This window comes from Lutjanus erythropterus, chromosome 4 (genome assembly GCF_056507025.1).
Source record: "Lutjanus erythropterus isolate fLutEry1 chromosome 4, fLutEry1.hap2, whole genome shotgun sequence".
NCBI lineage: Eukaryota > Metazoa > Chordata > Actinopteri > Lutjaniformes > Lutjanidae > Lutjanus > Lutjanus erythropterus.
In genome coordinates this window covers 23,270,698-23,478,947 of record NC_139320.1, presented here as the reverse complement: position 1 = coordinate 23,478,947, position 208,250 = coordinate 23,270,698, and the positions used below count along the sequence as shown (strand labels likewise).

Below are 208,250 nucleotides of genomic sequence, written 5' to 3'. Positions count from 1 at the left end.
GGATCCCATGAGGGAAAGGAGGGAACAGTCGATTCTAATCTGACTAAGCATTTGTTTGTTGTTGTTTTTTTAGTCACTCACATTCTTACTGAAGGATCATTGAGAACCTCTTATCTGACTGGCATTTTATGTGACTGTGGGGGAAGTACTGTGTAAAAGAGTGCATGCATATGAATCAGTTAAAATTAAGCTTTAAAGGTAATTAAACATGCTCTCAGTTGAACTGAAAAAAACAAAAAAACACTGATGCACTGGTAACTGGTTTATGACCTTACTGACAAGCAGAAGCCATGAGCTTTCTCCCATATTGGATCCTGCGCTTCACCCACCCTTCTTTGATCATACAACTATTTTATCTTTTACGACACAGCCTTACCATTTGTTAATTATTTGGCCACAGGCTTTGGCTCTAGGTTCCTGAACTGATGACTCAGAGAATAAAATGACTCCCTACGCTTCAGGCAGAGGATTTGGGTTCAAAACCTCAGCAAATCATCAAAGGATGAGAACGGGATGTGGTTATTTACTATATCTGAGGTTGTAAAATAATTTCTTTCTCCATTAAAATGATTAAACTGGTATATTTATGTGTAATTTCTAATGTGAAACCTTGCCTGTGTATTTTTAGTTGTGGGCTCAGCAGCTGGTTTATAGAGAGCTACTGATTATAGCGTTTGTGCAAACCCAAGCACATATGGCTCTGACAGTATCATAGAAGCTCTCGTCTCGAACATCTGTGCGTGACTAACGCTGAAACATGACATACTGATGTAGGATCTTCCAATGGGCCATGTCTTAGATTTACTCCCCATCACTTTCATACTCCATGTCCCTCTTCTCATGTATGGATTTCTATGGGTTTGCTGTTTAGCTTTGTTCTTAAACTCCTGACAAGCATTTCTTATGTTTCCCAAGATGGGCTTATTTTACACAACAGACCGTGTTGCATGCTATAGCAGTTTTCACTTGGGTGATTTAAAGTCATAGATCACGACTGACCAGCTGTCCAGACTTCACAAAATGTATGTTCATGGTCACAGCTGTGTGTTTTTTTCCCTTTGATGTCACCATATTCCTGAAATTCTCACAGTATAACAAATATGAGGTAAGATTCAGAGATTCTGCAGCTGAGCCCGGCCAGCGTAAAATATAAGTCTTTATAATTTGAAGCCTTTGCCCCAAGGACAAATACGGCGGAGAAAGTGAAGCCCGTAGAGCATCATTTTCATTGTATTAATCCTCTCACTCAAGAGCGAAAGAGCCAGATAAGACGCCAGTTTGATTTTTTGTCATATAAGTAAATCTTACTGCTATGTCAATATTTATATTGCTGGATGTTACCATTTGTAATGCCATGGGATATAGAGAAAAATAAGAGACTTCGTTATGAAAGGTAATCTGAGTGGTGGTTTTGTTCAGCTGCTTTGGGAATAGTCAGAATTACAGATTAGACACTTTAGTTATAGAAAAGTGGGCTTTTATTTCCAGGATAACAGGCTTAACTTTACATTGACAGACAACTGATAGTTATAAACAGGGGATCAACTTAACGTGCATGACTTGTCCTCGCTTGTTATTGTCAAATTATAATGTTGTACTCGTCTTGTGCTCCTGCAGCATTTCTGCAGCCTGCAGGAGGTTCCTCAGGTCTGGGGAGGAGGAAGCAGGGGGAAACATTGTTTATTAAATAGGATTTCAACCTATTTAATGTACCACTCATGACTCCAACTTGCTATTTGGACTACAGTTCTCATTTTTGTACTCACAATTGCAACATACAGTATGGCTCTTTTAAACTAAAATTCTTACATATTGCTCCTTTAATACAAATGAAAATCAGTTAACACGTGTTGATGTGAGACTTGTGGAATTTGAATTACTGAAAATTTATGACAGCCAAAGCATGAGCAGATACACAGTATGTGTATTGGACCATAGAGAAGGATGTTGACCCTACCAGGCTGGAGAGAGTTTAGAAAACCCTGAGGATGAATATAGTTCTCCAGGCTGACAGGTTTCAAACAGCTTCTGTTGCTTTCCATCATCACTACTAGGAGCTGCTGAGGGATGGACTTTACTTAATTGTCCAAAAAGATGCTTACTTCCAGCGCACACTTCCTCTGACAAATGGCCAGATGCACTTGACATCTTATCCCATATTCCTGTCGGGGTTTCAGCTCACAGCTGAATGATTATGACAACAGCACTTCCCTCAGTAGCCGTGCACCTGGTGGAGAGTCTGTGGCTGCCAGGATCTGCATGTTTTTTGGAAAACAACCCAGTTTGGACTCAATATAAGCACCGTATTTAATAGTGCAGTTGTAACAAAAATAAAGAAAGTGATTTCACAACAAAAATGTAGGAACAAATGAGGAAACATCAAAAGGTATCTGGTTGAGTTAATTAGTCCCTTTTACATTTAAAGGGATGTTGAAAGCCGACAACCACCATTCTCTAAAACAATGAGGTAACCCTGTTTTCTGAATACCAACCCTGCAAAATAACATTACTTATCTACAGCTTCCATGTTGCCGTTGACTTTATTTTTCTTCAAATTTTAAATAACATACATATTTAAAGGGAGGAAAAAGTGTAAATCCTCCGTCTGATGTATTGAAATGCTTAATGCACAGCATTCAGAGGGCTGTTTTGTACTTGCATGAAGTGTTTACCATTTCTAACCATTCAGTCCTGTTTCTTGTTATGTAAATGTTTTTCTCATGACCATGACCATATGGATCATGTGACCCTTGGACAAATTGTTGGTGAAGTTGGCAGCCTTGAGGGCTCATGCCTTACCCCAAAACACATAACTGGCAAAACAACATTCTTTGACATGTACTCCTTTTTTTTGAAAGTATAACCACAGTGTAATGTAAACAAAACAGCTTATATCTTTAAAGGCATAAAGGCAAAAAAAAAAAAAAAGGCATTGGATTTAGTTTTGTGAACAGTTTCATATCAGAAGAGTACTTTTGTTCAGGTTGTGCTTAAATGTATATTCTGCACAATTTTTCTAAAGCAAAACAGAGATTCATAAAAATAATCCCTCTCAGTCATCTCTTATGACCCATTAGTGGGGCTTTTTCACTGGTGCATTTGGCTGCGCCAAGTCAAACCTGACTGTGCTGATTTGCATTTCTAGTACCACTTTTTAGACTCTGAGCTCTGCTGAGTGATGGCCGAGATGGACCATGTCTGGAGTGGGGCCAAAGTGTGCCTGACCCGTCTCCAAGCCAGTTGCAGTGAAGTCTTGATTTCCCTTCTTCTCCCCCTCAAACAGCCGAGACTGTGTTGCAAGACTGCAATACATCAGAATGACATTTATAAAAGTCTTTTTTCAGCTCTCAGTACTTTTGTAACTTCTAACTGAATGTCTGTGGTTTGAAGTGGAGTTTCTCTCCTGCGTTGCTGTTTGTACTGTCAGGTATCAGCTTTCTTTACTGTTTTATGTTTGCTTTCAGCCATGCATGAGCATGTTAAATTACTGCAGATAAAAAGCCAACATCTCCTGATTTTGCTGTTTCTTAATAAAAGCTTTTAAATAACAACATATCATGGGATGTTTATTGTAAAGACTTTATAGGCAATGAAATGTTCATTTGCTCTTTTACAGCCACTTGATGTGAGCTAAACTCATCATCCACTTGACAGACACAACTTTGAGCAGGTAGCCCTGTTATAATGGAGATGAAAATCCCTACTGTTCTGGACTGATTTGCTGAGTCATACTGAATCAAGCCAGTATATGTGTATGGACAAGGGGTACAGAAATGTATGGCGGTGTCTGTGTCTGCAGAGACCCTGCCTGTATTTTCTTATTTTCTCATTATGTTGCCATGCTCGTGACACATTACCAACCCAAAATGTCAGTATTTGACAACTTGGGAACGAGACTCATCAATCCTTCTGATGTGTTTACAAGCAGGAACTGACAAATCCTGCAACTCCACCTTTAACAAGAATATCAGTGTATAATAACATTGCTCAGAGGAACCCTGGCAACCTCTGGTCCATGTGGAGAATAAAGAGAGTGACACTTTTTCTGGCAAGTCTGGTTCTCTATATGAACCTGATTCAAAGTAAACAGTCATAATGTTATTTTTTTCTGTTAACTTAAGCAAGGTCAATGACTAATTGTTAGAAATCCTTATTTACTTTTCAGTATTGATTATTTTATGCACTAAAACAATTATATAGGCATTTATTGGAATTAAATAACCGTTTCTCATTGACTTAACCAAAAGTTAATTAAACTTAAAATGTCTATTATTTACATTTAAGAAATTATAAACATGAGTTCTTCTAACTTAAAATCTGTTGACTTGAAATGATAAGTTGAATGAATGTACAGAGTTCAATCAAGTAATTGAATAAGTTTATAAAGAAACATGATCATCATATTAGCAGACTTCCCAGCATGCATTGTTTGAGAATCACACTTCTCCTGTGACCCTTCTCTTTTATAGTTTGAAAAAAGAAACATGTAATGGAAACATGTTTCTTATACCACTTTCAGTTAATAAATTATAACAAATATTAAATGTTGTGCAGGGCAGACCAGACACTAATTTCTATATGTTAAAACAGATTTTAAGTGTGTTGATTGACAAGTTCAGGGGAAATTGTGAAAGAAGATGACTTTTGCTCCCCTCCGCTATAAATAGGCCTACAGGAATATAATTTATTAGTGATAGGAGGGTGTGGGTCATTTATGTTTCCTGTGGAACCAACCGAAAGCTTCACATCTGCCAAAGAAAATTATCACAGCAACTGACTCATGGCAGAGAAAAATAGTTTCCACGGTTATATATTATATCAGTTTATTCTGTCACTCCATCTGCATGATGCTTTGAATGAGCTCCCTTTTTTAGTCATGTTGGTTGTGATCTGTCAGGGTGGTCAGGACACACAGTTATAACAGAGTTCGGTGGGGCTGCCTTGGTGAAGAGATGAAGGAATTTACCCAGGTTGCTGTGCTGACCCTTATAGTGATTGCTCACTTCAGTGCCAAAGCGTATTCCTATGGTGTGTTTCAAAATGATGGACTGAGCAGAGTCAACAGTTTCTAAACCTTCTCAAGTGACAGCATTGTGAAGTGCAGAGTAATGGGATTAGACGCTTTTTTTTCTGTCCTCAAAGAAATGTTTGCTTGAACAATTTAATTGTTTTGGGAATTCCAGGGCATCCCTTCTCAATGCTGCACATTCCTTTCCTGCACAACAGAACGCATTCCTCGGGAATAAAAGTGATCTCCATCAGAATCAGTTAGACTCCCTACAATGTCTGAGGAATTTCGTCCTGCGGGAGAACGACATGCTGGACTGTGTGATTGATAGTGTATTAATTAGAAAGCATTCACAGTGGACAGCCCAAAAGATTTTGATTCTCTGAAGTGGGTGTCATTGTTAGAAGCCAGACCGCTGCTAACTGGGCAGGAGCCTGAGGCAGATCTGGCCTGTTTTGTATTTAGAAGCAATTAAAATTGAAGGAGAATGAATTTTACATTTTAATAAATTTGGATGTTTACTGTAATTACAAATACTTGAGTTTGGAGTAATTTCCTATTCACTTTGAATACCAGAAGCACCCAAGGTTTAATTTCTAAATCACATTAGAAATGCATCTTCTAGCAAGAGACATCCTTACGCTGACATGCTCAATTATTCTCATGCTTGGTACATCTTTTTGCAGAGTTCAGTTCCACTCCTCTAGTTACAAGAAGAGCTCTTCGCTCCATGGCTTTGGGGAAAATGCTGGTTTTATTGATTTTCTTGTCAATTCTCCATATTCTTCTTCTCTCGACTTCTTCTTGCTGTCAGAAACTTGTGAAAAAGTAACTGTAGCTGTTCATATGGCCATCCAAAGAGTCTATTTTAATTTAATTTCTATTAAAAACACTTGAGTATAATGACTACTCAACTTTTAATAATTAGTAATTACAATAAAAAAGACAATAAAACAACAACCAAAAGACCAAAAATAAAATACACATCACACAATAAAAAGAGCTGACTCTGCAAGCCTGATCTCCACCAGCAGATTGTTCCAGAGTTAAGAGACCCTCACAGCAAAAGACCTGCATCCTTTTAATTTCTGCCCTCGCAATGGCTAACAACAGTCTACCAGAGGATCTGTGTCCTGATTCATAGGGGATAAAAGGTCAGAAATATAGCAAGGGGCAAGCCCATATCTGACCTTTAAAGGAACTTTATAGAATTTTAAAATAAATCCTAAAATAAACAGGCAACCAGTGCAATGATGCTAAAACAGGGGTGATTCTGGATTGAGTTAAAAGCCAAGCTGATGCATTTTGGACTTACTGTAGGCGCTGAATTGATTTCTGACTTAAACAAGTATATAATGAGTTACAGTAGTCAAGATGAGAGGAGGTAAAAGCATGGATGAATTTTTCCAGATCTGTGGTTGAGATAAAAGACTTAACCTCGGCTATATTTCTCAAATGATAAAAAGAAGACTGAACAACTTTCCTTATGGGGGGTTGAAACAAAAGTCAAAAACAACATAGAGATTTCTGGCTAAGGGTTTTGCTTTAGTTGATAGTTCACCGATGTTTTCCATGATTGGATTCTGTTTCTGGGGGGACTAAGTACGATGACATCTGATTTTGTGAGGTTTAGTTGGAGAAAGCTCTTTGATATCCGGCATTTTATTTCAGCATGACACTTGTTGAAGACTGCTATTTTGGACCGGTTGCCAGGTCTGATTAGAATTTAGAGCTGTGTGTCAATCAGCGTAACAGTGAAAGTGGATCTTACATTTGTGAATGATGCCCCTAAGAGAGAGCATGTAGATGGAGAAGAAAAGTGGACCCGGATTTGAACTGAACAGATTTTCTTGTAAATTCTCCATTTTCTTCTTTTCCTGACTTCTTCTTGGTGTCAAAAACTAACTGTAGCTGTTCATACAATCCTTTTCAGATGTTTTCAGACATTTTTGTTTGAGAACCAGGATATTCAAGTTTAGAGGCCCTCACAGCAAAGGACCTGTGTCCTTCGGTTTTCTCTACCAGCTCTAGCAGAGGATCTCAGTTCATAGGGGATAAAAGGTCAGAACTATAGCGAGGGGCAAGCCGACATCTGGCCTTTAAAGGAATTTCAAATAATTTTAAAATAAATCCTACGATAACCAAGCAACCAGTGCAAAGATGCTAAAACAGGGGTGATATGGTCATATTTTTGGATTGATTTAAAGCCAAGCTGCAGAATTTTGGACTTACTGTAGGCACTGAATTGATTTCTGACTTAAACAAGTATATAATGAGTTACACTAGTCAAGAGATAAAAGCTCGGATGAGTTTTTCCAGATCTGTGGTTCAGATAAAAGTTGGATATATTTCTCATATGGTAAAAACAAGATTAGACTGAACACAGAGCACAAGACTAAAAATGGACCTTGAATTGAACCCTCAGGGACACCATAGTGCATAGTAAAGGGGGATGAAACTGAGTTGGCCATAATCAGATTTGCAAAGAGAGAAACATCAGTTAGATAGGACCTGAGCCAGCTTAAGGCCACATCCGTGACTCCTGCCCACCTTTCCAGTCTGCTAATGAGTATATTATGATCAACTGTTTCAAAAGCAGCGCTGAGGTCCAAAAGAACTAAGATACAGACTTTAAGAAGAGCAGTCTCAATAATGTGACAAGAACGAATCTGCTAGTGAACCATTAGTTAATGAGTAACAGATAATCAGATTTTATGGTTGTTCCTGATTGTTTAATAAAGAAACGACCGAAGATGAATCAGGAGCAACTTGATGATTGATGATTCATTAATAAGTGCTGTTATTACCCTGATCTATAGGCGAACACTAGACATAACATGATTTGGAGCTCCCTCATTCTTCCCACTCCCAAAAAAGGCCAGCAGCACAATGAGCAAAGTTCAAAGTAGCAATTTTCATTTCAATTCAGAGATAAGCAGGTGAACAAAACAAATTTTTAAACTGCAAATCACTAACCTATACTCCTATAGTCAAAAAGAGCAAAAGAGCAAAATAGCCTCTCACTCCCACTGTTTGCTACTGAGGACACTTATATTTGTGAGTTATATTTACAATTTGCAATCTACATCTTAGGAACTCAAGTTTAAAAATTACTAGGAACAGAATATAATCAAAGTTTTCCCAGCATGACTTGTTATCCTACTTACAGAGGGCTCACAACACACAAGGGAGGTCTGCAGCAAATGAAAAGGAACAAATATGACTCAGGGCCATGGCAATACTTCCCTAATAATAATTGAGGGACTACGCAGTAGATAATGATGACAAGAGAACAGACCAGGAGATCTCTGTAGTGAATCACCAGGCCGTGATTAGTTCATCGTCTATGACTGAATCATACTGACCACTTTCTTTATGAATGGTTCCTGATTAAACCTGAACCAGATCATGAAAGGTACAAAACTAGCAACAACTCATTCATTACTAATTTTCGGTGTCCCCTAGAGTAAAGTGTTACATCACACAGAGTAGTTATTAAGTAGTCCCTCATTAATTCATAATTATATTATGATCATTATGACTCTTTTTGTGTCTCCTAAAGTAACATGATGCATACTTAGTTACTAAGTAGTCCTGCATTACCTTATGATTACTGACCCTTTTGTGTCCCCTAAAGTAGGGTGACACTTAATACTATCTGCTAATCTTAAATTAAATTCTGTATTATCAGGCTCTTAACATATTATTCCTCCAGCCTGAGGAGGGTTGTTAAAGGAAGATAAAATCCATCATGGCTACATTCTTACTTTGTAAACTTAATCATTGGTAAATTTCATGTAGAAGTGTACCCACTTGCCGGTGAAAAACATTTTTTTACTTGTCCTTTCACTACTTGCGTCTCAACGCAACATCAAGTTCTCCATGTTTGACCAGTTAGATGCAGGAATTATAATAGACGCATCAGCATAACACAGGGTGCATATCCCGTAGCTGTTTTGCAGCAGCATTAAACTGTTTAAAGGTGTGTTTTTCCTGTATTGCTCAGCAGATGGGCAGATTTGGCCTGTTCACATACATATGTAGGAGAAAAACAAAGGAGTCGCATGCAACTCGCTGGCTTTGTTGTCATAGAAGGCATGAGAAACAAAATACTGTTGTGGTTAGTCAGGCTGTTTTTTAGCCTTTTTAATCCACACAATCATTTGCAGAGCAGACTATGTCTTTGTCAGCAGCAGAGGCCTGTTTTATATTTATATAGTCACACAAATTCACACCTGGAACTTACTGAGAGCAACCACAGCTTTCCTCAGTGGTCCCTTAGCACTAAGTGTCTAGGAAGAGCACAATCCTCCCAGAATTATGCTTTGCCTCCTGTGAGGCTCTGAAAATGAACAATGTGCATTTTTTTTAAACATTCTTTCCTGTTTTGTAATGAAAATACTATCCCTTCCCTCTTCTCTATCCCACTGTCTTCTGTTGTGTTGTGTTCTGTCATTGTGTTAACAATGGGACCACAGTTTGTAATGCAAAGAGAGCTGGATCAACAAATTAAAACACTAAGAAATATCCATGGCGTATGAGAAGTTGTTGTTGAGTGTACAACAGAGAGGAAAGGAAGCAGACCAATGTCCTTTCCCTGGTAGCTCAGACAGAAAATAATTAAGTTTTCAGTCTGGCGTCATGGGGAGGTTTGACGCAGCAACAGCACTGACAGCAGGATCACCTCTGCAGGCACTTGGAAAGACGAAGGATCTTTCAAATACATATGTATATCAGTCCCTTTCATGTTTGTAAAAGCATCTGTGGGATAAAAGAGATACTGGAGAAGAAGAAAAGCAAACCAAACATTTACACTGGATTGCGCCAACAAAGATTAATTTAGTGCAAGAGTAGTTCTAAGTAGAGTTAAGCATAACTGGGTTTAAAATGAGAAAATACAGATTTAAATTTAAGCACAATTAATTAGTAATTAGTGATATAAAAGTCTAATCAATATGGAGATGCTACCCTATATGTAATGTTTGGCTACTCTGTATTCTGTAACAAAGTGTTGCATTTTTGCCAACTTGCTAAAAGGTTAACAAAATATTTCAGGTTTTTTAAAAAGTTGTATCTGCTAGCTAACTAAAAGGTTAATGAAATGTTGCATTGTTTGCTAGCTAGCTAAACATTTAAGAAAAAAACATCATTGTTAACTAGCTAGCTTAAAAAGTTAAAATATTTCAAGTAAAAAACAAAATTATATTATTTGCTAGCAAACTGAAATCTTAACAAATTTTGACATTGTTTGCCAGCTCGCTAAAAAATAAAAGAAAAAAGTTACATCATTTGCTAGCCAGCTAAAAAGCTCATAAAAATGTTAGCTGTATTTCCATCACTGCACTGTCATGCAGTACACTTTGCACACTATGTACACACTGCACTTCATTTTTAGTTTGAATTTTTGGGGCAACAGAATTATATTTAATTTGGTTGGAGAGTAAAAACTAAACTGAGGTTTAAAGAGAAGTTTAGATTTAATCTTTTCTTCATTTTAAGCTAGTTGGTACAACATAATTTAAAGCTAAACCCTGATTTAATCAGGTTTAAAACTTAAGAGGTTAGTTTAAAAATCCTTGTTGGTGCAACCCAGCAAAGTTTTAATCTACTTGTTCTGGACTCTTATGTCCCTTAGTGCAACAAATAGAGAATAAACAGTGACTATAATCATCAGCTGTACTAACTGGCTATATACCACCATGCTGCCTGTTTTTCTACCTACAGAAAAAGTAGATCATGAACAAATATTATATTTTTTGAGATATAATGAATCTGTAGGCCTCAATTTCAGAGTGCATTTAGATATTTTCTTTTCTTTACAGTGAAAGATTTATTGATGCAATTTCTGAAGTCAGGAAGCAGTGGTAACACTGAACAGAAATCCATAAAATATCTTTTATATCATGATTAACCAGAAGATGACAAAGAACATTCGCTCCCAGAATTTCTCTTAACCAAATGAAAACCACCTGTGCACTCGATATCTAATATCCTTTGGAAAGGAACACATACAATACACACATGCAGTGCACAGAAATCCGCAAATGTACCTTAACACAATGCAACTGAAAATACTCTTTAAATTGATCAAGAACTGATCTCAGGTCTTCTCATTCATCAAGTGTGTGAAGTACATATGAAAAAAACAAAGCTCATATTTCCTCAAATGCACAGCAATCTGGAGGAAATGGTCCACGAGTGCTTCTGGTTAGTGTTTTGTCTCAATAAAAGTCTACATTAGACCTCCGCCTAGGCACATTCCCAACCCCCAAAACACCACTGTGGTTTCTCCATCGAGTATCCTACACAGTCCACCTTAAAACATAAAGCCTTCACTGTTCGCCCTCCATTATGTTTCGAGCTCGATGGGATGTTGCAGAGAAGCAAGGTGTGATCAGTAACTGTAGTGAGGTCTGATTCGCAGAATACTTAAATTTAAGGAAAACAAATTGACTCAGAACTGGCACAGTGCAGTGGCATACGGTAGTATCCTGACATTACCTGCTGGCTGGTTGTTGACACAGCAGTGATGGCAGCATATGTACATTACAAAAGCATCAGAGAAAATAAGAAAGTGTTTATTTAATTGACTATTTCATTTATAATTGTTTTTTGTTTTTTTTCGTTTGTAGAGTTTATGTAGAATAAGCATCTAATTTGGTCATAGAGTACAGTGACTATTTTACCAAAAAAAAAAAGAAAACCATGATAGAGATGGATTTGCCTTTAATAAATAATAGCAAATAGCACATTTTTTAATTTTTCAATTTTACTACTGTACTAAATCAAAAAGTGACCATGATATGTCATCAGAGATTAAGGAAACATGCTAAATTGAAATACTAGCTTCTCCACATGTTCTCATCTAGAATTTCCATTCTGGTCTGGAATAACTGTTTTATTTGGCCAATTTCATGTTTATTAGAGTTAATTTGAGCAATATGTTAATGGAGTCTGACAGGCAGTGAGGCAGACACTCAGTCACTAAACTCCAACGCCAAAGTGTGTATTTTCAGAGCAGTGGGCTTTTGTCTTTGGGATGTAGCTTCTGTCCCTGCAACCAGCATGAGCTTCTGAGCTGGGGAGGAGAGAGCAGGTGGAAACAACTGACTCCAACAACAGATTGTATATTAAATAAGGATTCAACAGTCTATGGCTCCAACTTGCTATCTGGACTGCAGTACTTATTTTTGAATGCTTGGGTCTTACATATTGTTCCTGTAATGTGAGTTCTTCTTTGAACACATGGTGCATTTCTGAGGTGTCAGTTTGAATGCCTCACAAGTGCCCATCCATCCCCCCACACTGTAAGAGGGCCCACTGTCTCTGTGGACCCCACACCCCATTGTCCCTTGTGCAGCCATGTTGTCTGTAATGTCTATGTTCAAACCCCTGATGCAATGCACAACACATACTACTTTTTTTTGGTTTAGGTAAGTAAGTTAGTGTGCCTGTATGATTTAATTTAGAAATGCAACAATGTTTTTCACAGTTTTGTTTCACAGTTTTTCAGTTTGTGGCATCCAAAGCACCAAAATTCAAAACCAGTGTCTCTTTTCAAAAATCTTAACCCAATTACTAAAGATAATCCATAGACATTGTTGTGAACACCTACATTCACTATTCACTACTACTATTTTGTTTCTAGTAGAAAAGACAGTAGTTCCAGTAGATTCTACTGCAGAAAGAAAGTCGTTTGATTTTGGGGTGAACTGTCTCTTTAAGTTCAATTATTCTCATGAGATCATGCCTCATCTCTGTAACTTTGTTTTAGACGTCTTGATGTAATTCAGATTGGTATTCATACACTGCTTTAAAAAGCAAACACTGAGAGCCCGTTTTTGTTACCTAAGGCACACTTGAAAACGCAAATAATAAAAACCTTGTGAGTATAACAAACAGACCACGGGCTTCAGTGACCTGTGGGTCAGTGCTGTACATCAGCAAAATACAAATTAAGAAAGGAAGAAAACTATAAGTACTATGCAATCTCTTACAGGTCGGAAGATATATATATATTCCTTCCCAGTGTATTAATATTGATAATAAACTTCTTAATCTCAGTGTATTATGTTGTCTGTATCAGGTTTGATGCACTTTTGTTCTGGTTGAAATGAATTCCTCTAGCAAAGCAGCCTGTCGCACACTTAGCTTTAATCTTGATTATACTTGATCTGTTTATTATTTCTTCCATGGACTTTCAGCACGGCTGAAGGAGCCAGGCTCTGCGGTTTCCCTTCAAATCCATGGTCAAATGTCACTAAAATAGCCATCACAGAAAAATTACAAAGACCACAACCTTGTGATGTGGACACCATCTAACCTCAAAGTAGAATTGCAGATTTATCCAACATTACAGCACCTTGGGTTTTTTTTTTTTTAAGTCAGGGTCTCCGATGACTCATAGGAGTCAAGATGCTCTGGAGGCCGAACTCAGTGGATTCTTTTCACCAGTCTTCACCAGTCATGGAAAAAAAGAAAATGAATTGAAAGTGTGAAATGACCTTCAGTTAAATTCTTGCAGTTTAAGTGTGATGATGCAGAGAGACGAATCTGAGTTTCAAACCAAAGTTTGTAAGGAACTAAAGTGCTGATGAGCAACAGATGCAGGTGTTGATGTGCTTTATCCAACAATACCTAATCTGCTCGTTCTTTAAAAACATAAACAAATGCATCAGGTTGATGGGTTCGCTTTTAGATTTAGCATCTTTCATCATTTATCAGAGTCGGAACAGACAGTCTAGAGAACATTTTGTCTCATTATGCTGTCAACAGGATATTTGATAATCCATTGTCTTGTCAGGAGTCAGTGCTTATTCATTTATAATGCGCAGAATTAAAAAACAAAGGACATTTGCAGTAAAGATGCATCTTGATAATGCAAGCAATTTATCATCTTCTTTGCTTAAAAAACACATGGTGACAGGCTGTACTGATACTGAGTCCAAGTCATAACTTGATAATATGAAACAGCCCAACATATTATCTAAGAAAAGAAATAAAAACATAAACAAAGTGCTTTGTTTTCCTTACAACTCTGCTATACATCTTAGTGCAATGACATTTATTAGATATCATTATGACTCCACATCTTTGTCTTATTACTTCATCTCATGCAATCTGTAAACATTATTTTGCATGCTATTTAATTTCCTTTCTTATCAGTCTTCAGTTTTTTTTGCACTCTAAATTAAAAAGAACATAAACGAACACAATGTCAGATTCATTTGCGTTTTCTGTCTGCCTGTTTTGCTGAAATAAGTGACATTAGGGGACAGATGACATGGATGGTCGTCCCTCTAGAACTAAAGCTGTAGGCTATTCTAACTTAGCAGAAAAATGAATGTCATCTCAGTTTGTGTTTGTGCGCATGTGTGTGTCCATGTGAATGTACATGTGGATTGAGGTGCTGAGTGTGTGTGTGTGTGTGCGCGTGTATGTATGCCTGTGTGAGTTTCCCTCTTCTTCCCTGCTGTCACCGTAATAATGAGTTACTGCCAGCACTGGAGCTCATTCCACTTGGTGATATAGCAGTTCACAGAGTGAGAGTCGGGAGACATAACTAGGTTGCATGGTGGGAAAAAGGTTTAGCCAGCAAAAAAGTTGAACTGTGACAATGACACTGACCAAACTTTCTTCCCCCTCAAGTTTTATTTTTCTGAATCAGCACAAACAGAATAAAACAGTTATTTAGTATTATTCATAGTGTCACTTATCTGTCTCTAATACCATTTTATTATAAATCATATGGCTGGATTTTGTTTCTCCAAGGGTGAGTCAGCAGTTAAAGGGATAGTTTCGATAATTTGAAGTATGAGGTTCTTATCAATAGTCAGTGTATTCCCTATAGCAGATGGCAGTCAACATGCCCCAAGTTAGGAGAAACAGAGAGGAGTACCAGCGACGAAGCTAAGCTTCTGTGAATATGATCAGCAACAAAATGTTTTCGCTAATAAAAACAGATCCACAAAAAAAAAATCTATATCAGTTTAAGTGTACACTATATTTAGAACATTTTCACCGTTCTACTTCTTTTTTGATGGGAAATCACTGTTATATAAACCAAATATTGCTGTCTCCAAACCAACCAAACTCCATAAGAGAAATCAGTAATTTTACCTTCAAGAACACAGGAGCTGCTGGTCTGCCACTGCCTCAATCTGTTAGTTTCTTTGTGTTATTGCACAACGTGGGTGTTTTACAACACAACAACAACACAAACAAACTAACAGATCATGGCAATGGTAGAGCAGTAACACTCATGTAATGTGAGGTAAAATTACTTATTTTGCTTATGGAGTTTGGTTTATTTGGAGAGAGTTCAAACTCCAATTTCCCATTGTAAAAGACTGTTTGATAGCAAAGTAAAGCAGTGAAAATATTCTAAATATAGTGCACGCTTTTGTTTAGGTAGAACTTTTTTCAGTGGCCGTCCACAGCAGCACATCATAAATATCTCACACAACCCCAAATGAAATAATCTGAACTATCTCTTTAGAAGATTTTACTTTAATGATGATGACAACAAAATCAATAAACCTACAAAAACAGTGAATGAAAGCAAGCTGATCTGTTGCATGCATTCACCCCACTTGTGTCAACTATTTCTCAATAGTAAATGTGATTGTTGAGACAGCAGGGCCCCTCCGTTGTTCTCTCGTTCATAAGCTCCAAATACAAAGTGACAAGGCTTTAATAACTTTCAGAGCGTTCAGTGATTGACAAGAAAGTGAAGCAGCATTATGGCTCCAGCACTATTAGGAGATAAAAGCTGAGCTCCTCTTGGGAGATGACTGCTGATGTTAGGAGGCTATGCTTCTTTAAAGAGTCACAAGATGTGAGGGGAAGTTAGGGGCATCGACTCTTCTCTGCACTAAGATGAAAAACACCCCCAGGAGATTGCTTGACTTCCAACATCTGAAGGAAAACACTGTGTGTATGATAGCTAGGTCTTGTGGTTGTGTTGAGGTTCTTTTTTTCCATCCAGTATTTTTTTCAAGGTATCAAGGTGGATTCTACGTCACACAAGAAAGAGCCTGAAAGTATAATCAATTGAGTATGATTTGCCTAAATGAATAATTTTGAAGATTTTCTTTCAAGCCTATAGGGGAGACTGGGGCTGGTAGTAACCATTTTTGTTTGCATCAATAACTCAGTGGTTGTTCATGCTAGATCTCTCAAACTTAATTATATGATACCCATATTGCTCAACTACAAGTAAAACTCAGTTGGATGTCCACTGCACAATCACAGATTATGTGAGTTAATATCAAATACAGAGAGTTCTATTGTTACAATTTACCCCACTACTGGGATGAACTGTAACAGTAGCTGGTGATAGATGTAACACTGAGAGGTAATCTGCTCCAATTTATGAAAGATCTTTATTGAATAATAAAGAATAAAATGTTTTGAATAAAGTGAATAATTCAAAGTGACAAAAACACTTAGTGTGGACTGTGTTCCTGAATGTGCATGTGTCACATAAGGGTTCAATCACTGTCACAGCTGTGGGAAATATAGATGTCTGCCCCTGAGGTGCAGGCTTTGTGGGCCCAGAACCGACAATGTACACAGTTGGGTTTGCTAAGTGTTCCATGCACACAGTGTAGAAATTCTCATAATTTTAATCAACTGTTACAACTGTCCTGACTCCAATCAGCTATTACATGCTGGCTTGACTTGGCTTGAAGGTAGCATCAAATTCACCTAGAGAAACTGACACTTACTGATACTAGGTATGTATGTCAAACAATTGTGCAGTACAATGAACACTACTCAGAATTTAACATTGATAAATTTTATCTAAGATAATGTTTATCTAAGAGGATCTATTTGCACCCAGGTATAAATATGCACATGGCTGCTGTTTGGCTATTTACACTCAATGCCCATATTTTAACTGCAAAGAGTGACAAGTTCACTGTTCAGAGGTTTGGGATTTAATTCCCACTTGATCATACTGTGTGAAATTACATGCCTGTAGTTCCACTTATTTACAGTTATATTAGTTGCAGTTTTCAGTCACAGTTTGTTTAAGTTAAGAAATGCAACTACTTGGTTTGGTTTAGGCAACAAAACTACTTGATTAGGTCTACAGAAATGGTTTATCTATGCCATCTGGGTCTAAATAGTTACATTGGCTATTTACACTATGGGTGCAAATAGCATTGTTGGCCGTATGGAGTAACGGTGGTGTAAATAGGTGTAAATAGAACCCTGGATGCAAATAGGAACACTGGCTGTTGCAACCTTGGTGCAAACAGCATCTTCCCCCCAAAAAATCTTTCTTAGCTGAAAGTAAGTTTTTGGTTTTAAAATCCAGTGTAGCTCACGGAGACATTCCACTGTCCTCTGAGCCAAAAATGAAATATGAGTGCACAATATCGATGACATCACCACAGCTCTTTATGATTAGTCAAACTGCCCTTAATATCCCCTAAAATATTCACAGTCCACTTTCAATCTTTACTCCAGGTCTGCATGTTGCTGTATTCTTGGGTTGTGTTATTCAAAAAAACCCCAAAACATTTTAACATAAAAACAAACACATAATAAAATATCTAAAAAAAACTGTAAATACTGTTTTGCCAGATAAATCTGATGCTGAACATTTCAGAGCTCCACTCCACCCAGTTTAAAACCACAGAAATGTGTTTCCAGATGCACATTGCGACAGCACACTTGTCCTAACTTTTGGACAGTTTCTCGACTTTTTCCAGACTTTATTACATTGTTCCAGATTGTTTGAACCTGTGTGGTAACTGAAACATAACCCTCTCACTCTGTGGAGCGCTGCAGGTTATGGTTCTGATTTACACTTCCCTTTTGCATAGGATGGTGGCACCAAAGTTCAGCAATAACCTGGCCTGCCTCTCTGCAGCAGTCGGTGTGGCTCCTTGTGGCAGCCACAGCAGCAGCAGCAGCAGCTCTGAAGACGAAAAGGAGCAGGAGGTTGCACTCCGTCACGTGTTGAATAAATTAGATTTGGAGAGGGACGTCCATCCACCGCTTCGCACCGCTCGGCCCCACACTGTTTGGATCCAGTCAGCGTGCTGCAGCAGTGAGTCTGCGACCAGACAGACGAGACGGTGGATGCCGATAAGTTGATAACATCTCCAGGAGGAGGACGCAAGGAAAGTTTTAACAAGAAAAGTTGCAAATTTACTGTTAATACTTTCGTCTGGAGAGAAACTGAGAAGAACTTAATAGGATTTTTTTTTTGCGTGTATCGGGAAGAATCTCTTCAATTACTGGCAGAGGAGACACGTTTTTTTGAAAGTCCTGAAATGGATGTAACTTTCAGTTTGGACTTCAGTAAGGAATACTGAGACGAATCTGGATACCTTAGAAGTCGTCTTCTCTTAAACACAGCAGAGCAACAGATGAATGTGAGTATCCATCACAGCATGACACAGATCTCACAACTCAAGAAACCTGATGCGATGAAGTTCATCACTGCAGTTTATCCAGAATCAAACACTTTACTTCACTTGTATGATGTTGCACACACTTTCCTCAGCCTACAGAGAATACTTTTTAGTGGAAGGACATGTAAAATCACTTATAAGACTCAAAAGGTTGGCTGCTTTTTTATGCACACCAGCTCTTCCATGCTCAGACTTCTGTGTAACGGTAATGGACATACCTCCATTGTATTTAGTGTTGCAACCTCGCCTATTTACCTTATAAAAGACACTCCTTTCTAAAATCTGTCACACTGTTCATTTAAAGAAAGAGCCCCAATATGTTAGTTTAGAGCTTTCATCCCTAATTTTTACATTTAAAAAATGCACATAAAGATTTTACCCGTATTATTACCCTTTTATTTGTGCATTAAATGCAGTGTTTTATATAACTGCACATAACTCGCTCACTGCGCGCATACTTTGAAGACAGCCAAATATTTGAACCTCACGTCATGTCGTACTTTTTTTTCTTTCTTTTTTTTTTTTTTTTAACCCACTCTGAGACATTCCTTTCAAATTGGTCAACCTATGGAGTTATTTTATTGTCTGTCCACCACCGTGCGCTGCTGCTGCCGCCGCCGCTGAGCCTTTGTGCCTCCCTCTTTACTCCAGTTGAGCACATACCAAATGATTATCCACATGTCGGCTCAGTTATTGTGTTGGCAGACTTGTGCTCATTGACCGTGAATAGGTGTTCCTTTCCCTCAATTAATAAATTAATTAAGACTCCACTGGGTTCCATCACCGCGCACTTTAGTAGTGAGAGTGATGGTTGCCATGGTGCAGCTGAGTAATTATGCAGCCCCCTTTTTTTGACTTTAGACACAACAAGCAGTGCGGCTCCTCCAGGCTCCTCCAGGCTCCTCCTCTCTTTCTCCCTCACCACCAGTCATCAGTTTGAGGAGGTCAGCGAAGTCTGCCTTCATTTCTGTGCCTCCTCTGCGAGATGTTCAGTGATATTGCTGCTGCCAGTGTATGACTAAATATTTAAAGCTACAATATCTAATATTTCATAACATTAAAACATACAAAAATAAAAATGTTGAGTTGTGTACATTACCCCAAATGTTTCCAAAAATGTTGAAATGCAGAGAAGTCCTAAATTTATTCAAGGTCAAGGTAGATTCAGCTATTGCTAGCTAGTTGCTAGTCTTTGACTGAATACTTCAAACTGTAATATTGTAGCTTTTCTGCATTAAATGTCTAAAAACACTACACTTCTGTATATATATATATATATATATATATATATATATATATATATATATATATATATTTATGTATATATATATGCAGCGAAGTCCATAATTTATTCAAGGTAAAGGTGTGTTTCCTGCTAGCTGTTGCTAGCTACTTGCTATAACTCATGGGTATCATGAGTCAGATATTTCAGTGTGAGGAATAGTGTTAGCGAATGTGGCTAAACATAATGTGAATAAAACTTTAATATTACTTCGTCTGTGAACGTAGACATATTACACACACACACACTACATACTTGCCACGTTGAATGTTTGGGCTTGTTGCTGCGTTACATCAACGTTGCTGCAACACAGTGCCTAGAGTAAGAAAAAAAAACTGTATTAGGGTTGCAAATGTTGTAAAATTTCCTTAACAGATAGTCAGAAATGCTAACAACTAATCAATCAATTAATCAATATTATTAAGGTTAAATTTTTTCATAATTCTTTTTGTTTTTAACAAATGGCTCCACCAGACAAAATGAAGCACAATTACTTCCATTTCTAGACTATTGTTTGTTTTTTCCTATCTTTCTCCACATAGATCATTAACCCTTGGATGTAAGATGACCATTCATTCACTTTTCATTTAAAATCATTTGACAAATGTGAACATTAGTGCTTTTTATCCAGAAAAATCTGCATCTACCTCACTTACATGTATGCGTTCACAGGTCAGTCTTGGCCTGTCCAATATGGCGGCAACGCTGATGCTAAAGTTCCAAATCCCAATGCAGCGTCTACGTATATATGTCTGTCATCCATGTCTGCCTGAGTTATGTCAGATAATTTCATCAGCTATGGTGGTTGTCAAATAGTAAAGATAAGAACTCCTATGATCCCATGCAACATCAATAAACGATGTCTTTTGTTATTGTTTTAATTAGATAGACTCCTAGCAACAGATTTTATATATTGCATGTGTAGTACTTATTAGAATATCATGAGGCTAATTGATCAGACCATAACAGAATCCATACCACTAAGCTTTTTAAAATTTAATTGTGTGTGTCATCCATCCACCCATCTATCCAATTATCTCTCCATATATGAATTCATGCATCCATTTTAAATGTTATGTGATAATTGCATCAGTTTCTCTGTTGAGGTATCTCCAGCCTAGAGCTTAATTTTAATGCGTGCCTCTTTAAAAACTGGGATGAGTTATAAAGTATAACTCCCGGAGAAAAACAAACAAAAATAATGCAGTGATGGATAAAACCAAAACGTTGGACCTCCACGGCTTTTAAAACAATCCAAGGATTATGTCATAAAACCTCGGCACAGTGCATGAAGTAATCATTTCGCCAGTCTTGTCTTTGTAGCTTGCATATGCTGTTGATGAAGCTCGTGTTCCAGACTTCTAAAAAGGAATGAAAAACACAAGATATGTCTCTCCCAGGATGGCCACACCAACACCACCCAGAAAGTGTCTCGCTGCCTTACATTTCTGAAAATTGCCTGGCTGTAGTCACTGCGGTTTTACTCGTCTCCCTGCAGTGTCGTCATCAGTAAAATAAGTCAACTGTACATCAATCACTGCTTTGAGGGTGTCGTGCCAGAAGGCTGTCACCATTTGTGAACAGACTCTGTTACCTAAAATAAATAATCTACATCAATGTTGAAAGCAGGAAACTTTTAGGAACACCCTCAGATTTTTAAAAATCCCATCCTGTCTTGTCCTCTTTAGAAACAAGCATGTAACTGTGGTGAAAATTTACCTTAGTTGCAACAATGTTATCCAGTGTTACTGTGGCACTTTTCCTAAAATTAGATAAAAAATAGCAATTTATCACCATGCTTACGGTATTTTAATGTATCACATTATATTGAACTGTAACCCAGATTGTTGCCAATACACAGCCCTAGTAAGTATGACAGGAGAAGAGCGAGAAAGTCTTCATTTGGAGGAGGTAAGGTTGATGGATGGCTAAAACAAGGACAGGACTTTCACCCAAGACACCGGAGTTCGCTTCCTGTATGAGACAAAAAGTAAATCCAGAGCTGTTTAAAGTTTTGAGTAACTTTCATTTTTCATTATGGATGTGATGTCTGTTGCATCACTTCTGTCACGTGACATATGTAATGTAGTTAATGATTTTTTCCTAAACCTAACCAAATAATTTTATTGTGTAAACCTAACCAAACTGCAGCTGTTTCACAACATAAATGGTGTATGTCTAATGTCCTGTGAGTTATGTGACATGACTTACGTAATAAAGTTAAGGTCCGGTGAACCTGTCGCTGCTGACAATTGACCTAATCTGTCATTTAGGTATGTTTTTTTTGGGGGGGGGCTGTGGTTGGTTTTTACATATGCTGTCAGACTGAATAAATCAAATGCATTCAACGTTATTCTTACTTTATATAAAGGTAACAATTTTAGTACTGATGTTTGCTAGCAATGGAAAGTGAATATTACCTGAAATATTCTCAAGTATTCTCAGTCTCAAGCATTTTTTTGCCAAAAAAAGCAAAAAACAAATAAAAAAACAGGAAAAGTAACAATATGCATGTGCCTATATTATAACAATTAAATTTTATCCCAGCCAGTTCTGACTACTTAGGAACTTGTCTCTAACTGTTCATATATGAGGTGAACTTTGACTGTAGTTGTAGAAATGTTGCCTGAGCACTGCTTGCACTCCTGCTACTGTAACTTGAAGCACATGTGTTTTTAATGATGCAACCACTAGTACCGCCAAGGCAATATCAGACGGTGTCATCTTCAAAGACATAAGGTGTGTGTTTTTTTATCCGGAACATCTAACACAAACAGCTGAACCAACCCATGCTGCTCTTGCTGTGGGAAAGAGATGATCCTTCTTGTCACGGACCCTCACGAACCCCCGGCTCATTGTGAAGCCGGAGAGTTTTCCCAATACCGCGTTTGTTATGGGCCAGGATATGCATGTGTACGTGATGGCTTTTCCTGACCTTTTTTTTTTTTTTTTACGTGCCGAGGGGACTGATGTTTCAAAGACTAATGCAGGGCACAGAAACGCGGCACTTGTGAGGGAGGCAATGGCCTGGCAAACATTCAGAGCTTTTTAGTTTGCTTTGTGCTCAGCCTGTCATCCTCATGTCCAGTCAATCTGCAGTTCTGTCTGTGGTTTCCATTATGGCTCCATTGAGCCTCAGGCAGCCTGGCATGTTCTCCAAACCACAGAAGTTTTCTTTGAGTTAACTGGAATCATGGCATGGAATTAGAAGCTCATTTTACAAGTCTGTCACTACAGTTGTCCCTCTTGGCCTGTTGGTGGTGAAAATGGTTTGGTTGTGTTAATTAAAGTCATGCAACTTAAATAATGTGTTTTGGATCTTGTTTTTGATGAAATGGGATTTGGGTTGTATCCCTGGAGATCATATCCTCTGATTAGATCAGGAATTGAATTCACAAAATATCTCAGATATCGTGTATGATTATAGTTTAAGATATTAGCTTAATTTGATAATTATTCAGTATCCCTAAAACATGTCCTCTCAGATGAAATTATATGACTTAGTCAATTTTATCCACTGTATTATGCGGTATCTTTTACTCTACATTGTTAAAAATCATATTTACATTTCATGAGAGGTTTGGCATGCTTCTGTGTAATGTAGGTATTGGCTCATGGAGGGAGGCAGCAGTCTTTGCTCAGATGTATTGTCTGTCGTAGGTTTTGCCAAACCAGAGGCCTGCTTGTCTCGATCATGTAGTGAAAGGAAGACAAATAGCACTTCACAGAAAATTGAGAAGTGAAAAATAAACAAGCAAATGTATTTTGAGCTATCATGAAAAATGAATAGCGGACACATTTTGCCAAACACGATTTGGAGACCACAGTGGCAAAGTAGAAATGCAGCACTGATGTTCCCAGCGCTCCCTGCTGCCAGGGATTTTGATGCTGATTCCAGTCATGCAAAGTATCCACTGTATTCAAACAGAAGTTTCATTCTGCATGTAAATCCTCGAAACCTTGGATTTGGTCGGTTGACTTGGTTTAGAGGATTCAGAAAAAAAGTGGGTCAGCGCTGTGTTGCTGCAAACAATGAGATATACATGAAAAATAACCCTGATGAAGCTTTTGTTATGTGCAAATAAAAGATTTTAGTGTCTCTGCTGCAGGTACACGGGGTTTAATCCTCCAGGAGTTACATAATCTAAAAACTCTTCACCAAGTTTTAAGAGGGACTCAGCATGATCTAGGACAATGATGCAAGGAAAACATCTGAATCCAAGCCACAATGGGATTGGCTTACTAACTGCAACAGCTTTCAACCATCAGCAGCTATTCTGAACTGTTTTTTCCGGATTGGTTTCCCTGAAGTTCTACACACGAAATGTTACCTTTTATATCCTTAGTGCTAACTGGCCACTAACTCGTGGGTGTGGGGGGTTGGATGGAGTATTTGTTATATATTTGGTGAACGTTTTAGCTTTAAAGTGGAGAAATTTCTCTTTAACTTCATACTGAATCTTTTAAAACCATATGTCCCTCTTAACCTGGTATTGTGCAATTAGCCTACCCGACTGTGTATGTTATATCCATTAGGCTACTCCGCTCTGCAGAGGTCCTCCACTGTAGCTCAACCAGAAAGTGCATTATTTCAGTTGTGGCATTTGGACAAATATTCTGGCCTTGAAATGCTATTCTTTGTGCTTTGGAGGAAAGCTTTGTAAAAATGCATCCCTAGTGTTACAGTAAAGTAAATCAATACTGAGACTTTAAAGTTCAACTGCTGTCAAGATTTTCAGTCTATCGTGGACGTGCTGATGTTTTGGCCAAGAACAGTTCTCACAAAACAACCCAAAGTATAGTATGTAATGTGAATTTAATGTGCTTTGCCTTTTCATTCCTGTCATTTGCAATTATTATGATCTCTGTGAAAATAATGTGAATTAGGAATGAAAATAGCAAATTTATCCAGAGGTAATTTTTATTCCTAAACTGTTAAATAATCTAGTAACACAGAAAGTATGTCAATAGACAGCTCCGATTTTCATTTCATATTTCAAAGCAAGTAATGCTCGAGGGTATCTGCTGCTCACACTAAGGCTGGGTTCGAAAACAAGGATTAATTTTTAAACCTGATTTAATTGTTATGTAGCACCAACCTTTTAACCTAGCTTAAACTGAAAACAGAGTAAACCTCTCTTTAATTCTCATTTTAGTTCTAACTTCTAACCTAGATTAAATTTAATTATGTTGCACCAAAACTTTAACCTCAAATTTAAACTGTGATCCAGTATTAACTTTAAACTTAGACGTTAGGAGGTTTAACTTTAAAATAGCTGCTTTTGAGATAGATTGATGTATTTTGATGTGTGTGTGATGTGTTCCCCCCATCTCTTATACGTAATATATTGGCAGTACTCAAATGTATTTATTTATTTGATTATTTATTTTGACTTGAATAAGCAAGCATCTCCATTAAACTACTTGGTTGTACTAAATTGAGATTAATTTTTAATTGTGCAACAGAACTGGATTTATTAATTTTAAATCTAGTTTGCTGAACTGAATGAGAAATAAACTTAGATTAAGATTCTTTGTAGGTGCACCTCAGTCTAAGTTGAAATCAAACCAATTTATGATGTTAAAGTTATCATCTTCAGTGTTGCGGCTTCCGAATCACGGCAGACTGAAATTAGCTCTGGAATCTTGTGTGCTTATGGCCAACTTCCAGCAGCCCTCAATTACAATGCTGCAGAGCCAGAAAAGGGGAGAGAGGTAGACTGCATGGAGCCCTTCAACTCTGCTGTACTGCTCTGTCACTCAAACACACTGTCACCACCACGGCTGAGACAGATCGCCACACTGCGTTTAGGGACACATGGGAGGCATTTAGTGCGCGCGTACACACACACACACACACACACACACACACACACACACACACACACACACACACACACACACACACACAGATGTTTTGTGAACATTTTCTTGCAGCTATCGGTTAAACCACTGGGGGGAGCCTTGAAGAGCTTTCAATAGACACTCAGAATTTAATACTGCATAATGAGCTTCTGTATATATTTCCTCAAAATTAAAGCTAAATTTACTTTGCAGACAATTCAAAGCATTTATGCATTACATGAATTTAGACAGAACCACAGACAATTGGAAGCTGTTCTCCTTATTTAATGAAAAAGACACAATAATTTTCTGTGTGCCAGACACTTGGTGGTTTTGGATTATTCTGCAGATGGTGACAGTCTTGTTGAACACTTTCCACATTGCTCCAAAGTGTCTCTCAGGCTCAGTTACAGATCCTCTGCTGTGGTGTGGGTCCAGTGCCAGAGCAGGCCTATTGTTTGTACAAGGAATTTTAACACCCTTGCTCCTTTTTAAATATCAATATTTGAATATTTTTCCCCTTGATTTAATACTCAAACTTTAAATTCTCATAAGTATTGAATGATAGATATGTTTGCTTGGGATAGTTAAATATTTAAAATGGATCTTGGAGAAGAGTTTCAGAGCCGCTCACTCCATGAGAGTTAAATGTGGTAGCACAAATAAATATTGAATCCAGGACTTCACCTCCTAGACTTACATAAGACGGTTCTGCGCTAGTGAGCACACTAGCTACCTGCACCTTTTTAATTTGAGTTGAATAGCGACAGGCAAAGACTCCCTGTCTCAGGCAGTGTGCTGCAGCCTGTGGTTTTTATATTTCTTTAGCAAAGGAGAGCTTTCTGGTATGTAGGAGGAACAAGGTGTTGACTTATTAAGTGAACTAAGAAGTGAAGGAAAATGTTGTGTGCAGGGTCTATTGTAGGTGCTGCGGTTGGGAGCAGAGCCCATAAAACATATGGGAAAGTGTTTAAGACTTGTACTTATTTTTCTTAAACTAACTTAGCCTCTATTTCGACACAGAAATAATACACCTTTTCTGCTGTTGTCAGGTTTTGATATTGCTCAGCTTTTTCCTCTTTGTGTCTCTCCAGGTTTAAAAAGAAGGAGCCAAAATGAAGACAGCTGCCAAGGGTTTTGGGAAGTCTAAAATGGACCCTTTGCACCGTGAGGGTTGGTGGAACAGAAGGATAGTGCTAATGGTGTATGTGGCCTTTGAGCTTGTAACAGTCCATTCCCCCGTAGTCCTGGGGACCCTCGAGCTGCAGCTAGATGAGGAGCAGCCAGCAGGCACAATTGTAGGTGACATCAGTGCGGGACTTCCTCCTGGTGTCACAGCATCCATGTACTTCATCTCAGACCATGAGGGCACAGGCGTGGGCAGTGATTTGGACATAGATGAGAGCACAGGCATTATTAAAACTGCCAAAGTTCTGGACAGGGAGCTTAGGGATAGATACAACTTCATCGCAGTCACCATGACAGGTGTAACTGTGGAGGTGACCATCAAGGTGAATGACATAAACGACCATGCCCCGACGTTCCCAAGAAAGCGAGCCACGTTTAAAATCCCAGAGCAGACAGCCATCAGCACCAGGTTTCCTCTTGAGCCAGCTGTTGATGCTGATAAAGGCCAGCTTACAACACAGGGCTACCTTATCAAGGACGGAAATGTTGGCCAGGCGTTCACCTTGGAGACCAGGAGGGGGAGCAACGAGGTTCTCTATCTAGACTTGGTGGTCAATGCCATCCTAGACAGAGAGAAAAGATCCACCTATACTTTATCTTTAGAGGCCTTTGATGGTGGTTCCCCCAAAAAGATGGATCAGATGACATTAGATATTATTGTACAAGACATTAATGACAACGCTCCTGTTTTCAACCAGAGCCGCTACCACGCCATAATATCTGAGAACCTCCAGCCAGGAAGCAACATCCTGCAGGTGTTTGCCACAGACGCTGACGAAGGCGACAATGGGATGGTGCTGTACGAAATCAACAGAAGACAAAGTGACCCGGACCGCTACTTTGTCATTGACTCTCGCACTGGCATCATCACACTCAACAAGCCGCTTGACTTTGAGATGAGGAGAGTCCACGAGCTGGTGGTCCAGGCGCAAGACAACGCAACCCAACCAGAGGTGACCAACGCCTTCGTCACCATCCACGTCAGAGACTACAACGACAACCAGCCGACCATGACCATCATCTTTCTCAGTGAGGACGGATCGCCCAGAATCTCAGAAGGTGCGCAGCCGGGCCAGTATGTAGCAAGGATCTCAGTCACTGACCCAGACTATGGAGAGTACGCCAACGTCAATGTCTCACTGGAGGGAGGAGATGGAAAATTTGCCCTGACCACGAAGGATAGCATCATCTATCTGATCTGTGTGGACAAGATTCTGGACCGGGAGGAGCGAGACAGCTACGAGCTGAGGGTGATGGCAACAGATTCGGGCACGCCTCCTCTCAGGGCGGAGTCCTCCTTTGTCATCCAGGTGACCGACATCAATGACAACCCTCCTCTGTTTGACCAGCCGGTGTACAGGCAGGTCATTCCTGAAGTGGTGTTTCCAGGGAGCTTTGTGTTACAGGTGACGGCTAGAGACAAAGACCAGGGGCCCAATGGGGACATTAACTACAGCATCCTGCAAGACCAAGGTGCTTACTCAAACTGGTTCAGTATAGACTCTGTTACGGGGATTATCACCACACTCTCACAGCTGGATTATGAAAAGAACCCCAATCCCAGTATAACTGTGGTGGCCACAGATGGAGGGAAACCACCCCTGTCCTCTACGGCTGTGGTAAACATCGTGCTTCAGGATATAAATGACAACGAACCTGCTTTTGAGAGAAACTTCTACAATGTGTCCATAAAGGAGAACACAGCACCAGGGACCTGCATTCTTGAGGTAGGACAGTTCCTTTCAGATTTATTTAATGAAATAGTTTGCGAATTGATTGATTCTGTAAACACACTCCCACTTTTAAATGCTGAGCTCATGCAAGAACTTGAACTCAACTTGGGGGCAATTGTTAAGAGCATAACAAATGGAAATTTATTAGATAAATAGGAGAGAAATTTGTTAGACTTTGTGACTCCTTTCATTCCTCTATGAAGAGTTATTTTTTAATGTTAAAACTGTTTAAATTGGACTGCCTTAGTGTGGATTTACCTGCAGTTGTAGGCCAAGATGATCTCCTCTTTGGCTGTCCTCCCCTTCACCTCTCGAAAGGTTTCCAGGGTAACAGAGGCAGTGTAAAGTCCTCTGTCAGCCCAGGCACAAAGGGGTTTTTCACATATTCACAGGCAGAGACAAATTCAGGCCTTTATCCAAAGAAATAGATGTCACTTCACTCTAAAAAGGCACCTTAATTAGGCTAGTTGAGCGTGAGAAAAAATGGCCATAGCCGACAAGATGAATTGAAGTTTAGACAAATTACAGCTCCGCCAGTGACTGTAGTCTGGTTTCACTAAAACATATTGTATCTCAAGCAGTTTTAAGCTATCTTATTTATAAAGACACAACTACTAAAGACAGCTAATCAGTTGTTTAAATTTGTTTAAATCATACACTATAAATGCAAACATAAATTAATAAATAATAAATGAATACTAGTCTATTAATTTACTTGCTTACACTGAGTTTCTGGTACTTTTTGCCTTCATATTTGTTTCATTCTATCATACTGTGATTCTTCAGAGTAAGTTGATCTTTTTAGGTAAACATAACCTGTTAGAATTTGCAGCCACTTTTTCTTTTTTACCACCAACTTTTTTTTTTTTTTTACCACCGATCTTATTTGCCCGACTGGACAAGTGGTAAGAAATAATTTAAATGTTGTTAATCGGAAGAAATTTTGTTAATTGGAAGGAATTTTTCATGCAAAATGACAGAAAATGGTGTTTTCAGCCTCTCAAATATGGAGAGTCCTGCTTTTCTTTGTTTATTATCATATTAAACTCAACTATTTATTGATTAGACTGACAAAATGAGACAGTCACCTTGGACTTTTAAAACTTGAGATGGACATTTTTTAGACGTTACAGTCCTTGGCAAGGCAAAGTAAGGCAAGTTTATTTGTATAGCTCATTTCAGCAAAATGGCAATTCAAAATGCTTTACCTAAAAAATAAAAAGTACCAAGATAAAGTATAAAATGAACATAAGCAATATAAAAACACATTTCTACATGATTAAAAGAAGTAAATAGAAAATAAGAAAACAGATAAAGCAGGAAAGTAAGTTAAAGTGTAGTTTAACATATTCAAAAGCCTCAGATTTGGTTTAATAAAAGGCAGTGGCAAACATAAAAGTCTTAAGCTTTGATTTATTGATGCAGTTTTTTTTTCTCCAGATTTGCTGTGCATAAAAACTGTAAGTAGAAAGTAGACCTCTCCCACATGGCCTAACAAGTCTGAATGATTCATAATGAAGTACATTGGATTAATTATGACAATTAACTTTAGTCTTTATTGTTATTTAATAACTGCTAATAAAATAATTTGTACAGGGGCAAGTAGATTTATGACCCACTTGCCTGACCTGCTTCTTTCTTTTTAAGTATAGACATTCATAGAAATTCTGTTTTACAAGAGTCTGCTGTAGTATTGCATGGATCAAGGGGTTGGACACAGAGTGCAGTCCAGACAGAGGACCCAGCAGCAGACGGGATCTTGGCCTGGGGTTTGGTCTTGGGAGAGGGAGGGGTGAAGGGAGACGCAGGCCTCACCGCGACTTCTGGCTCGGCTGCAGAAATAGAAGCTACGAGGGCTTCTTGTGGGAGGTCCCCTAATTATAAATCACAGGGACCGCAAGGATGAGGAGAAAGTACTGAAATTGATTATGGAATTTTGAAACAAAACCAAAGAACAATTAAAAAATGTATGTTTTGGAGAACTGTAAAGCTCACTCGATCACTCTTTCCAGTGTGGACAGAAGTTCATGTTCTGTGAAAATATCTGGAAACCCAGATTTTGTTTTCTTTCAAACTAGAGATGGTCCTTCTCGTTGCCTCCAAAAAACATTACTACCTGCTCTCACACAGCTCTTGGAGTATGGCATGTTTGATCAGTGGCTTTACAGAGTCCAAGTATGAAGTAGTTCTTTAAAGCCACTGCTCTCTGGCCTCTCTTGAGCCTGCAGCCTGGATGCTGCAGACGTGTGTTTGGCGGGCCATGTGAGAACAGACTGCTCTTACTCAGGGTGCCAGCTCTACATCCAAACATCTCAGCAAGACATCTGATGGCTGCCTTTTTTTTCTCTGCAGATGAAATTCCCAATGTCCCCTTTTTCCATGCATAATGCTATCCAAAAACCATTACAATAAGGGTATTGTAATCATTAATTCAAACGTTTGAAGTGGCTCGATTTTTTTTCCTCTGCAGGTCACCAGCACAGCGGTTCATGATTATTCTAATACAGTCTGGCTCCACAGTGCTGTGCCTGTGATATTTTGTCACTTTCCGCCATACATCAATTGGTTTATGGATGAGTTTAGAATTAGATGTGTGGGGGAAAAAAGATAACTAAAAATAAGGACTTAAGCCTATTAACAGCAATCAGTCTTGTAATTCAATATGCAAGATCTACTGCAAAGAAAATGGGTCATCCTTGAGAGTGGAAATAAAATACGACATAAAAACAACATTTTAAAAACCACAAGCTGCATTGTGGAATGCATTTCATGAGCCATTACTAATTCTATTCTCAATTATTAGTTTTCAAACTGTGTCCAATTTTACAAGTTTTCTGGATGGTGTATAAGTCAAATATAACCATGTGATGCTACAAAGGAACCACAATGCCAAGATAGTTTGCCATACATTTATTTGATCCATTTATGTGGTGAATGATGTTCCTTTGCATTATTTTATATCTCCGTTTTACAGTGTGGATTTCAAGCATGCATTCACTCATGAGGTACTGTTACACTGTACTCTGCCAGTGTACAGTTTCTTCCAAATGTGTGAAGCTTTCTTAGAATAATGAGAAAGTTAACAAGATGAAACAATAATTACTTCGAGGTCATTTAATTAGGTCATTAAGCATAGGGGCTTTTGATTCCTGACTTGGAGGAAGAGGAGTAATACAAGATGTCATTAGGGATAATGAGGCACATCATCCAGCCTTAATACATCCAAATTCAGTAAAGCAAAGCCTGGTTGTCTTGGCTTTGGGACTTATTTGCCATTAATTCTCCTATGTGTTATTTCACTTATGAAGTAATGAAGCTTTCCAGTTGGTTATGTCAGAATCTCTCATTGGGGAACAATTTACACCTCATATCGTTGCGGTTTTTGGTCGGTTTGGAGTGCGTCTCTGCAAGAATTGTCCCCTTGTCTGTTTCGGGGGGTCGTTCTGGCTCCAGTAGAAAGGCGAGAGGGGGTCTCCAGGCAGCTGAGGGGGAAATGAGCCCTGACAAGTGCTGGCATGAGTGGCGGAGGTGACACAAGCAGGGGGGCTTCCTCGTCTGTCTGTTGGTCTGTCCCTCTCCAAATTCTTATCTGATCTCACTTCATATCTCATTAGCCCGGTGTGAGGATAGGCCAGACCTAATTTTCAAATCTGCCTCCGCCATGTTCATGACAGAATGGACCACTTGTCATTGCCGGAGCCCCCTCAGCAACATGAGACCAACACTGATTGCTGTGAGCAAACATTTTGCTGTTTTTCTTTCTTGAAGATGCAGCACAGACTTTTGCATTTATCACTTCCTGTGCCGTACAAAGTGCTTCAGGTCTAAGTGATATCTTGGCAAATTTATTGACGGAACACACTGCTTCTCTTGAAAAATCATCTGTGATATTGTCTAGGATTGTTTTGCTTTGGCAAGGATTTCTTGTGTGTAACAGTACTATAAGCCCTGATTCCAAATAAGTTATTATTAGTGTAAAACGAAAGTCAAAACTAAATGCAATAATTTGCAAGTTCTTTTTGACCTCTGTTTAGTTGAAAACAAAGACAAAATATTCAAACTAATAAACTTGTTTAGTGAACTTGTTTTTCTAACTATACAATCATGAGTTTAATACCAGCAGCATATTCCATAAAAGTTGGGACAGGGGCACCTGTTTGGGACATTTCACAGGTAAACGGGTAATTGGTAAAAGGTGATAGTTTCATGAATTAATATTAAAGGGGCATCCTTGAAAGGCTCAGTTGTCCACAAGAAAAGATGAAGTGAGGTTCACCACTCTGACAAACTGGTTTTGGAGCAACATATGTTGCAGACAATGCTCTTTTCAGTGACGTCCCTGTTTATTTCAGTAGGACAATGCCAAGACTCATTGTGCATGTGTTACAGCAGTGTGGCTTTGTAGTAAAAGAGTGCAGGCACTACACTGGCCCACTTTCAGTCCAGACTTGCCTCCCATTGAAAATGTGTGATACATTATGAAAAATAGAGAGACCCCAGACTGTTGAGTAACTGAGGTCGTATATCAAGCAAGAGTGGTAAATTATTTCAGCCTCAAAACTTCCAAAAACTGTCCTCAGTTCCCAAACACTTACTGAGTTTTGTTAAAAGAAAAGGTGATGTAACACAGTGGTAAACATGCCCCTGTCCCAGCTTCTTTGGAACACGTTGCAGGGATCAAATTGAGAATGAGGGTATATTTACAAAAAACAACATTCCATATCTTGTTTTTTTCAGTTGAATATAGGTTGAAAAGGATTTGCAAATCATTGCATTCTGTTTTTATTAGTATTTTACAACAAGCGTCCCAACTTTCCTGGAAACAGGGTTTGTATGAGCCTGTTTTAGTTTCAATTTTAGTTTAGCTAATACTGTACAGATGTCTTTTACAGTGGTGAAACATACAGCACCACTCAAACACATTCATTATTTCACTGAATTCTTTAAAGGCAGCCTATTTGAAAGAGGTACCTCAGTGAAGTGGCACTCAGAATCTCTTCTCCATTCCTTCCAACATAAAAGCAACTATTCTATGGGGAAAACGTAATACTCATAATTGCCCTGGAGAGAAACCATGAATGATTGAAAGACTGTGTTTCTTTCACATGAGTCCTTCGAAGTTTCCACAGTTCTTTTTGTACTGTAGTGACCACCTACTGGTGACAACCAGGCAGGTGCTAATAATGCTGGTCCCAATACCTTGAGCCATGGTGTCCTTGAGCTGTATTATCTGATGGAAAAAACTCAGAACGTAACCACTGTTGTGGTGTGAGGTAATAATTTTCTTAATGCAGACACGTTCACAATGCTCTTTGCTTTACAGTCAGGATAAAGGTCTGGTGTTCACTGCTTAATTACAAGAGTTGCTTTTCTTCTCACTTCCTCGGGGGACCTTGGAAAGCCTGTGTTGCTGAAGTGCATTTTGCTTTTCACTCATCTCTGCTTTTATTCTTTTGTGTGCACAAGAGTACCTACATTCCTTGCAGAATAAACTAATTTTAGTTATTTTTTAATATGTAAAAAGTTACATTGACAGTAAATTGATAAAGTTGACAAGTGCAAGTAGCATGCAGGATTTTGAGTTAGTTAATTCTCATGGTACATTTAAACAATAAGATCCTTTTTTTAAACTTGTTAAATTTAAGCTTCATAGCTCTGTACTCCTCCATAAAGTGAAGTGACATGTGTGCCTTTGAGAAATTAGTTTGTTGTCACCTGGTTTATCAAAACAATAAGCTCTTTTTTTTTTTTTTAATGTAGCATTCAAGTTTTGTAGCTCGACTCCTCCACTAAAATTTTCTTTGCTCAGAGTTTTAGCTGCCAGTCTTAAATGTCAGCCACACTTGTCAGCAGCTGTCAGTGTAGTGCATAAAAAAATACTCATTTTAGTTTTCACCCAAAAGTTCTGCAAAACAGCCTTCTAAAAGGCAATGTTCTGGTGACTCAAACTCTGCATTGCTGCATTATTCCTCAGTAATAAACTTCACTAACTTCTCAAGTAAAGCTTTTTCAGTGTCTCCAAATGAGACTAACTAAGGAGATGAGTTAAATTGTCAGTTTCAGGCGAGTATTTTGGTACAGAAACCATGTAATCAATTCTCACCAGACATTTTTCTGGAAACGGTTTGTGTCAAACAAAATGTTCACTTGTCTGTTTTAATACCAGACTGGCTCGTCTCCCTGTGAGACGGGTTTAGCTTGAGGCGAGCTGACTCTGCTTTTGGTCTCCACTGTTTCTTTTTCCTCCTGCTAACTACCAAGCTTCGCTGTGGCTCTGTGGTATAAACAGTATTTTCAGGGAATGGTAAAATTGCAGGAAACTGGATGTGCTACTTAATGTGTTTGCAAATGTAATACTTCCTTGAACACTTACTCCTGGGCCTCGCAGGGGCACTGAAGCGAACATAAACACTGATGTACATCTGGATAGAATGTGGGTGTTCAGGTCAAAGTTGCTGGGCTTGAGACAGATGAGCGCATTTTATTGTGCTCCGACGTCCATCAGCACATCCACCGCTTCCCTCTTTCCAGCGGCACAGGAAGAGGAGAAAGTTGTGGTAAAGTTTTAATGTTATATGGTTGAATACAGAAGCTGAGGGGAAGTGCTGTTCATTAGTGGGAAAACCAAGGCTGTGGGTGTTTAAACACCAAATGTGCACCAGAATAGAAGAACAACTGCATTTGGACTATAAGAGCAAATACTATCTTTATTTTAGAACTTTCATTCTTTATCAATCTCTCAGTTATTTTTAGAATTAATCATTTAATCATCAAGAATATAAAATATCAGCAAGTAGTTGAATACTGTATGTGCCCAAGGTGACGTAAATTGCTTTTGTTGTCAAAGCAACTGTCAAAAAATGTATAGTTGTTGGGCTAATCAAACTTTTAGCTGTAGTTTGTTTCTTTTAATTTTCTCTTGAAACAGCGAGTGGAGTGCTTATTGCTTCCATGTATCTGGTACAGGCAGTTAGGGTGGAGGATATTGGCAATGCGCAATTAGCTGACTCTTCCCGGACAGAGTAAACATGGCTGGACCAGGACCAAAACAACCTCAGAGACCAACAGAGGACAGTTTGATGACAAGGACTAGGCTACTAACCTGACACGCCAGATGGTTTGTTACACAGTACCATCTGGGAAGTCGTCGTAAGAAACAGTTTGGAAAAGGGCAGGAACTTTCAAAACACACTTGGCAGGACATTGGATGAACCATCTGTCTGTCACGTCTGTCAAGGGCTAACTTCAATCAATTAGATCAACCAGCGGAGCCAGTTGGTAAATCAAACTCTTGCCAAAGCTAGTTGGGAGAAGAGCAAAAGCATCTTTTCCATAGAGAAAAGCCTTCAGAGATGTTCTTTGCTCTACTTTCAATGAAGAAATACTCTTCAATTCTGTTATAACTAATGCTACTGTAATATCTATGCTAACCTCTTCAAGAGCTGCCATTGTTTGTTAGAGACAAGTCGCCTCCACGGACGCTTCTCATCATCAGCAGACCTAAAACCACGCCCGTAGCTGCCAGTAGTCCCTCCTAGGATGCTAATTGGCCACAGTACTGAGGTGGTTTTCTTACCGGGTTTGGCTCCTGGCACCCTGGGTCTGAGTCACAGCTAACAGAGCTAATGGCAGATGGTGGCTAGCCAAGTTACCTTAGCGACAAGTACACTTATCTTTTCATCAGGAAACTCCATAAATGACCTTGGGGCTGTTTCCCCTGTAGGCTGCATTCATCATGGTAACCAGCCGTGTTCACTGGGAAGCTGCTGAGCCCAGTTCTGTTGCCAGCTAACAGCAGCTAACAGTCACAGTGAGCTACTTTAGCAACAAATAAGAAAACCAGAAAATATTTTCTCCATAAAATATGATCCTGTTTCACCCAAAACAGTTACTAAAGTAATAGAAATGTGCTTTTGTACAGTGAAACCCCCAGAATCACTCTGCTCTGGTGAATGGATGTATACTCCTTACATACTCTGCATCATAAGTGTTTAATTGGAGGCAAATTTAGTAACACCACCAAGTGTAGGATGGGTCATCACTAGTTTTTAATTGTTTTCCAGGAAAAGACAAACTACCTACAAAACAAATACTCAATTTTGACTTCATGTGAACTTTGTTAATTATCTAAATGTTTTTGTTTCAATTAATATAGTTTTGAATGTGCTCATAACATACAGTTGTTGCTGTAAGAGTTGCAACAATCAGCCAGTAATAATTAGAAAAGTATGCAGTCAGAGTTCTTTGTAGGTAGCTGTTATGTGGGTGCTGAGTGGCAAAGCAAGAAGAGTTTCCAAGACTTCAGGGCAATTGTAAAGGGTCAGCACAGGCTGAGTGTTGGCTGTGAAGCAGAAGTTGTGAGAGATAAAATTCTGCTGGAGGGGTTTCCTGCCCACATCTGGCAAGGAAGGAAGATGGGCTTATATGGCTCTCTCAAAGGACAAGAAATTTCATTAGTACAGTCTGTCTGCCAGACTGTCGGCTGCAGGTGAGGCCGACCTCTCAGCGCTGCGTCCAAGTTTCTATGAAAGGGTGTGAGTGTAGTGAAAGGAGAAAGAGAAAACAGTGGAAAGTCTCCAGAGGGACGGTCGGCCTCTGGCAGCTGTGACAAAGCTCCGACTCAGCAGCTGGATCCAGCTGTTGATCCCTCCTCTAACATCTATCCTTGGACACTGAGGGGTGGGATCTGCTTCACTCTTCCTGTCCCTTTGTCTCTGTTTGTCTCCCTTTACTCTTTATCCTTGTCCATCCAGACATCTTATCTCTTCTTACTTCCTTTTCCCACACTGCTGTGTCCCATCTGTGATCCAGTTTCACCTCTCCACTTCCCCCCCGTTTCCCTCCAGAGAGGTGACATGTGGATCGGAGCAGGTGAGAGCAGAACATCTTCCTGTCTGGGGATGCTCAGGCCTCCCTGGAGTGACGTGAACACGCTGCCTTGTGGGTCCCAGTCAGACCAGGCCCAGACTTAACCAATTTGATGATGCAAGAAAGAAATGGGTGTAAATTACTAGCAGAGTGAAGTCAGACTGCAGGTGTGTGTGCCTTCACGGTCACGTTGTCGCAATGTTGCGTTGAGGCGCAAGAGGAGCACTTTTCTTGACCCTTGTAAATAGAGACAATTATTCACTTTGCTTCCCTCCTCCTTGGAGACGACTGAATGGGAAGGGGGGGGGTTAGGCTGAGAGGCTTGCTGTGATGAGGGCTGCCAGGCCTTCTGTTCTCACAGCCCGTGGTCCCCCTGCACATGTGCACGGCAGTTGGCACTGCTCAACAAGCTGGGCATCAGGAAGCATCATCTGCGCGTGATATTCATTCTGTTCCAAAGCAAATCTGTGCTAAATCATCCGTCCAGTCCCCTGCTGTCCATGAGAAGCCACCAGACTGGAAAGCAGACGCTGAGTGACAGCTTGCCAGGTAACAAAAATCAGTAACCAGGAAACACGACCCCAAACAAACAGCAACAAAATCATTTTTTTGATGTCATGATGAGATGCAGGTATTTAAATGGCACACAATCAGCTGCCAGCATGTTGTATTTCAAATTCATGACAAAACTGCCTCTTTCTAGAAAAGCATGCACTATATATACACAGCCCCGAAATATCTTAACCACTGAGCAAATTGTCTCCATATCCAGGACTTGACTGTTACAAAGAATGCATCGCTTTTGTCTGCCAGCAACCTCAGCCCCCCCCTTTCTGCTCCAGCCTCACTGCTGTTGCACTGGCTGCCAGTTGAAATAACGATTGAGAAGAATGTTACTGAGCCCAACAAGCTCATGGAAACAGTGCAGCATTTAGTTGCAGGGCGTGTGGTCAGATCTTCCTATTCCTGGTCTCAATTAGATCAGTTTTAGTTTATGACCAGGTCTGATGAGGGCTGTGAAGGTGGCTGATTAGTCAGCGCCTCAGCTCCCTGTGTGAGAAATTGGTGATAGTGTTTCAGGAAAGAAGTGGTAAAATGGGGGAACCATGCAAAATGCAGCAAACAAGGCTAGAGGTAAAGATTCCAAAGCCAAGGCTATCTCTCTGTGTGGTCAGGAAAACGTGGGACCTACGCTGACACTGTTAAAGCAGGATGTTTTGCAGATGCTTGTTAACAGTAATGACGCCATGAAACCTTTCAGCTCCTGTGTGGACCGAATTAGTGCTTGCTGCTCAGGGCTGGTATTGAACCTAAATACTTTTTTTCAGTACTGACTAAAATGTGAACAGGCACTGTGTATCGAAAATCCTTGCTCCGATTTGTACTCCCCTCACTTGTTCTTTGATCTGACATTTTTTAGATTTTAAGGCATAATCTACAATATTTTCCTAAAAATAAAACAATGTGTGGACTCATATAAACATAATCTAAATCATCCCTTATGACCCACTAGAAGTGTGTGCTGGTGGCTGTATCTGCAAAGACTCTGCCCTATAGCTGTATTCCCTTATTTTCTCATGTTTTGTGTAGTCCCCAGTCAATACAGCATGCAGGTTTTGAGGTCAGAATTCTATAAAAACATGGCGACTAATGGTTACATCGAATTCTGTGTTGCTTTTTTCTTCTGACAGCTACACACATAAATGCACACCAGCAGAGCAGACTGAGGATTGCTTTCGCTGTATTAACACACAATCTGGTGTTGTGGGGAGGTCCTGGTGTCTTTATTTACCTACCTTTATTATTCTGGCAATTTAACTTGCATTGTTTTAAGACATTTAACATTTGAGACATTTGATACATTTTTTAAGTAAGAAGTAATTTGTGTGCATGATGAAAAGGTTTTCCAGAAAGATTACTGGAAAACACTATTTAGAATTGATTAATGAATTAACTTTAATGTATCAATTTTGATAATCAATTAAAGCTGAGGTACACAGTTTATTTTTGGTGTCATTGGGCAAAGGTTCCATGATAACCTTTAAGCGTAAATGTTGAGAAATTTTGAAATTACAAGGCAACTTACTTTAATAGACTTCTGGTTTTTGAGCCTAATTCAAATTCTTAAGTTCTGAAAGAGTTTTATCAACTAATAAAGTTTTGTTGAGATAATTTCCTTTTCTTCTTTTGATAGGAAATTAATTAAATTAATTATTATTTGAGTTTTAGAAACCCATAAAAGGGGAGACTTTGGCCAATCACAGGTCACTGAGATAGTTGATTGGTGAGTCTCATTCACAAAACTGTGAGTGTTTGACACCCTGGAAATGAGAATCGCTCACTGCACCTTTAATACAACAATGCATTTGATGGTACTTGGCACAATTCTAGTGAGTAAGTAGTTTTTTCAAGCCTTGTAAGACATAAAAAGATAGCAAGACGGCGAGAGAAAAGGGAGAGGAGGTTTGTGGGGTGAGATGCTCCACTTTTACATTGCGGTTACCCAACGTTGTCTGTCTTGGCTTCAGACAGAGAGGCACCCAGCCTGCTCCAACCAGACTCCCAGTCTGTGTGTGCTGATGCTCCATGGTGGTCCTCCCTCACTCTGTTGGTTGCATATTATCTCGAAGCCTTCGCCACATGTACCAGAAACGCCCCTTGTGTTGTAAGGAAGGACATCTGTTCTGCCTTATCTATTCTAAGGTAAAGCATCCACCCTGCAGATTAGTTGTAACGAGGAGGCAACTGCTTAGCTTAGTGCCGGCTTCCTCTGAGTGCTAGGAGGTGATTTGAAGATTTAGCGGGGGAACTAATTACTGCAGGGTTGTGTACCTCATCAATAAGGCTAATTTGGTCTGGTGCTGCAAAGTTTATGTTGAGAGTGGTGTGCTGCTTCTTTTAAGCAGCGTGTTGAAAGGCCAAATCTTTGTTTAGATTATTGTGTATAGCCTGGTGCTGCGAGGGGCCTGCAAGCGGAGTCGGAGCAGAGGGACTGTCTGCTGTAATTAGGCTGAGCTGGTATGCAGGAGCAGAGGACTGTGTGATGTGTGATGTGGTATCAGAACAGGCGAACACAAAGCCAGGGACTGTAGGGTGTGTGTGTATGTGCGTGTCTTCATGTAGACACGGTTCTCTAATCAGACACGGTTCTCTAATCAGTGCCCCCAGTGCCAGTGTTCCTCCCAAACTCTTAGAAATAACGGTTCCAAAACGGTTCTTCCTTAAGGGCTGAAGTTCCACCCATTATTTTCTTATGAAACCCCCTTTTTTTTGAAGACTGGGTTTGTCCAGTGTTCTCTGTAAGATTAAAGGTTACATTAAGAACCCTTTCTATCTAAGAAAACCTTTATGGATGAAAGAGCTCTTCAGGGATTGTTCCTTGACAAACTCTTTCGTACCATAATATAAAAAGTTTCTCAGCAGAATGCCCTGTGTGGGTTTTAGCTAAAACTGTGTTCTAGATAAAACCTTGGAAATATGAAAAGATTCTTGGTAGAACCCCCTGGGTGTGTTCTAGATAAAACCCTTGGAATATAAAAAGGTTCTCTGTACAAGCCCCTAAATATATTCTAGATAAAACCCTGGGGATATAAAAAGGTTCTCAGTAGAACTCCCTGCTGAGTGTGTTCTAGATAAGATCCTTGGAATGTAAATAGGTTTTGGTTAGAACCTCTGGAGTATATTCAAGATAAAACCCTTGGAATATAATAAGGTTCTGGATAAAACCCTTGAAATATAAAAAAGTTCTTGATAGAACCTACTAGGTGAGTTCTTATTAGTACCCATAGAATGTAAGAGGGGTAACTTTTTATGTTGGGTTGTAGGTGGAGCTCTCTGCAAGGGAGATGGAACCTTTATACAAGGTTCTACCAGGAAACAAAGAGGGTTCTCCTATGGAGGCAAGCCAAAGAATGTTTTATGGTTCTAGTCAGCACTCTTATTTCTAAGAGTGCAGGTCTGTTCACAAATATATTTTGTGAGATCCAAAGCACCAACAGGAGACTGAAGCGGGGAAATTTATGACGCAGATATTATTTTGGCTGTTCATGTCCAAACTAAAATGATGCTCTGCAGCATCTTTCCATTCCTCTGCAAGTTGAAAGCTGCAGCCAGTCTGATCCAGTCAGGGCAGAACCATATTGAGTTGCAGAACCATGGAATGTGAAGTGAAAAGTACTGACCAAAGATTTTTGTGCTTTTATTGTGAGCAGTCTGTGCACAATCTACCTTCGTTCAGGCTTTCAATCAAGGCTGATCACCCTCGGAGGATGTATGAAAAAATACTTTGTGCTTACCTTCCCAGAAAAAGTGTGTATTGCCGGCAGCTTCCTCGGCGAAGTCAACTCAGCACTCAAATTGATGCAGACAAGCCGAGCCGGTCAGTGCAGTAGCCGGGATAATGGAGAAACAAGTTGTTGATGCTTTCAACAAGCCAATTCATCATCGCCAGGGCTAAAGACATCCAGACATCTGGTTTCAGAAGCCGTCTCCAGTCAAACCTGGCTGTATCTTTATTGAGGATCCCTGGAAATGATGCATAATGTATTTCATCAGATCCCTGAAGCAACTACAAAAGCATCAAACCCCTGGCGCATTTCTGTCGTGCCACAGAACACTGTATCATCTCTTCTGGATACAGCTGTCCTTTACAACCAAGTTAACCTTTCAAACACCTGCTCTCTCAGTAAAAGAACACTTTCAGAGGTTTTTTTTTTCTTTTTTTTACATTTTAGTAGTAGAATGGCTTGTGTGCGACCTCAGTCTCATGTGGTGGGCGGCACTGGCACTCAGATGTAATGTCACTGAAGAGGTCTGTGGGGGCGTGCAGATGTGAATGGTCTTGGTTTGCAGATCTGTGCAGATCTTTGGTTTGATGCCTGGAGAGAATCCACCTGCTGCCAATTTTTACTATCAACAACTTATTGCTTACAGGACCTGATTTGTCCAGGCAGCGGATATGATGATTAATGTAGCAATTTGCCTTTTGTATGTGAAGTCATGGCATGCTGGAATAACAGCAGCTTACTCAGAGATCTGCCTTGGACTGGCTAGTTTGCCTTTTAACTCTTAACTCTCTAGTTATTCAGGAAACAAATGGCTGCTTGACTGTTTTGTTTCCCTCCTGCAGCCCATTCACAGATTTATAGTACAACCACAGTCTTCTACTGATTACAGTGTAATCAACAAGGTTATACTCTACCTGCAAGTAATGAATGTTGCTTTCTCTTTGACGACTTTTTAACAAAGTGTAACCATGATGTTGAAGCAGAGAAAAAAGGGTTACCATTAAGTTTTCTAAATTACTCAGCATTGTGACTGCAGGCTATTTGCAACAGTTCCACACGTGGAACAAGGCCCAATCAAAAACAAAAAATAAAACTGCTATCCATGGCAATGTAGAGAAAACACTACACACCACAACACTACAATATTTTCATATTTATGAATAAATATTTTGTGATTTGTATAATAAATAATGGAAAGTAAGGTTTGGAAAGACGTTTTAGTGACAAATGACCCCTTGGGATGTTGAGATTTTGCTAGGGGACCTGTGAAAGTGACACACACATATAAAATCACATCCAACGTTAGCAAAATGCTAGCTAATGACTGATGTCGATTAGCTAGCTGGTTTGCCAGTCTTTTTCTAACATAGGCTATCAAATGTAAGCAAGCAAATGACTGTTATAGATTAGTTAGGCAGTTACCTAGTAGAGTTTTGTGGCAGAGCAAGAAACTAGTTAACTAGTAAACTAATTGTTCATGCAGTTTAGCTAGCTAGTAAGCTAGTGTTAGCTTACTTAATATTTGATGATATATATGTATCTCTTAGTTTTCTTGTCAACATAGATGAGCCTAGCACATATCTAATTAGCCTACAGCAAACAGGAAAAGAGAAAGTTGACCGAGGTTTCAAAAAGGGGCGGGACTTTGGAAGATCAACTGCAAGTGACAAATAGTTTTTAAAAGATTTTTGAGGCCCCCAAAATGTTGCTGTTGGGGTTTCCAGGGGCTCTCAATTGTCAGTCAAGGGGTCTCTGTATTTAACGCCATAACTCAAGTCCCATTTTCACTGACATTTTGCCAGTCCATTAGGACTACAAACGAACTGTCACACTTTCAGTCGTGGACCCGTTGGTCTAACCTCTCAACGATCATATTCTCCTGACAGATCGGCCAACACTGTGAATACAGACTTCGGGCAGTTTCATCATCACACGTATAACAAAAGCTTTGATTAAAAATAAATAATGTTTTCCACCCAGGGGAAGCGATTGAGTGATGTTTAAAGTTGATTCTGACAACATCTGAAAAGTCCCGATGGATGTGTGGTCTCCAAAGAAAACAGAATGTTTGATAAGATGGTGGAGATGTAGAGTCTCTTTTGTGCTGCAGGATAGATAATAGGCTCGTGCAGAAATGTTCATTTCACGGTCATAATTTAATGTAAAACCTGCTACAGGGCATGTAGGTTTTTCAAATTGTACAATATAATTCCAAAATGTAACTGTCAGCGCTGTGAGCATCTTGTAATGTTCATGGTAGTTCTCTCTGCTGCTTTAGAAACATCACTCATCTGAAAGAAAAAAATGACTTTAAACATCCTAACTCTGCCCATATGCAAGCACAAACCATTTCATTTATACCTCTATGTGTAATTTGAGTGTTTAAGCTTAAATTGAACGTACTGACATGATGCTTTGGCAGTAACCTTTTCAGTGAACAATAATGTACAGAGTATGAGCGAGCAGGAGAAAGATGAGAAAATAATTAGGCTCCTTTTCTGGCTTTAAATCTCAGCCAGTTTCTGTCAGCGCTCTTCCCCTGTCACCATTCCTGTCATCGCTGCTACTGCACCATTTTTTATTTATGGGCCTTCCCTTCCATGTTTTTCTACCTCGAGCATACTAATTCTACACTCTAATAGGCTTAGTGGTATCCACACAGTTTTTATTCTCTTATTACCATGAAGTCATCTTTGAAATGAAATATCGCCCACCTCAATGTGAAATGAGCTGCACAGAAGTCTTCTGCTCATGTAACCCCTCTACCAAGAGGCAGCGTTTTGTCCTTGAAGAAAACCACATTTCAGAAGGTATGGAGTCAGTAGAAGTTTTCTTTTGCTCTGCTTGTGCTTTTCTGAAAGGGGTTCTTTCTCTGGGAGACTCATCCGAGCCTCTCTGCCTCCTGCAGTTCTGTAAATGACTTGTAAACAGGCTGTTTAAGTGTGAAGTCACCCTGTGCCCTGTTGCTTCCGTTCTTTATCCATCACACTAACACACATACACATAAGAGTATGGTGAATGTTTTTGCTAAAGAGCTGGGGGAAGGGCACCACTGCTGTTGTGGGACGGGGCCAAGAAGCTCTGACATGCTCTGCAGAAAGTAATTTCTGCAGAAGAGATGCAAGAAATTATTTAGAAAAAGATTAATTTTCCATGATTTAAAGGGATAGTTCGGATTATTTGACTGGGGCTGTATGAGGTACTTATCTATAGTGAGCATATTAGTTAAAGTAGATGGTGGCCAGCATGCTCTCAGCTTGGAGAAGCAGGAGGAGTAACAGCACGGAAGCTAAGAAGCTTTGGAGAGAGTAATAGTTGGCTTATATAACAGTGATTTCCCATCACAAAAGGCTGTCTGACCGCAAGGTGAAGCGCTGAAATTATTCTGAATATAGCATGCACTTAAAAGTGATATTTTCATTTTAGTTGGACCTTTATGAAAGTGGCTAAAATACCTTTTTTGCTGCCCGTGTCCACAGCAATTCATTGTCTAGTTTCCATGCTGGTGCCCCTCTCTGCACCTGAGGAGTGCCAACCAAAAACTACTTTTAAAGTTAAAAAAAATAATAATAATAACATCTCAAAAGTGACCAAAAAAGTGATTCAGTCTTATCTTTTTAGAAATTTTCTAAAGACTTGCAACCTTTTATTATACATAAATTCTGAGTTTTGAGATTCTGAAAATTAGGAAAAAATAGTCACAAAAAAACTAACCCAGGAAGATGATGATTAAAAGACTGAGCAGAAGAAAGGACAGCAGTTTGACCTGCACTCTTTAGAGGAGAATGAATGAAGAAAATGATTGAAACAAATGCAAAATGCGGAAGGCGGAAGAGTGAGAAAGAAGGGAGATGCTGAGAGGGAAGAGGAGGCGATTTACCTCATGCTGTGTGCCTGCAAATGTGGCGTGTAGATGAAGCTCAAGTGCTGGTTTGTTACCATGGCAATATTGGGAAACAAGGAAGGGGTAAACAAGAAACCCCATCGATTTCACGCCCGAATCATCATCTGAAGTGCCTGTTTTTCCATCGTAATTGCGGTGGAGTAGTTATGTACTAGGACGGTCCCTAAATAAATCGTGCAGAGGTGATCATATGAAACTTTGAGAGCATGGCTGCTCCACAATTCGCACAAACACCAATCTATGACTTTCTATTTTTTTTGAGGACTGGTAAGAGTTAATGTGTCCTTTTTTTCCAGAGTTCATCACTGTTTCTTTTTGGACTGTCTCGCTGTCTCAGCTATCACACGACATTATCAACACATCCTCGTGGTCTGGGGAACACGTAGCAGGGTCTGAGGATGTTTGTTTGGAGATAGAAACATCATGATCTCTTGGCTGGAGAAGGTACATTTGTCCTGATGTATAAACACAGAGTCTAAACTGAGCTATCGGATGAATCTATATTGTATATCAACTGAGGTTTTCATTTGGAGGGGGGCGATCGGGGGGGTAGCAGAGGACTGAATATGTTTATTCAACATGTTCGCCCTCCTCAAACCACCCCCCAACCCACCCTCGCATGTTGTCAGTGGCTGGGCCTCTGCATCTGTCATGCAGGACAGACATGGGGGAGAGTTCACAGGGCCTCCTCTCTGCTCAGACGTCTTTGTCCATGCTTTTTGTCTCGCTGCAAGGACTTCCCTTCACCCTGTCCCTTCCAGCTCTCATGGGTCCTGATAGCAGATCATGGGCATCCTAATGAAGTGCCAGCATGATTAGATTGAATTTGCCCGTCCTTTTCCATTTGGAAGCCAAGGGCTATCAGTCTAAAAAACACTTCCCTTCAGAAACAGACTTATCCCACTGGAGCTGCCAGACTGTTGCTACTCTTCAGACTTTATCTCCCACAATTGAGCCATGTGAAGAAACAAACACAATTCTGTTATCTCAGAGTGGACAAAGCCTGTGTGGGCACTTTGGACAACAATAAACAGTCAAAGTGCTTTTAGCTTTCATTGGACTGATCAGAATGTACCTGAGGAAACAGAATGTGTTTGCCTTAAAGCTAACTTTGGTGAAATAGTTAAAAAAGTTGTGATTTTGAAGCTCAGTGTGGCGGCTCTGACTGTTGCTGTCTTCACTGTGCCTGGCACTGTGTGCTTGGGCTGGGACGATACTCTTTTCACCCAATTTGATGCTATCATGATACTTGAATCATAGCACTTCTTCTTTTGAAGTAATAGCTACATATAGCATTTGCTGCTCAGCAAACTGGTGCCATAAGAACAATAAGACCATAGGTAAGATTTTAGACCAAAATAAATAGAGCTCCTTAAAACTGCTCACAGCACGAATGTGAGTTTTGACCTTTGTGTTTGCTGTAGCTGGCCAGTGTAGAGTGTTGGAGTTGCAGATTGAGTTAGAAATATGAAGTGAACAGAGTTAATATATTCCTGAATAAATATGAGCACACATGTTGTTTTCTCTTAAGCAAAATGAGTCAGTTTGTCAAGATAATATCACTGGGGTCGTGATGCTAATTTCCACTAGTGCATTAACAGGAATTCTCACTTTATGTTAACATTAAGCTAACAGACTAATTGTTAGTCAATCATATATAGAAAAAAATCAATTCAGCAATCACAAAAAAGAATCTTGATACATAAGAGAATCGTTTTTTTTCTCCCACCGTTCCCATCTAACTCCTGGCTGATCCAAAAATGTCCGAAGAGGTGGAGCATCTGTGGACCTCATGCGGCTGAATGAAGTGGCTACCCATTTGTGATGCACCCACTTGTCACTCAAAGTGGGCATGACCCTATAAGTTTAAGCTTCAGTATGATTAAAAAGGAAGAAGGCATATGTATTTATCCCTTGGAGAAATTATGTTTTCACTCTGTTGTTATTTTACACACACAAGCCTGAAATACACGCACATTCACAAACAGGACCTATAGACATACATTATTGGAAAGATGTCAGAGTGAGGGGGCTGCACACATACATGCATATATTTATACGTTCATATAGTCAGGCATCCTGTGCAGCAGGGGTTTGGTGCCTTGTTCAGTTGGACTGGAAAATTAGAGACCAAAACCATTTTTTGTAGCAGGCGTGTTTATTCCTGCTGTGAAGTTATTTTAATGTGGGTCTATGGGGATTGACTCACTTTTGGAGCCAGCCTCAAGTGGCCATCTGAGGAACTGCAGTTTTTGGCACTACTGCGTTGGCTTCATTTTTCAGCCCTGGAGGTTACTGCTTGTCTAATTGGCAACATGTGGTTGCAAAATGAGGAGTGTGCCTTTCTGATTAGTGGAGACACTATAGTGTCACCCTGTTTTCACAATTGAATTCTGTTGTTGGTTCTGGTTACTGAGAAGAGATCATTGCATGACAGGAAGTGATAAATTAAAACTGATTAAGAAAGTACAAATCATTCTAAAATTCAGCAAGCACAACACTGCAATCTCCAGTGATGCCGCAACCTGTTAACCTCATCCAAGAAGTAGTTTGGGTCCAAACACTGCAGTTTACTCATGTCACAATCATGAATTTAGGTTACAAAGTAAAAGCATTCATTTATATCGTCTGGGCATTTGGCAAAGTAACCAAGTTTTTTTGCAGCTTTAAGATTTCCCCTTCTTGTAGCTGAAGCAACTAAATATCTGTTAGATCTATTTTAGAAATCGTAGTATATTGTTTCCTACCTTCTTTAGACATTCAGCTGGACTTAGGTAACTATAATCTGTCTGATGCATTTAAAACTGACCGTAAAATATAAAGAAACTGTGTGTTTTGTAAGTGGATGAGGGAGATGAATTGTGCAGCAGTTTGCGTGCCAGTGTGTTCTTTTCCCAGTCTGGGAAGGTGGGACAAAGCTGCAGGATTTGGCCGGTGTTTGTGCAGTAGGAGAAGGGTGCATCAAGATGAGGCCAAAGCACACAAGCTGAAGAGATTTTTGGCCTGGACATACAAGAGACAGTGCTTCAATCACAGCAGATCCACACTTAAGAAACGGTGGGATCTGAAAGCAATCCGTGATTTAATTGGCCTCATTCTTCTTTGTATGCTCATAATTGAGTTGAAGTCATAAATTTGGCTTGCTAATGATATTATATGACGGGACAAGTACTTAAAGATGGGAGCTTACAGAGGGAAATTAGGTTATGTTGATACAAGACACCCTACACACTTCAGCAGTATTGAATTTTCATTCACCCAGTGCAACAACTCACTCTAGTAGTGGCTGTTTTTAAAGTTCTGGGCGACTTGTGCCGATGGGGGGACTCCTGCAGAATTTTGCCCTGTCCGCATCCTGGTTTGGCTTGAGCTCTGTCTGAAGGGAAATGAGGAATGATCTCCTTTAGGTCACAGGCCATGATTATGGGAGTAAGTATATGAGGAAAGAAGTACTTAGAAAAACTGTCCCAGTGGATATTTTGTGTAGCTATGGCAAGTGCTACAGAGTTGGCGCTTCCAGGCCTTTGTAGACCGTTTTAACCACTTAGGTCATTTGTTATTTTCGAGAGCGCCTCCTCTCATCTGTAGGAGCAGCACTAGTGCTTTGTTGAAATTGCCACTTTTTAAATACTCAGCTGATTTATTATAAACCATATTTAAGTGGTTGAGTCTTTTTACTAAAAGTGAGTGAGTTCATTTCTCATAAACTCTTCTGTGTGCTTGCTTGAATAGAGTGATTTAAATGTCTGCACCAATATGTTTTCAAGTTTCAGCTCCGTAACTACAGATCTTGCACACTTTTGTGCAATTTTGGTGACCATTTTCGAATGCATGCTACAGGATACTGTTTCAGATTCTTGGCTGTATTTTTCCATCAGTTTAGGCAGCCAGTGGTTTCCATTCATTTTGGGTCAAAAATAAGTTGGCAGACTCTTGAACTTGTTTAAGTTGTGTATTCCATTACAGTTCAACTAAGTCCATAAGTCTTTCTTAATGTGACACTACTGTTGCATAGTAATGGGTTTAAGTGCAGATAGATTTGAAAACTTTGCACCACAATACAGAATTATTATGAATGTTTCAAGAGGTGGTCAGTTTATTTTCTTACAGAAATGAATGGAATCAATGGAGGCCTGCAGCATGAGAAAAATACAGTAGAACTTTAAAGTTCCCATGAAGGTAGTGGAGTGCTCATTTCTTACATGTTTCCTGTAAAACAGGCTTATAGGGGGAACTTATTGCAGACAATGATCAGTGTTTACAGTAACCAGTAGCACTGTGCGTTATGCCCCCCTCCCAGTTGCAGCAAAAGTGGTTCATGGATGGATGTAGGAAGGAAAAAGGTCCTTCTAGCTAAATTTTCCCGAGTTGAGAGCTCCCAGTAAACACGGCGGAACTGGGACCAGAACAGCCTCATTTATATTTTTGTTTTACATGCTTTGCTGCGTCATAAATGAGAGAGCATTTCATTGGATGCAAATTTAGTGTTCACCCTCAGAAAAAAACAAACTCTAAAAAACCCTTAGAATACCCAAGAATATCTACAACATGGCTTTTTTGTCATTTTCGGATGTGATACTGATGTATAGCGGAGTACATCTGTAATAAAAAACACTTACACATCAATCTTGACTTCATAGGAACTTTAAATTTACAGAAGCACATGTGCCGTGCTACCAGGTCTTTAGATTTTAGGAGGGATCACTGAATCAAGGCTTCATTTTTGTTTAGAAGTCTGCTTGTTCTTGGGCACTTCTTTCTTTCCTGGGGATTTGTTGCTCATGAGTCATAACTTTTTGTAACAGGAGGAGTGTTTTTCTTTGATGAGCTCTCCTAACTGGCCAACAACTGTGGTAATTTTGATATGGCCTCTCCTTTACTGGTGCAGCTCTTTGCCTTCTGTGAAGTTCGTTACTGGTTTACAGTATGTAATAAGCCTCATTAATTCGATCCCAGTGGCCCTCGCTCCTCTGCTCAAAGGGGTGAGTGCTGGATTTGGTGTGGTCTCCCCGAGGCTTGGGTGGTATGGTGAAAGGGATTAACAGCGTGACGTCAGAGTGCTCTGACTGGAAAGAGTGGCATGATATACTCTCATAGCTGTGTTCACGCTGGACAGTACTGTAGGTTAGTTTCCAATCCCTGCTTAAGCTGGAGAATCTTCAGATGTGGCCACTGAAGGAAGCCAGTGGAAATGAACACCGTGGCAGTGGTGTGCTCTGTGGATGAGCGAGGGGAAATTGCTTGCTCATACAGCACCAAACTAATTCAGGGTTTTCAAATCCTTTCCATGCTCACCAAAGAAGACTTTATTATATAACTCACTGCCTTTGTTTTCTATTTCTCAGCTCATTAGATATAGAAAAACAAAGAACAGAGGGGAAACAGTGTTTTTCTAAAGCAGAGTGTCAGACCTGATTGATGGATCAACCATTTCCCCATATTCATCCTATTCTGCAAAGTAAATTATTCAAATGAATTCAACTGGCCAGGACAGCTCATAGAATACTTTGTGTGAAACGCCTTTTTGGAGATACAGAGCTCATTTAGCTATGGTTGTTAGCAGACTGATGGGTGATGCTGAGAGGAAAGCAGATTGGTTCTAAATAAATCAAATAACTCCTTTATCTCTTGCCAAGGTCCTTTTGAATTTGACTTCACTCTTTATTTAAACACACTTTGCTTCTAGTGCTCAAGAAATAGGAATAGTCTGACACCTTCTGTAATGTTGGGACCTTGATTGTTTTGGTCATGCTTCCATTTTTCAGCCTCATACTACTAAAAAACTTACTGTAGTTGCAGTTTGTTCCAGTCTAGAGTTCTGGTAACCTGTCCTAATTAAGGTTTTATTTACAAGTATCCTTGCTGCAAATGTTTCTTTTAACCCTGACTGAGTGCTAATGTGAAGCGAGGCTCTCTTTAGAGGACCAGTCTAGACCCTTTTCACTCTGCAAGCTCACTGTTGCCAGGCTGTTAAAAAATGCCGGAGGAGTTGCCACAATGTGCTTGTATAGAATGGCTTATGGCACAAACACGGCACTGTCTGTGTCTGTAGGGACTGTTGATGTGGGACAGCCGCTTTATGATGGTAAACTCCTTCCCTGAAAGCTGAGGACCCCCTGCTAACTCGCCAGCATAACCACATTGTACGTGAATTGACTCGACATGTTGGATTAGCTGGTTAAATACAGTGATCCGTCCCCTCAAAAGTACAATCCTGACATTTAGGGCATTAGAATACCAACAAAGACTGTTCAATCTTTCTCAGGGCTTTCTTTTCTTGTTTATTCTTGGCCCAGTGAGAGGAAGATAGCAACCTGCATGTTAATTTTGCTTCTCAGTGCTCAGATTCTATGGAAAAGTTTGCATGTTGAGATTAATTTAGAGATGGGACCGATCTGATACATTATTGGTATCAGGGCCCTATATTGACAAAAGGCTTTCATCAGGTATCAAACTTGCAACACTGCTCTGAATTCTAGCATTCTATTGATCTAAATTCCACAATGCCACTCATTTGCCATGTATTTTCTATTTGTAAACACTACACTAAGCAGAATGAATTGAGAGCTGAGGAGGCTTTTCATTTCTGCTCTGCATTTGCATTTCATATAAGAAAAAGCAGTCCAAATTTCTGTGAAATGATGCAGCTGAGGCATGTTCAGTCTGAAAAGAGTGTGCACTGTTTTACTATGGTTTCTGGGTTCAATGACATATTTACTTAGAACAGTTCTTATTGGTGTACAACGAACTTAAAAGTACATTTTCTCTTGTGTGGTGGGTATGTCACACCCAATCAGCAGCAATGTGTATATACTGCATATACTGTGTTTGTGTAAATTAACAATTTGGCATGTCTTCCATGGGCTTAATATGTCCCTGAAGGAACGTACTAGCAACTTCACTCATGGTATAACAGTAAACCAGCACAAAAATGACAAGAAACAACCACTTTAATGTATGCAATATACATAAAATTAGGACACACTGCCTCTTCAAAACATTGCGTCTTACACTTTGACCCTCTCGCTCATACACCAATCACAAAGAATTGTGTATCAGAAAGGCCATGCTGGCTTGCATATTGCAAAATGAGACTGGATGCAATTGCATATCCAGGTATACGGATGGCATGGTGTACTGCATTTGACATTGTAGGTACTGGGACTGGCATAATAATAAGTATGGTAGTATGGGCACTGGAACACACAGTATTAACAGTAAATGTAATTGTCACAAGCCCTACAGCGCCCCACAATGTTCAAAGGTTGCAATTTCAAGTTACACTATATAAACTACACAAACTTTCCAGACTGATGTTCAGTTTCAGGCTCATGTAATCTCACTACTACTACTACTACTACTACTACTACTACTACTGAACATCAAGAAAAAAAAGAGCAGATATGGGCGATTCAATAAAAGTTTGAAGGAGACAAACATGAGAAACTGGACAGTTTTTTGGTGCACAGAGCTTCTGTTGTTGATACAGATAAATAACTTTTGTGTCTTTGGGTTAAAGTGAATATATATACTACATAGATGCTGCCAAACCAGTGACAGGGAGCTCTTGCCATCTTGGCAAGTGTCTGCGCAAAATAAATACAGCAAGACAGAAAAGGGAAAAAAGCAAGTGAATTTTGGGATCCAAACCAGAAACCGAGCCGTGTAGTTTTTTTTTTTCATTTTCCTCTGTCATGCATGCAGGCTGAAACACATCTCAACACCATGGAAGAAGGGGACAGCGGTGAAGAGATAGACAGAAAAGGCAAAAGTGGAGAGTTGAAAAAAAAGAGAGCAAGAGAGGTCTGAGTAGGGGAGCCGAAAAAAAGAAAGCGAGAAAATGGAATAAAAATAGGCTCATGATGGAGCTGGTGTCTCGATGAGGCAGCCCACTAACCTCAGAGGCGCCACACTCCCTGGCTTATCCCAGCCCAGTGAAAAGGAGGGGCCACACCACAGATCTTTCTGACTGCCAAGGCTCCAGCGCCAGGCCGACTCTCTTGCTCTCTGTCTGGTCGTGGAGGGGCCAGGCATCTAAAGACTAAAGCCTGGCTCCTCTCTCTGGGTGACAGAGCAACCCTGCATGTTTCAGAGAAAGAGCAGCGATGAGCTCCCAGCCAGGTGTCACATCAGAGCTGCAGGTTTTCTTCTATGTGTGTGACTGTTGGGATGTTTCTGTTGGTTTAGCAGAGTAACCAACTCAGTGTGGGAGCTGGATGCTACTGAGTCAGAAGCCTGACATTTGAACTGCCCAGGCAATATGACTGCATGCTGTGGTGTAGGTCACATCAATCACACAGAGTCGGGGGCCGATGGAGAGAAGACACGAACATGGCAGGAAGTCACTGACCTGGGAGAAACATTCCACAGGTTTACCATCACTTCCTGTCATCCAGTGCTTTCCACTGGGATGGGTGCAAAAAATGAGGGAGTGTAGAAGACAGATTTGAAAAAGTAATTGATGCACTCAACAATTACGTTGATCAGTTTGAAAAATCACATCATAATCCAGACCTCTGATCTGTATAATTTGCAATCAACTTTATAATTGTTCGGGTTATCAGATGTCTGAGGAGGCAAGAGGTTGTCCATGTTTATGCTTCAGGGAGTCATTTTAAAGGGATAGTTTGCATTATTCGATGTGGGATTGGATGGTTTACTTGTCAGTGTATTAGCTGCAGGATATCTGGGAGAAGCAGCAAGAGGCACCAGCATGGAAGCTAACCAATGTACTGCTGTGGACAGGGGCAACAACAGAAGTATTTAAGCCACTTAAACTGATATTGATTTTTTTAGGTGTACCTCTTTTTAAGTTACTAAAATACCTTATTTGGTTGACCCAGCCCATAGTATTTATTGCTTAGCTTCCATGCTGGTACTCCTCTTTGCTTCTCTAAACTGGGAGCATGTCACCTGCCATCTACTGTCGGCAACACAGTGACTATGCATAAGTCCCTCATACAACCCCACATCAAATAATGCAAACTATCCTTTTAAATAAAATTGCCTCAGTTCTTCATGTGAAAACAAGTGTGATCTATCAGGAAGTCTGCACTGTCATCTGGGAGATATTGACAGACAAAGAAGGGAAGAGAAGTAGACAGCTCGACATGCTCGCTCATCTGGAGGATATTCAGAGGAAAAATATTTTCATAACTGTTTGAAATTTTACATATTAGGCGGATTAAGGGGACTGTACACACATCCTCAATTGAAAAAAGAACATCTGGATTGCATTAGATGTGTCTTATAAAGACTATTGTGCTACTTTCGATTTGTCACTTCACAGTCAGAGAAGAGCGCATGAAAAATGAACAAATAGACGGGGTGTTTTATTGTTTTTTTTTTTTTTCCTTTTTCTTTTTTGTGTCTTCCCCTCATAAAACAAGTACATGCAGTATAATTAGATGGCCAAGATGTGAAACCTATATTTTCCAAAGCCACAGAGGGCTGAAATTTGCTGAGTGGTTACATTGTTCAGTTATTCTATATCAGGAATTTGTAAGTTGAGTCTTCCTTTTGTTACCAGAGAACTGCAAGATAACATTTCAGTGAGATTGAATATCTGTTCACTTCCCTTTGCTGCAGAGCAAAAATGAAAATTACTCAGGCACTGAAGTAGACTACACATTATTCTGTCAGGATCTGTTTTTGAAGGGGCAGGTTCATACCTTCAGAGATTTTCTGCACAAGTATGTAAGTTTATACAGATGGCTGTATTCTGTAGAGGAATAAAACCATGTGTCTCTGCATTGGAAGATCAGACTTAAATCCAACTGCAAAATAACTGTATTTATACAGAAGCCTGTTTTTGAGCAGGGTTGAATATTAATACTCGTTAATATTTTGATCAGTAATTGTAAATTAATTACAAATTTTCTGTCCGATTACATTTGTACATTTCTGTACGGTGTTTAAATGCTTTTCAATTGCTGCAACCTTGAAAGGTGCTTGAGCATAAAGTCATAGATGTGCACAAAAAACTTGGTTCAGTAGAATGAGAGATAAGCTGAGGATAAGGGATCAAATAGTCACGCACACACAACTGATCACATGATCCCCTCCCCTGGCTGAGATAAATAGGTAGACAAAGCATCACATGAAGATGATGAATCTAAACATTTTTTCCCTCAAACAAGCTACATCTGAGTGAATGCACAAATTCCAGTATCACACTTGCTTCTTGAACCCCAACTGTGTTTTTGGCAAGTCAAGAATATCTTTGCAATTTGGTGAATGTTTTTCTCATCTATTATTCCTCACTAGAATAAGTTTCTGCCACAGGTGTTCACAGTGGGAGTAAAAACCCCCAAAAAGTGAAGTTCTGTTGTGAAATTGCTTTTTCGTTACAAACTTTTGCAGTTCCCATTTCCTCTCAGACTTAATCACCCAACAACCAAGACCAACTGGAAGCCAAAGACAGTGCTGAAAACTATTTTTGTAAAGCTTAAAGTGAATTTTTCATTGTCTTCAAAAATGGTTAGCCTCCAAATTCCTGTAATACCACCAACTATGTTGCTTTGGGCAAACAGGGAGAAGACTTGTATCCGATAATCAGCCTTTTTTAGTCAGAGTTCCCATTATTGGAGCATTTGGAGCAAATTAAGTTTAATTTTCGTTCATGTCACACTGGTGTTCTTTATTTAGTGTGGTCCGTGATAAGACTCCGACTGTAGAGTTATAGGTTTATTCAAAACCGCCCAGTTTGCACTCTAAGACCTTTTCATCTGGTAGCAATCTCCCCGTGAGCAGTTTCAGCCACCAAAAGCCCAATCCATCAGCCACTGTCATGTGCTGCAATGAAAAGTGAAAGGGAGTGTAAATGCAGAGACCCATAATGTTCTTTTAAAATGGAAAATACCAGTTTAAACTTAGTTTGTGCCTAATTGCTTTTTGGAAGAACAGAAAAAATAAGGAAATCAAGTCAAATATTCTCTTTATTTATGTCAGGATGAACACAGGTTTTTTTTTTAACATGCTGCATGCTCATTGCTCTTAAAATAACAGTGGGATTATATAGTTAAATGTGTTGATTTCATTCACACACAACATACTGATTTTAATTGGTTCCTCTTTCATGTTTTATGAGACTGTCACCACAGTGTGTTTGGTTTGACGCAGAAAATGAGCAACAGATTGTGCAAACTCCAATGCAAACAGCAAAAATAGGTGCTGTGTGCATGCAGTGTAAGTGATTGTTGCCAGATTATACGCACCATATGTATTCCTTTAAAAGGCCAGTAGACCGTATTTCCTTTTTTATGAAATCCTCCCAAAGTCATCACACAGTGCAGACATATTTACCTACGCCAGCTAACTAGTTCCATGCTTTTCACTTCAAATTGTCTTGAGCCGGTGGACACATGATAGCAGCACAGCAGGTCAGAGAAGGACAGAACGGCCTTCAGCTATCTACCACACATAAAACAAATCATATCCGCTCAACTTTAAGGAGTAAGACCTGGGATAAAAGGTAATATTAACTGTCTGTCTAAACAGATGAAAACAGTCTGAGGGCATGCAGCCTCCTCGCTCCTGCCCCGGGCATCGGGCACACAATCAGCGCCGCATGCGTCCCCTCATGAAGGTCAACGGGGAACTGCATCGCTGGATTATGGGATGCAGGATGTCTGCCCTTACTAGACCAAGAAAAGGAAATGAGAGGTGTCTAAATAAAGCCAGTTAAAATGAGTCAGAAAAGTGTACAAGCCTTATGCTCCATTCACTGGCGGCTTGAGATGAGATGAAGTTATATGCTGAAAACCATGAGAGGGGAAGAGACAACCAAAGTGAAAACAGAGAGAGAGATGGAGAGAGACAATCTTCAAATCACAGCTGTTGGAAACACAAGCCGACTCACAGCTTTTTCAGCATTATTGAATGCCTCCTGTGGAGGGATGAGGGCTGCGGGGTTAAAGTGTCCCTCTGACAGAGACAAGATAGCCATGTGAGACAAAACTGAAGCCAAATGGACTAATTCTACACTGTAAAAATAAACAGTTTGTTTTAAAGGAGAAATCTGTAATATATTTGCTGAAATTACCACATTGTCATCAGAAATTAAGGAAACATGCAAAAAAAAAATACTTGCCTCCTTGTCCTCCTTTGAAATTTACATTATATGCAAAATAACAATAACAACAATAACAATAGTTTTTTGTTTGCTCATTTCACATTAAGTTGAGTTTAAATTAATGCTGAATGTTCAAAGAATGAATAAGTGTCTGTTTATAAGTCATAGAAATTATTAATAATCTTTAAGAAGGAGTTAATATTTATAACGGTTAAATTTAGCAATATGTTAATGGAGTTAAGGGGCGTTAAGGCACCAATCACCCAATCTGCTGCACTGTAATATTACACTTTAGTTAAATTAATTAGATTGATGGATTCAGAGGCGAACAAAAGGCTCAGGCTGGATCTGTTGCATCAGCTGCAGGCGGCCCTGATCAGGAATAATCAGGTTTAGAAAATGGATGGGTGGATGGATTGAATCTTATCAAATCACCAAGATGTCCCCGAGTTTGAAACCCTCAGTTTAAGGGAATTGCATTAATTGTTAGGGAGGACTATGGATCATCTTAGAAGCTGTCTGTGTTACATATTTATTTGTGGTTGTGTACTAATGCATATAAATCTGAAAACTCTGGGGTTTCATCTAATCTCTAATTTTCATACAAACGTCGGTTCACATAGGAAATCAAAACAGACGCAAAACAACAGCTAAATCCCTTCATTCTTAACAAGGCTAACAGTAATCCCTTAGAGGCTTCACTGACACACTGCATCAAATCTAATTTATGCTTCTATAGTCATGTCACAGTACAAAACATACAGATAAGTCAACACCTGTGCTATGTGATCAGCAACACTAACATAAGCAGCGTTTCCACCACAAGAACTTTCTCCAGGGACTAGGAACCTTTCTTGCATGCAAAAATGACATGTAATAACAGTTTTCAGCTGTTTTGTATGTCACCAAACTGTCTTGCCCAGTCTTTGTGGGTCTTTAGACCGTCTAATGGAAACGCATATGACAGTGGGCTGAAAGAACATTTTAGTTCCTTGAAAATTAGTTCCTGGGACTAAAAATTCAGGGTACTTTCGGTGGAAATAGTGACAGAAATATGACTTCTTCATGGTGCTTTAGAATCACACCGCCAAGTATGAAAACTAAAGTTTTGGGTCCAAAAAGATGACTGCAACATTTTGGCTTTTAGGGGACTTGTTGCTGTTTCTTGTATGTTTTTCTATATTTGCAGAGAAAACGTAGAAAAGGTTAAGAACCTGTGCAGCACTTTATGCTGGTGAAATTGATTGACCTTCTCGGGCCTCCTTATTTTCTCATTTACATAGCTGTGAGAGGTTTTACCAGGGTGAAGTGAGGCCCAGTAAGTAGCCAGCAGTAAGCAGCTGCTTCTCATCTTTCTCTACAAGCATGTGTGTTATGGCTCCGCTCTGATTGGGTATCACATAACCCCCCTTGTATCTCCTGAGCCCTTTGAGACTGGGCTATAGGCACTGGCGGTTTTATTATTGCACTACTGAGGTCTGTGCACTTTAAAGAATAGCTTGTTGTAGAATACATTTTAAATGCATATCTGTCTGTGCCACTTATAAATAAATAAAAATAAATATGAGTGTATATTTACAAAAAATCAACAATCAGTCTGAATATTAAATGCCTTGTCTTTGTACCGTATTCAATTGAATACAAGCCAAAAATGATTTGTGATGACTGCATTCTTTTATATGAGTTTTACACAACATCCCAATGTTTTTGGAGTTGGGGCTTGTAAATACTGTATTTGAATAATTTAACTGTTACGTATTGCAATAATAAAACAGTAAATCTGTACTGGGCACTTTTTCCAGTCTTGCATGTCAGAAACACAAATTCAGCTACAGCCCAAAGGAAACACAAGTTTTGTGAACTCTGTTGTGTAAGTTCACCATTATTGGACAGCAACTGCTCAGCCACCATTCAGCATGACATCTCCATTTTCCGTGATCCCATCTTGCTGAGAGCTTTTCTCCCTTTTCCTCTTGTCAGAGGTTGCTCACTGAGATATAAACCTGGTGTCTTGCCAGGCGCAGGCTTATATCTGTTTCTCTGTTTTGGAAGTGGGCCCTCTCTGTGGCTCCTCCACTTCCCGCATCCTGTACGACGGTCCTTAGGTTGTTTGTGAAATGGAAGTAGTGCAGGACTCCTCTGGGACGTAACGGAGAAGGGAAGGTCTGGAGCCCCCTCACCTCTGTGTTCCTGCAGGGTCCCCAGTGGATGACTGAACAGTGGGCTCGCTCTCCTGGTCTTTTGACTTTTTGTGTGCTTGTGCGTTTGTCTGAGAAGGAGAAAGGTCTTTACGTTTGTGTGTTGAGGGTGGGCCTTTTTGCTTTTTTGCATTCAAAGTAGATGTCACATTGAGTTAGTCCAGCAGTGTGCTGAAGTCTGGCTAGACTGGAGAACAATATTTTTCCAAGATTGCCCTGGAGTGCCAGTAGCCAAAATGAAGGGATGCTGCTGTCCAAGCTTCTGCGCATTCCTCTCGTTGCTCTGCATAATCCATCCTCCATCTTTTTTAGTGTATTCGTGCAATAGGTTAAAATGTGTATATTTTCCAGTGGGGGAGAGCAGGGCATCTTGTTACATGGGGAAGTTGTTACAGATGGGTTATACCTCCAACACCAGAGGGAACTATCTAAAAAAATAAGTTGCATGTGCAAGTCACTGGTCTGAAATAATTTTGTTCTGGACAGTATATACCACTATGATCTGAGATGAGAACAATTTTTCATATTTTTCAACCATAAAAGTAAAAAAGCCAAACTGCACTATTTATGTATTAAAACTTTTATAAATAAACATGTTAAATAAAATAAGCTTTAAACAAAATAGAGGATAGAAAAGAAAATCTTGCACTAAAGCTAGCTTGTGATATAACTAGATTAGCACACAGAGGAGGGTGTATAATAAGCCTTTAATTAGATAAAAAATTATAATGATGAAATAGATTTAGTAGGAATATAGAAATATGTAAAGAAAAATAAATAAATAAGGAAAGAAGGAAAAGGGCAGCCACTGAAAATGGTAAACAATCAAAAGACCAGCGCTACCCGACATAAGAGCAGTGAGGCTGGTAAAGCTAAATAAAACAGACCTTTAACTGCACACATGAATGTGGAGAGCCTCTATTTTTATGCTCTTATGTGATGAAAAATACCATGTCACAATTTACCCTGCATAGTGTGACAGCTTACCCAGTGACAGGGCAAAATGTCACAAATGCACATTCTGTATTCACCCATTTATAACTCTTTAAGTGAAAAGTAAAAATCTAAAGATTATAGATTTGTGCACACGAATGTATTATTTAATTTAATTTAATGTGAAAAATGAGCGACTGTGAGATACCAAGACTGAGAAATTGAACTGAAAGCTAAAAGTGTGACAAGATGCCCTGCTCTCCCCTGTGTTATTACATATTGTCTGTGCCGGCCTATCAGTCTCACTTTACCGCTTTAACACCGTGAGCTGCAGTGAGGTTTGCATACTGTTATCCTTATCTGCAGGATGCACCAGGCAGACTGCAGGAGGGTGGTGCATTCACTGTGGGTAAGATATACTGTAATATATCTCCAGCACATAATTTCTGTGGTATCATTTGTAATTGATTTCAGTTGTGCTTTGTGCAGTTTCTCATATTACACCCCAGTGGAGTTTCCCTCCCTATAGTCCCGAAGCTCAATTACCTTTCCGGCTTTTTCGAGCTCATCAGATGTAGAAGCAGATTTTCTTTTCTGGAAAAAATTAAGAATCCATTTATAACAATAAAATAAACATTTTCTTGGATGAGACTTGAGGCAATGCTTCACTAGATGAAAATTAGGCTGCCTAATTTGTTCTCAACAAAAGATCAGGGACGTCCCACATTCCTTGCCAAGGCATTGAACCTATAGCATGTGAAACCGAAGAATGTGATTTTAGGAGCTGGCATGAATGAGGACTTGTTTGGTTCGGAGGTAAAGGTCCACCCAATCCCACACTACCCATGAAATCCAATAGTTCCCATGGTTGATTTTTTTTCTCCTATTTGGAGCAGAAAATGAGAAAGTGTTGCAGACAATCATACACACCTCCAGCGGCCGTCTGATTTGCGTTGGCTAGGTGCTTTTTCTGGGCAGCTGTCTCAGCCCAGGATTGCACAATGCCCAGGTGGGAGTATCTGTGACCAGGCTGAGGCGAGAGCAGCACACTTGGGTTGCCAGCTTTAGCACGAATTCCATCAACACCCGCATGTCGTCTGTCAGCTGCACTAATCTGAAGCCGACAGTTGTAAAAATAGGGCTGTTAGACGGTCGATCTCTCTTCATTGACTCGGTCGATGGGAGTCCCCCCGGCTTAATCCAGCAGTTGTTCCTCTGATTGAAAACAAATGCATCCTTCAGCGCTGCAGTCGTCAAAGCCAGAAGTCCTCCTTATTGATTGATCCATAGTCAGATACCGTTTTTACTAATGTGACATTAATTGGTCACAGTTTGAATGTAAATTTGAACATTGCTACTTTATCTTTTCTGAATTACACTCTTGGAAATAAATGTGCTCATAAAAACCCTTTTTGGTTCCTGGTAGAACCTTTTACAAAGGTTCCACCTCAAACATTCTATCTAGAACTCAATGTAAAGGGTTATACCTAGAACCATCTGTGAAAGGTTCCACCCAGAACTCCCTATGAGAGGTTTGACATATTTTTCTATGGTGTAATGCTCAGCCCAGAAACATCTCCTGGAGTTCTGTGCAGAATAATTCCACCTTCCAAGGGTGCTTACAAGAACCCACCCAGGGGGTTCTGCTGAGAACCTTTTTATATTCCCTGTGTTTTATCTAGAACCCGTCAAGGGGATTCTACAGGAGACCTTTTTACATTTCAAAGGTTTCATGTAGATCACACCTAGGGGGTTCTCCCAAGAATCCTTTCATATTTCAAGGGTTTTATCTAGAACCCACTCAGGGGTTTCTACCAATAACCCTTTTATGATACAAAGAACCGAAGAAAATTCCTCAAGGATTTCAACAATCCTTGAAAAAATCTTTTTCTTTTTTCAAAAAGGGTTCGCTGTATGAAACAGGTTCTTAATGGAACACTTAGTCTGACAAAGAATGGTTGACAAACCTTTCAGAAGCAAAAGGTTCTGGTAGAACCTCAGCCCTACAGGAAGAATCCTTATTTGTAAGAGTGTAGTAGTTATGAAAAGATAACAAGTGAAGTCAGTTCTGCAGCATGTTACTGGCAGCTGTTTTAAATTGATTTTTTAAAACGCAGGGGGACGATGATTTCTAGGATATGAGAAAAAGCAGCAATAGAACAGACAGGATTAATTTCTGGCAGTGGCAAATGACATATTTAGGCATAATTCACAAGTCAAAGGCTTGAAATTGTTTTTTTCAGAAGCTAGACTATAAATTAGACAAACTTTTTCTGGTCTTGTCTGGCCACAGAACTTCAGGGTGGGTAAGGCCAAGGGTCAGGGGTCAGAGGATGGCCAACCATAGGCTTAGCAACTCTGAAACACAAGCAAATCAAACACACACTGACTTCTCTAAGCTGTGCTCCAAGATTTGCAGTCAAATCAGGTTTGTATAAATGGGAACAAGAAGAAATCCAACACTGAGAGGGTCTCTCCCAAAGTCTTCCACCTCTGCTGCTCTCTCCAAATCCACTTTTGTCTTTTCATCTGGGCCTGGTGTGATCTGTTATATCCATTAGTCCCGAGGAGGCCTGTGGCTCTTTGTCTAAAGGGATATGTCAAGCTGTTAGCAGTGTATGGTCTATTGGCACATAACCTCAAGCAGAGAATTGAAGCATGGGCTTCAAAAGAGAAATCGCTAAAAGGCTGACAGACAAAGGCCTTGTTCAGACTGCCAGCTCAGATCCATTTTTTGGCAGATCCAAATTGTATACACATTGATTTTACGAAGTCTGGACAGCAAAAACCCACATGAAATGTGATTTTTGCGAATCAGATCCAAACCACATTTGGAGGTAGTTTGAAATGCGATTCTTATCTAATTTCTACAGATGTGTCTCAGTCACATCTGTTATTCTGGCCGCTCAAATCTGATTTCAAAGTGTCTTTTCTGTCACTTGCAACTACAGCTGCAACGATTAGTTGATTAATACATTAGTCGCCAACTATTTTGATAACCAGTTAATCATTTTGAGTAATTTTGTTGTGAAAAAAGGCCCTGACTTTAGCCTGTTGTTTCAAAAATGAATATAACCTGGTTTATTTAGTCCTCTATGATAGTAAACTAAATATCTTTGGGTTATGGACCTTGGGCCTTGGGAAAGTGTAATCAACATTTTTAACTGTTTTTTGATATTTTATTGACCAAACAACGTACCAGTTAATGAATAAAATCATTAACAGAGAGATCAGAAACGAAAAGCATTCATAGTTGCAGTCCTACTTGCAACATCTGGGCAGAATCCATTCCGCTACCCAATAGTCCATGCACAGACGCTGAAATAAATTGTCTGCTGGTACTGGTCTGCTAGTGGGGGAGAGCAGAGCAGTGACTTGTCAGTGTGGCAGTAAATGTACAGTAGAGTTTCATGGGTCAGTTAATAAACACTGCAGCCTCTCAAAACCAAGAAAACTCGACTGCTGGAACATTCAAGAGGGTTAGCCCCAAAGTTAGCTGAGTGGGAGAGGCTAATGTTAAGCTGATGCTAACATTAGTGTTGTTCCTGTACAACGTCGGGTCAGGCGCAGTTGTATCTCTTTCAGAAGTTTTATAATCCAGCCTTGAACTGCAGCATCTTTTTTGGAAATGTGTTTGAATTGCAGCATCTTGCAGCATCTTTTTGGAAATGTGTTTGAATATATCCATCATGATAAAGCCAACACCGAAAGTCCTCTGTGATTATTTATTTATTTTTCAGTCTTGAAAACAGTTGTTGTTGCTGTTAGCATGTTGTTAGACATCCACTGTCAATCCCAAGATGCCTTGGATTGAGTCTTTCAGCCAATCAGAGGCTGTGTTCCTGACCTCTATGAGCTCAACGCCATGGTAGGCATCACATGATACAACATTGCAGTAATGCAGTTGTCATCACAGTTCTAAGTTACATTGTTATCACAGCAACCCATGCAGATCGGTTGCTGATGTCTGCACACACTGATCTGATCTCTTCAAGTAACAGAGTGGACAGTCTGTCTTTGATCTGATTTGAGAAACAAATCTGATTCAGTCTGAACAAAGCCAAAGTGAATAGAGTCCATAAGTCTGTAAGCAATCTCAGTTTTTGATGTTTGTAGAAAATACTGAAGAAGACACTGAAGCATTGGCATTCAAATCCAAACAGCTAAAGAAAATCACGACTTCCAGACCACCACACTGGCTTTACTCAAATGAGCGTATATCCTTGTGCTTTGATAAAAATAAGTGATAAAGTATAATAATGTCTTTTAAAATAGGTTGTGAGTTTTCACTGGATGACCATTTGGGGACCCTTTAACAGATCAAGGAGTCTTTAGGCAGCCATTCATAGAGCATTTGTTCTGTGCAGAGGAGGAGAAGATGGCAAACAACTTGACTGAACCAAACGGATGCCTGGATGTCCAAATGACTCTACCAGAAACAGAGGGGGACACAGAGGTCAAGATACAACAATAAAACTGATTTTCCTTTGGATGATGTACAATGCACAGTATCTGTGAAGCTTGTGACTCAAAACACCTGCTATTAACATACAGCGGTTACTTCAGAGAAAACAGGAGGTATTTGTTCTTTCATCTGAGTCAGAAGCATTAAATAAAATCTTGACATAGACTGCTGCAGTGAATTTAGGCAAGAGTTGAGCCCTGGCTTTGTTGGTTTATGTATGGGTGGTTTGTTATTTCCGTTGCCTCCTCCGCTCTTTCCAGATCCCCGTCCTCTGTCCCGGCTCTGTTTGGCAGTGCACTTTGTTGTGTCGCTTGTGGTGTCAAGCAGCAGGTCCACCAAAGTCATCCAGAAGCCAGGCCTGGAACCGTGAGAAAAGACCGCTGTGTGATTGGATTAGCTTTTGAGCGCCACGTTGCTTAATTAATGAAAATGACCCGGGAGCAGAGAGTGAAGCCATTGTCTGCGCGGTGACAAAGTCTCTGCCCATCAACAGTGTCCTTAACAGGATTTCACAAAGTACGCCAGGCGTTCTTAATTTGTTGGCTTAGACCACTACAGAAGGGCCCTGGCAGCTGAGATATTGTCTGTGCTTCGCTTTGCAGTGGCAACATTTCAAACACTTGCAGTTCACTTCAGGATTTAAAAAAATAGAATTTTAAACAGCTTTTGTTAGTAAAAGTGGAAATTTTGACTCAGCCAAACGGCAGCAGAGACTTTTCTTCCACTCTCTCCTTTATTTCTACTCTCAGAAATAAAGGGTTCTTCCTGAAGGCCTGAGGTTCTACCTAGAGCCATTTGCTTCTAAAGAACCCTTTTTAGAAGAAAGGGTTTGTCAGGGGTCCTTGTAAGACTAAGGGGTCCATTAAGAACCCTTATCATCCATGGAGCCTTTTTTTGGAAGAAAGAGTTCTTCAAAGAATGTTGAAATCCTAGAAGAACTTTTTCATCGAGGGTTCTTTGTACCATAAAATAAAACTGTTCTCAGTAGAACCCCCTGGGTGGGCTCTAGATGGAAACCCTTGGAATATAAAAAGGTTTTGGGTAGAAACTCTTGGGTGGGTTCTAGATAAAACCCTCGGAATATAAAAAGTGTTCTCAGGACAACACCCTGGGTAGGTTCTAGATGAAACTCTTGGAATATAAAAGGGTTCTTGGTAGAACCACCTGGGTGGGTTCTCGTTAGCACCCTTAGAAAGCGGAAAAGTTTTGGATAGAAAACCCAGAGAGGGTTTGGGGTGAAACCATTACACAAAAGAAGGGCTCACTGTAGAACCTCTCATAGAGGGTTTTGGGTGGAACCTTTCGCAGCTTGTATAACGCTTTATGTTGGGTTCTAGGTAGAACCATCTGATAGGGTTCCAAGTGGAGCCTTTATCAGGAAGAGACTGAAGGCTGAAGACCCCTTTCTTCTAGCTCTCATTTACACCTTAATTTCTCAGAAAGCTGTCCAGTTATTTCACCTTCATCTCCGTGTATCCAGTCAGCTGCTCACACCTGCAGATTAAGGCACAGTTCACTGCATTCACTGCACATGTGAACAGTAGCCATGCATCACTCGATGATGTGTGAGCCCCTCCCTCTTTCCAGCCTCCTTTCATTCCTCTTCCTTCAGCTTTCTATTGAAGAAGGACGTAAACGCGGGCCGGTATTATGAGGGTGACGACCCTGCGGGGTCTTCTGAGAGGTTCAGCAGAACCAATGTGACCAGATTAGTTTGCATTCCTGAGTGCTGAATGGCTCGCTCTGGAAACTATTACCTGGAATTACCTCAAATCAAAGACTTCTTCCTATTATCTCAGCAGGATCAGTCAAAGCAGACCGCTGCCAACTAAGATGTTAAAATAACAACACTGCATACCTGTTCCCCTGACAACCAAACTGTTTTTGTTGAATTAGTCCAGCAAAAAAAATCTTACAAATCCTGAAGGCTTTAACAACTGTGGCTGTAATTTGTCAAATAAAGTATTTTATATACACTGATAAATGAGAATTGTTTGGACAACTTTACAAAAACTTAGCCTACTTCAATTTGTAACCTAGAGACTTAATTAAGTTTTTTCAAATCAAGTTAACAAGTTATATGAACACAATTGCTTTAAGTCAGTACTCAATACTCAACTGTACTGTACTCAGTAATCTGATTGCGTTTAAATCAACAGTTTGTATTGATGCATTCTAAATTCAAGGCAGGTCAATTTAAGTCTCTAATTTTCCATCTCAATTTTTTGCTTTACCAAAAAGTAAAATGCTGTTTATTAACAACCTAATATGGTGTCAAAATGATTAGATTTTTTAAATAAAAATCTTAATGTGTTATTTCAGTTTTTAAATATAATACATATAATTTATCCCACCTCTTTTTCACTCCACACTCCAATGACAGTTGAGCAAGCTTGGTACCTCGGTCAATTTTCCTTTCCTTCCTGTCCTTTTTTTTTTTTTTTTTACGTAGATATGCTATGTATCAGGGTTGTGCTTTGTTGAAAAGAAAAACACATTTTGAAGAGGGTTATCTACATCAATCATTAGTTAGCTAGTTGGCTAATGTTTTGCTAAAATTAGCTAGCTAGTTAGCTTGCATTCTGCTAACATTAGCTAACTGCTAACATGATCTAAAATGTAGCCTTATATGTCACTTTTACAGGAAAAGGAGAAAGTTGACTGAGTTATCAGGTTTGCCTTTCTGTGATTGGAGCCCAGTGCAAAAGGGGTGTGGCTTAGGAAATGTGCACTGCTAATATTAACATGAGTAAATGATAGGTGGTTTCATTGTGGTAGACTGTTTTTTTATCTAACACAATACAATATTTGATCACAAAATATAGTTTTGTCTTGCGTTAAATTTAACCTGATTTCTGAGTTACCAAGAGAAAATGGCAGCTCAACTGCAGGGGAAAAATCTGGAAAAGATGTGGCCGACATGACATCAGACATTTAATACTAGGAGAGACATAACTGATGTGCTTTCACTGAAATAAGAATATGAATGGGATGTAATTTCAAGTTGTTACAATCCACAAAAACAGGCTGCCATCACTGAAACAGAAAGCTGAATGACTCATTCAAAGCAGTACATAACTTCATTTACTGAAATACACTTTTTTTTTTTACTGTGTAATCTTATTAAATTAATGTTTTGCTGGTGTGCAATTGTCATTTAATAGTAATCAAACAAACTCACCTCGCTTCGGCTGTAATATGTTAAAAATTTGTAGTATGTTCAAATACTCTTATCAAGAACACACACACACACACACACACACACACACACACACACACACACACACACACACACACACGCAGCCTACAGAGACCCACACCTGTCAGTCTTTCTCTGTAGCCTCATGTTTCAATCACTGCTAACACCTCCTGACAGTGGCTAAATATTCCCAGTGGCTCACCCACTCATCATGTCATGATGAAGATGTGTCAGACACAGTGGTGTGTTTTGTGTCTGCAGCCTGTAGAGGACAGACCGACTCTTGTGCACCAAATCGACCGTCTAACAGGACAAAGGAAAGCTTATTTTAGAGCCGTGCCACACTTAAGTCGTCAGGCATGGGAATAGGACCGCAACTAACCATTGATTTCACTGTTGATTAATCTGTAGATTATTTTCTCAATTAATGGATTAGTTGTTTGAACTATAAAATGTCAAAAAATGTCAAAAAATGTCAAAAAATGTCAAAAAATGTCAAATGTCAGTTTGCAGTTTCACATGCGAGCAAGCAGTAGTTGTGAAATTTCTTGAGAACTCCAATTTGTAGTAGAATTGAACTGGATGACAGTGTGAAAGGTCTTTTTTTTTATTACAGGGCTTTGTCAAATACTCAATTCCGATTGGTCACTTACAGCATTCTAAGGTCTGTTATTTCTGTATAACAGGGCGTTGCTATGGAGAACACACCGTTGCTACACATGCAGTTCTGATTGCAGTCTGTGGAGGAGCAATAAAAAACATTTTAATCCATAAAACATTTTGCGATGTTTGTTGTTTGTTGTTGTTTGTTTTGTGTCAAATTATTGATTTTCTTTGGGTAAGTGACCATGTAGTAAGTGGAATAATGTACACTGAGCAGGTCATTAATATGAAATAAACCAGGATGATTGAAGACCTCCTGCATCACTCCGCCAGGGTTTATTTTGCAATCATGACCTGCTCACTGTATCCCTTATGTATTTTTGTGATATTTTATTCCCTTACCTTATCATTTCTCATATCCTTTTTTTTTTTTAAAGAGAAATGTAGCCAACATGAAATCTTACAAAACTTTACTTAAGTTAAACTTTCCCAGCCATCATGATTCATAAATGTAAAGCTTAAGTGAGCAAGTGGCACTGTAAAGAAAATACTCACAGAGGCCGACACTCTTAATGGATATGCATGTGTTTTAAGCTCCTCTTTGATGTTTTTAAATCTCATCTGAAATTTGGTAAAGCATGAAAACTGCCCCTTTCTTCTCAATGCTTTTCCACCATGGTCCTTTTGTTATTCTTCTCCCCCCACAAGCGTCGGTGGTTTCAGATTTCTCCTTGGCTTGCAAAGATCTGGAAATATCCGAGCTTTTTAACTGCATCTGGAACACTGTAACTTTACGTGCTCTGAGATAAAGGTTTAGCTTTTGGTAAAAACAGTGGGCCTTGATTTCTGTTTTCACGATTATAAATTGCATGTTTTATTTTATTATTTGTTCTTTCAGAGGAAAAGGAGATAATAAAGTAACAGCCTTTGCTATTTTGCAGTCAGCTGTACAACTTCAACAAGGGAGAGAATAATAAATGAATTAGGTCTCCATTCATTTTGGCTGTTCTGTAGGCTTTTGACATTCTTCTTTTTGGACTGGTGTTCAGTCCCAAGCTACTTATAGTTGGATCTCTCTTTAGGGAGGCGAACAACAGCTCAAAGACAAATGATCTACTCGCTCCATAGTGCTACAACCAGCGTTCCTGGGCAACTTGCCCATACGAGAGAATTTCTAGTTCTCTGAGTGCAAGACCGTTTCATAAGATGTGTGTGTGTGTGTGTGTGTGTGTGTGTGTGTGTGTGTGTGTGTGTGTGTGTGTGTGAAGGATTTGAAATCTGATAGAGGCATAAGGCAGTGAGCAGTATGCAGTGATGGTGAACAAAGACACAGAAAAAAAGTTACTTTTGCCTTATAAAAGTGCACAATACTGAGAGGGAGTGAAAAAATCCAACAATATGTGGGAAACCGGCATCTTGCTTCTGTAGTTTTTTCCTCTTTATCTGACTTTAAAATAAGTCCACATAAAAACAGGAATAGTCTTTAATTTCCCCTTTGATTAGATTGGCAGGGAACTCTATTTCTTCTTTGGTCTCCCTCCAGTAGGTTTGTGTGATAGGAAAGGTCCTAATCCCCCCGGAGTAAAAGGGTCTGTTGTGGGGGAAACTCCATATGGTCACAGAGTGTGTGGTTCCTGGGTCATGCCTGCTGGCTTTTAACAGGATCACCAGAGCACAACAGTCTTTTCTTTTATTCATCAGAATTTGCATGAATCTTAATATGTTGTGAAAACATTTTACGTTTAATTGGGATCTCCAATTCTATCTCCAGTAATCATGTATGTGTACAATTCTCAATAGCACTGTAAATATGAAAAAAAGTTGAGTTAATTTTTTGTAATGATGAAAAACAAATAAACTTCTCCAGTCAAATAAACTTCATATTAATTCATTTGTACTTGAGAAAACATGTTAAATAAGTTTGAAATATTAAATTGAACCAACTCCTCAGTCTCACTGATGAACATTACAAACAAATTTGACTTGCTTTTACATTTTCTCAGTTTAAAAAGTCAGTTCTTTATTTTAGACTGGAACCATAAAGATTTCTTCGCTTTGAGAACCCCTTTTGGTTCCTGGTAGAACCTTTTATAAAGTTTCTACTTGGAACCCTTTCAGAGAGTTCTCCTAAGGACCCAACATAAAGGGTTCCATGTAGGACCATTTGTGGAAGGTTTCTCGAAAAACCCTATGAGAGATTCTATAGAGAATTCATTGTGTAATGTTCCACACAGAACCCTTCTACCTCCTGAGGGCTAACATGAAACCTCCCAGGGGGTTCTACTGAGAACCCTTTCATATTCCAAGGCTTTTCACCTAAAATCCACCCACAGGGTTCTACTGAGAACTGTCTTATATTCCAAAGATTTATGATCAAGGACCTTTCCACCCCCAGGGTGCTTACATGAAACCATCCAAGGGGTTTTATGAGAACCCTTCTATATTTCAAGAGTTTTATCTAGAACCCACGTGGGGGGAGCTCTACTGAGAAACCTTTCATATTCTATGGGTTTTATCTAGAACCCACGTGGGGGGAGCTCTACTGAGAAACCTTTCATATTCCAAGGGTTTTATCTAGAACCTTCCAAGAACTCTACCTAGAACCATTTTATATTTTTTCTGGTCCAAAGGTTTTATGTAGAACTCACCTGTGGATTTTATTGAGACCTCAAAGGTTTTATCTAGAACCTACCGAGAAACCCCATAGACAAACCTTTTCCTCAAAAAGGGTTCTTTAGGAGCAAATGGCACTGGGTAGAACCTCAGTCCTTCAGACTGAGTGTGTTTGTAGAGACACATCTTTTACGTTTTCATCAAACAAGAGAAGGCTCTCAGGAGAATTTTAAGGCTGAAACAATGCATGCTGGGAAGTCTGATGATATGCTGATAATGTTTCTTTAGAAACTTAATTTAATGAGCTTATTGAACTCTGTACAGAACATTCATTCAACAGTTCACTGGTTTCTGTGAGACCAGACAATGACTCATCGTAGCTCAGCCTGAACCCCCCCTTTTTTTGTAGCTTTTGTTTTCTCAACAAGGTGTGAAAAAAGGTTTTTACTACAGGAACTCCACATTCTGTGTCCAACACTATCAAGATGGGAGTAGTGAACAGGTTTTATTCCCCTGATGGTCATTTTTAACTCACACCACCACATTCGGGGTGGGAAGAGCACGTACAGCGGAGCAACCATCTACTGTTTAAAATGTACATCATAAAAATGTCAGTTAGTGGAAAAGCATTAATCATTTCACAGATTCCCACCAGAAAACATATTAGAAACAAATGGGTCGAGAATCTGGGGGGATGTAGCCTCATATTTTATGGTTATGCACTTTACACCTATAGCTACTATAGGTTGGGAACCTATAGCTGTCTTTAGCTATCGAGCTAGTTTCTCTGTTTGCTTTGAAAACAGCTCTGACCCATGCAGGTGTGAAATTGATGAGTGTGAAAATGTTTTAATGAGCTGAAAATATTTGAAGGACAACAACAGTTTGCAGGTGTTGTGTTTTTAGTGGCGCACGTGTTCACACCCTCAGGTCTACCCGACGTTTCAACGTGGTATGTTTTGTGTGTAAACCCGAGCGTGCTAGAAAATGGGAGTTAGGTCACTCGCTCAGTTTTGTGTTGTAGTCTTGTAAAACATGGTCACGGGTCACATGATGACACCTGAGTCAGCTCCATTTGCTGAAGAGGACTCAAAAAGGTCTCCCAAGAACCCATTTATATTCAAAGGATTTTATCTAAAACAGACCCGGGGTGTTCTACCAAGGACCCTTTCAAAGACTTTTATCTGGAACACGCCAAGGATGTTCTATCAAGGGCCCTTTTATATTCAAAGGCTTTTTTCAAGAACACATGCAGGGTCGTCTCCTGAGAACCCTTTTATATTCAAAGGGCTTCATCTAGAACACAACCAGGGTGTTCTACCAAGGACCCTTTATATTCAGTGGGTTTTAACTACAACCCTACCTAGGGGTTCTACCGAGAACACTTTTACATAAGGGCTTTAACCCATCCAGGAGGATGAAAGAACCCTTGATTAAAGAGTTCTTCAGGGGTTCAACAAACCTTGACAGCTCTTTCTTCTAAAAAGGATTCTTGATGGAAACCTCAGTCTCACAACAAAGCCTTTTTTTCAAATAAGGGTTCTTCAGAAGCAAATGGAAGGACCCTTTTGGAACCCTTACTTCTGAGTGTAAATGTGCACATGACACATAGAAATAATGGACTGATGAAAAGCTTTAACTGTTTTCTCTTGATCGGTTTAATTTCCTCTGTTAGCTGTTTAAATATGGAGCAAAGAGATAAAATCTAAAGAAAAATAAACAACAAGCAAACAGGGAAGATAAATCTACACCTGAATAATCATGGATGTCAAGTTAAGATTCAGTCTTTTACGGCGTGGGTAAAACAACAAAGCCAACACAAAGTCCAGATTTCTTCTTGCTGGAGCCACATGTATAGAAGGAACTGAAGATTTGGGCAGGATTAGATCACAGACAAACCCTGCAATGATTATGTTATCCTCCTGCTTCCCTTTATAACAATAATCACATCTGAAGAGGGCTTAAAACTACATGCTATGAATTTCAAAGATCAAAGTGGATATGAAACAGTTTCTTCTCATTGATGTGTCAAAGTCACCGGAAGATAAACAATTGTCACAGCTAATGTGCCTCGCTCACTGAATTCTAAATAGTGTAAACCTAAATATTGCTGTTAAATGTAAACTCTGTCTTTCTGTGAATATTAATATAATCCTCTTGAGGCTCTCTGATTTACAAGACCCTTAAATAAATACATGTACCTACTGTGTGGCTGATGAATCCAACATCGACCATACGGCACTGTTTATAAGATGTGGAAGATACTCTACGCTCTGTGCCGAAGTCACTCTTCAAGGCTTCCCCACCCGCTGGGTGAGCATCAACTATTAATGATGTTGTTTTTAAAATATATAATACCAGTTTAGGCATAATAAAATATACAAACCTGGCTACAAATCTGTATTAAAAGGTGCTGTCAACCCACACCTGAGCTATGGCCGTGGTAAATATTTCTTACTATATTTGCCTTCCTGAATCCAGAAAAAAAACATAATTTTGCATTGTTCTGTTGTGGACTTTACCCAAGAATTCATGAAGGCAGTTTTGTGCTTTGATACTGAAGTTAAATGTCAGCTCTCACCTAATAAATTATTACGTCATGCATATATTTTTACTGAGTTTGTTCATCGATGAGCTCATGCACAGAGATAATAGATGGATGTTAACAGAAAGCGGTATTGTGCTGAGATGGGACCAAGTCATTGTTTTGCAAGTCACAAGTAAGTCTCAAGTCTTTGCACTCAAGTCCCAAGTCAAGACAGACAAGTCTCAAGTAAACTTTGAGTTTCAAGTCCTAAAAAAGTTACAATATAACAGTCAGTTTCCACTCCCATTGATTTACAAAGTTACTCTAAGCTAATGTAAGCTAAGCATTAACTCACTAACTGTATGCAAATGTGCAATATAAAATCATGTTCGTGGGTGAGGTAATATTATAGTTTTATTCATGTTATGTTAAGTCATATTCGCTAACTTCCTTGCTAATTCTGTAATGTACATGGTATTATCCAGTGTTTTCCCAGAAATTTTTGTGACTAGTGGCTAGCTAGCAACAGGAAATGCACCATTACCTTGAATAAATTATGAATTTCTCTGCATTTGAAAATTGTTGGAAACATTTGGCATAATGCAAGTACAGAGTCAATAAATTATATAACATAAGTCTGGCACTTTTAGACATTTTAAAGTGTAAATATTACATATTTTATCTACAAGTCACTGCTTCTCCGTCTGTAATTTTTGATGCTCATGTTTTGTTAACCACTACAGTTTTTGTACACAAATGAGATTATTTTTGCTATCAGTTCTCCCTGTGGAGCCCAGTAACTTTACGTTAGTTCTTCCTGGTTCTCTCCGACAACCTGGTCTGATTCTTTCAGTTTGGTTCAATCAAAGTGTGGTTAAGTGTAGAGTTATTAGAAATGAATAACATTAACATGAGTTGATTCAGGAAATGAAGAGAAATCAATTGATTTGTGGCACACTTTTAAACAACACTGTTTAATTTTTTTACTTGGTCTAAGGCAGGCCTTTTCAATTGTTGGCCCGTGGGCCAAATCTGGCCCTTTAACAACATCAATCCAATGCTTTCATCATTTATAAATATAAAAGCAAGTATATCATTGTAATTTTATGCAAATAACCTGCCTGCCTTCTAAGTTTGTGGACATTTATATTATATTTTTCCAGTAATTTTGTACATTTCCAATTGTAAAAAATAATGAAGTGTAGAAAAAAATGAAGAGGCTCTAAAAAATGTAATTGTAGATGAAAAGGTTTGGTGTAATTTGTCAAGTATTTCAAAGTCAAAAGGCTCAGTCTAAGTGGAGTCATGAGTCATTGGTGTTCAAGTCCAAGTCGAGTTGCAAGTCTTTTTTGATTTTGTCGAGTCTATTATGTATTCCTCAGGACTTTGCATCATCTAGTAGCAGATATTCAGTGTTGACTTGAGTCCAGTATCTAATTGGTTTACTAGATCAGTTTGTTCACAGTTTATCTTGAAGTGGCTCGTGAAGCGTCTGGCACCACCCATGTCTGATCCTACATATATACAGGTGGGAGTGATAACAGGCCACACACTCAGAGCTGTGCCGCCTGCTCCTTCAGCACATTTCCTCAATGCTCCGTGTTCATTGCTAATATTCTCATTAGGGCCAATGGAACGGCCGCCTAACATGTTTTCACAGCCGGTGTGTGACATCATCACATTTCAAAAGCACCTCATAAACACATAGCCCTCGGCTGAGGTCGGGTCTGGGAAAGCTTATAGCCACCCCTTCACTCGTCTCGTCATTGTCTCTGGAGTGACAGTGATCTAAGAGACCGCGAATGATGAAAGCAGCCGAAAGAAGTATAAAGTTGAGAAGGTTATAAAAGTTTGTTTTAGAAGTAGGTTGAAAATCTCTGCAGTATCTGTTCTTTGTTAACTTCAGCATTGATTACTAATCAGGTCCTAGGTCTCACCAGGCTCTCTGGGTACCAGGCTGTACTATGTGGATAAATACAATTCATTCTGCCATTAAAGATTTCCTGGAATGTCTACAAATAATCCTGCTTTCATTTTAAAAAAGAAGAAAAAAAATAAGTCCACCTCAAATGGTAGTGAAGTATCAAACAAAGGAAAGCTTGCAAAAAAAAAAAAACTCAGCCTCTGGTCAGTCAAAAGGTCTTAAGTCAGTTCATAATAATAAGACCGAAGACTTCAAATGTGTGAAGAGTGTTTTTTCAACAGTGTTGTACTCTAAACCTTTACCCAAAGGCCACACAGAACGCAGAACAAAAAGTGAAATATCTCAAACACTGAGGCTTTGATCTCCAAAGAGAGTTTTTGGCAAAGAAATGAATGTTTCGACCACAAAACTGCTTAATGGGGCTAAAGAAAAGGCAGCAATCATCACCCACAATCACTTAAACAGCGTGTTGGCACGGTGCATTATTATGTGCACATGGTGCAAACGGATGCTGATATCATTCCTCATTAATTATTGATCACTGATTGAAGCTTTTGCTCAGATAGAGTTGATATTTTTGGGTCATCGTTTGCACTTTCTCCCCTCAGAGTCAGAGTTATAAAAAAAAGCAGCAGCTTTTGCTGGGTCGAGGGTTTTCACCCATGAATTGACAGATCATAGATTGATACTTAATTTAAAAATCAGAATATTTCATTACTGCACTTTTTTATTATTTAACAGTAAATGAGGAAAATCTGCCCGTTTTATCATGCTGGGCAGAGTCTTGGTGCTGCACCACAGCTGGTGACCCTTTTATATATGATAGACTGATATTTCCCACAGGAGAGTAGCAACAGTTATTTTTCATTCTTAAAGGGGACCTATTATGTTCATTTCCAGCTCCATATTGTTATTCTGGGATTCTACTGGAGTACCTTTGCAGAATTCACAGTTAAGAATCATCTTTATTTATCATATTCTAGCCCTTTATGCAGCTCTGCATGTCATCCTCTGTCTGAAACGAGCTGTTTTAGCTTTTGTCTCGCAGCCCCCCAGCATCGGCCAGCATTGGCCAGCATCACCGAAGCCTGCCACTGATTACTGTACAAAAACACACCTTCATTCACTGATTTTGGTGAAACTGGATTATATTTTGGTGAGAAAATATTGTTTTGTCTTTCCTGTGATGTCCTCTAGCTGCTCTGCTTTAACTTTCAGTGATTTACAGAGTTTTCTGATGGACAAATAGTTTTATTTATTGTTAGCAGCTACTTTAGCCGGTAATGGGCTAGTTAGCGCAGAGATAGGACTGCCTATGCAAGACCCTGAGTGCTTCTTATCAGACCATAATTGAGACAAGAAATAGGTTGGAAAAACAATGGAGGCAGCTGGAGTAGAACGTTTCTGGGGACTAATTACTGTACACAAGCTTAAGGCTTTATAACTTTATTCACTCACTGAATTCATTATTTTCTGGTTTTCTTTCTGATGTCCTCTGGCTGCTCTGTCTCAACATTCAGTGATTTACAGAGTTGGACAAAGCTTTAATTGTTGTCAGTGGTTAGCTATTTTACCCCCCTGACTCTTCCCAGATTGGGAGCTAAAAAAAAAGAGGGAGTGCATGGCTAATTAGCAGTAGCAGTTAGGTACTTATTAGGCAACAAGTAAAGATACCTGTCCATCAAAAAGTTGAGCAGCCGGAGGACATCAGAGGGACAAACAGAAAATATGTAACTCCTTTAAAACTGGAAAAGCACTTTCACTGAGACATTATGCACACAAACATGCAGAGCTGTGCAGAGCAGTCGAACGAAGACAGTCTGAGTGGGTGGGCGTGCGGCATTGTACAGTGCCTGCAGCAGATGACCATATAAATAAATCCACAATGACTTGACGCCGGCCCATCATCTAGAGTAGGGAAGAAGGTTGGAAACATTGCTCACAGGAATGACTTTTACATATGTTTACTTCATCATTTGAAACTTTGGCCTTGTTTAACATAAACATCCAATGTAACTTCATATATATGACAGAAAATAAGGAAAAATAACATACAATTTAAGATCATCCAGTCCAATTTTGGCCAAGCACCTGGTATTCTCAGTTTTACTAGTTCCCCTCACAGAGCCTTTGCCCTGTGAAATGAGTTGTAATCCCTTTGAGGAGAGGTTGATCTGCTTATCGTTTTGCTACACACAGAGCCAGTTTCTCCCCCTCAAGAATCTATCATGTGACATCTGAATCTTTAACCCATCAAATAAGCTTAAGTTATACTGGTGAAGCAATGTTTGAGAGATCCCATGACTTGCCAATAATCCACAGTTCCCGTTTCACTTTGGCTTTTTGGATTACAATGTGTTTTCTTTGTTCCACGTCTCTTTGCTGCTATTAACGCTAAAACAGCCCACATAACCTTGGTTTTCTTTATTAAAGCTACATCTAATCCCTCATTACCCTACATTCGGGCGTTTATTGAAATGTTTGCAAGCCTTGTATGTGGTCCTGTTGGATTAGCGGATTCAGCGTTTCACACAGTTGAGAATTTCCAATCCATCTGTAATATACATGTAGATAATGCATGTTTTAGTAGCTCCTTGGAGTCGTCTGTGTTATCTCAGGTTATTTTTGTGTGTTCTCCCATATGTCTGTGAAAAACCAGGGCCCCTCACAGCGGGTACAGTTAAAGACACTTTTGTTAGATACTGCAACTGTTTGTAGTTGAAGGGAATAGACTCTAGTGTGCTGATGTAATCTGTTAAAGGGAAGGAAAACATTGTATAGTTGTTGCTGAATGAGCCCTGGAAGGCCCCAGCCTCAGAGGAAACTGGGAACAGGGGGTTGGAGGATTAGTGTTTTTTCTCAGACTCTGGCTTTACTTTTCCCCACTTTTTCCTCACAGTTTTTTCCCCATTTCCTTTCTTTGTAAAAGGGTGCTAAATTTGCTCCTGGCCTCATGACACAATGCACCCTTTTACACTTTCCGACGAGCAAGACTGGCAGATGTTAAGTTGTATGTTTTTGTAAAAGATTACATGGAAATACTTTACAATGGAAGATGTTTAAATTCAAATCAATACAACAGGACAGAGGATATCAACACAAAGATTGACTTCAATTTTCAGAGAACCTCAGACTGAAACCATAAGCATGCGGTCACATAATGGTTATGTATTATCTTGAGCGTTGTTGGTGTTCTTTAATGTGGCTCAATTTTCCAATCCCAGTGCTTCCAATAAAGAGTAGACATCAGCAGTTTTTTAAACCATAATAGAGTTCAAACCATAATTTTGCTTCCCCGCCGTGTGAGTGAGATGCTTGTATGGGTCTTGAGTTCCACACTCTCAGTAATAAAGGCTCCAAAAGGTCTGGATTACGAACTGGAAAAGAACTGGATTACGCCAGGGAAGGGTTCTCTCTAGAACCTCTCATAGGGAGTTCTTGGTGAAATTTTTCACAGATGGTACTAGGTAAAGCCCTTTATGTTTGGTTCTAGGTAGAACTCTCTGACAGGGTTGAATCAGGCACCAAAAGGGGACACACTGAAGAGCCCTTTATGGTTCTAGTGAGCGCCTTTATTTCTAAGAGTGCACAGTTTGAAAGAATGGTGGAGGTTTTCCACACCACATCCCAAATTCAGTGATTTCCTAGTTAAGTAGTACAAGTACAACAATGAATGGGACAAACACTGAAGCTTTCATATCTCAGACAGAACCCTACAGCATGTGATTTGTAATGCTAGCTGTAATGTTTTCATGAAGACCGTTGTGTCATAAGGCAGGGTTAATCAGCACCATGGGGGTGCCATGTGCTCCGTCTGTTTCCCCTTCACAGTTGCTCTCCTACTGTTCTGCTCAACTAGGTCACGTTTATATTCTCTTCAAAACCAACCCTGTTCCTCTAGAGGAGCTGGCCCGTCTCAGTTTCAGTTTTAAATGCATCACTTAGTGCTGGAAACAGACACATACCAGATGAAAAATAATGCGTTTTTAGAGGCCGGCTAATGAGTTTGAATGGATAGTTCAGATTATTTAATGAGGGGTTGTATGAGGTACTTATCAGTGGTTAATGTACCACTACTTACATTAGATTAGAGGAGTACCAGCACATACAAAAGGTATTTTAGCCACTTATAAAAGGTCCACCTAAAAGAATCAGTTTAAGTATACACTATAACTAGAATATTTTCAACACTTAACCTTGCTGTCAGATAGAAACCAAATGTTGCTCTCTCCAAACCAACCAAACACCATGTAAGAAATCAGTCATTTTTCCTTGCAGAACACCAGAGTTGCTGATCTTCCACTTCCTTAATCTGTTAGTTTGTTTATGGTATGTGTGACTTCTGTGTTTTAAATGGAAAGTTCAGACTGACCAATGTCACACAAAAACACAAACACAGAGACAAATCAAGGCAGCAGCAGACCAACAACTCCTGTGTCCTGCGTGGTAAAATTACTGATTTCACCTATGGAGTTTGGTTGTTTTGGAGAAAACACTAAAAATATTCTAAATATAGTGCACACCATCTTTTTAAGTGGCTAAAATACCTTTTGTTATTGCAGTAGATTGCTTAGCTTCCTTGCTGGCGCCCCTCTCTGCTTCTCCAAACCTCATACAACCCCACATTAAATAAACAAACTGTCCCTATAGTGACCTTCTTCATTCGTGTCACAAATGGAAAAACACCTCTCTTTTTTTTCGTTTCATCTCAAGCAAAATCTCTGTGTGCTGTTTATTTTCATTGGGTTGTTTATTTAGTTGATCCCTCAGCACTTCTTCCTTTGTCTGGCTGGCTCAGAGCTGCTCTGCCACTCACACCGGCTCATCCACTACCCATGAAACCAGTGACCCCGGGACAGCCTCACTGTGTTCGTCTTGGCTCTTCTCCCATTTCAGAAAGGCACCAGAAACGTAAGACACGGGCGCATGTGTCTTTTGGACAGCTTATCCTCCCTGTTACAGGACTTGAATTGCCAAGTAGCCCCTGTCATTAAACAGCCTGTACCTCTCTTTGATCTGGTCATGGTCTGTGTCCTTCCTCCTTATCTGCTCTGCTGCTTTCATGACCCGTCCTGTGTGTCTGTACTGGAAGATCACTGTGACTGTTGTTATCTCTAAATGAGGATATGCTTCAACTTCTCCAACAACATCGAGCTTGAAATATACTGACAGTTTTATATCAGGAATACGCTCTTCTGAAGTACAAAGCAGCCTCTCACATGCTTTGGCCATTTTTCATCAAACAGGTGCAGAGAGGCTCAGTTCAAATTTCTTCCTCTAATATAAAGACCATATGAGGATTAATCTTTTAGTCAGCGTAGAAGCGAGAACACATACATGTAAGGAGAAACACATTTGATCATAGTTTGCTCCTTGGTGTGTTACGAAAAGGGCAAGAATGACTCTGATGGAAAATGTTTCCAAGCTGTAAAAATACAACTTATCAAAGAAGCTGCTGGAGAAAAGTCACATCTCTTTCACTCACAAACTCACATTTGCCCAAATCAAGGTCTGGTTTGCATATGGACTGAATGAGGAGTAACATATTTACCAAAAATCTGAAGCAAAATGCCAAACTGCCTCATTAAATAGTGACTAATGCTCTGTCCAAATAAAGCTGCCTTATTTTGCTGAACAATCACAGTGCTGCTAGGATGGTAAACAAGATTAAACAGGAAGCAGTTACTCATGTGGTTCACAGTTAACTTTTGCTGCTGTTAAACGGCCTGCTATAGTTCAAACACGTCCTCGCTCCCAACTCGTCAAATATGGTTGCTTGGTCAGTCTTCTTTGTATTGAGCAGCTAAATAGACAGTAATGGACAATGAAATGACAAAATATCCCTAGTGATTATTTTCAAATTGTGTGGGGAAGTGAGAGCCAATCAGAAGTGATGCATCTGGAGACACATTGTAATGCCAGGCGTGAACTCACATACTCAGAGCTCAGAGCTGTCCGTTTGTGATTGTATCACCCAGGATGCATGATAATACCAGGTCTGAGCAGGCTCGTAGGTTTTGCACTTGCAAGAATAACTGGTAGACTTTCAAAATAAAGGAACAAAAACTACTTGGATAGGTTCAGGAAACAAAACTACTAATTTAGGAAATTATATTGGTTTGGGTTAACTACATATTATGTACCTAACGTAACTTGCATGTTGACTTTCGGTTTCACATGGACACCCATGTCTCCTGGGTGAAAGTCCCATCATACGCCCCAGCTCCTCTATACACAGACTTTCTTGTACTTTCGCTTGGATTGCGCTTCAAAACTTAATGCTAAAAGGCTAAAAGCTTCCAAAAATGACACTAGAGAGATACAGAGAGCATTGACGTATAGGGATACTGACTTATTAAGCGAGTTGAGAGTGAGAATGGGGTGATTGTTCACGACTGATCTTTAGTCTTTTCCCTTTCTTTTGGGTGCTTCATTCGAGGGAAACTGACTGCACCATAACACCCCACGCCATCTTCGTCCTTCCTCAGTCAGGAAGACAAGGAAGAGAAACGGCGACCTTTGACTGTTGTTGTGTCTGTTAGGTCAGGCAGTCCTTACACCCTGTGACACATTCCACTCCTTCCGATAAATCTTCCCTCAGAAATCAAACTGTGATTTATTCCTGCCATTGTCACGGGGGTCTAGAGTCAAAGCGCTCAACAGAAAGTCACAGAGGTTAGTGCCCAGGGTCTCCCAGCAGGATATGATACATTAACCCATTCAATGCCTGCGTAATGTCCTCTAACACTGCTTTAATGGGACAATTTGTTTTACTATTATGGGCATGTTTGAAAGACTAATATCCATGACTATAAATAATTTGCTCAACTGAACAATGGCATTTGCAAGACACAAAAACTAATGCAGAGTAATGAGTTTCTCAACCACACGTAGTACCACTGCCAGTTGGTTGGGCCTTGTGTAATTGGGTTTTTTCTGCAAATTGTGTATGTCAATGAAGCGTGAAATATGCTTTTTCAATTCGATTTTGTGAATCATTTGTAGCTACATTTTTCTATTAGAAAATATATGAAAAAACACAACGTGGAGTCGGATTTCAGTGACTGTCTGCCTTACATATTGCTCAATTTAAGTGTTATAAACTTCTGCTCCTGCTAAAAGATTATTGATAATTTCTTATAAGTCATAAACAGACACTTACTCATTCAGCATGCACTTGGTATTAATTTTAATTCTAAGAGATGTGAAAAGGGAGGAATAAAACCAGCCATGACTGTCCAGAATAGAAATTTCAAAGAAGAAGATGTTCCTTGATGGCATGTCATGGTCATTTTATGATTTAGTACAACAATATATATAGCATATTCCTCCTTTAAGAAAGGTATACAGTAGGAAATTTCATATTGTCCAGGTTAAAAAGACACTTTAATGCTTTTATGTATTAATAACACCATACATAGCAGAAACTTGTAAAGTAAAATAATTAATATGCTGTGTGTATGAGTTGATTGGAGGTGGTTGGAGTTGGACCGCAGCATTGAGTGGCAGAGAATAAGAAGATCTCATGACTAATGAAAATTGAATCTTGGTAAATAAATATTTTTCACTTTTTGGTAAAAATCAGATTGACTGATAAGTGTAACTATTTGTCATTCAAAGTTTAATGTTACAAGGAACTTTTCATGTTTTGTTGATTTTGGAGGCCCCTGTGGACAAAAGCGGTAGTATTTCCACCATAAAGCACAAGAAATGGTATGTTGCAAATAAAAAATATCAATAATAAATCTCCTCCGGCTTCATTTTAATTTACTAACACATTACTCACTGTAAATTTGGCTGATAAAAGGAAACACAGGCTTGTTTCATCTGATTCCAAGGAGAATCTGACCAGGTGGCAGGCATAAAGAATAATTATACAGAAATAGCCGAGTTGGTCTCATTAACTGACATAGGTCATATAGAGGCAACAATAATAAATTCAGCCTGGTTTCATAACCAGCTAAAAATTCCTTGCTGTAGCTTTAATTGAGCTGTCAATTGGCTCTGCAGTAACTAGTTTGCAGTGATTTTCATACCACTGTGCATTTCATTTGCATGTAAAATGTCATTCAGTGGCATAAAAGTTGTTACTTCCTTGTTAAAAAAAGATCTCTGACTCAAGAATTTGAGTGCATCAGCATTATTGGAGTTGAGAAAGCATCCGGTACTCCTGTGGATCAAATGAGAGAGGAGTAAGAGAGATACTGACATCAGCAGACAGACATTTTTTGGCTTCCAGCTGAAGTTACAGTACGTCTGCTGCTGATGAGGGATCCTCCGGAGTACAGTATTCACACGAAACTCGTGATGATGAAGCTGTGCTGGCAGCCGGTTATCTGTTCTCGCGCAAGAAAGGGTTTGAAATTAACCACAGCACCATGATGACATATGTTATCCCAGAGCACTGTCCTACCATAAGCAAACTAACAGCAAGAGTTCATACTGGAGTCATTGAATGTGTCTGCAGATAAGCAGATGATAGATTATGACCTGCTCACCTCTTCTATGTGTATGATGTATGCATTCAGTTATAATGATGATGTTCCTCCGCTGTGTTCCTGAGGTCAGTTCAGCTCAGCGCAGTTTGTTCTCGCAGTTTCATCACTCATAGAACAAGTAGCCACAAATTGAGATGAAATGAAACACAGAGGACTGCTGGAAATGGAGTTTCAGCATGGCCAATGAAGCATTGATTCCAACATCTAAATGACAGAGTGTGAATGCTGCAGAATTGTAGCGGAACGTATTAAAGCATTAGATGAAATGTTGTCTTTTGGCTTCACTCTCTTGTTAATAAGTGGGTTACTGCTCGTGGCTTATTTGAAGATCATTTGCCGGTCTGCGATGCCCTGTAATATCCTACCTCAGAACATCAGAGCAGTCTTTAATTACGAAGTCAGAACAACGTTTACTTGAATCATGGAAAAACACAAAAGACTCCGTGGAGAAGTTAGGTGCCAATTTATCTGCGATTTATATTACCTTCCTCTTTCTTCTCCCATAATTCACTTGTCTGCCCTGGTTATTGATGATGCTAGAAGAACCTCAGATGACTTCCTGACACAAGTGGCGGGTGGCTGGCTACCAGATGAAAGACAGAATAGATGTTTGCTGGGCCGAAGGTCACAGAGAGCAGCTGGACATTTGGCTGACCTGTGACTCAGGACTTCACATGTAGGGCAGAACTTTCTGCTTGATTGGATTAGAGTAGGTATGCTCTGTACCCCTCTCTGTGTAAATCACACACACACACACACAGACACACCGATGCATGAACTCTCACAAACATGATCAAGTATTATGTGTATAAGTGGGTTGTGGTCAACTCTTGAGACATCTCAAGATTTCCAAAGACTGGAAAATCAGCCAGTTCCATTATCTTGAATTTTGTTGGCCATTTCTTTAGATAACAAATGCAGTGCTGTTGTACATGACAAAAAAGGATGCCTGCACTACAAGGCACAACATAGAGCTGAGGGTGTAGAATTGGGGAGGGATGGTAGGGACATGTACCTATCAATATATATGTATATATATATGTATACATATATATGTATATATATATGTATACATATATATATAACCATGATAGTCTAGTGTTTGTGAGAGAGATTCAGGAAGCACCCGTGCTAATTATAGATGCAAAATAATGCATTTTCAGGTTTTGAAAGATTGCATGCACAGTGATTAGATATTAGGAATGGTAAATTAGTGCTAAATGTTTACTAATAGCATCTATGAAATAGCGCCTACTTCCTGTCACCCCTGCATAAATCAGTGCCCCAGTTAAAAAAGTCTGGACACACCCCTGTGCATACTCCTCCTCGTTATGCCTCACATTTGTTTGGTCTATTGCCTGCCTATAGCCATGGGTCTCTTTTTACTGACAAAATATTTAATATATATCCTAAGTGACTAGTGACAAATCTAGTGAGTTATTCAGATCATCAGGGGAATAAGCGAGAACTATACACAAATTTCTTATATTGTTATTTATTCCAGTGCATGCTGTAATCTTAGTCAGCAGTCCTCTGACAGCAGCACAGCGTCTCTTTATCTCCCCGTGCTCCGTGCACCTAAGACAGGAAACTGACAGCTTTTACTATGCATATGATGTGTCTCTGTTGCTCTGAAAGTTTACTACAACAGGCAACAGAAGAACAGGCAGACAACCCAGAAGGAAAACAAGATAGGGTGGTAGACAACATAGTTGCAACTGACTTTGTAGTTATAAGAAGAACTGACCTGATTCGTTTTGGTCATTTGCCAGAAGAGAACCAACTACGGAGCGTCTCCCGTTGTTGTAGCTCCAGCTCTTCATTGTCCCCACCAACCATGGCATGAAATATCTGCCCTTGCATTGAGCTAACACCTTGCCAGCTACTTCACAAATTTCTGAACACAAAGACAAGATGTGGTTTTTAGCTTCAATCACTTTCAAGACATCAAGACAAGACTGAGATTGGAAAAGAAAACAACATTATGGGAGAAATTCATACAGTCGCTCGAAGTTTTTAGGCTATTTTCACTCAAGGTGGTTTGTAAAGTGTGATTTCATCATTTTCAATCATTGGTTCTTCCTCAGGATCACAGAGCCTGCAGCCTATCCCAGCATGCACTGGATAGAGTGCAAGAAAACAACCGGCACATACTCATCTCATGTCACACTAAGGTGATTAAGGTCTCGGCTCTGACAGGCAGAGAATTAACTTTAGTTTTTATTTATTTATTTTTTCCAATTCGGTGCCTCAAAGTGATGAGATCCATTCTTACTCTTTTGTCAACAGAATTCTGTTATAGTGGCATATATTCTCATTTTCAGTTGGTCTCTCAAGTGGTGGATATCTTATTTTGCAAGGAAACCCTTCCCTCATTTTCAGTGAAAATCAGATAAACCCCTTATCAGAGTTTATATTGGCATAGTAAGGCACGCCGAAGGTAGAACAAATGTGTTAGGTGAGACCTCTGCATGACTTCCTAAGCACTATCTACTGCTCTTATCATACTCTGTCTTCCTTGCAGCTTTATTAAAAATATCCCCATTTATTTGGGGAATCCCAATGGAGAACAGTCAGTTCGTGTAGCCAGGGGCCAGTCTGCTAAGGCCACTCAACTTTACCCCTGTTGCAGGTCACTGTTGTTCTTTTGGGCGAGCCTTACTGCTCCCTCTGGGTACAGACTTGGCTACCAGGCTGCTACTGTAGGTCTGGCTCAAAGAATGGTCTGGAAGAGTCTGAAATCTGACATTTCAATTAAGATCAAGCAGCAGTCCTAATTTAATGAAAAGTGAATCATATTAATATGAATATATTAACATTTGATACTAATTCATAATATATTAAATGCCATTATCCATCCTTTATCTGAAATCGCTTATCCTTGAAGGGTTGCAGGAGTCTGAATCCTATCTCTGCCTACACTCGGCAGGAGGCGAGGTACGACCTGGTCACCAGTTCATCACTATTATTGAACGCACAATGTGCAGATTCTCTATCTAGGGGTCTTTCTCATATTAAAACAATAAAAAAGACGTAGCTTGATGATGTCAAACTGAAGTAGCATGGAATTATGTGTTATTTTTGCTTTTAAACAACCACCATACAGCAGATAATGAAAATCTGTTTGTTTCTTCATCACTCGTTGACGTAACCTGACATGTCCCGTGTTTTCCAGGAAGTTATAGCAGGTAGCTAGCAACGGCTACCAGGAAAGGCACACTTACCTTGAATAAACTATGGATTTCTCTGTGTTTGAAAACTACTGGAAATATTTGGGATAATATAAGTACATAACATAACAAAATATATAATATCTTGCATTTTTTAGATATTTTATTGAGGATATTTTTACATATTATAGCTTTTATATATGCATGTTAAATGTGATTCTAATGAATAGTCAGTTTGTGCAAAGCTAAAAAAGACAGCCACATTTGTTGGAAGCTGTGAGGAAATTTTAGTTTTACAGTATCTACTGTCAAACCACTCCCAACAGTTTGTCGGTAGACAGAAGTTTTCAACTAAAATTCTTGCTAAACACTAATGATGAATGATAAAGTACTAAGTATCTCTGTCATTTTGGTGAATTAACCCTTTAATATTGGGCTCCAGCAAACCAACAACAGATACAAAGCACGTTTAAACCTCTAATTTGCTATCACTAACGGAGTGGAAAGCTTGTAGAAGTTCATCACTGAGCTCTTTCCACCAGATGCACACAGAAGGCATTCTCCTGCACAGCTGGCCAAGCAATTAATACTGAAGCGTATATCCAGACACTTGATGATAACAACCCCATCCTATGTAAGTCTTTTTGCTCAGCAGAAAGCAGGAAATGTAATCACTGAACAGACTCGGGCTTGTGGATAAGTGCTGTTGGGGAGTGTGTGAGGTAAATTCGAGGTGTGTATGAGTATACCACGGGGATCATCGGGGGGAAGTCCTGGCCGAAGCTCAGCTTTTTGTATAACCCAAACAGGTTTCAATCTTTCAAATAGATTAAATATGTTTAATTCAGACTTGTGTGTGTTCCTTTTAGGAGCTTGCGTGACTGTAATCCTGTGGAGGACATGTTTACTGTGGAAGTCCGTTTTGGTCTGAGAAACAACTGAAGTACTCACTGACTACCTTATGTATACTCAGAAGGGATTGTTTGAAATGAATCACATGAAGGAGGGGACTGGACATGTATACAAGATAAAATATAATTACTCTATCACCTAAATATTTTACTGAGAACTAAATAAATATTCCAGCGAGGAAATGAAACCCACCTATTGCTTCGGAGGCTCAAAAGAATTTGTGTGAAAAAAAGGAAATGCTCATGAATCAGAGCAAATGTCAGAGGTGGGAAGTAATGAAGTACAAATACTAAGTTACTGTACTTAAGTAGAGTTTTCAAGTATCTGTACTTGAGTATTTATTTTTCTGCCAGCTTTTTACTTTTACTACCTGTGTTTTAACATAAATATCTGGACTTTCTACTCCTTATATTAATTTAGTTTTAATGCATTTGAGGGGAATTATTGATCATTTTTATTTTGCATCATTGAATGCTGGGCTCCCGACATCAAGACCAATTCAACCTAAATGAAAGGGGCAATAATACACAGTAAAGAAGATACCTTGGTGTGTCCACCAGTGCATGTCACACATGACAGATGTAACAAAACGAGAGTAATGTAACAGGACAGAGACAATTTTGAAGACGTAACAGGACATAAAAAGATGTGACGAGACAAAAATGATCTAACAAGACAAAAACAATATTAAAGATGTAACACAGTCAGTAGAAATGTCTTTCAGAGAGCAACTTTTTACTTTTGTATTTTGACGACATTTTAGAGCCTGTACTTTTTCACTTTTATTTGAGTAAAGAAGTTGAATCAATTCTTCTACTTTTACCAGAGTCTATTTTTTTTACACAAATATATCTACTTCTACTTGAGTAAAGAATGTGTGTACTTTTGCCACCTCTGTGGATGGTAAACACACAAAGATCACATTGTAACCATATTGACCATTTCAAAGAGGAAACAGGCTCTATCATAACAGAGAGTGTTCTAGTTTAGGAGGTGACGTAGTTTTACATGTGGAAAAATGGAAAAATCTCATTATCACATTTTCCAGCAAGTTTGAAAACAAGATAAAAGGTGCAACGATGACAGAGCGCCTGTATCTCGATCCATCTCCACGTGACAGAGCCAGAGGTTTATGTGAAGAACAGCTGTTGTTTGTTGTTGGCAGGGAACTGTTTGGAAAGTTACAGTACATATTGCGTGTGTCTGTCTGTGTGCACTCATCTGTCTATCTGTACACCATCGTCTGTCTGCTCGGGATGAATCTCTGTTGACTCGCAATTATGCGACTCGCTGAAACAAAAGAAAGAGATCCAAACAGACACTCAGCTCTCCGGACCGTTTCCACTGCCAGAGCATGTTGTCTTTATGTGTCCAACCCACGTCTGAAACAGGGATGACTTCCTTCAGGACTGAGCTTACAGTTAAACAGACTTTAACTGGAGAAACCGCGCACACGCCAGAACCCTGCCTGGGCAGTCTTCATTTGTTTGCAATGTTTATCAGTCAGTGACAGGGTGTGTTTATGTGTATGGTTCCAGTAGGCCTTCGTGACCCCAATGCCCTGACTCACCCCCCACTCCCACCCCCGCCCCCACCTCCTCCTCCTCGGCGTGCAGAGAGTGACATTAGAGACTGATTTAGTTTTCTTCCCTCGGGACTGACTACATTACTACAAGTCTAGTGCAGTAAAGCTGCTGCGGCTGGAGGTTTGTGCAATCACCTTCCTCTAATCAGCAGACTTACAGTAATATGCTTGAATGTTTGCATGGATGATGAAATTCAGAGAGTCCATCACTGTGTCAGAAAACTCTTGGATATGCAAGATCCATCTTGAAACCTAAAAATACACTTACTGTTGGCTACAAGTGCAAATTAAGTTCAAGCTATTACTTGGTTGATGTAGGTATCTGCATTGATTAAAATCAAATTGTGTCTGATCTGTCAGACAGATGCGAGACAGACAACCAAAAATCTTGCTGTAGACTGTGTACGTCTGCTGAAAATATATACTGTTTTGGTTAAGTTTTTGCACTCAGTAAAGTTGGGGAAAAGTGTCACACTGCTCACAAAACTCAGATCAAACTGTCAAACTAGGCAGTGCTGATAAAATATGGCTCAAGATTATGTAAATGTTTCCAGAGACATATTTTAGTGTGCTGTTTAGCTCTAATACAAGAAATGTTCTAACCAGACGTCTTGGCTCTGTTTTCCAAAACTCAGATGAAACTGTGAAACTAGGCAGTGTCAATCAAATACGGATCAAGATTATGTTACTACGTTGCTTATTTCTTGGCAACATTTCTTTCTTAAAATGTTTTCAGAAACATATTCTAGTGTACTGTTAAGCTATAGTACCACATATATTGGGACCAGGCAGCAGCCATTTTGGCTCTTGTTTCCCCCCCAAACTCAAATCAAATCATCAAACCTGGCAAATATGGGTCAAGAGTCCACTGCATCTCACCTAAAACACTTTTAGAAACATATTTTAGTGCATTTTAGCTGTAATATGAGAAAGTTACCCACACGGGAAAAGACGGAGAGGGACTAACATGCAAAAAGTTGCACACACGACCATCCCAGAAGCTTGGATAGCAACATAATTACAGGGAGTGTGATGTCATTCCATGCGCAGGACATGATAACTCCACTATATCTTATAGCAAATAGTCTTTTGTTGACATTTACTGAGGTTGAATGTTGTATATTGCACCTTTAAGCATATTCAACCTTTAACTGTGTAAATAAATAGCCTTTATTTCACAGAAAAACACGTTCAAGCCTTCAGCTGGGCCACAATGAAGCTTTGAGTCTCCTAGGAGAACGGCTGATAGGTTGACTGATTCCTGCACCAAGAGAACATTAAATGAGACGCTGGTGCCACATGGCAGCAGAATTATGGTGGAGCGTAATTGTCTCCAAACCACATCACGACAGGAAAGTCGGTCAACTTCATCATTATGGGGAGCAGCCGCTGCCTGGGTTGAGATGACGTGAGCTGTCACGTCGTGGAGCCACTGCCTGATGCATTTAGAGAACATGTAAGCACTGTGCTGATGATCTATTGACTTATTTATATTTTACATCACTGAAGTAAGTGGCTCTGTCAAACTGTTTCAAGTACCAACCTTAAATACTATCACTGAGACCGTGTAAGACAATGACTGCAGACTCAAAAATACAATTTCGACAAGACAAATGACTGTCATAAACACAACAAAAATGCAATTTAGAAACCTTTATTGTCTGTTAAAAATTCTTCATGCTCGGTCTGTTGCAAATATAGAACATGTTCCTGTCAGGAGTTTATTTGTGTGATCCTCCTATATGAGACTGGACAGGTCGAGACACTCAACATAAGCAACTACGTACAGTGACACAACATTCTGCTTTCCAAACGGCCTGTTTTAATTACTGTTTTCCAGCTAGCTGAAATGAAATTACAATGGCAGTACGACTGTCAATAAACATGTCCTTCATAGTTGGCGACTTTTAAATCTCTGCTATAAGATCAAACACCTAAAATAGGTTGTGTTTTCTGAAAGCTGCCTCTTGTGCAATGCCTTTCCCATTTTATACCCTCTGAAATATGAAGGCAGTTGAGACATGAAGTCTTGGTATTTTATTAGGGCCCTGCTGGTGCTGTATAGTGAAAGCTGCAGAACTTTGGAGGACTCGTGCCCCTGCCACACCACAGATCTGGCTCCCCCTGCTGCGCTGGGAAATTCAACCAATCCATCTCAGTCTTACTCTAAGTGCTGACCTCAGCGGTGCCTTTAGGAACAGAACTGTAAATGCACACAAAGTGAATACTGCTTGTATATTTGTGTTTACATGTATCAATGTCCATATGAGTCAGCATCTCTTTTGTAGTTCTATGTAGCACATTGGTCCCTGGGGAGCGTTGTTCTGTTTCACCATGTACCAGCTGTATATGGTTGAAATGACAAATAGAGGCACAGTCTACATTCGATTTGTGTGTGGTTCTGTATGTTGAGGATGTAGAGAAATCCGCCCTAAAATCTAAAGCAGAAAAGAGAGATCTGCATTTCATCAGACAAAATATCAACACAGACAAGACAATTCAATCTGATGTCTCCAGTGTGGTATTCATTATTAGCGATTGCTGTTTTGAGTTGACCACCAAACGATAAAATTATCATGTGGTTTCATGGTACTTGCTTTGCATGTCTCTAGTAAAGACTATGAATCCATGTAGGGCTGTCGCACTAACAGCAATTTTGAAATATTGCATTATTGACAAGGCAACCCCAAAAACAGCTATGTGCACGTTTTCTCCTTTTTAATAACTTCAAAGTGGGGAAAGGAATGAATCAATGCTTCAAAATAGTTCAAAACTGAAGGATGCATCGATACCAGCTGTTCATGAGCCGACATAAAGGTAGAGTCAGTTGGATTTATCCAAGCTGTTCATAAACATGTCCGGATGTCAGATACCAACATTTTGGGATGTGAAACCTCCCAAGCACAGCAAAACAATAAAAAAGGTAATACAAGCAAAAGGCAGGGATTCTGCAATTACAGACATCACCACATACCTCTATTGGGTCATAAGGGATGATTGAAGGGGATTCTATTTATATGAACCTATACATTGATTTTAACTTTAAAGCTGTTTTACCAAGTTTTATGTTGTTTTAGTGTTTATTTTGCAGGTTAACCTGTTGAGCTGTTAGCATGCTGCACAGCTTATATGGCTAGTCCCACAGGAAGGGGAAAGTTGTAATACTGAGGGACAGTCAAGAGAAACTATGTGAATGTTAAGCCTCATTTGAAGCCAATTAAATAATGAGAGCAGCAGGTTGGACAAAAATAATGTTGCTTTTGTGAGAGTTCATGCTGCAACTTATGCTGCATTAGTGAAGGCTGGCTGTTTCTGCTCTGTGATCTTCATTGCCGGAAGGTGTGTTTGTGTTGCTGCCATATATATATATTTACTTGATAGGCGTATCCTGAAGATAACAATATAGCTCAGTGTGAAAAAGAAATTGTCAAACTGCAGGAATTCATTTGCAGTTTGATTTGCAACAATGACTAGCACACAGCAGCTAGCTTGTTCAGTGCAGTGAAGTGATTACATTACTCTTAGAGTTACCGCACCAATTTACTTCATTTATGATAACTGAAGTAATTTGCAAAAACAAGCAAAAAAAATGGTGCTAATTCCGTACAACGTGCTATTGAGCCAGCCTAAACAACCGCAGGGAAAATTCTGTCAAAGCCACAGTCATAAATCTATGTCATAGATGAACAGTTTACTCTCTCCTTTAAGTTTTAGGCCAGGGGTTCCCACAATAGATGCACATTAGATAACAGAATTTTGAAATTTGAGGGGATTTTGTCTCAAGAAATCCCTTCTCAGTAACTTTCCTACATCTTATCATTCTTTGAAAGCAGGATGGTAAATATGTTAAATAAGGTCAGGAAACAAGGTCATTCTGATTGTATGTCCATTATGAAGAATTATGAATGTATGAATATACAAAAGGATCAAGTTCCTGTAATTTCAGGAGGAATAGTGATTGATTTATAACTCTGTGTATGATTTAATGTATATTGTATGGAATGACAATTTGTTTCTCTACCTTATTTTACTTAATTGTTAATTTAACAAGATAAGCTATTATGTTTGTTGTGTTTAAAGTTAAAATATTCTTTTCCTCCTTCTGCCGAGGACCCCCTACAACCCACTGAAGGACCCCTGTTGGTTCGGAACCCCAGTTTGAAAACTATTGGTTCGGGCAAATTGTGACTCCACTGATTTATATATTGATGAATGCAGTATTCTTGTTGCCAGTTGTGATCATAAATTTACTGACAGACAGCCTGATCACAGGAATGTAGCAGTCTGTATGGCAGACCTGGCTCACACAGAGAAGAAGAGAGGACAAACTCCGGCACTGAACAGTCTCATCAAACAGGCTCGTGGATCTCTGGGAACCAGGGTCCAATCTGGCTCCAAAACCGCATCTGCACCGTGTTTGTGCATGCCATGCTCAGTGGGCATTCTCCCACCCACTGCAGGCAGCTGTAGCACTAGCCTAGCCCACATCAGTGCTCCCGCACCCCCACACGCTGCGCATGGTTCATATTAGCTTGCCTCCCACCTACCCACACCCTGGGATCCGCCGCCTGGCCTGCCTCAGCAGACCGGAGCCCAGCGCAGCTATTGGACGGCTGTGAAAGGGATGACTAGCTGAAACGGAGCCAAGCTAGAGCCTGACAGGCCCGGCTCCATGTGTATCTGATGCGGGGTTACCTCCCCTGGTGGAAGCCTTGTGAGAGTGGATTGACTCAGCAAGTGTCCAGCATTGGTTCACCTCCCACACTGGACCCTGCACAGGTCTCCGAGGCTTTTAACTGGCTTTACTGGTGACTGTTGCGGTGATTTGGGTTTACTGGAGGTCACTTCAGTGGTCTGCGCTGCTGTAGAATCATGTGAGAGTCAATCATCAAGTCATGTCAGATCTGAAAATACAGCTTTTACTGCTGTTTTGTGCATTAATTTACATAAAGCTATCACAGCTGCACTAAAGGTTGTAAATGACATTTCTGCTGCACTTGATAAGAAGCAATGCTGTGCAGCACTCTTTATTGATTTGTCTAAAGCTTTTGACACAGTTGACCTTGATATTTTAAAACTTAGACCTCTAAACTCAGGACTCCAGGAAGAAACATTTTTGTTGGTTTTCAAGCTCTTTTAGTAATTGGTCTCAGTGCATTAGTTATGATGGTCTAGTCAATTTAACAAAAGGGATAAAAACAAGGCGTCATACTAAAATATTGTAGTGAAGGTCAAGATTTCCCATCATGCCTGGACTGAGTAGTTTAAATTTGCTGTTTTATCTTGAAAAATGCAAACTTTTTGTTCGTATTTGCACTGTGTTCTGTTCGAAACATTAATAGTTTATGTGGGGAGCTTAATTGTCATTTTTGTGTGTTATTTACCAATTAGCAGCCCAATAAAAACAGGTCCTGGTCCCTAAGTTCAGGAAATCTACAACATATGTAAGGCAGTGAATGGAAAACAATTTCACATCAATTAGAAATATTAACTCCTCCAGCCCACTTGTTTGTTTTAAGTCCTCCAACCTTCACTTTTTGTTATGAGATTGTCATTCAAAGTTCTTCAGTGCAAGTAACTCAAACCAGCAATCTTCTCTTTATTTTCGTTCCATTGGCTAATTATTGGTCAGCATGCGTAAGAAAACAGTGGCAGGTTTGTTTCTCCCGTTTGACCTTTGGAAAATAAACAGGTTGATGTTTTAAACAGGAGCCTCTCAGATGGCGTACCAAGCTGCCTCTGTCGCTCCAGGTGGCCAAGGGTTAACGCCACACACACCAGTGCGCTTACACTTCCAGTGGAGTTTTTGTCATATTTATTTTTCCAGCCAAAGTAAAACCTTCGTTGGGAATTATCCCTGATATTGTGTGAGGAGTTTGTCAGTGGTGGTAAATGCTGCACATTATGGCGAAGGCCTCCCCAGCTGTGAGCCTACATCAAGGTCAGGAACATGTCTGGCATGCAGGACTTTCCCAGGACCCCCTGCTAACCTTCCCACCCATGTGCTGTTCAAAATTAAATTACATTGCATTGCAGCATTTTTTTTTCTATTCTCTAAAAGGATATTTTAAATAAGGGCTACAGATCAAATTCCCTCAGTTTACATGTTGGGATCATGACTCATATCATATATTGACTGGGTTATTACACACAAGAGGACTTAAAATTGTTCTCAAGGTGTTCATGTCACATTGTTTCTCGCTGGCCTGCATGTAGACACACAGTAGTACTATACACTCTACTTCCTTTTTGACATTATTGCAATAATTTCTACTTAATTAACCTGCACAGATCATTTAAAAGCTGACATATAGCATCTCTGAGTGCAGCTTCCACTCCATTCAGCTCTGTTACCTCTGCCTTTTTTCTTAAACTGTACTATTTCTCTCTACACTTCTCATTTTGCATTTTCTGGAACTCTTTTCTCCTTAAATGGTTTGATGCTTAATCACTTCCAGATGCACCGTCTAGATGAAAGACAGACACTTCAGTTTTAGAAGAGGGTCTAATGAAAGTTTTTTTTAAAAAATGCTGGCCACCTAACCTCCAACAACTGAAGCTTTTCATAACTTAAATTGCAAACTACAAGAGTGAGCATTGTGAGATTTCAAAAAAACAAACAAAAAAAAAACGAAACAATAAAATGTATAGTGTTTTGAAGCCCTGTGTGCCTCGAGGCAAGTCTGAACTTTACTTACAAATGAAGAGATATTTTTTTTATTTTGAAGTTGCTATATTTATTATGTTGTCAGTCCTGCTGACAGGGTGCTTGCTTACTGGAAGTTGATGAGGGCAAATATATGATAATAAATGCACAGCTGCATCTTGATTAGGGATTTTATTTTGAAACACCACTCAGTCTTGTGTTGGAAACTTTAACCTTAATGCCACTCTTCACATTATCAGTCAACAGAAATGCATTTGTTCTGGAGCATTAGCTGCTCATTTTAAGTCTTTTTTTTTTTCTTAGAAGATATATTCCAGATAATTACTACATGGATGTACCAGCAATCATGCAGAAACAGCACTTAAGCACAGCACAGCTGTCCAAGACAGTGTCTTGTCAACAAGTGTTACACTGTGAAAAGCTACTGCCAAAAACATAATCCTGCTATAATGTTGTGGCATTTGTTATGTTAAAAGAACAAGCCTTGGAAGAAGCCTTGTGTTTTAGAAGTGGACAAAAATCAGTCGCAGTTTATTTTACAGTACAGTGATAAGACGTACCAAGCTATACTGTATCCAATTAGACAAACAGTGGAAATAATATTATCTTTATTAGACAATAGATATACCCTTAATAGATACCATACACTAACAAGAAAAACTAGAGACAATATGCTCTTTATTTGACAGGATTATGCCCTTTATTAGACCCTTTATTACCCTCTAATAAAGCCTAATAAGGTCTGATATTGTCTAATAAGGAACATATTATTTGCTATTTTTATACAGCCTGTTATATCTTATGTAATGTAAAATAATGTGTGCTTTGGTAAACTAAAAAATGTATGTGTGTGTTCTTGAGTTGCATGTTATATCGCATTTGATTCATCAACACGCTGACCTTGTACTCGTTTCACACACAGAAACTCTATCACAATGTTTTGACTCACTTTTTTTTTCAGCAGTGTAGTAGTTACGGTGAGTGATGTGTGAGAGGAAAGGAAAGAGACAGAAACCTTAGCCTGTCCCGTGTCTGCACTCTAGCACCGAGTGCCATTATATCCCTGTCTGCTATATTACCTCCCCTCTGTTCCTCTGCCAGATATGTGGACCGTACACCGCACTAACTCGCTGCCCTTAACCCAGGGCCAACACATTTTTATGTCAGTGCACTGCACAGAGAGAGAGATGAAAAGCTGAAGTCCAAGGAACCATTGTTGATTTAGAAATCAATACTTCTTTGTCTCCTCGTGTCAGAAGCTAGTTTCTTTTATGCCCTAAAAGAGCTGAGACAATCCCATTCTAAAGAAACTAGGGCAGTCCAACCTGCTGGGGCCACAAGCTTGGCAAAATGTTGTTTTCCTGCTACAGACTTTCCCAAAGGCAGCCAGAAGTTACTTAAACTGGGCAACTTAATCATGTCAAGACCATATAATTCTGGAAAATTTACAGTAAAATATCATCTGTTGTCATGTTTACCCTTCAGCACATATGTAATGGATTTTATTAGCGTTCATTTAAATTTCTAGTCTGGTCGACTCATTAGCCCTTGCAAGGACAGTTGGAACTCATTTCCATAGTGAGAGGACAGTTCTGGCTGATATGATCTGGCAACTGGCACATAACTGTATATTTTGGGAGAAATCAGTGTGATTAAGATGGTTACTGACCTTGACAGTTATATGGTGTTTCACAGGGATACCCCAACACAGCAGATGTATTTTAATGGACATCTGGACAAAGAAAGTACTTGACGAATCTGGAATAGATTGTTCTTGTGAAGTCATGCAGGGATACTGAAAGAGGTTTCATGGATTTGAATTGCTAATGATGAAGACAACTCTACATAGCTGTTTGTTCTGTATTTATAAAGAATATGCTGTGCCAATGCCAGTGTAATGTTGCTGAGGCTTTTTACAACAGAAATTATGCAAAGGATAATTGAGAGCTGATGTAAAAATTTTCATTCAAAGGAGTCGTGCTTGAATTGCTGTTTTTGAGTGTTTCCTGTCAATAGAATTTATTTGGCTGACCACACACAAAGATTTGTTCTGAACTGAAAGGATTTGTTTTCCAAAAGCAGCGGGATCGAAGACTACCATGCTTCAACCCCACCGCTTGTGGAAAACAAAAAAGTCCTTGTATTACATTCTTGTATTGATCTATCCATCCCTCAAACACTTAAGGGAAAATTTGTCCCTTTTCATGTGGCTGTCCAGTCAGTGTTGATGGTAAATGTTAGTCAATTGAAGCAATAAATTTCTCAGTGTGTGCTATACTGTCCAAGAAAGCTGACTTCTCCTGCAAAATCTGTAGTGTTCCCTGCATCATGTGATGTCACAGTGATGTAGTTGGTGTTGAGGAAGAACTACAGCCAATTTCATCTTGGATTCTAGTGTCCACCTCTGGGTAGCCAGTAGATGTGGTAGATTAATATTTTTGTCACCTAATGCAATGCTTTGACCAACAAAGCAAGAGCTATAGGCCAGACTGCAACATGGGTGTGGGCATCAGAAGATTGTGGGCAATGCATGCTGGCACACGTAGGCACTGCCAGAATGACCTCACGCGCAGGAGAACTTGCCCTGAATTCTGAATCACATATTTTTTGTGTACTTTTAATACGTACTGCAGCTGCCCTTACCATGTACTGCACATACTGGTGCATGCATGTATACAGTTGGGACATACTGCCTCTTCATAACATTGTGCCTTGAACTTTGACCCTATTGCTCGCACACTGATCACAAAGGATTGTGGATCAGAATATTCAGAACAACATGCTGCCAGGACATCCTGATATTTTTGCCATACTGCATTTGATTTTCTATCATGTTGGTATGCGTATTGGGAAGCACAGTCAGTTTTCTTGATCAATATTGCACCTACTAAGAACTTTATTGCTTCAGGTGACTACATTTGTAATCTACACTGACTGGACGCCCACATAAAAAGTGCAGAATTTTCCCTTTAAGTATTTGCACGATCCTTGTAGCCTTCTGTCTTGCGCCTTCTTCAGGTCAACATTTTGCTTTTTTCCAATACTGGTACGTGATAAGTTGTGTTGGAGACCGCTGGCTGGATTTGCAATAAATTCACTGTAAATATTAATGGTCCCTAGAGGGCGAATACGGATATTTTGACCATCTCCTGACCTTTCCTGCAGCATCACTATCAAGCCAACATTTCCATTTGTAGATAAGGAATATCAAAATCTATCACACAGATTGCCATGAAATAGACTTTATCAACTCAAGGCCTTTCTGTAGTGCCATAAACCTTTCATTATATCTCTATAATTACATTCTAGTAGTTTTCAAAGTCTGAGACTGTGGGCCTTAGCTTTTTCAAGTTTTGTCTGAGCTTTGTACGCCCCTTAGTTTACTTGCTTATGGCTTGATTGCACCATTGCGTTACAGCTGTGCCACGTCAGCCAGAACTAATCACAAACATTTTAGACAATGCTTGTGATTCCACCAACAGCACTGCAGTGCATCCAGAAGTGACTTTCTGTTGGACTCCGCTTCTAATTTGTGCCAGGTCTGTTTCTGACAGATGCTGCATCAATCAGCACTGGGCACATCAAGTGGGCAGGAAGTCAAACACAAAAAACACATAGGGAATCTGGTCAATTTACAAAACAAAAAATGCTGTGCAGACTCCTGATCATAAAAACAGACAAAAATTAACTGGATAGCCTTCTTATCCGTTGCTGAAGCACAAAAAGCAAAGAAACAGGGCCAGATCAATACATTCTGAGTAAGTCAGCATAATCATGTGCCTCTGAAATGCTGCTGGTGGGACATGCAGCTGTGTGGAGGACAGATCAAATTAGTATTGCAGACATGCTGTGCCCAGTGGAATCAACAGGTTCGTTTCCTTCAGTTCCTGGATGGGCCTGACTATGTTATTTGTTACCATAAACACTCAGCAGTTGAGCCAAGACAGCTGAATAGTGCTGTTTGACATAATTTCAGACCACACCAAATACATAAAAACAGTCTGTCCAATGGTATTTGTTAGTTTCTGATTCTGAGAAAGTGGGAAAAACAGTAAACCTCCACAAAAAATACTAAATCTCTGAATTTTCTTTTTAACCAGATCACACACATTTAGACTATTCTATGTGATTTCCTTTTGCTAATGTATTATCTTGTCGCTTACATTCATTGAACAGTTTTGAAGCCCCTCTGGGGAAGCCCGCCTCTCACTTTGAAAACCTCTTTAGTAGAGCTTTAACTTATTGGGAAAATTAAATTTCCAAAGTTCAACTTGCTGATAATGAGACTGTCACTTTGCAATGCGAGGGAGCAGCTGCTGCTCCTTTACGCGGACAAAGCTATGCATTTTTAATGAGCTGTTGTTTTAACTGTACAAGAACTAAAATCAGATTACTAAAATAGCACAGAAATAGGAGAACAGCACACACTCTTCCCAAAAAATAAGTCTCAAGCTCGTTTTTTATACATTGTGTTCACCTCACAGCCATAACAGTCTGTCAGCTGTGTAATATTACCTGAGGAGGACCACTGTATCCGACCTGTTCAAGGATGCTAGGATGATTCATGGTCATATTTCATTCTGTTTTCTTTTAAAATTTCATTACTTTTATCACACTTAGAGAAAACAGGCAGACATCCCAGGCCACAGTTTGGCAGAATTTAATGTCACAATTTTGTAGACCTTACACATGTCTAAAACTATGCAGTGAAGATTTCAGCTTTTTGTCTCCTGAGTAACCACCAAAATCTTTCACACATGGTTGGTCAGAATCCAGACAGACAGTGCAGTCTGTGCAGCAAATGTTTGGAGTTTCGATATATTCGTCAACAGTGTGTGGGCCTCTTCCTTCCACCAGGATGGTGTGGTCTCTGTCTGGGTCTTTAGTGTGGCGCAGGACATGTCACAAAGTCTCCGACCTGCCTATCTGCTACTTCAGCGAGTAGTGAAAGAGGCCTTCAGGACGTCTCCGCCTCGCTCTCCTCGTCTCCACTCTCCTCAGAAGTGATGCCAGGACAATAGAGGGAGAGGAGTGTGCACGGCTTCACACCAGCTGTGAAAGCTCAAAGCAACTCTCAGACCAGATTGCTGCAACTCACCCACTCGTTTGATTTCTTTGAGCCCACGCTTTCCTCTTTGCCTTTACTGTCCTTTAATGATCTCCACGTCACTCTATCAATCTGTCACCTGCTACATGTTGTTGCTCTGCAGGAGTCCTTATATTACAGGCTTAAAGCTATCATATGTAACATTTCTGCAATAAAATTTCTGAATATGCAAGACATATGTTAGATATTTTGTTGAGTTGTGTACCTGAATGTTTATAAAACTACACAAACACAGAGAAGTCAGTGATTTATTCCAAGTAACAGGATGTTTTGTGCTTTTAAACTTTAACATTTCCTCATCCGCGAACATTTCTTTGAACAACATATTTTTTTAATTTATTTGTTTATTTAACAGGGACAATGCACATTAATAAACTTTGCTTTAAATCTGACAGAGTTAGCCAAGAGGCTATTTTTCATCTGTAGCCGTGTCACGTCAAGTAGATTTTCATCAGCTGTTGTGGTTGTTTAAAAGTGGAAATAACAACTCCCGTGATCCCAGTTAAAAACATCATCAAATTGTGTCTTTTGTTATAGAGTGCTGCAGGAATCAGTCCTAAAAACTGGAAATGAGTTAGCATATTAGCACTGCTGCTGGCACTTGGCTTGAAGTCAATTGATTTTTTTTTTAAGTGAGTTTGTGGTTATTTACCTGAAATAAGGTCTGTGGTAAACACAAGCTTAAGAGATTTTCACATTCTGTTCTATGACATGAAATGCATCAGTCTTCTGTAAATGTTGAAATATGTGAAAATCTTTTGTTTTCAGTCACTGCAGTACAGATTTGTAAGCCACTCACGTAGTGAAAGTGTTGAAAATATGGCAATAGCCAATAGGGTAAGGCAGTGTCTACCAATTGGCATATACAGTGGAACATTGTGATGGACAAGGAAATTGTTGCTGGGACTAAACGGGTCTTTGCCTCTGCGCCACATGTCCATAACTCAGTTGTTTTGAAATGGAAAAAGAAAAACAGGACATGGAGACGTAGTACGGTGAACAGCATCAACAATTTTGTTTTATTCCATCCCACATAGATCCCAGAGCTTAGGCAACCAGCTCTATGGTAACTCTGAGGGGAAACACTGCCTCAAATACAGAAGGCTTTTAAATCACAATGTTATGATGGTAGAAGGTCAGTGATCGATGACTGTCAGCCATCATGATTGACGATGGTATTGTCTATTGGCCCAACCTTATGAGTAAACTTTATCTAAATAACAGTAAAGGCAAAGAGGAAAGCGTGGGCTTACAGTCACAATAAGTTAGTATCCAAGAGCCATCGCCCAAAAATAAAAAAAAACAAGAATATCAGCAGAGAATTTACATATTGTGCATTTAATTGGCTGTGTCTGTGAAATTGATACTATGTATGATATTGATTATTTGGCATTATTGGGTTAATATCTGTAAAGTTTCCTATTTTGGAGAAGAGACTTATGACTGGGCTTGATATTGCTGTAAATCTTGAGTAATTTGACATAATGTGTGGTATTACTGATGTTTAAGCTGCCTATCATAAAGAAGACAGCTAAAATCTCGCTTGTGGATGGAGCACTCAGCTCCCACACCTTTTGTAAGTCTCCATAGGTCCTTTTGATTCTAGATCCCGAGGGATGGAAACTTATTCCTACTCAAGATCCACACTGATCTCCAACTTAAGCGCTTCTTTAAACCCATCTCAGCTGCGTGGCCAGCTGGCTCAATGTGTCACACATGGTGCTTTAAGTAACAGCACTCTTCAAGTTAGATAAAAGCAGGCTCAGTCATAAATTTGAGCTTAGGAGATTTAGAGATGTCATCCAGTATTTCCCGCATATTGCTTGATGCCACTAAGTTTCAGTTTAATTTGGGTCTGAGTCACAGTAGCTGCTGCTTCATCTGAGCTTGGTTTGTTTGCAAAGTGTTCATGATGAATACAAAGTAATCAGAGAGCAGAATTAACTTGGTCTCGCACTTTTGCTCCACAGGCATCACAAGACTGTGATGAGCAATGACTTTATCCCCAGTGTTTGTACTCATGTGTCTTTGCTTATGCGTCTAAGGTACACTGAAAGGATGTGTGCATGCAGAGTTTGATTGATGTGTGTGTTAATTTCCCAGTTGGCAAACATTTACATGCACACTCCGTCATTTGTGGCCTATTTGGATTGGCAGAGGTGCGGCCCTGATTGGCTGGTCTCGCTGAGGACTACGTGAGCGAGATTTGTTTGACTGGGCACTCTAAAATACGGGGAGCGTGATTAAAAACTACATCGCCTTCATTTCACCCCTTGTTGGCCTCCATGGTTTCGGCTCTACATCATTCATTTACTTGCAGGCTTTTGCACCAGTTCTTTCCACTGTGGAGCTTTTTTGCATGGCTGCACAATGAAGATGGATCGAGGAGCGGTAGCCTGGGCGAATAAGGTCAAGCTGAGACACATGTGCTTGCATTATCCGCAAAAGTTTTAAGAACAAGAACTAGAAAGCCACAGTGGTCAGTCATATACTTGTATGAGAATTCTAATTGGACTTCTGGGAAATTCAGCTCTAAAAATAGAAAGCACCAAAATCCTGGGCTTCTTCTGTTCCAGGCCTGGCTCTGTCTCAGACCACAGAGCGCGGACATTAGATGGGCCAGAAAAAGTTGGAGCATCCAAAAACCTCAGGATCATTATTCCATTTGAAGATATTATACATAAACACATGAAGGCATGTTCTCTCCTGTGAATCCTGTTCTTGTGATGGGACAGTCAGTCAGTCAGAAAGTCTCCTCTGGAAGGCTCTTGGAATCTGATGGGAGAACCACAAAGTGCCCCAGTTATCTTTGGATTCCCCCAGCTTGTTTTACTAAGAAGTCGGCCAAACGTTGCCTTTCCCCTGCTGATAAGACAGCTCCCATCATGCCTCACTCACACACACAGAGTGTAGGGAGAATACTGCTGGCTGCCGCTGATGATCTAAGATTACTCCTGCTTTTGAACTTTTAATCCAATAGAAATAGATGGCTTGCGTAATACCTATACATCGCAGTGGAAAGAGTAAAAAGTCAGTGGGAAACAGAGAGAGAGGCCCCGCTGTATTCATGTTCGAGATGAATACGACAAAGTGATGAGTGGTATTTTTCTCCCCCCTGCAGGGAGGAGAATTCCTTTTTGACTTCCTACAAAATTGGCACATCTTAAATAACTTCCTTGGTTATAAATATTTCCTTTTCCTCAAACTTTAAAGTACACCCAGTACAGAAATATAATTAAAGAATACAAAAGTTACTATAAGTGTACCTAAGTTTTTTTTTAACTCAATTTAAGTAAAGTGTACTTTAAAATGCGTACTTCAAAATAGATGTCATTACGTTAACTTCAAGGTAGTACAAATAAATATTTTAATTCTGCAATACTTAATGTGGAAGTGTACTTTATTGTTAGTGTATTGTGTGCAACTTACACTAATGTGCAAGTTGCACACAATACACATTTTGTGCCGCATCTGAAATCACACACTACCACCGCATACCTGAAATATGTACTATTGTTAAATATACTTATGTGTGAATAAACAGTAAATAAACAAATATTGCCATGGCAACTCATGCCAACAAAATCTAATTTTAAAAAAATATTACACCTGAAGTGAATTGAAGTGTAAAGTGAAGCATTACTGATGTGACATGGAGCTGCCTTGATCGCTGTCTGCCTTTGTTGCTGTTGTCGTCACTATTGCATTGCATTGTGGGATATATTTGCCAGTGCAGTATACAGTGCTTGCATTGAGTAATATTTCCCCAGGAACTGTATGCACTTTATGCAGTATTGATTTCATACTAAGGTTTCGGACGTCCTATAAAATCTCAGCCTATGAATTCGTATTCTTTAATGAAGTGTACTTTAATGTCACTTAATTTGAAGTGTATTTAAGTGTGCTAACAAGAAGCGCAGTTTAATGTACTGTACCACAGTGTACTTTGGAAAAGGAGCACAAACTAAGTTTACTTTAATTTCATTAATTAAGCATGTATATTGGTAACCTACATACACAGCCATATACTTTAAGAGTACATAGAATACTTGCAGTTGTTCCACTTTACACTAAATTCACTTAAAAATGTACTTTCCTACAGCTTAATAACAACTTTAATATACTTGGCACAAAATTAGTTAGTTCCAAAATAGCAACGTTAACTCATCATTAACAGAAATGACGACTTGGACTCATGGATGAACTGATGAGATTTTGGGGGTCAGAGGTCATGGTCACCATGACCTCATGTCCATCCCATTCTTGTGAATGTGATATTTCAAGAACACCTCAACACTTTTTCTTCAAATTTGGCAGAAGTATGGACTCAACAATGACCTGATTAAAATTTGGAAGGACAAAGTTACTGTGACCTCATGTCCAACACATTTTCATGGATGCAATATCTCAGGAACACCTGGATGAAATTTCTTCAAATTTGGTCACAAGGACCTTAAAAAAACATGTTTTTGGCCATAACTCAAACACTCATATCCTAATTATGACAAACTCTCACATAGTCTCAAATAAGATTAAATCATGAGGTGACGACATTTTCTATCAAAAGGACAAAGGTCAACTTTACTGTGACGTCAGAAGGTTTAGTCCTTTGTCCTCCTCTGTAAAACTAATCTCTGAATGAAGACGGCATGTTTCTCACTGGAATCTTACTTCATGCCTGCTAATCAATTCTGACAAACATGGACATAAACTGTCACTTGGCTAGTTTGCGGAGGCATAAAACCACAAGCTGGTAATTCCAGTTCACTAGGGCAGATGGAGGGAGGTAGTAACCCTAATGTGCTAATAAAAGATTGGAGATAAAACAAAGAACATTTGAAAGGGAAATAAACAAGTGTACAAATGTGTTTGTACGCTGTATTGAGATGAATGACGGATGACTTCTTGCTGTGACTTTGTTGTCGAGCTGCAGCATTATGCAACATGGCTTTAATCTTTATTCAAGACTTTTTGTCTGTTGAGATTTACACTTGCTGTGTTGATTTATCTTAATCTTTGATGCTAGAAGCCACATTTTTATTAGGTTATCCTCATTTCTCTGGGTTTATGGTTTGGAGGCTAATTGTCCCGCTCATTTTTCATTTGCATATGGCTCCATATGTCCTTTCACATGGGTGGCTAGCAAATTATAATCTCCTGGACAGACACGTCTGTGTGTTCCAGCAAGATGACACTGATATGCTGCTATTAACTCAGAAATGAGAGTGCAATTGAAATCGCAGTCTCTGCAGATTCCAAACTAGACTGATTGCTTCAGGCAGTCTACTTACAGTGGTTAGGATTTATGCAAATGTGATTGTGTGGTCTATTATCTTACACTACATTCCACAAAGAAGTCAAACACTGAACTCATGGAACATATTATTCTCAGGTTCTTAAACCACATACAGCTCAAAATATCCTCATCACTTTATGCAGCACTTGGGAGCGCTTTGAGAAGTATAATTATTAAAGCACTGGATCCTCTTCATGCAAATTAATTTCATGGCGTTCACATCACTCAACCCCCTGTCTCCTCTGAATTTGTTCTGAACAGAAAGGCTCAGTATCTCTATAGCGCACACTCTACCTCTGAACTTTGCTCAAGTTTAAACTCTTTAAACTCAGAGGGAACCCTCAATTCAATGTGAATTGTGTGTTACAGCAGCAAGTTTCACTGCGTATCATTATAGATTCATAGAGTGAAAAGAGCTCCAACTCCCACCCCACCAAAAGTAACTTTCATTCTTTTTTCTCTTTTCTGTCTTTTTTCATCCTTCTTCTTTCATTTTTTAACTTTTCATATTATAAATATAAATGTAGGCTTTTTACATCTGACTTTTTATGAACTGTATGTGGGTGTAGTTTGTAAAAAGAAAGAAGTTTTTATGGATGGTTGTGGCTAAAATGGAAAGCAAAGTGGACTCTCCTCAAATAGCTCGAACATTCAATGCCTCTCACGAATGGGTCACTCACAGGGGAGGGAATATTTTCCTAGATCTCTTTGGAAATATTTTTAGCACCAGCTTTCTCCATTTTTCTGTCTTTTTTCTTTTATTTAAAAGGAGCAATATGTAACGATTGTACGTCCAGAAATGAGCACTGCAGTCCAAATAGCGAGTTGGAACGATAGACGGTATAATAAATAAGTGGAAATCCTATTTAATATATCGTTGCTGTCCTGTAAAAAAGACTTATCCCCAAATGTGGTGATTTTGATTTTTTTTCGCTAAAACTAAAGGACTGAATTCTACTTTGTTGAGAGACTTTTCCTGTGTCTTAAGCCAAACAAAGCATTCACAAAACCACTGGATTGTCTGAAAATGCATTGCCACAAAGCTGGAGGCATGGCTGTTTTTCTCAGTTCCTGAAAAGTTGAAATTTGGGAGATAAGTGTCTTTTATTGGACAGCAACGATATGATCTATGATTCGAGTGAGTTGTTTCCCCCTGAAGCTCAGACAGGCTGCAGGAACACTGCAGGAGTGCAAGGCAAGCGCAACATGGTTATTTGAAAATAACAAGCAACGACGAGTCCTCCACTTTAAGTTGATCAGCTGTTTATAACTGTCAGTTGTCTGTCAATGTAATGTCTGCATCGATTTGAACTCTAATTAACATGAAACATGCAAACAAAAACTGTTATTTCAAAATTTGGGAACGTCAAAGGACGACACTGTGGCTGTAGTGTTGTCAAAATAGTAGTAGTATTTCAACTCAGCATGTTTCCTTAATTTCTGATGACATGTTATGGTCATTTTATGATTTATTACAGTAAATACATTACACATTTCTCCTTTAACCAGACCCAGGTCTTGCTAAAATGGTCCTTCAACTTTCCCTCCAGCTCATCCCACAACTGTGAAGAAAACAAGCATATAAAGCCATGGGGTTGTTATGAATACCTTGCCCCCCCCCCCACAAAACACTAAAATATTACAGCAAGCTGCAGCCTCCACGCGTTAAGAGATGGAGTAGCTTTCTTGTATTGCTCTTGGTTTCCCCTTTCCTCGTGTGGTTTATTATTCTTCTCTTTGGCCTGTGTCCCTGCCAGCTTTACAACTCCCTCACTCCTACACACCACTCGCCCTCAGTGAGGAGTTACAGTCAGGAGTGTGGGGCACGCTCTCTGCTGAGTCCCCCGTCTGCCATCTGCTCAGGAAGGAGATGGAGCCGGAGTTACCGCAGCCAAACCTTCATCACCTCGAATGAATGATTTCCATCTACTCACACTCATACCAATGCCATCTTTAGAGAAGTCGGCTTTTGATGATAAGCATGGCTTGCCTTATTTTTTTTGGCAGCGTTCCTGATGACTGCTCTGTCTTATGCCGAGGAGGCTCCCTGCTGCTGAGCACTGGAGCACCAGAGCATGAATTGAGCTTCTATTTTTCTCCCAATTAGTGTTTTCCTAAAAAGATCCATTTATAAAACATGGAAGGAAGGAGAATTCTAATCAACTTGTGAGGTTTAACCCGACTGTAATCTCGCGTAAACTGCAATCCAGAGCCAACACTTGCAAACAATTATACTGCTGGTACCCAGGGGCCCGATCTGATTGGTCTGTTTGCCTTGCGCTGTCTTGGGAGATCCTGTAGTAATTGAGTCGGCTCCCTGGCTGATGGCTTGTGAGCGGCTTTTATAGCTCCAGCGGTTCCAGCCCCTCTGTAGATGTGCGGCGTTATTAAAACCAGACCGCAAGTGGGACATTACATTAGGATATAATGCGCTGCACTGAAGCATACTGTGTGGTATCCCACTGTTCCCCAGCCGTCCCCGTCACTGTCCTGTGCAGACAGACGCCACTCCTGTAGCAGGCAGTTCTCCCTGCTGGCAGCCCTCCCAGAGCCTGCAGAAGTCATCCTGCTTCCCGCCACCCTCCTTCATTCCCTCAGAGCACCGCTCTGCCAAAGGGCCTGTTTGGCTCATGCTTTGGCTCAGATAAACAACAAAGATCAGGTCCAAAGATGCTTTCAGAAGGCACCTGGTATGGTGCTCTTGTTTCAATTTGCAGATCACTCTTACATCCCTCTAATAGAATCTAGATTTGATCTGTTGTGGCTTTAGTCGTATTATTAATGACTATGGAAACTGCTTACTTTATCCAGTAAGATATTTCCCTTCCAGCTTAATAAATTTTAATTTTAATGCACAATGTTGGAATGTCTAACCAATAGCATGTTTTCTTCTCTGTAGGTGACTGCGACAGATGCAGACGGCGGCTCCTTTGGCTCCATCACTTACTCCCTGGGCTCTGGCATTAACAGCGCTGCTCCCTCCCAGTTCACCATTGGCAAGGAGACCGGCCAGATCTGCACCGGCGCTGCACTAGACAGAGATCAGGGGCCGTCCAGCTTCGACTTTACTGTTACTGCAGTGGATGGGGTGAGCCACCGCGATCTGAAATCATGCTTAATATGAATCCATTGAGCCACAGAGTAATACCATAAACACAGCAGCCGTGCTTTTCATACAGACAGGAGAGCAGAGACATGGCCAACTGTGCAGAAAAACTTTGATTGGAGCAGCCAAGTAAAAAATAAAAGCTTGAATGGCTCTCCATGGCAGGCGCACTCAGAAGTTAGTGTATCCTGTTCCCTTTATGCCAAATAATACTTAAAAAATAAAAGGGTTAAAATGAAAGAAAATTACTGCAGCCATGTTAAAGCAATCAGATGGAGAAATGCCTCAACTGTCAGGCTGTAATATTTTAACAAGTTGGACTGCCGCCTCTCTCCTTTTTGCCACCTGGTCCAAATGAAAAGCCGTCACTGTATTTTCTGCAAATGAAAAGCCTATGAAACAGATTGTTTGGTTGCGGCGGGCCCTCTCGCCCTCCACGGGTCATGACATATTGCTCTCTCCCGAGGGAAGCTATCAATCTGTATCCCTGCACGAACCGGCTGGACTACATTTTAGAGACTATACATCGAAAATTTTAACAAGGTTTACTGCTGCTTTTTACTTGCACCATTAACGGGGCCTAAATCCTGCTTTCAGGTGTGTTTTTTCTGCTCACGATTTAATGTGTGAGAAGGTGTAACAAAAGAGCTTTGTGTTTCCTCTGCAGGGTGGACTGAGCTCAGTGGCCTATGTGAGGGTAGATCTGGTCGACATTAATGATAACAGACCCGCTTTCTACCCAGTCGCCTATGCTGTCAGTCTGAGCACACAGAGTGCCCCTGGAACATCTGTTGTCAGAGTGACGGCCTACGACCCGGACGCAGGCGACAATGGAAGAATTACTTATAAAACAATACCTGGAGGGGCCTCCCCATACTTTACTCTCAACAAAGACACAGGTAGACACAAGTACTCTTCCTGTTCCTGTATAAAGAACACTGTTTCTTCAAAATTTCAATTATTTAAGATGCTAATTGACCTCAAATTTCACCCATCCCTTTGTGCTCTGTGCTCCAATAACATTTGAGAACTGAGAATCAGTCAGCTTCTCCTTTCGTGTTTCCTGTACTTAGATATGTTATGTGCTACACTTGTCTATGTTGAAAAGAAAACCTAATATTTAAGATGGTTAAAGGACTTGTAGACTGGAGGACTTTTAAAAGTGACATATTTTGTCACATCTAAAGGTAATGTTAGCAAAATGTGAGCTAACTAGGTAGCTAAGGATTGTTGTGGATTAGCTAGATAGTTAGCTGTTGTTTTGCTAACATTAGCTAACGGATGTAACTAACTAGCTAATGATTAGTATAGATGAGCTAGTTGTTAAGCTAGCATTTTAGCTAATTTAACCCTTTAGACCCCAGTAGAATTCTAAAATGTTGCTGCAGTTCACTGAGAATCCTCACTTTAAGAAGAAACAACAGTAATGTTGCAGTAGGTGGTGTTTTTGGCAGCTTATGTGAAGAGAATAGCTGAATTCACATGTGGAAAAGTTGAACTCAGTCAGTCCCTCCTACTTACTCTTTTCATTGTACTTCTCCCTGAACAGCCTCAATATCCAGCAGTAAAAAGAGGGGAGGTCCCACTGTATACGAACAATGGAAAAAAATCATAGAGCTCAACATTAAGATGTATATTTCTGTTTATGGTTCCAGTAAAAAAGTACAGGACTTAGAAAAGGTCAATTTTACCTTACAATTCCATCACATTGTTGTCTTGTATGATTTATCAAGTGTGCTTGCCATGTTTGAACCTTGTCTGCGGGTTTGTTTTCGTAGGTGTGATCTCCCTGTCTCGGTCTGTCTACGGGAAGGCCAACTCTGTCATTCCCATGGTGATCTCTGCTCAGGATGGCGGCGGTCTGGTTGCCCTCGTTAATGCCAGAGTCAACATTAGTGTGGTGGCGGGGCTGGTGGCGCCACCTGTGTTTGAACAGACTCAGTACCACTTTACTGTATCAGAGGACGTCTTGCGGGGGACAGTTGTAGGCATCGTCCAGGCCAGTAGTAAAACAGGTGGGTTCCACAAACATGTGCCTTCTCTCACTCACTCACTAGCTGTGTTACATGGACCTTAATATTCCACAAATAATCACAATAACAACCTCTCTGGTTGGAAGAAATATATTTTTTTGGCACATTTTGGCTCGATGTGGGGGTAGATGATGTGTCTCTGATTAGTTTCTGGAAGGGACAGAGACATGGCTGTAAGAAAACAGGATTGGTCAGTAGCTGATAAAACTTTTCTCTTGGAAACATCTTCTTCTGTCTACTGGTGGCTGGCAAACTAGAAGCACTTCTTTTTTCTTCTTTTTTATATTTCTGGTAGATTAGACTCTTCATAAGGGCCAAAACCAGTGTGCACTTGTCCAAAAAGCTATATTCTGATTATTGGACATGTAAACACACATTTAATCCTAGCCTACAGTAGGATGCTTGGGCTTTGAAGTCAATTTGATTTAGTGACCAATGCCATGTGGTGCACACCAGCCCAAAAAGACTTTTTCTCAAAAGCTTGTGGAAGAAACATCAGTAAAACTTTGGATAATATTTTTTCAGTGTCACAACCTCAGGCAAAATGACCCTTTTCAATATCAGGATTTGATTCATTCAGTCCAATAACATTTGGAAAGTCTAGAACAGCTGCAAGATTAAATCAATTTATCTCCATTCAAGTTAGCAGAGGGCTGAAATGGAATTTAGCCGCTTGGCCAAAGGAAGTCTCTACTGCACTTGCTCTTTTGGCCGCACAATGTGGAAGCATATGCAGAAGATCATATGAGGACGGTGGCTTCATGTGCCGTTGAGGAGCTCTCGCAGAAATGAACAAAGGCCTGCCCCCAACGTTGTATCTAGTTCTCCTTAATACAGCCATGGTTTTTATCAGATCACTTTATTTAGCATCCAGGTAAACAGTTAAGTTGGAATTTCTAATCAGAATGATGATTTCAATCAGGTCAAAGAAATCTTGTCTTGTAAACACAGCAACTCACTCACTCAGTGAGTTCCACAGTCCATATTGAACAGTTGAATATACATTTATCAGTCTCATGCTGAACAGAGTTTCCCTTCACCACTTGTACAAATAGGCGCTGGGCCACTATACACACCTCACTCTGAAGTAACATCAATCAAAAATTCCATTTCACAACTTTGTTTATATATTCATTTTCTGAGTTTTTAGAGCTCTATTACAGTCATGAAATTTGAAAAATGACATGAGCACCTGAGTATACTGTTACTTTAAGTGCTTTTAGCGCAGCCTCCTGGGCCGTGGTGACGTGTCTCTGGTTTTTGTCATTGCTCTCTCTGTCCAGGTACTTCCAGAGACATCTCCTACACCATCAGCTCTGGTGACCCTGTGGGCTACTTTACAGTTGATCCTGACACCGGGTCCCTAAGGACCAGTCTGCCCCTAGATCATGAAACCCTGTCATCTCTTGATTTGGAGGTGCAGGCCCGTAGCGGTAACCCCCCCGCCTTTGGCCAGACCCGTGTCCACATTACCATCGCAGACATCAACGATAACCCGCCTGTCTTCCTGCCCTCATCCTCGGAGTCCCTGCTGCTGCCAGAGCACACAGAGATGGGCACAGTGGTGTATCGCATCCAAGCTGAGGACCGAGACTCTGGAGTCAATGGACAGCTCACCTTTGATCTTTCTTCTCCAAGTGGAATCCAGAGGACCTTCAGCATTGAGCGTAGCAGTGGGGAGATCAGACTGGTAGGGAGCCTCAACTACGAGATTGCCCCCCGTTATGACCTGCAGGTGGTTGCCAAGGACAGTGGAGTACCCCAGCTCAGCGCCACTTTCATGCTTGTGGTTCATGTTCAGGCAGAGAATGACCAGGGACCCGTGTTCGATACCCTCACCTACCGTGTGGAGCTGAAAGAAGGCACTCCGATAAACAAACGCTTCCTGCAGGTTAGAGCTCTGAACAGAGAAACCCCTGGCTCAGGATCCTCCACTCCCCTTGCCTATCACCTGCGTCCAGACGGAGATGCTGCAGGGTTCGGCATCATTGCAGACAGTGGCTGGCTGTTTGTGAAGAGTGCCCTCGACAGAGAAGTCAAGGACATGTATCTTCTGACAGTGCTGGCCAGCCAAGGTCATGGACAGCTGAAGAAGACGGGGAGCGCCACGGTGAGGATATCAGTGACCGATGAGAACGACAACTCCCCTCGCCTCACACAGGAGAGGGTCTTCATGGCTGTGAGAGAAAACCTGCCTGCAGGAACAGGCTTTGGTTACGTGTCGGCCACAGACCGAGACAGTGGTCCCAATGGACGCCTCAGCTATCGCTTCCTGCACCCGGACCGCCATTTCCAGATAAACTCCCACACAGGTTAATTGAAAATATATTGTACTGTGAATAATCACAGCAGCAGTCACAGCTGGTCTAACAGATTAGAGCCCTCCCTTAGTTTCTTTGGTTAGTTTTGTTCCATTCCTGGATGTCTATGGGATCATGATCATGTTATTTGATACCTCAGAGATTCAACAATTGAAACAAGATAACCTAATATTGCTGTTTACATAACTTCAGACTCCACCAAATACATAAAAAAGGTCAGTCTAAAGGTATTTCATGATTTCTGACTCAAGGCTGCTCAATTAATTGAAATATTAGCAGTATGTGCAAATGCAACATACAAATTGCAACTTTTTGATAAAGGAAAAAGATGTGACAAAACAGCATTATAATGAAGTACTGTAGTGTTGCAGAGGTGCCCTTGCCTACAAATCTTGTTCCTAAGAAAATTTTGTTGTTCGGTACAGATCCGAACAAATGTCACATCATCACGCCTCCAACATTGAAAACCCCTGGATTAGAGTGTAAAAAATTGGGATTGCTCAGGTTTACTTAATTAGAAAATCAAAGGAAATCCATCTATTTATGCAAAATCCGCATCTGTAAAGATGTTGCAGGGAGAGATGCTTAAAGAACAGAGCAGGCATGAATGAAAAAAGCAGTTAGCTAAATGTAATGTCACGCTTTAATAACGCTGCTGTTGACAGAGGAGCTAGCACAAGAACAGAAAGGCTGCACTGCTGATATTAATTATTGAATTATGGATTTCCTTTAGATCAGTGGTTCTCAACTTGGGGGTCAGGGGATAATTTGCAGATGGTTGTGAAGAATGAAAAAAAAAAGGCATATTGTGGCAAGCAACATTGAATTAGAACCAGGAAGCAACTCTCAGTAACATCAACCCATAAAAGATATTCAACAAAAGTAGCACACACTCAAATACATGTCAAATATACCTGGCATCAACTAATGTAACAGACACTTCACAAAGGAGAAAAAAAACAACGCTACTGCTGCAGCGTCCGCCTTTGAAATTTCTATTCTGGTCCATAACTTGTGTTATTGTTTGTCTTTTTCACCTTAATTAGTGTTCAAATCGATGCTGGATGTTCACTGAATGTGTAAGTGTCTGTTTATAAGATGTAAGAAATCATTAATAATCTTTTAGAAGGAGCTGATGTTTCTAACTTTTGAACTGAGCAATAGGTTAATGGAGTCTGGCAGGCAGTCACTGAACTCAAACTTCAGATTGTGTATTTTCAAAGCAGTGGGCTCTTGTTTTCAAGATAAGCAGCTCAACTTTACATCGATAGATGATTAACTGACTAGTCCAGCATGAGATATAATGAGATGAGGAGATATAAGGGCTGTATTTTAGAGTGGTAAATGGTTTTTACATTACCACACATATAAATGTCAGTTTTATACAATAATTCCTGAACAGTCACGGAAAGAGGGGGGTCACAAACATCACCCTGATTTTTCTGAGCAACATGAAAAGGTTTAGAACCACTGTTCTAGATTATGTGAAATATGCAGCATACCTGACCTGCAAATTCAGAATGATCAGTTTAATATGCTAATATGTTTTTCTTTAGATTAAACTAAAACTAAACTGAAATAACAGAACATGTCATTCTTTCAGAGACCCATCGATGTGAAAAATAAGCTACCATGATTTCACATAAAGCATTTTTTATAATCTGACTTCAAAAATTAAAATTATTTCTGACAAAAAAAAAAAAGATAAAACTCAATCACTGTTTAGTCAACTCACTGAGTCATCTGTAAAAGATGAGAGAGTACAGTTGCCTCGTCCCCACCGTCATAAATTAGTCAGATGATGGTGACAGCAGCACTAAGCGTCTTGCTGGGCTCTAATTGGCCTGCTGAGCCTGTTAGTCTGTGGGTGGAGACACAGACTCTGAGTTGTGATCACTTTCTGGCTGAGTTATGCGTCCCTACAGCATCTGCCAACCTTCCAAAATTCCTCTGTTGATGTGTGTGTGTGTGTACACGTCCATCTGCACACTGTGGATGTCTATTACTGGTGTGTCATTGATCAAAGTCTGCTGCCTCTTAAGTCTCTCATCATTATTCCAGTGCTCTGGCCGGGTGCCGTGGCATAAAATCCCTCTCATCCACCCCCTTCTCTCCCCAGGTGAGATCAGTACAAGGACTGTTCTGGACAGAGAGCAGCAGTCGAGCTACCAGCTGGTGGTGGTGGTTCAAGACGGAGGTTCGCCCTCCCGCAGCGCCACAGGCACAGCCTTCATCACAGTCCTGGATGACAACGACAATGACCCCGCTTTCACTCACAGCCATTCTGGAAAAAACCTCATCATACAGGTGAAGATGAGAAACACAGACAGGCAGACAGTGAAATGTGTTTGATATCTTAATTGACATCTATTTGATTTTTTTAATCTGTAGGTGACAGAAGGTCAGTCCTCGGGGGTTTTACTGGGCACCCTGCAGGCCAAAGATCCTGATGAAGGAGAGAACGGCACTGTATTCTACTCCTTGTCAGGTACACTACCTGCAGGAAATAAAGAGAGTACTTATCTGTGCAAAATAACTATCAAAGGAATAAAAGGAATGCAGAGAATAGTGCATATTAGGACAACTTTAAAGGTCCAGTGTGTAAGATTTAGGGGACTCTATTGGCAGACTGTGGCAGAAATGGAATATATTTATAAGTAAGTTTTCATTAGTGAATAATCATCTGAAAATAAGAATTGTTGTGTTTTTGTTACCTTAGAATGAGCCATTTATATCTATAGAGGGTGCAAGTCCTTTCCCAGAGATCACCATGTTGCACCACCATGTTTCTACAGTACGCCAGAACAAACAAACCACATACTGGTTCTAGTAAGAGCCCATAGTGTTTTTTCATAGGTTTCACAAGTTTCTCTCAAGGCTCATTTATGCATGAAAATGCATTGTAGATACGTTCGTTTCAAACAGTGTAACCGTCACTGCACACAATTCAGAAATGTGCTCAAATACGAAATGGACACAGAGAATGGACTAAAGCATAAATGAGCCATTAGACAGTTGGAAGGGCAGGGTGAGATGAGCGGTATTCAGTTGGTTGCAGTCTGCAAACTCACGCCTAGATGCCACTACATCCTACACACTGGTCCTTTATGGGCAATCTGAAAGAAAGAAGAAAGTATTTTCCATGGTCGTGGTATAAGCACATTATTTTAGGATTATTTGTTTTTTTTGTTTGTTTGTTTTATTCTTTTGTTTTTATTGATTTTATGCTCAGGAGAAAGTTATTTTACAAAGCTTTACATATATTGGTTGGATAAAGAGAATAAAGATTTGAACGAAAAATGGTCAGATGCTTAAGAAAGTTTGCTGCATATATTCTTTAATTTCATTTCATTATGTATTTTCCAATTTTGTATGCCAGCTATTTCAGTTTGTTTTACTTTTTTATTTTTAGAGTAAAGCACGCTGTAATGGTGTTTCGACAAGTACCATTATAAATGATCATTATTGGTATCTGTGTGCAAATACTGTAAACATATGACACCATGGTTCAGTCAGTTAGTAACATCCATCGTTAATGTCTAAAAATAGTTTAGATTTACTGCTGACAAAAAGCTGTATTTGTGCATTTTGCTCTCCCACGTACATCATATCCAATTAAAGTTTGGACCCTTTTGTCTTTCGCAGGTCCCAGAGCGGAGCGTTTCTCTTTGAACCCAAACACTGGGGAGCTGCGTTCATCATCCCCTCTCAGTCACTCAGAGCGGGCTGAGTACACTGTGACGGTGACAGCCACTGACAGAGGACTGCCCCCTCGCAGCACCTCCTGCTCCCTCACTATTCAGGTCAGACTCTGATTGGAGCGCGGCCAGCACAAACACCCTCACCGTTCACCTATTTAATATCAAAGAATAGAGAGCGCTGAGAGGATCCATGTCTCTGGGCCCCTTAGACGAGCTGCAGACATATCAGCCTCACTTCTGACAAGCCTCCCCTCCCATCCCCTCCCTTTTCTTCCCCTGTGACTTTTCAAAAGGGAAATTTCTATCTGAAATGGAAAAGTGGGTCTGAATCAAATACTCCCAGCTGGCTCGTGATGAGGGCCAGCTGTAGACTGCTCTGATCAAGGTCATACTCAATGACTTCAACACTTTTTTAATACAGTAGCCCTTTTTGCAATGAGCGGCAGGGCCGTACACTCACGTAAAACACAGCGTTGAAGGTAATTCAGTTAATATTTAATGTAGAACAGAAAGTGGACACAATGGAAGAACACTGGAAGGAACGTAGATTTATAGGTTCCAGGAAAATAGAGTTGCCATATAAACAGCTCCACTAAGTGCCAGTTCAGTTTTTCCTCCTCTCCAAAAACAAAAAAATGAAAGTCATAATTATTAGTTAATTGGATTAAACAGTGCAGTGTTGTTCTTGCCCGATGACGCATTTCTGTAATTTCCTTTAATCATCTTTTCAGACTGATTTTTATAAATCCATCAATGATAGGATGGGACTATACCAATTTATTTCTGGAACACTCTTTTTCCATCTAATATGGAACCAATTTACAGCTTGTCATGTAAGATTTCACAACAAACACAGCATACTTTTTTGAGTGCCTACTTACTGTGGGAACTCTGTTCAAGGCTGCAGTGCAGGCTTGGTAAATAAATGATTATATGTAAACGATTATATGTAATGAGAGTACATAATTAGGATACTAAAAAGGTAACTATTTCATTACAGTTACATAAAAACTGAACAACAGAAAAATCAGATTACAGATTCATTTAGCAAAATTTATTATTATTAGCAGGATTACAATTTAGCTCTGCCTTCAGTTGTGAAAAAACTGTCATCATTCGATCTAAACATCTAATTTAAGGAAACATTTACGTGTCGGACGAGCCGCTAAGGTTAGCTACACAGAACAGCCATTAACATTAGCATTACAGACCAGCTGTTAACATCATCTACACAGACCAAAGAAAACCAGGTAGGAAGGTAGCTGTCAATATTACTACTTCTACTGAAAAATAGACTGTAGCTGGACTGTGCGTGGTGAAGCTGGTGACTCCAAAATGACAGTTATGACAGTTTACTTGAAGTTTGAGTGTGAAGTGAGAAAAACATAGTAATTACATAACAGCTGCTAAAGGAAGGAATGGCTGGACATACAGTTACTAAAGCTACAACAAACATAAAGCCAAAGAACATTATATTAGGCTAAACCATTTTACCATATTTTGTATTGAGGTAATCCAAAAGTAATGAAATGTAATCAAGTTACATAACTAAAATATTTTGATAATTCTGTTATGCTGCTGACTACATTTATTATAAGATAATTGGAAATTGTATCAGTATAAATTTTAATAGCAACCCTCTCAACCCTGCTGCAGTGCTAAGTATCAATTACTGAGTGTCTCAGTAATGTTGCTGAAAATTTGATCAGCACAACGTCCGTTACAGCTGTTTAAATTTTCTCAGTCCAGGCTTGTTTCAAAGAACAGAATATATTTTATTAAAACAATGTGTCATGTGTTACTTATGGTGCTCTTTTCATACAAAGGAGAGGAGTAACATTGTTTTAGTCTTTGAAGACACTTGAACTGCTCATCAAAGGAAGTGTAAAGCTACACACAACACCGAAATCTGTCCCAGTGCTAAATTCATACCTTGTCACCATTTCCTCCTCTGATTGTGTTACTTTTATCGTCCATTATTTTATTATTTTTCCTGGCAGCGACATGAGAATCAGATTAAGTGTTATTAAGCTTAGCAGGCGTGTTATTCAAGTCTATAAAAACCTCTTGTAACTGGTTTCATTTATTCCCAGTGTGCACATACAGTACACGTGTGTGGATCGTACAAAATCTGTTTCTGCTTTGCCCAAAATCCGTGAAATATTTTCATTTTTTGTATTGACAGTTGTAAACTTAAGCTGCTGCCAGAAATCTAAGTGAAGCATTAGCTCCACAGTCATGTTGCTCTGTCCTCAAATACTCCACATCTTGTACCTCTGTCTTGAAATGCTCTCCTACATGTTCATTGCAGGTTCTCAGCACCAACAGGCCCACTTCTAATTCGCTCTCCATATCCTTCAATTCTGTGGAGGAGGCCAAGCCTGGCTCTGTCATTGGCTCAGTCCGTCTCCGTGACAGAGAGACCTCAGAGGAAGGAGAGGTGACCTACACGGTGGTGGGGGGTACTGATCGAGATGGGACCTTTGTTGTGGACCGTCTGACCGGAGATGTGTACCTGGCTCGTCCTCTTGACTATGAGCGAGATGCACGCTACACCCTGCACATTGAGGTTGATGACTTCTCTCAGGCGCCCCCCAGCAGCACCCTAGTCCACCTGGACATTGACATAGAGGACAGCAATGACCACGCCCCTCAGTTCCCTGAGGATCCTGTCACTATTGTCATCTCGGAGAACATGGAACCTGGCTCCTCTGTCTACACTTTCCAGGCCACAGATAAGGATGGCAGTGGGCCCAACAGTGAGCTGAGGTACTCCATTCTCCACCAGTGGCCAAACACCCCCGCCCTACTGACCCTCGACCCCTCCACCGGGGTTCTGTCACTGGGCCAGGAGCTGGACCACGAGGTCACCTCCAACCTGATCCTGGTGGTAAAGGCGACAGACTCAGCCCTCGATGCCAGCCAGAGGCGCTGGGGTTCTGTCACGGCGAGGGTGTATGTAACTGATGAGAACGACAATCCACCGGTGTTTAGCTCGCCAACAGCTGTCAGTGTGATGGAAGACCAGCCAGTGGGCTTCGTGGTGCTGTATGTCATGGCCAGAGATGCAGACCAGGGGGAGAATGGCAGAGTGACCTACAGCATCCAGTCTGGCAACACTGGAGGAACATTCAACCTCAATCCAAACACTGGTAAGTCCAACCCAGTGCCAATGGTAGAGTGTACTTTATGTTGCAACTCTGAATGCAGATCTCATTAAAACGTAGGGTGGGTTACTTTATGCTGATTACAAGGTTCATCATTAGAGGTAGGTGACTGTTAAACCAAACTCTAAAAGCAGGTGTTTTATGGTAGGGCCATATTTTTCCACAGTCAAAGCTTCCACCATCACTAAGACTCTTCTCTGATTCACTTTGATCTACTGGCACATTCAACACAGGTCATTTACTCGGTAAAATCATCAACTAACCTGTGATGAAGTGTTCGCCACAGACAGACATATGCTACACTTATTGACTGGACCAGCACTACAGCGCTTTTTTTCACTAGACAAACTTTTACTATGAGTAGAGAGAAGTAGAAAACAGGTTGGTTTTAGCTCCACTTCCTTTGTTACTTTATGCTGTTTACAATGTTCAGTATAAGATGTAGGTCAGCTCAATTTAGATGACTTATTCACGTCAAAGTACCCTCTACTCCCAGCGGTCTTTCGAGTGGGCAGACCCCATTCTAAAAGCAGGTGTTTTATGGTAGGGTCATATTTTTTCACAGTAAAAACTTTAGTTACACCATCACTAAGACTCTTTTCTGATTCACGTGGCACATGCATTGACTGGTCCGGCACTACAGCGCTTGTTTTCACTAGGCAAAAGTGACATATGCAGTTTATACCACTTAGCAGGATAGATATGGGGTGGCATAAATAAAACATTAAAATGTGTTAAATGTTTTTTTTTCCAATTATATCATTTATTTCAAAATCATTTATTGGGTGTGTGCAAATTCTTTGTTCCACAAAGTAAGGGCGTAGAAATCGGGATGGTGGATAGTTTTGATGCAGTTCTGACTCACATGCCCAACAATTAATGTTGGCTTTTAACCATAACTACAGTCTTACTAACCAAAACCATACTGTAGTTGCCATATGCAGATTTTGCAGAAATATGTCATTTAAGAAATGATGTCATTGAAGATAATTTGGTGTTTTGCTGAATCATCCATGCTCTGTCTGGTGACAGTGTTGCTAGTTGTACATCTGAGAGAAATATCAGAAAATCCTGATATTCTGGATAAGTAATTTTCTTCTCACTGTGTATTCATTTCGACTTGTGGAATGTTTTTGCTTGTCCGCAAACAGTCAGTCCTCTTGGAAGCAGGGAGGCATACATATAACACATGTTAGCATCAGATATCAGCACTTTCAGTTGTTTACATATTTCACCAGACCCACTCCTTTTTGCTCCTGTTTCTTTATACTGTGAATAATAAAGCTTATGGAATTTCTCAATATCAGCTAAACTGTTAACAATACATTTATATGGAAACACTTTTCTTAACCTATCTAAAAACATGCTGAAACTGTGAAACAAATATTTTACTCCCTTGAAACAAAAAAATTCTTACAGCAGCCCACGATATGCCTCAGTCATTATAAACTGCTGCTTCTTTTTATTTGAACTTTTTCACTCAGAGAACTTTTAACAGAATTTTTGATTGGTCAACACTGTGACCAGCATGTGTCATGTGACTCACATGACACATGCTGCTCATATATGCTACTCATGACACATCTTTCTTTACATCATGTCACTCAAAGTTTAATTAAGTATTTATGCGATAGTTTGGGTTAATAGATTGTACTGGATTATACTTTTTTTAATCGGACCAGTACCATATATTGGATTGGCACATCCATACTAAACTTTCAGCTTTCCCTGTATCTTAATATTCTCAGCACCTGTTGGAAATCCCAACACATATCCCTTCCTCAAGTTTAAGCATCTGTTCACCTTTGTTTTGGGCTTCTTGTGGACTTCATAAGTATACGTGCCACCTCTAAATTTATTTTGCGTTGCATGTGTACTCACCTTTCCAAGTACCATCCACACAGCCCCCCTCCACAGTCACCCTACCTCTCCCTTTCTTGTAATACTCTGCTCACATCTAAGTACAGCACAACTCTTGCTTCACCTTTCATGACTTATTTCTCTTAGTTGGAGGCCAGACAGACGGAGCAGCCTGCCAGATATTTAATACACACACTTACACAAGCATGCACACACACACACACACACACACACACACACACACACACACAACCCATCATCTGTTATTGTGGATCTATTCCCATGAAAGACCAAAGAACCTCCTGCTCGGGCTTCTGGGAACCATTAGAGAGGGGATCAGTTACGCGTGTTTATGTGTACGCACGTGTGTGTGTGTGTGTAGGCATGCACATGTGTGTTTGTGTGCTTGCATGAGACTCTGTCACTTAGTCAGCGCTGACCTTGGGCTATTTGGTCCTGTGGGCTTTGTTGTGGTGTTTGAGACACGTGTCAACGGAGGCTCCGCCTTCGCTTTCAAGTCGCCAAGCAGGATGCCCCCTGGAGCAGCTTGGGGATGGAAACATTCAGGCTCTGTCATGCATGTCACTTCTGCTTCAGCCCAGTGTGGGCGCTCACCTTGAAGTGTTTTCATGCACGCTGGTTATTTGTTAGAACGATGACAGAGTTAATCCTCTGAGCACCTGGTTTGCTCCTGTTGTGGGGTCAATGACCGTGGACCTGTGACCATATCCACACACTCCGTTTTCATTACTTTGGCTTCACAGTTAACCACAATAGAGGGAACTGCCAGGCTATTACTAGGAATATATAAAGTCACACAGAGAGACACATTCTCATCACTCATTGTCTGAAGGGAGGTCATTAATTTCACTCTGGGAGGGAAGGGAGAGAGCTCTGCTGATATGGTGAATTGCTTCTTTGCAAAGACAACACCATTCAGGGATTAACACATCACTTGTTGATAAATGACTTCTGCACATAAGACAAGAGAGATGTGTTTGTTGTCTGAGCAACCTCAGCTAACCCTCACACTGCGGTCCAAAGTGTTGGTGCCACAAACCTGTCATACACACAGAAGAGTAAAGGTCCTAACTGGAACCAAAAATGGTTCTTTAGGGTGATGCCTTAGAGGAGCCATTTTTGTTCCATAAAGAACCTTTTACCAAGAGTTTCTTTAAAAAAGAACCATCAAAAACAATTCTTTAGGGACCATGTAGCAAAGAACTTTGGTAAAATTAGGTTATTTTTATGAAAGTCATTTGTGGATCTTAGCTGGTTCAGTGAAGAACCCACTTCAATTCATCTTACAATAAATGTTCATGCTAGGCCACAACCTTGTGTCTGTGAGGTTAAAGGTGCTAAACACTGTGGCACCATTTACTTCATTCAAATAGGATTATTACAGCCTAAAATGTCTGATTTCACAGCAGCTTTTCTAAAAAATTGCAATCCATTATGCAATGTTTTAGACATTTTTTTTTGCCATGAAATTGCAGGAGCATGCATGTTTTTTGGTATAATTCATTAAATTTGAAGGTAACTTCTTTCAGGGACCATAAAACCACAGTCTGTGTTCTACAGGTAGTAACCTTACCAAAAAGGGTCAGGGTTACAAAATTCTAACAAAATCTGCCCCATTTGTAAATGAAAAAGTGCACCTTGGGGGTATTCCACATAGAACAAAATATTCTTGGACCTCAAATTCAAAAGCAACAAGCACAAAATTATGAGATGTAAAAGTGCACACAGTATTAATAAATGTCAATAACAGTGACAGTGTTCTTTTCAGTACCTGTGACAAAAAAATAATCGAGGCATACATGTGTGATGTTTGCGTGGGGAACTGCTATGATTAGTTAAACTTGCAGGAAGTTACATTTATTGGTCCAGTTTGCGGAAAAGTTGTGGTGATTGGACAAAATTTCAAACACTGTGCAGATTTCATGGAAATTGGTTGAACGTGTGTGAATTACTGTGATCGCAACGTCTCAACTTTCTGGACAGACTGACAAAGTAAGTCCAATAGCCAAACACAAACACAAAAGAGCTCTAAAACTTCAAAATAACTTGTGGATCCAAACCAAAAATCAAGACACACTGAAGGCATTTGCAAGCTCTTGTGACACATTGTTATACATGCAGTCTTATACATATAAATGCCACATTCCCACCAACAGATAACTAAAGTAAAATGAAGAATCTTTTCTACTTTAAAGAACTGCATAAAGTACACGAGAACCCCCTAAAAAAAGAGGTTGTTCAATTGGTGATGGCTGTTTGTAGAACCAATGACCCATTTATGAACCATTACATTTCTGAGAGTAGGTTCAAGATGTTGGAATTGAGGACATCCAAAATAAAAACTTTCCAGTTTCCCACTGTCTTTTTTTCCCTACCCATGTGTTATCAGTGACCAGGGATATGGGAGGATCACAGTGGAGTCAAACATGGTGAAAATATTCCAGCCTGTAATTCCTCCCAGATTAAAGTCTTAGGGGCAAGTTATCTCAGTCCTAGCAAGATACAAAGCAAAAACACGCTCAAAAAAAAGTTCAAACCAAAACAGGCTCTCTTTAACAGTTGCAGCTCATTTTAAAGCATGAAATTGAAATTGAATCAATGCAAGCTCTACCCTCTCAGGGCAGGATAATGAAAAGGCAAGGGTGCCCCTAATTTCTACGGAGCACGGCAGGCCTGGCTGTTGCGTGTCTAGAGTGTGTGTTTACTGCTTCTCTCTCGATGGCTGCGGCGTTCTCCAATGGAAAATCTCGTAAACTGTGGCCAGACCGCTGGGCTGTTGCAGCAGTGGTGGTGGTAGCACTCAGGTAGGCAGAGCTGTGTGTGTGGAGCAGATTAGCTCTGATTTGGCCCTCACACGGCAACTTTTCACACTTGCTTTTTAAATCACTCGACTACACACAAGCATTGAGAGTGGCATGTTTTATTGCCTTTGATAGCAAGCTTTCATACTGTAGTTGTCGTGTGTAACTGCCTCTGTGAAACAGGGTGTAATAAAGTACAACCACACACACACACACACTTACAGGAAATCTCTCCTCACATTTCACCCCTGATTCATCTCCCCGCAGGCTCTCTGTCTATTTTCAAACCTCTGGACCGTGAGGAGCAGGACGTCTTTAACCTCACAATAATCGCTGAGGATCATGGGATACCCCAGCACTCGTCCAGCCAGCTGCTGTGTGTCCATGTGATTGATGTTAACGATGAAGTGCCCTGGTTTGAGGAGAGCCTGTACGAAGCCCAAATCTCTGAGAACCGGCCGCCAGGAACAAGCGTGTTGACAGTGTCCGCGTCTGACCTGGACCAAGGTGAGACACACAATGTGTACTGAGGTAGATACTACAGCTTTGGTATATGTAGTTCACATCTGTTATTTAAAGCTACTATGAGGAGTTTTTAACTGGTTATGAGCCAGTCTCAATTTAATAATGATGCCTTTGTACATCCTACAAATAAAGATAAAATGAGCCAGTGTTTACATTTTTGCAGCCAAAGTTACAGTGAGTCATTCAATAACTGGTTAAAGGAAGAGGAAGGTGATTTTTATTTAGATAATTTTAATTTTGACATTATATTTTCTGGATATTGTGGTGGAAACACTACCGCTTCTGTCCACAGTGGCTTCAAAATTCAACAAAATCTGAAAGTTCCTTGTTGTAGCTTTGAGTAAAAGCGCCAAAGTCACGCTGTAAAAATTAAAGCCGATATTATGGGTCTGAAATGGTCCTATCACAGTCATATCAGTCTCTGTTGGTATCAGCAAATATGTTGTCTGATGTGCGCCGATATGATTTCATTCTTCCTCGTTTTTGTTTTTTACAGAACACAATAAAGTTTGTTTTTATTTATTTATTTTCCTCATTTTGTTTTTTTTCATGCAAAATTTTATGTATATTTGATCATTTTTCTTATCTCTGGTGTCATTTTGCTTGTCTTTTAAATTCATATACGCATAGAGGCCTATATAAGTAAAAAAAATATTTGCCAATAATTTTTTAACTCCCTGATATCAATATCTGCCTTCAATCCAGTGTCAGTCAGCTCTGGTAAAATCATTATATTACAAGTAAAAGTCGGGCATTGAAAATGTTACTCGAGTAAAGAGTGTGTCAAGGGGAAAATGTATTTAAAGTATTTAACGTAAAGGTACTCAGAGCAGAAAAATTGCCCCTTTGACTGTTATACATCATTAGATCAGTGTTTATTAAACATTTTACTCTGTGCACCACCTCACAGAATATTAAGCTCTCCAAGTACTACTGGAGAGCTCTACTGTTTTGTTGCTTGCAGGTGCTGGAGACACTTCGCTTCCTGGCGCCTCTTGAGTAGTCATTAGAATTTGTTCTCTGTTCACTATCATCCACTTAGTTTCCAGCAAGGCTGCTTGAAATATCCTCCTGCTGATCTGTATTTATCTTCATAATAGATCCTATTTGGAGCCATGATTGCAGAGTTTTTGAACCATTCATTTTCACTCTCTTCATCTTACCTCTGCTTACTATCTTGATATTACAGTTTAGCTTGTAACTAGCGGTGATAATGGATGATGAATACAGACGCTACATACATGATAATATCTATTTAGCAGGGTGGTTGAGACAAAAACACATGAAAGACAAAACATAATACAATTTACTTTTCAGTAATGTATTTTCATTCAAAGTTAGAATTAGTAGTAACTAATGACTTACATGTAACTAATTGCATTTGAGTCATTAGTTAATCTGAGTTTTTACTCTTCAGTATTTGTGATAAGTAGCACATGAATTCTTGAGCTGAGGTCACAATGACTTTTGACCCCCAAAATCTAATCAGTTCATCCTGGAGTCCAAGTGGATGCTTTCACCATATATGAAGACATTCCCTCGAGGCCTTCTTGATATATCGTGTTCACAGAAATGAGACGACCCAAACACATAATGACACTGACCACAGCTGTCACCAGCACTGGGGCAGAAAAACATACTGTCATGGAAGTGCACAAAAAATGCTGACTGATCCAGCTGTATGCGAGATTAACCATGGTCCAGATCCGGCCCTGTTAGTCATCCACAAACAACACACACACACACACACACACACACACACACACACACACACACACACACACACACACACACACACACACACACACACACACATCACGCACACACATTCGAATGATCCCCTTCAGGCTTGTGTCTGGAGGGGATAATTATTGAAATAATCCTCACATTTAAGAAGCTGGAACTGTAAAATATTCTTGCATGAAAAATGATAAAAAACAACCAGTTAACAGTTCATTAATATTTTGTGTAATTGTTTCAGCCGCATTTTCATGTTTTGTGAGCAAAAATCTTAATTTGTAAAGTAACTATAGCGAATATTTTCTCCTATTTTCCTGAAATGTAGATGAGTAGACGTATAAAGTAGCATGAAAAGGACACACTCAAGAGCAGGTACCTCACATTTGTACTGAAGTACAGTACTTGAGTAATTGTACTTAGCTACATTCCACCACTGCATGTAATCCTATTTCTTATTCAGTGTGTTCCCAAAAAGTACTGACTTGGTCATTTGCAGTGAAATTTGGATGTAAAGTGTTTAAGAAAGTTCAATGAATCATTCATCATTTGAAATACTATATTTAGATGTGACCCCCTGACTATATGTGCAAATATAATAATAGAATGTAAATAGATGTAATCAAGATGTTTAAAATGATGGCAACCAAATTTAACCTGGTTTTAAACAAGACATGCTGTATGTGGATTTTCTTTTATTAATAGATATCACATTGTGCTGCTTCAGCGATTAAGATGAACAGAAATGCCTGTAATGCTTCTCAGGCTTCATGTGCTGAGCACAAATTCAAATTACAGACATTAACAGTTGTTTTTAATTGAGGACTACACAGCAGGGTGGGGGTGGGGGTGCAGAAAGAGTGCATTCCCCTGGACTTAGTCAGAAGCACATAAAACAGAAGGATTATAAACTTTCTCTCCAAAAGCAATCAGTGAAGTAAACAGGTGAGGTTGCCAGACTCCTTTTTGTTAGCACGCAATCTGGCATCCAGACACCTGAGGGAGGGCTGTCACTGCCAAACGCTTAGACAGCACAACTAATTACAAACAAACAAATAAGCATACAAGCTATTAACAAGAAAATCCAAATACCTTAAAAAACTGTTTCTGTCAAGTATTTACAAAGGAATTAACATTCTTTGGTGAAATCTTGTGTATTGGCATACATTTTTTCCAATCAGTTTTTTGAATTAAAGCATCACTGTGTGCTTCTCTGCAGGCTCCAATGGGCAGGTGACTTATGGTGGGATCTCAGAGGAGAGTTTCAGTATCAACCCAGCTACAGGTGTGATAACCACCACAAAGTCACTGGACAGGGAGCTCCAGGAGTACTACACCATGACAGGTACTGTCCTAAAGCTACGCCATCACACATAAGACATGCTCAAATGTGATTGTTTAGAAATATTTAATATTGAATGGAAAATTCTGCATTTTTTATGTGGACATCAGTTGAAATGTAGTCAGTTGAAGCAATAAATTCCTCAGTACTACTGTATTGGCTGAGACAAATGAGTTTTCCTACTGACTGAGCTGTGGCTACATGTACTAAGATTCATTTTGTGTGAGCTTCTGATGCCCATGCCTATGTTGCGATTACTTTGCTGGCCAAAACATAATGTTAGGTGACATAAATACTCCAGCACGCCCCCTGGCTTCCCAGAGGCAGAGAAAGCCAAGCTAAAACAGCCTGTAGTTCTTCCTGCATCCAGTGACAATGCAGGACATGCGACATGCAACATTAAAACTCAGTTTTCTTCAATAAAGCACACACTGATGAATTTATTGCTTCAACTGATTACATTTACAATTAAAACTGACTGGACGTCCAGATGAAAAGTGCCAAATTTTCCCTTTAAGAGTTTCTTCCTGAATTTCCAGTGTGTCATTTGGTATTCAACAACTCGTTACACACTCTGCTGTTGTGTGTGGTTTTTTATGTTTTGCCAGTTTATGCAAAAGATGGAGGCCTTCCCCCAAATTATGCCAAAACCACAGTGAGGATCAGAGTGCTGGATGAGAATGACAACCCTCCTTCGTTTGGACGTCTCTACTACAGCATAGAGGTGCCTGAAAACCTTGAAGCACTGCCTCTGTTTACACTCAGAGCCACTGACCAGGATGCTGGAGAGAGTGGGGAGATAAACTACAGAATTACAGGTGCGTATTTGTTTTGCTGTTCTGTTCAGTTTTTAAATGATCAGTTCAACTGCGCCCATGACTTTGCATATTTTTTTTTTAACTTTGTATAACTTTTTTATCATATGACTTTGTTAAATACTCTATTTTGGTTGGTCAATTGACCCTTCCTAAGTGCCTTGCCTCAAGTTGAGCAAACTTGGGAGCTCGATCAACTTCTTCTTTTCCCATAAAAGCCACATGTATGGTCACATCTTAAGTTGTCTAATGTTAGCCAAACACCAGCTAACTAGCTGTTTTATGCTAGTTAAAGGTCATTATTACAAAATCACCCCATTCAGGATGATTCAAGATCCCTGTGCTTCACATCAGGCTCCTGCAACAGCCAGTTGGGGCGTATTTCACAATAATGACCTGCTCACTGTACATTATCACTGTACATAATCATTTGCCATTGCTCTCCTTGCAGCTGGAGATCCATCTGGAGACTTCCACTTTGACAGAAAGTCAGGTGTGCTGTCCACTTCAAGGCCTCTGGATCGGGAGAAGAGGGCTGGATACACGCTAACAGTCACAGCTCAGGACCGGGGCCAACCTCCTCTCAGCAGCACTGCCACAGTGGAGGTGACCGTAATGGACATCAATGATCACAGCCCTCATTTTCAGAGCAGCAGCTACACAGCAGACATTTCGGAAGATGTTCCCATCGGCTCGCTGGTCCTGGAGGTGAAAGCCATCGATCTGGACCAGGGCCTCAACAGCCAGGTGCTGTACTTTCTAAGCAGTGGCTCCCAGAGCATGTTTATCATAGACCAGAACACAGGCCGCATCATCACAGCAGCACCGCTAGACAGAGAGAGAACCGCTTCTTACACCTTTGAGGTGTGTGCCACTGACTCTTCCCCCGTAAACCCAATGAACTCCACTGCCCAGGTGACCATCTATATTCAGGATGTGAACGACAACGCTCCCTTCTTCATCCAGGACCCACTTATTATCAACATCTCCGCCAGCAGCGTGTCCAGCCGCCGAGTGCTGGCCACCATGAGGGCGGAGGACAAGGACTTTGGGGCAAATGGTTCTGTGTTTTATCGTTTTGCCAACCCTGTCAGGGGCTTCACCATCAACTCGCTGACAGGAGATATCCAGGCCACAGAGAAGCTGCAGACTCTGACCCAAAGCCAGAGGACTTTGATAGTTCAGGCCATGGACCAGGGCAACCCGGCTCAATCCTCCCTGGGGGTGGTTATCATTTACATCAGGGAGCAGAGCTACAGGGGCATTCGCTTCTCCCGCACCGCACGAGATGTCAGTCTGCAGGAGAACGCTGCTAAAGGTTTGAATGATGGAAAATTTAAAACATTTTCATTGGTAAATGCTTAAAAAACTGTGACATTGAATGAAGCATAAATTAAAACAGAATGCAATGATTTGCAAAGACTTTTGGACCTATATTCAATTGAATACAGTACAAAGACAAGATATTTATTGTTCAAACTGATTAATATTTTTTATAGACAATACACTGAGACTAATTCTTGAAATTTTGAAAGTGAAATTCTTTCCAATTCTTGCTCAATATACAACTTCAGAGGCTCAACAGTCCAGGGTCTCTGTTGTCGTATTTTGTGCTTCATAAAGCACCACACATTTTCAGTGGGAGACAGGTCTGGACTGCAGGCAGGTCAGTCTAGAATCTGAATTATTTTACTGTGAAGTTACACCGTTGTACCACATTCAGAATGTGTCTTTGCATTGTCTCGCTGAAATAAGAAGGGACGTCTCTGAAAAAGACGTCATCTGGATGGCAGCATATGTTGCTTAAAAACCTCTATGCACCTTTCAGCATTAATGGGGCCTTCACAGATGTGACAGTTACCCATGATGCCATGGGCACAAACACACCCCCATGCCATCACAGATGGTTGCTTTTGAAGTTAGTGCTGGTAACAATCTGGATGGTCCTTTTCTTCTTTAGCCTGGAGGACATGACGTCCATGATTTATAAAATTAATCTGGAATGTGGACTCATCAGAGCACAGCACACTTTTCGACTTCATGTCAGTCCATCTCAGATGAGCTCAGGCTCAGAGGAGTCTGCAGAGTTTCTGGATGATGTTGATTTATGGCTTTTACATGTAGAGTCTTGCATTTGCAGCGACAAACTGTGTTTACTGGCAATCATTTTCAGAGGTGTTCCTGAGCCCATGTAGTATCTTTCACACAATTATGTGGGTTTTTAATGCAATGCTGCCTGAGTGGGTCAAAGGTTATGGGTATTTAATGTTGGTTTTCAGCCTTGTCCCTTATATGCAGAGATTTCTGTGAATTCTCTGAATCTTTTAATGATATTATGGATTGCAGTTTTGTGTTGGGAAACATTATTTGCCCACATAGTTTTCCACAAGTTGGTGAACCTCACCCCCGTCCACACTTGTGAATGACTGAGCCTTTAAGGACGTCCCTTTAATACCCAATCATGACACTGTTCCCTGTTATGAATTAACGCATTTACCTTTTTTTTTTTTGCTTGTGTCCCACCTTTTTTTGGAAATTTCTATGGAAGTCTTTGTACTGTATTCAACTGGATACAAGTTGAAAAGGATTTGCAAATCATTGCATTCTGTTTTTATATTTTAAAGAACATCACAGCTTTTTTGAAATTGGGGTTGTACTTGAAAATTGGTGAATGTGTAATGAAAATAGAAATAAAGTGTTTCAACAGAGTGTTTTTCATCTTACAGGCACAGTAGTAACACAGACGCAGGCCCAGTACCCTGATGGCTCTCAAACTGGGATCAGCTACAGTATTTTCAGTGGAAACAGAATGCAATCATTTGGAATAAACTCCATTACTGGTAAGTGTAGAGATGGTAGCACACACTGCATAACAACATTTTGCCAATCTTCAGTGTGACTCATTGTTATTTTTGTGAATTAGGTGAAATATGGGTCCAGAAATCTGAAGGGCTAGACTTTGAGGAGACCCCGAAACTCCGCCTTGTGGTTAAAGCTGAGACGGCATCCTCCAGCTCCTACATGGCTGTCAACTTAATCCTGCAGGATGTCAATGACAACTTGCCACGCTTCCAGCTCCAGAACTATGTAGCCTACATTAGAGAGGCACAGGGCTACGATTTCCCCATTATCCAGGTGCAGTAGCCTGTCCCCCACACATTTATTATGCTTGGATGTTGTTTAAGTGTGAAGCTGTAGAGTAAAAAAAGCTCAAGCTTCAGAAATCTGGATAGTTTCAGTGCTGCAGAGAAATGACTCAGACATGAATGAGTGTTCTCAGTGTCCCAACTGAATATATAGAATCATTTGTGCCATGAAGCCCATTTTTATGAACTCTTGATGTCCAAGTCCAATATTGCTCACTAGTTCATGTTACACTGAAACAGCCATCACTAATGTTTGTATATTTTTATTTCCAAATTGTGGTGGTCTTTTCCCTCAGGTTGCTGCAGATGACCTGGACCAGGGTCAAAATGGTCAGGTGACCTACTCCATCAGGTCATCGTCCATGAGTGGCTTGTTTAAAATAGACCCACTGACTGGCAGCATCACCACTGCAGCCATCATGGACAGAGAGATCTGGACGCAAACAAAGTGAGTTTTGCTTTTCTCTCTTTTTTTTGTCTGTAATCTGTAATCGCATCCAGCTGTGTGGTTCTCCTCAGCTCACCTCTGCCCTAAATACATTCATGTTTAAAGTTCCCATGAAGTCAAAATCGATGTTCAAGTATATCTATCACATTTGTATTGCACTATATGTCACCTATATGCTAGTATCTAACCCAACAATGACAAGAAAGCTGATTCAGGTGAAACTGGATCGTATTTTATGGAGAAAACTTTTTCTGGCCTCTAAATGTATCTGTTAGCTGCTGTTAGCAGCCATCAGAGCTGGGCCCAGTGGCCTCTAAGACAGACAGGAAATACAGTACTGAGGCCGTTTATGGAGTTCCTGATGGAAGGATAGCTTTACTTGTCGTCAAATTGGCCTCCGTTTGGTCCTGGTCTGGCTGTTTTCACTAGGTGCTCTCAGTCTGGGAGGATTTAGCTAATATAACCACTTTCCCTCCTACATCCATGGACTACTTAGCTGCATGACTGGGAGGTGTTACACACAGCGCTATTGGCACCTTAAAAGCCAATTAGTGTCTGTGACAGTCCCTCCCTGGCTGGGAGCTAGGAAACATACAAGTAATAAGCACTCTGCTAGCTGTTTCATGGGAACTTTAATGTCTGTCTCTGTGATAATGTCCATTCTCTCTTGTTTTGATCGTAAAGCTCTTTTTAGTGCATACCTTCGTTAAAAATCCCCAGATTTATTAAAAAAAAAGGGAATTAGTTGAAACTTTAATTTCTGTTTCTACATTTTCTTACTGAAACAGCACAATCTGAAATGCATTTTATAACGAGGACTGCTCAGAAAATAGTTTCTGTTACAGAAAAGAGAAGACAAAAAATTGGGAGAAAAGCAAAAACCAAAGAGAAAAATCATATTTGCCCCGGAGATTGTATTTTAAAATCAGATTTAAAACAAATTTTGTTTTATTGATTTTGTAAATCACTTTTTAATATTGAAAATAAGCACTGATAAATTCCAGATCTGGAACATTTTTGAGGTATTAATGTATTGTTGTAAAAAAAACAAAAAAAAAACAAGTCTTTTCCTTCTAATGCTCATTCTGTAACGAAAACAATCTGATCTTGTTGGTGGGTGAAAGATTATGCAACCAGGGTCAGAAAAGTTAAGCGAAAAGTTCAGACGCTGACATTCATTTTGTGGCACCAGGCTTGTTGTTACGGCAACAGACAGAGGAACCCCGCGGCTAGCTGGCTCTGCCACCCTCACTGTGATCATCATCGACCTCAATGACAACAGCCCCATGATTCCTCTGCCTCGAGAGATCCGAGTGCCTGAGGGTAAGTCAGCTTCACAGTGGAAGTTAGACCAGTGATCTTATCATAAAGCCTCATATCACTCCCCCTGGCAGCTCGCTCAGCGTGGCTTAGTGAGAAAAGTCTGACCCTATTATGAAACAAGCTATTGCCAAGTTCCTCTGTTCATTTCCTGTCTATTAGATCAAGGCTTTCCAGAGCAGGATATTTCTTAATAAAGTGGAAAAAAAAAAATTTTTTTCAGCTGCAACCTAAATGTCTGCTCTTTTTCTTCCGCCTCTCCTCTTTATATCACACACATACAGATACTCTAGTTGGCACAGTTATCACCCAGGTAACAGGAAATGATGTGGACTCAGGCCCCGCCCTCTCCTACACACTACACCTGGATACAAACAGCCAAGGCATGTTTGGGATCCACCGTTATGGAGGAGGAGTGTCTCTGACCGGCCCTCTGGACTATGAGGAAAGGACGTGGTACACTCTGACCGTCCGCTCATCTGACTCGAAACATCAGAGTGAGGCCAATCTCACCGTGTTGGTGGATGATGTGAATGATAATGCCCCTGCCTTTACTCAAGACTTGTATCAGGTACAGCCACCTTCACACACCTGTTTATTGTATTTAAAAACACATTTCTGGGGACCTGTTATGCTTATTTTCAGCTCTGTGTTTTTATTCTAGGACTCCACCAGAGTAACTTTCCACGATTCACAGTTTATTTATATTATGTAGTCCCTCAGTTCATCCTTTCTCTGAAACTACTGTCGACATATTTAGAAATGGACAATATGAGAGCTCTCCAAAAGTGAAGCCAAAGCATCTCCATTGCCCCCTGGTGGCTGGCTGCAGTATAGGTCATAAACACTGCCCCCTTGATTTCAGTAGATGGGACATGGGTCAAACTAAAACACAAGTACACATCAAATAAATATTTCTCAAACGTGGTTTCTGCCATTTTAGTTATTTCTAATCACCCTGATGTATGTTCAAGTGTTCATTTTTCTGTGTGACACTGCGCTCATCTTTATTTATGTTCATTTAAACAAGCTGCTTTATCCTCGCTCCCTGAAAGCCCACATTCTTCTGATTGGCCAACTTATAGAAACCACCTCAGCCTCTTGCCGCGGCATAAGAAAGCTACAAGCTACCGCTATATGAGGCACTGAATTGACCCAGCCCCACTGCTTTCTGGGAACTTTCTCCTTTTCTGTTTCCTATACTCTCCTTGGATTTCATATGTGCTAAGCTAGTCTATAGTGAAAAGATTTCACATTTCGAAAATGGTTGCTGGGGGACCTGTAAAAGCAACATATGGTACATATAGTGATATCTCACTTTAGCTAATGTTAGCAAAACACTAGCTAACTAGCTACCATCAATCATTAACTCATGCTCTCAGATATATCTAGTTGTACCTGAGAGCTAATGCCAGCATAACAATGACTAACTAGCTAGCTAATCTACATCAGCTGCATAGGTAGTGTTTTGCTAACATTAAGTAATGTGAGATGTCACTTCTACAGGTCCCCCAGTAACATCTTTTGACCATCTTGAAAATTAGGTTGTCTTTTTAACATGGACAAGCCTAGCACCTAGCATATCTAAGCACAGGAACAGGACAGAGTTGACACAGGGTCAGTTGATGAGATCGAGCCTGATTATTAAAACCACAACTTGATAACTTTATTCAAAAATTTTGGTGAAACTGGATCATATATAAGGAGAAAATAACAGATAACCCTAAGCCTTTTTGTGAATGTAAGTGCTTATTATGAACATCTGACAGCTGACATAATATTGTGTAGTTTTATATATACATATATATGCATACATATAAAATAAGAGAAAGCATATTGGTGCCTGTTAAATTGTTGAAGTATCTATAATGGGTTTATATAAATATATCTATGTTGTGTGTTTCTCATTAGGTGACTGTATCAGAGCACCTCCCAGCAGGCAGCGCAGTCATCACAGTAACAGCCACCGACTCTGACTTTGGGGAGAATGGAAAGATTACTTACAGAGTAATGTCATCAACCAGGGGAGTCTTCTACATTGACCCAAGCAATGGTAAGGTTACTGTGTGCACATTTATGGTGTTTCAAACCGTTTTCTAACCAGAGCTCCACTTAATTACCCTTCATAAAAATGTTATCCCCTAAGGCTCTTCTTGGATGTACATTTGGGGTTTTGGACATATTTACAACAGGCATTGCAGAATATTTAATCATTTTGTTCATTAAAAGTCATTGAAAGCCAGATTTAATGTTATTTGCCTCAGATGTTTTTCTTGAGATAGCATCTAAAAATAAGTGTGTTATAAAAGAGGACTCTTTATGCCTCGGGCTACTCTGCCTCCTATTCTCAAATACAATTTCTTTGCCTCAGATACTGCTCCCTTCAACATCATATGCCCAAACCTGCTACAGTGTTTACAAAAAGTAATTAAATTAAATGAAATCATTCATTGTTACTTTACACCATAATGAATAATGAAAGACTTTGATAATTAATATGACGAGCTCTGGACAAAAGATTAAAATTAAGCTGCTCTCTTTATAACCATGATCTTTGTAATCCCACAGGTACTCTGTTTGTCAACCAAAAAACAGAGTTTGATTCTGAGAATCCCTCCATCCTTGTGGTAATTGAGGCGCGGGACCAGGGCACTCCATCCCTGTCATCTGTTGCCACTGTCCAGGTACAAGTCTCCGATGTCAACGACAACGCCCCCATCTTCCACCAGTCAGAATACAGAGCCACTGTGTCTGAAGATGGGCTTCCCGGATCAACTGTTCTGACCTTAGAAGCTGTAGACGGAGACCTGTCCCGGGACAATTGCGGTTTTGATTTCGCTATTGCCAGTGGCAACTCAGGTAATACCTTCCAGATTGAGAGCAGCGTGCGCTTCTTGGAGGGGCAGGGCTTCCAGACGGTCGGCAGCCTGATCCTGGTGGAGGAGCTGGACTTTGAAGCAGTGCCAAGTTATAACCTGACTGTCGTGGTATCAGATCGTGGAATCCCTCAACGTAGCTCCAGCGTGCCTATCATCATCAGCATTACAGATGCCAATGACAACCCTCCAGCTTTCAGCCGAGCAGAGTACAGCGTGGTGCTGAGCGAGGGTGCTGCAGCAGGGACGGAGATCTTGCATCTATCTGCGATAGATCCAGACTCTGCTCCCAATGGAGAGGTGCAGTACTCCATAAGCTCAGGGGACGAAACAGACCTTTTCCAGATAGACCAGTGGACTGGAGCCTTGAGGCTGCAGAGACCTCTGGACAGTGAGAAGCAGTCGTCCCACATGATTGTTGTCCAGGCTTCTGACGGTCAAGGGCACTATGCCTTGGCCCCAGTCAGTATTGAGGTGAAGGACATCAACGATAACCGTCCCTTTTTTCCCCTCAAACTATTAACTGCGAGCATCAGGGAAAACCAACCCCAGAATGCCTTAGTTACCATGCTGCATGCAATTGACCATGACCGAGGTGTTTTTGGACAGTTAAAGTACTACATGTTAGAAAAGTCTAAAGACGGAAGAGAGGCCTTCCTCATCAACCAAACTTCAGGAGAAGTGCGGACTCGCTCCACTTTTGACTTTGAGAAGGTGAACTCCTTCCATTTTGTGGCAGTTGCCGTGGATGCCGGCAACTATTCTGCTACTGTATCAGTGCAGGTCTATGTTACAGGGGAGGATGAATATGATCCAGTTTTCACCTCCTCAGAGTTCTCATTCGAAGTGCCTGAGGGAGCAAAGAAAGGTCAGGTCATTGGCAAAGTACAAGCCAGAGACGAGGACGGAGGCGTGGATGGCATCGTCCTCTACTCTCTTGCAGACAGTTCGCCTTATTTTGAAGTCAATAAATCAACAGGAGCGATTTCATTAAAGATGGACAGCTACAGTAGACATGTGGGCCGCTCTAAAAGAGAGATGCGTTTGATGACACTGGATGTGACTGCTCACAGCCCTCTGGAGACATCCCGCACAGCAGTGGCCAAAGTTACCATAGATGTAACCCACACGTCTTTTGGTCTCAACTCAGACATGAATATGCTGCTTATCAGCGTCATAGCAGTTTCACTTGGGACCATAGTCATACTCATCATAATTGCTGTGGCGCTGTTTTTCGTTAAATTAAGACGTCGGAAGAAGAAGCAAAAAGCACACGGACGAACGCCAGCGTCAGGCACCATGATGCACAAGTTTGAGGAAACCAAAATAGCAGCAAATGAAATGATTTACCACCAGGCCCTTCCCGGATACACGGCTGATCAGAGCAGCAGCAGTGGGGGTCCGTACACTCGTGGAGGATCCCTTGACCCCTCCCACTCCAGTGGGCGTGGTTCTGCAGAGGCAGAGGCAGCAGAGGATGATGAGATCAGAATGATTAATGAATACCCTCGCGTGTCAAGTATCTCCTCCTCCATGCAGGAGCGCATCTCCGCCCGAGGTCCTGACTCTGGAATCCAGCAAGATGCTGATCAGCTATCAGACGTGTCCTGTGAGCCTTCTGTAGATTGGTTCAGAGGGAAGAAAGTGGGAAGTCTGACTGGTTCTTTATTAGCTGGCCAGGTGCCAGTGTACAGGGATGAAGGGGGTGGGTATGTGGGTGTGGGACGGGGACTGAGCATCTCCCACCCTAAAGATTATACTTTCCCAGAGGGTGGAAAGCCTGCAGTGGATGGATCCCTGACAGCCATCGTGGCCAGTGACGAGGAGCTGAGGGGCAGCTACAACTGGGACTACCTGCTGAACTGGTGTCCCCAGTTCCAACCTTTAGCTAACGTTTTTACTGAAATAGCACGTTTAAAAGATGAAACAGCTCCTCCTCATCCTCGCAGATCTTTTCACAAAGCAAAGGCTGAGTCAAGAATTGACCCCCCGCCTCTCATAACCTCTGTGGCCCATCCTGGAGCCAAAACTGTACCTCCAAAGCCCGCCGTAGGAAGGACGTTCCCCCATTTGGCTTCTTTACGAAGATCTCCCCTCAGCGCAGAGGGATCCATCTCCTCAGTCGCCATGTCTCCGAGTTTCTCCCCCTCTCTGTCACCGCTGGCAGCCCGTTCTCCAGCGATCACACCCTTCAGCGTCTCGCAGGGCCCCTCTGCATCTATTATCAGCACAACTGAGCACAATTTAGAGCACAGCGAGGAAGCAGAGCTGAGGATTTAAATTCTAAAAGGCAAAGGGTGAATTTAAACTGAGTCATTGCTGTCCCAGACTTGTTCTACTGTATGACCGCAGGGGCTGCAACTGAAATGAGTCAGTATTCTCTTTTTTGTTCTCAAAAACAAGTACACAAAGTCAAAATAGCTGAAGTTGTGGTGCTTAGTACTGAAGATAAACTACATGACTAACAGGCCAAAATGGACTATGCCTTTTTTATGTGTGTGTGTGTGTGTGTGTGTGTGAAGGAAACTCCTTATTCTTCTGTTGATCAGTGTTAATTTGCACATTCAAATGGAGATTCATACATGATGTCAATATTTTGTACAAAAGCATTGTCTATATTTTTATACTTACATGTGGTTTCTGATGAGAAATGGCATAAAAGTGTTGAAAGGTTGCTCAATCCTCAGAATATATTTCTATATTTGTATATTTGTTGCTTGTACTGTATACATGTTTGTACTGTAAGTCGGTTTTATCTTGTAATTCTTAACATTGTTGTTAAATGAAGCTCTTCATTAATGCTTTATGAATTGGGATTTTGTAACAGATTATTGTAAATATTTATGGAGGAAGAGACGTCCTGTCTTGAACAAATGAAACATCAGTCAGAATAGTGTATTGTGTGATCAGATTTTCTACGAATCCAGTGTTTGATCTCACATCAAAAGGTAATCATGAATGTGAAACGCTGAAATGTTGTCTTAGTCCTCAACGTACGTCCCTTCGTTTTCTGCAAAAGGAAAATGAATCTTGACATCCAATGATCCTGACCTTCAGGTGCCCTGGCTTTAATTTCTCACAGCGAGCCTTACTGCTTTCATTTTACATTGTGAAAATAATCCATGTAAGGGAGAACATGGAGCAGCTATGTGGTAAATGTAAAATTGTTCGCTCTATCAGCAGCTTAATCATTCCAGAGAATGTAAGCAGCTCTCAGTCATTAATGTTCCTCAGTACTTTAGTAGTATTAGTACTTAGTTGTATTACTTAAGCTCTAAATCAGTGCTATCCTGACACTGAAATTTGCAGAAGGGTTTTATCATTTTTGTCCAGATATATTGTACAGATTTACTGACAAACTATAATGAATGTTATTTTGGATCACATTTTGTTCCCGCTTTTGAATAGCACTATAAAGAATACTCTAAGGTAAAACTAACAAGTGTTACATACGGTATGATGGAAGTATGAGAAAAGTGTATATTTATGAATGTTCAAACACCACCAGAGAATGTTTCTTAGTCAGTGAGAAGAAATGTATGTTCAGCCATATTTCAACATATTCATATGGCAGCCATTTTCCTCTCTCATCAGACTCAGGGTGGGAAGGGCAAATGTCATTAATCAGCAACGGAAAAGACCTCAGGTAGTGAAAAACTAGAGCGACATCAGCCATATTTCAAGCTAAAATAACATACTTGACAACCGATTAGCTATGATGAGACAACAGCTAACCTTAGCATTCAACAACTTCCTAGCTATCATTACATTTTTATAGTGTTACACAATACAATAGGGTACGTGTAAAGTAATTCTTCAATATCACTGTACATCTTGGGCACATTTATTTAAGCATGGATGTAATCAAGCTTACAATGTGATGTTGTCTATCTTGTTGTCTTTTGTCCAAGTATGTAACAGCTAATGTTAGCATTCAACCACTTCTTAGCTAACATAACTGTTTCATGGTGTTAAAGGATATGATAGTAAATCAATTCTGAAATATCAATGTACATCCTGGGTACATTTATTTAGCACTAAGACCAGAAATGGAGTGCAAATTTGGCATGTATGCTAATGCTAATGTTAACTGTCTTCCTTTTTCTTCACCCGTCCACAGGAATAATCTGGTTAAGTCAGTAATGTTATGTGAAATTATTTTCATTGGAGCACAATTTTTTGTGTAGTGAATACAGATTACATCCAGCACAAAAGTGTTACAGATTTGATAATGAAAAATGTGAGATCAGACTAGTTTGTTCTAACCTAATATACATGGAGCTACTTAGTTTACTTACATACAAGAGACAAGTCAACATCACATTGCTTGATTACATCCATTGTGTTTTACTTCCAAGCTTAAATATATGTGTTCAAGATGTGCGTTAATATTTTAGAATTAGTTTACACCTTTCTAACCACACCATCAAGCAGTATTAGCTGGGAAGTGGTTGAATGCTAATGTTAGTGGTTGTCCCATGGTAGCTAATGGGTTATTAAAATGTCATTTTAGCTTAAATAATTATTATTATTTGGTCCAAGATCCCTCCAGATTTTCACTATCCATTGTCTTTTCAGTTGCTGATGAGTCAGGACGCAGTGAAATAATGACAATTTGTCAGATTCCTCTGTGTTTATATGACTTGTAACCTTGAACCCAGCAGTACTAGACTGGGCTTCTCATCCTGAGTATGACATCTGAGGGAAAATGGCAGCCGTGCAAATTCACATAATGCTTTTACACAGATGCCTACATCATAAATACATTCATGATCATAATTGTGTTTTCAGTAGCCTTTACAAACGAAAGAAAATGTGTAAATTTTCATTAATAATTACTTAGAGCCCTGCTGTGGCTTAAATGTGGATTTCTCTCTCTTTCCAATTATCATAAAAGTCTTTTGTTTGCATAAACTCTCAATTTTAGACCCTCAGTAACATTATCCTAAGCAACACTAACATTTTACAGTATTTTTTATTTATTGTATAGGTAGACTTCAGAAGCTGAGAGGCTTGGTAAATTATTTACAAGGATGCTATTTTGACCATGGCCAAATATACATGAACACTACCTATTTGATAGAATGAAGGTACCTTGTTGTTTGTATTGTTTTGTATTGAACAGTGTTACCTGCCACTTACGTTTCATGTTTGTCCAAACTGTGCGTATACTGGTGCCATAGAAGAGAAATTCAGACATATTCTAGGCTCCACAGAAATGTTTTGAGCAAAAAGTGCCTGATTAAAGTACTTATGTGAAAACACTGTTGCCTTGGTGACATCTTTCTCACCTCAGGATAATGGTATGAAAATGAATCATATGATAATGGTTATTATGTTCAGTCAAACCAGATATTCAGATCCTGATGATTTTGGATTGCGAGTGAAAAAAGCTAACCAATGTGTTATCAAAAAAAAAGTTTAAAGCTGGGTATGCACTGTGCAATTTCGGGCTGTCCCAGACAAAAGACGACCATGAAAAAAATGCTGAAATACCTTTTGTCGTGGCTCCAAAATGGTCCGATGTTGTACTGGGACAAAGGCAAAATTTTGGGTTACCATCTCACAATGTGACTGCTACTAGACCTACATCTACTAACCAACCATACTTAGCATATTACAAATGTTTAACGTTACCTCAAGCTCTCTTTTTGCAAAATCTGTGTCCCAAGTGGGCCTCTTTTCCCTCATCATGACCAGGTCCTCATTCTCCTCCTCCACTTCTTTGGACTTTTTTTTTCCATGCACATAAAAACCACGACTGCAAGGGCTCAATTCTTGCTTAGCTTCATGGTTAACCATTATATCAGCACAGATGGATGACGCACGTTCATGATGTTGTCTCTCAACTTGCATCGTAGCTTACCGCTGCAATCCATTGTAAATCAGAAGTCAATAGTTCCAAATCAGTATTCCCAGCTTCCCATCTAAATGCGTTCCAGTGCATCTGCTAGGAAAAACATGGACACCAGCTGCAAACGGATGTTTGTGTGGCAAGTCTAAACTTCACAAGCATCACTACAACAGCTGATTAGCACACTTGAAAAGAGACAGGAGGAGCTGGTCTGGATCACATGCTTGCAGAGTCAAGCACAAATCAACAAAATCTAAATGGGACTGGCAAGTACAATGTTGTTACTGCACATTTCACAGCAAAAAGCACTGGTAAAAACTAATGAAATAACTCTGCTTGCTGTTCACTGTGTGTGCTGCCATATTGCTGTGACATAAGGTGCATTTATGTCAGGAGAATTACAACTTGAATGACTGTTCCATTACCCTGTGTTTGCATTTCTAGTACAATGAATAGCAGCAAACAATTTAGCTGTATGATCATCGTACAGTATTTGTACATTGAACCTGATGTCTTACCCAGATTTATTAGATCCATGTTGCAGTTTGGTTTGCAATGAACTTATAAGATTGATGAAATCTCACAGTCTGTATGAGGCTTAACATGAAGGCAGTGACTTGACAATTGCCAAAGCACCAGACATGACCACTGCTCTACACTGAGGGTAATGGAACAGTCCCTTTAGTTGTATTTAGGGTCTCGTCTAAATACAACTAAAGTCACCAGCACTGCACTGTAACCTAACTGTGGAATTCAAAACTCCCTATTGGATAAATGGACAAGTGTGGACCATTCCCAGTCTTGCCCCAAATTAAGAATATTTTATTTAATGATAGCCATTAAGTGTTATTTAGAACTTGATAGGTATATATGATGCAATACATTCACAATTCCAGAACAGGTTATTTGAAGTAATGTCCTTATTTCTATTGAGAACAGCCATGAACAAAAAATAAGACACTGTTCAGTTAAGGTTCTTGCTGAAGCTTTTCCAGCACAGATGAAGACAAAACACAAGACTTTGAGATGAATCACACTAAAGAAACCTTCACATGAAATTCTCAGACCAACCTTATTCCACTTGTATATTTGTTTGTTTAAATCAGCACCACATCAACACAGAGCCAGACTTATTTCCATTCTTCTCTTGTGTTCTGACGTCCATTCATCTACTGGGGCAAAAGATCTCATTCACATTATGTTTTGAAGCTCATTCATCATGCACTGCTGACCACGCCAAACCCCAGGTCACATCTCACATTTTTATCTTTAGGCGTATGCCAGTGACGTTTGCACAAAATTAAATTATTATTACCTCTCTGTTATTGTCCCTGCACTTATCTTTGTTTTGCTTTTGTAGAGATAACCATCTATTTTGCTTTTTCTACTAATTGCCCTCAATTACTATTCCCCGGATTGTATAACTCATAATGACAGCATGGTGCATGAGAAATGTGTGTGTCTACTATCAGGCGTTAGTATTACAAGATTTTTTTCATATTCTACATAAAACGTCTTGTCTACACTCTTAGAAATTAACTAGAACTCTATGGGTTCTTCAGCTTGTCCCAATAGGAGAACCCTTTTTGGTTCTTCGTAGAACTTCAGGTTCAGCTTGTAACCCTTTCAGAGAGTTCTGCCAAGAGTCCACATAAAGGGTTATAACCAGAACCATCTGTGAAAGGTTTCTACAGAGAACCTTTTTATATTCCAATACTTTTATCAAGAACCCACCCAGGGAGTTCTACTGAGAACCCCTTTATAAGAGTTTTGTCAACAGTTTTATCAAATTTGAAAATTTTTATCTAGAACCCGCCCAGGGGGTTCTACCAAGAACTCTTTTAGATTCCAAGGGTTTTATGTAGAACCCACCCAGGGGATTCTACAAAGAACCCTTTTATATTATCGTACAAAAATAACCCATGACAAACCCTTGACAAAAGGATCCTTGGGGAACTCTTTTTTTTTCCAAAAAGGTTCTTTGGATGAAAAGGTTTCTTTGGCCTCTTTTCTGCCAAAGTAGTTCTGGTTTTTGAACCTGTTCTGTTCAAGACCTTTGGAACATTGGTGCTATCTAGTGAACCAGCCTGCATTTCCACAGTTTTGAGTGGAACCAAACACAAGGGGTCAAGCATGTCATCAACAGAGGGTGTGACAGAGAGCACAGCAACCTGTATGTTCACTTTGGGTTTTTTTTGTTGTTTTTTGGTTCTACCTGGGAACCAGCTTTTCAGGTTCCAAACCAAAATGCTCAGAATGGTTCAAAATTAAGGGTTTGTTAGTGGTGGTGGAAAAGGCCTATCCATGGAACCCTTGATGAAACCTTTCTTCAAACAAGGGTTCTTCAGAAGCAAATGTTTCTGGGTAGAACCTCAGCCCTTCAGGAAACCTTGATTTCTAAAAATGTGTGTTTAAAACTTATTACTGGCTCTAAAAAGGTATAATGATGAAACAAAAACATCAAAATGACTACAAATTGTGTTTGCTTGTTGAACTTTCCATCAAACCACAGACAGTTTGAATTTCATAGTATAACAATCTAAAAATCTTTCTCTGGAAATGCAGAGGTCTCTTGAACTTTAGCACATTTTAGAATTAATGCATGTCAACAATGTTACTAAATAGTGTTATTTTTTAGTATCCAACCACAGCTGTCATGGGAACTACTTGCATCACTCTCATATTGCCCGGGGCTGGACAACACTCCTGCTGCCTGATGAAACAGAGCTGAAAGTGGACCAGCGCTGTTTGTCCGCTCCAAGGCCTGCCTCTGACTGGCTGTGGAGCTGAAACCCAAACTCTGTGGTATTCTGAGCAATTACACACACACATGCACAAAGAGGTGAATTCATGTGTGTAGTTTTTGTATCCCCGGACTGGAAACATGGGCGGAGCTGTCTGGATTGGACGGCGCGTTGATGATACACTCAGCTGCAGACTCAGGTTATGAGATGAATGCTGCGACCCAAACCGAGCACCTAGGATCAGAGGCCAGTATATACACAACAGGACTCAGATGATATGAGTAAGAGGGCAGAAGCCAAGTCATTACTCAAAGCTCAAATTAAAGGCTCTGCGTAAACCAAATGAAATCTATCATTTTCCCGTCAACGCAAAGTGGCTGCTCTGTTAACATGCAATCTGCTGTGCCAGGCTGCCCTGTTACCTTCACTGACATACTGCTTCAACCTCGCTGTCTCTCATAGAGTTTTCAATTCTATCATGGTTATATGGTACTAAAATCATAGTCAAACTTAAAAAAATGTTAACCTGGATGGTATTCTCATATTCTTGTCCATTCCAACATAATTTTAATAATTTTAAACTTGTACAAGAGGCAATCTGTGGTGCTGGAGACTGAAACCCAAAACTGCAGTTCCTCAAATGGCCACTTGAGGTTGGCTCCAAAAGTGAGTCAATACCCATAACCACTGTAAAGATGGCGACTGTCAGAGCCACCCATGGGAACTAGACAGAGGTCGGAAGTCAGAGCTGGGAATGACATCACATCTGAGTTGACCACATTCAAGTGCAACAAATGAGAAAAAAACACAAACACCACAACAATGTCCATATTATATATATATATGTGTATATGACTGTGACAGTTCTGCGTCTCTTGTGGGTTGGGTTGATTTAACAAGACACAAAAGACAGAAGTGCTATTAAAAATTTTTCACTACTGTTGATGTGCAGAGCAGCCATCTTGGATTTTGAAGTTGGCGTAGGTGAGGTTCTTCTTGCTTTCCAAGTCAGAAATCCCACCTCAAGGGGTGGTCCATTGACATGTACAACCAGGAACTCAGAAATTCCTATTTTCCAATTCAAATGAGCCGAACCATATATTATTATGAAATATGGCGCCCTTCTGGTGCATTGCATGTTTACTTCCATGGTATACAGTCCACTATATATGCACAGTAGCATTTCACCCACAAGTTCCCACTCAGCCCATTTACTTCACACTGTGATGTTGTCACTGATTATTATAGATTTTCTCAGCTTTAGGAAAATTTAACAAATATAAAACCTCCATGGATCAAAAACTCCACAACAGAGAGAGTCATACTTTAGTGTGTTTGTAGTCCACGGTGTCTTGTCATCAGTTTTATAGATGTTTCTTTTATAATGGTGGCTTATGGGGAAAATGTGGGCCACAGGGGAATTTTTTGTTGCAATGCAGCGGCTGGCCACTGGGAAAAATTGGAAGCAAGGCTGAGTGGTATCTAGTTCTGCATCTATGGAGCCACCACACTGTGAGGTTCACAATGGCTCTTCAGAAACCTACAGGTGACATCACAGATACTATGTCCATATTTTATACAGTCTATAATTTGGCTACAGATCACAAATTGTAGCAAACTGTAGAGACATTACCTGCAACTGAATCCTCTTTTTATTGCAGATTGAAAGTCAGTGAAAACTGAATTGTATCCATGTTGTCATTTTTTCAGTTTTTCAGTTTGAAAACCTTTTTTTTTTTTTTTTTTTTTTTTTTTTACATATTAGCTTATTCATCTGTAGCATGTGCACAAGCTCAATCAAAAGTGAACAATGGCCTCACACAGAGTGAGAGCATGAATACATCATGTGAGTCTGCCAGCAAGTTGACCAGGATGTTGATCAGCTAAGATATGTGCAGCAGTTTCCCATAATAGCTGCGATACATGAATTTCCAGGGGATTATTTTCTGTGTTTACTTTTGGTTGGACTCAAAGAAAAGAGCTTTAAATAATATTCTCTAAATTTAGTTAGTTTTGGTAACTGTGAGAGGTTAGCTTGCCCCAATTAAAATTGCCCCTGCTGTTCACATTTACCAAATCAGTTGCTAATGAAATGTTATCATGTCTAATAGTCATGAAAATGAGAACAACATCCAGGTTGACAAATAACACAATTTCACTTGGAAAACTTTGAAAGCACAGTCATTTGTATTCTGTTTTGGTTTGGTCATTAAGCCACCTGTGTTCACGCTCTTCATGCTTAAAGCTGCTTTTTCACAGAGGAACATCCAGCCTTTGAAATCCTTGAACCTGCTGGAGAACAAAAGTGTTGTTATTCATATTGATCAGTTCCACACTTTGATCAAAGAATATGCTAATCAACTAATTTCATGCATTGGTGAATGATTTCCTTTTGTCACCAGTAGCACCCGTCTGAATAGATGCAATATTCTCTTTTTCTTGCAACACAATAAGAGAATGGATTATTACTGCTTTGGTAGCATTATGCCCTTTCTGACAGCCATATCTCTGAAGTACGAATCACATACAAGTCACATACAATCATATACACAGTCGACCCATCCCGAGGAGCAGTGGACAGCCGCTGTTGGTGCCCAGGGACCAACTCCAGCTGTAATGCTTTGGTCAAGGTTACTGACCAAAGTGTGTTTGGTGTTTGTGTTTGGTGGTGTTTCTTATCTAAGCAAAAAACCTGTATACCTTGCATAATTATGCTATCGCCTTTTCTGATGGCACCACATTAGGAAACATCTGACAGTCTCATACACAGACCATACAGGCCATGGTGTCATATTGTTTTATCGTCTGCATGCAAGTTTCAAAGATGTGTCTAGGAATGTCTGAAGAGGATTTTTGTGTTATTCTTTACATTCTTGCCCTCAGAAATGATGTGATTTATGTTAAATAGTTTTACTTTTTACCTTTGAAACCTTTATTTTGAATTCCAGACCTTTATTTTGAAATCCAGAACGACTGACACCCGAGCTTGCATACATGCATGCAGTCTGGAACTGCGACACAACATCTCAACCATTTTTACATCAAGATGCTGTCTGATTTTAGTCTGACTTTACTGCTCAAAATACCCCACAATCTTGAGATGGTTTTGTCCAAACATTTCATTACCCATATATGATAAATTCCATGTTTGATACTCTCTGATCACAGCATTATAAAATGTCAGATCTAGAGTACATGTTATCTCCAGATTGGAACGACTTTGAGCCTATCAGAATATGGAGTTAAGATATTTTTCCAAGATGACTGACACTGAATTTTGATGCAGATTTAGTCATATTCTAGTCAAATACTGAGTCCATATATTTTAATATTTGGCATGAGGGCATATTTGGAGGAACACTGGATGTATCTGCACATAGTCTGAGGCAAATACTGGCTAGGTATTTGACCTGGTGAAAAAAAATCTCAAGACATGATCAGGATTCTTGCAATCCTTAAAAAGATATCTCTGGATACTGGGGGTATTTTGTGATGTAGTTTTAGAAATATATGGTACATTCTTTGGTCTGTGAAAAATTATTCTTGGCAAGTAAATTACTACCAGGCTTTGGTGGGCAAGTAAAACAGTAATTGGTTACTAAGAGTGCAACAGGTCAGACTTTTAAGTTAACCTGAATGATGACAAAATTTTGGTTAACACTATAATGTTAAAGGTCTCTTTTAAGAAATTTCATGTCAACACAGAAAAAGACCTGCAGTCAAATTTGGTTAAGTTGATTTTGAATTACCTGCTAATAAAAAGGATCTAATGCGTACCTCTCATCACAGAAAGGGTAGTACTGTATGATGCAATGTGTGTAATCTTGCACTGCTTTTCTGTAATATTTTTGGTCAATAAATGAGGCTTGTTTTCCCTTTTCTGGTCTTGCAAAACAGGTCGATCTCTTGCAGCATTGTTCCGTGTTCTTTCCTAGTGGAGCATATAGGGAGAAATGAAAGATAAAAATAGTGGGGAAAGGACTGGAAGACATTTGAAATATTTGGAGTTTGTCTTTATGTGGATGGGTGGGAAATTTGATTCTCTGGTAGAGCTAAGTTGAAGGTCAAACTCACAAAGTGTACATAAAATATGGACAGAGTATCCGAGAGATCACCCATGGATTTCTGAAGATCCATTGTGAAGCTCAGCATTCATTGGCCCTGGCCTTCGCCATCTTGGCAGCGTCTGACTCCTGCCTAATCGAAAACTGGGCAAAGAGGTGGAGCATGAGGGACGCTAAGGTGGGCCAAATGAAGTGTTTACCTAGAAGCCATCTGTGTCCACACCCAGCTGTTTCTACAAACACAGTATGTCGCTGCAACATTGTGACTGTGACGTCACTGGTGATGAAACAACGTTACAGCAACATTACACCTTAAAACTTTATGTTGCAGTGACATGACACTTTAAATGTTACATTGCAGCAATGTTGCAATTATGTTACTCCAACATTACACCTAAAATGTGAAGTTGCAGCAACATTACTGCAACATCACACTTAAAACGTTACCTTACAGCAACATTACTTTTAATATGTCATGTAGCAGTGACATTTCGGCGATGGTACTGCAACATTGCACTTAAAATATTATATTTCCGTGACATTACTGCAACAGTACAGTTAAAATTAGCGTTGCAGTGACGTTACAGCAGCAACACACTTAAATGTTGCAGCAACATTCCAGCAACAACACTTGTCTTAGTAGGGACAATGCATGTGAGCACTATAAAGGTACATTAAAAGTGGTGGAAACACTGGGACAAGATGCTGGTGTCCACTTGTCATGAAGGGGAAAATCAGCTACAGAAACTAAAACCATTTTTCCAGGCTGTAAACACGTCAATTTCTGTTGAGACTCTGGGGACTAACTCACTTCTGGAGCCAGCCTTGAGTGGACATGTGAGGAACTGCAGTTTTTGGTTTCATTTTTCAGCCCGGGAGGTTGCTGCTTGATCAAACTGACTTGACTGACATCACTTACTATAAAGAAAAGTAAAGATAATATGAAAGTGCTTTTACTCTGAAACCTACACATGTGCAGTGCTAATTCAAATGCTAGAGAAATCCCTCTGTGTTCAGTTAGAAAAAGCACTGCAGTGGCACAGGATAGAGAACACAGTGTCACATGTTGTCAGGGGACTGCCAGTTTCATGCTGCATGCCTACCTGACATTAAAGGTAGCCAAAAATTAACCCTTACTCAGATGTTCCAGGGACCTTTCATGCTCTTTAGAAGTAGAGCTTATGTAGTACTGAAGGCATAATGACTATAACGACTGGAGCATATAATGGTTTTAACATGGCCTCTGCAGAAGAGATTGTGCCACGGGTCCTTCTCACTGTCTTATGTTCTAAAGCACTTTGTATAATGAAGCCACCAAAATAGGCAGACCTTCAGAGGTAGTTAACCAGAGCTAGATAATGTCTCTTTTTTTATAATCTAGGCAGTGATCTCATCTTGATGACATACTATATGATGTGACTGATAAAAAGATGAATACCAGCTGCAGAGACCAGTCAGTTGTGAAGTGAATCAGGCTTATGGACAGAGGGAATGGGAATCTTTGCACTCGGTGTGAGCTGCTTTGTCTGCAGGCCGTTTGGTAAGGATCAGACTCTTCTCTGGAGAAGCCCAGGCTAGCGTCCAGTTAAAATGAGGCCAGACCAGAGCGAGGTCTCTCTGCTCCTGCTTGGATTACCCATAAACCCCTCATACCTGCAGCTTGCACGGAAGTCTCCGCTCCTTGTTCCCTCAACAGAGGGCCAGGCTCCAGGGATGCTCCATCCTCAGCTTACCGCAATCCTTTCTCCAAACACTCCAGAGAGACTTTTTTCCCCTTCTGATCGTCCTGTCTCTTACGAGTTCTGTTTTTTTCCCCTGCTCTCTCTTCAAGGTCTTGCCAGGCTACTTGCGTGACTAGAGGGAGTGGAAAAAAAGGTTTCAAAACCCATTGGCACGCGAGCTCCAAATCTATTTTTGGAGAGCGTTCTTTTTTTCTTTGAAAACAAAAAAGCCACAGGGAGAAATAGGCAATACTGGGGTGAAGGGGGTCTGTTTCTCATTTGGCCAGGCCTGCCTCCTGTCCTGCCCCGCCAGCGTCAGAACCACAGCACTATGGGGAAAGAGGGTGGCTCAGACTAGGGAGGAGAAGTGTTTTTCCTGCAAAACCGCGGCCAAAACTATGGACCCTCATCTTAGCCCTTGTCACTTAGCAACCAGTCCAACCTGCTTCCCATTACTAGGCCATCTGCTTGTGTTTCAGGCTTTACTCTGTTTTGATTTGTTTCGCCCCTTTTTAACTTTTGTCTTAAATTCACCATGATTAAATTACTGCATTTAAATTCGTGCTTCATTGTTAATTCATTTTCATCAGGCATTGTTTGCGAGGCCCACTGCAGCACCGTTTATTGCATTGCAGCCTATAGCTTAATTCCACTCTGCTTTGGTGATTTGTTGCAGTTATTGAGTTCAGTGGTTTGTGGAGGAGACAGACGAGATAGGAATTCAATAAATTATGCATGAGGCATTTATCGTTTGAGAAATGTGATATATTCTTCACTGTTTTGGCTTGTTCACAGAACAACATATTTACAATATAGGGTTACAGCAGCTCTGAATTTTGTGCATTTAACTGAAGTCAGTGCTTTGAATATGCATTGAAATTTCCCATTTGAAGCATTTGTTGCGACTGCAAAACAATGATGACGTTAGAGAGCAACAAAAATTCCCTGTAAAAAAAAAAAAAAGGATCCACCCCTTAATTTATTTGACAGCAACACAATTAACATAATGTTTAGCATGGTTTTACAACTGGCAAATGATATCTTCTTTGATTGTTGATGAAGATGTTTGTTTATGCCAAGTTAAGATTTCCTTTGTTCTGTTAAGAAGAGGTTACAAAATGACATGGGACTTTGTCTTAGGAATATTGTAATAAATTAAAATGATGATGATGATGTAACTGTTTTCAAGGCTTTTATGGAGGGCTATTAAGGCTGACAACTAATCTGAGTTTATAATGACAACAGCTGTAATTACGCCAATTTGGGCAAGAGATGCTGCAGTCTGTCAGTCTGATGGGCCAACACATTATGGCATGAATGAAAACGGAGAGCTTTGTGGTTGTAGAGTATAATGACTCACAGCAGTGTGCTGCTGCAATGATGACGAAGTGTTTCCCATCACTGATTCTGTGATGGGAAATTTCTTGTAGAGACTTAGGAAAACCACTGTGCCCTTAACCGATTCTGTCAAAACAAAAGCCTCTTTTCCTATTTCAATATACTGTACAGCAGCAGAGTACATGGTGAAATATCTTAATGTACAGTACTGGGTTAGACTATCCAAGCCTTGACTTATGTCAGTAGCAGACTCAGGCTGTCTGAGGGGCAGGGGTTTAAAAAAAATAAAAAGGGCACCAGCTGTATACCGTAGGGAACGAGTGCAAGCCATGATGGACTTGATCATGTTTTGTCCACTGTAAGGGCACTCTACAGGACACTTTATTATGTTTTCTCCACAGCAGGGTGCTCTAGAGGGCACTTTATCAGAATCAGAACCAGAAATACTTTATTATAATTGTTAATGTTGCATTTATCAAGTTTTTCTCCCCTGAAAGGACATTCTAGAGGACATTTTTACACACTTTCTCCACTGGAAAGGGGACTTTATATGCACTTTATCATATTTTCTGCACTGGAAGGGCATCCAATGGGCACTTTAGCATGACTTCTCCAATGGAAGGACACTCTAGAGAGCACTTTATCATGTTTCACCACTCAAAACGGCACCCTATGAACACTTTATCATAATTTGTCCACTGGAAGTCACACAGAGCGCTTTATCATGTTTTATCCACTGGGTTGGCGCTCTAGAGGGAACATAACCACATTTCCTCTACCAGAAGTGGACTCCAGAGGGCACTTTTCTACGTTTTCTCCTCTGGAAGAGCACTCTAGAGGGCATTTCATCATTTTTTTCAACTGGAAGGGCACTCTACAGGCAACCTTACCACATTTCCCCACTGAAAGGGTGCTGAACACTTAATCACACAGTGTTAATTATATCAACAAAAATTTGGAAGATAAGTATTCGTTAACAAGCTTGACAACGACGAAAATAAAAACAATATTGATAACAAAAATTACTGCCGGACGAATAAAGACCAGACAATGAAATAGTCGGCCATGTTCAGGCACACAGCCGATGTAATCAGCCATCTCAAAACACTGATGAATCTAGCAAAGTGCTTCATTTTTACCAGTGGCATATCAAGTGGGAAGAATAGAAAAGAAAGAAGAGAGGCAACCTCTCTGTGGGCAGACTGAAAGTAAGACTGAGCGTATTGTTCCCAATTAAGATGAGCGCCTTGTTGATTTAAAATGTGTAAAACACACCTGAAAACATACCATTCCACTGTGTCTGTAAAGGTAAAGTACATAAGCTAATTGATTTGATAACATGTATGTTCATTATCTTTTAAAACTAAAAGTAGGCTGACTTACTCTATCATGTTTTCTCCACTGGAGGGAGCTCTAGAGGGCACTTTACCATGTTTTGTCCACTGGAAGGGCAGTCTAGTAGCCACTTTATCATGTTTTATCAACCATAGGGGCACTTTTGTGGCATTTTTGTCCCCAAACACAGAAATCTAGTGATTCTGGAGACCCTGCTATTATTCCTTACACACTACCAGGGCAAACTTCAGTTTTCAAAACACTGTTCCTTCTGATCCTGAACTGCTGATCATGTGCTGCAAAATAATGGTAAAAACAGGAGGGAGAACCTGACTGATGTTATTGATTTAAGTGGCTCCATGACATCTTGTCTGGCAGCACTTTCAGGTTTAACTTTGGCTTAAACAACAGGTACTTGAGGTCTGCAGTCTATTGAGGGCTTTAGGTAAATAAGCTACTTTTTCTAGGAAATTTTCCCTTCTTTAAGCATAATCAAGTGGTTCAAATCAGTCCAATCCAAAGTTATTGGAGTAATCAAATTTGATTTAAAAGATGAAGGAGTACTCCACTCTGTTGAAATTGGATTATGATTAGAGAAAGAGTTAGACACCGTTTGCCAAATCCTATAACCATTTTAAAAAAAAAAATATTATGTCTGTTATTGGCAAGACCTAAACCTCTGCTGAAAGTCATAATGACAGGCATGTTTTGGTAAGATTTCTGAAAGAAAAAAACACTTTGGTTAAGGTTTGGGAAAAGATGAAGCAGCATTATCACTGTCACCTCCTGGGAATATCTAGCTTCAAAGCTGAAACAAATCAGACCAATTTATAAACAAAATCTTCATATATATGTTTTTCCCCCATCAAATCATTAACCTCACAACATAGTATAAAGTTCTAAAAGAATTTGTTTTATTGCTCCATTTTTTAGCTTGGGAACTTAGAGTGTTGATCTAACCTTGTTAGTGAGAGTTGGATTATTTTCTTTAGTTGGATATCTCTATGGGAATCTGGCTCACTGTTGGGCAAAACCATTGGAGAGACAGATTGATTGACTGAATGCAAACAGATTCCAGCTCCCTTCTTCTTAGCGAATCACAGAATCATGGGGGAGAAACACTGGTTATTACACCTCTGCTTTAAGAATAGCCGCAGGCAGTTTCAGACAAAAACACTGAAAATATCGAGATCTCAAACGTTTCCCCGTATAATGATCAGCCGACTCAGATCTCCTGTAGAGTATACAGGTGCCGAGGGAGAAAGATTATAAAGTATCCAGGGGGAGAGTGGCCTCATCGTGGCACATATACATATTTTCTAGACAGATTTGGTCTGATAAACCAACACTAAAGTCCAACTGTTGTAACTGAGGAACTCAGCACTCAACACCTGCTTTAACAGATATCTCTACCTTCCAGCACTATCCATCTAAGGGGCATAAATCTGCAACTATGAAAACATGCGCTGACAGGCATAAGTAAAAAGACCGGGAGAAGGCATGAGTCATTTTCATCTCTCTTCTTATTAAACTATCATATATTAAACTCAGCATGATTTACTTTGGAAAATATTAGAACCTCCGTGCCAGTAACTTATGCATTCAGCTCTATGCAGTCCTGACAACAAAAGAGAAATGTTGGGAATCATACGAGCAAATTTATTTGTTATAAAGACTACAGGAATCCCATCACAACTCTGCCATGTGGGCTACAAACTATATGAAACTGTTATGTATACCAGGTGGGTGTGTCAGATGCGAAAACATGGTAAACTCAGGTGAATGATACAAAGAAAATCAATTAATTCAGCTGTACTGAAGAAATCTTGTTCAACTATAAGAGGTCGCTCAGTAAAGAGCAGATCTCCACCAGGCGATCTGAAAAAAATAATTTAGATGTAAACCCTTTGTAATCACCAACACTTTGATTAGTAACTGCAATTTAATGACATACTTTTTCGCAACAACTGTAATACATTACAATTACATTTATTTTGTAATTTAATTACACATATGTATTCACATACAAGCAGTCACTCTCCAGCACTTACAGCATCAGCAATAGACATTTGTTTAAAATATTGTTGTGGTTATCATGTGAACTGTTGCGTTATTGTCAAAAACATGTTTAGTGAGGTGACAGTGACCTTTGACCTTTGACCACCAAAATCCATCCAAGCATTCTTGAAATATTGTGTTCACAAGTATGGGATGACCCAAAATCAAAATGCCTGTGGTCCCAGCTGTCGCCGACATGGAGCCATAAAGTTTTTATTCCCAAAAATTGTGCAGCATACAGTCATGAATGTATATACACACACACACGCACACACACACACACACACACACACACACACACACACACACACACACACACACACACACACACAAAAAAAAAAAAAAAAATAGGCTGATTGGTCCAGTAGTACAGATTAGGTACAGACAAGCTGTGGATCTGTTGATCATTCCCACACACACACAAACATGATTGCATGATAAAAATACACTTAAGAGATTAAGTTAAACCAACAACTCTTCAGTCACACTGATGAACATTACAAACAAATTTTATTTCCTTTAAATTTTTTCAGTTTGAAAAGTCAGATCTTCATGTCGTTTTGTTTTTCATCATATATGTTTTCTTCAAACTATCAAAAAGAAGGCAATGCATGCTGGGAAGTCTGCTAATATGTTGATCATTTTTTTAATAGAAATTTCATTTGAGGAGTTGATTGAACAGTTGTAGACTACATTCATTCAACTCATCATTTCAAGTTAAATGAATTCAAGTAAGAAGAACTAATATTTCTAAGTTCTGGAAATAAATACTACAGATTTTAAGTTGAATTAACTCTGTTAAGCATTACATTTTTTAACCACTATGATTTGCATCATTCATTTAACAACAGACTTTTTTAGTTGTAGACAAGCACAGTGCAGTCAGATTTCCATTGTTAAACAGCTGAGACCTTATCATGTTCACATTTGCCTTGTTTCCAGTTGTAAAACTCAAACATGTTTGATGTGATCGTGACAGCTCTGACTGCTATTTCACACACCAGTGCAAACTTTCCACAATCTTTAAAATCACTCAGGGTTATAATGTGTGTTCCCAGCCTTATAAATGATGAACCTTTGTTGTTGACAGATTCATACATTTGTGACTGATGACCCTCTAAATAGAAATATAGATGATAAAACTATAAAATACGCTGGTGCCAGACAATAGGCTAAGTAACTTTTATAAGTTTATTTAAAAAGTTCACATCTCTGGCAACCATAATTATTTAGAGCTGAGCAATTTCCACTTGACCACCTGATTAACAGAAAGAAGTATCTAATCCATGATGCTAATTAACCTCCTGACATCAAAATACACAAAGACCTGGAAGGGACTTCCAGGCAATTTGGATTTAAAGCGGACTGGCAGACTGATAAACAGATTTCTGGATCTTTGTTTAGACCTGTTGCCTTTTAGGGTCTGGCTTTTAATAATCGTGTTTGTGCTCCGTGTTGATGGCGTGGAGTGCAGTAAAGTACGGCTCTGTATGTGTTTTCTTTGAGCAGGAGATATTCCAGCACAGTCCCACCAGACAGGAGCATCGCTGCCAGCCCTGAGCTTTGAACAGTGGACTGACAAACTTAACCTCATCAGTCACTGCGCACCCTCTCTCATTTGCATATGATACTTGGCTGTGGGAAAAAGGTGGGGTACAATAATAAAGTTGCAGCCAAAAGGGCAACAATAATTTATGATGATCCCCGATGATGTTTATATCAGATACACACACCCTCTCTACCGCTTTGAGGATTTATTATGGCACACACGATGAATCGAGAACATATGGCAGTGCTTAGCTGCCAAGTGTTTTTTTTTTTTTTTCTTTCTGTGGCTCTCTATCCTCACGGCTCAATGTAGAGTAGTGAGATTGCTAACACTGAATGGGGCTGTTCGCACAAAGGTGCACAGAGTTAGTGATTAGTGTGCCTTCCTCAGCTAAAGCTCTTAAATTTCCCTTGTTGTCATTATCACTTTTATTCAGTATACAAAATGTAGCACAAATATTCTAGCTGGAAGAAAAAGCATGTAACTTTCCACATTTAAACCTTAACATAAAACCGCACAATGACTCCTGGAACCGTTTTCAGTGTGAGAAACAGACACAATACTTCGGCGGTGGTTTCTTTATCCTCCTGGTCCTGCATGGGAAACAAGAGCTTTGTTGTTGTTTTTTTTTTTCTTCTAATCAGAAGCTCAGCTACACCTGGGATACGAGAATGCAAATAGTTGCAATTAAAAACCTTTTGTTATACAAAACAAGCTGTTCTCTGAGGAGCAGCACTGGAAACCTCTGCTGCCCTGAGAGTTCCTGCACCAAACTTTATTCCACTCAGACATCATACTAGCAACAGTATAAATTAAAGGTCTACTCGGTGTAGATGCCATAATACAGAGGATTTCAAACTTTTTGCGCCCAAGGCACACCAAAGGGCAAACCAAAATCTGAAGGCACACTAATTCATATCCATGCAAAATAGTCTCAATATTGTTTTTCACCACTCTTATCATTCTGTAAACATTTATTTTTATTTCCTAGTGCCAAATAAAATTTGACAAACAACATCAATCATGAAATATTTACAGGCTTGGGGAGTAGCAGATTAATTACATAATTAGGATTCAAAAAAAGTGAGTCAAACTGAATTCCGTTACATTTACAGAAAAAGGGATTAGTATGATTATAATTTAAAAATACATTTTAACATAAAGAATGATATATTACAGTGTGCACTAACCACACATTACAACACTTCACGAGTCTCACAACACTCTCAGCGAAACCAGCTAAACTTACAGTCAAGTATCACAGCCTCTAGTAACAAAAAAAATGCTTCATGTGGTGGAAATTTCAACATTATTTTGTCTTCAAATCAGAAAAGATGAACAACATCACAGTACAATGATAATTCTGCCTCAAGCTGTGACAATGCTGTCATTGTCGTAAATTAACGAGACCAAGCACTAACATTAGCTACACCGACCAACTGCTAACACTAGCTGCACAGACGAACCTCTCAAGTTAGCTACACAGATATACAATTATAGCTAGCTAACCTGTCAATACTACTACCACTACTACCACTACTTCAAGTCTGACTGTAAAGTGAAGGACATTTACATGTCTACAGCTACCACAGTTAATCAAACATGCATTTGTGCATAACAAAAGATGGAATGTAGACAGACAATTAATAAACCTGATAAACATAAAGCATTATTTTAGGCTAAACGATTTCCTTGGCATTGAAGTAATCCAAAAGTTATTGAAAGTAATCAAGTTACATTACTTCAATATTGTGATTCTTGGATTAGGTTACTGATTACACCCTAGCATTTACTACCCTAACCAGTGGAGGCAGCAAATACTAGCCAGTCAGAGGCAGAATAGTTCCCACCCAAAGTGGGAGGCAATTTTTTTTTTAATGGTCTGCACGAGTACCAGCCGCTTCTCCATGCTGCTCCTGCTCAGGACGCCACTGTTAGTCAGAGAACGGTGTGCTGAGCCGGAGGACGAGTGAGAGGAAAACACCAAACCAGAGCTGGTGGTGGAAAGGGAGTTTTTAACTAGTTATGAAACTGTCTCAATTAAACACTGATGCCTCATGACCTACATAAGCTAAAGAAATCATCCGTGAGACAATTGGCTGTTTCTGTATAGTTGTTCTTAATGGCTGCCACCAGGTCGGATTCTCCCTGGAAATCAGCTGAAACAAGCCCGTGTTTACATTTTCCCAGGCAGTGAGATAAAGTTACAGAGAGTCGTTTAAAAGTTATATTTTGTCCACAGGGGCTTATATGAAAGTTCCTGGTAGCTTTAACAAACCAATTAAAGCTCATCTCAGTTCAGTAAAAGAGAGGAACTTCAGAAGGAGGTTGGTTGTATAAGAAAAATAGGTGCGAGGACAGTTCCTTTATTGTCATTTCGAGTCAATTTTGTTTAATTTATTGCTGCTTGCAGACATCTAGAAGCTTTCACCTTATCAAATTTAACACAGTTGGTTTAGATTTTTTTTGACTAGCAGTGGCAGCTCATATGTGATAAAAATTCAATTTTGAGCTATTACCAGCAAGATGCCAGCAAGATGACATTTTCATTTCATTATGTGGCCTAATACTCTGAGGTGATTCATGTTTACCTCAAGTTTAAGAGTTTGTTACATTAAGAACTTGCCAATTGAAAGTCAACATGGCCGCTTGGTGAATAGCTAATGACACTTGACAACAAGGATGTGGATGGAAACTGAGTGCCCTGCAGCACTTTGCCTGATTCTGTACTTTGTGCTAAGTTGTGGAAAAAGCTCAGCGTTAGTTTTGTTACCATATGGGAACATGGGAAGTTTTTTATGACCACCATGCTGCTGGTTATTTGTCAGTGGTCTCACAAACAACTTAGGAAGCCACAAGTCTCATAAAATAAGTAGCTGAATAATTAACAGTGAAAGCAAGAGACTGGTAAGTATACAGTATATGGTGTAGAACAAACAGTGAGATAATTTAAATAAGTGCATTGACACAATGATCTAGAAGAAGCAAAGTTAGACACTCAATAGAGGAGCTCTAATTCACCAAAAGAAAGTCTGAAAGCATTTTTTTTTTTTTTTTTTTTTTTTTTTTTTGGCTTAATTATCTTTTATTTTCTGCTGTAAACACTTTTAGTCTCATCTTTCCCAACATAGACTGCTCTTCACGCTGCACACTCACTTTGTGGCTGGTTCATGATCTTTTTCTGATAGCTGTTTACATGTGGGTGTCACAGACAGGCGTGAAAGAGCCTCTCCAGTTTCCATTATACAATCACACACCACATCCTCTGTGCACTCCATTTATCTGTGAGCGGCTGGCTGAGGTCAGAGTATACTGTGCTTGAGTGTTGTGGATTTTTGTGGAGGAACACTGATAAACATAACCTATCGCTTTGATATGAAAAATCAGTTGAAAAGAATCCACTTTAATGACAACAAATGTGAATGAACATTGAGGGAAAAAAGACACAGCTGCCTGAAGTGCTGTAGTATGAACATGCTGTTTTAATTGTAGTGCCTGCAGATGCAAAAACTCAAAAGGACAACTTAGAGGAAGGTTGCTCATTCTAGTTTAAAGAGATAGTTTAGTAAGTAGGGTTTTATGACTGATAGCAAGTGTATTATCTGCAGTAGATTCTGGTTAATATGCCCACAGTTTGGAGAAGCAGAGAGGAGTACCAGCTTGGAGGTAAGTAATGAACTGCTGTGGACAGGGTCAGCAACATAAAGGTATTTTAGCCACCGGAAAAAAGGCTCACTATAATTTTAAGTGTATGCCACTTTTAGAATAGTTTTACCACTTTATTTTGCCTTCAGACAGCCTTTTCCAACAGGAAACCACTGGCATTGCTCTCTCTCAACCAACCAAACTCCACTGGTAAAAATTTGTAACTTTACCTCTCAAAACACTTCAAATAACCTGAACTATCCCTTTAATGTGTGTACTGTAGCTTTAATGAGACTTCCGAAAGAAGTGGAACAGCCCACACAGTATTGGTACGCTCCAAAATGTGTTTTGACTTATTTTGACTGCATGGGCCTCATTTAATGTGCGTGTTTCTGAGTGTCTGTGACTGTCCTTGACTGACATCTGCCTCACTCCTCTGTTAGTTTTGTTGCACCGTTTGGGGCAAACTGAGTTTCAAGTTTGGCGACTGACTAAAACTAACTTTATAAGTTATGCAATTCAATGCACAACTCTGCCTGACGTCAACCTGAGCAGAGATCTAATTAGCTAGAATAAGTGAAAACACCTGTGTGAGCATGCAGAGTCTTAACTCTGGTAAACAAAAGCTGTACATGTTAAAATACTACTTAATCCTAAATAATTGTTTGCATAAAGTCAGACACTGAAACCTTTTTACCATAACAAAATGCATGGTAGAACATGTTCTTCGCCTCGGCCTATATTCTTCTACTCCCTCCTGTGCATTATGTCCTCTTTGGTTGGTGTTTTTCTTTTCTTAGCAGCTGTATACATGTGTACAACAAGGCAACAATATTTGAATACCCACAAAAATACACTGTTGTGTCTGGGTTCTTGGGTGCCATTCTTCATCCGTGCCCCGGGTTCGTCCAGTCCAGTAGGAGGACTTCTGTCGTAAATCAACGCTCTACCCAACAACAGTGCGGTGAGCGCGGTGGGAGCCAAGTAGTTTGAACCGTACTTCTCCAGCCGGGCGTCTGGAACGAGCCCAGCTACTGAGAGAGCTCTGAACAAGAGCGGTCGACTTCAAGTGGAAAGTATTTTAGCCTACAGTCCCATCTGCTTTCACTTTGATTCCCCATCTAAATAGATAGTGTCTACAGCGTGTGGACGATTATGTGTTTTACACTGCAATTCACTTCAAAAATATTGATGTTATGGAGATTTTCTCTCATCAGTATGAGCTGTTCACTACGCAGGGTCTGCTTGGATCTTGGACTTACACACTCAGCATCTCATAAAAGTTATGGCTCATAATTGCAAAACTTTTTACTGCTCATAGGAAACTATTAAGTTTGAAACTTTAAACTCAGACAAGAATGTCATTGATATCCTCAGAAATTGCCTGCTCGGTCCTTTGAGTCCCGTACATAAAAATAGACTTTAGTGTTACCAGAAAAGTAATCCACATGAGGACTGAAGTTTAATCTCACACATAATGCCTGTACATATGGATAATGTTAAACAGTTTCATTTGTGTGACAGTGTGTGTGTGTCTATTCTGGTTCACAACAGAGGCTGGTATCCTCTATGGTACAGTGTTGCCTCTAGGTAACGTACCAATTTTTGTCCCTGTACACTTACACAATACATCCTCAATTATGGTGCAATGCTTAAAAAAAGAGGCAAGACCCTAAAGACACTAATCACAGTGTTTTAATTTGTCACAACTCTCTGGGGAGAGTCCCTTGTTGAGGCCTTCCTCACATGGTTCAGCTCCAGCATCTCTCCTCAAAAAATGGCATTAGCATTAGCCGACATTAGCTAGCCACATTTACAAAATCTGCTAGTGAGAATAATTATTTTAGCCAACAAAATCTGCAGTTGTCAGTTAGAAATGAGAGGCTGCTTCAGTTTACTTTGCTTCGAAGACCTCAAAGGCCTGATATTTCAAAAATGACTCAAACTGCATTTGTGCAGTGCGAGAATGATCATTACAACAGTAACTAAGGAGGGCGGAGTTTAGCGAAGGGTCACTTGGCATGTAGATGTCCCCCAGCTGAGACTCTTATCAAACATGTGAAGTTTGGGGCAGATTGAACAATCTACACTCAAGTCACAACTTCCCGTTTCGTGGCAAATAATATGTTGCCACGGCAACAGCTTTTAATTAAAAACTCAAAGGCTTCTCTACTGAGCATCATCAAGGTCTTTAGTCTTTCCTGGCCAGTTCTGAGATGAATGCTGTCAATATGCTTAGAGTAATAAGTAAAAGTATAGGTTTTGTGACTTCCTATTGGTAGTAAGTAGCACTAGTTATTGTTTTTGTCAGTTTTAGCAAATCTTTGACCAAATAAACACATTTTACTGGTATTATCATGGACCCTTGACAGTGTTTAACTTTGAAGGAAGCAGATAGTCTAAACTGTAGGATTCTAACCGATTAGACTAGAATTATACTTATAGGACAATACATTTTAACATCACTGTTACAGGGTGACTCCATCTGCATTCTTTTCTGGGTTTTTCAAATGCAAACTCCCACTCAGTGATCAGCAAAAAGTGGTGACCTCAGTGCTCACCCCCTCTCCTCCCTCAGTTTACTTTATATGTAGCAATGTCATCATGCAGAAACCTACATCAGATCCAGCCCAGGCTGATTTCCAGACTAGACATATACCAACAATTTGTCGTCACCTCATGCAGACGGACATATTAGCAGCTTAAAGAGACACACCAGGCTTCACTGGTGGACTCAAAGGGGGTGCAAGGGGGGCTAGCCCTGATACCCTCATGTTTGAAAAAACAACACAAAAGTGCCCTCTTGGATGCCCCTAAGGTAAGTTAGAGAACATGACTTTAAGGATGCATTATTTTAGATACCTACAAATTAGAGACTTTACTCGGAAACACTTTCCCTCCTTCCCACTGCTCCATGCAGGGGTTGGATGGAAGACTGTTTCAGCCTCAACCACTATCAGGGGGGCACTGTTTCAAGATTGCATAATATGATTCAAAATATCTCTAGCCCTTCTCTTAACCATTTGAAATGTGCTTGGGAAGACGAACTGGGAATTTAGATTCCTGATAAGACCTGTCAATCTGCGACTGAGAGCATACATAATTCATCAAGTTGTGTGAGGCATGGTATACTCTAATTCAAAGTGTTCCATCGTCTACACCTCTGCCAAAGCAGACTTGCCAGACTGTACCTTGATGTTGACCTCACAGGTGTCATGCTGCCCCCGCTACCCTATTCCACATGTTTTTCTCCTGTTGTATGATTGCACCATTTTGGTCATCTATATTTGATGCTCTTTCACAGATGACCCTGTAACTGCTGTGTTTGGAGTAGCTCCAGAAGGCTTGTCCCTTCCGAGTAACCAATCAAACTCTTTTGCATCCCTTCTGGCCCACCCACTTCTCCTGAAATGGAAGGACAGGGCCCCACCTTCACATGCTCATTGGGTCAGAGAGGTGATGGCACACCTAAAGCTAGAGGAGCTAAGATATCACAGTCAGGGTTTTATTAAAAAATACTGCAAGATGTGGCAGCTCTTCACTTTAACAGCCTCCCATGTGCCAGGTCGACTGAATAAGGCTATTATCTATTGAACTGTTATTATGGATCTTACTATGGATTTGGTTCTGGTTATTAATGTATTACTTTCCCTTAGTTACTTGTTCTTTTTATTATTGTTTGCACATGGGCTGTGCTCCTTTTGTACAAATAACATGAAAAATGCAATAAAAACAGTTAAAAATTGGATGCCCCTATGGTAGATAAAATATGATAATGTGCCCCTTCCTTGCTCAGTGGACAAAACAGGGTCAAGTGCCATCTGGGATGTCTTTCTAGTGGACAAAATGTAGTACAGTGCCCTCTAAGGTGTGATCCTAGTGGACAAAATGTGTAAAAGTGCCCTCTAAAGTGTCCATCCAGTAGACAAAACATGTTAAAATGTCCTCTAGGGTGCCTTTCTAGTGGACAAAATGTGGTAAAATTCCTTCTTAAGTGTCCTTCCAGTTTAGTACCCTAAACCTATCCAAACAGGGACTGTTTCACAATGTTAATCACGTGTTAAAAAGGGTTTCTGGCAGTGTCTCATACAACTGCATAATGGTGCTTCACACACCAAGTATCCACCAGTATCACACACCAAGGGGGCAGTGACAAAATATTGGGATTTGACGAGTTGGGATGAAAACAGGTTGTTTATCTTCATTTGACTACAGAAATACAAAATGTGACAGCCAAAATCTACTGTGTGCTTTAGGAAAAGTGGAATGTCATTCTACTCGTGAACCGCTGACACTGAAAGACGTGGCTGTCTTCAGATATTATCTTAAACAAAATAAGTTTGTGACTCAAACTGACACATCTTACATTGTCAAACTACCCACAGCCAACCAGTCCCAGTTTTCCAGGTGATTTGTGGGAGTTCATGTTGCACAGTAGATGTGGGATGGTTGCTACCCATTTAACACTGGGTCAGGTTTGATGACCATGATGTTTATTTGGCAGGACTACAAAGGAGTCCAGTGTATCGGTACTGCTCCACCTTAGTCCCAGATGCTGTAAGATCCAGATCAAAGGCAAATGTATGCAAGATAATGTAATAAAATGATAAATAATGTAATGTAATGAATGATCTGTTTATTAAATATAAAAGAGGAATAAAGATTTTATGATGTAAGACTTGAAAAGAAATCTACATTCAAGACCTTAGCTGAGCTGCTAATTACTGTACAGGCCACTGATGGAGGGTTTGCCTGAACTTTGACTATCAGAATGCATATTGAGATTGGTCATGATGCTGTAGGTGAAAAGAGAAGGATGATTTTTTTCTTATTCATATTTCATAGCTTACTTTTTACGTTTAATTTCTTATTCTTGATTATGATCTGCTTGGGCTGTTTTCCCAGTTTTTTCAGAGCAAACTTTCCTTCTGAGTTTGACAGCAGGGATTGGACCCGAATGCAGACCGAGCAAGCAGAGTGGTGCAGCACAATGATTTATTTATCTACAAAAATAAGATTTTTAAGGCTTACAAGACTACAAGGCAGGCAGGAGTCAAATCTAGAAAAGCTCCAAACAGGAAAACATTTCTGAAGGGACAGACGGAAAATTAAAAGAAGATGAGACAAGGTTAAAGGGATAGTGCAGATTATTTGAAGTGGGGTTGTATGAGATACTTACTGATAGTCACTGTCTTCCCTGCAGTAGATGCTGGTGGACACAACCCCAGTTGCCCACCAACCAAGAGGGGCACCAGCACAGGGGCTAACCAATGTCCTGCTGTGGACAGGTATTTTTCCCATTAAAAAAAAAAAGTCCACCTAAAAAAAAGTCAATGTCAGTTTACTGGTACGCTATGTTTAGAATATTTCTGGGGTGCCCCGATAGTAGTAGTAGAGCATGCACCCCATGTACTGAGGCTGTTAGTCCTCTGCACCAGTTTGACTCCCGATTGTGGCCCATTTGCTGCATGTCCTCCTCTCTCTCTACCTCTGTCATATCTTCAGCTGTCACTATAATAAAGGGAAAAGCCCCAAAAATAATCTTAAAAAAATATACATTTATTTTCGCCTCTTTACTTTGCCTCAGACAGCCTTTTCTGATGGAAAATCGCCATTATATAAAGCAAATATCACTCTCTTCAACCCAACCAAACTCCATGAGCAAAATAGACAATTTTACCTCATTGAACACAAAAGTTGCTGATCTTCCACTGTCTCAATCTGTTAGTTTGTTTGTGTTATTGTATGACAGGTGAATCCAAACTACTTTTTTAACACAGTGAAGTCACACAATAACACAAACAAACTAACCAATTGCGGCAATGAGAGTCGAGCAGCTTTTGTGTTCTGTGAGGTAAAATGATTGATTTTGCCTATGGAGTTTGGTTGGTTTGAAGAGAGTGAAATTAGGACCAATATAATGGTGGTTTCCCATCAAAAAAGTCTCTCTGATAGTAAAGTAAAGCCATGAAAATATTCTAAATGACACTTGAACTGACCCTGTCCACAGCAGTACATTGCTGGTTCTCCTCTCTGCTTCTCCAAACTGGGGGTTTGCCGACCAGTGCCTAATACAAACCCACACCAAATAATCCAAACTATGCCTTCAAAGAAAAAATGGGCAGGTAACATATTAAGGTAACAGAAAGTTGGAAAAAAGTGCAAAGCACATGCAAACTTTAAAAGTCTTACAGAGAATGAGCCAGTTATACGCTGCAGGGCTGAGTGAAAATGGAAGCAGGTGGGCTGGGGGTGGTCAGCAGGGCAGGAGGGGCTGGACGTGGGAGTAAAGTAAGTGAAAAAGTCACAGGGCATCTGGTGAACAGGTAGAAAATGACAATGGTTTGGAGAAATGTGAAATGTGGCTGGAGGGAAGGACAGAGAAGCAGATTGTGACACTGCCTGGCGTACGAGTACAACAGCTGCATGAATCCCAGTAACACTACACACAGCCTCTGCTACTATTATTTGTTTGTCCTTCTTAATCAGTTCAGTTACATTTAATATGGAGGGAGCTCAAACTGAGAATCAGGCAGCCATTGCAGCAGGTTTTACTAGGTTTTGAATTGTGGGCAGAAGCTGCTGCAGAAGTAGATGTGAATTCAATTTACGATTGAAATGGAATTCCTTTTGGCAACTTTGACTCTCGAACAAGGGTTTGAAATACAGTAATTTCTGGTAAATTGGATTTTAAAAAAAACCTTTATGTGACCCCTGCTGCTTTGAAGGAAGCCCCATATTGAGAAACGGTATGATGCGAGGAGGTAAATCAACCTGGGTGCAATGTGAGTGTAATACACACGTGGTCTGATCGGGGATTTGGGATTTTCAGAGTTAGAGTCGAACTTCCTAAAGTTGTTAAGGGCCCCCGTGATCCTCTCCTGGATTGTGCTGATGAGAAAGTGGTGCTCTGATTTGCAAGTCTGGTTTAAAACTTCAAAGTGTATCTTTTAGTATTCACAGAGTGGGAGGTGAATCATGATTCTCCTCTTAAAGCCCTCAGAAAAAAACTTAATAGGCTCAATTCTTCCCTCACCAAGGTTTTGACCGTTTCCAAGGGTTAGCAACCTCGTTTTGACACCAATTCAATCTGCTGCCTTGTTAGAAACTTTTAATTGAAAGTGACTAAACGGCTCCCACAGCTTCCAGAGAGCATCAAAACACATCCTGAAGACGTTTTCTGTTTGTACCAACCACAGCTGTCCAATCCACATTGTCAGTCACATTAAACGGTTGTTTGGAAAAAACATTTACAGAAATGCGGACATACTGCAGAACGGAGGATCACTCAAGGAGACCACAAGAAGAGACGAGATGACAGCGTTCCTTATGGCCAAGTTTAACTTATATGTCATTTTAGAGTCAAAATTGCTAATTTTTTTATTGGAAAGTTTTTCATCTATCACATGCTTGCATGTTTTTATGTTATGGCAGCAGCACATGAACCCAATGCCTCTGCACCCACAGTAATGATGGCAGAGCGGCTATTCAAGGTGCTGCTGCAGGAACAGTTTGGTATTCAGTGCACTGGGGCACAGAGGGACATGCACTGTAGAGGTGTCAGTTCTTCACATCGACAATTCAATTTGACTTTTGATTTCAAGGTTACAATCCAATTTGATTTTTTAATAGTTTTTTCATTGTGAGACTATCAAGTCTTGATTTATAAAGACCAACAGATCATTAGTTTTATGCACTTTTCAAACTTTCTTTAAAGGGTGAGTCATTATTTATTTATTTTTTAAGAGGCTGAAAGAGCAGCCTGTAAAATGTGGCTACCTGTCAGAGTCAACTCTGAACAAAAATGGGGCTGTGTATCAACCACTAGCTGCTGCTCACTATACTCTCTGTCTCTGCAATGCGGGGCACAGGGATAGTGTTTATGTTTACATTGCGAGCAAGTGAACTGGGCTGAGCAGCGTCTCAGTGAACATGGCTTAACCGTGACCAGACCCAGTTTCTGAGACGGATGACCAGCTTGACAGCAGGAAATACTGTGCTGAGTTGATATACAACAGCTCTGATCAGGACTGTAACTCCAGGAACGGTGAAGACAACAGGCCGGGAGAAGAGACTTGTGCCGGACACCACAAGAAGGCGGGGTAGACAGAAATACAAATACTGGAAGAATCACATATTCTGCCTTCTCAATTTAATTACTGAAAGAGAAAGTTAATTTCAATCAACTGTCGATTTAGGGAGTGGAGGGGTGGTGAGGGTGGGGGAGGTGTTGGCGGTGTGCCCAGTTTGTTACGTACAACGACAAGTGAACCGGCTTTGTAACCCCCACCTCCCATTTACAAATCCATCTGCTCCTTCAGTACTACTATCTCCAGATATTTCAGGGCCATGGTCGGGGCCATAGATTTTAACTGGAACAACTCTCAGTCAGATTAAGGATCAATGAGTCAGGCTGACTACACTCACATATTAAACTAAGCAAACCCCTCAGCCATTGCACTCTGCTATGCTCTGCTTTCTGCTATGAGGGGATGGAGAGGTTAACAAGGGGGATGCATTTTGGTCATTCTGCTCACAAGGGGGGAGGCCACCACCCCCTCCAAACGCCGACTGGAGATACAGTACAGACCAACCATCCCATAATTAATGGATGACCAGTTGTACCACAGCCACCCCATAAAATCATTTATTTATTATGGGATAGTGTTTGAAAGCAGAAAAAAGAAGTTCTTGTCTTTTTTTTTTTTTTTCACTTGAGTTTTGTCCTTGCAAAAAAAAAAAATACTGTGTGGGTAAAATAAACAAACTCTGGCATATTCATCAGGCTGTCCTGCACACATGCAGATCAGAATTTAAGAAAACAAAGCCAAGCTACAAGGAACTGTCACAGATTTGTTAAAGTCTGTGCAGGACGATAATAAATATCTGTTCTTCCTTTGTCACACCTCTGAAAAATGTGTTATTAACCACCCAGACAAATTTGAATGATTTAAAAAAATTGCTAAGTGCATACAAAATCATGAAAAAATGAGCAGTTTTCTCTGCTCCAAATCACAGGAAGCATCTGCTGTCTTAAGTCTCAAATACCAGCAGCTTTATTTGACTTATGCAGCTGGAGGAAAGTGACCCACCTGAGACCCACCTCATTCCTCTCAATCAGCACCAGGGTGGTAATTTTCTTCTCTCAGCGTCGGGTTGTTGGAACTGATGTGAGATGTAGCTGCCAGGCTGATTTGGCCTGAAAGAGTCACTAAAGGTATGTTCATAACTGAAGGTGAAAGGTTGTTTGTGAGTCGGTTTGCTTGTGGCAGGTGAACAAAACAAATGCTAATGCACTCTATGGTATATAGTGTTTGGGGACGTATGGCTCCGGTGCATCATCAAGCTATGATTTCAGGCCCACCTAAAAAATCCTGAACACTTAAATGGTTTAGTGGACTAACCCTGCAATTTAGTGCTTAAGAGTCTTTTTCATGTTTTCAGCAACTATTTTCAAATTAATCTCCCATAGCCAGGCGTGCCTCCACAGTGATCATCTCTAGAGAATGGTCTGGCTCCACACATTATCATTCAGCTATAGGGGGAAAAAACACCCTGGTTTGTTTGTGTTTCTTTAAACCAATCACAGTTGCTTTGTGCAGCACTACGTCCAGGATGCAGTGATGGTGCCCTTGCAAAATGGTGTTGGGGGAAACTTGTTTTGGTGGCACATTTGCATGTCGGGAGGCGAGCCTTGGCATTACAATGTCTGCATCACTGCAGAAGAAAAGGTAATAGCTGCTAGCTTGTTTACGTCTGTACCATTAGTGTCCCAGGCACTAATTTGCCATTTTCAGTGTGTAGGTGGCTATTTCAGAGGTTGTTGTTGTTTCCCAGGGACTTTGAAAATGCAGATAGTGAATGCCGAAATGCCAGCTGAAACAAGTCATCCAATGATAGGCTTATACCTACAATGGACACGTAATGCATCATTTAGTCACACTATTTTCTAACATGCGTAATGTGTTTTGAAGAAAATTCCTTTTTTCACAAACATTAATAGTTATACTGCATTGTGAAAGAAACATGAGTGCACAGACAAGGAGGGTGTATTCATGGGGATCATAATCAACACAATGTACTTTTCTATCCATTATTTCTTAATGCATCAAGTTGTTATAGGCCATACTGTATGAAATATTAAATAAAATAGCTCACTGCATTTATTGTGCCAGTTCTAGTGATATTTTGAAAAGTCTCCTCTGTAGCAGGTTCTTTATAAATGTATCAGGCTTCACATTCCTAATTTCAAACAGATTTACATATCACTTTGAAGGCCCCCGTCAGGATGTACTGTACCTCATAAAAAGTGTAGAAGCCTGGCAGAAGTTGGACTTTAGCTGTTCATGCAGTGCAGATAGAGTCTGTAGTCGAGACATTAACCAACACAGGCACATCTGTGAAGCAGCTTGTACCTTAATGAGTGACAGAGTTAATATTTGGTGTGTAAAGGGTACTGGGTTGAAGGGACTCAAAGGTCTGAGGTGACGGTGACAGAGGGTAAAAACAGATCTTAATCAACACACATCACTCGGCTCCACATCTGCTTTATCACATCTCGCCTGTTGCTGTGATTTAGAGGGCAGGACGCCCACAGGTGCTGTTCCACTTACTGCATGCCAGAGGACTCAAGTCCCATGTGATTAAGAAAAGGAAGAATAACAGAGGTCAGATATACTACTGTGCTGGGCTACTTCTGCAATTTGTGCCTCTTGTGTGATACTGTAGAACTTTTCAGAATAAATGCATAAAACTGTGAATAAATGCATAGAAAGCATATAGTATGCGCATGGAAATCAGTTATGGAAGTCAGAGATACATTTGACATATATTGCCTTTTAGCTCTCAATGGAACTGAACAGCATTTACATTTTTTGCAGTGCTGAGAATAATGGCAGTGAAAAAGAAAAAATCATATATGCATATTAGTCTGAACCCCAGTTCCAAAAACACTTTGTAAAATGTAAATAAAAACAGAATGCAATGATTTGCAAATCATTTTTGATATATATTCAAATGAATACAGTACAAAGACAATGCTTGTTTAATGCTTAAACTGCTTTTTATGTAAATACTCATTCATTCTGAGTTTAATGCCTGCAGTACATTTTTTAAAAGGCTGGGAGAGGAGCATATGAGACTGGGAAAATTGTGGAATGTGCAAAAAACACCTGTTTGGCACATTCCAAGATAAACAGATGATGGTAACAGGTGGCAGTATCATGACTGGCCAAGAAAAGAGCATCCTCAAAAGGCTCAGTCATTCACAAGCAAGGATGGGGGTGAGGATCACCACTTTGTGAAAAACTGCAAGGGCAAACAACTTAAGAGCAACATTTCTCAACACACAGCTGAAAATAATTTAGAGATTTCACCATCTTCAACCCATAATATCATTGAAAAATTCAAAGAATCCAGAAAAATCTCATAGGGAGTACAGCCTAAAAAACCACAAGGTTTTGGAGCAACATATGCTGCCATCCAGATGGTGTCCCTGCTTATTTCCAATACCAAGACACAGTCTGCATGTGTTACAACAATATGGCCTCATAGTAAATGAGTTTGAATACTAGACTGGGCTGCCTGCAGTGCGGACCTGTCTCCCACTGAAAATATGTGGTGCATTATGACGCATACAATGCGACAACAGAGACCTTGGGTCTGACTACTGAGCACCTGAAGTCGTATATCAAGCAAGAATGAGAAAGGATTTCACTTTCATAATGTCAGAATGCGTGTATATTTTCAAAAAACAATTAAGTTAATCAGTTTGAACATTAAATATCTTATATGTGTACTGCATTCAACTGAATATAGGTTGAAAAGTGTCTGGAAGTCATTGCATTATGCTTTTACTTACACTTTACATAGCCCCTACCTTTTTTGGAATTGGGGTTTGTAGATTTATGAATGTTATTTCAGGTGATAAGATAACAAATGTATTCTTATCCTGTAGTCACATGCAACAGGCATGCTCTCTGCTCAGGAGGCAGAGCAGGAACATTCAGGAGGGTCTTAACACATGCATTCTTGGCAGATTTCCCTGATAGTGTAAAAAGCTATTCACAGTTGATGAGAGCTGATCTAAAATGCTGAATGCTCTGGATATTGTTGGATGTTGTAAATCTCTCATCAGTGTGAAACAGCCTTTGAAAATAACACAGTTGAATTACCACAGATGAATGGCGATGCCTTTACGTTCAATAAAAACGGATAGGTGGAGGTGATCAGACTTTTACCAGGAGTCACACCTTCTTTGAAAAGCCTCTGCAAAGGTGCTGAAAGTGAGACCCCAGCCAATTGTCAAACCTATTCAAAAGAACAATTTGGATTACTTGGTTGCGGACTGGTGTGCTTTTTATACTCTCAGCTAACTGAGGCATCATGAGAGTCTGCTAATCCTGTCTACATGTGTTTTGTGAATTTGGAAAAAGCTTGCAACCAAGTTCCTCTAATAATCTTGTGTGAAGAACTGCAGGTGTATGACCTATTTGCTTTCTGTACATTTAGAATCAGAGCTGTGATAGGTTTACAGTTGAGTTCACTTTAGGTGAACTTTGACCACCAAAATCACTGCCTTAGCCAATACAAGGATACAGGGCAATTTATTTAGCATTTACAACAAGGCTGTATAATGAGAAGTAGTTCCCTCTTTGATTGATTGACTGGAACTGGCTTCCAACATAAAGTAATAATATAGAACAAACTAACTTATGTGGTGGAGTACTGAGGATAAATTAAACCATCTCATAGCCTGAGGGAAGAAGCTGCCCTTTAGTCTGGTGGTACACAGTGGATACTTCTGTATCTCTTGCCAGATGGTAAAAGGATGAACAGGCTGTGGCCGGGGTGGGTATTGTGTTTTAGTCAAATTTTATTCATTCATTCATTCATTGTCTGTAACCGCTTATCCTTGAAGGGTCGCGGGGGACTGGAGCCTATCCCAGCTGACGTTGGGCGAGAGGCAGAGTACAGCCAATTCATCACAGGGCCGACACATAGAGACAGACAACCATTCATTCTCACATTCACACCTACAGGCAATTTTATTTATATAGCCCAGAATCACAAATCTGAGCCTCAGGGAGCATTACAATCTGTACAGTGTGCAACACCCCCTGTCCTGTAAACCCTCGAAAGAATAAGGAAAAACTTCCCAAAAACTATTTTATCAGGAAGAAAATGAAAGAAACCTCAAGGCAGGTTAACCCTGGGGTATATCCCACCAGCACCTACAAACACAAAGACACAAACACTATAGTTGCTCCAAGAGAATAAAGAAAAACTCAAAAGAACAAGGAAACACTGCCCCAGTCTCTCGCCTCCTTTCCTGTCATATCTTCAGCTGTCCTATAGAATAAAGCCTTTTAAAAAGTGTGTGCATGTAACTGTGGCCATTGTTATAGCTGGAACCCTGACCTGAATATTGTTGACTGGAGAAAAAAACTTTCTATGCTCCATTGCTACAATGCTCATGTTTTACTGCTTTGTCCATAATGTTCATATAGTAGTTTCAGAAATTATGCTAAGAAATATTCAAATATTCAATTTATTTTGATTTTAATAAAATCTGACAAAATAAAAAGTTCTCTCTATTACCCTTTCGTCAATAAAAAATATGGTTGCATGTCCACAAATCTTCCTGCTTTGCACAGATTTTGAACAATTTATTTTTCCTTTTTCACACAGTAGTTTAAGACGCCCACATCTTTTTTATATTGCCATTGAATTGTGTCTCGGCACTCTTGGCTGTTCACACTCAAAGATGCCTCATTGTTACAGAAGAACACTGTGTGCAGCAGCCTGAACAATCTGAACTGAGCAGAAGTATCCTGGCTCATCAGCTATGTAACTGTGACAGTTTTCAAATGTTTGCCATGTCTCAGAAAAGCAAAGACAATTATTTCAGACAAGAATAAATTGGACAGCCTCTTTTTGTCATGGAAGTTGGCAGCAATCACAGACATTGGAGTTTAAATGAAGCCATAATTGACAGTATCCATCCACAGTTTGCTGTGGTATAAGAGGTGCTTCATGGCACAAAATCAAGATTTCATTCACATAGTTTCATTTCAAGAATGCCTTTATAGTCATTATAACAGCTGTTGTTGTGAGTGAGTTATATTTATATCATACTAGTATATATAAACCTCGTTATATTTAACATGGTGTTAAAATCTCCTCATGAGGCAGTCCTAATTCATGGTTTGAGAAAATGCAGGAAACTAAAATGAATGAGATTACAAAATTGGAGACCTGCAAAACAGAAAATTGCATGACAAACTGAGTAAACAGTTTAAAGAAACTAAACAACTGGGCTTTCGTGCATATCCCGGCCGCAGCCTCTGTGTGCCAACTAAAGGTAGTGTTCATGAAAACAAAATTAACAACTGCTTTAACACTTCAGTGAAAATGCCAACAAGCCCTTGTGGGATTTACGATTCTTAAATTGCCTTCTCAGTTTATTTGCGGCCTCTGACTGGTTGTCCCTCTGATTATGCAGGTGAATTTAATTGGAAACATCAGAGCAATAGCAAAGACATGTATTTTCTGGGAGCCATTACTCTCACGCCATATAGCCAAGGTCATTGTGTTTATTGCCACAGAGCTGACTGGCACAGAGGAGAAAATGTGCCTTGAAAATAAAAGTGACTTAAAGGCTGGGTTGCACCATCAAGGATTAATTTTTAAATCTGATCAAATCATGGCTTAATTTTAATTTATGTTGCACCAAACTCTTAAACTAGCTTAAATTAGACATAAAATTTAAACTCTCCTCTCTTTAAACCTCATCTTAACCCTTTTACTAAACCTAGATTGAATTTAGTTCTGTTTCACCAAAACTTTGCACTCTAATTTAAAAGTGATCCAGCATCAACTCTAAACTTGTATTTGAGGAAGTTTAACTTCTAATGTGCCTAACTTTTAAAGATAGACTGAGCAAAATAATTCTTTGCTGAGCCATCATGAGTAGGCTAACAAGGCTACTGCTAGCTAGCAAACAAAATAATGTTTTGTTAACCTTTTTAGCTAGTGAGCAAACAATGTAACATGTTTTAGCTAGCAGACAAAAATATAAAAAATTTTTGTTTGCTTTTTAGCTGGCTACCAAATATTATAATGTTTTGTTAACTTTTTAACTAATTAGAAATGCAATGTTTTGCTGAAGAAAACGGAGTAGTTGATGATTTCTCCCTTCTCTTTTATACATATTAGGTCCCTTCAGTACTCAGTTTTATTTAATTTATCTTAATTTGGGAAAGCAAGCACCTCCCTATTGATTAAACTCTTTAAACTATTCCATGTCAGTTTACATCACAAAACTCAGATTTACTAAACTGAGATTAGTTTTTAATAAGCAGTTACAAGAGCTCTGCTTAATTTTAAATCTGGATTTATGAATTTTAAACCTGGTTCTGCTAAACTCAGATTAGATCTAATCTTAGATTAAATTATTTTAGTTAGTTAGTGGAACCCAGTAAAACACACACTTAGCTTAATAACACCCTGAAGTTTGTTTTTGTTTTCATGTGTCAAGATATTACTTTCCTCGGTTGTTTGGGACTTGATTTGAATAATAGAAATACCCTGGATAGCTCTTTGTTTATTCTTGAAGGAAAGCCGTCAGAATTAAGAGGATAGCAGAGGAAAAGTTGAACAGTCTTAATGTCAGCAGAGATTCATTTGAAAACATATCTATCAATCAAAGTAATGTTTCTTGTCATTAGAAATGTGTTTTATCCCACTAAACCATGAATTATTTCACAGAGACCCATATCTATACTTTCTCTCTAATCTAAGCCTTTCCAAAGCATAAATTTATAATTACTCTTAGAGCATTAAGAGGAATCATAAAAATATGCATTGTTCTTTGCTGTGTGTTGTCTTTTCAGACGTTCTACAACTGACATCCACAGCATCCAAGGATCCATTAAGATGATGAATTACTGTTTCTCTGAGAAAGCATTGATTGAACCACCAACTGGGAAAAAGGTTGACGGACCGTTTGAAATGGCACATTAAAGACACTATAAAAATGACTTCCATATGCTCTAAAATGTAAAAACTGAGCCCTGTTTGTAATTCCCATGGAATAAGGATGCAGGCAGCACTGCTTTGCCATGTTTTTCTGGAATCCTCTGTCTCACTTTTGTTGTTTGCTGCTGCCGAGCACGGCAGACTGTGTGAGGATGAATTTCCCTCCCAACATCTGGAAGCGTGCTTAATGATCATTAAAAACAAGATGAACTATTCTCTAAAATGACAGGGGGAGGGGTACAATGTGGTTTAGGTCTCACGCTCCCCTCACAGGCACATGCTGGCTTTGTGACACGCAGTACAGTCTCAGAGGAGACCCCGCCTGAGACCTTTAAAATTTAATTTGGTCTTGTTCTAAATTTATAGGCGACACTAAATTTGCATTCTCCTGTGTGAGAATTTGGTGTCTGAAAATTTCTATCCAACAGTGAGAGCAGAGAGAGCTCGACAAGCGGTATAAACCCCCCACCACCTAGTTAAAATACAGATCTGACTGTTACATCTGAGATGTTTATCACATTATCGTGAGAGACTTTGTGATTAAACTCTGCTTTAATAAGCCTTAAGTACGTAATTGCACGTTGCAATCTTGTACATTGCAGCTAACTAACTGCTGCATATAATTTCCTTTACCTCCACTCCAAAAAACAAAACAAGTGGTTTTAAAATTCAAGCCTCAGCAACAGCAGGCTGTTTGTGGCCCATGAATAATGTGGAGGTCAAAGGTACCGGAGCTAAAGGATGTTGAGTCAGTCACTCTCTTAAAATGGTTAAGTCAAAACATACTCTTTCAATTATTCACTCACCAAACTGGAACTAAAGAAGCCGGCCAAACACTGCAATATTGAGCTCTGAGACGATGGTAACAGCAACAACAGCCCCATTACATCTCTGTGACCTCAGTCCCTGCCCCCTATAAAAAAAAGAAAAAAACATAAGTAGGCTATTGTCATTCATAAATAAGAGTTGCATCATTTTGGCCAAAAATATATTACTGTATTGTCAGTCAGTAACCTATCAAATTCATTCTTGTTTAATTTCTTTGTAAGTGAGGGGATATGTACTTTCTTACACCAGATCTCACACACCAGATGTAACCTTTCTTACCTCCTTTGCCTCTCAACAAAAGATATTAAAGGAGCAACACGTAAAAGATGGCCAGAATTGAAATTTAAAATGTTCAAAATTTGAACTAACTTTATCAACAGAATGTGAAGTAGAAACAGTTACGTCTATGTATTGTATTGCAGCAATATCTTCTTAAGTTAGCATGCTAACCAGCTAGCTTCCTATTTAGAAATACCATTTTGTGCCTGAAGAGACGTACGTCCGATCCCCTTGTAGGTGGGAGTGTATGCGAGTATGCGAGAGGTTGCCACTTTCACAAGCTCTCTTAGCTTTTGTTGTGTCATAAACAAAGGAAATAAACTCACAAAATGTTAAGTAAGGAAATATTTTTAGACCTGTTCAAACTCAGCATAAACAAAACAAAATTCACCAAAAAGTCTTGGTTTGTCTTTCTGTTGTCCAACAATCAATAAATCCTAAAGTAAATCCTTAATCCACTGCATTATATGTGAAAATATCTGATGCTTGACCTCACTGTCGTTTCTTTGCATCTCATCCTTGAGCATCTTTGCGTCTCCACCCAGCATCCTCAGTGTCCTGGTCTAAATCATGTTGGTACAGTATTCTCTGCCGTCCACCTGGCTCCTGTCGGGCCTGGTTCGGCCATGTTAACTGAGAGGAGTTAAGCCTGATTCCTTTGCTCATGGTGTAAACACAAATTCTCCATCGGTGCGTCGAGCTGCAGGTCTGGACAGACGCGACTCATAATAGGGCCTCTAGCCTCACAGCATACATATCTAATGGCAGCTAGTAGGCTAGTGACAGCCAAAGATAGTAGAGAGTGTAGTGAGCAGCAGTTAGTAGTTTCTCTGGTGATATTTGTGTTGAACACCAGGCAGATGAAAAAATAAATTAAAGCATGCGTTTCCTGTTTCAGTGTGATCTTCAGCTCATTCTGGAAGTTCACCTTTGTTCAACTTTGATCATGCAGATGTGCAGGTTGGCCAAACACTGATGTACTGAGTTAGAGACTGGAGAAGATATTATTCTAGTGTTTCATCCTGTTTAGTTCATTATGCTGCCAGACTGCAATATCAGCAGTCTGATACACTGTTCAAAGTTTGTGTTTCTTAATTAAGACAGAAGTTATAATCCTGCAGTCTATCTTACCTCCTCACACCAGGTCATGCGCAGCTTGAACCACACCTATTTGTTGGATTGTTGGAAAATTGCTGTGAGGGGAGGATGGATTTTATACACTGTTCAACAACCGGACAAACACCTTCTTTTAAAGGACCATTATGGTTTTTATTACCTCTAACAGTGAGGCTGCAGATTGCAACCAATCAAATACCCCTCACGTCACCTTCCCCTTCCAAGAGTATAAGAGAACTTTCAATGGCACTAAACATAAAAGGTCCTCTTGAGAGCCAGTGTTTGGTTTGTCTCTTCCGGACTACCGTAGAAACATGAAAAGGCAACACACTCACCACTTACTTAGTCTCTCTGGACGGTGCAGGGAATCCGAAATTTCCGCACACTTATCATCTCTACATTTATTTGTTGAAAAAGGGCCAACGTTTTGGTCACGAGGACCTTTCTCACAGGTCCTTAAGATGTCTTAAGAGCGGTCCTTGTGACTGAAAGGTTTGCACATGTTTTGTAAATCAGTGAGCAAAGGTGAGTGTGTACAGAAACTGACTTTTTTTTACTGTAGAAACATGGCAGTGCAATATGGCGGTCTGTGTGGAACAGGACTCACTCCTCCTGTGAGGGGCTCATTCTGTGGGAACAGAAACAAAATTATTTGTATTTTCAGGTGATTATACACAATCAAAACCATATTCTGCCAACAGATCCCTCTAAATCATAGGCTGGCTTGACATTGTGAAACTTTAATGCAACTAGTTGCAGGTTGCAGATTGCATGAAACTGGCAACAGGCAATTTGACAGCAATACAAAGGAAAGAAAGAATAAAGAAATAGTCAGTCTCCTGCAACATAATTTAACAGTTGATTTCACTAAAATTAGCTGGCTAACTTGGTAATTGTTTTAATAATTGTTTTCTCACTAGATTATAGCAAGTGGGAAGTATCATTGTGGCTACATTTGCATCTTTGTATCTTATTTTGTATCATTTTCTAGTTGGATTATATCAGTTTAGACATGTTGTATTGCTTTTTCATCTGACACTATCTGGCTACTTTGTTTCATAATGACTGTCCAGGAGAATAGGAAGATAACTATCGGTGCATTAATGATTATTGATATGCTGGAGACAAAAACATGACTGCCTGGCTGCTCAAAAGAGAGACCAATAGATCACTTCACACCTTATTCGGTGAGCTTCTGGCGAGTGCATTTGCCCCTTGATTCAAGGAAAATAAATAAATAAAGTGCTCTTTTTTGCCACCTTCTGACATTAGCAGCTCTGATTTTCATCATAACTTGCATGAAACCTATGACTATAATTTCCTTTTGAAAACATCCAATCTTTTGTTATTTTCATTTGTTGATTTGATGATGAGCCATTGTTAGGTTCAACTCAAGCAGTAAAAATCAGTTGAAATGTTTGGTATGATTGTTTGATGACATCATGTGACACATTCTCAGCATTTTGATTGGCTGTTGCATGAAACTAGCTTCACAAACAAGCTTCACAAACAAGTTTCAAGTGCGTTGCAGAATGTTTTACACCAAACAACTCAACTGCAACTTAGATTCAACCTGCAAAAACTACAAGAAAGATTCACAGTATAAAGCCAGTCTAACACACATGTCCTTCAACTTGTAGTTTCTACTTTAGTGCTTCTACACAGTCTGCCTCTAGATGTTATATGAACTGGATGACTGAAAATGTTAACAGACATGTAAACATATACTCATGTTGTACCTTGTCCGCCACTCTTTGGATTTTGGCAGTAGGATCAAAAGCAGAAACATATCAAGCCAGTCAAATAGCCTTTGACATGTTGATGTGTTGATTAAGGGGAAAACGTGAATAACCCAGCTTCATCATTTGCCATTTTGTGGTCTTTGATCTTGGGGATGCAGTAGTCACATTCAGTCGTGTTCAGAAGCCTGAGAAAGAAGGAGGAGGAGGAGGAGGATGAAGAAGCAACAAATCAGGGAAAAGGTTTTTAGGTGTTTGGGGAAAATGTCACTTGCAGGAAATCAGCACATCAATGGAAAATTAACCATTTTACTGCAGGGATACATGGTGGGTGGGTGTGAGGGGATGGTTTTGTGTTCTGAGCTGCAGTAATTACAGAAAAACTCCTACATTTGGAGACCATGTGCACTTCGCTTGCATCCCTGATTGAAACAAATGAGGCAAATAATTGGAAGTGTGGTCGGTTTACTGGGGTGAGCTCTATCTCGAGGCCTTTCACATCTCAAAACAAACGACCTTATTTATACAGTTTGATTCCAAGAGATATTGCAATCAATGTAACAGGCAGGACGCAGCAACTTTCCTTCTAATGATTAATACTCATAATACATGAGGGGCCAGCGCCTTAATTAAGTGATAAAGAGTTACTGTACGTGTCACATGTCAGGTTTTGTTTTCACTTCAAAAATAAATGTTTTCTTTTTTTGTTTGTTTGTTTTAAATGGCAGACATAAAGGATCATATAATACAATAATAGATTGTATTTTAGACAGTTGATACACTGCCCCACAATTTCCCATAGCAAATATTATTAGAATAATTACTTTAAGACAATTAATTGGAATTTGATTTAGATTTATTATGATATAAGTATTTTGTCAGCAATAAAGTCAGTCAAGTATATTTTAAAATGGTTTACTTAGTCTACCAAACAAACCGGTTTTTAAAGAAATATAGAGTTGATCTTTCTGAATCCTGTAGATTCGGTAATGCTGTCACAGACACAATTGTGCACATTTTTCTGGACTGATATTGAAAATGTTTTTGGGTTTTTTCAGAATTTTAGTTCCTTAAATGACAATTATGAGATGATGCCACTAATTATTATTATTATTATTATTATTATTATTATTATTATTATTATTATTATTATTATTATTATTATTATTATGACTGAATAAAGAAGAGAAAGTTTTGGAGGGAGAAAAAGGGGTTTATTTTTACTGGTCGGTGGGCTTTTAGTGACATCTTTAGGAGAAGAGTGGTACTGCAGTTTAGGGATAACGCTACGTCAGCACTGGACGACGTGGAAGATGGAGCGGGGGAGGCGGCTTGACGATGATGCTACGTTAAAGGTATTATCCTTCAAAATAAGAGCATGTATTTACAGTTTACACGTCCAGCCAGCTCATTTGTAAAATAAATTCCCAAAACAGCATGGATTACATGTTTTACTCAAAATGCGTTGCGTTTAAAGTCAGGCCATGCGACTTAAAATAGAATAAAAAAACACACAAACTTTTATTTCGAAGTGATACTACTAAAGCTGTGTGCAGGGATTTTCTGGCTGTCTTATGTGGATGTAGACGTTGCAGGGAAAATAATCATGGATGTAGCATTGAAGGATAATTAAAGACAACGGTGCTCTCCCGTTGTAAAGTATTTAACATTTTAAGTCGGCTGTCTGTGTAAATAACGGCTTATTTCTCCTTCGGACGACTGGACTTGGCTCTAATATCAGGTTGCTACAGCTAGCTGTCAAGTAGTAGCCCTCTAGCCAGCAGCCACATCAGCACCGCTCATATTAGCCAGCTAGCCACGTTAGCATCACTGTAAGCAGGGTGTTATTTTGTGTTGATGTGGATTATAATGCTGAATGATGAGAATTTTGTCAAACTGCAAACATGATGCCATGTTTATGTGTTATTGACTGGTGCTGTCTTGCTTTGCAGAGATTTCATTATGGCAGACAGTATCATGAGTAAGGCTGCTACCATGGAGATCCCCATTAACAGCAATGGAGACACAGGGACTCTGCCAGAGGATGACAGCCTGGAGCAGGTCAGTCAGTCAGTCACATTTATTCACTGACATTGTCCTTCTGTCAAAGCTGTGTTGGCATTTCATGCTCAGATTGTGGTTCTCTGTTTTGGCTCATGACAGTACAATAAGGCTGGTTAGGCCAACTGTTACCTAACCATACACAGGCCTGCAGCTATGTACTGTAGCTGTACATCACCATCATCAATCCTCAATACTGCATCTGAGAGTGATTTATTCAGAACACGGACAGAGAGTCATTCTGACAGTCTTATGAGCTTTTCCATGAGAAGAAGCCAGTAAAACTCATAAACTCATAAAGTCTATCAGAGTTAAGAAATGTGCCTCGGTTATACATTGATAATATGTCTGTCTGTGTGAGGAAAGTAATTCTGAGGGCCACCATAAATGGCTGGGCGATATGACATATATTTTGATATTTGAAGGCTATTCCATGATATAGTCATTTCCTCCAAAACAACAAACCATAAACTCTCAAATAGTGTAAATATATAATGATCTTAAAATGTATGTATTTTTCACCATATCTTTTTATATCAGTATTTATCAATATTGCAGTAATATTGTAGAAATGATTTTTCGTGCTTTCACAATTAACACAATGCCATTTTTGATGTAAACAACAGTAATGTGGTTATAATGATTGCACTAGTTAGAACAGTCTGGTGAGTAGGCCTGGGCAATATGGCTGAAAAACCTATCATGATACTGAAGTTTCATATTAGTCTATAACGATAATTATTGTGCTTGTATGTCATGATGTGTACTTCAAAGGAAGGAAGCAGGTAAGGTGATAAAATCAGTTAGTTGTATTATTGCTGGATGATATAGGCAAAATAAAATACCACAATATTTGTAACCAAACACCTCAATATTGATATTGGAACAGCAGTGTAGGGATGACTATTGGTGAGTTAACAAAATATTAACAAAATGATATTTGTTGATAATCTTTAGTACCGAGGATATAATGATTAAGTGGGTAAGGGCAAATAATAGAGTAGCTAGAGCACTCTGGTAAGTTCAGAGAATTACATCACTTTACTGTAATGCAGCCTTTAAAACCAGGAAAAAACAACACTAATGGCATATCACGATATAAAGATATCCAGAAACTAAGATGACATCCAATCTCATATCTCATATCAGTATTTTGTTGAGTCCTAACACCATATTAAATATTAAAACAGTGCATAATCAATTTATTGGTTGACAAAAATTTTAGTGGTTGACAAAATCTGACAAAACTAAAATTCTTGTTCACACTATCCTGGTTTTATAGTTTGATATCGTAGTATTGGTAATTATACACCTTGCTTATCTATAGTAGTAGTAGTAATAATAATAATGATAAAATAAAAGTTTTGGATGAAAAATTTAAGTTGATAATGTAAAAAATGAAAATGCAGCTGGCCACAAAATATATACTTTTAGGCAAATGCTATTTGTTCCTGGGGTGCAAGAGCCAATGTGACTATTTACATTCCAGTGTATATAACTTGCAGAGACAGGCACCCAGGAGTCAATAGCCAACAATGCTATTTGCACCCGGGGTGTAAATAGCTTTTCATTCTCATGGCAGAGATGAACAACCATTTCTCCTAAACTGAACCGAACTGAAAAGTTTTATTGTCTAAACCTAAGCAAACTACAACTGATAAATAAAATTGATATTTTAAAAAAATGAAAATGAAAAGTCCACTAATTTTAAAAAAACAGTTTCCAGGGTCAGGAATCTCCACTCTCCTGGGAGAGAGTTTTAATAAAGAGAGTCATTTATCCACCACAACCTCCTTTCTACAGAGACTTTGTTGCTCTTTCTAGCTAAACTATTTGGCCGGGTGTAAATAGCCAAATGGCTACTGTGCAAGTATTGGGTGCAAAAAGACACTGTTGTTTGTTTTAATTGCACATATTCCATGTATGATAGATGATGAAAAAATATATAATTTACCAATGAAACCATCTTTTTACCAGTATTGTGTTGTTAATCCATCAGGATTTGCAGCAGGTGATGGTGTCTGGACCCAACCTGAATGAAACCAGCATTGTGTCAGGAGGTTATGGAGGACCTGCAGGGGGCATCATTCCCACCAGCACCATCAAAGGTACTGCTAGAGAATCTGAATTCTGTCCTTCACAGGTTTTGGTTTGCAGTTTGTTCCTCACAATACAGACACAGTTTGCTCTGCAAATATATCATGACATGCACAGTGCATTTAGCAAGAGTTGCTGTGCCATACCTGAAAATTATACAGATAACTCTGCATTAGTTTAATAGGGTTGTCAATCAATGGAAATGACCCTGCAATTACTTTGCAGCCAGTGCAGGCTGACATCCACTGTGCCAGAGATCTGTCAGTATTATTGCAATCCTTGAGTCACTAAAAGAGGTCAATACTTAACTTAATGCCCCTCTAAGAAAGTGTACCAAGAGCTTTTCCTCCTGTATTCTAATGTGTCACTAGAGAGCTGCAGACCTCTCGGTTCCTGCTTCATATTACAAACATCCATATCCCATAGGGCCTGCAGTTCGCTTCAACCCCGAGTATCTGGACAGAAGACGAGCCCCTGCAGCAGGACCAGGTGGCTGTGTATTCTGACAACCTTTATTTTCTGTTTTCTAAGTTAACCTTTATATGTTGGTCTGTTTTGGCCCCTCATAAAGGTTTTGTTATTGCTTGACTGAGGGAATTGTATGCAGTCTTGCTTGTACTTCTTCAACTCACAGCTTCGGCAAAAAGAAATGTTTTGGCAGCTGTAAAATAAGGGATGCACTAACATGATATTACAGGGCTGTCATTTGAAATGTTGTTGTCTAATAAGAATGTCCTCTTTTGTACTGTAAAATGCACTTTGGATGACTGTTTTGTCATTGCTTGGTAATTACCTTTCATCCCATGGACTCCATTTTCATCTTTTTATAAATCCTTTTATTCTGCATGAGAAACCTGCATGGTGGATTATTTCAAATCCATTTTAAGTCCAACTTATTATGTATCTTCTGCCACTGAACCTAACATTTTTCTTTCAGTTTCCATACTCACCAAGCTTCTTTCACACACATTTCACTCCATCCCTCCTTCTCATCCTCACTCTGTATCATCACCATGCTCATTTCAGACATCCGCATGAAATCCAGGGGTGTTAGCTTGCCTCACAGCCAATCAGCAGGCAGTCGACTTGCCCATCACACAGTCCAGCATCCAGGTATCACCATGCTCATCGTCACCATTTCCACACTGTCCTCACTCTTTCTCATCAGCCATGTCATTTCTGTAAACCTCTGCCTTGTAAACTTTGATAGGTTAGCGTTAGACTGCACACTCATGTTTTTTTTTTTTTTTCTGTGTTAGGGTCGTCATCAAACCATAACACCAGTAATTCAACCGAAGAAGTCTCTCGTGGTGTGGCAGTGGAAAAACTGGACAGTGTAAAGAAATGGGGCATAAACACATACAAGGTATTGTGCTATACTCTGTGTAGAGACTGCTGATAAAATCTGCTGAAATGGATACGTTGTCCCTATATCTCTCTTTGCATTACACCCATAAAATTGTGTATGATATATAGCATTTCAGAGATACTTAAAGGAATGGTTCATATTATTTAATGGGGGGGGGTATGAGTTTCAAGTACAGAAGCTAAGCAGTGAACTGCTGTGAACATGGTCAGCTGGGTTGGGTTTAATGTAGTCTCTGTTCATATCCATTCTGCAGTGTACAAAGCAGATGTTTTCAGAGAAGTTTGGACGAGGTTCACGAACAGTCGATCTGGAACTGGAGGCTCAGATTGACGTGTTAAGAGACACCAAGAGCAAGTATGAAAATATCTTAAGACTCGCCACTGCACTCACCAATCACTTTCAGAGCATGGTGCAGACACAACAGGCTCTCGGAGACACCTTCACTGACCTCAGCCAGAAGTCCCCAGAGCTTCAGGTATAGTAGCCAAAGCTCTCTGTGTTACATGCATGAAAATCAATGAAATTTGCAGGTAAAAAGTCGCGTGTTTCTCTGCAGGACGAGTTTGGGTACAATGCAGAAACACAAAAGCTGCTGTGTAAGAATGGCGAGGCTCTGCTCGGTGCCATCAACTTCTTCGTGTCCAGTGTGAACACCCTGGTCAACAAAACAATGGAGGACACTCTGATGACCATTAAGCAGTATGAAAATGCAAGGTAACAAAGGCTGGTATCTTGTGTAGGGAGATGAGAGATATCTGAGTTGCTGTGGAATGACATGAGAATGACAATCTGTGACAGCTTGATCCGTTTTTGTGTACAGACTTGAGTTTGACGCCTATCGTTCTGATCTGGAGGAGCTGAGTTTGGGCCCTCGGGATGCAGCTGCCATGGTCCGCATTGAGATGGCTCAGCACGACTACCAGATCCACAGAGACAAATATGAAAGGCTGCGGAGTGATGTCACCATCAAGCTCAAATTCCTGGAAGAAAACAAGGTTTGTAGTTTATAATTCTGTCTTTTTTTTTAAGCTGTGCACACTTTTGACCACACCAAATCACAGGCATGCTGGTAGTGGTCAGAGGTGAAGCAGGCTTGAAACTGTCAACCAGTGAGGGCAGTCAAGTACCACTTTTCAGTCAGGTGTGTAAAATTGCTTTTGGACAACTCTCTCAATGTGGAAAAAAATCTAACCATGCTGGAAAATCATACTTAGAGAAGAGGGAAGATACTGTGATGCATCCTAATCTGTCACTGCATTATCACATCACATTGATTTGTTAATGGTGCTTTGTTTACAGTGTTAAAGGGGAACTTCTGTATTTCTTTTACCCTAAATATTTTTGTGTGTAAGTGACTATTGGGGACATCAATTTTTGAGATTGGCCCAGTACTGAGGGAGAGAGTGACATCTTGGTTCATCTTTTGGCTGTTTCATTAATCACCAACTCTGTTTTGGTTGAAATAAACATTTAATCCATAGAGGTAGATGTAAAAATATTCTGGCTTTACACGCTGACCTCTTGATATTTTCACATCTAACTCTGTGAATAAAGCGTTAATTTCCTTCAGACCAGAGTTGCTGGTTATTGGAACAGTGTAAAGACAAGCCAAGACATTTTTGGTGAGTTTTATTTTGTTTCTGTCACGTTTGGATGAAGATGACAATGACAATGTTCAAATGACAGTTTTGCAAAGAGAGTCTTGTTCTCAGTCATTTAGACACAAAAACAAGGGAAAATAGGGTACAGGTTCAAAAATACTAAAGTTAGTTTTTAAGAAAGTACAGTGTTAAATCATTCTTTTGACTATTGTATTGCAGTATTAGTTCTAGATTCCTCAATTCACAATTCTTTTTTTGCCATCATGCATCTGTTCAGGCAGATGCGGTCAAACTGAACAAAGCAGTGTACACACACTAGTCATCAGTATAATTATAGTAATGACACTAAAGAGAGCAATAATGCCTCTATTTTGTCAAATTAAACACAAAGCTGTGATCCACACTGTTAAAAGCAAACATAATTCTGTTTTATTTCAGCAGTTTTTGCCAAATTAATGAGGAATAAGAAAGAAAAAAACAAACAGTTGAAGTATGTAAAACTTTTCACGTCTAAAATATCTTAAACAGCCTGCTTGACTCTTGAATACATCTCAGATTGATGTGATGTACGAGTTTCTTTTAGCTTGATTCCACAGAAACTAATCTGAGCAGCCAATAAAAATCATCTTAACAGATGTCTGCAGCCTCTGCTTTCCTATAAACACTTGAAACTGTGTTTGTAATGGCAGACTTTCTGTCTTCTTTTTGTCTCCTAGGTGAAGGTGATGCACAAGCAGCTGCTTCTCTTCCATAATGCTATCTCTGCTTACTTTGCTGGCAACCAGCAGCAGTTGGAACAAACTCTAATACAGTTCAATGTGAAATTAAAGCCGCCAGGATCAGACAAACCGTCCTGGCTGGAGGAGCAGTAAAGAGCACTCAGGGTCCAGCTGTTTGAGCTGCGTAGTGACGCGCTGGTCAGTGAAGAACATGACATAAATGCATAATGGAGTATACTGTAGGAGAAGTGATATAGAAAAACGTGGGAGATTTCTTTTGTAATGTTTTTCAGTATCACTTATTGCATAGAAGGAAAAACAGCTGTTTCAGTTGTATTTAGAATTTTTGTTAAGTCACAAAATGACCTTTTGTTACTTTCTTATTCTTTAGGTAGCACAATCATTTACATGTATATCACGTCTTATTTATGTACAGTATAGTCTTCTATTGTGGAGATACCCCTCGGCAGTTTTGCACATGCATTATTTTGTTGTTTTTTTATGTTGTCTTAAGCGTTATGTTCGATATTTTAGAGTATATCACATGGGAGGAATTCCACAAAACAGATTAGCAAGTTAGCGGGATAATGTGAAAGATGTTATGAAATATCCTCTAAAATTGTATTTATTTTTCTTGAGTGTGCATGACTGATCATTGTCTTCAAATTTGGTTTGACAGATTTAAATCAAAGACATCAGGATGTAGCATAATTTTCAAAGTTATCCCACTATGTTTCTATGTCACTTTGTGGAATACCTGCTTGAATGGTCAGTTTACAGTTTACATGCATAGAAGGGAAAATATATATAGTGAATATAGTGATTTTCTCTAATCTAATATACAATCTATAATGAGTTTGCTCTCCTAAATTTTGGGTACCTTCGGATATGTTCTTAAGAATCCAGCACAATAATAAGTATCTGTCTTGTTTACTCCAGTTTACACAAGGAAACAAGCCTCAAAAACAGATACAACACTTATAACTGTGCAACAATCCATATTTTAGATGTGTTGATGATAAATACAACCATCTCAGCTATCATGAAGAAATCAAAATCAAAATGCAATACAGGCTGGCTGATTGACTGTGTTTCAACAGGTGGCGCCAGTGTGCAACTAAAAAAAAAAACAGCTTCTGAGACACATTCTTGAAGTCTCAAATTTTAAAACACAAACAGTGAATGGGAATACTGAATACATGTGATGCCACATGAATTCTAGGTTACAATACATGTTTTAGTGTCTCTTCGAGGACAGAATGTATGGGTACATTTTCTTATTTTGTTATTTATTTACCAATCTGTTTGTACATAACCTTGTATGTTATGTACATTTCTTTTAAGTTGTAGTCGGCTGAATGTCTTTGTCTTGTTCTGCATTTCCAATAAAATCTGCTGGATGTTTTGTTTCACTGAACTGTGCAGTGGACACAGACGTGTCAGTTTGGTATGGGACGCTCTCACAAATTATGTACAGAGAACTCACGATATGTGTAATATGTATGGCACCAGTAATTATGTACATGATAATACAATCTGATATATCTCTAACATGCTTTCCATGACTTATCTTATTTCATGATGTTAAAATGACACTTTGATTGTTTGAAGGTCCAGTTCAGGTTAGACGCACTGAAGCACATTGATCACTGAACAATATTTTTTGTGATTTTAGCAGCAATTTCTTCTTTTTGCTGCTGTTGGAAACACTTATTTTTCTGCATGACATGAGTGGTCTCAAACAAAGTTGTCGGCAAACTTTACCTTAACTTGCAAGATTATCTCATTATTTTTTTTGCTCAAAATGATCTCCTTAATTGAAAGAAACAGCCATTCTTTTTATTCAGAAAATTGTTTCATAAATTCTGAAAAAAAGAGGTTTTATTTTTTAACTAAAAAGAATAAATAGTGAAATGAAGTTAGAAATGCAGTTTGGTGATACTACTAGGCAAATGACATTTTCTGGCACACTGCAGGTCTACTGATGTTGAGTTTTCCTAACTGGACTGGAGGGACGTTGAATAAGGTTAGACTAGTTTAGCCTGCTGTTATTTTCACAGAGCGACTGACAGGAGCTTAAACAAACCGGATGTGTTCTTTGTGTGCATGTAGGTGTGTGCGGCTATTACAACCAACTAACATGGCAACACAACAACATTAAAATCACATGTCTTCATGAGGATTCCCTTTTCGAGCTTCCCTCCCTATAAAACAAATTCCATCTGTATTTTCAGAATTTGGCAAAAAAAAACAACAACAACAACAAAAAACAGTCAAGGGGCATTTCTTACGTCTGTAATGTAAAGTTGAGAATTTTACTATGTAAAACAATCAACCTTTTTAATTTTTTTCTCCACTTTATTAGGTTTCACAACTGGAAAAGAAAGATTATGTTCAAAAGCACACAAATAAAACATCTTTGTAATCTTAGATCAGGAGTAGTTTGTTTTAATAAACACAATAATGCATTTAATATCTATTTCATTTAGTTTGACTCTCCTAAACTCCCTCTTCTTGGACAGAGTTAAAGCGGTTTGATAAGACAAGTGCAAGACATAAGCAATGATTGGACTAATTAGCCAACTAATAACATGACACTCCTCTACTAAACAATGTAAACAGCCATAAATTTAGAATGTCAGCAGCTGATTGAAGTAAATTCACGCTGATTTACCTTTTTCCCACATGATCAAAGGGCTGGATTGAGGTCATTAAAGGGTTTGGCTGACGGGCCCTGATAGAGGGCTGAATAAATGCTCTCAGATCAAAAGCAGAATAGCAGATTGAAACACAGAATTGATCCTATTATCACACCCCTGATCTTCTCTCTTGTTAAACTGCACCTTATGATGTAAGTGTCTGACTTCTAAGTTTATCTTAAAATGACACACAGCTCAGAGTGGTCACAGATTTGATCTGATTATCTCAAGTAGTGACTTTATTCCTTGTTGTCACTCCATTCAGTCTTGTGTGCAGCCAAGGAGGGGAAAGGGAACGGGAAAAAAGCAACATATGTACAAACTTGTGTTGAATAAAGTAGTGTATGTCTGAGTCATATAATACACTGATAGGAAGAGAGCTGTATGGTGCTGCAAGTGGCGTTTAATTATGGCAGCAGTGCAAAAAGACAGAGCTGTAACAGAACTGTACAAACAGCGTGATTATTTCAGTAGTGCAAAAAATACAGTCAGTGCCTACTATTGTTGCAGCTTGCAAGGAACACACTGATATTCAAGGCAGGGAATCTTAATGTTAAATCACGTAAAGTTTAAAACTGCCTGCCCTTGCAATACTTGGGACATAGCTCATTTTAAAAAATATGATGATACTCAGCAAAATGAGGATTTGTACAGTTGTGCAAGAGATGCTTATTTCGCTTCCAGATGAGAAGCAGCACAGATTCCCGGAGAACCAAATGATTCGCATTCAAATGTATTTATTACCTCTATCACTCTGAGGGCTTATCATTTGTGGGTCAGAGTTGAAGTGCATATTTCTGACTGAGCCTGCAAACACGTAAAGGCCAGTCTGATCACCAGCCCTCACTCAAACAAATGACATTGTGTCAGCTGCTTTCATGGTTTAATGTTTAACCAGAGCATGTGGCTCTCAACTTGTTTCTTTTTGACAAATACAAAAACAGAAAAGGGGCAAATCCAGCTCAGCAGCTCTAACAATGATTTATAATGTACTTTTAACAGTGTACTTTTCTTTTTTATTAGGGATAGTTTTAAAAGCCTAAAACAAACACCTTTAAGAAATCAATGCTCTTCCTCTATCAGTGACCATCACGCTGCAGGAGTCCATAAATCCAGCTGCTCACACATCTTCATGACAGCTGGACAGAAAAAAAAATCAGCGTCAAACTGCCACCAGGCCCAAATAACTTGATCCCAGCAATCCCAGAGTTCCTCATACTGGGAGGTGTGGGCTCGTGTGGGCTGATGCGGACGCAGGCTGTATGACTTAACCTGGGCGTGTCTTTTACACGCAGGTAGTTTCGACACTTTTCCTCGCGCGATCCAGGTTGTTGTGACTCTTTACTGCCTCGAGGTTTTAACAGGACGACCGGGATACAGACAGGGAACAAGGAAACAAGGAGAATGGATCAGGGACAAAGGTAAGCTGTCTTTTTTTTACTTTCTGATGTGTCCTGAGCTGACAGTAATGTTAGTAATACTGTCACAAATTGTAGTTTTAGGGGGTTAGGAAGGTGGATGCAGAGTAAAGTCAGGCCTTGACAAGCTACAGTTTAGCGTTAATTATGCGTTATAATGTTTTACCTAAATAAGCTTCTGAAGTTCCTAACTTAGTCAGCTGGACTTGATTTAACATGTTCAGTAACTCTTTAATTGCCAGAGGTTGGCCTATCCGATAACAACTAGGGCTGCAACTGACGATTAATCAGCAGATGATTTTCACAATTAATCATGAAGTCTTTAAAATGCCAACACACACACACACAAAAAGTGAAAAATGTCCATCACAATGAGCCAAAAGTAACGTCCTCAAATTACTTCTTTTGACCTGTCAGCAGCCCAAAACACAAAGACTCTTCATTTACTGTCATAAATGATGAAGAAAAGCAACAAATGCTCACATTTTAGAGGCAAATGTCTGCCTTTTTTGCCTGAGAATGACTGAAACGATTAATCGATTATCAAAATAGTTGGAAATACATTTATTGGTCTACAACCAACTAATTGGTGCAGCTTTTTTAATAGAGAGATTTGGAGTAATTCGTAGATTTTTACAATGCTAGGGCCCAACTGATACTGGATTCTTTAGGATGTTGCTGATACAGATATTAGGGAATAAAAAAAATCCTTATATTGAGGCTTATATTCTTTGCACAGAATATAACACGAAATGTAGTATAAATGTAGGTTTTTTGCAATGATTCCTCAAATGTGGGTTACACTTGTGGCAAAGATATGTGATGGAGGCAGTATATTTTACAATCTAACAATAAAATTTATGGTCAAATGATATCAAGGCACTGAAACAGCAAATTGCCACCAGTATTTTAATAATAATAAATAACTATAAATTAAAAAACACAAATAGAAAAATAGAAATTAAACCTGAATTAGTAAAAAAAAGTATCAAATATATACATAAGGCTGGTTACAAAGTGAAGAAATAAAAGCAAAATGCATTATGTTTTGTTAAAAAAAAGTTTCCCTACCTTCCTCTATCAATCTTGAGGTCAGACAACATAGATGCTGATGTGATATTTAAGGGATGATGTATTATGAGCAGGTCTTTATTGCAAAATAAACCACTTCAGGGTGATGCAGGACCCCTCCACTTCATATCGGGGTCCCACATTACCCTGATCGGGTTTATTTTGCAATAATGGTTCGCTCACTGTCCTGTTTATTTCATGGCTATGTACCAAAAAAAATCAATAATTAGACCACCAAATATTAATTTAAAAACGCTAACTCTCGCAGAGTGTATGATCTGAACTGCTTCCATAGCAACAGTCTGTTCTTCAGAAATAACAGACCATAGGATGCCACAACTGACCAATCAGAATGGAGTATTTAACAAAGCTGTGTAATATAAATTGATATAACTATGATAGGCTAATGTCAGGCTGATAATATTGGATGACCAATATATCTTTATAGCACCACAGTCATTCTAGGAGAAAGTGAATGCCTTATTCACTGCTAAAGACTGGTGCTTCCAGTCATAGTATACATTGTAATGTTTGTAACTGTGTCTCCACCCTCTTCTGTTTCTTTCAGTCTGAATGCTTCATCATCCTAACTGACAAGAGCACAGCAGCTGCAGCACCAAACAAACATTCAGAGCAGCTTGTGTTTCACTGCAAACTCTATATTGGCTTTGATCCTGTGTCCTGTATGAGTGACTGAGACCATGACAACATCCCAAACCTGCTGACAACTCCTTCACAAAAGATGCAACCAGGAGGTCCTCCCGCTCCTCCGCCTCCTCCGCCCCCACCGCCACCACCACCTCTTCTGCCGCCTCCTCCGCCACCTCCCCCACCTCCAGGATTCCCTCCGCCCCCACATGGCGGGGGTCTCATTGCCAGGGGGCCGCTGCGGGCCTCCAGGATGCGCAATTTCAACTGGGAAACTCTTCCGAAACACTTCGTGATCGGAAAACACAACATCTGGACGGCAGATAAGACTGATGAGGAATATGAGCTGGACACTGATCACATGGAGGAGCTGTTCAGCCGCAAGCAGGGCCAGCAGAAAGTCAAGGCCCTGAACCGCCAGAGCCTGAGGGGCCTGCCAGCTGCTGCCTCAGGGGGGGAGATGGTGAGTACAAGCAGCCACAGGACACAGGTGTCACACTGCTGAATCAGGTCAGCAGAAATTTCTGATATTTTTTGGTTGTGTAATGCTGGATTATGGAGACAAGTTCTTTTGACCTAGATTGATTTTTCTTTTGTAGGCATGCAGTTGAGATAAACAGGAGACATTCTTACAATGTTAAGCTCGGCTTAAACCTAAAACCACTATTGCAGCAAACAGTGTTGATGTGTGAAAAAGGACTCCTCTGTTGAACTTTCCACATATTCCATAAATCGGGATGTTTAGGGAATGGGAATAAGGGGCATCACTTTTTCTCACTCTACCCTTATGATTGCATTATATGGAAGAGGATTAAGGCCACGTGTGAAAACTATATTTGAGTTCTGAGTTTAAAGTTGGAATTCAGAGAAAAAAGTCAGAATACTGAATTTGAAGTCAGAATTCTGACTTTATTCTTAACATTATGACTTTACTTAATGGAAAAATTCACCACTTTTTATGAATTCTGGTGTTTCTCAGAATCCTGACTTTTTTAGAATCCTGAGAATTATGAACCTTAAATTCAGAATTCTGATTTTTTTCTCAAGAATTCTGACTTTAAACTCAGAAGTCAAACTTTTTTTTCACATGTGGCACTAACTGTCTTCTGTGGCATTACCACAATAGTAACAAGAAAAATGATGTACTGTCTGTCTTACAAACATTCTGTTATGATTTTTCACTCAACACAAGGGTGGAGTCTAACTATTCTTTCTATCTGTTTGCCAAAGGACGGTATAATTGTGTCCTCATGCAGCTCTATTCTGCTTTTTCTTCAAGCTTCTGTATATAATAAACTGGATTTATTGCCATTCATTTAGAGGCAGGTCTTAAGTGAAGTCAACCATATTTATTTATAACCTGCACTATCATTTATTTTGTAGATCAGTCCAGGGTACTTTGACCTATGTCCCTTGGAGAAATTGTATCACTAATGCAAAGTTGTATTTTTTCCCTGGATTGTTCAATATAATCAACTCAAAGACTTCGTAACCTTTGGAATCAACTGTCTGTTTACAAAGTGCAGTTATCTGTGATACAGAAGACACTGCTGAAGCAAATAGTGAAATTATCTTAGCAACTGACAAACTGATTATATCCAGATCTGTGTCCGTTTCCACTCCCAGGTTTCCATCCTCAGCTCCAAGAGGAGCATGAACATTGGAATTTTCCTGAAGCAATTCAAGCGGTGAGTCAGTGGTAGTATAATGAAGGTGTGATTGTTTTTGCACAACATTCGTCGTGTTTCAGTGTAAAAGAAGACCGATGAGGCAGACAGATTAGGCCCCAACATGGCTGCCTCCTGCGCACAAATCTTTGGCAGCCGACATGTTCTGACAGGTCCGATCTGCACTGTTCTACAGCTCCAACAGGTTACCTCACTGTGCAACCCTCACATCAGTTATTAAGTATTATAAATGTATTGCCTAAGGCTGTTTGGCATATGCAACAGATCGAACAGGAAATGGAAGAAATACTAAACAACTGTCAATGATTGCCCCAAACATTTGCAAAAATATCAGACATGTTTTATGTAAAAGAACCATAATTCTAATGTCCTGTCCAGTGTTTTTCTGAGGATTGCTTTCAGAAGCTATTTCGCAAAGCTATTTGAGCAGGTACAGGCCTGTCGCCGTCAGCAGCCCAACTTTTCCAAAGATGCAAAAGTGCAGTATTAAAACATCTGGGGCTGTAGTCACAAATGTTCTGAGAATACTCTCAGAAACCTCTTAACTTACTGTTACCCTAGTGAGTCCTAGCTTAGGAATGACCTAGGAAAAACAAGGAAGAAAGGAAAGGACAGAGACTTTTATCTTAGTGATGAGGTGTGGTTGGCCCTGTTTCAAGGTATGACACACTCTTTAAAGGTGTGATTGGTTGATCATTGATCCAAAAAAGAAATAAAATTTTAAAATGCACTCTTAGTGATAATAGGCATAGATTGAGCAGTAAAACTGACAGGCCCAATCATAGAACTGAGTCCCTATTAAGACATGATGTTATGAATATAATATTTATGTAATAAAAACATTTCTGTTGAATAAAGTGTAAGCTAGACTTTAAAAAGTAGCCTTCAAAATGTTTGAAAACAGAGGCCTTCTTGAATCGGCCTGTTCACATGCTGATAGTTGTCATATTCATTTGTTTGGCAATTTTAGGAGAATATTAACCTTTTTGTGTGCCTGTAAGGTGTGGACATCTAGTGGAATTAAAAATGAACTGCATCACAATATGAGACTGAAAGTGCTCTATTTATCTACACCAGGCATGTGATCTCTTGCATGTGTGTGCACACATGCATATGTAATTAAATTACAGTGACTCCTTAAAATGTCGGTGATTGCAGAGCGGTCACATCCAGAGACCAAGTTGCATGGCAGAGATCTGCACTCTACTGAGTGTTTGTGTGTTTCCTCTGCTAATGGAAAGTTGCAACAGGCTCAAGTCATCACTGCTGCATTTTGCCAGATATCCTCGTGTTGTGATCATCTTCATTTCAGCCATTGTACTGTTATTGCGTTGGGTGGGAGATGTGAGTGCACCTCATCATCTCTGAATGATCTATTTGTAATTTGTAGCTTTTCATTTACTCGCTGACAGTTGGTGATTTAAGGATATTTCTCCTAACCTTTGTCTTTCTGCCATTTCCTCCTCCACTTAAGAAACTCTTAAACCTCTTAAACGGCCTCCTCCCTACTGCTAACAGTTTTTCCACTTAAGGGCTAAGATACTTTGTGTATAATCATTAAACTATCAGGGGAAATTCTTAGAGATTTAATTAATTTTCTTAGAATTTCATCACTAGGTGCAGGGCCAGCTCTAAGCAGAGTTTGATATACCCTCCTCTTAGTTTACTTCTGCCTCCGGCTGCCTCTGACTATGTGCAACTCTTTGTACTTGGAAGCGTTATGAACACGTCCCCTGAACCCTGTTTGTCTCTCCTGTCCACAGACCTGTAGAAGACATGATTGAAGACATTAAATCTGGAAGTCGTCTCAATTTTGGTTCTGGGAAACTGAGGGAGCTGTGCAAGCTGCTGCCAGAGGAAGGCGAGGTACTTGTGACAGCTGCTTATATTTTTAAATGTGTCTCAAGTGTTCTGTAAATCTCTAAACCTTGTTGCTTGTAATCTCACATAAAAAATCTGTTTATGACATTTGTGGCCTTTCTGTTTTTTTAATAAATGCAGCAGAAGCAGCTGGTCAGTTTTAAGGGTGATCAGTCAGCTCTCCCTGAAACAGATCTTTTCATGCTGATGCTGGTCAAGATTCCCAGGTGAGCTACCTGAATGATAGTCCATGTATTACAACTTTTAAATGTCATTGGTTGTTAACTAATGATGGAAATATTGTGTTTGTTAGTTATGTAGAGCGCCTCAGCAGCTTGGTGCTCAAAGAGGAATTTTACCCCCTCATGGATGAAATGAAAGGATTCATCAGCACTTTGACTGCTGCTGGAAAGGGTACAGTAGTATTTGTTTTCCTGGATGTAAATGAATAAGACACATTTTACAGATATGACCCAAATTAGACTGAGAAGTCAACCCGTGTGTCTTCTTTCAGAGCTGTTGGAGTCTGACAGTCTCCATTCTGTCATTCGCCTGGTACTGAAGACTGGAAATTACATGAATGCGGTGAGTGTGTAACATGTGATAGTGGTGTCTTGGATGACTTTGCTTTTTGTTTGTGCATCTCTGAGTCTCATTTAATTTATATGATTACAGGGTGGTTACGCAGGAAGTGCAGTTGGTTTCCGAATGGCCTCCCTGTTGAAGTTAGCGGACACCAAAGCAAACAAACCTGGGATGAATCTTATGCATTATGTTGTGATGGCAAGTAGCTTTTACTACTTTGATCTGAATGCACTGTAGAACCAGTTTTCTGTACCTTATGATATGTTTGTGAAAATGTAACATTAATACAAACTATCATATTCACAGCAAGCTCAGAAGGCAGACATGGCCCTGCTTGAATTCCCAGAGCAGCTCAAACACGTTGAAGCTGCAGCGAGGTAAACAATCTTGTTTTAAAGGCACTCAGCACATTTTAACCATCTATTTATTTGCTGTACCATCACAATTTCATTTCATTTCCTTTTTCAAAATTTCAAAATTTATTTTAGAATAAATAAAGATGAAATTCGAGCGGAGTTTCAAAAACAAGAAAAGAAACTACAAGATGCTAAAGCGGACACCTTAAAGCAGGAAGACCTAAAGGCACAGATGGAGGAATTTCTAAAGGTGAGGAAGCCTTTTGTTCAGTTTGTGTGTAGCCAGGCATCAGCAACCTCTCAATGAATTTTTGACTTCCAAGGAGTGTTATCAGTGGTTGCAGACCAAAATGCCCCAGGGCACAATTGACCCTTCCTAAGTCCCACCCCTTTTGCAACCTCAACTTTCTCTTGTCCTGGTTCCTGTACTTAGACATGCTAAGTGCTAGGCTCATCTACTGTGAAAAGAAAAATAAAAGTTAAAGATGGCTAAAAGATGTTGCTGGGGGGACTTGTAAAAATGACACATATATAGGCACATCTTAAGCTAGCTAATGTCAGCAAAACACAAGCTAACCAGCCAGGGGCGTCACCAGAAATCTTGGGCCCCCTGAAAGATTACAATTTAGGGCCCCGCCCCCTCACCCCCACATATTGATAACCCTCAAAGGGCCCCCTGTCAGGCCCGGGCCCTTAGAATCGTCCTAACTTTCCCCCCCCTGGCGGCACCCCTGTAACCAGCTAGCTAAACTACATGTATCATTAGTTAGCTAGTTAGCTAGTGTTTGGCTCTGTAGTAAGACTCTAGCTAACTTGCTAGCTAATCTACATCAGTCACTATGTCTATTTGTTGATTGATTTTCTTTTCAACATAGATAAGCCTAGAACCTAGAATATCTTTTTTAAACCTGAACTTTATTGGGGGGTTTTTGTTTGTTTTTTAAGTATAAAAAGGAGACACCATATTTCACGTGCATACCAACATAAGTACCTATATAAGATGAAAAATCAAACCAAATCAAATCAAATCAGAGTTTATGTCTTGCTTAGTGAGCTAAGAGTCTTGAGGACAAGCTAAACAAAAAGTGTAGCACTATACATCAAGGTAACAAATAAAGGAAAGGTGGAGCATTTATGTTGCTAAAGGAGTATGTTTAAAGATACTGGGGAACAATGTCTATAATAACAATCCACAGTTGTTGTACCTCGTTGTAAAGTTCAGACAGGTTGGTTCCAACTAGTTGCTATCACTCTTTTACCTGTCATGCATCCAGTTGTTAAAGCTTGTTTATTGAGTTTGGACAAAGTTCCTTCAGCAACATGATTCAAAAGGCAAACTGAATGGCAATAATCTTAAATCAGGGATTGTATAACATTACAGTAAACAGGAAAGAACAAATTTGGCAGAGGTACCCAGAGGTGCTGGTGCCAAGCTTGCTCAACTGTTATTGGAGCTGCAAAAATGGGCGGGATTTATGAAGGGACAATTGGCCTGAACCCACAACCAATTAAAGCAATAAAACATGTGACATACTGTAGTGCTGAGTGAAACGTGCAAGGTGACACGTTGCTTGGCCCATTTTCAAGAAAAAAGGAAAAAAAATGGCTGCTGGTCACAATCTTGCTCATATTACAGCTAAACAGTACAGAGTCCTGGTTCACATTTGATCAGCACTGCCTAGTTTGACAGTTTTATCTGAGTTTTTGGGTCTGGTGTGTTGCGCCCAAAATGTGTGACATGTGACTTTTCAAACCCATCAGTCATGTTATCAAACCTGCCCCATATTAAATAAATGGTTGCGATTAGCCCGATAAGATCCAGGCCTGGGGAAAATCTGTCTGAGCAGGAGGGTGGCCAGGCGTATCTGCCAGAGCAAATGAAACATGAGCTTGCAGATTAGTTTGGTTCCCAGGCTAGTTTGTGTGACTTTCGATCATGATTACATGTTCTAATATTTTTATCTGGGCTCTGTTTAGGAGGCTGAGGTCTGCCTGGAGGAAATAGAGATGGATCTTCAGGAGCTGCAGTCAGTGAGTGACTCTGTGGCAGAGTACTTCTGTGAAGACCCCAACAAGTTCAAACTCAATGAGTGCTGCTCCATTTTCAACTCCTTTTGTGAGAGATTTCTGAAGGCCTTGCAGGTAAGCTTGTCTGCTGGCATGTTTTCTTTAGCTGATGTAAAAAGAACCTGCTTGATCCATTAATTGAGTGATTTTCTGCAGGAAAACAAGGCTCGAGAGGTGGCAGAGGTGCAGCGGAGACACAGAGACAGACTGCAGTGTGCTGCCAAGCGCAGGTCCACAGCCACCTGCTCCAGTAGAGACAAGGAAATGGATGGAATTGCATTAGAGTCCATGTTACAGAACTTCCTTACGCGACGTCACTCTCGCAGGAGATCCGGAAGGCCATCATCCACTTATGGTAGCCCCACGAGTGGCAGCCCCAACAATGGGAGCCTAGTAGAGATTACTTCTCAAGCAAACCTCCCTGCTGGAAATCAAATAAAAGGGGGGTCTTTTAGACTTAAGGAGATTGGCAGAAAAGAGTGGAATTCAGCAGCTGAACTCACAGAGAACTCTTCCCAAAAGAAAGATGAAGTCAAAGAAGAGGATGACAAGGCAAAAAGTGGAATCCCTAATGAAGAAGAGATAAAAACTTCCATTAAAGAGGACTCTAAAGATTTTACACAACCAGTCAGTAGGACCACCAGCATCGCCTCCTCAAGCAGAACTTTCTCAGCCACCACTGATGATGATGAGGATGATCTACAGGACAATAATGAGGAAGAGGCCCAAAAGTTGCGTGAAGCTTCTAGAAAAGTTTTGCGCTTCCAGAAAAGCCATGGCTCATCTGTGGACTACTCTTTGGAAAATCAGAAATCTCCTGCTGCAAGTACCAAATTACCTCGTCAACGCACCTTCGATGAGGAAACGGAGAGCTATCCTGGAGACCCAACCAATGAGGATTTAGTCAATTTTTTGCTCAATTCTCAGTCCCCTCCAAAACGTAACCTTGGCCGCCGCCATACTCTACCACACAAAGTCCCTAAAACTGAGGAAGAGGAAGGTAATGTGTGGGCTCAGCCTCTAGTCAAGACTCCTAAATCTGCAGCAAGACCAAAAGAGACAATGCCAGCAGAGGCCACTGGACACAGTCCCCCAAAACAAGTGTTTGACTTTTCTGATGTATCTCAAAACTTTAACAAATCTGGTGCTCAAGACCAGAATTCTCCATCAGCAGAAAAGAGAAGCAAACAAGACGTCTCTGTAACCCATGTTCCAGATGAAGGGCTTGGGGAGCAAAACCAGGACGGCAAATCAGTGGAGCCCACAGACAACGATCCGCAAAGGAATAGTGAAAATAATCCTCTCAGGAGTTCATGGATTAAGACCGAAACCTCTGGACTATTTTTAAGCTTGTTAAAACGCCTTGGAGATATGAGCAAACTGCCGAACAGCAAGGAAACTGTCCCTAAGGGCTCTGACTCTGCTGTATAAGCTTTTAAAGATATCAAATTTAAAGTCAGGGAAGCACTTGTAACTTTAGTGTCATTTGTAAGTAACTCATTGTGGCGATTAGTGTTATTTTTAAGGGGAAAGTTCACCTGAAAATCAAAAACACAAATTTTTCCTCAGGCCTGTAGTGCTATTTTTCAGTCAAGGTTGTTTTGGTGTGAGTTGTCAAGTTTTGGTTGCCTGGGTCCAGACCTTCCAATCTGTCCACTCCACTTGTTGACTGATTCTCTGGTCTGGCATCATGACATGTGACAGGTAAAAAATAAACGACCAAACAGTGCCAGGGGATAGGATTAAGGCTGCTGTCAAGCTGTTATCAAGCTGTGCACCAGAACCAAGGACGACTAATAACAATGGTGTCTGCTATAGATGGTGCTATTGAGGCTATTTTAAGTCAACCAAATAAGAGAAGTGTGCAGATCAACTCAGGCTGCAGTGTAATAGTTATTGAAAAGGCTGTGCGTTGTGTTTGCTGCAAAAGAAAAGAAATAAAGTCCCTGTAAATGTAGTCTGACATAGCCAGACCTCTGCTCAGTGCTGGAGAAAGGACTGGCTCCACAAATACACATTTTGCTATAGGGGAAAAATTCCCTGCTTTGTTTCTGTTTCTCTAAACCAGTCTCAGTTGTCTTGAGTGGCGCTAAGGACAGTGTGCAACGACAGTGCCGATGCAAAATGGCATCGAGGGGGAACTTGTTTTGGTGGGACATTTACAGGTTGATAGGTGGGCTCGGGCATTAAAATGGCTATATCACCACAAAAGAAAAGGTAACAGCTGTTAGCTTGTTTCTTTGTGTCATTAGCATCCCAGGTGCTAAATTGCCATTTTCACCATGTAGATTGCTATCTAGGAGCTTTTGTTGTTTCCCACATACTTTTAAAATGCCAACAGCAGATGCCGCAATGGCAACTGAAACAAGGAGTACATCAGTCAGACAGCTGTTTAAGTTATGTGTTTATGCAGCAGTAGTGCTAATGTTTGCTAATTAGCAGATAAGAACTAATTTACTGCCCAAAAGCTGGCCATGTTTGTTACTCTACCTGCAGCTTCCAGAAGGGGTACTAAGAAGCTACTGACCTTGTTGTAAGCAATTTGATGAGGAACTAGAAAGAAAGTTCCTGCTTGACTCCCACCAAAACAATCTAAATAGATCAATAGCACTATAGGCAGGAGGAAGAATATATATTTTTGAATTTGAGGTGAACTGTCTCTTTAATGTATCTTTTAAACTGATAAGAGATGGAGAGAAGGTTTGAGGAAAGTGTTAGAAGAATGTTTTTGATGAGAAAAGGGTATTTTGTATGATGTACCACTAGATGGCAGAATGTAACAGTAACATGGTAATCTGTTGCTCAGAAAATAGAGCTGTGGTTGATTTCCAGACAATCTTGTCAAGTAAACAAAAGAATTATGGGCACACTCACTTTAAAAAATTTTTTACCAATGTTTTATCTGTATTTAATAGACTAATATTCCCCTGACACTGTGGAAATATCCTCATCAGGTGGATAAATGGATTAATACTTATAGTGTGTGTTCTTTGTCTGGATTAAAATACACAATCTGAAAGAATTGTAAGTGAATGTGTTTGGCGGAAAGAAAGTAAATGAATGTTAAGTGTGAGTATTAGAGAGCAAATATAAATCAAACTGCATGTAAAATCTTTGTTATTTTTGATACTTTGACTACTTGTACTGTACATGCTTGAATTGAATATTGTAATTTTTCTGTTCCACATTGATGAATATCTTTGTTTGTTGCCTCTTTGTTTTCCTCCTCTGTTGGAAAATGCGTGAGGTTAGGGATGCTTTCAGGGTCTTACTCAATCCAGCCATTGTTTTGGGCTTAAATGGGTCAGTGTTACAAAGGCAGCCTGTATGTGAGCTGGGCTGAACCGTGGACTGTCAGTGGCAAAGTGAAGGGTGCTGATCTCAAATTAACTTGAGAAGAGATTACCGCGGTTGACAGGCTAAAACACCCGTTGGCCTGTTATAATGGAAACACCCAGCCAGTCTGCATTCACCCCTGTACACTGCTGCTACAACGACCTCAGTGTCTTCACAAGCTCCACCGCAGGGGTCAGTGAGGCTGCCGCTTGTGCCAACACATACAGGAGCTCAACATGTAAATTCAAATTCTGGCATCTCTTTGCAATTCATAACAGAGTTGCAATAATTAGCTTTTCAGCACCATGTTTAGATGCTCAACTTAAGTGTAACAATGAGGTAATGAAAATGAACTGCTTAGTTTTGTTTAAACACACTCTGGAGTGTTTGAATGCTTTTTATATTTCTTTGTGATAAAATATTTTTAAGACTGAAAGGGATAGTGATGGAAATTACAGATTAAACGTGTTGTCAAGTGTTGTCAGATTGTTCTCTGTAACTGCATCTTTAGTCAGTGAGAAATAAATATATGAATACCTGTGTTTTGTATATAAGAGAATCACTGAAGTATCCCAGTAATTCTACTCTCCACCTTGAAGTTTATATCTTATATTTATATTCACAAATAGAAAAACAAGCACACATTTATACAGCTCTACAGTATGTGTAATGTGTGATGACACAGCAGATTTAAAATGGACCCTTCCCCGTCCCTCCCCTCTTTCCTCAATGCTCCAATAACAGCTGAGCAAGCTGGTACCAGGTGGAAACTCATCTTTCTCCTTTCCTGGTTCCTGTTCTTAAATATTCTGTGTTAGGCTTGCCTTTATTCAAAAGAAAAACAGTTTTTGAAGATGGTTAAAAGATGCTGTTGGAGGACCTATAAAAGTGACAAATATGTATGAGACACCTGCTGTAACAGAGGCAACCACAGGACCTGGAAGTTATCAGGTTCTACAGGCAACCCTGAAGAAAATATTTTCAATAATGGGCAGCCTATTGAATAAGAATAAAACTAATTTAGTCATTGTAAATTTGACAAATCATAACGATGTTATATGTTTTATAATGTATGAATGTGTGCTGAAATGGTCAAATGTTGTAAACCATAAATCATGTAATAAGCAAATTTTACTGTATCTGTCTGGACAGTGAGTCAGTTACCTACAGTATTTACTGTGTGACCTGCTCACTGCTGCTGCTGCCAGACTGCAGGAGCCATCTTGACTAAACTACGATGGAGGCAGTCTCCATGGCAACTCCACGTTGCAGAATAAAAAACCCAGAGACGACTGTGTTTGCCTCTCGCCCCAAGTCCCACCCCCAAAATACTCCCCATCACCACCACCTTCACCTCCACCACAGCAGCCTCACACAGACGGTGCATCCACATTACAACACAGTGCCATCTTTCTTCATCCATCATCCTCTCTCTCATTATTAGTCTTTTGCTAGAGCGCCCATAGAAAACCCATCCCCCACCCCCATACAAATAAAGATTCAGAGTGGAAGATGTTGCTCATACTGGAGTATGTTGCTTTGTTCTTCACAGACCCCTTGGAAATCTCCTTTTTAGCTTCCACAAACAACCTATATTATTATATATTCCAGCAAACTTATCAAAGGTCCTGACCCCAACCCCCTTACCACCCAAATGACTGTATCATCCATAGCAGAATAAGCAGGACACACCCACCTCTGTGCCTTCTCCTATACCCTCGTATTTTCAGTTATTTTGTTTGTTTGTTTTGTTTTTTGCCTTTATTAGACATTTTCAAATAAATGAAGAAAGAGGGATAATGGATAGTGAGCAGGTCATTATCCGCTTTAAGTCA

The 208,250-nt window shown here is 39.8% G+C and overlaps 3 protein-coding genes across 7 annotated transcripts; all 3 read left to right on the top strand.

The window, feature by feature from the left end:
- The first annotated feature begins 18,214 nt into the window (after positions 1 to 18,214).
- On the top strand, positions 18,215 to 142,170 carry LOC146328370 (protocadherin-16-like). Its single transcript, XM_084717379.1, has 21 exons — positions 18,215 to 18,399; positions 26,659 to 28,479; positions 110,213 to 110,401; positions 111,087 to 111,318; positions 112,198 to 112,434; positions 113,736 to 114,764; positions 116,893 to 117,080; positions 117,165 to 117,261; positions 118,419 to 118,576; positions 120,786 to 121,626; positions 126,591 to 126,830; positions 129,805 to 129,930; positions 130,536 to 130,745; positions 131,194 to 132,060; positions 133,469 to 133,582; positions 133,666 to 133,877; positions 134,185 to 134,336; positions 135,529 to 135,659; positions 135,941 to 136,227; positions 137,568 to 137,709; positions 138,225 to 142,170. The coding sequence occupies exons 2-21, from the start codon at positions 26,680 to 26,682 to the stop codon at positions 140,810 to 140,812; spliced, it is 9,840 nt and encodes a 3,279-aa protein (XP_084573505.1). The 5' UTR covers positions 18,215 to 18,399; positions 26,659 to 26,679; the 3' UTR covers positions 140,813 to 142,170.
- Positions 142,171 to 184,381: 42,211 nt separating this feature from the next.
- Positions 184,382 to 190,899, top strand: LOC146328369 (arfaptin-2-like). Of its 5 annotated transcripts, none has more exons than XM_084717374.1 (10): positions 184,382 to 184,581; positions 184,793 to 184,901; positions 186,901 to 187,009; positions 187,425 to 187,487; positions 188,025 to 188,111; positions 188,258 to 188,364; positions 188,621 to 188,842; positions 188,924 to 189,081; positions 189,188 to 189,362; positions 190,685 to 190,899. In XM_084717374.1, the coding sequence occupies exons 2-10, from the start codon at positions 184,803 to 184,805 to the stop codon at positions 190,838 to 190,840; spliced, it is 1,176 nt and encodes a 391-aa protein (XP_084573500.1). In that variant the 5' UTR covers positions 184,382 to 184,581; positions 184,793 to 184,802; the 3' UTR covers positions 190,841 to 190,899. The 5 variants fall into 5 exon arrangements, with proteins under 5 accessions (XP_084573500.1, XP_084573499.1, XP_084573501.1 ...); XM_084717373.1 differs by having other exon boundaries at positions 184,382 to 184,672; XM_084717375.1 differs by lacking the exon at positions 187,425 to 187,487 and having other exon boundaries at positions 184,382 to 184,672.
- Positions 190,900 to 194,656: 3,757 nt separating this feature from the next.
- fhdc4 (FH2 domain containing 4) lies at positions 194,657 to 205,037 on the top strand. Its single transcript, XM_084717372.1, has 12 exons — positions 194,657 to 194,807; positions 196,444 to 196,986; positions 198,150 to 198,211; positions 199,975 to 200,077; positions 200,213 to 200,298; positions 200,385 to 200,485; positions 200,586 to 200,656; positions 200,747 to 200,854; positions 200,963 to 201,033; positions 201,145 to 201,262; positions 202,990 to 203,154; positions 203,236 to 205,037. The coding sequence occupies exons 2-12, from the start codon at positions 196,618 to 196,620 to the stop codon at positions 204,508 to 204,510; spliced, it is 2,529 nt and encodes an 842-aa protein (XP_084573498.1). The 5' UTR covers positions 194,657 to 194,807; positions 196,444 to 196,617; the 3' UTR covers positions 204,511 to 205,037.
- The last annotated feature ends 3,213 nt before the right edge of the window (positions 205,038 to 208,250 follow it).

Bases quoted from the DNA above. Each gene is read 5' to 3' on its own strand.
- fhdc4 (XM_084717372.1), top strand. From the start codon at position 196,618: ATGCAACCAGGAGGTCCTCCCGCTCCTCCGCCTCCTCCGCCCCCACCG. The intron at 198,212-199,974 runs GTGAGTCAGTGG...TCCTGTCCACAG, and splicing joins TTCCTGAAGCAATTCAAGCG to ACCTGTAGAAGACATGATTG. The intron at 200,657-200,746 runs GTGAGTGTGTAA...ATATGATTACAG, and splicing joins CTGGAAATTACATGAATGCG to GGTGGTTACGCAGGAAGTGC.
- LOC146328370 (XM_084717379.1), top strand. From the start codon at position 26,680: ATGAAGACAGCTGCCAAGGGTTTTGGGAAGTCTAAAATGGACCCTTTG. The intron at 114,765-116,892 runs GTTAATTGAAAA...TTCTCTCCCCAG, and splicing joins CCAGATAAACTCCCACACAG to GTGAGATCAGTACAAGGACT. The intron at 133,878-134,184 runs GTGCAGTAGCCT...CTTTTCCCTCAG, and splicing joins ACGATTTCCCCATTATCCAG to GTTGCTGCAGATGACCTGGA.
- LOC146328369 (XM_084717374.1), top strand. From the start codon at position 184,803: ATGGCAGACAGTATCATGAGTAAGGCTGCTACCATGGAGATCCCCATT. The intron at 187,488-188,024 runs GTGGCTGTGTAT...TGCTCATTTCAG, and splicing joins AGCCCCTGCAGCAGGACCAG to ACATCCGCATGAAATCCAGG. The intron at 189,082-189,187 runs GTAACAAAGGCT...TTTTGTGTACAG, and splicing joins AAGCAGTATGAAAATGCAAG to ACTTGAGTTTGACGCCTATC.